We start from the raw sequence: 262840 nt of genomic DNA, 5'->3' as shown, positions 1-262840 counted from the left end.
TTTACCTAACTTCACTCCCTCACTCATATGTTACTCAAAATAACCTCTCAATTTTAACATAATGAAATGAGACATGCGGGGAGATATTATCTCTCTACTCACATTCTCTCACAACCAGCAGAGAGGGGGGGGGGGGAGAGAGAGGGGGAGAGGGAGAGAGAGAGAGAGGAGTTGTTTACGGGCAGACGAATCTGAATTATTTCAGACTGCGGCAGAAAAACAATTTCAGTCAATGAAAACGTCAAGATCTATAAATACATTTATTCAACATCAACAACAGCGGTTGTCGGAGAGTGGCATATATTGATGGCAGGGTATTTCCTTTTAAAAAATACCGCTTTGACAATGCAGTTGCGTATTCATGTGAAACTCACTCCTGATTGGTGTGTATATTTCATATCCGCCTATTAATACCAATCGTCAATGGTCGCACCGTCGAAAATAAAAGGTTTTGATTGGACTGACGAACCCTGTGGCTATAATTAGGGGATTCCCCTTTTGCCTTGCAGTGACGTCACAGCCAATGGGATTCATCTTCCGGGTTGACAGATCAGTTCCATTTGTGATTCCACAACTTGCGCGGAGAAGAGTGAGGATCGTTCTACAAGTTGTCATTTCAGTGTATAACGCGTGTGACGATGAAATTCACATCGGGCGAGTTGCCTGATGATGTTGAAGAGGACGGGACGTGTGATTTTATTGACGCTGACAAGAAACTGGATAATATGACATCAACAGGTTAGTGTTGGTTTCGATCGCATCCGTCTTGAAATGTTTTCTGGGTCGGGGCAGTGAAAATGTTCACTTCCCCTTCGTCCGCAATACTTTAATCAGATTATTCGTCCTTGTCAGTAAACAGGAATCCCCTGTTACCATGGACGGATACTAGAATACTCGATTAAATATATAAAGTCGCATTTGCGTATTCACTGCTTGAAAAACGGTTTCGCAAATTTTCGTATTCGCAATCTTCACTAAATTACGAAACTTGTTAGATGTATAGTTGGTACTATGGGTACCTTATATAACGTCATAGCACTAATAAATATTTGCCATCGAGATACAAAAAAAGACATTTAACGAGTGACCTCTCGTTTCAATTTCCTGTTCAGTGTTTGTTTTGATTCAAATGATATTTGTTTATTACCATAACAGTTCGATGACAATAGGGGCAAATCAACATTGGAAACTATACATCCTGATATACTAGTATATAGACCAGAGACCATTATACCCACCGGCATAGTGTCTACAGCCTAGCTGAATAAGATCGTATATCTCCCATGGGTGACAGCTGGTCACGTGATTGCTGCGTCACAACTGTTACCGTTTGACCTACATGTCGGGGAATGAGCCTGACACAGCCCGTGTGACAGCTCATGCATAGCTAAGGATAGTTCACTGTGTATGTATTGTCGGCCATTGTTAGTTTTATCTGCCTGAGCGTAATCCGGCAAGCATCGCTGCTGAAGTAACCAGCTGGTAATAGTACCGTTATCTCTGCGTATCAGGTATGTTGGACTGTCCCGTTAACACTGGTCAGCTATCATATCCTTGGCGAGAGATTCTCACGTCCAATGCTGGAGAGAGGCAAGGCAAGATCGTCACGATGTGTTGACAATTTAGTCACGTACATACGCAATTTGCGCGTTGCATTTACCGAGGTGTTGTTTTGAAACAGAAAATTACGTCCAATCTTGTGCTTGTCAACCAGTTTAACGTGATAGGGTGTTATATGACATAATTTAATGTGTTGCATGATGTCGTTTGATCACATGTTGATAAGCTCACAGCAGTTTGTATTATACCATCACTACTCCTCTTCATCTTCAGCTTCAGCTGTACATTGTACTACATTTTTATATTTTACTGTTAAATGGCAGACCCATAGCGGTAGTGGGCGTGTTGTCACAATTCTGTCACCATATATTGCATATAAGCTATTCTATGCCTTTCATGTACAAATAAAATGTGTCCTTGTAATCTATTTATTATATGAAGCAACTAAAATATGTTGAGTGAGTATGCCGCTTTCAGCAATATTCCAGCAATATCACATTGGGGGACATCAGAAATGGGCTTCACACAATGTACCCATGTCGGGAATCGAACCTGGGTCTTGGGCGTGACGAGCAAACGCTTTAACCACCAGGCTACCCAACCGTCCCCTGTTTTTAACTGGTTGTTATGTTTTAATGTTTCATATCTTTATTGTTTAATCACAAACAGAAAAGTAAAAGAAATTCAAATTTAAACATCTTGTTGGTTTGGTTATGTTGAAAACTGTCACAATTTTAGTGAACAAGTGGTAGAGATATTAGCTGTGTGTTTCTGTGATGTAAATATTGTACAATAGGAATACAAGTTGTACTATGCTAGCCTTACACATGAGGCTAATAATCTCTTTGCCAATACAATCTCAATACAAAGGTTTAGCATGTGTTCCATCCACTGATGTGATTTCCGTTTGCAAAAGTTTTATATGAATACGATGCTAACAAATAATAAAGGTCAAGGTCAAGGTCACATTCTTATCGGGTATCATTACAGTGAATGACATCACATAGTGCAGATTGATATCAACCAATTGTTAGAATCACAGAATCCCCAAGACATCGTGTAGCCCTATCCCGACTTAAGGAATCTTAGTCAACAGTTTATTGAGCAAGTAGGTATTACGTCAATGTATGGAGCGAAATATGAGTAGTTCCATCAAGGGGACCTTATTTGCATATTCAGTAGATCACGGTACCATTTGTTCTCTTTGTTGTTTAACGCCGCACTCGGCAATATTCCAGCTATATGACAGCGGTCGTAAATAATCAAATCTGGACCAGACAATCCAGCATCGATCCACGCAATTGGGATACGGTGACATGCATCAACCAAGTCAGCGAGCCTGACCACCAGATCCCGTTAGTCACCTCTTACGACAAGCATAGTCGCCTTTTAAGACAAGCATGGGTTGCTGAAAACGTATTGTAGACCAGATCATGGTACCAAGTTTATTGGATTGTTTTTTTGCATGGATAACACTAGTTTTTGATAAACTATTATAAAAATATCATGATTATTATAAAATTCATATTGCCATGTGGAATATTTATTTTATTTTATTTACATTTTGATAATGATATGTTATTGTAAAATTGTGGAACATGTTTTCTAATTAAAACACACTGTTCAACTGATCTTATAGTATGAGCTGACATGTTGTAAGATATTTCTTTGATGTTTCAGGAAAGCCTCTTTTGACCGACCGAAATGGGGAAGTAGAGGAGGCGCTATCAAAGGGAGGTAACTCAGAGGTGAACACGAACAATAACAACATGTCCCGAACACAGAGTATTCCTCAACCAACCGAACATGGCCTCTCTGATTCCGAAGACAACACAACCGGAACAACCCCTGATTCGCTGGTCACTGCCCTTTCCAAGGTCACAATTTCAGACAAGGTCAAATCTGTTGCGGAAATCAAACCAGCGAGCGAGGTCGATGACCTGAGCAGCAAAATCTCCAATGTGACGTTGGATGAGAAGCCCGGCGTGGAGGGCGGAGAGCAGTACACCGAAATAAAGGAATCGGAAATCACTACGCTGGCGGAGATTGAAAAGAGGAAGAAAGAGGAAGCGGAGACCGAAAAACCTAAAGAAAGAGGCCCCAACCATGGAATTCCCAAAAACCACAAACCACATGTTGACCGATACGACCATGTCGCTAGCAAGAACTACCCAACTAGCGTCAGCCAACAACTCTGTAGCCAGTTTCCTGGTAATTACAGTCAATCTCAACAGATGTACAACAACAATATGGTTTGTCAGCAACGGTCCACCATGAATGGATACCAACAAGGAGTGACGAAACGCTCCCGTGATGAATATGACCAACAGCCTTATAAGTATACAAAGCCTGTTGAACCGATCAACAACCTCAGTGACCCATCCAAGACACTATCTTCAAATCTGACTTTCTCAAATGTGGTTTCAACAAAGGGTTTTTCCGGTGGCCAGGTGATGGTGAACAGCCCCGACATAGAGTCTTTGATTCCTAGTTTCCCGTGTGGGGACACGGCAAATTCGGGTGAATTTGATATTCTCAATTTGCTGAGTCAGGGCGAGGAGTCTCTCAAGGATCCAGAAAGAAGCATGTGCTCGGAGATCCTGGCAAACGTCCCCCCATACTCCCTTCAGCACGGTTACCATAACAACATCATGCGTCAGAATCCCCAACTGGTCCAAGGGTCGTATCTGGATCAGACTCAAGTCAATGTCAACCCCATGATGGAGAATATTTGGCGCCAGAAAGGAGGGGAGAACCGAACAAGCTTCTCTGCAGAGGACTCCGCCAGTGAGGGCTACATAAGCGAGGGAGCTAGCAGTCCCTACAGCCCCTACAGTGACATTCAGGACTCCCCGACCGAGCAGACCATGTACTCCCCTCCCCCTTCCGTCGACAGCGGTGCTTGCATGATGTCAGCTTCAAGTCCGGGATCCGCTATCGATATCGGAAGTCCGAGGAGCTCCACGATGGGGTTCGAGTCGAATGTTGATGTGTATGACAGCAGCTCCAGACTTCCCCCTACTCCTACAACCTCCCATCAGACTGTCCAGACCAATCATGGGTATACCCCTCCGACGCCAGGCTTTCAGAGCAATATGGCTTACCAGGGCCTGGAGTATCAAGTCACAGGAGGACCAGTTAACGCAGTACATCAAACTGGATACTTGCAAACCGCTGGGGTTGCCCCAGGTAAAGAAATGGGTCAAAATAGCAGTTATATTGATAACAATTTGGAGACATTTTTGGATGTTATTGAAACCATTGGGGAGGACCTGGTTAAGGCTGAACACAAGAAGAAACAGAAGACTCTCACGAAAGGAATACAAGAAACGGTGGTACCAGTTCAGAAGCAAGCACCTGTTCCCCTGCAACAGAAACTGCCTGCTACTAGTCAGTCTGGTCCCAGGAAGAACGTCCCGGTGGCCAGTGTCCAGCCCAATCAGATTCATCGTCAAGTTCCGACCACCAGCACGCCGGTCCTGTTGGTAAAGCAGACTCCAAGTACGATGGGGGTTCCGATATCGGTCGCCCCGAGTGTCGTCAATTCTCAGCAGATGAAGGTGTCCTCTCAATCTCCTGTCCCCAACGGTCAGATCCTTGTCATACCTGCCACGCCCCAAATCGTGTTTGTTGCATCACCCCCTCAACCCCCAGCAAAGAAGACCCCCACATATAGGTCGATACGCCCTAAGATTCAACCAAATCCTGTTCCGGGGATAGCTCCCGCCTCTGACTCTAGAAATGTGACCTTGAGTTCGTCTCCAAAGTCTGTGACAACACCCAAACCAGCCCAACCATCATGCCCAGTGTCTCCCATGACTGGTGGCCAAGTCTCACAGTGTCCCAACAAGCCTCAGCCTTCAAGTAAGTGTACAAAAGTTTTTGAAGTACCGTATTCGACATAATAAGCGCCAACGGCGATATTTGCTAATATATTGGCACGTGAACAATCCCAGTTAGCACCCCTTCCAATTGATCAATGTACACAAGACTTATTTATTCGTGTATAATACACACTCCAGTGTTATATGCACCCTTAATTATGGGCAATTAAATTCTGGAAAAATGTATCTGTCGTATATAAACAGTTCAGACTGTCTGCATAAACCACGAAATTTACCTTTCAACTCTTTTTCCACCAAAGTAATATTCTAATAAGACCCCCCTATTTCTAATTTTGAGAGCGCTCTGGGCGCTTATTACTTTGAATACGGTATGTCAAACCCATGATGGCATGACAAAATAGTCAGTACACATCAGAGATACGGAGAATTTCACCTGTGCGTCTCTTGACATCAAATACATCAACACAAATCAATAAAAGTTTAAACTCAAGTCTTGCCAAGGGTTTTAACTTTTATCGACAAGCATTGATATATTTCTAGTGGTTTAGTGGCAGAGAGCGAAGGTTCAGGGTTCGATCCCCGGCCGTGTCATACCAAAAGATGTTAAATGATGGTACTTAATTATTGCATTTGCTAGATCGCCAAATCAAGATGATTAAGACATCCTCCGTGGTCTAGTGGTAAAGCCTCTTCCCGGAGAGCGAAGGTTTAGGGTTCGATCCCTGGCCGCGTCATACCAAAAGACCTTAAAAGATGGTACTTGTTGTTACCCTGTCTGGCGCTCGGCATTAAGGGGCTAAAACAATGACTGGTCGGCTAGGAGTCAGAATACTGTGTCTGAGTTAGGTATTCATGTTAAACTGAGGCATGGTATCTCAGTGGGTTAGCGCTATAAATCGGCATCAGTCCGTACTGATATAGGATATGCGAGGATATATCTATATAGTCTAGTAACATTAATTGCAGCATAATTCAAGTCACAAATCAAATATTTTCCAATGTGTGACAATGAAATATCTCTGAAAATTAGCAAAATCTCATCACACGTCAAAAAATCTCACTGCTTTTGGACCATGTCAGATTTTCTCTCATGGGTAAAACTTTTCAGGATAATCTCTGTAGAAGATATTGTGAACCCTGCAAGTATAATGTATTGACCACAATATTTTTCTTTCCAGCTCCAAAGACAAATGTTAACCAGTTAAACATTGCTCGGAGATGTGTGGCGACAATGACTGCAGAAGAGCTCAAGTGCACGGACCAAGATGGAGACACGTAAGTTGGATTAGAAACTTGGAAACTTGCCCCTAGAATTGTCCCAGGACATGTGGGAATTAGACCATGTAGACTGACTGGGATTAACGTCGACCTCATGGGGATTCAAAGGACGTCCTAAATATTTCATGCTTGTCGATACCAAATATGTCAAACAATATGGGAAAACAGTCAGGTCTTAGGGAGTGTGTCATCCATTGTTACGTCATGGTTTTTAACCAATCAGGAAATTCGAATACATTTACTTCTTTCGCAGCAAAGGTCAACGAGGGAAATTATGCCAACTCTGTCATACAAATGATCATAGTCAAAAAAGGGATTGAATTACAGTCAATGCATAGGCAAGTAGCCTGATTCAAGTAGCCTGAGGCCCGTGTCAAGTAACATTCTGGTCAGTCTAGTAAGTCTGCGGCTTAAGCCAATGGTCCGAAGCCCGAATCAAGTAACTTTTTGGTCAGTCTAGTAAGTCTGCATCTTAACCACCGGTCCGAAACTAGAATCAAGTAACTTTCTGGTCAGTCTAGTAAGTCTGCAGCTTAAGCCACTGGTCCGAAGCCCGAATTAAGTAACTTTCTGATCGGTCTAGTAAACTCTGCCAGTAATTCTTCATTTGATAACATTAGGGCTGGCTGAAAAGATCGACAATCAAAATGTTCGTCGATGGGCTGAAATATTAACAAATATCAATATGAAACGGTTGTCTTCAATAATAACTCACATTAACTTTCATGATGAAAGAAAGTTTAGATTTACTGAAACAGTGTGGGCATTGTCAATAATGTCAATTTTCGAAGACGGAAAGCAACTGATTTTCTTATATCTCAAATGTCCACAAAGTAATCCATGCATAAACGTGTCACTGCTCACCAGTGGCTTGAAATACGTTGTTTTTTCCCAGGACTTTCTTAGTTTGAAGTTACTTTTCTGAATATTTATCAATAATTGATCGATGTTTGGTTTAGATGAGTGAGTGAGTATGGTTTTACGCTGCTTTTTGCAATATTCCAGCAATATCACGGCAGGGGGGACACCAGAAATGGGCTTCACACATTGTACCCATGTGGGGAATCGAACCCGGGTCTTCGGCGTGATGAGCGAACGCTTCAACCACTAGACAACCCTCTGTCCCATTTGGTTTAGGGATTATCGATCTCTATGATGTATATCGATAGCAAGCCCTACAGGACTTGAAAGTCCACTATGAATTATGCTGAATGCAAACTTGGCTAGGAAGACTTGAGACCCATAAAGATCTGCTTGCCATAAAAAGCGACTATGCTTGTCGTAAGAGGCGACAAACGGGATCGGGTGGTCAGGCTCACTGACTTGATTGATGCATGTCATTGTATCCCATTGCGTTGATCTATGGTCATGATGTCAATCACTGGATTGTCTGGTCCAGACTCAAATATGTACAGACCGCCTTCATATGGCTGGAATATTGCTGAGTTTGGCGTTAAACAACAAACACACAAACAGGAAGACGTGACTTTATGATATTTGGAACAGCAGGTTTGGGAACAATGTCTCTGTTTCAGGTATCTTCATGTGGCGGTGTGCAAGGCAGACAAGTACATGGTGCAGGCGCTGTTGGAGAGGATCCTACGGGAGAACCTGCAGACCATGATAGACACACAGAACAGCGAGAGACAGGTAGGAGAGATGTTGCCGTGGCATTGTCAGTCATCACATAGTGTCAGTCATCACGTTGCATTGTCAGTCATTATGTGGCATTGTCAGTCATCACATAGTGTCAGTCATCACATGGTATTGTCAGTCATCACGGACTGTCTCCATGGTCTAGTGGTACCAAAAGACGTTAAAAGATGGAACTTGTTGTTACCCTGTCTTGCGCTCGGCATTAAGGGGCTAAAACAAGGACTGTTGGCTTGGAGTCAGTATACTGTGTCTGAGTGGGGTATTCATGTTAAACTGCGGCATGGTATCTCAGTGGGCTAGCACTATAAATCGATCATCAGTCCTGACAATTACAAGCAGCCACACACACACACACACACACGCACGCACCCAATTTCACATCATGCTTCACATCAGTCATCACATTGAACTGTCAGTCATCGCATGGTATTGTCAGCCAAAGCTGTTATGGTTAATTGGGTGTGATGTTTTAGGGGTGGAGCATGGTATCAATTTGGTAAAAGAATTACAATAATTCAGTACTGTCATTGTATAAGAATATTTCCAGAACATAGAAGATATTCCTAATACAATGCTTGTTCTCCACTTCCTGTCTGGTTGCCATGGTTTCTTTTGTTATATACTACATGTTAGATGTATATGACACTTTACATTTGGAACTTATTTATGTTTAAAGGAATTAGTAATTAGGTGAATAAGTATGCCCTGTTACACATAATGCATATTTCTGTTATAAACAATGCATGTTCCTGTGTCAGACAATGCAGGGGGAACAGGTGGCCCAGTCGTCTAAGGCGCCGCAATTCGCTGTGCAGAGTAGCGTTCCTTGGGCACGCCAGAAACCCATGATTGTGTGTTCGAATCCCAGTTCGCCCCGATTATGTAACTAGGTTTGTCAGCACCATACCCGTGCTCGTGAGTTTCACCGAAGTGGTAAACGTCTGAGACCTGCATCACTATGGGCCATGATATGACTGGAATACTGTTAAAAGTGGCGTTAAACCCAACTCATTCACTCACTGACTCAAACAATGCATGTTCCTGTTCCAGACTCCCGTGTACCTGGCCGTCAGCGCTAACCAGCCTGAAATGGTGGAGATGCTTATCAAATATGGCGCTGATGTCAATCTGCTTGCAGAGGTATTTATACCCCTCTCCTCATGGTGTGGGCAACTTGAAAAAATGTTTAGATGTAATTCTGTTACTCTGCTTCCAGGGGATTTCTTTAAATTATGTCCACTTATACGTTGCCTTGTTCCACAACAGTGACTCAATAATCAGGAAATGGTTAATCTTTACAATTGTTTAATCTTTACAATTGTTTAATCTTTACAATTGGTTAATCTTTACAATTGGCTAATCTTTACAATTGGTTAATCTTTACAAATGGTTGATCTTTACAATTGGTTAATCTTTACAATTGGCTAATCTTTACAATTGGTTAATCTTTACAATTGGTTGATCTTTACAATTGGCTAATCTTTACAAATGGTTGATCTTTACAATTGGTTAATCTTTACAATTGGCTAATCTTTACAAATTGTTGATCTTTACAAATGGCTAATCTTTACAATTGGTTAATCTTTACAATTGGTTGATCTTTACAATTGGCTAATCTTTACAAATGGTTGATCTTTACAAATGGCTAATCTTTACAATTGGTTGATCTTTACAATTGGTTGATCTTTACAGTTGGTTAATCTTTACAATTGGTTAATCTTTACAATTGGTTAATCTTTACAATTGGTTAGTCTTTACAAATGGTTAATCTGTACAATTGGTTAATCTTTACAATTGGTTAGTCTTTACAAATGGTTAGTCTTTACAATTGGTTAATCATTACAAATGGTTAATCTTTACAATTGGTTAATCTTTACAAATGGTTAATCTTTACAATTGGTCAATCTTTACAAATGGTCAGTCTTTACAGTTTCACTGGAAAATGTATTAGAATTTAGCACTGACAATTTCTGTCTTGCAAAACTCATATAAGTCAATATGTTTACCATGACCTCATGATGTTTGATATGATGTCACGTTCATGTCACAATGGACCATATAAGCACTTACAGTTACCCCACAGAGAGTCCAATTGCAGTCTGAAGATAGACATTGTCACACACAAATATATGCCGAAAAATGTTTTGTCAAGTGGGAACTTGTGATGATAATTTTGGGATGTGCATTCAGCTTGTACCACTGCGTAACCATGGTAACCCTGCTATTGATGCACATCACTCACACTGTCCAGAAATAAGGTGTTGGCTGTGTTTTAGAGGTCTGTGTAAAAAATACGAAATCATGAAACGTTGCTATAGCAGTCTTGTGTCGCTTACCTCTCCAAGGCATACATATTCAATGTGACAATTTGATTCCAGCGGACATCTACAAATGGACAGAAGGAAGTGAAGGCAGCCATTCACAGCGCATCCTCCAACGGAAAGGACCATCTCGCAACACTGCAGTCGTTACTTAAAGCACAGGATCTGAATCTCAACATGTTCAACTCAGATGGTAAATCTAATGACACGATTAAACCTATCACCATAGTCATGAATAATGTCAATAATTGGTTGTCTGGTTTCGTCACAATCACATTAAAATCAGATCTCAGTTCTCGCTACCGCTAAACAAAGATCTGAGGACATCCCATTACGGGTCACGTCAGAACGACTTTTCATCCGACCAATCAGATAATCGCTTACCATATTACGAAAGTGACAGTCGGAATGTGATTTCTGATCATGCAACCTCGAAAATTTTCACTCTGAACGATAGTGACGTGTTTAATGACTGAATCCATACAAACTAGACCATCTATTAGCCATCCAAGAATGTTTTTTTGTTCAGGTTTCAAATTTGTAATTGAGAATTTGTCAAAATATGTTTCGAAGCGTAGTCGCCAATTTGAAATTAGTGCCGTAAAGCACAAGAAAGCTGCCTTCTGATTGGTCTTTACATTGGTCGGTCAAAGTTCGCCCAGGTCGGTCTGACGTGACCCGTAATGGGATGTCCTCAGATCTTTGTTTAGCAGTAGCGAGAACTAAGATCTGATTAAACATAGTTTTTGAGGTTGCATGATTAGAAATCACATTCCATCACTTTCATAATCTGGTAAGTGATGCTCTGATTGGTTGGATGAAAGGTCATTCTGACATGACCCCTAATGGGATATCTTCAGATCTTTGTAGCAGTAGCAAGAACTAAGGTCTGACTTTAATGTGATTGTGTGTTGAGAATCTTAAACTTGTTAAATATGTTGTTAGTGTTTACCCATCTTTCACGTTTACATGAAAGACAGAGAAAGGATGTTCACTTCTCATTTTTGATCATTAATTGATAAATTCATTACTTTTAAACATGACCCGTGAAGATCCGGGTAAGAATAGGTCTTCAGCAACCATTGCTCGCCGTAAAAGGCAACTATGCTTGTCGTAAAAGGCGACTAACGGGATCGGGTGGTCAGGCTTGCTGACTTGGTTGATGCATGTCATCGTATCCCAATTGCGTGGATCGATGCTCATGATGTCAATCACTGGATTGTCCGGTCCAGACTCGATTATTTACAGACCGCCGTCATATAGCTGGAATATTGCTGAGTGCGGTGTTAAACAACAAACAAACAAGTTTTAAACAGAAATTCCACCACTTCCAAACACTGTAGGGGGCACGGGTGGCCCAGTTGTCTGGGGCGCCGTGATTCGCTGTGCAGAGTTGCATCCCTTGGGCACGCTAGAAACCTATGATTGTGGGTTCGAATCCCGGTTCGCCAAGATTATGTTTCTAGGTTTGTCAGCACCATACGCGTGCTCGTTGGTTTCACCGAAGTGGTAAACGTCTGAGACCTGCATCACTTCGGGCTTTCCTCCCACATTAAGCCGACACGCCACGATATAACTGGAATACTGTTGAAAGCGGCGTTAAACACAACTCACCCATCCAACCCCAACACTGTATATACTACTCAAAAGAAGTTAAGGACCACCCGATTCTTACTCTTGTTAATCTGTCATGTCATGATTAACTGTAGTACTATTAAAAGATTGGGTGTTCTCAAGGTTCTTTCCAGTAGAACCTATAATAACAGGGCCTAGTTAGTCTTGAACGCTCTCTATGTGATATTTTGTTTGCAGGGTGTACAGCTCTCCACTGCGCCATCCTTGAACACAGCCAGCCCCGCCCGGACTCCGGGACCCCCACAGACAGCAAGCCAATCATTGAAGCCCTCATCAGGGCAGGGGCCGACCCCAACTCACAGGTGAGAGCAGCTTTGTTTTGTTTGTTGTTTAACGCCGCACTCAGCAATATTCCAGCTATATGACGGCGGTCTGTAAAATAATAGAGTCTGGACCAGACAATCCAGTGATTGACATCATGAGCATCGACCCACGCAATTGGGATTGATGGCATGTATTAACCAAGTCAGCGAGTCTGACCACCCGATCCCGTTAGTTGCCTTTTACAACAAGCATGGTCGGCTTTTACGGCAAGTATGGGTTGCTGAAGACCTATTCTACCCCGGATGCTTCACTGGTCGAGAGCAGCTTTCATCAGGTACTTGACCAGTCAGGACAGGAGGGAGGGAGGTTGAATGTCGATGTGAACAGTATTTCAGTTAGATAACTGCATGTCAGCTCGTATATTGTCTGGAAGGTAATTGAAGGTACCAACGTTTGTTACAATATCTGAAAAACTATTGGACCTACTCCAGTCAAAGTTGGTATGAGATCTTTAAAAAGTCAACTCAACTCGAAAGGGTGCACAGGAATACGGTGTTAGCGTTGGGCGTCTCCACGTGCATGATTCCCGTGCACCCTTTCGAGTTGAGTTGATTGGTTCAACTGTGTCATATGGCCCTGTGACGCAGGGGTAGCATTATGCAGATGGCTGTTACAATGAATGCTCGTTCCACCCGTGACGAACAGGTCTGGTTATTGATGAAATATAGTGATAGCTAAATAGACAGATTTTTTATTCATGCACCGATTGTCTTCAAATGTAAGATCCAGTTATATGTGACTGTTAAATAATCTCATACCAACTTTGACTGGAGTAGGTCCAATAGTTTTTCAGATATTGTAGTAAATGTCGGTACCTTAAATTAACTTCCCGACTTATAGCGCCTTGTGGCGAGGGTTCAGTTTGTCCAAAGGCTCTTGTTTGATTTTCCACATGGGTACAATGTGTGAAGCCTATTTCTGGTGTCCCGACTGTGAACGCACACTCTTCATTGACCACTTCCATAGTCTAGTGGATAGAACATAGAGAGAGCGAAAGGTTGTTTTTTCTATCCCTGGCGTCATACAGAAGACGTTTATAAATTAGACTTGTTGTTGCCCTGCCTGGCGCTCATCAGGTATGGGATAAAACAAGGACTGGTCAGCTCAGAGTCAGTATACGACCCGTGAAGACCCGTTAGAATAGGTCTTCAGCAATCCAGGCTTACCATAAAAGGCGACACTGCTTGTCGTAAGAGTTGACTAACGGGACTGGGTGGTCAAGTTGGCTGACTTGGTTGATGCTTGTCATTGCATCCCAACTGCATATATCGATCTCATGATGTCAAACACTGGGTTGTCTGGTCCAGGCTCGATTTTTTACAGACCGCCGCCACATAGCTTGAATAGTGCTGAGTGTGACATTAAACAGCCCACAAACCGACCGAAGTCCAGACAAGTACAAGCAACCACACACCTCCATCTTTTTTTTCAATGCTCCTCTACCTGTGAAGATCTGTTAAGATCTGTGAAGATCTGTGAAGATCCCATTCTTGTCATGAGAGGCGACTAGTGGGCTTGGGTGGTCGGGCTCGTTGACTTGGAATATAGCTGAAATATACAGCGTTAACAAGCGAAGATCACAATTCTGATGAGTGTTTTATTTTTATTTTTATTTTTCAGGACAAAAAGAGCGGAAAGACAGCCTTCATGTACGCACTGGAGACTCGGGACTACACTTTGATTGACACTCTGTTGACCCTTGTTGATATCACCAAGGTCAGGTGTTACTTCCGCACACAAGCGTTTGACGGAAGCACGTGTGTGAAGATCATGGAGAGTAGGAAGGCCGAGTTCCCCCCCAAATTGTACGACAAGCTGACAGCCATTATGTCAAACAATCGCAGTATTCTCTCCCACAGATGAGCGGGCGACACATCGTTATTAATTTCTTGTCATGATACTACTGACGATGTTAGGAGCATTGTTTTTATCTCGTCTGTACAAAACATTTAGCATCCCACTGCTGTTCACTTCATTTCTGTACAGATCATTTTCGGTCATCAACATTTTATTACTTAATTTTTTGTACAGAACACTTTAATATTGTCCCCGAACTGGTTTAGAACTATTGTCTATATCATAATCATTTGCATCTATTTCAAAAATATTTTTTTTCATCAGAAACCACAACTTTTTCACTGTGCAGAGTTGTATCCCTTGGGCACACCAGGAACCTATGATCATGGGTTCAAATCTTGATTTGATTATGTTTCTTGATTTGTCAGCACCATACTGTACTCGTGGGTTTCAGCAAAGTGGTAAACATCTAAGACCTGCATCACTTGGGGATTTCCTCCATCTTTGTGTTGATATATCACTGCTGTTCAATCTGTGTCAAACACAACCCGCCCGCCTACTTGTAACATAGATTTCAAAGAGGTGTTTGAACAGACGTTTAGTCTGTTCACCTGTTACTCTTTTTCAAATAATGTTTCATGAGTAAAATATTTTTAAGGCATACATCTAGCTTTTGGACATCCCTTTTGAAGCCATTGTATTCATGGATCTGAAATTTTGTATATAGGCTTCCTAGCAATGATGTCTTAAGAATTGCTTTTCATGTCAACATTCAGTTTGTTATTTAATTTCAAATATTTTGCCATAATTTTTTAGCATGAATTGAGCCTTGAGACCTCATCAGCAAACTAACAAAGTGTCCTTGAACGTTGTCGTGTTGATATTCATATATTCCAGGACTCGCGACTGGTTTTCCCCGTTATTGCGCATCTGTAAATTATCATTATTATTAGTATATTCATCCATGGTTGTAACAAGCCTGCGTTGCCAATGCCGACGTTATCAGAGTTCATGAGGCATTTGGCAAGGGGCGACTGACAGGATCAGGTGGTCACGCTCGCTGACGTTGTTGATGCCATCGTATACCAAATGCATAGGTAGATGCCAATCACTGGATTGTCCTGTCCAGACTTATTTAGTTACAGGCCACCGTCATATATTCACCAAAATATATTGCTGAGTGTGACGTTAAACAACAAACAAAAAACAAATATGAGACATTTAATGTTTTGACACAAGAGTCAGCAGATTATAGTTCTCTGAAATCTGTGACTTTTACAGACGTGTACAGACTTTGTATGTGATCAGTAGTTTCATAGAGTTACCTCCCTTGTTCACATCAACTCCGTGTTTGTCCCTTCCCTGAGTCTCTTCATTTAAGTGTTCAGGGCTGAAACGGTTTATTGCAAATAGATATGTCTCTTCAAAGCAATGTAACTTGAAGGTTCTTTTGTATTTATTGGATGCACGAAAAATTGGAAACAATTAAAACCAAAAATTGTGTGTGCAGAGAACTCTGCAACTCTTTTGACATAATTTACTTTTTGTGTTCCAATCCAATAATAAAAATAATTAATTGTAAGTTTACAAAATACAGATTATGAATTCCAGTGCGTTGATTTAAAACTGATTTTTAAACGTTTATTGATTTTCAACATGCATTTTTGGAATAACTCCATCTGATTGCCACCATATTTGTTCCATCTTTGCCTTACTGCACAACAGCAAACATTAAACTGATCTGATTGAATAATACTATCAGGACGAGCACAGTTTTACCAATCATAGAACATCCTATACCAGTGCCCTTTTGTGTGTCAAGAATATGACGCCTATCCAGGTCCTGCTCAGGGACCGATATTCGGCCCCAAGTCTGTACAAAATGTCAGTCATAAATTCCCAAATTGGAATTAAAAATGTTGGCCTTATTAGCAAAAGACAAAAGAAGCCAACACCCTACAGTAATTGTCTTTAGCTAATCACCCATCAGATTTAATTATCTGGTTCCCTTCCTTGTATATTTCCACCTTTTGTTATCTTACCGTATTCGACGTAATAAGCGCCCCGCTCTAATAAGCGCCCACGGCGATATTTGCTAATATATTGGCTAGTAAAAAATCCCAGTTAGCACCCTTTCGATTGATCAATGTACACAAGACTTATTTATTCGTGTATAATACGCACTCGTTTGTTATATGCACCCTTAATTATGGGCAATTAAATTCTCGAAAACATATCTATCGTGTATAACACACACACATTCTTCTTTTATATCATTTCAGGCTGTCAGCATAAATCACAAAATTTTCAATCTTTCAACCTCGTTTTTAATCTCACCAAAATTATATTCTAATAAGAGCCCCTAGTTCTAATTTTGAGAGCGCCCTGAGCGCTTATTACGTCGAATACGGTATTACTTTTGTTGCCCTACATGTACATATATATGCTCTCTGCCTCATAGCATTCATTCACCTGATGAAGGAGTAAGCATATACTCCGAAACGTTGTGTTCCTCATAATAAAGAAGTTGACATCCATATATTCTCTTCCTTATGTGTATCACTTCTAAATGCCATTCAAAGACTTGTGTACTCTATGTTTTTCAAATTTTGTTTTTTTGATAGATGTGTTGATTGTGATATTGTGTTAAGGGAGGCCTTTTACAGTGAATACTTGTTAGTTCGAACATCTGCGGATATGCAGTGGAACCTGTCTTGACTAATCCTGATCTCTGTCACTATCACTCCAGATTTACAGTTCCAAAAATACTAGGTTAATTTATCATCATGTAAAATTGGGGGCACGGGTGGCCCAGTCGTCTAAGGCGCCGCAATTCGCTGTGCAGGGTTGCGTCCCTTTGGCACGCCAGAAACCTATGATCGTGGGTTCGAATCCCGGTTCGCCCCGATTATGTTTCTAGGTTTGTCAGCACCATACCCGTGCTCGTGGGTTTCACCGAAGTGGTAAACGTCTAAGACCTGCATCACATCGGGCTTTCCTCCCACATTAAGCTGACATGCCGAGATATAACTGGAATACTGTTTAAAAGCGGCGTTAAACCCAACTCACTCTCTCACTCGTGTAAAATTGGTCGTATCTAAACTTCAGTCAATCAGATTCTTGATGAAATGGGAGACAAAAGACCTATTTATCATGAAATGGACGCTCCCAAGTCTCTCCTTCAAACCTAAATTAATGCTTCATGTCAGAAAATATATAATTTTGATAGAAACAAGTAACTACATTTAAATTGAAAAGGAGCCCCAGTGAAATGGGAGATTCAGACCTGAGGAAAATCTAGACTTGCTTTATTTAGGGCTATAGCATTACAGTAAGGGCTGGGCAGAATAGAAAATAATATGGTTCAGGGACTTTGAGACAGACTACTACAGACCCTGAAACATATTTATACAAAACCTCCGTTGTAAGTCTACAAGACTTTGGACAGTCTAGTGTCTGAAAATGTAGATATTCCCTTGGCTTGTTTCAATTATAAAAAAAAACACACCAACAAATGCTTTGAAAGGAGGAGCCTAGCAATTGAATTTATTTTTAATATATTTTCCCCCACATTTTTTCCATGTCTGACATGTCTAGGAAACATGTATTTTTGTGTGTTAAGATTGAGGCCAAATATGTTTTTGCAATTTTGAAAAAAATCCCAGGTCCCCAAGACTATCATATGTTTGGTCCCTTGTGGTCTATTATACACACAGACTCGATTATTTACATGTGAAGGTCATAATGCTTGAGTGAGTGAGTATTGTTTTACGCCGCTTTTAGCAATATTCCAGCAATATCAAGGTGGGGGACACCAGAAATTCATAATGCTTTAGGGGTGGTCGGGTAGCCTAGTGGTTAAAGCGTTCGCTCGTCATGTCGAAGACCCGGGTTCGATTCCCGACATGGGTACAATGTGTGAAGCCCATTTCTGGTGTCCCCTGCCGAGATATTGCTGGAATATTGCTACAAGCGGCGTAGAACAATTCTCACTCACTCACTCATAATGCTTGAAAAGTGCTGAGTGCGGCGTTACACAACAAACAGATGATATTGATACCGGCATGTCTAAAACTTCTGATAAGGTGCCACGACTACCTAGAACCTGGGATGCTTCACTATACTACTTAAAACAAGTCAGAGATCACCAACAGCTGGAAGGCTGTGTGTAGTCATATAAAATAATTGGGTTTTCTTTAACTTCTTTTGAGTAGTATATGTTATTTTGGCCAACTTTTAAACTTAGGTCGCTTAATTTGAAATTTGAAATGAAAACCATGATTAAATTTCACTTTTTTTTTTAAAAGCTGAACCAATATTCTCTTTTTTAAAAAAAACGTAATCATTTGTAAGCACTGATAAATTTTCTAAGTAATCATCATGAAAAGTTGTCACATTGTTAATTCCTTTTATGAATCTGCACTTCAAATTTACTTAAATTTGTCAACATCTCACAAAAACATATTTATTGTTAATGATGCTCATTTTTTCTTGTGCCATGTGGAATTGGACGTACAGGTACACAGTTTTGAGGGAAGCCATCACACCAAACATTCTGGGTTCGATTCCCGACATTGATAGCCTACAATGTGTGAAGGCCATTTCTGGTGTCCCCACTGTGATATTGCTGGAATATTGCTAGAAGCGGCGTAAAACAATACTCGCTCACTAATAGTGTTTAAGTTGTTTGATGATTTGTTTTTAACAGTCAATGGCTTGGTTCGTTGCATTAACTTCATGACACATTTTAAACTAAGGGTTGGCACCCACTTGAATTTGGTGATGCATCCATTTCGCGATTTACAGTATATTTTCCCTCTTGACATATACTGCTCAAAAGAAGTTAAAGAACACCCGATTCTTTCACATTACTATCGTTGATCCGTCATGGCCTGACTGATTAGTTATAGTACCATATTCGACGTAATAAGCGCCCCGCTCTAATAAGAGCCCATGACGATATTTGCTAATATATTGGCTAGTGAACAATCCCAATTATCACCCCTTCTGATTGATCAATGTACACAAGACCTATTTATTCGTGTATAATACGCACTCGTGTGTAATATGCACCCTCAATTATGGGCAATTAAATTCTGGAAAAATATATCTGTCGTATATAAACATTTCAGGCTGTCAGCATAAACCACAAAATTTATCTTTCAACTCTGTTTTTTTCACCAAAATAATATTCTAATAAGAGTCCCCCATTTCTAATTTTGAGAGGGCCCTGGGCGCTTATTACGCCGAATACGGTAATGTGAAGAATCTGAGGATGTTTTATCACAGCCGTTCAGTCTTGTTGATTGTGATTTCTAATTTGTTTCATGTCTTGCATGTCGCTGAAGTTTGTATATAATGTATTTGCAAAGGTCTACAACTGTGTCTATTGTGTGATGTATATTTCTGTTTCTCAGCCACTTTATTTGTAAAATTGGAATTGCTGTGCCGAACTAGTCTGAAATAAAGTGTCGATGTAACTCTCTGCTTTTGTTTTACAACTTAAATCACAATTAGTATTCAGAAGAATATTTCAGTCGGGAACAAGGATAGAAAGTTCCCTAGTCACTTGAGTTCAACAGGAACTTAAGTAACTTTGTTCAACTTGCACCAAGCGCACATTGACATGAAGAGGTAGTTGCACCAGACAACCAGGTAGAATCCTGGTCCCATTAATTTATCAAAGTTGAAACATAGATGCATAAACTAGTCTAGATACATAAAATCTCAGATCTCTTGACGACTGGGTCCTGATTTTGCTCAAATTACATATGTATAGCTGTAATACCAGAGATCATATAATATAATATAATCTATTATACGGTCTCTGGTAAAACGTAATTGGAACATGTACACATCATCTAGAGTGAGTGAGTATGGTTTAACGCTGCTTTTAGCAATATTCCAGCAATATCACGGCGGGGGGACACCAGAAATGGGCTTCACACATTGTACCCATGTCGGGAATTGAACCCGGGTCTTCAGCGTGACGAGCTAACACTTTAACAATTAGGCTACCCGACCGCCCCCACATCATCTAGAAGTACCCACAGTTTATTGACATTAATCCCAAGAAATTAAAGCATGACAAATTACACATACCACAAGGTTTGGTGATGTAGTATGGTACATTAAGCTTAGAGGTAGTGAGTGTGTTCAGAGATCAATGTTGTGTGGAAAAGTCAGGGTTAGATTAGGAGCGACTATCTGGGCTACTTTCACCATTGCGATTGTAATGCAATAGTACTCGACACTATCGTGACAGTTGTCAACTATTGCAATAGTATCGTGATAGTATTGAACCAACTTTAAGGCTTCATAATTACATTAATCAATGTAATAGAAATGAGATATTACCAACAATGTCAAAGTCGGCCATTTTTCTCCCTGTTGCAATTCAAACCAAAGGGAAGTAACTCTAATCCTTGGTAATCAACGTCTACATAGGACAAATGTAGGGCAAACAATGGCAAACACTGATATTTTGATACATCGTTTGCAATGTCTCTTGTCTCTTCCCATGTCTGCCGTACAATGGAGGCCATTTTTGTAAGAATAGTGTGTTGGAATGAGTGAATATGGTTTTACGCCGCTTTTAGCAATATTCATGCATTATCACAGCGGGGGACACCAGAAATGGGCTTCACACATTGTACCAATGTCAGGAATCGAACCCGGGTCTTCGGCGTGACAGGCAAAGGCTTAACCACGAGGCTACCCCAATGCCCTACTTGGAAAATAGTTTTGAATGAACAGGTTATCATTGCTTGCAGTCCCTGGCCAGATATGTTTATTGACAGGCCACAATTACAACGCCTGAATATTGCTGATTGCAGCATAAACAACACTAACAACACTGATTTAATTAATGATTCAATAAATGATTCAATAAATGATTCAATAACTGATTCAATAAATGTTTCAATAAATGATTCAATAAATGATTCAATAACTGATTCAATAACTGATTCAATAAATGTTTCAATAAATGATTCAATAACTGATTCAATAAATGATTCAATAACTGATTCAATAACTGATTCAGTACCGTGATCTGTACATTTATTCTGCAAAAGTAACTGAGTACATTCATTGTGTACAAAGTTAATACACTGATTGCGAAGTTTCATAAATGCATTATAGAAATGCAGGACATTGATTCAATAAAGATATTTAGTATTGATTCAATAGACATACAGTACATTGAGTCAATACAGATACCTGTGAAGATCCGAGGTAAAATAGGTCTTCAGCAACCCATGCTTGCCGTAAAAGGCGACTATGCTTGTCGTAAAAGGCGACTAACAGGATCGGGTGGTCAGGCTCACTGACTTGGTTGATGCATGCCATCGATCCCAATTGCGTGGATCGATGCTCATGATGTCAGTCACTGGATTGTGTGGTCCAGACTCGATTATTTACAGACCGCCGTCATATAGCTGGAATATTGGAGTGCGGCGTTAAACAACAAACCAACCAACCAACCAATTTAGTTTTGATTCAATACAGATTCAGTACATTGATACAATACAGATATTAAGTATTGATTCAATAGAGAATCAGTACATTGATTCAATACAGATATTAAGCATTGATTCAATAGAGATTCAGTACATTGATTCAATACTGATATAAAGTATTGATTCAATAGAGAATCAGTACATTGATTCAATACAAATATTAAGTATTGATTCAATAGAGAATCAGTACATTGATTCAATACAGATATTAAGTATTGATTCAATAGAGATTCAGTACATTGGTTCAATACTGATATAAAGTATTGATTCAATAGAGATTCAGTAAATTGATTCAATACAAATATTAAGTATTGATTCAATAGAGAATCAGTAAATTGATTCAATACAGATATTAAGTATTGATTCAATAGAGATTCAGTACATTGATTCAATACAGATATTAAGTATTGATTCAATAGAGATTCAGTAAATTGATTCAATACAGATATTTAGTTTTGATTCAATAGAGAATCGGTACATTGATTCAATACAGATATTAAGTATTGATTCAATAGAGATTCAGTTCATTGATTCAATACAGATATTAAGCATTGATTCAAAAGAGATTCAGTACATTAATTCAATACAGATATAAAGTATTGATTCAATAGAGATTCAGTAAATTGATTCAATACAGATATTAAGTATTGATTCATTACAGAATCAGTACATTTATTCAATACAGATATTAAGTATTGATTCAATAGAGATTCAGTACATTGATTCAATACAGATATAAAGTATTGATTCAATAGAGATTCAGTACATTGATTCAATACAGATATTTAGTTTTGATTCAATAGAGAATCGGTACATTGATTCAATACAGATATTAAGTATTGATTCAAAAGAGATTCAGTACAGATATTCAATATTGATTCAATAGGGATTTAGGACATTGATCCAGTAGTGATTCAATACATATATTCAGTATTGATTCATTACAGAGAATCTATACATTGATTCAGCAGTGATTCAATACTATAAAAATAAGTGATTCAATAGAGATTCAGTATATTCATTCAATACAAAGATTTAGTACATTGCTACAATAGTGATTGTGTAGGTGTATCTCCCTAGCAGGGCTGTGTAGTGACGTCACACTGTCAGTCATGCCCTGGTTGTGTTAGTGTGTCTCCGTACCCGGGCCGTGTAGTGACGTCACACTGTCAGTCCTGGTTGTGTTAGTCAGTCATGGTTGTGTTAGTGTGTTTCCATACCCGGGCTGTGTAGTGACGTCACACTGTCAGTCATGGTTGTGTTAGTGTGTTTCCGTACCCGGGCCGTGTAGTGACGTCACACTGTCAGTCATGGTTGTGTTAGTGTGTCTCCGTACCCGGGCTGTGTAGTGACGTCACACTGTCAGTCATGGTTGTGTTAGTGTGTCTCCGTACCCAAGCCGTGTAGTGATGTCGCACTGTCAGTCATGCCCTGATTGTGTTAGTTTGTCTCCGTACCCAAGCCGTGTAGTGACGTCACACTGTCAGTCATGGTTGTGTTAGTGTGTCTCCGTACCCGGGCTGTGTAGTGACGTCACACTGTCAGTCATGGTTGTGTTAGTGTGTCTCCGTACCCGGGCTGTGTAGTGACGTCACACTGTCAGTCATGGTTGTGTTAGTGTGTCTCCGTACCCGGGCTGTGTAGTGACGTCACACTGTCAGTCATGGTTGTGTTAGTGTGTTTCCGTACCCGGGCTGTGTAGTGACGTCACACTGTCAGTCTTGCCCTGGTTGTGTTAGTGTGTCTCCGGACCCAAGCCGTGTAGTGACGTCACACTGTCAGTCATGGTTGTGTTAGTGTGTTTCCGTACCCGGGCTGTGTAGTGACGTCACACTGTCAGTCATGGTTGTGTTAGTGTGTCTCCGTACCCAAGCCGTGTAGTGATGTCACACTGTCAGTCATGGTTGTGTTAGTGTGTCTCCGTACCCGGGCTGTGTAGTGACGTCACACTGTCAGTCATGGTTGTGTTAGTGTGTCTCCGTACCCGGGCTGTGTAGTGACCTCACACTGTCAGTCATGATTGTGTTAGTGTGTCTCCGTACCCGGGCTGTGTAGTGATGTCACACTGTCAGTCATGCCCTGATTGTGTTAGTGTGTCTCCGTACCCGGGCCGTGTAGTGATGTCACACTGTCAGTCATGGTTGTGTTAGTGTGTCTCCGTACCCGGGCTGTGTAGTGACGTCACACTGTCAGTCATGGTTGTGTTAGTGTGTCTCCGGACCCGGGCCGTGTAGTGATGTCACACTGTCAGTCATGCTCTGGTTGTGTTAGTGTGTCTTCGTACCCGGGCTGTGTAGTGACGTCACACTGTCAGTCATGCCCTGATTGTGTTAGTGTGTCTCCGTACCCGGGCCGTGTTGTGATGTCACACTGTCAGTCTTGCCCTGGTTGTGTTAGTGTGTCTCCGTACCCGGGCTGTGTAGTGAAGTCAAACTGTCAGTCATGCCCTGGTTGTGTAAGTGTGTCTCCGTACACTGTCAGTCTCACCCTAGTTGTGTTAGTGTGTCTCCGTACACTGTCAGTCTTGCCCTGGTTGTGTTAGTGTGTCTCCGTACCCGGGCTGTGTAGTGATGTCGCACTGTCAGTCATGCCCTGATTGTGTTACTGTGTCTCCGTACCCGGGCGGTGTAGTGATGTCGCACTGTCAGTCATGCCCTGATTGTGTTAGTGTGTTTCCGTACCCGGGCCGTGTAGTGACGTCGCACTGTCAGTCATGCCCTGGTTGTGTTAGTGTGTCTCCGTACCCGGGCCGTGTAGTGACGTCACACTGTCAGTCATGCCCTGATTGTGTTAGTGTGTCTCCGTACCCGGGCCGTGTAGTGACGTCATACTCTCAGTCATGCCCTGGTTGTGTTAGTGTGTCTCCGTACACGGGCTGTGTAGTGATGTCGCACTGTCAGTCATGCCCTGGTTGTGTTAGTGTGTCTCCATACCCGGGCCGTGTAGTGATGTCACACTGTCAGTCATGCCCTGGTTGTGTTAGTGTGTCTCCGTACCCGGGCTGTGTAGTGATGTCGCACTGTCAGTCATGCCCTGGTTGTGTTAGTGTGTCTCCATACCCGGGCCGTGTAGTGACGTCATACTCTCAGTCATGCCCTGGTTGTGTTAGTGTGTCTCCGTACACGGGCTGTGTAGTGATGTCGCACTGTCAGTCATGCCCTGGTTGTGTAAGTGTGTCTCGGCACCCGGGCTGTGTAGTGATGTCGCACTGTCAGTCATGCCCTGATTGTGTTAGTGTGTCTCCGTACCCGGGCTGTATAGTGAAGTCAAACTGTCAGTCATGCCCTGGTTGTGTTAGTATGTCTCTGTACCCGGGCTGTATAGTGAAGTCAAACTGTCAGTCATGCCCTGGTTGTGTTAATGTTTTTCTGTGCACGGGTTGTGTAGTGACGTGCCCTAGTTGCCTTGGATTGTTGGCTTCGCACACAAAGCTAGTCGGAAATTGATATCCCATCTAGTATGTCAGGGTAGAAGACTGCAGCTTGAGGGCTGTTGAATCACCGTTAAAGGAGGTACGTTCAGTCAGTTACGTTCGATTTAATTCGTAATAGCAACTGAATTAGACGGTTTTATATGTTGAAGTGGTTCTAAATCTCGATATTGGTTCGTATAAGGTGAGTAGGCGCTTGGTACGCGGCCAGGGAGTGAGCCACCGATTAGACTCTAAACAGCAAAAACATTTTGCCCATTCTACTGGCGTGGCATCTCCCAAACCCATTCTCGTTTTTTTATATAATCAGTTGTAGTAGATCGTAGTAAGTCGTTGCAGCGGCGTTGGGGTGGGAGGGGCTGTCATCACGCGAACCGTACAACGAATGTGAACAATGGATCATTGCGCGCATACAAAATAGTGCGATGCATTTTGCAACATTTGTTTCCTTTTTTTTATAATTATATTGGCGCTTTTTAGTATAAGTGAGTATAATTTTACCACGGGGAAAGACGTATAAGTTTATTTATTTACTCGTGTAGTAATCTCTATGTATTGACATGATAAAGGGGTCATCATGCTTCTGTGTTTGGGGACGGTACTGTTAAGGTGCAAACCATTTCAATACTTTTATTTAAAATAGTGCAAACCATTTCAAAACTTTTATTTTACATTTCATTTATCTAAATACCTAACTGGTTCAATATGTTTCCAAGTGCACCGAAATTCTATGCCCTTTGTCTGTTTAATATATTCAGCAAACATTCGGCGTATCCCCTCTTATCATAAGCCCCTCCGGTCAGGACCCTTAATCTCCAGCGCTATCTATAAATTTCAATTAACACCTCTAGTCCATGAGCCAGAGAAAATTTGACTACCAAAAAGAGGGACAAATTACCAATGTGATTTTCAGCTAGCTTGATGTCTCAGCTGTATAATTTCATGTGATGGACATTTCATATGCCCAGCTAAATACGATTTTGGCGGCCATTTTCCAAGATGGCGGCCATTTTTTCCTTTTTTCTACAGATTTCAGAAATAAGCTTATAACACAGAATTTATTAATTTCAGACAACTTTTATTTACTGATAATGTTTCAGCACTACATTGCACACATTCTGTTATGCTTTTTGTATATCATTGAGTTATAATTGATGAGTTAATGTTGAAATTATATAAAGAAATTACCCTTTTTTTACATTTTACTGACATCTTTTCTTTCCAATGCAACATTGTTGAGTAATAATTCACACCTTATGATAGATAAAAATTGTCTAATGTATTTTCATATATAAAATACCATTTGGAAGTTAAAACACGATACAATCTCATTAAAATTAAGCAAGTCATACATATTGCATCCAAAACTTGTTTTTATATTTCCTAGCTAAATTTCCAAGAATCTAAAGTGTTTAAAGTTAAAATGCACACATTGTGATATTATATTTATATGTGTTTAATAATAACATCAAAAGTATACATATAAACAAAATTCCACTTTCATTCCCACCTGACCCTTCTGCAATTAAATGGATCTCTAAGAAACATAGATCAATGTCCGGTACCAACTTAACGTTATATTTTCAAATAAAAAATAGCATTTGCAGACAAATATAACTTGTTCATAATTCTAAAGCCACCACAGTCCTTCTTCTTCACAAATCTTCTACTTCTTAAAAATCAGCATCTAGTAATATCAACTCACCATATTAAACAGGAGACTGTTTGCTAGAGTTTCATGCCGTTGACATTAACATTGTAACACAATTTAGCATGAATATGGCCAGTACTTGTAACAGTTTCAAGAAAATGTCTATAAATAATTTCAACAATGAGGATGTCTTTTTCCGTCCCAAAACCTGCTATGTGATACACATCCAACTGTCAAATTCAGTCATCTTCATCGCTTGAGTTTCTGCATCTTGATGTATCTCTTCATCATTGTCATCCATGTTGGAGCAGGGTGACAACTTGCAGGCAGAGGGACATTTAAGACCATTTAATATACATGTGCACTCACGTGGTCGACAAGTACGAGAACATCTGCATGACGTCAAGCCGAGGACCACTTCTGGAGCTGGCAAGCCCGTCATCCATTTGATTGCCAGATTTCCCGTCTCGTTTATTTCGCAACCATGGCCTGCAGAGGGATCTGCTACGTCTGGAGAATTTTCAAGGCGCCTCCTCCAAACCGCTGACTGGTAATTGGCACGGAGGGTATGCTGGAAAAGCGCATCTTTACATGGTGGGAGCTGTCCAGATTCAACATCCCCACCTCTACCTCGAAATGTCTGGTAACGCAGCTCATTGACCTTGTTTACCGTTGTGTTGCTGCACTATAGCTGACAGGTAAAGGATTGGATGATCTTAAACACTTCAGGAGAAAGATGCCACTCAGTACCAAGACCTCCAAAAGCCTTTCTGAAAGTTTCATCTCTTAGAAGCAGTTTTAGAGCCCTCAGCTTGCCGTGACCAGCCAATGCACTCAGAGAGTCACATCCAGTCCATGCATGTAGCCCCAATGATGCTGTGCAAGCTTCACTTCCTAAAGCTTCAGCAAGTTTTGTTATGTCCACAAGCGTCAAACGAGCTTTTGTACCTCGTCTGATAATGATTCTGCTGTTGATCTTTGTGCTGAGAGCAAGACAGATAACTAGCACATCTGTGTCATCTGTGACAAGGACCAGGTCTTGATATTCTTCTGAGGCATGCTTAGCATGCAACAGTAAACGAGTATCAGCTTCTTCGTGGCATGACTCCAGGCGTGTTACATTTTGCCATCCCTCACTCGTCAACTGAATGCACATACTTCCGTGTGTAACAAACATAGTTTTGTTACCGAGCTGTTCACGTCGCCTTAGCTCTTTCCAACTCTGTGCCAGAAATCTAGTGAGGTTGTTCTTACTCTCGGTACATGCAAGAAGTCGTCTCCAGTTTTTCAGTTTGTGTCCTTCTCTTATCTGCGTGAAGATAATGCCTTCAGTTGAACCCCGATTCAGACGCTCAGCTGACTTTATTGACTGTTCCCTGAACACGTCAAACACCACATCAATTCTGTTACATCCCTGACCAGCATGCAACATCTGGGCAAACACTTGATCAGACAGCTCATCAAATGTGTGATTTTCGCCGTGGATTTTCTGAATGATGGCCATAGCATCAAGAAGAGCAGCACTTTGGGTGGGGGTACCATCTGCAAACGACACTTTTGTCTCCAAGTGTTTTGCCAGAGCAGATTTATTTGTCCTTTTCATTGTGCCATCACCATTTGCAAGAGACCAGGGTAGTGGACCCAGAGGGTGGCTTAGCACATCACGCATGTCCAACCTTCTGTTCTGGGCAATGAGAACCATGTTTGCAAACACTCTTCTGTCAGCTTTTAGGATTATTTCTGTGTTTGTGCACTTGCTTGTTTTCTTGTTAATGTCCGTAAATGATTTCAAATTCATCTGCTTCACGGTGGTGTAGAAACCTTCACCCTTCTGTAGCCGTTCTGCTTGGAACGCATGATAAGCTTCCTCTCCCTTTGGCCTTGATGGAAAAAGATCGGCGGAAACTTCAGGGGGAGCCACTGCTCCAGTGGATATGCAAACAAGATCTGAGTCTTCAGAAAGCGGGTTTGTAAGATTCATCCCTACGAACACTGCAAACACGAAAACGTCGTTTTTTTCCGTATATGGTCATTGGACGGAAAAACGACGTTATTTGGACGTTTTCAAACCATCGTTTTTCCGTCCAAATAACGTCGTTATTTGACATCGGAATTTACTGGGAGAGAACGATAGCGTTAAGCTCCTCCCTTTCTTTACTGACATTGTCAATCAAGCAACAGCGTCTACCGGTGTTTCTACTTCTCAGATTTCATTGGTCAGTCCCCGCGTGTTAGATTACAGGCCCGCGTTTGACGCTGCACTCGAAGCGCTTAGCGAAAGTACTGAAATCAATCGTTCTGCGCATGCGGATTACTTAATGCCTTGACCAAATTTTCCGTTCTGTGCATGCGCGATTTCGCGTATTGTTTCCTAGATTTAATGTCACCACTATTTGACAATGTTTCATAAACACAGTCACGTGAAGGTTCGGAATCGTAACGAGTAACTCCATTTAAATTGAAGAGGATCCCCAGTGATATGGGAGATTCCAAGATGAAACTATTTTATATGGCTATCTAAGCTGCCACCCAAACCGATCTAAACGGGACCCGATAGCTTATTGTATGCTATATAGTCATATTGAAGTGGACAAGAACTATACATTGTATTCCGGCCGATTGTTCTTGCATTTACTTATAAGGATATTAAAACATTACATTTAGGTTCAGTTGTATTTTTATATTTGTATCATTTTGCAAATGTTACAGAGACCTGATAAGGGATATATAATAATGTATAGTCGCTATTCTTAAAGTAAGAATATGTTAGATTTATCAACCAGAAATATTGCACACAAGAGGATAATCAGATTTCATGACACTATTCAACGTCGAAGTCAACGATATTTGTGTATGTTATTGCTACATGACACGGATACGTCATGATAAAGCAGTTAGAAATTGGCATTTGATGATATAAGATAGCTACGCGATAAATCACAAAGAACAAAGAAGGAAGCGATATTTATTTCACGATAAAACATTGTTCTATCATGACGTCATTTATTGAGATTCGAACATGCACTCGCAACTTGAAAAGTAAAATTTGTAAATTTGACCTTATTTTTGAGAGGTATGTGTCTAGTGAGTTGTTCCCAATAAATGTTGCTGGAGAATCCGAAAATGAGAGTGATATGACAATCGGTATTGGGAGAAAAGGTACAGATGATTGACGAGAAAATTGTGAGAATATGCGGGACCAAACTCAAATCCTAAAATGGATTTATCTAGCATGGCCGCTGTCGGATTCTATTCAAGGAATCATCATTATTTAAGTACGGGTAAATATTGTAAAGCGTGTATTTTTTCCTAATTTAACACCCTAAAAGAGGCTGTACGTAATGTTGATATCTCATATAGAAATAAACGAGTCTCGGTCGTTGTTTATCGTACAATAAACAACTCCCACTCGTCGTTTGTTTTTTAATTACATGACCATATACACTAACATTATATCTTTTCATGTTTATCGGTCAACAAAAGCGACATAAGCATTTCCATTATCATGAGAAACCCTTGCCAAAAGTAGCGCCAACTGCACCATTGCGACAACATCAGGAGCATGTTTCATGATTCATCATAATAAATGATGACATTGGATGCTCGCAAAAACGCGAGCTCATTCCGATCCACTACTGGCACCCGCCACAAACACATCCAAAGGCAAGCCAATTGTTCACCCGAAAAGGCAGAAAATTGCATCTGACATCATTTTTGTCATTGATATGTCAAACCTGGAAATGCCGTCTACACGTCCAACACAAAGCCCAAGCCAGGACCCAAATCCTTCAAACCCGGCTAAAGTTCTGTTAATTACATACATTTCCCCCTAACCTTAAATAATCTATACTAGTTCTGAAGTAAATCGTATTTACCCGTATGAATCGTCTTATGTTATTTATTACCGATAAACAGAATATGCACACTTTCTGAAAGTACTGTGTGATAAGTCACGCACCAAACCTATACTCTCGATATACATGCTGCTCTTACTTAAAAAAGAATATTGGGTTAACAAGATACGTATATTAAAGTACCATGCTTTCCTGATGTGCTCTCATTCTAATTTGAAATAATGGCATAAATAGTTACCACTCATCTTTCAATATTTTTCAAGGTTGGGTTAATCACGAACATATTTGAATATGTACAACATCTATACTTACTTATCTTTATACTTAAAGGCATCAGGTTTGTCTGTCATAAGACCCCGAAACAAATATGTCCAACACAGCCCAATATTTGGCTCTTGGCTCCTTGTTCTTATATTTTATAAGTATTGTTTAGACAACTGTTTTTTTCTGTAAAATATGTTCATTTCAGAAATTAGATGTTATTCTAGCATTAGGTCTGTGGTACGTTTACTGCATCAGCATTACACTAAAACGATATTACATTATATAAATTCATACAGAGGAATGCTTAACATTTATCTTTTAAGGAAGAGTGCAGGACGACTTGCTTTATACATATAAATGTGGACATATATGTATGGACATTTGGATGATACAGATATACCTCCTTAAAGATAGTGTTCGTAGATGACTGTAGAAAATGGAATAATTATGTGAGTAATCGGGTTAATACCACGTTCAGCAATATTTAGCCATATTGCGAAATTGGTTTCCAACATACAAGACGGACCATGAAATTATGACTTGAATTTGGACCTGGCTTTCTGGTGTGATGTATAACACCCCAGAATCTCCGGTAGAAAAAGGGCTCAAAGCACGAATTAAGATCACGAGATGATACTGATGTATGCATCTTGACATATATTTGCGTAGTATTACTACCTTAATTCATCAGTATATATGTATTTTGCATAAAAGGATAATATAGGATCGACGCTGACATGCGCATATAACCTATTCACCGGTACTGTAATATTTCATTTCTTCTGACACATATCGACACGAGAAATTATATTTAAATTTAAAAGGAGCCCAAGTGGGATAGAAATTTGAGTCTGAACCTGTTGAACAAGGCTTGTTTCATTTTGGGCTATAGCATTGCCGCAAGGCCTGGGCGGAAGGGAACACCTGTTTGCACCCATCAGATACCAATCACAACTTCTCCCTCCAAACGAAAACAAAATACGAAAAATGTCGGAAGTGTATCCTTCTAATTTGCTATTTAGATACATGTTTTAACTTTAAAGTAATTATATGTATCTCATGTATTATTGGTATCTGTGATGCTGGTACCGTTTTGTTGCCATTGTGTAGCTTTTGTGGAGTTATTATGAATATCAAATACATGCCTTGAAATATGGACTTGTGAAAGAACTCATCATTGAATCATTTGCATTTAAATTAATGCATATACCATTTACTTATACACACTTATTATGGACATACACAGAATTCCATTGTACCTTATTATTTAAAAAAATACCCGTGAAGATCCGGGTTAGAATAGGCATTCAACAACCCATGCTTGTACGAAGGCGACTTGGCTCGCTGACTTGGTTGATGCATGTCATCGTATCCCAAATGCGTAGATCGGTGCTCTTGATGATAATGACTAAATTGTTTGGTCCAGACTGGATTATTTACGAACCACCGTCATATAGCTGGTATATTGCTGAGTGCGGCGTTAAACAACAAACAATCAAACAAAATCTATATAATTATTAAACACCTTCCAACAATGAGAAATTAAACTTATATTTTCTAAATATTCTGTTATATTTATAACAAAATTTGATTCATAATTTAATTATTGCGTTGCTTTCTTCCCTGTCATTCAATGTGCATGTTCAAACCCCTAAACCTTTAATATTTCATTTTTCATAAATGGCTACGTTAGTGCGTTGCCTAGATCTCTCGTTACCTACTTACAAGAATAGATTAAAATAATTTGTTTTACTATCATATTTCTGTTTATCTAATTCATAATACGAAATTGATAATTCATTTATAATAGTATAGATCATATTCGTGTATATCACTATCTGATGCTAAGGTTTTATTTCAGAAAATATAATTAATTCAAAATGTAGAAAGATACACAATTTGCCATTATTTGACTTTTAAACTGTACAAAGTATGATATAATGATCAGAATGCCTGTAACGGGTAGTATTTAAGAAAGAAATATTTGTCGAGAATTTTTTCAGATATGCCCTTCAGTAGTATTATTGCATATCTCCAGAGAGAGGTTTACATTGTAGTTCTCATTATTTGTGGATAATTCAAAAAGCAACATAGAAAATATATATGCTACCATGACGAAAGAATACAGAGTATACATAACTCGCAATTCTATATATTCAGCAAACAGCCCAAAATCGAAACTCAACAACATATCCGATTACACTGATTAAGGCTGTCCAAGTTCTCCATGCGATACTGACGCCCGTTCGTCTCCCAGACCATACAGAATAAATTTAAAAGGAATCCAGCTCAAGTCCTAGAACGATTTGGCAAGCCTAGATTGCCTTAATTCTATCCATGAAAGTAAGCATTAAAAAAAAAATATTGTTCTTGTCTGCTTCAGATTATATTTTGTAGATACTTATTTTAACTAGGAAAATTGTACTGACACCGGCGCTGTCCCTATTGAAGCTATCCATAAGAATTTCGAATTGCCGTCCATTGTTCGATGTCAATACATCGATGACAAGTGAGGATATCATAAAGTAATCGTTGATGCCGCGCTACACTTCGATAAAAATTATAATCAAGTTGACTGGTGTGTACATTACTACAGTGAACATGTACATGATCATGCCCTAATAATCAAATGCCGTAATGTCAAATACTAATTTATTATTGTGTGATGAATTTAACTGGATCAGTGGTAACATGTGATATTAATATTCCATCAATTTCTTTCCTGGTTGGTCCATCCATGTCTACAAAATGAAAATAATACAATTAAAATGGAGCATAGAACAATTCTTAATTTCAGGCTAGAGCTGTGGAAATCTAGACTTTCCCAATCATTATAGACTTGAGTTGGTCTCATGTTTTACATTATTCTCTTGGGTCAACGTCACAGCTCATACCATACACTAACAAGACCAGCTTGCCCCCCGCCGGAGCTCCCGGATTTTGGTTATATCATCTAACATGGCCAACTCTGCTCTTAAGTAAACAAGAACCTAATCAGCGAGGGGTCCTTTATCATCCCTATGTGGCTGCTTATAAAAATCTGATATCTTTTCCCAAAGACCTGGTTAATAATATATTTTCTGCTGAATATTCGAAACAAATAGAGTGAGTTGGTACTACATGTACATATGTATACGGTTCTATTTTAAATGACTGCAGCGCTCCATTATGAAAACAATTTGTTTTAACGCCGCTCTCAGCAGTATTCCAGTGATATATGACGGCGGTCTGTTGTATATGAAATATATGCAAATTGAATCTTGAATCTTGAAAGTTGTAACATTTCCGCAAATATATATAACATGCAGTATACAGTATATCAACTGCAATATACTGTATATCAACTGCAATATACTGTATACATCAGTATGCAGTGTGTCGCGAGCTCTGCGCTGGGCTGGAGCACACATTTCCTACACCTCTCCCTTCGGCAAACACATCACGAGGGTTGCAACGAGGTCACAGGTCAGGCGTGCACTCGTCAGTGGACGAGGGCATTGCCTAAAATTCGGGCCGGGCCGGGCCAAGACGGGCCAAAGTGTTATTGGCTAATTACTTCATTATCGGCGATCATACCTACATATTATTGATGCAACATACACACATGACATTAATGCACAATCACCAACCAAAAACGTGAAACATAATTAGGTATTTCGGAGTAAATAGCTTGAAATCCAGAAAGTGGAGCTGTGTGTAAGCGTCGCTGATCTAGGTAACATGTAAAAGAGCAATCGTTAAACGAAATAAGATTTGAAACGTATCAAATACTTCTAGCTCTCGCGATACAAATTTCCATCTGTCGGCATAGTGTTTATATTTATAGGATAGTACTATATCTATGTAAATACCACTTAATAATGTCACTGTTCATCGTGTATAAAGCAGACACGTTGGTTAAAGTAGACCTCTTCTCCCCATACTCTCAACAGTCACACAGTTCGCTCCGACTTGGCCCGGGCTGTCAAAATCAACTTAAACCTCACAGATGTAACATGAAATGGATTCACGACTATAGATTAGTATTATATCTACCTAAATATCTCTTTATAGTGTCTCAGATCGCGGTTTTTAAAGAAAACAAGGTGCTCAAAGTGAAGCCCTTTTCCCTCTACATTCTCAACATAGTCTCTATCAGAAGTGGTGCTCGGTCCGACTTGTCCCGGGCTGTCAAAATCAATTATACACACAGATATATCATCAAATGTGTTAATATCTGTAGCTTAGTATTGTATCTACCTATAAAACACTTTATAATGTCACAGTACATCGTATTTAAAGAGAACAAGGTGCTCAAAGTGAAGCCCTTTCCCCTCTAGATTCTCAACATAGTCTCTATCAAAAGTGTTTGGCTTGTGGAAGGTCCGACTGGGCCCGGGCTGTCAAAATCACTTTTAAACACACAGATGTATCATCAATGTAGAGGGAAAAGGGCTTCACTTTGAGCACCAAGTTTTCTTTACATACCGCGATCTGAGACACTATAAAGTGGTATACAGGTAGATATTATATCATTTTGTCTTGGAACATCTATAAGATGTACAGCTACATGTATTTACCAAAAGAATGAATCTACGTTTTTACTTCATTAAATAAACATTCACTCATTGAACATCTCCAACAGTTTTGTCCATGTTGAGATCCACTGAAATGGTTAGTTCACTTGTTACATTTATATAGAACAGAACGATATTTGTGATTAAATATGATTGTGGATACATTTACCTTGGCTTTATTTTAAAATTCAACAATAGCTTGCGTGTGGTTTGTTTGGAAGCATAAAATCAACTATTGTTTGTAAAAACCATTTGTGTGTGTTAATATATATGTTTTTTAAAGGAAGAGGTGTTTGAATAAATAATTATTTGTGTGTTCACAAACCCCTATCATGTAATTATATTTTCCTGAATAACATGTTGTTTACATGTAAAATAAATGTCCCTGTTCACCTATGTAGAAAGTCGATAAGCGAAATAAAACTGAGTAACAGACTGTGTATTATAGATGCATAGACGATCAATTCAGAATACAACAGGTGTAAGGTGTGGCTAATTGACATGTATCTCGATGACTAATTGAAATGTATTTCGCAGGTAATAATCAATAAACATTGTGACAGAAAAACAAGTGAAGGATTGAGTTGAATTTTAGTTTTGCGAAAAAGGTCCGTGGTTTCTGTGGATGAAACTAAGTTTGACAATGTTGCAAATGATCACTTTCTTTGACTTCATTACGGATTCCTCAACCTGTATCGAGGAGAATTGTTTACAGTTAAGTAAAATTCTAATTAAGATTTCTTAAAGCCGTCACGGTGGCAAATTCAAACTTCGATATCATGGTACACAGTTCTATTGTAAAGTCAGATTGGGAGTTCGAATTGGCGCTATGTATTTTTATCTCGAATTTGAAATAAGCGGTTAAATTTATATGTTTTGTTTGTTTGTTTGTTTGTTTTTATTAACGCCACACTCAGCAATATGCCAGCTATATGACGGAGGTCATGCAAATAATCAAGTCTGGACCTGACAATCCAGTGATTGTCATCACGAGCATCAATCCAAACAATTGGGATAAGATGATATGCATCCAATCAACCAAGTCAGCGAGCCTGACAACCAACCCGATCCCGTTAGTCGCATCTAACGACAACCATAGTGACCTTTTAATACAAGCATTGGTTGCTGAAGATCTGTTCTAACCCTGATCTTCACAGGTCCAAATCTACATGTATTTTTATGTTGAGGTGGTCGTGATCGGAGAATAGGTTCGAGAGTTCGGTACACACATTCGTGGTCAATATCTCTCATGTTGTGGATGATAGGGATTTTGTCATGTTTTGAAGAAATGTCATCACTGGCATGCTTTTGATGGTACACAAAACGTAAGCTTTACCTCGAACATGCTAGTTCCGGTCACAAAATATATGCTTTATCTTTTACTGATTTTTGTATTAATAACATTACAACGTTTCTCAAGGTTACAGACTCCAAGGATTCATTAAAGTGCATTTTAAGCACCTAAAATTGACAACTAACACCCTGATCGCAAAACTCCTAACGATTTTTACTAAAAATAGATACGAAAACTTTTGCTGAACCCGAGATTTGAATGACTGACAAATCCGTACTTTCTTGTGTTCTCATACATAAAACAGCAGTGTAAACATGATCTAACATGGCTTAATGTGGAATGTGTCTAGGATTGTAAACTGTCCATATTATTCCAAATTGTATGCATACACATGTGTCATGTCTTTATTTGGTTTTGTGTCTCTACCCGCTAACATATGTGGCAAGATACACCTTCCAGGATAGTGGACGATGTGGACACTGACGAAAATTTCTACAACATGTCCAAACATTCCCAAACAGACAGAATCATATGCTTTCTGAAAGTCAATCCAGCACATCGTTGTTGTCGTCATCATTATCCTTCAAGGATAGTGGACGGTATGGACACTGGAATATTTCGAATATTTGGAAATGTGTGCATTTTAATTAATATAAACACTATTTTAAGCGTCAGGAAACGGGATTTTTCTTGTCATGAATGGCGAGTATAACAACTTGGGAAGCTAGCTTGACATTTCGTTAGTACGGTCCTCATACTGTCTTTGCCTTATTTCTCCTGAATCTCATTTGTTTCAAAAGAAACAGATAAATCGGTCATACAATGCTTTCATTGGGTTTATCAAAAAGGACCATATCAGGTTTGTTCGCTTGGATACGTCTTACTCTGTATGTGGGCGTATTCCAAAGAATTTTATATGTAATTATCATTTCCCACGACGCCCTCTGCATATTCTGGGTTGTACCATTGATGGTCTCGGAGTCAAAACCACACATTACGGTAACAAGAGGATCGAACCATGCCAAAGATACTGTGTTTGTGTCAAGCTGGACATCAACTTTGACACAAAATCACACATTGACGTTTTCGAGTAGCAAGTGACTGGTTCTAGGTCGATTTGATATGGCACTTCGCTTGATTGACACTCATTTCTGTACCGTCCAGCACCATCAACAAAATAAACATTAACATTGATATTCAGTACTGCACCAATGGGTCGTTTAGGAAAATCCATTAAATGACTTGTTGTCAGTCTTGACATGCTTCACAAGAGGATCTTCAGATAAATAAATATGTGCAATAGTGCACGATTAAATTCAATCATGAAAGGCCTCCTTGTTAATCAAAACACAGACGTTAAAATATGGTGATCATCCTCATCATAAACAACTATCATCATCATTATCATTATGATGTTTATGTTCCCATCAGAGTACATCGTAGTTAAAGAAAACAAGGTATAGATATAAACACATTTGATGATACATCCGTGAGTTTAAACTTGATTTTGACAGCCCGGGCCAAGTCGGACCCAACACAAGCCAAACACTTTTGATAGAGACTATGTCTAGGATGTAGAGGGAAAAGGGCTTCACTTTGAGCACCTTGTTTTCTTTAAAGACGATGTACTGATACATTATAAAGTGGTATATAGGTAGATATAAAACTGTTCTATAGATGTAAACACATTTGATTATACTTCTATGTGTTTAAAGTAGATTTTGACAGCCCGGGCCAAGTCGGACCCAACACAAGCCAAACACTTTTGATAGAGACTATGTCTAGGATGTAGAGGGAAAAGGGCTTCACTTTGAGCACCTTGTTTTCTTTAAAGACGATGTACTGATACATTATAAAGTGGTATATAGGTAGATATAAAACTGTTCTATAGATGTAAACACATTTGATTATACTTCTATGTGTTTAAAGTAGATTTTGACAGCCCGGGCCAAGTCGGACCCAACACAAGCCAAACACTTCTGATAGAGACTATGTCTAGGATGTAGAGGGAAAAGGGCTTCACTTTGAGCACCTTGTTTTCTTTAAAGACGATGTACTGATACATTATAAAGTGGTATATAGGTAGATATAAAACTGTTCTATAGATGTAAACACATTTGATTATACTTCTATGTGTTTAAAGTAGATTTAGACAGCCCGGGCCAAGTCGGACCCAACACAAGCCAAACACTTTTGATAGAGACTATGTTGAGAATGTAGAGGGAAAAGGGCTTCACTTTGAGCACCTTGTTTTCTTCAAATACAGCGAACCGAGACACTTAAAAGTGGTATATAGGTTAATATTATACTCGTTTATAGATGTGAATACATTTGAATATACATCTGTGAGGTTTAAGTTGATTTTGACAGCCCGGGCCAAGTCGGACCCAACACTTCTGACAGAGATTTTCTTAAGAAAATACAGAAAAGTGTTTGACTTTAACGGACCAGTTTTCTTTACATACGATGTACTGAAACATTATTAAGTGGTATATAGGTAGATAAATTACTAATCTATAGATGTAAACACATTTTATGATACATCTATGTGTTTAAAGTAGATTTTGACAGCCCGGACCAAGTAGGACCCAACACAAGCCAAACACTTCTGATAGAGACTATGTTGAGAATGTAGAGGGAAAAGGGCTTCACTTTGAGCACCTTGTTTTCTTTAAGTACAGCCATCTGAGACTCTATAAAGTTGTATTTAGGTGGATATAATACTAATCTATAGATGTGAATCCATTTGATGATATATCTGTAAGGTTTAAGTTGATTTTGACAGCCTGGGCCAAGTCGGACCGAACACTTTTAACAGGGATTTTCTTAATAAAATACAGTAAAAGTGCTTGACTTTAACAGTCCAGTTGTCTTTGAATGCGATATACTGTGACATTATAAAGTGGTGTATAGGTAGATATAACACTAATCTATTGATGTAAAAACATTTGAAGATACATATGTGTGTTTAAAGTAGATTTTGACCGTCCGGGCCAAGTCGGACCCAACACAAGCCAAACACTTCTGATAGAGACTATGTTGAGAATGTAGAGGGAAAAGGGCTTCACTTTGAGCACCTTGTTTTCTTCAAATACAGCGAACCGAGACACTTAAAAGTGGTATATAGGTTAATATTATACTCGTTTATAGATGTGAATACATTTGAATATACATCTGTGAGGTTTAAGTTGATTTTGACAGCCCGGGCCAAGTCGGACCCAACACTTCTGACAGAGATTTTCTTAAGAAAATACAGAAAAGTGTTTGACTTTAACGGACCAGTTTTCTTTACATACGATGTACTGAAACATTATTAAGTGGTATATAGGTAGATAAATTACTAATCTATAGATGTAAACACATTTTATGATACATCTATGTGTTTAAAGTAGATTTTGACAGCCCGGACCAAGTAGGACCCAACACAAGCCAAACACTTCTGATAGAGACTATGTTGAGAATGTAGAGGGAAAAGGGCTTCACTTTGAGCACCTTGTTTTCTTTAAGTACAGCCATCTGAGACTCTATAAAGTTGTATTTAGGTGGATATAATACTAATCTATAGATGTGAATCCATTTGATGATATATCTGTAAGGTTTAAGTTGATTTTGACAGCCTGGGCCAAGTCGGACCGAACACTTTTAACAGGGATTTTCTTAATAAAATACAGTAAAAGTGCTTGACTTTAACAGTCCAGTTGTCTTTGAATGCGATATACTGTGACATTATAAAGTGGTGTATAGGTAGATATAACACTAGTCTATTGATGTAAAAACATTTGAAGATACATATGTGTGTTTAAAGTAGATTTTGACCGTCCGGGCCAAGTCGGACCCAACACAAGCCAAACACTTCTGATAGAGACTATGTTGAGAATGTAGAGGGAAAAGGGCTTCACTTTGAGCACCTTGTTTTCTTTAAGGACAGCGATCTGAGACACTATAAAGTGGTATTTAGGTAGATATAATAGTAATCTATAGATGTGAATCCATTTGATGATACATCTGTGAGGTTTAAGTTGATTTTGACAGCCCGGGCCAAGTCGGACCGAACACTTCTAACAGGGATTCCTAAGAAAATACAGTAAAAATGCTTCACTTTGAGACCCTTGTTTTCTTTAAATACGATGTACCGTGTCATTATAAAGTGGTATATAGATAGATTTAATACTAGTCTATAGATGTAAAAACATTTGAAGATACATCTGTGCGTTTAAAGTAGATTTTGACAGCCCGGGCCAAGTCGGACCCAACACAAGCCAAACACTTCTGATAGAGACTATGTTGAGAATGTAGAGGGAAAAGGGCTTCACTTTGAGCCCCTTGTTTTCTTTAAAGACGATGTACCGTGACATTATAAAGTGGTTTATAGGTAGATTTAATATTAATCTATAGATGTAAACACATTTGAAGATAGATTGTTGTGTTTATAGAAGATTTTGACAGCCCGGACCAACTCGGACCTAACACAAGCCAAACACTTCTGATACAGACTATGTCTAGGATGTAGAGGGAAAGGGGCTTCACTTTGAGCACCTTGTTTTCTTTAAAGACGATGTACTGATACATTATAAAGTGGTATATAGGTAGATATAAAACTGATCTATAGATGTAAACACATTTGATTATACTTCTATGTGTTTAAAGTTTATTTTGACAGCCCGGGCCAAGTCGGACCCAACACAAGCCAAACACTTTTTGTAGAGACTATGTTGAGAATGTAGAGGGAAAAGGGCTTCACTTTGAGCACCTTGTTTTCTTTAAATACAGCGAACTGAGACAATATAAAGTTGTATATAGGTGGATATAGTGCTTGTCTATAGTGAGTGAGTGAGTGAGTATGGTTTTACGCCGCTTTTAGCAATATTCCAGCAATATCACGGCGGGGGACACCAGAAATGGGCTTCACACATTGTACCCATGTCGGGAATCGAACCCGGGTCTTCGGCGTGACGAGCTAACGCTTTAACCACTAGGCTACCCGACCGCCCTGCTAGTCTATAGATTTAAACACATTTGATGATACATTTGTGTGTTTAAAGTGCATTTTGACAGCCCGGGCCAAGTCGGACCCAACACAAGCCAAACACTTCTGATAGAGACTATGTTGAGAATGTAGAGTGAAAAAGGCTTCACTTTGAGCTCTGTTTTCTTTAACTACTGAAATATGAGACAATAAAGTGGTATATAATTAGATATAATACTAATCTTGAGATATAAAGAATCTTAGGAACTTGAGAAGTGCTTGGACAGTTATTAACACGTGTCGTGTCAGTCCTTTGACATTCGCGAATATCCACTTCCAGAAAACATCCTGTGTTGGTTTAACACGAATTAGTAAAGGTTAATTAGGGATGCCCAACACGTTAATTAATGAAAGAAGAGTAGTCAAAACACTGTCGTTTCCTGCCCAGGACATCACACCCCTACACGCCAAGGTCGGTGAGAAGCATTCTAATCAAAGAATACACACAGTCAATACACAGTCATCTTGGCTTGGACACTCGCCCCGTGCAGACGTGTCCTTCCAAGCTCGCTACCCATGCTCAACTATGAGAGACATCGCTCTGTCGCTACCGAGGGAGCTAGTTGCCATCCTGGAGCCCTTGCTGGCTTTCAGGGTTGGGGACTACTCCCTCAGGACTTCCTACAAGTCCAACTCCTCCACCCTCTCCATCTCCTTTGACTTAGGTCAAAGGAAAAGGCCTCTGGTCAAAGCTCCGGCCAAGACCAAGCCTAAGGAGAAAACCACCCCGCCCCCTATCCCTGCTGCACCACGCCCGGTACAGAAGGCCAGGCCGCCCAAAGTGAAGAAGGCTCCACCAGTCGCCGCCATGGAGATCCAGGAGAGCCTACCCACCACCCCTCCGCCCCCAATCCGCCCCCAACAGCAGCATTGGAACTCGCTCCCCTCGAATCCAGAGGGGAGGAGCCCTTTCGCACGCCTGTAGGGACAGGACACGGAAGAAAGAAGAGAAAGAGGAAAAGTATCTTCTCCCCCTGACTCCCCCTCCCATCACCACCTACAAGCAAGACCACGGAATCACAGACCGCCGTAACACCAGGCCCCTCCCTCAACACCAGCCAAGTCCAAACCGACCCGGTTCCGGAACCAGTTGTTGAGGAAGACGTCCGTGTCGACCTTGCCCAGAAGGCCAGCCTCATCCTGGAGCAGCACAAGGTCCACCCTAACCCCTGCTACCAGCATGAGAGCGGCAAGGTATACCCCAGCAACCGCCCACGCCCACCCATGGTGCTGGTGCAGTACTGGGGAGAAGAGAGATTTGAACATGAAATCCACAGCTACCAGGATCTCTCGGATTTCCTGGTCGACTGCGATCTTCAAGTCAGCCCCCTCTTCATCACCAACGCCGCCGCCCGCCTCACCACCGCACTGTTCCAAGCTCTCCCTCCAGGGGAGCTTGACCTAGACAGGAGGCTCCTGGCTGGGGAGAAACAGTAAGCTCCAGCTTCCACCACCAACCTTGCTCGCCAGCCGACGCCGTGCCTTCCCACGCCTGACCCCCCCACCCCCAAGCCCAACTTTTCCATATTATTATTCTTCTCTTATCACCCCCTCCTTCCCAGCCAAAACACACACCCCTAGAATATCATTTTAGGTTTACCTAATTTACATTTTTGGGGGTCGCACTTCTTTATATATTCATTATGCTTTTTTTCCCCCAATAGTATAAGTGTTTCCCTGTGTGCGAGATACGCTAAAGTGTAATTTATTACACGCGGAAAGCGCACGTTAAATCTCCGAATGAACGAACGAGCACAGTCAAGACACTGACTTTTCTACGAGACTCACGGTATGTAGTCATAATCATCAGTTTATTACATTGTTGAAGGTGCATTTTTATTCAAACTCAATTAAATGAGCAAACTATACGTTTGTGGACATTAGAGACATCTGCCTAGATATGCGCGTTTCGTTTTATTATTCTGCAATCCATTTTTAGGATTACCCGCTGGCTCGGCCCGGCCCGACTTTTCTTGGCCCGACTTTTAGGCAATCCCCAGTTGTCTAATACGGTCAAGAGTAAGATCTTCCGGAAGACCACTGCACTGGAGGTATTCCATAAAAATTTAAAAAAATAAAAATTAGAAAAATCCCAAAATATCAAAAGGCACCACTTCAGTATGTGCCTGATAGATTTGCCAAGTTTCGATCAAATACACTGAATGGTTTGGGAATCCTGCCCCGGAAAAGGAAATGATTACGGACGGACGGACAGACGGATGGACAGGGACAGACAGATTTGCTGATCAAAATATCCCCCCCGCATTATATGCCGGGGGGGATAAAAAGTAAGTGTATGACCTTTTGCCAACTTCTATCCCTGCCCTAAAGAAGAGTTTGGCCATTAACAATTTTTTTGTCTGGCTATGACATTGACCTTTGACATAGCAGATCAATGTGTTATTTCAAAGATGTCCAAGCAATGCATGGTTTCATACGATAACTGTGGCTATCAAACTGAGGCAAAATATTGGAAAATCCCCATTTACACAGCTGGCTAATGAAACATAAACAACAACAAAATTATCAATTTCTTTTATTTATATGCCTATATCACACATTGAACAGTGTTCACATGATGGTTCCTGATGCAGTATGCAATTTCCTCCTATTCTTCAATACTCATAACAGAGCGGGATAACTGTTCGCTTGTTACAGTTCAGAGTTACTTGCCCTCAAACATCCTTTTCCTTCTATATTGCCATGGAAAAACAGGAACCAGGATGAGGGGAGGCCAGATGGGCTCTATCCCTGTTGCATTGTGTTAGTAGACTTGTGAACATTCTATTTGGTGTTTGGGTCCACATTTATAGACAAGTAGTCGCAAACATCATTCCTTTCAAGAGATTACCACATGGCCAAAGACAATAATTTCTTCAACGTCCTTGAAGGGTCCCACTCCGACCTGGCATAGGTTGGTCTTCCCACATTAGCCAGACCAGCCTTTGTGAGTGTGTCCCAGTGTCAGTTGGCATATAACTTCTCGGTAGGCCCCCATTGAAATAACAGGACTCTCCTCATCGCTGTCTGCCAATCACTTCAGAAATCTGGAAGGGTCCTTCCAGACTGTCAACCTGTCATCCGGGTATCTCAAGCTGGACTTCAGTTTCTGCAGAATTATGTATAAAGATTGTAGCAATAGAAAAGAATTGTTGCAACATGTACTTACAGATAAAAGGCAGCAAATTCACTTAATTTATCATCTTTGAGTTTTGTTATATACCAAACATTTGAGATATATATTGGTCCATGCTGATGAGTTGAAACAATCATTAACTGACATCTCTTAAAAATGTTCCTAGCAATCTATGCTTGCCATACAAGCCAAAGTAATAGATGAGGTAGCAAGTGGGCTCATTGATCGCTCGTAATCGTACCCAATAACGTGGGATGTTGTCCGTAACATTCATCATCTGTGCATCTGGATCGAGCTTATAACATTAATCACTGGTTTGCCTAGTTGAGATTTGAAATTTGATTATTTATAATCCTTGTCATTTAGCCGAACTATTGCTGGATGTGATGTAAAATGAGTGAATTGGGTTTAACGCCTCTTTGAACAGTATTCCAGTTATATCACGGCATGTAAGCTTGATGTTGGAAGAAAGCCCGAAGTGATGCAGGTCTTACATGTTTACCACTTTGATGAAACCCACAAGCAAGTGTATGATGCTACCCTCGATTCAAACCCACGACCATCGGTTTCTGTGATAAAGAACAAGCAAACTGAAGAAATATTTGCAGAATAGCTACATGAACATGATGAACCAAACAGAATAATTTCAAATATTTACCACTCACTGCTACTCTTCTCTTGTTCCTCATTGCTTCTCTTTTTCCATTGATGCTGTGCAGATGACTGACTCATTCATTCATCCAGACATTCTGCAAACATAAGTAGCATTCACATTAAAGAAATGTCCAAACTGTACATGCTGTACATTGAATTCATATGAAAAGACCCCAGTTGAGATTCCAACTTAGAACTGTCCTTATTAAAAATTTTCATCCCAAACATTCAGAGATAAAACATAACCATGATAACCCCATATTTAACAACTGTCAAACAATTATTTGACAACAAAGCCAGGGTCATCATGGTCATTCAACATACACTTTACATAGGGAATCACTTGTTGCAAAAAAAGATCCTCGCCAAGGTCACAGTCATTCCATGAAATATTGAATTATTAAGTTATGAAGCTTATACAAAACAAGGACATAACAGTGTAATTATTAAAATATCTTAAGCGTAAAAAAAATAAAAAGTCTTTGGTGGCCATTAATGTAAATTATAGTCTGTATTAGCATCCCACGAAAGTTTAGAGTTAATAATCGTTCCTAGATCTTTGTACTTTTCTTCATTATCTATAAAAAGCGGATCTAATTTGGATCATCTTGTTTTGACCACAAATCCATTACGCCCCTTATGCAAAGGGGAAAACCCTTGTCGTCATAACAAACAGTTGACGATAATACTAAAAAAAGGACCCTTGGCGTTTACGGTAAAGTATGTAGAGCAGGAAAATATCTAAATCAATCCGTTCCATAAGATCTCTGCACAGAAATCATAAGGTCACGAAGCCCTGCTACGTACCTGGCATCCGCATTTGCTGTCAATCGCCTTTCCAAATACTGTTGACTTCCGCGTTGAGAATGGCTCAGGGGAATTTCGGCCGGCATTTCCGTGGCGGAGGTGAATGAGAACAATGTATCGATACACGAGGTAAGCTTATCGTAATCAAGCATCACAGTGTATATCGATACACGAGGTTTGTTTACATCCATGTTCTAAAATGGCGCCCTGGACCGTGGGGGAATATGGGTAAAATGGCTTGTTCCGGGTTAACACTAAGCTGGGCCCCCGTCTCTAATATCACAATATTGTTTGGCGCAAGTTGACGACGCGCATAGGGAGCCGGGAACCAGCTTAACACGACATAAGCTGGTTCCCGGCTCTCTATGCGCGTCGTCAACTTGCGCCAAGTTATATTAGTGACGAGTCACAGCTTATACACTGAACACGATCGGTCATTTCGTCAAAATTGGCCAAATATTGAGACTGCAGCTGAGGTCTTGCTGGCAGCTGAAGTGACACATTTAGGTAAGGAATATGTGAATATTACAATGATCACGTATTAAAGTAATAAACCACATGTAAGCCTGTCACATGTGACACATTAACTTTTATAGCCAACATGTAAGTAAATGTATAATTATATTTTTATAGGACAAGTAGCCTGTCTATCATATGTTAGTATTTGCTTATGTATATAATGTAGAAATATGTTTACTTTAACTGGATAATTTGTATGCTTATGTGAATCACTGTCTTATTTCATATACTCCCTTTACTCTGTGAGAATGATTAATAGCCTCAACATATGTGAAGAATCAAGAACAGCTTTAATGACAGCTAAGTTTTGCATCAGAGATCATCGTGAAGTGGAAGATAAGACATTTTAAGGGTATGAACATTTTCACTTGAACTAGTTGAACAATAACCATGATGACAACTTTATCATGGGGGAATTTTTGGTGGTGGGGTAGCCTAGTGGTTGAAGCGTTCACTCTTCGTGCTGAAGACCCAGGTTTGATTCCTGCCACATAGCTGCGATATTGCTGAGTGTGGCGTTAAACATCAAACAAAGCTAACAGCCGCATACTTAGTCACGTGGGGATTCCAGGTTGAAGTTGGTCCCCATCAACATGATCAACCTATGCAGAGACCATATGGTCTCTGACCTATGCTAGTTGTGAGAGATTACTTAATGGATCGGGTGATCAGGCTCGCTGACTTGTTTGATCCAAGTCATTGTATCCCAATTGTGTGGATCGATGCTCATGATGTCAATCACTGGATAGTCTGGTCCAGACTTGATTACTTACAGCCCGCTGTCATATAGCTGGAATATGGCTGAGTGCAGAGTTAAACAACAAACACCAACATGATTCTACAACCTGCTCTTGTGGATACCATTTTGAGGATCCTACACATAACTTCTTTTCAGGTCTTAACTATTGCAATATGTTCTACTACATGTGTTTTAAACATATTTTTTTTCACAGTGAACTAGATTTGCAAACAAGCCGATGGCTTATCTAAATGATGCTTAAATACAAATAAGTATTAATAAAATACTAATTCTATACTATTGCAAACTATCAGTTGAGCAATAATGTAATCATCTGATTATAAGTAGATAATGAAGGAGAAGTCCATATTTATTAAATCTACCAGATTCTGAGATAAATGCACGTATTGATTGATTTATTTCAATGTTTTCCTGTACATAATTTTCAACAATTCCATATAAAGCTTTCTTATATCATATCCATGCTGTATAATAATACCTATTATTTCTAATAATAGCATAATTTGGACACACAAATAAGTAATGAATGGTATTTTTATAACAGGTGCCACACATGCGGGATAGGTCATTTGACATGAATCAGTTTTATGTGAATTTTAATCACTACAAGCTGAACTGAGTCATGAAAGGATATGACTTTCATTCTGTAAAAATGGAAATGCTAAAACATCTCCTAATATTAACCATGCTATTACAGAATCTGTTCACTTGTTATTGTATGTAAAATATTTTTGAACGATTACATCCATCTAATGATTGTTTGTATGTGTGATATGCCAGTAGAGGTATATGTGGCCAAGCATGTGCATCCGCGTAAAAAAATTATGTATGTTTGGCTAGGTACCAGTATATGAATGAGTGTTGTTTTGTGCGACTTGTATATTAGCATCATCATAGTTTCAACAGACAGTTTATGTATATCAAATGTTAAATGTCTTTGTAGGGAGAAATGCATATCCAAACTGTCATTAGTTTATAACTGATGAGTAGAACTTTTTAAGTATCTGGCATGATACGTTTCCTTGGTCCACAGAAACATGTTACCAGTAAACTGACTTGATAAGTAGCATAGCAGTCGGTGTGGTTGGAAACTAACTAAGCCGTCACTACTCAATTAAGTAATTAACAGACAATTGCAAGTGATAATACCCACCTGACACTAACTGCCCTGTCAATCCCTAATCCACCATGAGTTGACATTGAGATCATCTTGCTAATGAGCTGTTGTGAGCGTAACGAGATGATAAACATCAAAGGTGGGGCAGGCTTTGATCATGTGTTCTGTAGAAGAGATTATGTCACTTGTTTAATGTTTATTTAGGATTAGCTACATCCCATGATGCTACCAAGACCATACTTGAGATTATCAGACAGTTTGTCTGGATACAACCTGATGTCTCAACTGTACTTATTGGATTCTGCCTTGTAGCAAACTATGTGTGTGACAAGGACTTTGACCACTCTGTGCAGATGCATAACAATGCATAATGAACTTGGGGTATGATTCAATTATGTCACACAAGTCAAAGATGGGTTCCACTGTATTTAGAATCAGACGATAGATGCAATACTGTGTTACTTTATAACAATCAAATGAGTATTCAAATAGGAATACACATATATTTACAATTACCCTTGAAAAGTTCCAAAACCAAATAGAACTACTTAAATTGGGTGGATACAGATTTTTGCACAATTAAGATCTATTTATTGTCTTTGGTGGTAATTTATACAGAAATAAAGATTTTTTTCGAAATAAAAAGGGGGGTGCGCACCCCTGCACCCCCCTCTGTATCCACCCATACTATTGCCAGCAGCCGAATTAAGGTCCCTTAAAGGGCAAGTTCACACGGAAATGAACCTAATTTTCTTGTACTTTTTCCACAATAAAAATGTTAACCTAGAAGTGTCATAGACAAAAATATAAAAATATCACAATTAATTAACATATGTTTTGCATTAAAACGATTTATATTTTTCACATTTACCAAGTGTTCTATTTCCATAACAAAAACACCATGGCTTATGCCCCTTGCAATATGACGTCATTGGTGCCAATTGATAAACATTATGACGTCATCATGCTTTGTTAGAGCCGCTTCACGTGGTGTAGGTACAGGTGTGTGATTCTAGCGTCTCAGATACCAGCCAGCATAGTGTTATGCTGAGTCACCACTGCGTCGGAGTGTGTCGTAGGCCATGTTGTTTTTACCGAAAACTTGTACTTGATATCTTTTGCGTTCAGAATAGACAGGGACCCAGTTGAATTGGCACCAATTACGTCATAATCTAAGGGGGGTAACTCAGGCCTGTTTAGCTCGAAAAACGAAGGCCTCATAACGGCATATCATTTTCACACTATTGTGAGCTTCCTACTTTCACTGTGAAAAAAATGAGTGTATATTTTCAAACACAGATACCAACTAATTCTAAAATTGCGTTTTGTTTAGAAAAAGAAAGACAGTAATTTTTGCGTGTACACTTCCCCTTTAAATGTAATATACATAGTTTTTAGTCGATTGTTCAGGTGGTTCTCTTCACTTGATTTTTTGTATCAGTGTCTTTTTTGGCCTTTCAATTAATGGTAGATATTGAATATCAATAATAAGTGAGATAATTATTTTCAATGTGGCTCCCATTGCACCTAAAGCAAGGAACGATCAAATTAAGCCTGATTCAGCTGCTACATTGAAATGTATTTGCTCCTCTAATCAGTAATTCAATCAGTTGTATAGTGACTTGATATTTGGCGAAAATATCTGTTGTATGAAATCCTAATGTTACTTACTTTTGTATTTGAGATGATATTTGTATTTGGTAGCCTAGTGGGTAATGCATTCTCCGAAGCACTGGGTTCTGTTCCCCACATGGGTACTGTGTGAAAAGCCCATTTCTGGTGTCCCCGCAGATATATTGCTGGAATATTGCTAAAAGCTGTGTGAAACTATACTAACTTGCTCACTCATTATATAGTATTTTGAGATCACTTACATGACTTGTGTGATTGAAAGTTTTGATAATTATGAATACCGTATTCGACGTAATAAGCGCCCAGGGCGCTCTCAAAATTTCGTGGTTTATGCTGGCAGCCTGAAATGTTTATGTACGACAAATATAATTTTCCAGAATTGTCTTGTATACATTGATCAATTGGAAAGGGTGCTTATTGGTATTGTTCACTAGCCATTTATATCAGCAAATATTCCCGTGGGCACTTATTAGAGCGAGGCGCTTATTACGGTAGTAATACGGTAGTACTGTTTTTATGTATAAGAACCTATTTTATGCAATTTTTCATTGCCTTGTTTACCCTTCCTTATGTTTTGATGTAATGCAAACATTTGAGAAAAATTCAGGTGAGCCTTACGGCACTACAGGAATTGTTTTCAGAAGATCAATTCCAATTTTGTATTTTCTGTAAAATTCACTGTTTGCTATGGCTTTTTTACATTGGTTAACATGGTTTGGTTAACAGTTGCTTGATAAATTGTCATTACTTTACTCATTGAGAAACCAACTTTTTACCCTTTGTCAATATATGTGTGTTTCTTATATTTTTAATAACAAGCTTTTAAAGATGTTATAAATTGTTTCAGGTACCTGGATTTCACAATGACATCAGATCAGACAAGTCATACAAAGGACTCTCCAGATGATGAATAATCCTCCCCAGAACAACTAACAGCATCACCTCAGAAAGTGATGATTCTGAATGAATAATGCCACATCAGTGTGATTCTGAAGGTTGTTACGACATTAATCAAGTCAAAAGGAATTAATACCACAGCAGTGAGACTATGTTTATGTGGTGTACATTGACGCTGACTAAACAAATCTGAATGACTTTTGTGGTTTACTGCACAAACATAATTGACTTTAGATATTCTTCTACCTTGAAATTCTTCTGAGATTTGACTAATCTGTTTATTTAGAAAATGGCCTCGAAGCATCTGTTTCTGTTTTGGAATGTTCTTGCAAACACCTCTGGTTACTGAACCAATGAAATGTCATAAAATCAATAAATATGATTTTTTATCTTAACAATTTTTTTTTTTGCTTATTTAAGAAATATGATATTGATCATTAATAACATAGGTGTTAACATATATCAAACATACTAATCCCCTGAATGTTTTCCTACAATTAATACAGCTGACTGAACGAAGTTTTTAGTTCCATGTCAGTAGAAAAATTACATTGATATTTTTATGTACCGGTACTTCATTAGGTGTTTTGCTGTGGATGCCATTAGTCTTATGCACCCATTTGGGTTAATGATATTCTGTTTCAAACTTCAATGAAACTCGTCTGTCAAGATGTAACAAGTACTGATACAGTTCCAAAATAATCTTTTAATCTCACCAGGATAAAGGCCCAAGTGAGCACATAGCCAATGACTTTCATTTTTGTGTTAGAGTGAGTATGGTGTTATGCAACTTTATGAGCAAAATTCCAACAATATCATGATGGGTGACACCAAGCAATGTAGCGATGTGGTGAATCGAACGCTTCAACCACTAGGCTAGAACAAACTGGGAATATGAAGATGAAATGTAAGGATACCATCATACCAGGCCTGAATGTTTTTCATTTAATACGCTGAACATCTGAAATGAAATATATATGAACTTGAAAAATGTTTTCACCAAAAGTACATGCCCATAGATCTCAACTTTAAGGGGATATTTACAACCAAAATAACACAGAATATTACTACAGCTATCTGCTATGCCCAGGCTAACATTATTTACTAGGAGAAAGACATCTCGAAAAAATGCATCCGGATACCTGCCGGATACCTGCCGGATACCTTCAGCAATGTTCAATTTTCTTGGTTAGTTTCCAATATATTTTTAGGTGTTTCACACTTAATTGAACCAAATGCACCCCCCAAATTGTGACAAGTTTTTTGAAACTCAGATTGAGGTATCCGGTGCCGGATCCCTGGACACCCAGATTGAGGTATCCGGTGAGGTATCCGGTGGCGGATACCCGGATTCCAGGTGACACACTTTCCGGTGAGGTGTCCATGCCGGATACCACGGATCTGGTATCCGGCAAGGTATCTGCCACCGGATACCCGGACGCGTTTTGGGTAAGTGTCCGGTGGTATCCGGCAGGTATCCGGATACCGGAAACTGCATTTTTTTTTGCTGTGTGTGTTTTCATTTCAAGACGTACATTTATCAGGTTGAACTTCCTAACTGTAACAATAACTGAACTTTACGCCTTTTATACACATTTGTGATGGGGCGACAATGCGACAGCGAGACATATTTTGACCTTGAAAATGTCGCGTTACGGCATCGTCGCCCTTTTGTAAAATAAAGAAAAGGATTATCAAAGAGCGACAATGCGAACACGCCACAATGCGACAAATGGCCAATTGTCGCGCTTTTGTTAATTTTGACACGTTTTGCTTGTTTTTGTAAAGGCGTCAATGCGACAATGCGACAACGAGACAATGTCCCTTCCATAGTAATCCGTGCAAATAAAACTGAGTAATGAAATAGAAGTCTGACATGCCAGTTAAAAGATAGAGTGTTGCAGCTTCTGATTTCATAGATCTTCAAGAAGGGTTATCAATAATGGGATGGGTGATGAGTTCAACTGCATACGCTGTGATTAACAATAATGCTCCGAGTCAATACATTTTGTCAAATGTATGACATGTATTACGTGAATGAACATATTGTTTATACTCGTCCATGTTTTTGACGGACAAAATAATTTACATGCTCGGTAAAACTGAGGACGGGCATCATTGTGTGTTTCCGTGCTTTGTTCAGGTGAACAATTGACTTGTTCTTGCATGTGTTTGTGACGGGTGCCACTTGTGTGGCAGGATACGCTCACCTTTTCCCGAACACCCATGGGATGACCTGAACCACTTCGGATTTTTATCCCACATCAGTCTGATACACCATGATATAACTGAAATACTGATATACTGTACAGTTGAAAATGATGTTTAATGCGATTACCGTATAGTGTTACTGCAACTGTTCATATTTTGTGCAGTGATGTTATGTAATATGTAAAAGAAAGCATGTTCAATTAGGCAATTGATTTGAATAGAATATACTTGCGTCAGTGTATTTTATTAACGCCCCAAATCGTAATTTAAACACATAAAATAACAGATCACGCATGGTGCCTTGAGATATTTTCGAAGTTGTTAATTAACCTGTGGCTATTTCAAGCCTTTGGCATCACTGATCAATTGGCCGATCATTGAAAGGTGATTGTGAAGATGTGTCAAATAGATACTAAGGTAAATTCATAGATTTCTGTAAATTGTCACTGCGACAGTTTGGATTTTTTTTCGTGTTTTTTTCTCTCTGGGATGGGTTGTAGCGAGGGTATCCTTAAATGGGCTTGCAACCACGCTTCTGTATGAATTCGTACCAGGGAATTCCAAGGGTTTTCCCCAGGAATGTGGAAGTAGTCAGTGTTTACGCCTTTTCAAGAATACAGTCACGTGAAGAACGTCATGAGACCGACCTCGCGTCCAAGTCGTATATCTTGTAAACTTCACATTAAAAACATAGTTATTGTTATAACCAAATGAAACACAACCCATTATCCGATAGGGGTAACTGTACATAGCCGTTACCACAATAAACTTAGTAACATTGTTTGGTTTGACTTCTTGGTGCGTGTCTGAATTCCATTAACATGTAACATATCCTAAAACTAGCTTAGCAAATCTCGCTGCACTGCGCGCGAGAGATACTAGAGCAAGGCATGCCAGAAATACGAAACCTAAAGCTTCCGAAAGGAAGCCTTGGATATCACGTGCGTCGGGGGACCAGGGCCATCTGATTGGCCGTTAACAGTTGTACAAGGCGGAGCAAAAAGCATCGTTTTTCCGTCCATTTTACGCTTGAAAAACTCGACCCTTTTCTGGACACTTTCTAGACGCTGACCAATTAATCAATTTTAATGAATTTTTAGTCGTTTTTCCGTCCAATGACCATATACGGAAAAAAACGACGTTTTCGTGTTTGCAGTGGAATGCGTGGCCTGTCCGGGTCTGAATGGCTAAGGGAAGGTGACTGCACTGAAATTTATTCACCTAGTTGTCTCAATGCAGCCGCTCTGTGTTCAGCAGTGAGATAGTAGCGTGACATGGTCCCTGGCTTGAGCCTGAACCCTCGTGTCCACCAGCAGTTTGGGTGTCTTTGTTTACCGTTTCTTCTGTGGTCTGATCAACTGCAATCCTGCCAAAGGGATTCATTTTCTTCAGTTGACAGAGAAACCCTTGTTGCGAAAGTGCTCATACATCCATGGACTTGTCTCCTTTAACCGAGTCATCTGAGCAAAGTACACAGGAAGAAACCGTGCATAGTTGGTTTTGTTCATTGCAAAGCACCAAGGTATGACATTTCTGAAGCAAGGAAGATGAAGATGCCAGTCTCCTTCTCCATCAGCACGAAGTAGGCCAAGCAGAATATCCACCATGTCAATGTAAGTCATCCAAAAGGCTGAGAGTTGACCTCTTTCATGGCGCAAGATATTTTGGTGACTGTTGAACATTTCAGAAATTTCCTTGTATGATTCATCCCTCGATACATCATCATGTGATTTATGACAAATGGTTTGATGGAGCTTGCCTATTTGGATTTTCGCATCACTCAGCTTTGCTAGGCTTTCAGGATGATGGATCTCAAGCCATTCCACAAATCCATTCCATGCTAGCCTCATCAGGGCTTCATATACCAGCTTGTGCAAACAGACTGCTCGATTATACAGTTTTCCCTCCTGTACCTTACTGATAGATCCTTCTCCAATGACTCCGGATTCTACTGCAAGGTCACGAAGTCCTGCATCACCAAACGTTTTTCCAATTGCTGACATGAAATTGCAAATTGTGTAAACGTTTCCAATCATCAATACAATGCCTTTAAACTTGTCAGGGTTTTTCCATACGTTTTCTGTAGCTTTTGAATACATTGCCTGGTCGAAAACAACAGCAGGGGGTGGGGGTGGGGGGGGGTGGACCTTCCCTTTTCCCCACAGTGTAGATAGGTAGTAGTTAATCAGAAGGCTCAATTTTTCGCCGCTACTCTTTCTTGTCCAGATAGCAGACAGCTCATGTTAGACAGGTTTTGTATTGACATGTTCAATCTTGACAGTAGCATAGTTGTCTGTGTGTTGTTGTTTTAACTTTATCTTGCTTTAAAATCAAATATACTCACGAAAATCATCCACCAAGTGAACTGTCAACTACATGCTTGTTGGTGTCAGTGGAAAGGACCAGTCATTGCATCAATTTTATATAACCACAGATGCATGGTATTTATCCATTAACTGACAACAGACAGTAGTTTCAGATGAAATTGGGGAATTATATTTTTTGTTGCACAATTTTAGGTGTCATTGTGAGTAATTAAACTTCATATGAAAGAAAATATTGTTTTTTTTTTCTTGCAGGGTTTTAAATAGATTATGTTTATTTTAACTATGGTAATATCTGCAAAATGTAATTGTTTTTGTATTAAACTGAAATGCAGAGATTTCTCAAACATGGGGTTAGCACTCGGAAATTTGTGTGTAAGTTTTGAGAACATTTTGAGTGAGGAAAACCGGCTTTGCAGTGCAAGACACATTGTAATTTCTGTGATCACTTATTATTACAAATACAACACACAGCTGTTATCAATCGCAAAATGTTAATGCTATGTAAAGTCATAACACTGAAGTTAACAATTCTTAATGTCTTTGCATAATGAAAAATAAATATATATATAGATTTAACAATATAATTTGATAACAGAGAAATATTTATTACACAAAACCATACAAGTTGTATATCAAAATGTGTGGAATTTAGTGCCTGACACATTTCATTACACAAAAGCTGTCTAGGAATTGTAAATTCTGTTTTTCATGCTTATTTCTGAAATTTGGAGCAAATTGGAAAAAAAAATGGCGGCCATCTTGAAAATGGCGGCCCAAATGACATTTAGCTGGACATGTGGGATGTCCATCATGTGATTTCATGTAGTATGGACATCAGGCTATCTGAAAACCACAATGGAAATTTGTCCCTCCATTTAGTAGTCAAACATAAACATCAGGGGTCTGGCGCATGGACTACTCATAACGTCGCCGGATCTTACGTATATATATGTTACAGGAAACAAGTATAATCAGTGATTAAGTCTAATGACTGAAAATTTCAGTGATTATGTCTAATAGTGAGTGAGTGAGTATGGTTTAACGCCGCTTTTAGCAATATTCCAGCAATATCACGGCGGGGGACACCAGAAATGGGCTTCACACATTGTACCCATGTCGGGAATCGAACCCGGGTCTTCGGCGTGACGAGTGAACGCTTTAACCACTAGGCTACCCGACCGCCCCTGATTATGTCTAATAACTGATTCACTCGGTGGTTATGTCTAATTACTGAAATCTTCAGTAATTAGACATAATCACTGAAATGAACCAAGGGATTTTATACTTGTTTACTGAAAGCATATTCCTGCCTTGTTTTTATAATGTGTGCTAGTTTTGAAATTAGATTAGCTATCAAAGTAAATACAACCTCCTGTAACCAGATACCTTACACAAAAATCACAGAAATAAGCTTAAACAGTTCAATCTTTTATTTCATAAAATGGTATGACGTGAATGGTATGACAAATAGCAGTCAGATGGACACTCAGGAATGTTTGTTTGCACATGAAAGACTTGAATGACATCTAGAATTACATTGCATCTTGGCCTTAAAACATTTGCAGCGATTGGTCTGACACCGTTTAGTTCCAACACAATTACACCTTACAAAGCCTTGACCACCACAGACTGAGTCAAGTTGAACCGCTTGACGCAAAGAGAGTGTTCAATCGGTATTGAAATCGTCAGCATTATACAGTTTGGTTTGGTTCAGTAATTAGACATAACCACCGAGTGAATCAGTTATTAAAATAATCACTGAAATTTCCAGTTATTAGACTTAATCAATGATTATACTTGTTTCCTGTAACGTATACACGCCAAATTATTAAAGAGGAGCAAGTTGACAACCCTATCGCATAAGGTTAAATATATTCTACGTCTGTCATTGGAAAATGTGTGACATGCTTTTATAAAACATATACTTTTCCTGTAACATATGTTTTGATTTCTATGGACAACTAGCAACTACACCAATTATGGTACGTGGATCACCTCTTCCTCTGTTGACATGGGGGATAGGAACAGTTACATTGTCTCCAACACTTACAGGCCCAAAAACACGTTTGCTGCGTTTCACCATGCGCTGGGCTTGTTCTTCTTGTTCTTCTCTGGCTCTTTTTCTGTTCTGCATGATGCTGTTAAGTTGTGCTGCTACAGTGGATCTTCCTCTGATGACTGGCGTCGTTTCATCAACTTGTCAACGTCACCACACTTCAGTACTGAGGTTATGCCATTTTTTGGCTAGCTAGTGTTGTGTATATTTTGGGTATTTTAAGTTTAGGGGTGAAGATATATGATTGTTTGCAGTTTTGTTTAAGATTTTTAATTTGGTGTTCATTTAGGTAGTTTGTTATTCTTTGGGATATTGGAGTAAGTAAGGGGTGTTTACGAGCTAGAGCCTGGTTTTGGGGGGTGATATTTTGGTTTATTAAGTTTTGGATGAGAGGGATTTCTATGGACAACTAGCGAAGCCTTCTCAAATGTTGTTACAACACATGATTCTGTTGTTTACAGGAGATTGGCTTAGGACAGGATTATGAAGCCTTCTCACAAGTTATTATAAAAGCCAGGGATATGCTTTCAGTAAACAAGTATAAAATCCCTTGGTTCATTTCAGTGATTATGTCTAATTACTGAAGATTTCTGTAATTAGACATAACCACCGAGTGAATCAGTTATTAGACATAATCACTGAAATTTCCAGTTATTAGACTTAATCACTGATTATACTTGTTTCCTGTAACATATATATACACGTGGGGCAATGACCTTGCCACACGTTACGTAATTCCTCCCTCTACAAAACCCGACTGACATGGTCAGTCAGGGAGACAGCCAGAAGGTAAGTGACAGAACGGTTCTCCCACCCGGGAACATTGGCCACTCGGTCACGGTGTGCGTTCTGTCACGTTCTTATTAACATGTACCCTTTCAACTCATTTCAACCTGCATCAATAAACATGGCTGCTGTCGTCTAAACTTCACCCCTGAGTTTTGTCTTCCGTCATCACCCTGAGCTACCATCCGAGGGCCGAAACGTACGCCCTTGGACAGTACATATCCTGTATTAGGCATAACCACAATGTATTTAATGAGCCATGGAGAGCTAAATACATAGTGGTTATTCGTAATAAAGGATGTTTACGTTAAAGTCAGCATACGCGTAGACGAGACATTGGTCTAGTTACAGCAGGCGGAGCCTCGAGGTGGTCGACCCTTTTGCATGTCAATCAAAGGCCGAGACAAACCGTGCTCATTCGTGCCCAACTCGTTTTATTCCGGGACAAGCCGAATAGCGACTCGTGCCCCTCCATTCCATTCGTCACCACTCGCCCCTTTCCGTATTCTGCAAGAAGACTCGTCCCCCTATCGATGAATGTTATGTGCGAAAATGCGACAAACCAATCAGAATGCGCGTATAATTTCAAGTTTCATCGTCAAAGAATCCCTCAGAAATAATTTTTGATTTTACATGTATCTTGCATCTAAAAATATACCCAGGACACAGTTAAGGTGCTCAATCATATTGTATAATTCCGCATGTCCCGATGTGCTTTAAATTGCATCTGAAATATATAATATATAGGGGAAATATATGTGAACCATTACACAACGAGTTGACAATTGTTTTAGGTATGCCCGTTTGCGCTAAGACGGAACCCGGTCGCAAAAATTGCCATGATAGGGCACGAGTCGCTATTCCGCTTGTCCCGGAATAACACGAGTTGGTTTTTTTTGTAGTCACGAATGCCTCCATTCGTGACCAACTCCTATTATTCCGGGACAAGCCGAATCAGGTTAAGGAAAGGGGCGAGTTGTGACGAATGAAACCGTGCTGTGACAAGACCAATGGCGAGCCGAGGGTGTGGCGACTGACTTGTAGCACTGACAGCGAGCGGTGATGAAAATAGCGGGATAGGTACATCATATTCACTTTGGTGACGTAGCGTATGCATGACGTCACAAATAAGTTGACATTGTGAAATTTTTTGTTACCTGCAGAAAAGGGCTTGAACGTTAACGTTATATTGAAAACTGAAACATAGTTCCTTGACAATATGATTTTACAGGTTTATAATGGATGTGTAAAGCATAGAGCCTTGACAACTGTTTCAGTTTTTACTGCTGACTTCAAGACAATTGGAAATTAGCGATTTCCGAACGTTTACTTTTATTAGTTGAAAGCTGGACTACATTGTTCATTATTTGTTATATCGTTTATAAAAAAACTTGTTCATTTACTTGTCTTCAGCAACCCAGGCTTGTCGTAAAAGGCGACTAACGGGATCGGGTGGCGAGGCTCGCTGACTTGGTTTGATGCATGTTGCGTGCATCGATGCTCATGATATCAATCACTGGATTGTCTCGTCCAGACTCGATTATTTACAGACCGCCGCCATATAGCTGGAATGTTGATGAGCGCGGCGTAAACAACAAACAAACAAAACAAACCATCTCTTCGAGCTTTCTCATCACATCAAGATGACACGCCGTGATATCACTGAAATACTGTCCCAAACGTCATTAAACCCAACTCACTCATCATAGGAGCATTCTCGGCGTTTCGATGTAATGGTGGAACATTGAAATATACTCCACTTGCCTTACCATATTGTCGTTGTCAAACCCTTCCCATCTTTCCCCAGAATGGCTGCTAAAGTACATCATCAACCGGAGGGAAGAATGTGTTAATTGTGTACGCCCATCCCAAACCTGAATCGTTCAATGGCGCCCTCCTGGCGACGGCCGTTGACGTGTTGAAGTCGCATGGCCACAGCGTTGAAGTGTCTGATCTGTACAAGATGGGGTTTGATCCACTGGTTCGACTTGAAGATTTCTCAGGTATTTTTATATACACTACCGGGCAAAAGAAAGTTTATACTTGAAAAGTGGATGAGACCAAAAAATTACAAACGTTATCAAATTTTACTAGACTGAGAACAGTCGCCGACATACTTCAAACTTCAGGGCCAAAACGTAACAATAATACCCGTACAATGCATCACAATCGAATAACCATTTCTTGCTTATTTCATTTTGGGCCACTGTCAAACAAAGGTGTATACTTTCTTTTGCCCAGCAGTTAACGTTTATTATGCTAAAATGGATAGAATTATCATTAAATCGCCCGCATGTTATCAGAAATGAGCGGGCCATTGTAACTTGATAATGCCCTCATATTGCTTGACGACGGGCCATTATCAAACCCGTTGTTAGGTGACGTCATAAGGTATAGAAAATGACGTCACGTATTATAGTGACGTCATCTGGTTTGTTCTATGGCGTTTCCATATTTGTAAAATGTGGTCAGTGACATTCGTGCTGATTGCAGTAAATGTTTCAAAACCGATGTTGTTTCTTTTTATTTGATAACAAATTCCATCCATTTTAGCTATAATAACGGTAACGCTCTTTTTCAGGGCATTATCATTTGCAGAAGCCCTCCTTCGTCGGTTGTATCAAAGCCTCATTAACTAATGGCTACATTAAACCCTAATGATACATTAAATGCTTAATGCACCATTAGTTAATGGCATCATTAAAATCGGTTGTATCAAACGTTTATTAGCATATCATTATCTAATGATGCCTTAATGTAAGTGTCTTCATTAACCTGTCATTAAATTCGGTGTTTCCCCTAAATATTTCCCACAATTCCTTGACGTAAACACGTACGCGTTACTTCCGGTCGTCTGTCAAAATGGCATCGTATCCACCTAAACCTAGGAATAGAAACAAGAATTTCGACAGCTCCGAAATTCAGCTTATTGCCGAGTTGGTGGAGAAACACATCTCCATACTTAACAGTAAGTTGTGTAGCACCGTCACCCACGAAAGAAAGAAGGCTATTTGGGCAGAGATAACTTCCAAAGTTAACGCTCTCGGTGTTTGTCAGCGTACAACAAAAGAAATAAAAACAAAATGGACGAACGTGCACCAGACGGCCAAAAGGGAATTCAGTAACAGACAGCTGGACATGAGGAAGACCGGGGGAGGGCCCTGTATTGCCCCACTTTCCACGACGAGTGAAAAGATAGTCGACATTTACAAGGAGTGTCCCAGTTTCACTGGACTCACGGGCATCGAATCGGACGATCTAGTGATGCAAATGGGTATGTCGCCTGCATTCAATAAAATATTGATACACAAACTGTTGTAAGTGTTAAAAAAGTACTTTACATGATACAACGAACTAGTAGCCTAATCAGCTGTTCATACACGTTGAACAAGGCTATGGGGAATCGGGTATTGCACATGATTTGATGATCATTAATCAAAAGGAAATGAAAAAAGAACATTTAACCAACCTGTTTGACAACACTTTCAATTAAATTGCCGCATGTGATAAAATACACAGTGCATATTTACATTTGTAATGGTATTTCTCATCCGTTCTCCGACAGGCAGCCATTGTGGAAAGAGAAGGGGGGGGGGGGGGGGGGGGGGCAACTCTCATTACCCCTATTCCAAACCAAGAAGTTCATGTTGTGTCTTTCGATGTTAAGTTCAAATCTTGACATTCTTCGTCTCTAAATGCAAATTTTATCTGAAGCATTTATACTTTTCATGAGAGAATTTTCTTATGACAACGAAAATTGGTTGAAAAAGTATTTCACATTATAGCAGTCATTTTTCTGAAGGTGGCTGCAGACATAAAATAGGCCGTGTCATCACACAAAAATATCATACAATTCTAATATATCATTTCCTTTGGTAATAAAACAAATGATAATAACCCTGGTGCCGTACCTCTCCCGTTTTAACAGTGTAAAAATATTAATTATATTATTAACTGATGTTCAATAAGTGTGCAAAAAACTTTATGTGTGTGCAGGTACGGAAGTCGCCGATGTAATTGGCTCTCCTTCGACTTTACACCTGTTAGCACGGGCTTTAGAAGAAAATGTTTGCGATGTCCCTACTCAGGAAGCGTCTGTGCCCAGTTGTTCCAGCACACAGATCTACCCAGAAGGAGAACTGTCTGTCGACGCATCTGCATTACATGACGACATTAGTACCATCGAAGAGTATGTCCTGTTAATTAATACTGGAATCTTACTTCTTGCAGCAATGCTAACAAACATGTAGTGCCAAGTCCTTTTCTCTACTCGCCCATCCCTTAGATTGAAACACTCATACTAATTTTGGCCTTTAACACACGCGTATATAGCGTAACATTCACTGTATATACACACGGAGACTCGCATGATCCAAAAACAATGTATTTTTTCAGGCCTTTGGTCCAGACTGGGGGAAAATCAAATCGTGTCACCAAGAGAAAGATCAAACAGGATGACATCACCAGACTGCAGTATGAGGTTTTGCTTGAGCAGAAAAAGAAAGTCATTCAGCAAACCATTTACTTTGAGCTCATGAACAAGAAGCTCCGATTGGAGTTGGATAGCTTGATGCACCATGAATGAAAACGACATCCTCATGTTTGAAATGTTACTAAGAGTTCATTAAAAAAATACAATTAGTTTGATAGTGTGCTACACAGTGTTGTGTTGTATATTGTATAGCTTCAGTTGAACGAACGGGAGATAACTAACAATGTCAATTCTAATAAATTGTTATCCATCTTCTACTTTATACTACATACAAGTAACCAAACACGTATCACTTCGGTAGATTGCTGGGTGCTCTTTACGTATGTAGCTGTCAATAACGATGAGTTTATGAGATAAGCCGATCAGTTAATACATGATTTCGACGAAATTTATGTAAACCATATTCAATAAAATTAATGTGATAGACTCATTGCTAAAGATACTTGATATCTTGAAGATTTGGGCTGTAATTCATCTCTCACAAGATCGCAGATATATCTGATGCTTGCCTTCCCAAAACGGTAGCGTGCGTTTACTTCTTCATCGCTCATGGATTCGAGGTGTTGAGTTCGTTTTCTGAAAACACGGTCTTTCCTTGTGCGTCCTAAGCGTTCAAACAATATGTTCGCGGCCATATTTGTTTTTAATGACACGCTAATGATGCCCAAGAACCTTTATTAATTTAATGACGCGCTAATGACACCACGACGTCATTAAAACATTAGTACAACTGGATTTAATGATGCATTAGTTAATGAAGGTTTAATGACACGTTAATGCATCATTAAAGTTTGATACGGAAAATAGCGTTACCGTTATAGTACAACAGATTATGAATATGGACCTGCTACCCGATACTTGTTTAAAGACATTTTGTTGTGTTTGTTGTTTACGCTGTACTCATCACCATTCCACCAGCCTCTAAATAATCGAGTGTAGACAAACCAGTGATTGATATTATAAGCAACGAACCACGCCATCTGGACAATGAAACAAGTTTTCGCGCCTGACGCCAGATTCATTTAGTCGCATCGTTTGGACAAACATAAGTTACCGTATTCGACTTAATTAGCGCCCCGCTCTTATAAGCGCCCACGGCGATATTTGCTAAACAATTGGCTAGTTAACAATCCCAATTAGCACCCCTTTCGATTGATCAGTGTATCACCTTAATTAATGTAATACGTGTGTTATATGCACCCTTAATTATGGGACATTAAATTCGTGAAAAAAATGTATCTGTCGTATGTAAACATTTCAGGCTGTCAACATAAACCACGAAATTTACGATCTTTCAACATTGTTGTTTTTCACCAAAATATTCTAATAAGAGCCCCCTATTTCTAATTTTGAGAGCGCCCTGGGCGCTTATTATGTCGAATACGGTACTTGGAACCAATTCTAACCAATTCTAACCGGCAATCCCAACTTGTTTTGTTTGTTTGTTGCCTGGTGTGGGAACATCAACCCCACTACCCCACAACTATTATAATACAAATATGTTTTTATATTTACGCCACTGACGTCACACTGCACATTATCATATAGAGGAAACATCCTTGTGTATTTTCAATATCATATGTTTGTTTAATTGTTTGTGATTTAACGCCGCACTGAGCAACATTCCAGCTATATGACGGCGGTCTGTAAATAATCGAGTCTGGACCAGACAATCCAGTAATTGACATCATGATCCACGCAACTGGGATACTATGACATGCATCAACCAAGTCAGCGAGCCTGACCACCCGATCCCGTCAGTCCCCTCTTACGACAAGCATGGGTCCCTGAAGACCTATTCTACCCCGGATCTTCACGGGTCTTGTGGGAAGAACAGACTGTAATGATGACCGGTTGCTTTCACTGTATAAACCGGGTCCCGTCTCACAAAGCGTCCTGAGAATGAGTTCCGACCGTTGTAGCGCCAAGACGGCTGTGTGGAACGGGGCATTTTTGGACTGCGTGTCATCGCACCAAGACTACCACTGGTGTGCCATGCATTATTATTTACAGTGTTACAATGTGAATTCAAAATTGAAACGCAGAGTTTAACCCACACGGTACACACAGAACTAGTTTTGAAATCAGTGCATGACCACACACGATCAAGGAATAATGAGTTATTGAGTATGGTTTTATGCTGATTTTAGCAATATTCCAGCAACATCACAGTGGGAGGACACCAGAAATGGGCTTCACACATTGTACCCATGTCGGGCATCGAACCCAGGTCTTCGGTGTGACGAGCGAGAGAGCGTTTTAACCACTAGGCTACCCGACCGCCCCAAGGAATAAGGATTATATTCTATTCAAACATACAGTGTTAAAAGCACGTAATTTTAAATTTCATAGTTAAAGTTACACATTACAATTTATATCAGCATGTAGGTAATAAACCACAGATTTTAGGGATAAGATTTTATTCCTAACTTATAAATAGTTTTTCATTAATATGCATTTTCCGACATGATATGCAAACGATAACGTTACAATTTCACTAATTTACGGACAAAATTGCGTCACACATATTTGAACAAATTCGTAATCGACGATTTCGCGGACGATTTTCCACGGAGATGTTTCATTTTCAACACGGTTATCGGGAAACAAACGGGCTTTCGCATGATGTTTTTGGTTTTTACACTGGTGGAGATTTACAACCTGACAAGACGCACAAAGTATCCAGTGCGCAATGTCAACAAAACAGCCGCCATGGACATTTTTAAAAAAATCGCATATTCAATACGTTTGCCGAGCTATAAACTACTGGTAATCACGTTAATGCTTTACAATATTTACATAGACAGTTAGGGAAATGGTTGTACTTTTATAGTGTGAAATTTGAAAATTGTGGGTTTTATCGTTGTTACGTTACGTCGTTTTTAGACGAAGGTGTTCAGTTTCCAGAACGTCACTCGCAAATAAACTCGGCACAGCGATAGTAAACAGGCTATTTTTAGGTGGCAGCCAGATGGTTAAAGGCACAAAAAGGCAATACAATAGAGCAAATAAGTGGCATCAGTAATAAGTAACAGGCCCTAGAATTAATGTCAGTGCACTCACGAATTCGATGTTTCCAAATAGGTATCCAAACAGCACTTGCCAAATAGATTAGAAAAAAGAAAAAAGTCAGGTCCCAAAAAGACTCGAATCGTTCGCTTGTTGCTCTTTATATAGGTACAGTCGGCTATTAAAAACTGTTCCATCCAGAAATTTCCAGAACGAACCCGCCTGCCATGTCCATGTACTCAACAAGGGCAGATAACTCAAGTTCCGGTACGAAACCATTCTGGAAATCTCCACTCGCTGCTGTTGACTGCTCTTCAAATCTGGTCACGATAACAACTTGACCTTTTTCTACTAGTAGGTCAAACATTTGCGGCTAATGACAGTTACAACAAATATGTTTGAAGTCTCTCTCTTTATCTCTCACAACCCATGTTTGCCTTAAAGGCGACTATGCTTGTCCTAAGAAGCGACTGACGGGTTTGGGTGGTCAGGCTCGCTGACGTGGTTGAAGCAAGTCATCGTATCCCAACTGCGTGGACTGATGCTCATGATATCAATCACTGGATTGTCTGGTTCAGGCTCGATTTTTGACAGAATATTGATATGCGACTGCTGATGCTCCCACCAGGTTCAGGGTGCGGTCGGGTAGCCTAGTGGTTAAAGCGTTCGCTCGTCACGCCGAAAACCCGGGTTCGATTCCCGACATGGGTACATTGTGTGAAGCCCATTTCTGGTGTCCCCCGCCGTGATATTGCTGGGATATTGATAAAAGCGGCGTTAAACCATACTCACTCACCAGTTTCAGATTCCGGCCCAGTTGATGTATGCAGGGTTGTTCAGGGCGAGGTGGACAAGGTGGAGCGGGCTGACTTGGTCGTGTTCCAGTTCCCTCTGTATTGGTGTTCCTTTCCCGCCATATTGAAGGGCTGGATGGACAGAGTCATACAGGTCATGTCCGGATTCGTCCGCAAAACAGGACTCTACGAAGAAGGTGCTTTGACGGTAAGGACTGAGTCAGTGGGTTGTGTAGTACGTCCGAAGGATAAGGACTGAGTCAGTGGGTTGTGTAGTTCGTCCGAAGGATAAGGACTGAGTCAGTGGGTTGTGTAGTTCGTCCGAAGGATAAGGACTGAGTCAGTGGGTTGTGTAGTTCGTCCGAAGGATAAGGACTGAGTCAGTGGGTTGTGTAGTTCGTCCGAAGGATAAGGACTGAGTCAGTGGGTTGTGTAGTTCGTCCGAAGGATAAGGACTGAGTCAGTGGGTTGTGTAGTTCGTCCGAAGGATAAGGACTGAGTCAGTGGGTTGTGTAGCACGTCCGAAGGATAAGGACTGAGTCAGCGGGTTGTGTAGCACGTCCGAAAGGTTAGGACTGAGTCAGCGGGTTGTGTAGCACGTCCGAAAGGTTAGGACTGAGTCAGTGGGTTGTCTAGTACGTCTGAAGGATAAGGACTGAGTCAGTGGGTTGTGTAGCACGTCCGAAGGATAAGGACTGAGTCAGTGGGTTGTATAGTACAAAGTACTTATAACTATAATCAACTGCATCCAAGCTTCAAATACCTGTCTGATTTGGAGCAAGAGACCTTACATCGAAATATTATCAGTCTATCTGCATGTTACCTTGTCTGATTCTAGGGTAAAAGGGTGCTACTATCCTTCACTACCGGTGCTCCAAGCATACCCTTTGAGTCCCTAGAAGCAATGCTCCTACCCATGCAGGTACGTATACGTGGCCAAGTATAACCTAGTTCCACTACTTTTATACAACAGGCAAGGGGCCCTCCGGTAGCCTTGTGGTTAAAGTGTTCGCTCGTCACGCCGAAGACCCGGGTTCGATTGTCAACATGGGTACAATGTGTGAAGCCCACTGCTGGTGTCCCCCGCCGTGATATTGCTGGAATATTGCTAAAAGCGGCGTAAAACCATACTCAATCACTCCAACAGGCGACGGCCTATTTGAACCATATACGGTAGACTAACGTCTAGTCTCTGAAATGAAAATATCGTACAGAAAAAAACAGTTGTTCAATTATCTTAATAAAAATATCATATAAAGGAGCCCTGAGAGACCGTTCATTTTCAGATACTGCAGTAATCTAGACTTGCCAAACATTATAGACTTGCATGGGCTGTATTTGATATATTTGTATCCGGGTCTTTAATAAAGACTACATATCCGGTTATATGTGCGCATGTGCAACGTCCTTGATAACGAATGTATACACGTTGTGTGGTTCCTGGCTTTCTATGCGCGTCGTCAACATGCGCCAATACATTGTGATACAAGATAACTTGGATCCAGAGGATCAACACGGCGCAAAGAAATAGCATACACACCTATAAGCTGGTTCCCGGCTCCCTATGCGCGTCGTCAACTTGTGATATTAGAGACAGGGCCCAGTTTAACATACCTATTGATGCTGGTACCTTTACTGTCATGAATCGCACATGTGTAACCAGAAGGTAAAAAAAATTGTAATTTGCATCTGGTACTTTCAGAATCAGGAATGAGAATATGGCACATTTCAGCTTAAATACTTATGCAACATAAAGTAGAAAACAAAGATATTATAAAAACAAGGTCAAAAGTGAGCGTGGCTCACTAATACCCCCGACCTGCCTAGTGTGTCAGTAGTTTCAAATTAAATAGCTAGGATAGGGTTAGGGTTTGAAAAATTCATTAAAAAATGGAAAATTAATAAAAACATTTTTTTCTTTCGACTGCACCCCTCCATATGACACAGATTATATGTACTAAGTTTGAGATGAATCCCCTGAATAGTTTAAGAGAAATCGCCAGGACAAAGTTTTCGGACGGACGGACGGACGGACAGACGGACGGGCGGAACCTTGGTATAACTATATACCCCCGACCTTGGGTATAATAAATCTTGCAATATGTTTTCACAACAATGAAACATTTCTTATTTCAGTGAGTGAGTGAGTTTGATTTTACGCCGCTTTTAGCAACTGATCAGCGGGGGACACCAGAAATGGGCTTCACCCTTTGTACCCATGTCGGGAATCAAACCCGGGTCTTCGGCGTGACGAGCGAACGCTTTAACCACTAAGCTACCCGACCGCCCCCATTTCTTATTGATTTCAAGTAACAAAGTGTAATAAGTGGACACAATCATAGTGATATACATGATACTTTTGACATTCATATATCTATATAGTACTAAAGTTATTAATATTTATTTCATAATCAATCTTTTCAAAGTAATTGTTGCATTGTTGTGATGTTATTTTATAATGAACGAGATCAGTGGAGACATAATGAGTTAAAACTAAAACCCACAACGTTGTGAGTGCGTTTGTTTTTAACCATGAACCATACTTCTCTATGAGAGTTATCTCCCTTATGCAAATATGTTTACTCCTGTAGCCTGACACCTCAATTATTCACCCAGTCCAAAAGTGCTAATACCTCGCTACATAGCGACATGCTGTTGGCCTGTCCCCAACCCTCTCGACAGACATACCCGCTACAAGGAAATGGGCCAACGTTTCACCGCCGCTATTTGCTGTGGGAATAGGTCGTGTGGAACTAGACTGGTACCCTGACCTTTGCCTCCTAGCGGCTGCAGGCGAGGAGCGCAAGCGCTATAGGGCAGGCAAACCAGTCTAGTGCATAGCGCAACTCCCTCATGATCGTGCCCGAATAAAACAAACGTGTTTAATGTAATAATTTACAGTTAGGAATGTTTTAGAAAATATTTTATAACTATTTATGTATTTCATTATTATATATGTGAGACAAAGATAAAGTTTCTTTAAAAAAACATTATCTTTACATCTTTCCACCTTATACTCATCCCAATGTAACGTGTGCAAACATAAAACAAATAAACCGCGCAATAACGGACGGGGCACAGCTTTAAAAACATGTCTATATATTGAAAATTTGTTTTCAGCGATAAAAAAATAATAACAGTTCGATTCACGTTATTTTGGTGGGAGCAATTTTACCATACAGCAAATTTCAGATTGTCAGCTATTTGTTTTCATTCGATATGTACAGAGGATCAATGTATTAGTTCAATGATTTAGTTCAGCCTACGGGAAATCGGCCGCCGCCTGCCGTCAAGTCGTTTGCATTCCATGGATGACTTCTGAACACAGTTAGGATACTGGGTCGATTGTGACGTAACAATCAATTGACGTCACTTGGAACGTTACGATATTTTTACGAAAATAATAATTTTGCTTGCAGGTTGGGACTTTGAACGTGGTCGGCTTCGACGTCCTGCCCCCTCAGGTTTCTCTCGGTGTCGAGAACGCGACGGGGGAGAAGCTAGAGAAATATCTTGCTGCTTGGGCTGAACGTTTGTCCGGTGTGTTTGAAGAACCAACGGCGGAGCTGCTCACTATTGATAAGTGGGCCAAAAAGCACTCAGTCGTGAGTGAGTGAGTGAGTGAATTTTGGATGAACGTTGATTTAAACAGTACTTCAATCATATCACGGCGGGACTTTCGGGAAAGTCCGAGTGATTCAGTTATATCACGGGGGGGACTTAGGGGAAAGTCCGTGTGATTCAGTTATATCCCGGTGGGACTTAGGGGAAAGTCCGAGTGATTCAGTTATATCACGGGGGGGACTTAGGGGAAAGTCCGAATGATTCAGTTATATCACGGCGGGACTTAGGGGAAGGTCCGAGTGATTCAGTTATATCCCAGTGGGACTTAGGAGAAAGTCCGAGTGATTCAGTTATATCCCGGTGGAACTTAGGGGAAAGTCCGAGTGATTCAGTTATATCCCGGTGGGACTTAGGGGAAAGTCCGTGTGATTCAGTTATATCCCAGCGGGACTTAGGGGAAAGTCCGAGTGATTCAGTTATATCCTGGTCGGACTTCGGGGAAAGTCCGAGTAATTCAGTTATATCCCAGTGGGACTTAGGTGAAGTTTGAGTGATTCAGTTATATCACGGCGGGACTTAGGGGAAAGTCCGAGTGATTCAGTTATATCACGGCGGGACTTAGGGGAAAGTCCGTGTGATTCAGTTATATCACGGGGGAACTTAGGGGAAAGTCCGAGTGATTCAGTTATATCCCGGTGGGACTTAGGGGAAAGTCCGTGTGATTCTGTTATATCCCAGCGGGACTTAGGGGAAAGTCCGAGTGATTCAGTTATATCCCGGTCGGACTTCGGGGAAAGTCCGAGTAATTCAGTTATATCCCAGCGGGACTTAGGTGAAGTTTGAGTGATTCAGTTATATCACGGCGGGACTTAGGGGAAAGTCCGTGTGATTCAGTTATATCACGGCGGGACTTAGGGGAAAGTCCGTGTGATTCAGTTATATCCCAGCGGGACTTAGGGGAAAGTCCGAGTGATTCAGTTATATCACGGCGGGACTTAGGGGAAGGTCCGAGTGATTCAGTTATATCCCGGTGGGACTTAGGGGAAAGTCCGTGTGATTCAGTTATATCCCAGCGGGACTTAGGGGAAAGTCCGAGTGATTCAGTTATATCCTGGTCGGACTTCGGGGAAAGTCCGAGTAATTCAGTTATATCCCAGTGGGACTTAGGTGAAGTTTGAGTGATTCAGTTATATCACGGCGGGACTTAGGGGAAAGTCCGAGTGATTCAGTTATATCACGGCGGGACTTAGGGGAAAGTCCGTGTGATTCAGTTATATCACGGGGGAACTTAGGGGAAAGTCCGAGTGATTCAGTTATATCCCGGTGGGACTTAGGGGAAAGTCCGTGTGATTCTGTTATATCCCAGCGGGACTTAGGGGAAAGTCCGAGTGATTCAGTTATATCCCGGTCGGACTTCGGGGAAAGTCCGAGTAATTCAGTTATATCCCAGCGGGACTTAGGTGAAGTTTGAGTGATTCAGTTATATCACGGCGGGACTTAGGGGAAAGTCCGTGTGATTCAGTTATATCACGGCGGGACTTAGGGGAAAGTCCGTGTGATTCAGTTATATCCCAGCGGGACTTAGGGGAAAGTCCGAGTGATTCAGTTATATCACGGCGGGACTTAGGGGAAAGTCCGTGTGATTCAGTTATATCCCAGCGGGACTTAGGGGAAAGTCCGAGTGATTCAGTTATATCCCGGTGGGACTTAGGGGAAAGTCCGTGTGATTCAGTTATATCACGGCGGGACTTAGGGGAAAGTCCGAGTGATTCAGTTATATCACGGCGGGACTTAGGGGAAAGTCCGAGTGATTCAGGTCTTGGAGTATACCACTTTGTTGAAACTCATGAGTTGGATGCTGAGAAACCAAACATCATTATCAGGAGGAATCTCGAGCCCCCGATTATAGGACTAAGGTACGTCTGGCACCATATTTGGAAAGAACAGTATTTGAACGTCATAATGACGTCAGGTCCAAATCGAACTTCCCGGCCTAGAGTGATGGATATTAGTCCATGAGCCAGACCAGATATTGGTACCACCATGGGTGGCAAAATCTCAGTATGATTTTTTGAAAGTCATATATCAATAGATGAAAAACCACTTTGAAAGCAATCCGGGACTCACAGCTTAGTGGTAGTAATCACCACATAAAGGGGAACCCCAGAGTCGAATCCACAGGACTAGATTTCAGGGTAGGGGAGACCAGAAAGTGGAATAACTTTACAAGCAATAGTCATATGATGAAGTATGACCACTCAAAATGTTGGTAACCTGATGCTCTACATGTTGGTATGTAATATAGGACTAATACAGTAAAAATGAAGGTCACCAGAGGTCAAAAGGTCACAACATTTGACCTCTGCTTAAAATATTATCACCTACCAGAAAATATACTGCAGATGCCACACCAATGGGACTTTCTTAATCCAAATGGGCTATGATTGAAGCCAAGCCGTAGCTAAATCTGTTTAAAGTCTGATAAAAGTAACTTTATTGTCTTTTATGGTTTGGTACAGAACGGTTTTTGGTACATTTTAAAACGAATGTCATCATGCGCTAAAAAGATGTAAAATTGTATGAGGTTGGGCTGCTTGAAAAAAGTTCACATGAATTTATAACTCTCAATTCCAAATTATAAAGGCCATGTGCTAGATGTAGTCACAATTTGTTTTGAAGATACATTGTTCTGTTTTTGGGGCTCACAAGATTAAACTGAAGGTCAAATAGGGGTCAAATTGGATATGCTAACCGCAATAACATAAAATGCAGTTATCTGTTGCATAATGCATATTAATATTTGATAAGATCACACAATTAAACACAAAAACTATTTTCATCACATTAGTGTTAGAAACTTAAGTCTTGTTGTAGACCGAAACAAGGGTGGTCACATATGAGTCTTCATTGTACACTGTTGATTACTCATCATCTGGACCATCATCAACATCACTCGCTTCAAATTCAACCTCATCCTTAACTTGCTGATTGCTACATGTCTGTAATTTGCAAAGGTATGTTAATTTCATGTTATACCGAAGGCAGGTACAGCTCTCCTCTAAGCCCTTCTTTAAACAGTTACATGCAACCAATTCCATCACTGTCGCAGGAGCAGGTAACGCATCGACCCCAACCACCACCCCACCCCACCCCCTAGTCAATAACCAAGGCCCCACCCTCCTCCTTCCAACAATGACCAACAGGAAAAGCCTCCATGCTCCTTTTCCATACTGACCGCCTCCGTGGTCTTGTGGTAGAGCTTCCGCCCGGAGAGCGGAAGGTCCAGGGTTCGATCCCGGGCCGCGTCATACAAAAAGACGTTAAAAGATTGTACTTGTTGTTACCCTGTCTGGCGCTCGGCATTAAGGGGCTAAAACAAGGACTGGTCGGCTCGGAGTCAGTATACTGTGTCTGAGTGGGGTATTCATGTTAAACTGCGGCATGGTATCTCAGTGAGCTAGCACTATAAATCGGCATCAGTCCGGACTAGTACAAGCAGCCACACACACACATACACGTGCATGCACGTCGCTATATAAGTGCAGTAATCTTGGACGCGACGTTAAACCCAATTTTACCTCACCTCACCTCACCTCACCTCACCTCACCTCACCTCACCCTTTTCAAAACTTGATAATTGTCCCTCTTGCACTGGTTCTGCGGTGAAGAGGCGCAAGTGACTCTAGCGCCTTGAACAGCTGTGGTGAAACTTTCCAGCTTGTGCCTACAAGTCAATGTGTTGCTGGGGCGGTCGGGTAGCCTAGTGGTTAAAGCGTTCGCTCGTCACGCCGAAGATCCGGGTTCGATTCCCGACATGGGTACAATGTGTGAAGCCCATTTCTGGTGTCCCCCGCCGTGATATTGCTGGAATATTGCTAAATGCGGCGTAAAACTCAATGTGTTGCTGTGTATGTCACTGGTAAGTAGCCTGAGGGCTGATACCTTTCCTCTTCCAGTGAAGCAGCTGACGGTATCACTGCTTGTAAACGATTGCCTTATAGTCGGGCAATTACTCAAGACATATCTCATCTTCAACATCTTTGTTGTATGATAGTTTGTTACAGTTGTGTACGGGGGCACGGTTGGCCAAAGTCGCCTTATGCGCTGCAATTCGCTATGCAGAGTGGTGTCCCTTGGGCACGCCAGAAACCTATGACAGTGTGTTCGAATCCCGGTTCGCCCCGATTATGTTGTCAGCACTATCCCCGTGCTCATGGGTTTCCTCAAAGTGGTGAACGTCCAATATCTGCATCACTTCGGGCTTTCCTTCCACATCAAGCTGACACGCCGTGATATAACTGGAATTATACTATTCAAAGCGGCGTTAAACCCAACTCACTCACTCACTACTCTTGTGTACGGTTCCGTTTGCTTAACTGGGTTTGTGTTGTGATTACTTCCGGCTTAAATTTGAAGTATGTTTAGAAGAATGTTACTATGTTCAAGCCAAACATCGTAAATATATCATGCAACCGAATTATTTTTCAGGAGAATAAATGCAAACTAAGGGCCAACATTTTGATTTCCAATGTATCCAGAAGCAAATATCTTATACGGGTGTATAATATCTGCAGGAAGTTAAAACAACTGTCAATACAATAAACCATGCAGAACCATAAACCGCCGTATGAAACGGTATGAATCATACTTTAAATACACTGAACTACTTGAAACTGTGCTCAAATCTGCAGAGCAAGCACCATACATGTGATTGTGAAGACAACTTTTACAAATATCTGATATCAAACCCGTTGTTTTACATGTGTTGTTTATTGAACAAAGTCATGCTTCATAGAAGCCTGACCGCCTCCGTGGTCTAGTGGTAGAGCGTCCGCCCGGAGAGCGGAAGGTCCGGGGTTCGATCCCCGGCCGCGTCATACCAAAAGACGTTAAAAGATGGTACTTGTTGTTACCCTGTCTGGCGCTCGGCATTAAGGGGCTAAAACAAGGACTGGTCGGCTCGGAGTCAGTATACTGTGTCTGAGTGGGGTATTCATGTTATACTGCGGCATGGTATCTCAGTGAGCTAGCACTATAAATCGGCATCAGTCCGGACTAGTACAAGCAGCCACACACACACACACACATACACGTGCATGCACGTCGCTATATAAGTGCAATAATCTTGGACGCGACGTTAAATCGAATTTCACCTCACCTCATAGAAGCCTGGTATTTAATCGTATTGAACAATAATTTGCAATAGCAGTGTGAAGGGAGAAAGACAGAGGGCTTGACCTAAATTCCTCCCTGGAACCATTCTCGCTGGCTGCCCGAATAACATACGACACATTGCAAAGGTAGTGCGCAAAAGAGCTATTCGGGTAAGGGAGATAATCACTCACTCTTAGTGATACAGCTTGAATAAGATACGATGTACAGCATTGCAAGGTCACGCGTGATAAAGCTCTATACTACGCATACAGCTAAAGGAGATAGTCGCTCAATGCGCAAAAGGTAGATTTGTTAGTAAATTTATTGAACCTAATAAAGTCGATATATTTAATTCAATATCGTAGATAAAAATATGAAATTTTAGAGTCCGATAGTCACATGTTGTCGTTGTACAAAGGCATTGAAAACTGTTCATTGTCATGTCACATAAGGCCACCAGGGTGCGCTGAACTCGTGTGACCGCCCTTGGCAGCAATCACGGCTCAATCACCAGCTGTCAATATATATACAAAACAGAATAATACATCAAGATGACAGTTTTCATGTAAAGATTAAGTATTTCTAAGCAAATTAAAGATACATATATCTAGATATTGTACATATCTTTAAGTTGCTTAGAAATACTTAATCGTTACATGGAAACTGCCATCTTGATGTATTGTAATGTATTGTATATTGACAGCTTGTGATTAATTGTTACCAGATGGCTCCAGCAGGGGTAGCAGACGACACTTTCCAACAATGGGGAACAGGGTAAAAATATGAGTAGGCTGGTTATCATCGAGCAGACGACTCAACAGTCTAAGATGTATTGAAAAAACACACACTTAATTCTCAACCTTATCTAATGTTAATTCAACAATTTATCATATACTTAGCAGTGGGATATTCTGTTAATAATCTCTCATAATTCTATTGAATGGTTCTGTGCATTCTATCAATGTTTATTTGTACAAAGCTGTTTTATGTATGTACAGAAGTGAGACATTAATAAATTACTGTCTGTCTGTCTACAATGTATAACGTACAATTAAACCGATTACGCACAGGTGCTTCGCTTGTTTTCTTTAAATACCGCGATCTGAGACACTGGTATTTAGGTAGACATAATACTTGTCTTTAGATGTAAACACATTTGATGTTACATCTGTGATGTTTAAGTTGATTTTGACAGCCCGGGCCAAGTCGGACCCAACACAAGCCAAACACTTCTGATAGAGACTATGTTGAGAATGTAGAGGGAAAAGGGCTTCACTTTGAGCACCTTGTTTTCTGTAAATATCTGAGACACTATGAAGTGGTATATAGTTAGATATAATACTAATCTATGGATCTGAATCCATGGCATGATACATAAATGAGGTTTAAGTTGATTTCGACAGCCCGGGCCGCGTCGGGGAAAACACATGTGACAGATTTTCTTAAGAAAATACAGTAAAAGTGCTTGAATTTAACGGATCCGTTTTCTTTAAATGCGGTGTTCTGTGACATTTTAAAGTGGTATATAGGTAGATACAATATTAAGCTACAGATGTAAACACATTTGATGATACATTTGTGTGTTTAAAGTTGATTTTGACAGCCCGGGCCAAGTCGGACCCAACACAAGCCAAACACTTCTGATAGAGACTATGTTGAGAATGTAGAGGGAAAAGGGCTTCACTTTGAGCACCTTGTTTTCTTTTAATATGATGTACTGTGACATTATAAAGTGGTATATAGGTAGATAAATTACTAAGCTACAGATGTAAACACATTTGATGATACATCTGTGTGTTTAAAGTTGATTTTGACAGCCCGGGCCAAGTCGGACCCAACACAAGCCAAACACTTCTGATAGAGACTATGTTGAGAATGTAGAGGTAAAAGGGCTTCACTTTGAGCACTGTTTTCTTTAACTACCGCAATATGAGACAATAAAGTGGTATATAAATAGATATAATACTAATCTTTAGATATAAAGAATGTTAGGAAATTTAGAAGTGCGAGGACAGTTCTTAACACGTGTCGTGTCAGCCCTGTGACATTCGCGAATATCCACTTCCAGAAAACATCCTGTGTTGGTTTAACATGAATAAGTAAAGGTTAATTAGGGCAGACAGACAGACAGATTGTTTATTTGAGTCTCGCCTCACAGAAATAATTACATAAATACATATAAAAGGACATAAAAGTGAGCCACCCGTTAAGGGTTACGAGAGACTTAAAATATATCAGGGGCGGTCGGGTAGCCTAGTGGTTAAAGCGTTCGCTCGTCACGCCGAAGACCCGGGTTCGATTCCCGACATGGGTACAGTGTGTGAAGCCCATTTCTGGTGTCCCCCGCCGTGATATTGCTGGAATATTGCTAAAAGCGGCGTAAAACCATACTCACTCACTCACTCACTAAAACATATCACAGTATGTACTGCATAAATATATTGGTGTAAAAGGGGTATGCAAATATACTACCCGTAACTAGCCATATAAAATATTTTTTCTTCGTTAGAGAATTAAAAAGCAGGTTTTGGCTGTTAAATATACATAATATTTAAAAAGTACAATAAGTTTATCAGTATTGCATAACTCTAGAAAGTTGGGATAGCTAAAACTCACCTTTTCGTATAAACTTTCACGCAAATCATCGTACACAGGGCAATCAAGTAATACATGACATTCATCTTCAATACTTTCCTTACACTGAATACACACTCTTTCATTCACATTCATATTCGTATATCTGCCTGTTTCCAACTTCAGAGGAGCAGTATCTGATCTAAATTTGGAGAAGGCAGAGCGGTAAGAACGAGGCACATACATACTTACATAACTTTCACATCTATACCCATCTTTAAACATTCTATACGTACGTAATTTGTTACCACCCGTTCTTCCGCCAGGCTTGCATAACCGTTCATTCCAATCAGACACATACTTTCCCATGCATATATCTTGCACACGTACAACAACACTTTTCACGCTAACATTCTCAGAAATATTCAGACCAAATTCGTTCAGCTTTGCCCTCCAGTTTTTCACACGTCCACCAACATAACGTTCAGACCACATAAAAACATACTTATTTAATCTAAGGGACATTTTAGTAAAACGACAATACTGTCTAACAATACACATCCACTGTCTAACTATCGGAGGAATCCATCCCATATCTCCATTAACAGCAACATTTGGAGCGTATTTACCCAACCCTAAGAAAAATCTTAAAGCACGATGGTGAACGGCATTTACAGAAGAAATTTCACGATGACCCCAGATAGATGCCCCATAACTCAAGACTGGCCAAACCATCGTATCATACAATTTGGAATAAGTAGTGGATTGCATACCTCCAATTGCCTTATATTTACATATAAGAAGACCTAATGCTCTGTTAGCCGATTTAGCTGCTGCTTTTGCCATAGCATTGAAGTCAAGATGTTCCGTGAGCAGTAGGCCTAGATAATTACAACAATCAACAATGTCTAAAACAGAGTTACCAATATTTAAAAAAGCTGTTGTTCTTGGAACACTTACATTTCTAAAGTGTACAATCTTGGACTTGTCATTATTAATAAGGATACTATTATCAACACACCATGTATTCATAACATGTAATAGGCGATTCAAATCATGCATCTGCCGATTCTGCAAGTAAAATAAGATCATCAGCATATGCTAAGGCTGCAATAGTAATATCATCAACACAAATACCAATACCAGTTTCATTTAGCTTGTCAAGCAAATCATTAATAAAAAAAGTTAAACAGAATTGGCGAAAGTAAACATCCTTGTTTTAAACCACGATTAACATTAAACCAGGGTGTAAGCATACCATTTATACGTACACTGCATTTCACATTATCATATAAAGATTGAAGTGCTAGAAACATTTTCCCTTTCACGCCAATGTTACATAATTTCTCCCACAGCACACCTCTGTTAATGCTATCATACGCTTTATGAAAGTCAATAAAAGCAGAAAAAGTGTCTTTTTTAATACATTTTCTAGTTTCAATAAAAGAACAAACAGAGTGAATATGATCCGTAGTTGATCTACGCTTCCCGAACCCATTTTTGCATCATTTAGAGCTCCTGTGCTTTCAGCCCAAGATTGCAGACATTATATAATTATTATTATACAAGATATTATTTAAAATATTACAATATAATTTGTACATAGAATTAGGGATGCCTCACACGTTAATTAATGAAAGAAGAGTAGTCAAAACACTGTCGTTTCCTGCCCTGGACATCACACCCCTACACGCTAAGGTCGGTGAGAAACTTTCTCATCAAAGAAAACACATAGTCAAGACACTGACATTTCTACGAGGACTCACGGTATGTAGTCATAATTATCAGTTTATTACATTGTTGAAGATGTATTTTGATTCAAACTCTATTAAATGAGCAAAACTATACGTTTGTGGACATTTGCGATCTGCCTAGATATGCACGTTTCGTTTTATTATTCTGCAATCCATTTTTAGTATTACCCGCTGGCCCGGCCCGGCCCGACTTTTCTTGGCCCGACTTTTAGACAATCCCCTTGTAAACATATGCAGTCCCAGAAGGCCTGCAGATTTGTCAAGGCCTTGCGTGTCAGCAACTTTTTTGACGTCAACATATTCATTTCATGTCCTGGTTCCACCCTTCATGTAAATTGAGGATGGTAGCTGTGATGGTAATGACAAGCCAATAATAAAGACATACGTATCGTATCAGACACAATCACAACTGTTGTAAAGCCAGAATCAGTACAGCGCTTCGCATGAAGGAGGAGTCTGATGTCTGCCTCTTCTTGGCTACATCTGAGGGCTTTAACATTGTTGACTGGCTCCACCGTTAGTCTTATGCAAGTCTGCTTCTCCGTTCATCTTCACTCAAGCCAGAAACAAGTACTTAAATCAGGTGTGCCTTGTTCTCTAGGTTCAGGAGGACATTCACTGTATGACCCAATGTTCGGGTGCAAGGGTCCTGAATGGTATGCCATGCTGGGATCCTCTGTTGGCTCTCTCTGCATTTTTGATTGATACTTCTTGATAAACATCAAACAGCATGTCAGTATACCCACAGGATATTCCTTCTCGCAAGGCTTTGGGAACTTCAATATACGACATATTTAGATCCGCCAATTACTCTGTACTTTGCAGTAAGGTAGTGTCTGCTGATGGCTCCAGGCGTTGTGCCTTCTAGGTACAAGATATCGACAATATCAAAGTGTGACATCCAAAATTTGTGATGAAGATCATTCTGATCCTGGTAGAAATACTCTGCCAAAGATATAAACTCTGGAGTGCCAAGTGCTTCGCTTCATAGAAGGTCTCCTGGCATATGTCTTGTGAATACGCATTGATCATCTCTTTTATCTGTTTGGAGGCTTTCCATCAGTTAAACCCATTCCAAACAAGCAGTTGCAGTGCCTCATATGGCAATTTGTGGAATCTAACAGCACGGTTGTATCTTCAACCATCAAGTACACCTTCAACAGAACCTTCAGCGATCACTCCAGTTTCTATGCAGATGTCTCTTAACCCAGTTTTTCTACCACACTTAACAGTGTGTACACTGTGTGAAATACGCCTAACCTAGGAACGATTCAGAGAATTGCTTCTTCTGTTTCAAAATGTTTTCAGTGGCCTTTGCATACAATGCTTGGTCGCAAACCAAAACAATGCTCCCAAGGGCTAGTGACGTTCTGATCTTCTGGGACTGACAAAAAACCTCATGGACAGTGAGAGGAAAGCCAATCACAACTTTAACATGGACATGGATATTGAACCCTTTCAAGCTGCTCGCAGTCTGGTTTGCTGATCAATGCAACCGAGTTATCATCCATAGTAGGGTTTTCTTGTTCACCTCCTGTTTCAATTCCATGTCGTCTACTTCAATGTTATCACGATGTGGCGGACCAGCTCATACACAAGCACTGTAGATAGAAAGCTGCGACTTGACAACCTTGATAGTTCCATGCTTCTGTGTTGGTTCATTCAGGACATCCCTCAAATGCTGTGGACCACTCACCTTTTGCTGCACGTTGATTCCATTCACTTAGTGTGATGTCCCTCCTCAACTTAGTGTCTCTTCAAGTCAGTCGATGTTATCAAACGCCAATGTTACTTGGACGTTTGGTTGTATGCATCCTGGTAATGTAACACTTTCTTCGCTCAGTGATAATTTATGAAGACAGAGTGCTGTGTCAATCTCTTCAATTTGGGAGTATGAAACGCCATGTCCAATTCGGTTCAGAATGCGAATTAGTTCCACACACCCAGTGACTAATTTCGCAACATATGGCAGCAGGATTTGTTTTTGGAGTTTGACCTTGACACACATTTTGCCATCACAATGCCCTACCCTATAGAGTCTGTGAATATGGTCTGATACAAGAATTGATGTGTCAGTGTCTCAAGTTAAAAGCATTTTCAAGAAGAGGTTTAATGATGCAGGAATGTAGGCAGATGCATTTTTCATTTCTATTGATACTGTTGGCCAAGACATTGTAACATCTTATCCCTTGACTTCATTATTAAGCATTAAAAATACATTCATCATCATTTTATCAAAATGAGAAGTGTCTTGCTTGGCAGCTAGGAGCTGTTCCTTCAACTGCTGGTTTTCTTTGACTAGCTCAGTCAATGTTTGTCAGGATAATCCGAAGGTTTGCTTTTCTCATCAGGTATCATATGGATACTCTTCAATTTGAGTATTTGTTTGGTCAAGGTCGCACGAAACAGAGTCTGTGGAAGCTGCAGCAGCACAATCTTTGGCTTGTGGCGTCATTCCAAACTTAGTGTATAGCCAGAGCGATGGAAATCTCCTTCAGCAGCGACTTCAAAAACTGCACCCTTTTGAAAAACGAAAGATGAGAGTTATCTCTCTTGAAAAGCAGACAACACTGTTTGGATTCCTTTTTAAGAATGTTTAGTACCGGTAATGTGACTTGGAAAATGTGTACTTGATCATTTAAACTTTCCTATATGTTAAGTAGAGTTAAATATTAGCAACTGTTTTCCAATAGAAAAAAAGATTCTATGCTCACATGATGCTTCTGGCTCACATCCCGATTCTTGTTCTTATGAGGAGGCCATTGAAAGCGAGCAGTCATTGTCTCAAAATTCAACTTTAGTACAAAACATTAAGTTTGTCTTTTCTTTTGCAGAATAAAGGTCCCTTCTTATTCTAACTCAAAGGGTTATATTTTGTAATATATTCAGGTTGAAACCGAGTTCATATATGGTACTAGATGGCATTCTTCTTGGATTAATGGTAACCAAATTACATCAAAATGTAACTTAACCATCATCTGAATACATAAAGGGCATGACTATGAGCAATCGGAGTAGTTTTTTTATCAAAACATAATGACAGTCCAACTTCATACAAATCTTGTATGCTTTTAGCGCAAAACGACATTTGTCTTAAAATGCATCAAAAACCGTTCTTTACCACACCACAAAAGATAATAAATTTCACTTTTTTCAGACTTTTAACGGACTTGGGTACTTCTTAGCTTCAATCATAGCCCATTTGGGTTAAGAAAGTCTCATTGTAGTGGTATGTGCAGTTTATTTTCTGACAGGTGGTAATATTTTAAGCAGAGGTCAAATTTTGTGACCTTTTGACCTCTGGTGACCTACATTTTTACTGTATTAGTCCTATATTACATACCAACATGTAGAGCATCAGGTTACCAACATTGTGAGTGGTCATACTGCACCATATGACTATTGCTTGTAAAGTTATTCCACTTTCTGGTTTCCCCTACCCTTAAATCTTGTCCCGTGGATTCGACTCTGGGGTCCCTCTTTATGTGGTGATTACTACCACTAAGCTGTGAGTCCCGGATTGCTTTCAAAGATTTTTTTCATCTATGGATTTATGACTTTCAAAAAATCATACTGAGATTTTGCTACCCCAGGTGGTACCAATATCTGGTCTGTCTCATGGACGAACTGGAATGTCAAGCAATGTCAATTGCAGTTAGATCCGCTATCTGTTGTAGATCTCCTGTAGTCAGTGAATTATGAGAATTATCATAAGAATGTTCACATTTTTCATACCAAAAGTGGCAATGCATTAAAATTGCTTTCGTGTCACAATATTCACTCAAGTTTTCCTCAATCGCCTTTAAACATAATTCCCATTGGTCAGTTCGACACCGCATATAATTAAACAATTATTTCGAGATTTCGTTAGAATGTGAGATATTCAGCCAGACGTTATGCAATGAAAGACGATTCGTTTTTTCCCATTAAAATACGCGCACGTGTACGTGTATACTGCATACATGGTGTCACTTAATTGCCCAATGTGATGTAACAACGAGACATAAAATGGGAAATGAAAAAGAAACCAACTAAACTTTAATGTTGAGTAGAGGCGCATGATACGTATGATAAACTATCCAAACGTTTTGAGAGTTTAGGCCGGGTTCATTAAAGATCGTTACAATATGTACAAAAGGTGAAATTTGTAAAACTTCTATAAAGGAAACATCCAACCAAAGGCCCTTTTTAAATAGTAATGTAATGATATAATATAAAGTATATTTCACATGATACAATATACTTTGCACAAAATTAGTTAATGCTTTAAAGGGACTGACGAAATATTTTAATAACGCCACAAATTAGTTGAATTAAGTTAAAATGAGTTGAATCATGTGTCATGCTTGTAGACACACCTTTATGTATTTTCGAATATAAACCTGTGGAGCAAAGGAAAATATTCTCGCCCCATGGGCCGGACTATCTCGTCCAGGGCTAAATATTTCAATAACGCCGTACAATAGTTGAATTAAGTTGAAATGAGTTAAATTATATGTCATGAAACTTCTAAGAACACCTTTATGTATTTGCGTAACAAAACCACGAGTTTTGAGCAAAGGAACATATTCTCGCCCATGGGCCGAACCTTTTTCTCGTCCATGGGCGAAATATTTCAATATTGCTATAAAATTGTTGAATTAGGATAAAATGAGTAAAATTATGTGTCATGAAACCTCTAAGAACACCTGTACGCATTTGCGAAACAAAAACATGAGTTTTGAGCAAAGAAAATATTCTCGCCCATGGGCCAAACCTTTTACTCGTCCATGGGCGAAATATTTCAATATCACTATAAAATCGTCGAACTGAGTTAACTTTTGTGTCATGATACTTGAAAGAAATACATTTATGTGTTTGCGAAACAAAAACAAGAGTTTTGAGTAAATGAAAATATTCTCGACCATGGCCCTACCCATGGGCAGGTACATGGGCTACACTTCCATGGGCGACATAGTGTAAATATTGATTTTTTTAACAATATTTTTTTCATTCTTTCTTCCTTGGTATGTTACCATGAAAACAGCATGTTTAATTTTGTAAATACCCTTGACCGAGACTTGGCAAAGACCGTAGAGTATCAGGACTATTGGGTTTCCAGAATTAAAATGGGACGTGTTATATACAAGCATATTATATTACATAATACATATAATACATTAAAACAGAACAAAAACAAGTGGTCAACAGCGAGGTGCGGTTGATGGAAAGGTGTTCAATTATTAAGAAAAGCTTTTTAACTATTTAATGCTCAATACGTATCTTAAAATATGAATTAATTCTTAAGTTATTACATTAGTGCAAATCCACCACGTAGGATGTACATTTTAGTAATTTTAAATTACAGTTTATTATTATTCATTGTGTATTTGACATGAGAGGGATAGCGACACACATATATAAACATGCTGTATTTTATTATAATGATTGTACAATTTTGAATGCTTTAAACCTGTTGCATTAAACAAATATAGGATTTGATGTTGTCATATTGTGAATCAATTTATTTAAAATTCACTTAATGGCTTTGTTGTGTACTAGTCTTTCAAATGTTCTGTTTCGAACACATATAGAGTCAGCGCTCATAATCGCTGTAAGCATTCTGCACGACTTCGTTCACATTCACCTTCAAATGTACGATAGAAACATTCATTTCTGTGTGTTCAATGTTCGACTGCATTTTCGTGACAGGAGTTCGTTTAGTTATTAAAATTCCACAAACTCATAATTCATGTTGAGTTACTCGCCTCTTCTCCAGCTGCTCAAACTCTCCACTGATGCTAGCTGACTTGGTTAACTGGATTCGGGATATAACTAATTACAAACTCTCTTCTAATTATGCTAATCGAGGCAGTGCATTATACTAGATGACAAACTTAGTAATCCTGTCACGCTAATCCTTGTTTACAATGAACGCATGTCAATTGACTAAACGATCATCCTTTTTATAAACTTAAGTAGAAGTATCACAATGGACAGTGCATACAACTGTTTGAAAAAAATATCAAGCAATAATTTAAATTTAGAACATGAAATAACAGAAACATATATATTAAATTGTATATATTCATATTTGCCGGTATTCATGGTATATTTATTTTACCGTCATTGTTTATAACTACTCTGAACTACTTGTATGTGTACAGATCTGTCATCTTATTTGTAAAGAGGTGGCGTACGTATTATATATATTATTCATCTAACTGTTAGAAAAGTTTGCTCAAATGTTCTATTTCTTTATTATGTAAAATACTGTCAACATAAATAAATACAAACTATTTCATAACACTCCAAATATAGTTGTCATGATGAAAATAGTATTAAAATATTACTGTCCGGTATCATTAGTAATATTTTCAATATCAGGCACATATTGTAAGAATCCCTGTAAAAGTAAGAAGAAACTGAATGAAGCAGTGGTAAAATCTATCCATATATACAAATTGTATATTTTTGGATATACCAAATATACAAAATTGTATATTTTGGATATGTTGGAATTTTCCCTTGTGAAGGGTCCTTTGATATGTCCATCAGAATGTTATTTCAATTCTTTAAAAAAACCTCAGGTATTATATTGATTAATGAACAAACAGGTGCAAAAACATCAATACCGTTCTAATAAGAATATCAATATACGAAACCCTCGCACAGCTGTGAGCGTGTAAGCTGTGCCTTGCGTGGCCTACCTCAGCTTCACTTTACTTTAGCGTAGCCAAATAGGATTTGTCATCAACACCTGTTTAACATGCTCCGTAAGACAGGAAACCGTCGTTTTACCCTTCTGGTTTCCACTGTACTGGTGTCTGTTGGTTTTATCATATTTTCCGGTAAGTGTCAAACTTTTTAATAATACATGGCAGATTTACAACATGCGCTTGGTTGTATTTCAAAACGATTTCATACTAAGTATCCTAATAATGTTATAGCGTCTTATTTGAAGCTTCGAGCAAGAGTATAGAAACTGAAGGTAGTATTACGAAAGTTTCACATCCAATGTGTGTTATGGTGTCATCGGTGATTTTCAGCGATCCATTCATACAATTTTCACCTCTATTTATATCTAAATATACACCTAATGGAATCTGTTTCAAGACTGATTGTCCTCTGGCGTTGACGGTTTACATTTATATATGCATGGCATCATTGTCTTCATTATTGTCAACCATACAAGTTAAACTATATCTGTTCGTCAGAATTAAAGCTTGACTATTCCTTCACTCCTTGCAAGCGTGTGCAAACCAAAATCGTTATTCATTTTGGCATTGCGTTGCACATAGTATTATATATTAATTCAACTGATTTACCTTTCACAGACGAAGTAATAACATATTCCCAGTGATGTAGAGCACCGTCTCTGGATTTTATTGTTAATCACATTTCATGTCATCCTTCTCCTTTATAGAGATGTGGTTTTCAAAAGTAAATTCAAGAACTCGATTACAGACAGTGGAAGTATTGTTGAAACAGAAGCAAGAAACTCTCCTGGCCTCTTACAGAAGTTACAGAGAACAATTGGGAGATAAGGACAATGAAATAGAAGAAATTTCGAACAGATATAAACTTGCAGAGGCGAGAATACTAAACCTTTCTCTGAATCTTGAAACTCAGAGAAATAGTGCGAAGGATCTTCCAGTGATATATGCCATTACACCAACATACGCACGCAGTCAACAGAAGGCCGAACTTACAAGGCTATCTCAGACGTTTCTTCACATGTCCAGTTTTCACTGGATTGTGGTGGAAGATTCTAGTGAAAAATCTCGGTTAGTCGCCATCTTGTTAAGAAACTGTGGTGTGTCATACACACATTTGTGTGTGTTGACACCTTCAAACTCCCAGTTAAATATTAGTGGTCTCGTGAGAAAATCAAAAGGAGTGGAACAAAGAAACCTCGGGATATCTTGGCTGCGGAAAAACGTGGACCCGGAAACTCAGCCTGGTGTTGTATATTTTGCTGATGATGATAACACGTACGACTTGGGAATTTTTGCCGAGGTAAAATCTTACATGACAAATACCAGGAAAGTGGGGACACCTATCTTTATAATTTGCGAATTCCTGTTTCAGTGTGCTCTGTAGTTGTTTTATTTAAGAATAAGAACGATTTTAGTTTTTACATAAAGTATATGACTATTGTTGAAGCTCTGTTGATTGCCTCTTTATCTGCCATACACGTGCTCGCGGGTTTCACCAAAATGGTCAACGTTTAAGGCTTCCATCACTAAGGACGTTCCTCCCACATCAAGCTTATACACCGTGATATTAGTGAAAAACTGTCACACACCCTCGCTATCTCCTTCATCTCAAGAATGAAACTTTAATTTACATTACTAACCATGTTTTTGTTTCACAAATTATAAACACTAGTGTGTTTCCTGTAGATGCGACGGACTCGGAAGGTTTCTGTATGGCCCGTTGCATTTGTTGGAGGTAAAAGATATGAAGCGCCTATTGTGAAGAATGGAAAGGTAGAATAACATTAATTGTATATTCAGGCATGAATAAGTGAAATATCATTTCATGTTCTTGGGGTTTGGAATTTGCCCTAGATGTTTTAAACAAGGTGAATTATTAGTTGCTCCTGTTACTGTACAGTACAAATAACATTGCCATTCCTGGTATTAGGAGTATCCTGGTATGAAAGACCATTATATATTCTTTGGGTTTGGGATAGAAACACAAGGAAAAAATATTTTTTACAATAAAAATAGTAACAACGTTTTATTGCTCCTGTTACAGTAAAAATACCATTGCCATTCCTGGTATTTGAGCTACCTTTAATTAGCGAATCATCTTTACGGAGTAAAGTACTTTGCAAGAACGTTCTTTTGAAAAGTGTCTGAAAATCTGATGTCTTCACTGTTCCGGACTAATGATGTTCCACTGTCTAGGACCATGTCGTTGGTGCCACTCTGAAGCATTTTCTCTCACTACAGGTGACTGGTTGGCGGGTGAGCTTTGATCCAAGTCGAAAGTTCGCTATAGACATGGCAGGTTTTGCTATGAACCTTCGTCTTTTCTTTGAACAGCCTGATCTTCAATTCTCCCATTACGCACGACCAGGATCTCAGGAATCCTATATCATCTCGAAGACCAATATAACTCTGAATGATCTTGAGCCTCTGGCGGATAACTGTACAAAGGTATGCATTGCCATGTTCTCACTCACTTGTTGAGACCGCCTCCGTGGTCTAGTGGAAGAGCGTCCGCCCGGAGAGCGGAAGGCCCAAAGGACGTGAATTGATGGTATTTGTTGTAACCCTGCACGATGCTCTGCATTAAGGGCTAATGGTATGATACCTCACTGGTCTAGCACTATAAAATCGGCATTAGTCCGGACTAGTTCAAGCAGCCACACACACATGCATACACGTTGCTATTTAAGTTCTATAATCTTGGACGCGGCGTTGAACCCCATTTCACCTCACCTTTGCATTTTCAGGTTATCAATCCCAGGTTATGTTCCTTGGTCTGTCAGCACTATACCATGTTTAAGGGTGTCACCGAAGTGTCGCCTATCTCCTTGTACCTGCTTCAATTCGTGCTTTCCACCAATATTAACTGACATGCTGTGGTATAACTGAATTACTGTGCCAAGTCGCGTTAGCGTGAAATGACTCAACTTTACCAATTGCCACTTTCAGAGTATATTTTACGAGCTGATTGTTTTACATGATGTTTCACTTCCAATGATTTGTTCTGATACAATACTGCTCAAAGCGTCAATCACATTCACTCATTCACTCTTTCTTTGACAGGTGCTTGTGTGGCACACTAGGACGCTACCCCCTGAATTAAGAAAGGAAGAAAAAATGAAGGTGAAATTCGACCATGGATCTAACTTCATTGTTGAAGTATAGTGAAGTCATATTATCCACGATATATTTCCTGTGGATAAAACATATTTAATTTTGCTTTGATTTCGACATTAGAACACAGGACATATGCTTTTGTTAAGGGAGACAACGCTTCACTGATTGGACTGCCGAGGAGTGCCCTCATGAGTGAATTATCATAAGTAAAATGTGCGAAAGTAAATGAAGGAAGGACATGACACAACTCATACAGGTTGCATTTAGATATTCTTTTCATCAAACACTGCAAAGGCTTTTAAATAGTCCCTTACATATTTAAATTAAAACTCATTTGACCAAGCATGGCTGGAGGACTGCCTTGTGGCGTAATGCAACACACACTGACCGGCAGGTGCTACCGGTAGTGCAGGAGAACACCTGCTGTCATCACTCATTTGACCAAGCATGGCTGGAGGACTGCCTTGTGGCGTAATGCAACACACACTGACCGGCAGGTGCTACCGGTAGTGCAGGAGAACACCTGCTGTCATCACTCATTTGACCAAGCATGGCTGGAGGACTGCCTTGTGTCGTTATGCAACACACTGACCGGCAGGTGCTACCAGTAGTGCAGGAGAACACCTGCTGTCATCACTCATTTGACCAAGCATGGCTGGAGGACTGCCTTGTGGCGTAAGGCAACACACACTGACAGGCGGGTGCTACCGGTAGTGCAGGAGAACACCTGCTGTCATCACTCATTTGACCAAGCATGGCTGGAGGACTGCCTTGTGGCGTAAGGCAACACACACTGACCGGTGGGTGCTACCGGTAGTGCAGGAGAACACCTGCTGTCATCACTCATTTGACCAAGCATGGCTGGAGGACTGCCTTGTGGCGTAAGGCAACACACACTGACAGGCGGGTGCTACCGGTAGTGCAGGAGAACACCTGCTGTCATCACTCATTTGACCAAGCATGGCTGGAGGACTGCCTTGTGGCGTAAGGCAACACACACTGACCGGTGGGTGCTACCGGTAGTGCAGGAGAACACCTGCTGTCATCACTCATTTGACCAAGCATGGCTGGAGGACTGCCTTGTGGCGTAAGGCAACACACACTGACCGGTGGGTGCTACCGGTAGTGCAGGAGAACACCTGCAGTCATCACTCATTTGACCAAGCATGGCTGGAGGACTGCCTTGTGGCGTAAGGCAACACACACTGACCGGTGGGTGCTACCGGTAGTGCAGGAGAACACCTGCTGTCATCACTCATTTGACCAAGCATGGCTGGAGGACTGCCTTGTGGCGTAAGGCAACACACACTGACAGGCGGGTGCTACCGGTAGTGCAGGAGAACACCTGCTGTCATCACTCATTTGACCAAGCATGGCTGGAGGACTGCCTTGTGGCGTAAGGCAACACACACTGACTGGCGGGTGCTACCGGTAGTGCAGGAGAACACGTGCTGTCATCACTCATTTGACCAAGCATGGCTGGAGGACTGCCTTGTGGCGTAAGGCAACACACACTGACCGGTGGGTGCTACCGGTAGTGCAGGAGAACACGTGCTGTCATCACTCATTTGACCAAGCATGGCTGGAGGACTGCCTTGTGGCGTAAGGCAACACACACTGACTGGCGGGTGCTACCGGTAGTGCAGGAGAACACCTGCTGTCATCACTCATTTGACCAAGCATGGCTGGAGGAGTGCCTTGTGGCGTAAGGCAACACACACTGACCGGTGGGTGCTACCGGTAGTGCAGGAGAACACCTGCAGTCATCACTAATTTTCAGTGATCCATTAATATAATGTTCTCGTTTGCCATTTACACCCAATGGAATCCGTTTCGGTGGATAATTGAGCCCGTTATTCTCTGACGTTGACGTTTTACGCTATGTTTGCACTGTAAATATGTCTGTATGATTAAGACGTGTTGCATTTCATGTAATTTTTCAAGGCTAGTATAAAACTGTACTATAACACGTGTGTATGCGTGTGTGTTGTGCACAAACCCGTGCGTTAATTTGTAATTCCTATATATTTATTCTATAATAACCCATTAACGTGTGTTGAAACAACTTTCCAACAGTCAATTTTCCATTTATGTCAAACAATAGTGACTTGTACCATGTGTTCCCGTGTATTATCGGGTGAACAAATGACTTGTCTTTGCATGTGTGTTTGACAGGTGCACCAGTTTTGCAGGATATGCTCATCTTTTTACACACAGCCACCATTACTAGTTGATATTGATTCATTAACACTTGCTCATGATGTAGTCTGAATCGTACAATCCACTCTGCTTTTATCACATATTTCTTGTGACTATGGAAAGGGTTTTATCACTTTTGTTTTTTTATGCATGGTAATATAAAGGAGGTGAGACCTCAATACACTCTCTCTCTCTCTTCTATTTGTTTTTTATCCGAAGGACTTGACACAGGGGAACATATTCCCCAAGCTCCTCACAGCGATAGTCCGTTCGCGGAACCCTCTATACTATCGCTGCCACCAGTCAAAACTCCCCACTGTGAATAGGTGGCCACAACCATGCTTGGAGTTGAACTCGCAACCGACTGACCGTTATGTTTTCAAACAAGTGACGACTGTCGTGACGTCGAATACACTTATCGCTGCTAAATTACTTTCTTCGTTTGTCAATTTGAATTTCTGTTTCATAAAAACTATCATGTTATTGATATAGTAAGAATGTAAGGGAGAAGTTGGATTTTCCGTTAGTCTGTTAGTCTCGAACCAATCTGATTATCAAAACAACAAAGTAAATTCATCTTGAAAACATAGTCAGTCGTAAACCTTTTCAAAATGAAATATAATGGCATTCCCAAAGACATAAACAAAAGTATAAACGTTACTACATATGGGGTTAGAGGGCAAATTTCAAGATTCTTGTAATGGCCGCGCCCACACTGGTGGCAGCGATGTTACCGAGAGTGTAACGAAGGTGTCACGCGCTGGGAAGGAGCTTGCATATTCCCAAGGCAAGGGAGTTAACTGACTTTAAAAGTCCAGTTTCCACACTTGCCGAACTAGGCTGGAATTATGGAGTCATGTATAGTCTGTTAATAAACAACATGGCAACCGCCGTGCCGAATTTGTTCGATTGCAGGATTTGCATAGCATGTGTACCGTCAAGTGGGTGTCGACAGATATTTTCCAAGTATTTTCATGTTTTTAATCAAGCTACACAAATGAGCGAGGTAAAAACCGTTTTATTACAATAAAGGTCTTTAATATCGATGAAATCTCCTTGATCGCCATTTTGTTTGAAGCAAGTGCAAGAGATAGGAGAGGTGGAATCTGATTGGTCAGTAGGGGGGACATGGAAGGGACATAACTCGTAATAGTCAATGGTGGCGCTAAAATCGAGCATAGAAATTCCAGCATAGTTCGGCAAGGGTGGAAACTGGACTTTTAAAGTTAGTTAAATCCCTTGCCTCGGGAAGATATAGAGGGAGGAAAGAGTTTAGCTGCTTACATAATGATTACTTGTCACCTCCGTATGTTTTGGGGGGCACGGGTGGCCCAGTCGTCTAAGGCGCCGCGATTCGCTGTGCAGAGTTGCGTCCCTTGGGCACGCCAGAAACCTATGATTGTGGGTTCGAATCCCGGTTCGCCCCGATTATGTTTCTAGGTTTGTCAGCACCATACCCGTGCTCGTGGGTTTCACCGAAGTGGTAAACGTCTGAGACCTACATCACTTCGGGCTTTCCTCCCACATTAAGCTGACACGCCGTGATATAACTTGAATACTGTTAAACGCGGCGTTAAACCAAACTCACTCACTCACTCACTCGTATGTTTTGAGTACGCTAATCTGGCCAGGGTATGTATTTCCCAACACATATGTATGAGTTTCAAATGCATACAATCCGGTTTTTGATCCAGATGTTAGGGGTCATGGATATGTTATGGGATATTTTTATGAAATGGTGTGCTCAGTCTTCACTACATAAAATATCCCCAAACATGATATGCAAACGATAACGTTACAATTTCACTAATTTACGAACAAAATGGCGTCGCACATATTTGAACAAATTCGTAATCGACGATTTCGCGGACGATTTTCCACGGAGATGTTTCGTTTTCAACACGGTAATCGGGAAACAAACGGGCTTTCGCATAATGTTTTTGGTTTTTACATTGGTGGAGATTTACAACCTGACAAGACGCTCAAAGTATCCAGTGCGCAATGTCAACAAAACAGCCGCCATGGACATTTTGTAAAAAATCGCATATTCAATACGTTTGCCGAGCTATAAACTACTGTTAATCACGTTAATACTTTACAATATTTACATAGACAGTTAGGGAAATGGTTGTACTTTTATAGTGTGAAATTTGAAAATTGTGGGTTTTATCGTTGTTACGTTACGTCGTTTTTAGACGAAGGTGTTCAGTTTCCAGAACGTCACTCGCAAATAAACTCGGCACAGCGATAGTACACAGGCTATTTTTAGGTGGCATCCTAAATATGTGTTCAGTATATGTTGGCCCGATCAACACAATGCGTCAAGCGTGTGCTCTTTGTACAGTGTATACTTCAATTTACATGCACACTTACATTTCACTATATCAATGTAACCTTGAGCATTGACTAATGATTGTTTGATATAAACAGTCTACAGTATTGACGGATGCCGAACATATTAATGAAAACTCTTGAGTACACCCCAAGCTATAGTGCAACCTGCTAATATGTTCAGATGATATATTGAGATTACTACACGAGTGTTTCAAAGCCATTCGTCACCACTCGCCCCTTTCTGTAACCTGCAAGAAGACTCGTCCCCCGATCGATGAATGTTATGCGCGAAAATACGACAAACCAATCAGAATGCGCGTATGATTTCAAGTTCTTCGTCAAAGAATCCCTCAGAAATATTTTTTGATTTTACATATGTCTTGCATCTAAAGATATATATAAAAGACACAGTTGAATGTGTTCAATCATACTGTATAATTTTGCACATCCCGATGTGGATTAAATTGCATCTGAAATATATATAATATATGGAGAAATGTAAGTGAACCATTACGCAACGAGTTGACAAATGTTTTAGGTATGCCCGTTCGCGCTAAGACGGAACCCGGTCGCAAAAATGGCCATGCGCGGGGCACGAGTCGCTATTCGGCTTGTCCCGGACTAACACGAGTTGGCCACGAATGTTTCAAATCGTATCTAACTCGCTTAAACCACGGATCACAATTTATCATATAATGGGTAGATTTCTCGGCAGGATAAAGCCAATGGATAAAAACGATAACCGTTGGGGTCATATGCGGATAGAGATGCAAATTTCAAAGGTAAAGAAGGGACTACTTTCAGTGTTTATAAACAAACATGGCCTCGCCCTTTTCATTCAGTGATCGAGTCAGAATCTGTATAAACTAAAGGGATAATTGCTATAATTATCAAAAGAACAGTCTAATATACTGAAAATCAATGTCCAACTGTGACGTAGCTAAGGCATTTTATATGTTTTGGCAACTTTGGAGATATAAATTTCGAAACAATTTTGCGAGGGCACTAGGCCTAGCCAAGCGGGATCAGTAGCCATATCTGTGCTTGTAGACCTAGACCTCTGTGGCTTGAAACCTTTTCCACAAATTAAAATGGTTGGATTTGGCCGAAATATGTAGTTCTTTCAACTATCATGGCACAATATTTAACTCTTTTTAACCTAATTCAACGATTTTATAGAGATATTGAAATATTTCGCCCATGGACGAGAAAAAGGTTTGGCCTATGGGCGAGAATATTTCCCTTTGCCAAAAACGCATGTTTTTGTTTCCCAAATACATACAGGTGTTCTTAAAAGTTTCATGACATATAATTTAACTCATTTCAACTTAATCAAATTATTTTACGGCGTTATTGAAATATTTCGCCCTGGACGAGATAGTCCGGCCCATGGGGCGAGAATATTTTCCTTTGCTCCACAGGTTTATTTTCGAAAATACATAAAGGTGTTTCTACAAGCATGACACATGATTCAACTCATTTTTACTTAATTCAACTAATTTGTGGCGTTATTAAAATATTTCGCCAGTCCCTTTAAAGCATTAACTAATTTTGTGCAAAGTATATTGTATCATGTGAAATATTCTTTATATTATATCATTACATTACTATTTAAAAATGGCCTTTGGTTGGATGTTTACTTCATAGAAGTTTTACAAATTTTACCTTTTTTCATATTGTAACGTTCTTTAATGAACCAGGGCCTAACTCTCAAAGCGTTTGGATAGTTTATCATACGAATTCATGCGCGTGTACTCCAATTCATCTGCGTTATTTTCCACAACATTAAAGTTTTGTTAGTTTCTTTATCATTTCACATTTTATGTCTCGTTGTTACATGACACTGGGCAATTAAGGGACACTGGGTATGCGGAGTATACCCTGATCGTCTTATTTCCTAAACAAATTAATACCCACATTGTCTAATTACTCGTGAGCCCAGATTGCCTAATCTGTGTGATCACTAATCCATGCGTTCTCCCGGAGTAGGCCATGTTGAGCAACGGGGAAGTCATAGCTGTTTAAGCTTTAAACCAACACTGCTCTTACGTGGGAATATTAGCGTTGTATAGCGTTCATCGTATTCCGACGACGTAAATCCTAATCACTGATGTGTCTTTGCCAATACTCGAATATAGCTGTAACATTCACGAGTGCAGCGTTAAACAACAAACAAACTACATTCAGTTATAAAATTGTTCACTGCATGGTTTCAAGTAATGTTAGTGTGTAACTGAACACCTAGGGAGGTCACCTGCTGGTGTATCTCAGCTCATGGTCAATACGAACGTGTGGCCACACAATACCATTTTGGATTTATACATTTGTTACATTAGACCACTTTCAAAATAGCATTGTGTATTCATAGCTTTCGGCCATGGGAGCCGTGCCAATTTACACTTGTCAGAGGGGTACACAAAGAACGTGATCTAGACTACTAGGACTACTAGTTGTCAGACTTTCATGTTGTGGAAGCCTCGGTGGTTGAGTGGGTTAGATCGCTGACTTTGTGTGCTGGCGATTAGGTGCCTCACTCTGGCAGTGTGGGTTCGAACCCCGGATGGGACTCAACCCACAACAGTACGAGAATCTGTACTTCACGAAGAAAGTGTTATCCCAAATATTACATTTGTTAAGTACAAACGTAGCTATTGAGAATACCACCATGGCACACTAACCTATATATAAATTCATTCACACATTCCACATTATATTGGGGGCACGGGTGGCCCAGTCGTCTAAGGCGCCGCGATTCGCTGTGCAGAGTTGCGTCCCTTGGGCACGCCAGAAACCTATGATTGTGGGTTCGAATCCCGATTCGCCCCGATTATGTTTCCAGGTTTGTCAGCACCATACCCGTGCTCGTGGGTTTCACCGAAGTGGTAAACGTCTGAGACTTGCATCACTTCGGGCTTTCCTCCCACATTAAGCTGACACGCCGTGATATGACTAGAATACTGTTAAAAGCGGCGTTAAACCCAACTCACTCACTCACTCCACATTATATTAGCAGATTATACATTATAAAAACATAGTCATGAGGTTATCTTCTGTAGTTCATGTTTAAATGTTATCTTAAATAAACATTAAATAAATTTTATCATCTCTTTCCCAGAACACAACAACAACAATAATAATATTATAGTTATATATAGTTATAGTTATAGTGTCTAAAAAGTACATGATATATGCTGAGAGTCGGTTTGAAGTCCTGCACCCGTCCTCACAGGGCCAATGAGAGACATTTAACTTGTACCTTCAATATCAAAGTAAAAAAATATATATTTAAAAATTAAATAAGAAAAACAAAACAATTTTATTTTTTTTAAATCTCTTCCGCAGAGCACATGTTTGGTGTAATTACCTCGTTACGCTAACAGGTTATTAGTGAGATGATCTCAGTGTCATCTCATTGTGGACTAGGGATTACCACGGAAATCAGTGCAGACAATTTTCGGGCAACTATTCATTCGAGTAGTCACTGCTTAGTCAGTAATGCATTTGGAACCATAATTTCTTCTATTCTCCTTATTAAGTCAAATGTACTATTTAACATGTGTCTGGGGAGCAAGGACATGTATCTAGGTAACAGATTTTTCTCCTAAAAGGGTTCTACTTATCAGATATAAAATAATGATAATCATATAGTGAGAAAGCCTGGACCAAAGAAAAGTATTTACATAAGAGGTTTTTTAGACTAACATTCAGTAAATGAAAACATGTCTTTAAATATTATTTTTCGAAAGAACCTTTCCCCTTCTGCAGTTTTCATATGTGGAATCAAGCAAACTATTCTGGTTAGTTTGATCTAGACTTGCCTAGGCTTTTAGTTAAAAAAAAACTAAAAATATAAATTCCAGTCATGGCGCAGGACTGAAGGTTTTTTCTACTTATGAGTTTTCTACTGAATGAGGTTTCACTGTACATGAATTGATTAAGTGTTACAAAACATAATGACAGAATTACACGTGGCATTCCACATGGTATTCGTGATTCATAAACACATGCTCATTATATTGTCGGAATTGCACAATCGACTCTGCTTTATGCAGAAATTTCTATTGAATATGGAAAGCGTTTTGTCGCTTTAATTGCCTGTACTATTGTGAACTTATTAAACACACTTTCATATTTTATTTAAAAAAACATCGATGGATTTCTGTGTCTGTATAAACGCTACTGGTGTCGACTACTTAGATTACATGAAACAAGATATCCGTCTGCCTGTTACCATATGTTAAAAGCATTTGACGAAAATGGTGAAACTAACTGGGTTTCTAATATAAGACAATTATTGTTTCAAACTGGTTTTTCATGTGTGGTTGTCTCAGGATTGCGGTGATATGAAATGCTTCATGGTTATATTCAAACAACGATGTAAAGTTATAGAATTCCAAAACTGGCATTACAAAATCACAAATTCTTCTTTCCTTGATGTTTATTCATCTTATAAATCACAACTCGAACCAAAATAATATCTGTCTACTTATGTGAAAGAGATCTTCTTAGAGCTTTAAGTAAGTTCCGTTGTTTAAGCCATAATCTAAATGTACAGAAAACTCGATTTAATACAACTACAGAGTCATCGTCTAGTTTATGTATGAAACGTAATCGCTATGAAATAGAAAATGAATACCATTTTTTGTTAATTTGTCCTTTTTATAAAAGTAGTAGAGAAAAATAATTCCAAAATGTTACCATGTACAACCATCTGTCCCAAAATTCTATCTACCAGAAATGAGTGTGTTATTAAAAACCTGTCCATATATTTAAAAAGACATTTACCTATTCTTTATAAACAGTGTCCGTATTGGAAGAATATGTCATCCTTTTTTGGCAATATACACCACGCAGGCACAGACTTCGTGAACTCATTTAGCCCCAGTGGGTACCGGTTTGCGGAGCCAATCAATAAATCATATTGCTCAGTATTAAGCTCTCAGGCCTACGTTTGTTTGTTTGTTGTTTAATGCCGCACGTAGCAATATTCCGGCTATATTACGGCGGTCTGTAAATAATCGAGTCTGGACCAGACAATCCAGTGATTCACATCATGAGCATCGACCCACGCAATAGGGATACGATGGCAGAGAGACAGGTCAGCCGAAACTGCTTAGGCAGAAGGCGACCTCTCAAACGCTTAATGCAACAACAACGACAACGTTCTTACATAAATCACAACTCGTCATTGGCGGGTATGTAGAAATTGGTTCCGTCCGTCTGTGCGTGTGTGTGTGCGTGCGTCCCGACATCGTTTCTGGAGCATAACCCAGAAACCGTTAAATGTGCCTCTACGAAACTTTGCATGTCTATCAGACTCATGCTGAACTGGTGCCTTTTGCTATTGCTATTTAGGAATTTTAGGAAATTATATTTTTTATGTTTCCATGGCAACACGTTGGACGTAGGTTCTATAGGGTAGAGTTCGTTTCCGGAGCATAACTCAAACTCCTTTCAATACTTTCTAACAAAACTTTGCATGTTTACCAGACACATACTGAACTGGTGCCTTTTGCTATTTAGGAATTTTAGCAAAGTTTGTTTTTTTACGTTTCCATGGCAACAAACTGGACTTACGAGTAGGTACTATAAGGGTGGTGTTCGTTTCCGGAGCACAACTAAAAAAACGTTAAATACTTTCTTACAAAACTTTGGCACTTTTAGAATTTTTTTACGTTTCCATGGCAACAAGTTGGACCTAGAAAACAATATAGGTAGGGTTCGATTCCGGATGAAATTTTCCACATCGATCAGACACATGCTGAATTGTTGCCGGTTTCTATTTATGAATTAGAAATTTGTATTACTGGGCATTATTTCCAGAAATACTTCCTTGCCAAACATTGCATGTCTATATATAAAGCACATACTGAACAGTACTGGTGCCATTAGATATTAAGGAGTTTTAAGAAATGTTTATTTTAGAATTTCCATTGCAGCTATTTTGACATAGGCTAAGAGAAATGTTGGGTCAGTTACCTTGTTTGGGACGGGGCGTTAAAATGGGCGATGACTTCGTCGACTATACGCTTGTTTTTCACTGTATCAGTGTGAAGATTATTTAATCTGTTAATAATGTAATTCACGTCCCTGTCATTTTTAGTGTAAAACGTAAAATACGTCAGGTTTGCTCGGATTTTACCATCTCCAGAATTTTCCACTGTTATCTTCCCCAAAGATTACAGATTAAAAACAGTTAGCAAGATTTATTGTACATAACTTTAAGTACCATAGAAATACTTAATCTTTACATGGAAACTGCCATCTTGGTGTATTATTCTGTATTGTATGACATTGGATATATGCTCCTGTACCGCCGCTGGTAGTTTAATTTGTGAAAAATAGGAGGACATTCAGCTGTCGGGGTTACGGGCCAGTGGGTGACTGTCGGTTTGTGATTGATTGTTACCAGATGGCTCCAGCTGGGGTAGTAGACGACACACTTTCCAACTATGCTAAATATGAGCAGGCTGGTTATCCTCGAACTCTAGCTGGGCTAGCAGATGACTCACCAGTCTAAAATGTATTGAAAAAAACACAATTAATTCTCAACCTTATGTATGTAATGCTAATTCAAAAATGTATCATATTCATATGACCAGTAGGAGACATAAATAGTAAACATAATAGATATATTACAACAGTAATGGGGGTAGCGATTTACCCACACGCTATATACAAGCATTAGGAAAAGTCTGTAGCTGTCCCTCTCCGCGACCACTGTTCGTCTCCCATTAAATGGATAATGGAAAACACACAGGGATGTTTCTTTTATATAATAATGTGTATAGTGACAAGTAGGAGTCATACATAGTAAAAATAATAGATATATTATAACATTTGTTGAGGTAGCGAAAATTATTTACCAACACTCTATACACAAGCAATAAGAAAAGTCTGTAATTGTCCCTTTCCCAGACCACTTTTCGTCTCCCGTTTAATTGATAATGGAAAACACACAGGGATGTTTCTTTTATATAATAATGTATAGATAGTCCAGTAGGAGTCATACATAGTAAAAATAATAAATATATTACAACAGCTGTGGGGGTAGTGACGATTCATTACCCACACGCTATATACAAGAAATAGGAAAAGTCTGTACTTGTCCCTTTCCCAGACCACTTTTCGTCTCCCGTTTAATTGATTATGGAAAACACAAAGGGATGTTTCTTTCATATGATAATGTGTACAGCACTCAGTAGGAGTCACACATATTAAAAATAATCATTATATTTCATGAGTTGTGAAGGTAGCGACGTTTCTTTACACACACGCTAGATACAAGCAATAGGAAAAGTCTGTACTTGTCCCTTTCCTAGACCAGTGTTCGTCTCAAGTTTAATTGATAATGGAAAACACACAGGGATGTTCTTTAATGTAATAATGTGGACAATGCTCAGTAGGAGTCATATATAGTAAAGATAAGCGATATATTTTAACAGTTGTGGAAGTAGCGACGTTTCTTTACACACACGCTAGATACAAGCAATAGGAAAGGTCTGTACTTGTCCCTTTCCCAGACAGTGTTCGTCTCCCGTTTAATTGATAATGGAAAACACACAGGGATGTTTCTTTTATATTATAATGTGAAGTGTGGCCAGGAGGAGTCATACATATTAAAAATAACATATAGACTACAACAGTTGTTTAGGTAGCGACGATTATTAAAAATAATAATTATATTTTACTAATTGAAGGGATATTGGCAATGATTGTCACACACGCTATATTCAAGGCAATATGAACAGTTTGTAGTTTTCTCTTTCCCAGACCAGTGTTCGTCCGCCGTTTAATGGAGGCGTCTAACGGGATCGGGTGGTCAGGCTCGTTGCATTGGTTGATGCATGTCATCGATCCCAATTGAGGCGACATACGGGATCGGCTGGTCAGGCTCGGTGACTTGGTTAAAGCATGTCATTAATCCCAATAGCGTGGATCGATGCTCATGATATCAATCACTAAATTGTCTGGTCCAGACTCGATTATTTACAAACCGCCGTAATATAGCTGGAATATTGCTGAGTGCGGCGATAAATCACAAACAATTAAACAAACATATGATATTGAAAATACACAAGGATGTTTCCTCTATATGATAATGTGCAGTGTGACATGTCAGTGGCGTAAATATAAAAACATATTTGTATTATAATAGTTGTGTGGTAGTGGAGTTGATGTTCCCACACCAGGCAACATGAACAGTCTGTAGTTGTCCCTTTCCCAGACCAATATAATTATTTGATCACTGTGTTCGGTTCTTCGCTCAGGGACCGCCTCCGTGGTCTTGTGGTAGAGCGTCCGCCCGGAGAGCGGAAGGTCCGGGGTTCGATCCCCGGCCCCGTCATACCAAAAGACGTTAAAAGATGGTACTTGTTGTTACCCTGTCTGGCGCTCGGCATTAAGGGGCTAAAACAAGGACTGGTCGGCTCGGAGTCAGTATACTGTGTCTGAGCGGGGTATTCATGTTAAACTGCGGCATGGATCTCAGTGAGCTAGCACTATAAATCGGCATCAGTCCGGACTAGTACAAGCAGCCACACAAACACACACACGTACATGCACGTCGCTATATAAGTGCAATAATCTTGGACGCGACGTTAAACCCCATTTCACCTCACCTCTTCGCTCAGGATGCTGTATGGGGTACCTTGACTTTACGGAGGGTTTATTGAGAATCAAATGTGAAGTAAGGATAAGAATTTATGGATGAACAACTTCTTTATTACAATTAAGAGCGACGTTTCGGTGTAGGTTCTAACACCGTTATCAAGCAAGTGATATACAGAGTTTGATTGATTGATATAGAAGATTTAACGTGCGCTTTCCGACTGTAGCGTATTTCGCACACGGGCCTGGCCGGGCCATTTAGTGTATTCCTAAAAGGGTGAAAGTGGTGTGTGCAACCCCAGAGGGGGCTTTTAGGGGTTGCTTATATTGAATATTTGGTATTTTTAAATTTGGAATAAATGCCGCGGTGGGTGGAGGAGGGAACTAAGGGAGCCGGGTGAGGTGGGTGTTTGTATGTTTATTGGATTTGGGATTGGTAGATTAATGAGTGTTTAAAGGCGCTTAATTAGATCTGTTTTGATTAGGAATACGCCTAGGGCCTTGATGTTTTCTAGTTTATTTTGAGGGTTTAATATTTCATCTAGAGTAGGAACCTTATTTAGATTGAGGGTGGTTTGTAGTGTGGTTCTGTGTGTGTGGTAGTGGGTGCAGTGGATGAGTGCGTGTTCTGTTGTTTCGGGTTGTTTGCAGTGGGGGCAGTTGCCTGTGGTGTGTCTTTTAAGTTTTTTTAGGTGGTTATTTAGGTTCGTGTGTCCTGTTTGGAGTTTTGTAATTAATCTGTCATTTTTTTTTAGAGGGGTGTAGGATTTTAGGTTTGGCTAGTGGTTTTCTGAGTACTTTTTTGATTTGGCTATTTGAGTTTTGATATTGATTATGCCATTTTTTGGTAATTTTTTGTTTGTTAAAACTTTTAATTTCTGATTTTGAGATGGGTAGGTTTAGGCTTATTTCTGGTATTTTGAGAGATAATTTAGCTGCTTTATCGGCGCTTTCGTTGCCGTAAATTCCTACGTGGGCGGGGATCCACAAGAAGGTTATTTGTTTGCCTGCTTTTGTTAGGTCGTTGGAGCTTTTAAGTATTTGGTTTATTAATTTAGGTGGGTTTTTGGTATTTTTGTTTTGGAGGGCTTGTAGTCCACTAAGGGAGTGGGTGAGAATTAGGATTTTATTGTTGTTTTTAGATTGTTGGTTATGCAGGGCTGAGGCCATGCCCATAAGTTCGGCCGTGAATATAGATTGGTTGTTAGGGAGTCGGTAAGATAGTGTGGATTTAACTGGTTGTGTGGTTTGGACTCCGAAGCCTGTGTGGTTGGAGATCGGGTCTGAAGATCCGTCCGTGTAAATGTGACACCAATTTGGCCAATTTTCGTGTATGTATGCAAGTGTGGTGGTTTTAGCTAAGTTTGGGTCGGTTTGTTTATTTATTTGGTTAGCTAGCGTTGTGTCTGTATTTGGTATTTTAAGTTTAAGGGTGAAGATATTTGATTTTTTGCAGTTTTGTTTAAGATTTTGAGTTTGGTGTTCATTGAGGTAGTTAGTTATTTTGGGGGATATTGGGGTGAGTAAGGGGTGTTTGCGAGCTAGAGCTTGGTTTCTTGGGCTAATGTTTTGGTTAATTAAGTTTTGGATGAGAGGTTTTGTTTGGGACGCGGCCCAGAAATTAAGGTTTAGATGTTCCCTGCGTAGATTTAGTGGCATTTCCCCTGTAAGGGCCTGAAGTGAAGTGTAGGAGGTGCCATGTTGGGTGCGTGTAATTAGTTTAAGGGCTTGGTATTGTATTGAGTCAAGTTTTTTAGATAGAGAGTTGTTTAGGGTATTGTATATGGCGCAGCCGTAGTCTAGTTTTGATCTAATATACAGAGTGTGGTTGACAAGTATGTATACAAGTAGGAAGCAATGTTTATACAGTAGAGTAGATATTGTTATACTGGAGTATTGAAGCCTGTTGTGTACACACAAGGGTAGTGATGACAATCATCGATGAAGTCAGTGACAGAGAGAGATAGAGAGAGAGAGAGAAAATATTTTATTAAGATGTCACTCGCAAATAACATATACAATATAAACAATTATCATCGGTATTGCACCCAGCCTTTACAGGCTTATGAGACATCGTATGTACAATAAAACATTATAAAAGTATCCAAGTAAAACATTGTAAGCTTTTTTCTTACATTGTACCTTCATCGTTTCTTATTCCAGCAGCCAAGGAACTGTCAATTTTGTTGGACGCCATATTCTAACATTATATGTGCATATTAAGATCGCAAGTTACCAAATGGCTGAATGAAAATGATAAGAAAAATAACCATCAAAACACCTATTTATGTGTATGTTACCACCAGTATGATTAAACCACTTGATTAGTACATACGTGCAAATTTTAAATGTTAGGGAATATCCCAGCTAGCACACCTACATCGGGCCGACATTGGCTTTACATCGGCAACCGCCGGCAATATCAGCATCGGCAAACTGCAGCGGTCCGCTGTCGGGCCAATATGCTGCAGCGGTCCGCTGTCGGGCCAATATGCTGGTGATTGGCACTGACATTGAACCTGATATATGATTTGATAACATAAAAGAAAAAACACATTTGTCGATTACAACGTGACAAATATTAGAGAGAGAGAGAATAATGTTTATTATAGTGTCACATGTTATATACACTTCATACTAAAACATGTACATGAACAGTAAAATATAACATCCGACCAGGTATGGCCTACGAGACACTAGACGTAAAAGCAAATTATAACGTCATGATCTGGGTAAGGTAAAATAAGACATATACTAACACAATGTTTAAAATTAAGGTTGGGTTATGAACACGCACGCACGCACGCACGCACGCACGCACGCACGCACGCACACTCACACTCACACGCCAAATTACTTATAAAGTCACGCACACAATCATACACAAACACGTAGGTACACACACACACACCCCACCATACCATGCACACACACACGCACACACAAACACACGCACTCACACATACATACCCTACGTACATTATAACCCCCCCCCCCCCCCCCCCCACACACACACACACACACACACACGCACTACGCACACACGTACACATATACCATACGTAGATTATACGCCCCACCCCCCACCCCACACACACACACACCCAACACAGGGGTGCATTTATCCTCACCGACACTCAACATAAGCATTACAAGTATAACATTGATCACAGGAAGAAATACTACAATTCGCAAGCATAATGACATACATACGGAAAAGCGCACACAGACTCAAATGAGTGACAAGCGTCTTTGGAACATTTGATCAATTAGCTTACAAAGAGTATAACACCCGAGTTCACATCTGAGTAATGATATAAATTTCTCGGTTGAAGATAAGTTTTTAAAATCTGGCATTCATTCACACATATCGTTCATTACATCATAACGTAAATCATCATACATGTTACAATCAATTAAGAAGTGGACCTCAGTCTCTACTGAGTTAAAACAAAAAGGGCAAGTTCTATCCTGAAGGGGGATAGGGGGACGACTGTACCTCATTTTTTCAATGTTAATGGGGAGGCTGCCACTGCGTAAAAGTGCCAAATATTTTCTGGTGTTTCTATGGATATAGTTTGATAAGACATAGGGCTCAGGCACTAGATCCTTCTTAAGCAATCTATAGGTCCTCAGCTTATTACCATTAGGGTTATTAGCATCATTCCACAGCTCTGAAAACCAGGCAGTTTCATCCACTTGAAATAATTTTTGCTTAATGAGAGTGAACTGGCCACGTGTCATCGAATGGACATCGATCAAGTCGACGACGTTTAAGTTTCTAGCTAGCTTGTAAACCTCCTTTTCCCATGAGCGCCCTCTTTTATTAGATCAAGTATATTTACGAATAATACAATAATTCTTCTAGTAACAATACAAAATGGTAATTTCAAAAGACATAGTTTTAGACTGTTGTCGATGTGTAACCTCATTAGTCTTTAATTTCTCATCTGAGAAAATACTGTAAGCAATAACAAGTGATAACTCCGCTTAATACCTCTTCAAACTATTTCCTGTGGGATCACAGTTTACTAGATTTTGTGATACAATATAACAAGTAGTGTAACCAAGAAACACTTCTTCACCTGCAAGTTAACAATGACAGTATTTAACCCTTTGGTTAGCATATACTTGCACGCTGTTAATACTTAAGGATTGACTGTGTATTTTTTTTGGTTCATTGAGGTATGAATGGAAAAAACGATGTGCAAACTGTATGAATAAGCGTTGAGGTTTGAATGGAAAAACCGATGTGCAAACTGTATGAATCCGCGTTGAGGTATGAATGGAAAAACCGATGTGCAAACTGTATGAATCAGCGTTGAGGTTTGAATCGAAAAACCGATGTGCAAACTGTATGAATCCGCGTTGAGGTATGAATGGAAAAACCGATGTGCAAACTGTATGAATCAGCGTTGAGGTTTGAATCGAAAAACCGATGTGCAAACTGTATGAATCCGCGGATTCATACAGTTTGCACATCGGTTTTTCGATTCAAACCTCAATGAACCGAAAAAAATATACAGTCAATGCTTATAATTAAATTCGACATGTTTTATCTACAATAGTTTAACCCAAAACAGTTGCATATATGAAAACAGACAAAAATGACGACATTGATAAACATTCCAGGTGTAGGAATACATACAGTGGCGTGACATGAATCAGGTGATCGTTTAATTTATGCACATAACTTGACACGCCTACACAGTCAGTAGCCAATCAACGGAGAGTGGGATTAAAACAATGTTCACTGGACCTGTCAATTAAGGCAAGAGGCGAAAAGAACTGCAACAGTCAGACTGTAACGAACCGGAAGAAATATGTCCGAGAGAAGGCGGCTGTTTCAAATAACATGGTCATTTGCTGCGTGATTCAACCATTACTTCCCTGATTACGGTAAAACACAGTTGGAGGAATGCTAGTTAGAAATGAAACCCGAAGACATGAAAGTTCAACCGAGGCGAGCTGGAAAAAAACAGGCGAGCGAGCCTGCACGTTTGCTGTTTCATTCATTCTCAGCCTTCGGTTTCAAAGGGTAGTTTGGACAATGAATATGCATGAACGTCGTTAAATGTCCTGTGCATGACGATACGCGTGAGCAGAAAGGGAATTCCCTCGACTGTAATATTGAGATTCCCTGACATTCCGCAGTAATAAAACTAGTGCGCCGTGGTGGGCGTGGCTTAATTTTTTACATTCATTGGGAAATAAATGCAATAACAAGTGACCAATTCAGCTAATCAGAATGCAGGAATTTCCATGAACACAACAAATTTACAAATTTAATCATTAGAGAGTATCTTCTATTAAGCATAACAAATTATACTTTCAGCAGACATAGTTTAGACTGTTGCCATTGTGTAACCTTATTAGTCTTTAAATTCTCAAATTAGAAAATAATGTGAGCAAATATAACAAGTGATAACTCCAACCTTTACATTTTTAAACTCTTTTCCAATGAAATTATTGATCTAATAATATGAAGACCGTTACTTTTCTGCGTCCTCCTGCGAAACATTTTTAGAATTGTTGTAGCTAAACACTTTGTATATGTGGGTTATTCATCAAGAGCTTAAGCTTATCTACATCATAACAAAGGATGTTTTTTTACACTTGTATACTTCGTCTTAGTGCCCGCCCGGCGCACCGCTAGCATTCCATGCACGTAGGTCTGTAGATGTTATGTTTCCAGCATTCATGATGTAACCACTTCCGGGACCACGTGGACCTTCTTCTGCAGCTAGACCTCTCACAGCTTCATCTTTCTGTCAAAAAACAGAAGTAAATGCATAAAGGAATAATGCAGGATAAGGATTCAAATGTAGAAATATTTACACATCATTAAATTTGGTGATAAAACATAACCCACATCAAAACATCAAACCCACACAACTCCTGCAAACTATGACCCTTAAAGGGCAAGTTCACACGGAAATGAACCTAATTTTCTTGTACTTTTTCCACAATAAAAGTGTTAACCTAGAAGTGTCATAGACAAAAATATAAAAATATCACAATTAATTAACATATGTTTTGCATTAAAACGATTTATATTTTTCACATTTACCAAGTGTTCTATTTCCATAACAAAGCTTATGCCCCTTGCAATATGACGTCATTGGTGCCAATTGATAAACATTATGACGTCATCATGCTTTGTTAGAGCCGCTTCACGTGGTGTAGGTATAGGTGTGTGATTCTAGCGTCTCAGATGCCAGCCAGCATAGTGTAATGCTGAGTCACCACTGCGCCGGAGTGTGTCGTAGGCCATGTTGTTTTACCGAAAACTGGTACTTGATATCTTTTGCGTTCAGAATAGACAGGGACCCAGTTGAATTGGCACCAATTACGTCATAATCTAAGGGGGATAACTCAGGCCTGTTTAGCTCGAAAAACGAAGGCCTCATAACGGCATATCATTTTCACACAATTGTGAGCTTCCTACTTTCACTGTGAAAAAAGTGAGTGTATATTTTTAAACACAGATACTAACTTATTCTAAAATTGCGTTTTGTTTAGAAAAAGAAAGAAAGTGATTTTTGCGTGTACACTTCCCCCTTAAGCCTGTTAACTTTTTAGCCCACCCAAGTCTTTATTCACACTTATTATCCTTGTAATTCTTTATTATGTATATAATTCATTTTGGTATACAAGGGCCTATTTGGTCCCGATAACCTTAGGTTGCTTCCGGGAGCTGACAAAAATGAGAATTGGATGTTCAGTCTCAGTGACTTGGCTTATCTATCAAGACTTTACATGAGGGCGTCATTCCCTTCCGTGCCATATACACTCTGGCACCACTAAGAATGGGCTGTGACCTTGTTACTCAGAGAAGACCGTGTCTGCACACTATGCAATTCATCTGCTGTTGGAGACGAATTTCACTATCTTTTTAGGTGTGAAGCACTTCTCCAACAACGCCTTCTTTACATCCCACAGAATTGTTATATCTGGCCAAATATGTGTAAATTGCGTAAAACATTATCATCTAAAAATATATCCACTTTGAAACATCTGTCCAAATTCATCGTACATTTGAACACATTATTGCGTTAAGGTGTCTAATTTTATTTCTTCTTCTTCTTCTTATTTATTTATTTATTTATTTATTTATTTATTTATTTATTTATTTTATTTTTTATTTAGGCTTGTTACCATCTTGATCTGCATTGTATATTATATGTTGTATATATATATATACTCTTGTACCACCGTTGGTGGTTTATCAGAGAAATAAAACTGAACTGAACTATTTATGATGGCCTCATGTCATGATAGAGGCGTGAAACATGCTTAAAATGTTTAATATTGCTGACCATGGCGTTAAACAACATTCACTCAAAGGTGTGTTTGTGAAGCAAAGATGGTATTTGTACACATGCATTTTAAGGAAATAAAGAATGTTTTAATGTTTATGGTCTATGGGCTCTTTGTTATTTTCAGTAAATATGATGACAGTTCATTTGGTTTACACACACAAAGGGAGCTACCTCTGCTTTGTATATATACTACAATTGTTATATTTATATTAACGCCACTGACAAAAGAAATGGCCTCGTGTATTTTGTCATGTAAATTAGACAGGAGGCGAACATTGGTCTGGGCAAATGACAGCTACAAACTGTTTATATTGCCTTATATATTGGGTTTGGGAAAATCATCGCGGGTACCCCACAGCTGGTATTATACAATTGTTTTTGTTGTTTTTTATATTTACGCCAACTAACAGATCGCTGTACACATTATTAGAAAATGTTGGGGTAGCGGCAATGATTGCCCCACACTCTATATATATACAAGGCCATTTGTGCAACAAGTTGTCCCTTTCCCAGACCAATGCCCGTCCCCCGTACAAATAATAATTGTATAATACTAGTTATGGGGGTATAGTGGCGATGATTTTCCCGCAGCCAACGCAAGGCAATATGAACAGTGTGCAGTTGTTCCTTTCCCAGACAGGGGCACGGGTGGCCCAGTCGTCTAAGGTGCCGTGATTCGCTGTGCAGAGTTGCGTCCCTTGAACACGCCAGAAATCTATGATTGTGGGTTCGAATCCCGGTTCCCCCCGATTATGTTTCTAGGTTTGTCAGCACCATACCCGTGCTCGTGGGTTTCACCGAAGTGGAAAACGTCTGAGACCTGCATCACTTCGGGCTTTCCTCCCACATTAAGCTGACACACCGAGATACAACTGGAATACTGCTAAAAGCGGCGTAAACCCAACACACTCACTCTTTTCCCAGACCAATGTTCGCACCCCGCATAAAATAATATGAAACATACGCAATGCTCTTTCTTCATAATAATGTCTAAGAGTGACCTTTCAGTGGACCGAATAAAAAAGCATTGAATTATACCCATTGTAGGGGTAGCCACGAGGATTTTTACACATCTAAAAAAAGGCAATATGAAGACTCTGTAGTTGACACTTTCCAACGTACGCCTCTCGTTTAATTGATGTGGAAAATACACAAGGATGTTTCTTTTATATAATAGTAATGTGTAGAGTGACCAGTCAGTGGCTTGAGTATACAAATATTAATTGTATTAAACTAGTTGTAGGGGTAGCGGCGATGATTTACACACACTCTATATACAAGGCCTTATGAAGTGTCTGTAATTGTCTGTAGTTGTTTATAAAATATGGAAAATACGCAAAGCTGTTTTTCATAACAATGTGTAGGGTCGCTACAAAGAATACATTCTGAAGAACGTTGAATAGATTAGTGAAGTGAGTCGGGTTATAGCAAAAACGGCACCTCAGCAAAACGTCACCGGGCGAAAACGGCACCGATTGGCGAAAACGGCACCTCGACTCAAGTGAAAACGGCTACTATTGCCTGGCGAAAACGGCACCTTATTTTTTGTTTACCTTGGTAAAAAAAGTGCTATTAAACTTATATGGTAACTTGCAAACACCAATAATTGTGAGATGCTAAAACAAGTTTACATTAGAAATTAGCCTCTACTCCAACTATAATCCAACTTAGCTTATACGCAACACAACTTATTGTGAAAACATGACATGCTTTGAAGAAAAATAATAGAAATTAAACTCACGTCGTCTTTACAAACACAAATAATTGTGAAATTGTGAAATAAAACAAGTAAGAAATGAGACCCCTACTCCAATTTACTCGCCGACTGCTTGGGAGGCGCAGTTAACTTAATGTGAAAACACTATACACTTTTAAGTACCTTTACTCAATTTAAACTGAAACTGTATTTAAGAGGCCGAACATGGTGCTGTCAGATCACAATTATTCACAATGGCCTTTCGATGTGTTGCATGAGAGAAGAATGTCAGAAAACAACAACATGCTGTGATAACTGTGACCATGTAAATAAAACATATATATTACTACAAAAATCGTTCTTATCATTATTGAAAATAGAGTTGCCGTTTTCGCCCGACACATAGTAGCCGTTTTCGCCAAATGCGGTGCCGTTTTCGCCAGAGAAATCGATGACGTTTTGCTGAGGTGCCGTTTTAGCCTGCACCCAAGTGAGTCAGCATAAATGGCACTGGCTTGCAAGTTTTCCTGGAATGCGTGCATTAATATTTATTACGTCACAGGGTAAGTGATGTGTCAGTCAGACAGTCAGTGACACTAGCCAATATAGTTCCAACTGAAATCTGTTTCTTATACAGTGGCAAAGCAACATATACACAAAACAACAATTGTTATAACTTGCCTTTCGCGGCAATCCATCGGTCTGTCCGCTAGAGTAACTGCCCTTTGTCAAAGGGAAGCTACTCTAACCCTAGTCTATTAGGCGTCAGGGCCACGGTCAGACGTTGTTGGCAGTCGGTGTGTCCTGTTATAACGTTAAGAAGTGTAGTCAGATGTACACACAGCGACAAAACGAAACAAGGTAACAATTCAAACATATTTAGGCAAAATCCAACTATTTCAATTTGTGGAGAAGGTTTCAAGCTGCAGAGCTCTACAAGCACAGATATGGCTACTGATCCCGCTTGGCTAGGCCTCGTGCCTTCGCAAAATTGTTTCGAAATTTATATCTCCAAAGCTACGTCACAGTTAGACACTGATTATCAGTATATTAGACTGTTCTTCTGATAATGACGGCAATTATCCCTGTCGTTTATCCAGATTCCCGATGGAATTTGCATCTCTATCCGCATATGACCCCAACGGATATCGTTTGAATCCGTTGGCCGAGAAACCTACCCATTATATGATAAATGATCATACATTACCACGATGTCTAAAGAGACTGAATCAAACCACAGATGATCTCAATAGTCACCCCACTAAACAGTACAGATAAAACAAAATGGCTTTAAATGTGTTAAAATTGAATGAGCTTGGTCGAGTAAGTATATTTACATATTATATATATAAGAATACTGCGTTCGTAATATTTATTCAGACAAAAATGTATGGAATTGTTATAATTTGACTGGGATTTGTCTATTATTAGCCGCGCATTTCGTTTTGTCGTGCGGAAGCTTAAATACAGTATAGTTGAACTACACGCGCGAGTATAACAGGCATACCTCTCGATAAACATAGCTCTGAGGCCTGGTCTGGGAAAGGGACGTAAACTGACTCAGTCGTCGCTATTTTACACACTTTTCGAGACAGTGTGTTTGTGTTAGTTTTATCGACTATTGCGCTTTTCAAGGGAGACAACTCAGCACAACTGTCCAATTCGCGTCTTATATTGCAAGCTAATTAAAGTCAGCCAGTTCGCGTGTTTTAAGACTGCTTATGACACTATGATAAAAGGACATGCCATCGATTTTCCGATATTAATCAGCGCATATATCGTCAGTTGAGTGGTCATGTCGTTTACGTTAGGCGTGGCGGACGTCATATATTGTATTGAGACGGTAGTCATGCGATAAGTTTGTCTGACATTTATAGACAGAACCCAGCCACCGTAATGTTTTCGATATTACCGCCCATGTTCTGTGAACACTTGTCCCATATCTGCATATTTTGTTTTCCCACTTTGGGGGACATATGTAATTTTGTTTCAGTAAAATAGGCTTCATTATCTTTTTAGGAATCAAATGGTTGCTTGTTTTGCAAAGAATAGTTGATTTTACCTCGATCTGCTTCACAGTTCTGATTTTTTCCCATTTGTGTAAAGTTTTCAAAGTTGTGATTTAGAAAGTTTTAATCAGACATCACATAGCATCTTGTACTGACAGTTAATAATATGAGCAATTTAATGTATCTTTATACCCAGTAAACATCTCATTATGGCTTAATGTAATGTTAAAACCTCAGAATGTTAGAAAATAAGTAGGTTTATAAGTACAAAATATTGCTTCTAATTGATTGATATTTTGAATATTACTTCAGATTAATATTATAATGTTCCACATGATAATTATATTGAGACTTTTATCCTAGGTTATGTATTATTAAACACTGGTTATAGGCAGGGTATGAAACTCCAAAATATTTCAGCCAGACCACAGGACTGGCTAGCTGAAATACTTGCCAGCCCTGACCAAAACCTGCCTGCCCACTATAATCATATGTTTCTCAGGATAATTTAATTAAAAATATGAAAACTGATTGCTTGTAGCATAAGCGCATCGCTAAATGTTAGGTTGTCTAAAAGCTAACGGGGTTTCTTTTTGGTTACATTTTATCATTCATCTTTACATGTGAATTAATGCTTACCATCGGGATATATTTAGAATATTTTCACCTATGAAATATAACCCGACCGTCGGGCAGGTGGATTTGAAAATCTGACAGCCCGAGTCGAAATCAACCCGTCTCGGACGGTCGGGCAGGCAGGTATTTCGAACGCTGTTATAGGCCTATCTATTTTGTTTCAATTGAATAGAGTTTCTTCAAGTGACTTATTATGGGACACTTCAAAGAAAGACTGCATTAAAACATCAAATGTGTGTAAACAGAAAATAGGTTATCAGTATTGAAATAGGTTACTAGTTTACAATATCCAGCTTAGGCAAACTCTTTTTTCTGCCCCCTCATTATATACTGAGTTGAGCTTATAAGACAGACCGCATGAACTTTGCTTAATTTCTTTATATATACATGTAGTATCAAGCACCACCTTTGCAGGCCTTGGATGTTTTGTGTATAGTATAGTACTGCCATGACATTTGTTTCTGGAATATAAATGGTACAATACATACACACTTAGCTTTAAACTTATTTAATCTAATTACAAATTGTGTGTTTTATGAATGGATTACAGCCGTGAAGCTTTGTTATTGGGTGTACCATTCCCATGGAAATTATCCAGGTAGCCAATTATTATTATTATGGTCTTTTCCATGTGTGTAGGTTGGTAGTTCAATGGGTGGTTGGTATTTGGCATAACAGGGATAAAACGAGCACTTGTTGTCTTAGAATCCCTAGATGTGTCTGAATGGGGTATCCATCATGTTACACTGCAGCATGGTAACTCATTGGGCACGCACTATACACTTAAAGTCTTTACACAATGGGTGAGTGAGTGAGTTGGGTTTAACGCCGCTTTTAACAGTATTCCAGTTATATCACGGCGTGTCAGCTTAATGTGGGAGGAAAGCCCGAAGTGATGCAGGTCTCAGACATTTACCACTTCGGTGAAACCCACGAGCACGGGTATGGTGCTGACAAACCTAGAAACATAATCGGGGCCAACCGGGATTCGAACCCACAATCATAGGTTTCTGGCGTGCCCAAGGGACGCAACTCTGCACAGCGCCTTAGACGACTGGGACACCGGTGCCCCCCTTTACGCTATGTAATGTCTGAACTGGTACAAGCAGCCACATACATGTTGCTATATAAGTACAATAATCTTGAATGCGACCTTAAGCCCCGTTTCACCTCACCTCCGCTGCCTCGGGTCACAAATATTATATGTCTTTTTTGCTGTTGTAAATGAAGCAGGCTCTATAGTTGGTCAAATCTGATGGGAATTGAAAGATTTGTAATATCTTTCAGAGAAGTGCTAACTGTAAATTCACCAACTACAAGACTGCCACCTGACTCATAATTGTTAAACAAGAGTGTTTCAAACTTCTTTGAAATTGAAGTACTGCCGAAGTGGTGTTTCACCACCATCACACTCCCACAAGTAATATGAATCCTAAATGCAGCAGTTAATCCATAATAAAACAACAGGCTTGTATATGACAGTTATAAATTAACAGTCAAATATGACCCATTCTATTAATATTTCTGAGCAGATGTTATTGCATTCTTCATATATGACACTTTAGATGTACATAACATTTGTATGGCAGCACATTATGTCTTCAATGTAATTTCATTACGACATAAATACATCATTGTCATTCTGTTAACTGTTTGAATGCCTATCAACTATGCCCCTAAAGGCCATTACTACAACCATGGCATAACTCTGGCATCATACCCAAACTCCTTTCAATATTTTATTAAGGTCTCATCATTGTTATAAAAAAAGTCTATGTACCCCCATGCTTTCTGAACATCTTCCATCTGCTTCACTTTGTGCTTCATCATGAAATAGGGTAATGCTCATGTTATAACCTGAAGTTACTGTTCAAATCTGGCAGAAAAAAGCCTTTATGTGAATCACTGTCAAATAGTCAAATAGGCAAATAGCTCTAAAAGAGCAAATGTCATCACAAACTAACTTCATTTTCAACAGATGTCTTTTAGCATGTTTAGCACATTGTAGATCTTGAAATTAATACATCTTCAAATTAATACGACTGCTGACCCCTAGCCTTACATACATACTTACTAAAATTGGGAATTTAATGTGCGCTTTCCGACATATGCGTATTTCGTGCACGGGCCCGCCAGGCCATTTAGTGATTGGTCGAAAAGGGTACCGTATTCGACGTAATAAGCGCCCAGGACGCTCTCAAAATTAGAAATAGGGGGCTCTTATTAGAATATTATTTTGGTGGAAAAAACAGGGTTAAAAGATATATTTTGTGGTTTATGCTGACGGCCTGAACTGTTTATATACGACAGATATATTTTTCCAGAATTTAATTGCCCATAATTAAGGGTGTATATAACACACGAGTGCGTATTATACATGAATAAATAAGTCTTGTGTACATTGATCAATCGGAAGGGGTGCTAATTGGGATTGTTCACTTGCCAATATATTAGCAAATATCGCCGTGGGCGTTTATTAGAGTGGGGAGCTTATTACGTTGAATAAAGGGTGGGGACTAAATGGAGCTCTGTGAGTTTGTGTGTTTTTATAGGTTTAGAATTTTAGGATTTATGGACAGCTTGTTTGTAGTACTTTTTTTAGATGCGGCCGAGTTGGCCTGTTTTGATAAGATAGATGCCAAGTGCTTTAAAAGTTTGTAAGTCATTTAGGGGGTTAAGTAGCATTGCTAGTGTCATTTGATCGTTGCAGTTTAGTGTGGATCGGATTGGAGTGTTGTTCTGTGTTGCTGGTACTGTGTGCAATATAATATTAAGTTTCAGGAGTTTCTTTTTAGTTGCATTTACCAGTTTGGTGTTTTTTAATTTGATGTAGGTGGGAGTTTAACTTAGTGTGGCCTGTTTGTAGTTTAGTTATTACTCTGTGCATGTTTTTGGTTTTATGATGGATTTTTGTTTGAGTGGCTTTTGTAGCAGGTGTTTTAGTTTGCAATCAGATTTCTTGTGGTTATTTTGCCACTTTGGGAAGATTTTCTCCTTTGTGATACTTTTAATTTTTGGATATTGGTAGGTTGATGCTTACTTCTAATTTTAGTGCTGATTTGGCTGCTTTGTCTGTGTGTTCATTGCCAAACACTCCAATGTTGGCAGGGATCCAAACTATTTCTGTGTCTTTACCTAGTTTAAGTAGATTGTTGGCACTTTTAATCATCTGTTTTATTAGTTATAGGCGTTTTTTTGTGTTTTTATTTTTATGACCTGGAGCCCACTTAATGAGTCTGAAAGGATTAGGGTTTTTCGGTGTCTATTTATTTGATCGCTGTGCAGAGCTGTTACTATCCCCATTAATTCGGCTGTGAAAATTGATTGATTATTTGGGAGCCTATAGGATTTTGTTTATTTTTTGGGTTTGTCGATATGGATGCCGAATCCTGTGCTTTTTGAGCCTGGGTCAGAGGACCCATCTGTGTAAATGTGGCACCAATTTGGCCATTTTCATGAATGTATGCTCGTGTGGTGGATTTAGCGATATTTGGATCAGTTTCTTTATTTAGTTTGGTGGAGAGAGATATGTTGATTTGGGGGGGGTTTGGAGTTTGGGTTTGAAGGTGTTATTTGGTGCTGTGTCTAGTTTTAAATTATTTAGGTTGTGTGTATTTAGGTAATTTATTATGCGATGGGAGATTGGTGTTAATTGAGGTTTTTTTTTAAAGTTGGCGCTGCCGAGTGGCTCCTCATGCACTTCCCACAAAGTGCTTTGGGCGAGATCAGGGGTACAGATTGTTAGGTCTGTAGCCAACATATTTGGGAACTTAACCAAGTCTGTCTGTACTGCCAGTTGATACAGAGACGGGTTGTACTTATTAGTTTTTGTATGTTGCATCCAGTAAAACAGCACTGCCATACTTTTCAAGCACTGTCCTTTGCCACTGTGTTGACAAGTAAGAAGGAGTTACCCGAGGTGTCGCTAAAATGGCAAGATACCTTTATACACAAATATCTTTACAAATGTCAATTTAACAAAGGCTGCATGTCATTGTATCCCAATTGCCTGGATCGATGCTCATGATGTCAGTCACTGGATTGTCTGGTCTAGACTCGATTTTTTAAGGGATGGAACAACAAATGTTTAGATAAACAAACTTCAATATACCAAACACAGTGAAGAAAGAAATATGTTCAAGAGTTCATTTGACATACCATCTTAGCGCTAAGACAAACATTAGGCTGAGATGAGTAATGGGAGTTATAACAGTTGTAGCACGAACAACACAAACATCCAAGAAGACCTGTTCTGAAGATGCTTGCCTGGCCTCCATTCCACATCTTAGCGCTAAGACAAACATTAGGCTGAGATGAGTAATGGGAGTTATAACAGTTGTAGCACGAACAACACAAACATCCAAGAAGACCTGTTCTGAAGATGCTTGCCTGGCCTCCATTCCACATCTGAGCGCTAAGATAAACATTAGGCTGAGATGAGTAATGGGAGTTATAACAGTTGTAGCACGAACAACACAAACATCCAAGAAGACCTGTTCTGAAGATGCTTGCCTGGCCTCCATTCCACATCTTAGCGCTAAGACAAACATTAGGCTGAGATGAGTAATGGGAGTTATAACAGTTGTAGCACGAACAACACAAACATCCAAGAAGACCTGTTCTGAAGATGCTTGTCTGGCCTCCATTCCACATCTTAGCGCTAAGATAATCACAAGTCTATGATAGAGTATGGGAGTTATAACAGTTGTAGCACGAACAACACAAACATCCAAGAAGACCTGTTCTGAAGATGCTTGCCTGGCCTCCATTCCACATCTTAGCGCTAAGATAATCACAAGTCTATGACAGAGTATGGGAGTTATGACAGTCTTTGCAGGAAGTTCATTTTGAGGAGAATGGGCCCATGGAGAATGATGTCATGAGACCAGGGACACAAAGTGATCTTAGCGCTAAGACGATCGTACGTCTCCTCCTTTTTGGAACTGGTCTCATTCTGTCAAGTATGTTTGTTGTTCAATGCCTCACTCAGCAATATTCCAGTCATATGACAGTGTTCTATATATATAAAATCAAGTGTGGACTAGACAAGCCAGTGATCGACATCATGAGCACGATCCACATATTTGGACCACCTGATCCACGCAGGCTCCTATAATGACAAGCATAGGTTACTGGGGGCCAGTTCTAGCATGGATCCCCCACAGGGAGTACTCTAACATGCACATGGCATCATCTGCTCTTCAGCTTCGTTAAAGTTATCTTGTATTATCTTAAGTTGACTTTAACATTGCACTTATGATCTTCACAGCGCTAAAATCACTTTGTGGTATGGGTCTATGGTGGTCTTATTGGAGACATGTCCATTCCTGCTGTATTCTGCGGAATAATTTGCAGAAATACGGTCCAGTGCAGAAATGTAACTATTTTGCAGAAAAAATCATATTCTGTGCTGAACTCATGCAGAATTTTTCTTTGATCTAGTATTCTACAGCAGAATTTGTCAAATACACTGCAGAATTTTAACAAGTTGAAAGCTGATTTTAAATCATCATCATTATTTCGGTTTGAAGTGGAGTTGACTTTTGCATTATTGCTTACCAAAAGTGCATGTCTGTATGTTTACACCAGTCATCCAAATTCATGAGTTTATCCAAGGCGTGCCACAAGTCAGGGAGGTGTAAAACTACGGAATTCAGGACAATTAAGCTTCAAAGTTTGTTGAAAGTCTGAGGTTATACATACTCTTCAGTTGTTGCATCAGGATTCCTGGACTTCAGTTTGGCCCCCACGAAGTGAATGGCGCCCTTATTCCTTGGCTTGCAGTAAAAGCAATCAACCGCTAGGCCGACAAGGCCCAGTCCAACTACAAGGCCAATGACAAGGCCAATGTAAGCCAATGTAGAAAATCCAGGAGCACCTAAAAAGATGAAAGTGAGTGAGTGAGTGAGAACATAGGTGAGTGAGTGATAACATAGGTGAGTGAGTACATAGGTGAGTGAGTGAGTGAGTGAGTATGGCTTGGAGGAAGTATAGCACTGAGGGGCAAAGAGGTGCTAATGTTTGGCAACTTACAGATTTTGTTCTTGTATGGCTTGGAGGGTGTATAGCACTGAGGGGTAACTTACAGATTTTGTTCTTGTATGGCTTGGAGGGTGTATAGCACTGAGGGGTAACTTACAGATTTTGTTCTTGTATGGCTTGGAGGGTGTATAGCACTGAGGGGTAAAGAGGTGCCAAAGTTTGGCAACTTACAGATTTTGTTCTTGTATGGCTTGGAGGGTGTATAGCACTGAGGGGTAAAGAGGTGCCAAAGTTTGGCAACTTACAGATTTTGTTCTTGTATGGCTTGGAGGGTGTATAGCACCGAGGGGTAAAGAGGTGCCAATGTTTGGCAACTTACAGATTTTGTTCTTGTATGGCTTGGAGGGTGTATAGCACTGAGGGGTAAAGAGGTGCCAAAGTTTGGCATCTTACAGATTTTGTTCTTGTATGGCTTGGAGGGTGTATAGCACTGAGGGGAAAAGAGGTGCCAATGTTTGGCAACTTACAGATTTTGTTCTTGTATGGCTTGGAGGGTGTATAGCACCGAGGGGTAAAGAGGTGCCAATGTTTGGCAACTTACAGATTTTGTTCTTGTATGGCTTGGAGGGTGTATAGCACTGAGGGGTAAAAAGGTGCCAATGTTTGGCAACTTACAGATTTTGTTCTTGTATGGCTTGGACGGTGTATAGCACTGAGGGGTAAAAGGTGCCAATGTTTGGCAACTTACAGATTTTGTTCTTGTATGGCTTGGACGGTGTATAGCACTGAGGGGTAACTTACAGATTTTGTTCTTGTTTGATTTCGAACTTTCATATGCAATAACATATTTTATGATTTTATGATACGTTGTTATTCCAAATTGCATTCACTGTTTATATTCAAACTCATTGCGATTGGCTGAAGCGGGGGACTTCAAATATACATTCACATAGGATGTTGTGGCAACATGGTTGTATGGTTAACAAGGAGGACAAGCCTTATTGTCTGTCTGATAAACATAGAAACCATGTGCTAATGTTGTAAACAGTGAGTATAAAAAGGTAGATTGTCTGCAATTTTCGATGGTGTAAGCATGGCCATTGAAACACATATGTCCCAATAATAAATAGGTACGTCATCAGACATTTAACCCACAAAAGAGTTTGGGAGTCCCTATCTAATTTGATGTCCGGAACATCGGATTTTTTAACCCCTTAATATTTTGTAATACAATTTTTCCGCCAATATGCAGCCCTCGTGCCCGCACTTGGAAACTTACAGATTTTGTTCTTGTATGGCTTGGAGACAGTGTAGCACTGAGAGGCTGGCCCAGTGACTCTGCATTCTACATCCCCACCTTTCGGGATGTAGGGGAGAGACACATCATCATTCTCTTTGTACTGGTCATACGTGAAGGTGTAGGGCAGGTTGGCCACCTGAAAAAAATAATTATACTGACTGAAATATCTTACTAATCTGGACATTTGGGACTGTAATACTGGACAAAGGACCAGCTTATCTTGTAACCGATCGTCCCTTATTCAGATGAACCTATTCACACATCTACACTGTGGGGAGTCTGTGTTAGAATTGGTACCCAGCAACCTATGCGTGTCAGGCAACTTGATGGATCACGTGGTCAGGGCCAGTGACCTGGTTCATTGTGTGTAATACTCTGGAGACATCCGACATTACTTAAATCATGAAACAATTTATTTGGTCATATAGCTTGAATCCTTAGTGTGGCGTTAACAGCAAACAAACAATCACATATCACAGGATAATCTCTGTAATCATGGTACTGACTTATAGTGAGTGAGCGAGTGATGTTAATGCCGCTTTGAACAGTATTCCAGTAATATCACGGCTTGTCAGATCAATGAGGGAGAAGCCCAAAGTGATCACATGTCAAGAAGTAGTTATGTTTGCAAGAAATTAAAAATATTATTCAAACTAAAAACTGGTTTTCTATTCTGTCATTTTTACCAAATGCATCAATCTGACATGAAAGATCATTCGGAAAAAAATGTAATGGTTTTTTTCAGCATATTCAGGAAATATAAGGTGTCCAGAACAATTAGAATTACTCATTACTGATCAGTCACTCAGGTAATAACAGATGATAGTATTCATCCACTTCCATGAGTAGAGTTCAGTTCCATCTAGAATGAGGAGTGGCCGAACACAGGCACAGCATCCCAAAGATCAGACTCACGCATAGAGGAGTGGCCTAACACAGGCACAGCATCCCAAAGATCAGACTCACACATGGGGGAGTGGCCGAACACAGGCACAGCATCCCAACAATCAGACTCACACATGGGGGAGTGGCCGAACACAGGCACAGCATCCCAACAATCAGACTCACACATGGAGGAGTGGCCGAACACAGGCACAGCATCCCAACAATCAGACTCACACATGGGGGAGTGGCCTAACACAGGCACAGCATCCCAACAATCAGACTCACACATGGAGGAGTGGCCGAACACAGGCACAGCATCCCAAAGATCAGACTCACACATGGAGGAGTGGCCTAACACAGACACAGCATCCCAACAATCAGACTCACACATGGAGGAGTGGCCGAACACAGGCACAGAATCCCAAAGATCAGACTCACACATGGGGGAGTGGCCGAACACAGGCACAGAATCCCAACAATCAGACTCACGCATAGAGGAGTGGCCTAACACAGGCACAGCATCCCAAAGATCAGACTCACACATGGGGGAGTGGCCGAACACAGGCACAGCATCCCAACAATCAGACTCACACATGGAGGAGTGGCCTAACACAGGCACAGCATCCCAAAGATCAGACTCACACATGGGGGAGTGGCCGAACACAGGCACAGCATCCCAAAGATCAGACTCACACATGGGGGAGTTGCCTAACACAGGCACAGCATCCCAAAGATCAGACTCACACATGGGGGAGTGGCCGAACACAGGCACAGAATCCCAACAATCAGACTCACGCATGGAGGAGTGGCCTAACACAGGCACAGCATCCCAACCATCAGACTCACACATGGAGGAGTGGCCTAACACAGGCACAGCATCCCAAAGATCAGACTCACACATGGGGGAGTGGCCGAACACAGGCACAGCATCCCAAAGATCAGACTCACACATGGGGGAGTGGCCTAACACAGCATCCCAACAATCAGACTCACACATGGAGGAGTGGCCTAACACAGCATCCCAAAGATCAGACTCACTCATGGAGGCGTTGCCAAACACAGGCACAGCATCCCAACCATCAGACTCACACATGGAGACATGGCAGTGAATCTTCACCAAAAGTGGTGATTTGAAATCCTTAATCCGTCTCACCGTTATTGTAATGTTGACATTTGGATCCTTTTCAAAACCTTTACACAATGTACTCGGACCAAATGTAGTTTTGTCGACTTCAACGCAACCTGGAGTAGGGGGTGTTGGGGACTGTTTTACATCTGAAATAAGAAAAGAAATCAAATGAAAATAATACTGGGCTGTAGCCAGAAATATGTATACTCACAGCCATAACGGACAGTGGGGTGGGAAGAGGTGCAGGGATTTTCTTGTATAAGAATTTTTGTTCCTGAAAAATTTTGAAAAAAATAATTATGCTTCAGCATGATAAAGATTGTTTGTTTGTTTGCTATTTAACACCACACTCAGCAATATTCCATCTGCATGACGGGGGTCTGTAAATAATCGAGTCTGGACCAGACAATCCAGTGATTGACATCAAGAGTATCAATCTATGCAATTGGCGTATGAAGACATTGATCAACGAAGTCAGCGAGTCTGACCACCCAATCCCGTTAGCTGCCTTTTACGACAAGCATTGTCACCTTTGACAGCAAGTATGGGTTGCTGAAGACCTATTCTTAACCTATGTTAACAGTGGAAACAAAGAGTCCAATACAATCTTAGAAAGAGAGAGGCACTGGGGTGGCTTTGTCAGGGGAAAATCTGATTTTACTTTCACTATGCACCGAATAAAACAAATAAAACATGGATCAAGACCGTAACTGGGCATGTATGCACAAATTCTAAAAACATGTAGCAAGGGATGTAACTCTGGAAAAACATTATTTACGGCACAAATTTTCTAACTCAGTCTTGACAAGTATCTCTTAGTCTAGCGTGCTAACTTCCTTCATGTAACTTTATTAGTTTCTAAGAAAACATGTCCCCATTTCATTCAGTATGAACTAAGTCGAAAAGCACGGAGCAAGGGACATAACTCTGTTGAAACATAATTTAATACACTTGCTGCAACCTACCGAGCACTCGTAATGAGGATCTGAAGGAGAGAAGATACGCCTACACGTCATGCCGTAGAAATAGGTAAATTGGCAAGGAAAAAACAAAAATGGATTCCCAGATCCAAAAACACATCACCACTGTGGCGATTTGAAAGAGGATGAGTTTGCTGGGATAGACACGTGATGGGCGCATGTAGGTCAACCAGCATGCAATTCGTGCATGACCTAGATCTGGCGATGTGAGGTACGTATGGTGGATGAATATTCTTTAGAAGCAGGAAACCTTTGTTTCAGACATGTAGGAGATCACGTCATTTAGCTTAATAACATAGCATAAGGGACACTGGGTGGCTATTTTTAGAATCGATAAGAAACATCTTATACATTTGATATAAGTACGTCTGGAAGTCATATGTATCCTGTAGTCAGTTATCTCTCTTATTACTCATGTTTTTGGCCGTAAATCGTTTTCTTTTGGACCTTTGGGGTGTGTGCTCGAGCCACGTGTATGTTCTGCCACGAGCTTTGATCCACACATGGAGGAGTGGCCTAACACAGGCACAGCATCCCAACCATCAGACTCACACATGGAGGAGTGGCCTAACACAGCATCCCAACAATCAGACTCACACATGGAGGAGTGGCCTAACACAGGCACAGCATCCACACAATCAGACTCACTCATGGAGGCGTTGCCAAACACAGGCACAGCATCCCAACAATCAGACTGACACATGGAGGCGTTGCCAAACACAGGCACAGCATCCCAACCATCAGACTCACACATGGAGGAGTGGCCTAACACAGTATCCCAACAATCAGACTCACACATGGAGGAGTGGCCTAACACAGCATCCCAACAATCAGACTCACACACGGAGGAGTGGCCTAACACAGCATCTCAACAATCAGACTCACACATGGAGGAGTGGCCTAACACAGCATCCAAACAATCAGACTCACACATGGAGGAGTGGCCTAACACAGCATCCCAAAGATCAGACTCACTCATGGAGGCGTTGCCAAACACAGGCACAGCATCCCAACCATCAGACTCACACATGGAGACATGGCAGTGAATCTTCACCAAAAGTGGTGATTTGAAATCCTTAATCCGTCTCACCGTTATTGTAATGTTGACATTTGGATCCTTTTCAAAACCTTTACACAATGTACTCGGACCAAATGTAGTTCTGTCGACTTCAACGCAACCTGGAGTAGGGGGTGTTGGGGACTGTTTTACATCTGAAATAAGAAAAGAAATCAAATGAAAATAATACTGGGCTGTAGCCAGAAATATGTATACTCACAGCCATAACGGACAGTGGGGTGGGAAGAGGTGCAGGGATTTTCTTGTATAAGAATTTTTGTTCCTGAAAAATTTTGAAAAAAATAATTATGCTTCAGCATGATAAAGATTGTTTGTTTGTTTGCTATTTAACACCACACTCAGCAATATTCCATCTGCATGACGGGGGTCTGTAAATAATCGAGTCTGGACCAGACAATCCAGTGATTGACATCAAGAGTATCAATCTATGCAATTGGCGTATGAAGACATTGATCAACGAAGTCAGCGAGTCTGACCACCCAATCCCGTTAGCTGCCTTTTACGACAAGCATTGTCACCTTTGACAGCAAGTATGGGTTGCTGAAGACCTATTCTTAACCTATGTTAACAGTGGAAACAAAGAGTCCAATACAATCTTAGAAAGAGAGAGGCACTGGGGTGGCTTTGTCAGGGGAAAATCTGATTTTACTTTCACTATGCACCGAATAAAACAAATAAAACATGGATCAAGACCGTAACTGGGCATGTATGCACAAATTCTAAAAACATGTAGCAAGGGATGTAACTCTGGAAAAACATTATTTACGGCACAAATTTTCTAACTCAGTCTTGACAAGTATCTCTTAGTCTAGCGTGCTAACTTCCTTCATGTAACTTTATTAGTTTCTAAGAAAACATGTCCCCATTTCATTCAGTATGAACTAAGTCGAAAAGCACGGAGCAAGGGACATAACTCTGTTGAAACATAATTTAATACACTTGCTGCAACAAACCGAGCACTCGTAATGAGGATCTGAAGGAGAGAAGATACGCCTACACGTCATGCCGTAGAAATAGGTAAATTGGCAAGGAAAAAACAAAAATGGATTCCCAGATCCAAAAACACATCACCACTGTGGCGATTTGAAAGAGGATGAGTTTGCTGGGATAGACACGTGATGGGCGCATGTAGGTCAACCAGCATGCAATTCGTGCATGACCTAGATCTGGCGATGTGAGGTACGTATGGTGGATGAATATTCTTTAGAAGCAGGAAACCTTTGTTTCAGACATGTAGGAGATCACGTCATTTAGCTTAATAACATAGCATAAGGGACACTGGGTGGCTATTTTTAGAATCGATAAGAAACATCTTATACATTTGATATAAGTACGTCTGGAAGTCATATGTATCCTGTAGTCAGTTATCTCTCTTATTACTCATGTTTTTGGCCGTAAATCGTTTTCTTTTGGACCTTTGGGGTGTGTGCTCGAGCCACGTGTATGTTCTGCCACGAGCTTTGATCCGCCGAGCACAATATGGTAGGAACACCCTGATTGGTTGCAAACAGCGTTGCTGGCCAATGGCTGTATGACAGGGTCAAGGGTCAGCCTAGTGGTATATAAGGACCTGGTACTGCAGCATTCAGTGTCTTATGAGCTCGGGATTCCCCGACAAATAAGTCCTCTCAAGTTCGGGGATATTTTGACACAGACTCTTGTTTAACAAGACACCTCTTTAGTTAGTTGTAGAATAGGTTTTGATGTAGCTGGGTGGGGGAGAAATTAGGATGTTAGTAGAATCGTAAGTATGTAGGTAGATTTATTCATATAGTTTGTGTAGGGGTTTCCTTGGGGGAGAAATGGGGTTTGGAATAAGTAGGCTCAGGGTAGGTAGAAATATATAGGTAGTAAATTATAGACAGCTTTCTTCTGTGTGATTGTTGAATTTTTTAATTTTATATTCTGTTAAACATTTCACTTTTGTTATATTAAAAATTCATTATATTTTCAACAAGCATTTTTGTCCTTATTCCCCCGCCGGATGCATGAACCCTACTACAACGTCTCACAGGAGTGTCCCCAGTTAGCTGACTCACGGTTAAACCAGACAGTTACCATCAAATAAAACACAACGCAAAGGGCCATGAGTCAGCAGTGGGATTCGATCTAGACACTCTGCAGAGTCAGTGAACTCTGCTGTCACTGGGCCACCTCAGGCAGTTACAGACATATAGGATCGAAAGAAGAAAAAGAAATGCGTATTGTGAGATGGGATAAGTCTAAAAATATAGCTTTTCTGAAAATCTGCCCCAACTGAGAAGCGGAAGGACTGAAAACACGGTTCCTATATCCCCCGCCCAACTTCAAAATGGTAAGAATCTTACCATATCCATCCACATGACAAGTCTTCAAGAGAGGGTCGGTTCCATCTCGACAATTCCACGTTCCAATATCCTTCTTTGCAAATTTCTTGATACGAAGAATATGCTTTTCAGGAGAGCGAAACACAATCTCATAATTATCAACATTAACATAGCATTTTTCCTCCTTGGCCAGGCACGTCATTACTTCAAGACCCCCTGGCCGTGAAAACCCAATTGTATCGTACACCCCTGTGATGTCACAGGTGATGTTGACCGGCTGGCCAAGACATGCTACTTCAGGGCAGGACGTACTTGTATCGGCCGCATCTGTGGAGAAAAACAAACACTGTTTGAATTCAAACATGAAGGCCAAGGGGTCCTCATCATAACTTGAACATTGTAACGACAAGATGTAAGGCAAGTTCATTAAAATCACATCCTTTATTTTCATCATGCTGATACAATAACCCCCGGCAGGAAGACCCGAAGACACCCCCATCAACTGCACAGAAGGTCGCATCAGTTGAACTTCCTAATCAATCAGCGTGAAGGCTTTGAAACTCTCCGTACAGTGGAGCCAAGCATTCCAACCATCATGTCTGACTTTGGTATTTCAAAAACAAAGTTAATCGGCCTGTTAAAGGTTGGAGAGTTGGAACACCACTAGGGTGAAAAGTTGGACAGTTGGAACACCACTAGGGTGAAAAGTTGGACAGTTGGAACACCACTAGGGTGAAAAGTTGGACAGTTGGAACACCACTAGGGTGAAAAGATGGACAGTTAGAACACCACTAGGGTGAAATGTTGGACAGTTGGAACACCACTAGGGTGTAAAGATGGACAGTTGGAACACCACTAGGGTGAAATGTTGGACAGTTGGAACACCACTAGGGTTAAAAGATGGACAGTTGGAACACCACTAAGGTGGAAAGATGGACAGTTGGAACAACACTAGGGTGAAAAGATGGACAGTTGGAACACCACTAGGGTGAAAAGTTGGACAGTTGGAACACCACTAGGGTTAAAAGATGGACAGTTGGAACACCACTAGGGTGGAAAGATGGACAGTTGGAACAACACTAGGGTGGAAAGTTGGACAGTTGGAACAACACTAGGGTGGAAAGTTGGACAGTTGGAACACCACTAGGGTTAAAAGTTGGACAGCTGGAACACCAATAGGGTTAAAAGATGGACAGTTGGAACACCACTAGGGTTAAAAGATGGACAGTTGAAACACCACAAGGGTTAAAAGATGGACAGTTGGAACACCACTAGGGTTAAAAGATGGACAGTTGGAACACCACTAGGGTGAAAAGATGGACAGCTGGAACACCACTAGGGTGAAAAGATGGACAGTTGGAACACCACTAGGGTGAAAAGATGGACAGTTGGAACACCACTAGGGTGAAAAGATGGACAGTTGGAACACCACTAGGGTTAAAAGATGGACAGTTAGAACACCACTAGGGTGAAAAGTAGGACAGTTGGAACACCACTAGGGTTAAAAGATGGACATTTTGAACACCACTAGGGTGAAAAGTTGGACAGTTGGAACACCACTAGGGTGAAAAGTTGGACAGTTGGAACACCACTAGGGTTAAAAGATGGACAGTTGGAACACCACTAGGGTTAAAAGATGGACAGTTGGAACACCACTAGGGTGAAAAGATGGACAGCTAGAACACCACTAGGGTGAAAAGTTGGACAGTTGGAAGTTATGGAACACCACTAGGGTTAAAAGATGGACAGTTGGAACACCATTAGGGTGAAAAGTTGGACAGTTGGAACACCACTAGGGTGGAAAGATGGACAGTTGGAACACCACTAGGGTGGAAAGATGGACAGTTGGAACACCACTAGGGTGAAAAGATGGACAGTTGGAACACCACTAGGGTGAAAAGATGGACAGTTGGAACACCACAAGGGTTAAAAGTTGGACAGTTGGAACACCACTAGGGTTAAAAGATGGACAGTTGGAACACCACCAGGGTGAAAAGACGGACAGCTGGAACACCACTAGGGTGAAAAGATGGACAGTTGGAACACCACTAGGGTGAAAAGATGGACAGTTGGAACACCACTAGGGTGAAAAGATGGACAGTTGGAACACCACTAGGGTGGAAAGTTGGACAGTTGGAACACCACTAGGGTGAAAAGATGGACAGTTGGAACACCACTAGGGTGAAAAGATGGACAGTTGGAACACCACTAGGGTTAAAAGATGGACAGTTGGAACACCACTAGGGTGAAAAGATGGACAGTTGGAACACCACTAGGGTGGAAAGATGGACAGTTGGAACAACACGAGGGTGGAAAGTTGGACAGTTGGAACACCACTAGGGTTAAAAGATGGACAGTTGGAACACCACTAGGGTGAAAAGATGGACAGTTGGAACACCACTAGGGTTAAAAGATGGACAGTTGGAACAACACTAGGGTGGAAAGTTGGACAGTTGGAACACCACTAGGGTTAAAAGTTGGACAGTTGGAACACCAATAGGGTTAAAAGATGGACAGTTGGAACACCACTAGGGTTAAAAGATGGACAGCTAGAACACCACTAGGGTGAAAAGTTGGACAGTTGGAACACCACTAGGGTTAAAAGATGGACAGTTGGAACACCACTAGGGTTAAAAATTGACAGTTGGAACACCACTAGGGTGAAAAGTTGGAGAGTTGGAACACCACTAGGGTTAAAAGATGGACATTTTGAACACCACTAGGGTGAAAAGTTGGACAGTTGGAACACCACTAGGGTTAAAAGATGGACAGTTGGAACACCACAAGGGTTAAAAGTTGGACAGTTGGAACACCACTAGGGTTAAAAGATGGACAGTTGGAACACCACTAGGGTTAAAAGATGGACAGTTGGAACACCACTAGGGTGAAAAGATGGACAGCTAGAACACCACTAGGGTGAAAAGTTGGACAGTTGGAACACCACTAGGGTTAAAAGATGGACAGTTGGAACACCATTAGGGTGTAAAGTTGGACAGTTGGAACACCACTAGGGTGAAAAGATGGACAGTTGAAACACCACAAGGGTTAAAAGATGGACAGTTGGAACACCACTAGGGTTAAAAGATGGACAGTTGGAACACCACTAGGGTGAAAAGATGGACAGCTAGAACACCACTAGGGTGAAAAGTTGGACAGTTGGAACACCACTAGGGTTAAAAGATGGACAGTTGGAACACCACTAGGGTGAAAAGATGGACAGTTGAAACACCACAAGGGTTAAAAGATGGACAGTTGGAACACCACTAGGGTGAAAAGATGGACAGTTGGAACACCACTAGGGTTAAAAGTTGGACAGTTGGAACACCACTAGGGTGAAAAGATGGACAGTTGGAACACCACAAGGGTTAAAAGATGGACAGTTGGAACACCACTAGGGTTAAAAGATGGACAGTTGGAACACCACTAGGGTGAAAAGATGGACAGCTGGAACACCACTAGGGTGAAAAGATGGACAGTTGGAACACCACTAGGGTGAAAAGATGGACAGTTGGAACACCACTAGGGTGAAAAGATGGACAGTTGGAACACCACTAGGGTGGAAAGTTGGACAGTTGGAACACCACTAGGGTGAAAAGATGGACAGTTGGAACACCACTAGGGTGAAAAGATGGACAGTTGGAACACCAATAGGGTGAAAAGTTGGACAGTTGGAACACCACTAGGGTGAAAAGTTGGACAGTTGGAACACTACTAGGGTGAAAAGTTGGACAGTTGGAACACCACTAGGGTGAAAAGATGGACAGTTAGAACACTACTAAGGTTAATAGTTGGACAGCTGTAACCCTACTAGAGTCAAAAGTTGGACATGTACCCCTCGTGATAGTGCTAAAACTTGTAATGTTTCCTGCCTGGGAAGGAAATACATTTCTGAACAGTAGAATAAATCCCTTATACCCCGCCACGAACAAGACAGGCTGCATGTGGATTCCTGAGCGGTAGAAGAAAACCCTTGTACCCTGCTGCAATGCAAAAAGCTGCACATTGTTTACGAGTCAATAAAAGTCACATGACAAAGCACAAGTTAACCTCAGGTCAATCGAACAGCTGTTTCAACTTGTTTTATTTCTGTTACAATGGCAGATTGAAACATGTTGGCAAGATAAAATCCTTGTAGCAGTATCACTTGGGGTATGTGTGGTTTAATGCGTCCCATGTTAGGTGTTGTACCACGAGTGATTCGGCTACAACTTATAATATTGGTTCTGACAAGTGGGAATCTTGTACAGTTCAGTTAAGAAAGGGCAAGCATCATACACTGTTCATGTACCCAAAGGTGTGTGCTGAGATGCCAACCCTAATTGAAGCTTTGAAATAATCAGTGGGGAATTTTGTATCTTCATGTGAAAAAGAGTAATGTTAAGAATAAGAGAACTATTCAAAGATGCTGGTTTTCGATTCAACATATTGCTAGCGCTATAATACATGAAGCGTGGACGCATGCCATGATGCTAGTAACACAAGCCACACTATTAGACAAACAAGGCGATAAAGCTGATATAAGCAGAACAAGCTACTCTGTTTGCGTTTGTATAGTTAACACATGGTTAAGTACGACTAAACTTCGAAATTGAATATGAAACCAAACATCGAAAACAATGGACTTCAACATTGAAAAGTATTCGAAAATAGAAGTTGCATAACGGCATGTTACAACCTCATCAGTGTCATACATGGGTCATTCTCTAAAAAAGTAACATTTCCTGTCCAAATGAATTTTCTTGAAAACAACTCATAATTCTGTTTTCAGATTACTTGACAATGAAGATATTTATGCAATATTCTGATCAAATTACTGCTATAACCTTATGTTAGCCAGAAAAATACCTTAAATCTGCAGAAATATGCAGAAATTTGTTGTCCATAAATAAAAAATCAAACTTTCACTAATTATCTTACCGTAAGTCTCTGGGAACAAATACTTTCCAAAGCCCTGGTGATTTGTGTAGCATGACATCATGAAAGGCTGATAACAGCAGAAAAGCTGTTGGTTTTCCACTTGGATTCATTATTTTTGGCAACAGTAATCTTGTCCAGAGTAATAGTGTCTGTCCTGTCACCAGATAGTACAAATACAAATAATAATTGCACCTTTGGTAAGCCAGAAGGCTAAGGTCTTTGCAGGTCTCCTCCTTTCCAGTACTATCATGGCACCATATGCTCAACCAATTTATATTGGTGCAGTGTCTTCAAAATAACTGGTAAATGTTGTCTTTTGATGTGTACTTTTTGTAGGTGTCTGTGCTGTCACCATGCATTTGGGATTCCGAAATTTTTATTAAAAAAATCAAATATAATGAGTATATTTGACTGTCAGAATGGAACTCAACCAGTGTGCTTTTTTTAGTGCAAGAGAGAAGTCATTGTCCTAAGCTGGCATTAGGTCATAGTTTGTCTCTCCTGTCACTGTCTCTGCTGTCACCTTAAAGAAAGTGACAGGACAGACATATTTAGGCGACAGCACAGACATATAGTGTTTGTAACGGGTTGGGGGTGGGGGAAACGTGGTTGTCAGGATGTTTTCAGTCCCATCCCAACCGTCAGTTTCCAAGAGATATTGTTAAAACGGATGTAAAAGAAAACTATGACAAATAATAAAAGTCAATTGAAATCTTTACTTCTTGTTGTTGTTATTAGTAATGACAGTTATAATTTCAATATGTACATGAACTAACTGCAAGTCGTACTCTATTTTTAACGCTTGTCAGTTTTGACAGTTAGATTCTAGACAATTAATTTCTACAAATTCTATTTAATCCACTTGGAAAAGAATAATCACTATGCGCAAAGGCAGAGCCAGTAATGCTGCATGGTAATTGTTATAGAAAAAACTGTAAACTAGTCTAACTAATCATTATAAAATTTCTAAAAACTCGCTGGACCAAAAACTACAATTTACGTTGAGTCTGTTATTTCTGCAACTTATTTGGAACGAGATTATATTCGTGGAGACGTCACTTCCGGAAATACATGTAGCAGAAGACGCCAAAAGTTAGAGCGAGAAGAATGCGATTAAACACCAAATATACGACGTGACATTAATTGGGATGGATGTAATCTACTCAATAACATGTCCAGGGAGGTGTTTACGTAAGTATTTTGGAATAAATATATTTACTTTAGTGGATTTAGAGCATGAAACAATTTTGGAATAAACTACCCAACTTTTGATGACGTAAGCACCAGTAGATCGCGGGACTATTTGAGCCGATCACTGGAGCTAACTATAACTGTTAAATATTACTTTGAAACATTTAATTGATCTTATACGTACAATATACATAGTTTTTACACACAAGACGTGTATTTAATAATAAATAATCATATATTTAATAACTATTAAAACTTCAAACGATCACAGTAACGTGGACGAAAACCGAAGTTCTTGATCATTTTCGACCGAGCCTGACTATTACAGTGTTCAATAAATGTTTCAACCGCTTCGTAAAGTGATGGCTCGCAAAGCTGAGCCTGTTAAGCTGAGCCTGGCAAGCTGAGCCTGGTAAGCTGAGCCTGTCAAGCTGAGCCTGTCAAGCTGAGCCTGGTAAGCTGAGCCTGTCAAGCTGAGCCTGGTAAGCTGAGCCTGGTAAGCTGAGCCTGTCAAGCTGAGCCTGTCAAGCTGAGCCTGGTAAGCTGAGCCTGTCAAGCTGAGCCTGTCGAGCTGAGCCTGGTAAGCTGAGCCTGTCAAGCTGACCCTCTCAAGCTGAGTCTGTCGAGCTGAGCCTGGTACGCTGAGCCTGGTAAGCTGAGCCTGTCAAGCTGAGCCTGGTAACCGGAGACTGGTAAGCTGAGCCTGTGAAGCTGAGCCTGTCGAGCTGAGCCTGGTAAGCTGAGCCTGTCAAGCTGACCCTCTCAAGCTGAGACTGTCAAGCTGAGCCTGGTACGCTGAGCCTGGTAAGCTGAGCCTGTCAAGCTGAGCCTGGTAAGCTGAGCCTGGTAAGCTGAGCCTGGTAAGCTGAGCTTGTCAAGCTGAGCCTGGTAAGCTGAGCCTGTCAAGCTGAGCCTGGTAAGCTGAGCCTCTCAAGCTGAGCCTGTCAAGCTGAGCCTGGTAAACTGAGACTCTCAAGCTGAGCCTGTCAAGCTGAGCCTGGTAAGCTGAGCCTGTCAAGCCGAGCCTGGTAACCGGAGACTGGTAACCGGAGCCTCTCAAGCTGAGCCTGTCAAGCTGAGCCTGTCAAGCTGACACTCTCAAGCTGAGCCTGTCAAGCTGAGCCTGGTACGCTGAGCCTGTCAAGCTGAGCCTGTCAAGCTGAGTCTGGTAAGCTGAGCCTGTGAAGCTGAGCCTGGTAAGCTGAGACTGTCAAGCTGAACCTGTCAAGCTGAGCCTGGTAAGCTGAGCCTGTCAAGCCGAGCCTGTCAAGCTGAGCCTGTCAAGCTGAGACTTGAACGCTGAGCCTGGTAAGCTGAGCCTTGTAAGCTGAGCCTGTCAAGCTGAGCCTGGTAAACTGAGCCTGTCAAGCTCAGCCTGTCAAGCTCAGCCTGGTAAGCTGATCCTGTCAAGCTCAGCCTGGTAAGCTCAGCCTGTCAAGCTGAGCCTGTCAAGCTGAGCCTGGTAAGCTGAGACCGTCAAGCTGAGCCTGTCATGCTGAGCCTGTCAAGCTCAGCCTGGTAAGCTGAGCCTGTCAAGCTCAGCCTGGTAAGCTCAGCCTGTCAAGCTGAGTCTGTCAAGCTGAGCCTGTCAAGCTGAGCCTGTCAAGCTGAGACTGGTAACCGGAGCCTTGTAAGCTGAGCCTGGTAAGCTGAGCCTGGGAAGTTGAGCCTGGTAAGCTGAGCCTGGTAAGCTGAGCCTGTCAAGCTGAGCCTGTCAAGCTGAGCCTGGTTAGCTGAGACTGTCAAGCTGAGCCTGGTAAGCTGAGCCTGTCAAGCTGAACCTGGTAAGCTGAGCCTGTCAAGCTGAGCCTGTCAAGCTGAGCCTGGTGAGCTGAGCCTGTCAAGCTGAGCCTGTCAAGCTGAGCCTGGGAAGCTGAGCCTGTCAAGCTGAGCCTGTCAAGCTGAGCCTGGTAAGCTGAGCCTGTCAAGCTGAGCCTGGTAAGCTGAGCCTGACAAGCTGAGCCTGTCAAGCTGAGCCTGTCAAACTGAGCCTGGTAAGCTGAGCCTGGCAAGCTGAGCCTGTCAAGCTGAGCCTGGGAAGCTGAGCCTGTCAAGCTGAGCCTGTCAAGCTGAGCCTGGTAAGCTGAGCCTGTCAAGCTGAGCCTGGTAAGCTGAGCCTGACAAGCTGAGCCTGTCAAGCTGAGCCTGTCAAGCTGAGCCTGGTAAGCTGAGCCTGGCAAGCTGAGCTTGGCAAGCTGCTTAAAGCTCTGCACGCTAACGTCGAACCCATTGGACAGAGGTGTCCATCCCTGTGCATCTGATGTCGAACCCATTGGACAGGCAAATAGCATAACAACACCCCAAAATAAAACTCGCCATATCTATTTACCAAGAAGGCTTTGCGTAACATTTAAATTACGTATGACATGCATAAATGCTCAGCTTGCTCAATATCAAAACGTTCAGTCATTCATTTACCTCAAAAAGAAAATATCGCGAGTTAAAAATGTTTCGGCCAAACTTCTCAGCACACAACTACCAGAAACGGCCATTGTTGACTTTTGGCACTTCACGTTGAGCGGCATGCAGTCCGATATTTTCTTTTTAATTTCATCATTTTTCCTATTCGATCATAATTTTTTGTTTGCTGACGAAAGGAAAACACTCATGTTCCTTTATTTCTAAAAATTAGCAACTTTCGGTGTAACTAATTGTAAACAAAAACAATCTGAATCGTAACATCATCGATTGGATGGAACTTGTACGATCATGGCAACGGCGGTAAACAAACAACTCCACATGCATAGTTATCCCGTTAGACTATTACATACATTTTGTTACATCTTACTTAATTTTCTAGAATTATTGACACGTATGTATAAATCTTTGTAAAAAGAATTTCATTTTTAAAGAGTTTGCAAATGATTTCGTTTGATAAACTTTCCGACACATTGACAAGCCGACAAACGTCAGTGATACGTTTGGGCGTGGCCTAACTCGCGATTTGTTGAGTTGAACAAAGTCAACAAACACTGCGAAAAAAGACAAATATTGGATGATACGCAAAATCTGAACTGATATACATTCTAGGTAAACCATTTAATAGCAAAATAATGCATTTTACGAGAAATAATCAAAATACTTGCAATTTTAGCTATCATTTCTGAAACCGGAAGCACGTACCGCATGTGACACATGGAAGCAAAATATGCAAAAGTTGGTAAGCTATCATAAAGAAATTCCGAAATAGATTCAAATTCAAAAGAAAATACATAATTTACTATTTTTCGTCAACTATTTACTATTTATTGATCTGGAGAGCAGTCTTCACTCCTATTTGTTTCATATTTCTTCGTGATTGTCGCAATGAAAATGTGTAAGTCTAAATCCGAAACCGTAATGGATTTCACGCTCGATGATTTTAATTTTTAAAATATTTTCTAAAAACGAACGCAACGGAGAGCGATACAACGTATTGTCTAACATTACAAAAAGAACAATTTAAATATTAAAGATGTTGTTGAAAACTTTCTGAGAACCTCCCGTCCTCTGAACCGATAAAATTTTGGTACACAACGAGGCTAGCGTAAATATATATAGATTCTAGGCTCCTATATATGTGATTTTGTACCCAAAACAAATTAAATTGTACCCAAAATACTTTGTGCATTTGTACCTAAGAAAATAAGACAATAGATCTATAATTATATTTATGTTTTCATGTAGATGAACAGAACACATGATAAAATATTTCATCAAGTTCCAAATATGATTATGACTGTGATCCTTGAAATTGATTGTGTTGAGAGAAAATTGACGTCTTGTCACTGAAGGAGAGGCCAGTTAAGTTGGTTAAACCTAAGTTAGAATGAATTGTTTTGATAGGAAAGTGATATTATCTTAAGTTTAAGACACCAAATTAATGTATATCTTTGAAATAATTCTAGGTAGATCTACAAAATCACATACCCATTTGGTTAACAAATTACTAGAAATTTTGGGTACAAAAGTCACCACTGTACATTTCAACTGATGTTCGTGAATCAATGGGATAAAAAATTTCGTCTGAATGATTCCTTTTCTCATTTTTTAAGACAAGAATTTGTTTTACATAACAAAACAGGCAGATCTACACGGATCACGTTTAGTCCTAAAAATGTGAAAAATATGGACACCTCAGAAATGAGTGCTTATAAGTATAATTCTACCTAACTAGTCACATGGTTTGACTTAGATCTAGGTCTATCTAAAAAAAGTCCTTATGAAAATCTTTTTTTAATTTTTTTTATGACACTGACATTTCTGGCACTTAGACAAAGAGTATTCAAGGAAAGACAGATATGTTTTTGAATGAAAATATGACTTTCCTTTATAATTCTTTTTTCATGATGACAGGGGAACTTTTATACACACCAGCTGAGGAAGTTGTGATACTGTGATTGCATACAAAGAAAAAACAGGTTGGAAGAAGTACCTGTATGTATAATATAGACCACATAAGGCGAACAAAAGTAATGGATTGGCTGACTGGAAAAAATACATCTGGCAAGGGTAAACATGTACACAGGCATGTTTCTTTTCATTCCAACCAGAAGACTGAGATAGCATTTTCTAAGAAACCTATGGCAAACTTACCAGCTCATGTGCCACCATGGTTCTTGTGATTAAACAAACAAAAATGTCATGTACTGTTACAAGTACTGTTACTGTAATTAAAATAAAATTAATTCCTATTAAATTATATTTCAGAATTGTTTTATTTGGAAACAAACCACATAATGCACAAGATTAATGCCCATATGAGTTTAGCATGTTTAGTATGTATATGTTAAGGATCTGATTTATTCATTATTCATGGAATACTAAAATTAAAATGATGACATCAGAGAGTTACTTATTCACATAGTTGATTTTCAGAGTGAAAGATAATAATTGTTGAATAAATATGTTTAAACTAAAGATAATAATTGAAGTTTGATCAGTTACACTGTGCTGATGCAAAGACTAATATTTACTGTCCCCACACACCATCATTGTGGGAAAAATAACTATTAAATATAACTTAAAATTTTAAAACCTGTAAACAGCTGTAAATAATTTAACAATTACAAATCTATCATCAATACGCAACCATGGTGGTCTTCATATTTTTTTAATAAATTTAGAAATCCTTCGTGTAACTGTTCTAGAATCATGCTAGAATCTATGAATGTTTTCCCGAAAGGAAAACTATCCTAAATGTAATGTGGAACTTACACCGAAAATATGTATGTAGCATTTTATTGCTTATATATACCCTATCATATTCAGCAACGCGGGGATGTTATTTTGAAACACGTTTTGTTGAGCCCATTTTCGTGCACCTGTTGTTGAGGGTGATCTTGCTGATCGACGATATCCATAGACGCATTACGTGGGATACACTTGTTGTAGTGAAACTTATCAGCGTGTACATCGCAGAAATATGAATCATGTCCCATTTATATTCACAACATTGAATGGTGATTCTTAAATATCAACAGAAGTTCAAATAAAAGATACCGAGAAACTTGCATGTGGCATGTTGATTTATCGTCTACCGTCTCCGGGTCATTGGAGCATGCAAGGTCAAACGGATTAACTAATACGCGAATTATATCGTCAAAGTCACATTTTTATTTCATGTTAGTGGTGATTACTGATACTGTGTATCGACTTATATTTTTGCTCTATGTGATAGGCGAACTATTTCAAAATTTACTGTAATTGTTTGGTTTCGAAAGCTTATCAGCAGACTACCCCTGTCTGTGACATCACATCCGGTGACCTTTGCACTTATTGAAAAAGTGCTGTCAGAATTCACGATCTTTATTTTTATTTTTCTCTCGTCATATTTATTGGAATATGACGAATAAAACATTCTTCGATTGAGAAGATCATCAACTTTCGCCAAGTTACATTTATAAAGGCAATGGAAACTTTGTTGATATTAAAATAGCAATAAGTTATGCGGAGGTCGGGCGAAGCGCGCCATGTTTGATTTTAGGACGTCTGCTAGCTTCATGACACGGGTTGTTTATTTTTGTATATTGTAAATATTCAACCAAAACGCTTGAAATTAGGATTAGTGAATATTTATAAGTCATTAATTGTTTCCTGCAAATTTTATAACATGACACGTCAGATTAACCCGAATGTTCGTATTTCTGCAACCGACATGATGACCTCGAAAATTAAGTTATTTTTCTGTTTAACGTTTAGATAATAAATTCACTGAAATGGTTCCTAATTTACCATCGCGCTGATATATGCCGATTATAAAACCCGAATTTTTACTCAATTAAAATTAAGATATCGGAGATATGATTATTGAAATCAATTTGCACAAATGTTACGATATTAAAAGGTTCCTAGCATGAAATGCAAACCACCTTCAATAACGCAGTTCAGGTAAGTTCAAGAAAATTTACAAATTTTGTGTTCGCTTTGGTCTTAACCTTGGTATGATTGAAAACATCAGGATATTTTTTATATAGAATTGTGTAGTTTTCTATCAGGAATAAATGTGCAAAATATTTCTTCAATTGGCCCTTGTTTAATGAGGCACCGACTGTTTGAAATCACCCACCCTCTTTAGAGCGCCTTATGCTAAAATTAATCCAGCAGGCAGGGGTAAGAAGTGTGAAAATAATTCAGCAGGCTAAAGGTTAAAGCCTGAAGTGATGCAGGTTGTAATTCCATGAACATGGGTATGGTGCTAACATCCAAGGATCCTAATCAAGGTGAATCTTAGATCAGCAGATCCTGGCATGTCTAAGGGGAGTGAATTGAACAGAGAATGGGCGATCTTTTTGTTCCAAAGGGCAATAACTCTCCTTTTGAAATGATATAAGCGACGGTCCAAACTGTCGCTTCCGGTCTGGTTCCCGGATCAATGCGCGCTGCGACAACTACTGACATGTAGAGACGGAGCCAAGCTAAAGAGTTATCCTGTTGCCCCTGCGTTCAAAAACGGTCGTTTACAACTGAATATTTTTAACTAGCACATATTTTGTAGTGATTATTAGTTTGTAATATGAACATTTGTTGAGTCTTCAACTACAAGACGAATTGTCACTTTGGAATATAGCGGGCAAAACGTCATGAAAAATGGTATATCGCCACAGTATTTTCTACGTCAGAAAACAGCGAGGCATTAGTCGGTCTGGGCTAACATATTGCATCGATGACATAATGCAAACTCATTTTATTTATCAGCCTTTGTGTTATTTCCCACAACAATTCAAGCATTCAAATCTCAACAAATACTGCCATGGACTCCAATGTAATAAAACTAGTGATACGCCAACATTTGCAGCACACAGACATCTTTGACAGGCCTTTACCAATGATCTATAAAGTAGGTATACATCCGTGCCTTTACAAATATTTTAAGAAGAAATAACATTCAACATAATAAAACAACTGATTTTAAATGTATCTTTTTATATCAAAATTAAAGTTGCATCTGAATATTTAAATTTACATTATTTTTTTTAGAAATAGGCCAAATGAACATCTACCATGCATCAATTGAGCACTCAGTTACTCGATTTGCAATATACATACCAGTCATCATTCTTTGAAATAAGAGATTTACCCATATTATTCTGCCCCTTATAACATGTGTCCCACCATTAAGTGCTCTGAGTCATCACAGGTGTTAATTCATTGATCCATCATTTCTTACAGAATTCTGATACTCATGCTCTTAAAATAGTAGTTAATTACAGAGATTTGTCCCAACAAACAACAAATCATACTGACTACCCCACAAAATGTGTATGATGCATAAATAGATCTTAATCATAGTTTTATCTTCTTGTTTTAGTAACATCATATTTATTTTAATGTTGACAAATTATTTCCCATACAAACCCACACACTATCCTAAGTATCCTGATTTTCATTCAACAGTACTTCAAGACACCTGTAGTATAAAGTATATTTATATGAAAATATGAATATGAAAGTTTATCATCAAATCTTCTGATGGTTAAATAAATGCAAATTGAACCCCACAGTCATTCCATGTAGATAAATGGATTTATTTATGTTATTTGTTTTTGCATATAACAGATTATACTTACATATGTTACAGTCAGTGTCTATAATCAGACCCAATATGTATTTTGACTGAAAATTTCAGTCAATATGCATATTGACTGATTCACTCAGGTAAGGCATATTTTTTCTTAAATTTTCATTCATTTATTATTGCCTGAAAAATAGGACTTGATTTTAGACAGACTGGCTGAAATGAATAAGACTGCATAATTTAATCCTCCTCAATTTAATTTGGATCTATTTTGATCTTATCAAGATCAAAGTAACTTATGTAAGAAATTAAAAATGTTTTCACAATGAATTGATTGATTCTCCAAACCTGAAAGAATACCAGAGTCCCTTTTTAATGTTACTTACCTTTATTAGCATAATATTCAGTTCAGAAACAGATGACAGCTAAAAAGTCATGCATGTGTTATCAAATACTAGTACACATGCACAAGTGTGCCATGATATTCAATAAAATAATAAGAGTCCTAGTGCAATGCAGATATATTTTGGTGTGAAGAGAAAAAAACAAAAAGATTAATAATTTGTTTATGTTGGAATTTGAAACATCAGTTTAGAACAAGGAAACATAAAAAGCTTTAGAACAAGGAAACATAAAAAGCAAGGCCTAATGAAGTTAAGAATCAGCTTTACTGTGTCACAATCATATGATTATTGTCAATGCAAACTGGATGTAGACACTGCATTGTTAATACAATCAACATTATAGAGATTAGCAATGAGTATGAATATATTGTTTTATTTTATAAAAATTGTAGTTGGTACAAATACTCTTGAATATGTATTTTAACTAATATATAGGGTCCTCTGTGTCTGAATTTTTTTTTCTACTTTGTAAAATTAAAAAAAGGCCAATATAATATATATATTTCATTGATCATATTGAAATATAATCATGGTAGTATTTGGCAACAAACAGCTACCATTCATATACATAAAATCCTTGTATACAACATGCACCAATTAACCCTTAAATATCAAAACAGATTTCAGTGATTTCCATTTCTTTTATTTTGAACATTGTATCATGAAATCTAGTTGATGACGTAATTTTACAGTTCCTGTTACTCTTACAATATCTTGAGAAAATTTCTCATTGCTCTCTGTTATATATCCGACAAATACTTACGCTCGTACATGTGTTGCTGTCAATATTCACAACATTGCTCATGCTACGGGCAACGTCGCATGAGACCTTCACATTTCGCGTACCGTATCGCCTCACCGTTGTACATACTGAAATGCATGCATATGATGTAGCCTGCCCGGCGATGCTACAACATAGATATAGGAACGTATACAAAATCTACTTAATTTTCATATTCATACATCAAGGCCAACACTTTCAGTACCGATCAACAAAGCGACCTGGGATGAACGATCAGCTGATCTCACTGCATCGCTTTGAACGCCTATCTAGTGGATAACTATACATTACAATCAGTCATGGTCATCCCTGATGTATCATTAAATCAAGGAACATTTATTTCCGGACATGGCAATAGATAAATCATTGTTTAGGCGAAAAGATATGCTGTCCACACACAAGCGTGACTGTTGCCGACAGAGGTGAGGGTTATACTAGTTAACTGTCTATAGACGTCATAGTAACATGTAGTGCTCGTTTTGCGCATACCACATGCGCCGTCAGTTTAAGGTTGGACCGTCCGGGTCAGCGCACCTAGCGGGTTAGTGAAGGGAAGATAAATTGAAAAAGATCGCCCATTGTGAAACCTTCGTTGACTGGGCCACCCATATCTCCCTCATGTTGCGAGATCCTTACCATTGACTAAGATGACGCTGAAGCAGACCAGCAGAAAGAATGTAACTAGTCTCAGTGACAACATCTCCATCACGTCACATTAATCTGAAACACAGACAGATGATCTAAACGAACATTAATGCATACCCAAATTGTATCAGTGGTTAGAAAGGCTATGGGTGAAAATCCAGGAAAGTAATCAGCTTTTAATGTCTACTTTTGTTGTTTCAGAAAACACTAAGAATAAATTAGATCCCTCCAAGCAGGGATCCAACTTTTAAAATTTGACAGTTAGATACCTAAGGGCGCAGGAGGGATCTAATTTATTTAAACCATGTCCAACATTTATAGTACCTAAAACGCTTAAAAAACATTGTTTTGTTAAAGGCATTTTGAAAGATATTCAGGAACTCTATGCTCAACTGTGAGAACACTGTGTGAGTCGGCCCTCGTGAAGCACGTGAAATGTGTTCCCCAAGCCTTTCGCACGTGCACCTCGCACTTTGCCGATGTGGGTTATGAAATGAATGTCCTGGGGCAAGTACACCATTCATTTTGGACCAACTCGAGCACATTTATCAATCAACTGAACATTACTTGCCCATGTTGATTGGCCTATTATGAGCAAATATAGCCCTGATCAATAGTAATTTCTTTTCTGTCTGTTTGTTTCGGTGAACGAAAAGCTTCAAAATCACAAGTACTGTACAAATACAAGAATGCATCGAGTAACATACTGTATAAAAATTGCATAATACTCATTTCGCAGTTCATAAAGGGATAAGCAGTTGGTACTGATGTAAGTTAAAGGGGCACTGATCTAACGGACTGGTTGTTGCCTTTGTTATTGTTTTTCCCCCGTGAGTACCCGGATGATACGCAACGCAACTGAGCGTGACCAGAGACTGGGGTACCGTCTGGAAGGACAGCTAAATAATCTTGGAGGCTGGAGGCAATATTTGTTTTACGCATTTTTGAACACTGATTGGTTAACTGTGATCTATAAAGATTTCGACAAAGGGCGCATGTTAATTCATTTCTTCAGCCTAAACAAACAGACAAAAAGAACAAGGGAGCTCATCGGACGTCGTCATTTGGAAATACCCCAGATGGTTATAGTTTAATACTAAAAACAGTATCCATGCAGTGAAAGCATTTTCGGATTTCGGCTTGCGTCGATAATACGATTACTACTCCCTTGTTGTCATCCACGTTTTCTTGTATAACCCTACACTTGTGTATTTGTCGTCATTCACTTGATGCTCAGTTAATGAATTTATTACAGGTACAATTAGTGGTAGCACCACTTATATTACCTGACAAAGGTTCCCATTTGGCATTTATTGTGTCTGGGGTAATTATTCAATCTAAATCCAGGTTTGAAGTAAGGTGAAATGTGTGTTATGTAATATGCACGTGGCAGCCCAGCAAGAGATGAATGATCACTTGATTTACTTTTTTTTGTAAATCAACGGATCGTTCCTAGTCATCAAAGGATTAACAGAAAATATGTTGATTGATTAATCACTGTTATCTTGCACAGTGGATATGTCAAGAGTGAGTGTTTACATGTCTAGGTTTACTAAAACAAAGGGAATACACTCATATCATGGCGCGAAGTGCCGATGTAAAAACAACATACTTTGTTCAAAGGGTTAACTGATAATACGTTGATTGATTGATCATTGTTATCTATCACTCAATGGAATTTTTAGGAACCGTGATCGCTATGAAAATAGTTGTCACGTGGGCTTTCTCAGCCGACCATTGAGACTTGACACCTATGTAAAACACCTGAAACAATCCAAGCGATCAGTTGAGAAACGAACACGGGTTATAATATCCCGAAACGATATATATCTTTTAAAATATTTGATTGTTACTGAGACACGTGACATCGAATAAGTTTCTTTGTACAGCTGCAGACGAGTGGGATATTGTTCCTTTGTGTGGATATTCACGGATACATTCCTCGAACAAGGAAGCTGCCTAAAACTTATACACATAAATTTGGTAGGTTGTAATTATGATATCTGCATTTTGTTTTCCTTCATTGGCTGTAGCATTGAACCGATTCGTTCTTGTTCCGCTACGTCTTGGTTGGGAAATTCTTCAGATTGACTAAAATTGATTAAGACGACCAAAAGGGCCTAACAACATCACAACAGATTATTATGTTGGATTAGAAGCCAAACAACATAGAAATGTACTTTTCAACGTAACATTTTCAGTCTCTTGGTGATGACATTAAACATCAAAATGTTTGGAATTCGTTATCATAATAATACAGATGGAAATGTTTTTCAGTCACTTTGTAAAATAACTGAATATTTAGACGTTTAATAAATTTGTTACACATTTGACAGTAACAAAATATACACACTTTAAAAAAGCATATGCTCAGGTGAAATATATACTTTGTGTTGCAAGTCAAAATAGTGTAAACGAAAATCGCAAAATTACCAAGCTAGTGACTTATCAAAACTTCGTCACCATTACCGATGCTACTCACAAAGATGCCTACATTTCCTTATTATCTCGAAAACTGTATTTCATTTTGTTGATCAATGTGACCATACGCCCTTATTACTACCCATAAAAGTGACTAATGCGCTTACGAATGGCGCATCAGAGGTCGCGAACTAGTCTAGATTTCTGCTATACATCCGGGTACTCACTGGGAAAAAACAATAACAAAGGCAACAACCAGTCCCGGGGAATTGCGTTAGATCAGTGCCCCTTTAATATTTAGTTGTTAATTTCACACCCTTTCTCCCATGTCCCCGTGGCAGAAGACTGACTTCGTTAGCCATCCGTGCGGACTTCGCAGGTTCAAATCCTGGTGGCGACAAACGTTTTTTATGAAATTGTTCTATCATTAAGACAAATGGCTGAACCATACAATGATACTATTTTCCCATCAGCCGATCCCCAATATGCTTACTATAATGCTTTAGCACTAAATGAAGTAAGTCTACATATTCAACACATCGGAATCTCACACCACACTGGGACTCTTGTTGTTTAATTACATGGAGTTGTTTGTTTCTATCAAAATTCTGAACATTTTCAGAAACAAAGCGCCGTTAGTCTAGAACAGGATATTAATTGCTTGTTCAACAAGTGACAGTGTATCCCATCATACTCAGCCTGATACTTGCATCGAGTACCAGACCGGGACAATCGTCAAAAGACAATTATCATCCGAATATATGCCTAATGATTCACTTGTCCTGTTTTGGACAAAATAAAATTGATGACAAGAGAAATAACATGTAATTTTCTGTAAGCAAATGCCTACCTCTAACACTCAGTATATTCCAAATATGTCGTACTTTTGATTTCGACTTAAAGCTTACGGGTTCCGACAAGCTCCTCACAGCGATATCCCGCTTTCGGAGCTCTCTAATACCGGGCTCGATGGACTCGACCCGTGACGAGTGTGTTTCAAGAAGAGTTATCGTTCTTTGTCGGAAATCAATTGCATGACGGGATAGTTCCAAATCAACACACGCACGTGGTCGAAACATTTCATTTCAACAAGCAACTTAAGCAATTATGGGGAGACCAGGTATGTATTTCTCTTTGCTTATGTACCTTTTATTCAAGTAACATAACATAATGCCTATTTAGTCTCAATAGTTGCGTGTTATGTTACCCTTGCTGTCCTAAATACAAAACTAAATTTCAAGATTCTGCCGCCGCGGTAGCGAAGATCAAGTAAAGTATGGAGTGTTCAAGTCGGTTGTGATCGGTATCCGACTTGGAACATAATTCATAATGTAATGGAACTTCGTCAGTTGACTGTTTTAGTTCAATCCGTAACCTAAACCTTAGGGTCTAGTTTTGGAGTCATCACAGTTTGATAAATTTGCAGGGAGCTTCCTAACACGTGTACCAAAATTAAATTAAGCCACGAGGCAGTTCTAGCTTTCTCTTATTTTCTGTAGTACACAGTTATATGCTGTTGACATCCCACTCATCTCCGTCAAAGCTGATGTGTTTTTTTTTCGTTAGGAGCAAATTGGCTCGTGTTGCTTCAGTGAAAAAATAACAAGGCTTATTCAAGTTATTGTTTGGGTGTTGGGAACCATTTCAGAGCTAGTGGTGAAAATTTTAACGATTGATAAGTCTTTGCTTTGAACAGAAACATTGGCTCATAAACCTGCAACAACAATATTATTCGTTATGCTGACTGCATGTAATTATTGCAGTGCATGTAATTATTGCAGTTAGTGACTTAAGGAACTTCAGAATCTTAAGAACTGTAGGATTCTGTTCTGTCCAGTAAGCTCAGCAGACCCGTGAAGATCTGGGGTAGAATAGGTCTTCAGCAACCCATGCTTGTCGTAAAGGGCGACTAACAGGATCTGGTGGTCAGGTTCACTGACTTGGTTGATGCATGTCATCGATCCCAATTGCATGGATCGATGTTCATGATATAAATCACTGGATTGTCTGTTCCAGACTTGATTATTTACAGACCGCTGTCAAATAGCTGGAATACTGCTGAGTGTGGGGTACAAACAAAAAACAGTAAACTCAGCTAATAATAGTCCATAACACTTAACTGTACAAACAAATTATGCAAAGACTCAAGAGCCAATAATAGAAGCAAAAGGTTTTTGGCACAGAGACTGTGTCCACTGAAGTCAACACAGTTCTTTAAAGCACAAAGCATAACAGGCCAGGACATTATCGGGTCAGGGTGTTTATAAATCATACATGAAACAATTCCTTTAGAACTTCATGCACAATTTGATTCTCATACTAAAACAATAGATCTACTCACAGCAAAGACAACCCAAGCATTTGCAGAATAACTGACTTCGGTCATGTTTTTATTGGAGGCAAATTGAAAAAAAAGCAATGTGTGTTTTTACTTACGGAGCAACTATAAAATATTAATTGCAGATTAATTTGGAAGCCAGTGTTTGTCAAAGTCTAGATTACAATATTTATGCCTTGGTGGTATGAAGCCGATCACGTTGCAGAAACAAAACATGGGTATCACTGGAAAGAAGAACTTCCCGACCTAATGACCCTACTCCCACAGTGTGGTCACTGAGGCAAAAACTTCTCTCGTGGAATAAGACAAGCAGAGTCGTGGTTATCGCCTGTTGTTTGCAAACAATACTTCAGAACTGTCAATGTCAGGGAGCTTTGATGCACTTCAACATCTAAAGTTGACAAGTGCTTTGAAATTGTTCAATATGTTGACTTCGGTTACCTGATAATCATATGTTGATTAAGTAAATATTTTCTTTTGCAGGATTTTCTCCTCGGGGAGACAGGGGTGGTTTCCGTGGACGGGGAGGCTTCAGAGGGGGCAGGGGTGGTGACAGAGGAGGACGCGGTGGCTTTGGAGACAGAGGAGGACGCGGTGGCTTTGGAGACAGAGGAGGACGAGGGGGTTTCCGCGGGGGACGCGGAGATTCACGTGGCTTCCGTGGGGGAGGTGGTAGAGGAGGCGGTGGTAAGTCATGACAGTTTGTTCATTTCTGTTTACATGCAAGTATAATTTCATGGTTAGGGCTGAACAAATGCTCGTCCCACTCGGCGAGTACATATTTCAATCATATTAATTCATGTCGCTTATATTATGGACAGAATACTTGGCAACTGCACTGTTGAAGAAATGAACAGAAAGTCCTTGCCGTTAGAGGCGACCATGTTTGTCTTAAGAGGCGACTATCGGGAGCAGGTGGTCAGCCTCGCCAACTTGATTAATACATGTCATTGTCTGGTCCGGACCTGATTATTTACAGACCGTCATACAGGTGGAATATTGCTGAGTAAGACGTTAAACAAGAAACAAACAAGCAAAACATGTTTGAATACTTGAAGCTTAGCCTTCCATTGATCTTGATCAGACCTCAGAATGATCATTTTTAAAATATTGTATCAAAACTGAGCTGGAGATGCAGTGGTGTTTGTAATCAGAATGTTCTTTCTCTTTCCAGGTCGAGGAGGCAGAGGTATGGTATCATCACCATATTGTATTAACAGTTAAAAACGTTTGACGATCATTATCATAAGTCCAGCAATAAAGTAAAGACCTTGGTTTTCTTACCTTTTGATATTTACATAATTAGGTTCAGCTGTTAAGCAGAGCTACAGATAAGCAGCGTATTTGCATAAAATACGCCCCCAAAATATTCACATTTCACTGCCGTATATAAACATTTCAGGCTGTCAGCATAAACCACAAAATGTACGATCTTTCAACTCTGTTGTTTTTCACTAAAATAATATTCTAATAAGAGCCCCCTATTTCTAATTTTGAGAGCGCCCTGGGCGTTTATTATGTTGAATACGGTATATCTTCTGAAATTATTCAGGGTTCCATTTAAGGAACTTGATTTAAGTGAACCAGGTGCGTGTTGACATGAAGACCAAGTTGCACAAGACTAAAACCAGGTTGCACCCTGGTCCATCAATTTATCCAAGATGAAACATAGATATGTACAATCCCAGATCTGTGGTGACTATCATGCATCAGGAATTACACAGGACAAAGCAGTTAGTGATGTGGTAGGGCGAAAAAACAGATATTGATTGTTTTTAAAGATTGTGTTGTGTGGACACGAGGGTTAATCAGACACTAATTTAAAAATATATTTTGTACATGCACTTGGAGCATGCAGACATAAATATTATGTTGCATTTTTCAATGTGTGATAGTCCAATCATATTTAGCACAGGAAAGTGGGCTTGATGTGGCAAGGGTGGAACTTTGATAAAAAGGCTAGTGTACCTCTTGCCTCGGGAAGATGTCTGGTGCTGTGATAGTAACGTACTAACTATGCATTAATTCAACAACAAAGAACTATTTCCTGAAGTAAACGTGGGTAGGCTTGAGCTGGCTTGGGTAGACATTTTTCCTGTGACCTAAATGGTGTGTCCATATTGATGGTAAATGTTGTCTTCTACAGGAGGCCGCGGTGGCATGCGAGGCGGCAGGAAGGTGGTAGTAGAGCCCCACAGACACGAAGGTCAGTCATTTATTTGTTCTGTATGTTTAAGAAATAAACGTCTCATTGTTGATCACACTCTGGGCACACAGTGCAAGGGGAATACACCGTGAGAGGCACAGCCCCGAGTGTTTCATTTCTCCCCACAGTGTTTTATTGTAAGAAAAACAATGACCACAGGTCGTATATTTCTTATAAGAGATATCAAAATTATGTACAACCTCTTTAGGGATGTTAGTAAAATGTCAAAGCTTTAAAATTGTTCACCTGTATTTAAATAATGACGACTCCCTGAATACAATCTGACCTCCTGATGGCAATGTCCATGGTTTGTGAACAGGGGGATTAAGTTTGGTATGTCCCAGATAATCTCTCAATTTTCACGTCAAGTTTCTGACCCTTTCTCCTGATTGTCATCTCTCTTCCACTTTGGGTGCGATTGTTCGACCATTGTGTGTATCTAAGTTGGCGAGATGGATCTACTAGGGACAACTTACTAGACACGTCCCTCTCAAAAATAATGGCATCCAATTTACAACGTCATCAAGTTTGCGAGGGCATGTTCGAATCACCAGAAATGACGTTATAAAAGAAACAGTGGCTTATTGCGCAATCGAGCACCCTTCATTGTTCTTTTTTTTGCGATTAAATGGGGTGTAGCTATTTTATTTGAATCTTTATTTTAATGCTTGTCATTCGAGGCGACTTCGTGGGGACCCATGAAGGTCCGGGGTAGAATAGGTCTTCAGCAACCCATGTCTACCATAACAGGTGACTCTGCTTGTCAAAAGGGGGCTAACGGGATCGGGGAGTCAGGCTCGCTGACTTGGTTGATGTATGTCATCGTATCCCAACTGCATTGATCGATGCTCATGATATCAATCACTGGATTGTCTGGTCCAGTCTCGATTACATATAGACATGTCATGTAGCTGGAATTTATCTGAATGCAGTGTTAAACAACAAACAAGCAAACTGACTTCATGGATCAGAAGACCTGCACCACTTCAGGCTTTCCTCCCACGTTAAGCTGATGTATCTCGTCGGGATGGAACTGAAGTACCATGTGTATTTTCAATCACTGGTTCGTCTGGCCAGACTGATTGACAGCCTGTGTGTCTTGCAGGGATGGCAATGTGCATAATTTGAGTTTTGTTTCAATGTTTTAGGTGTGTTTATTGCAAGAGGGAAGGAGGACGCTCTGGTGACCCTCAACCTCACCCCTGGGGAGACTGTCTATGGGGAGAAGAAGATCAGCGTTGAGGTCAGTTGTACATCATCATAGTTAATTCATCTCGCAAGGGGGGGGGGGGGGGGGGGGGGGCACGGGTGGCCCCTAAGGCGCCGTGATTCGCTGTGCAGAGTTGTGTCCCTTGGGAACGCCAGAAACCTATGATTGTTGGTTCGAATCACGGTTCACCCGATTATGTTTTAAGTTTGTCAGCACCATACCCATGCTTGTGGGTTTCACCGAAGTGGTAAACGTCTGAGACCTGCATCACTTCAGGCTTTCCTCCAACATTAAGCTGACACGCCGTGATATCACTGGAATACTGTTAAAACTGGCTCCAACCAAACTAACTCACTAATCTCGCATGAAATGATTGAATAAATATATCCAGACAACTATGATTGTTGGTAGGAATCCCTGTTTACCCAGTTGTTTCTTGGTTTGTCAGCACCATACCCCTGCTCGTGGGTTTCACTCAAGTGGTAAACGTTCTTGTTCTTCATCACCGGTTTTCCTCCCACATTAGGTCTTCAGCAACCCATACTTGCCGTAGAAGGCCACTATGCTAACAGGATCGGGTGTCAGGCTCGCTGACTTGGTTGATACATGCCATCAATCCCAATTGCGTGGATAGATGCTCATGATGTCAATCACTGGATTGTCTGGTCCAGACTCGATTGTTTTACAGACCACTGTCATATAGCTGGAATATTGCTGAGTGCGGCGTTACAACAAACAAAAACAAACCTCCCACATTAAGCTGACATGCCATGATGTAACTTGAAAATTTGACCCAACAAGATGTGACTGCGTCATTTGACAATATTCACTTCTTCTTTTTTCCCTTCATGACAGGAGGGGGAAACGAAGATTGAGTACAGAGCCTGGAATCCGTTCAGGTCGAAGTTGGCCGCTGCCATCTTGGGTGGTGTGGAGAAGATTCATATGAAACCAGGGGCCAAAGTTTTGTATCTGGGTGCAGCTTCAGGAACAACTGTCAGCCACGTGTCCGACATCGTGGGACCGGTAAGTTCTGGCAGTTTATATTTAGTGGATTTATTGTCGGACAAGGGAGGTTACTCTGTAAGACATTGTGTGACCATTAAGTTCTGGCAGTTTATTTTTATTGGATTTATTATGGGACAAGGGAGGTTACTCTTTCTGCCATTGTGGAACCATTAAGTTCTGGCAGTTAATATTTAGTGGATTTATTGTGGGACAAGGGAGGTTACTCTGTAAGACATTGTGTGACCATTAAGTTCTGGCAGTTTATTTTTATTGGATTTATTATGGGACAAGGGAGGTTACTCTTTCTGCCATTGTGGAACCATTAAGTTCTGGCAGTTAATATTTAGTGGATTTATTTTTGGACAAGGGAGGGCACTCTGTAAGACATTGTGTGACCATTAAGTTCTGGCAGTTTATTTTAAGTGGATTTATTGTGGGACAAGGGATGTTACTCTTTCTGCCATTGTGTGACCATTAAGTTCTGGCAGTTTATATTTGGTGGATTTATTGTGGGACAAGGGAGGTTACTCTGTAAGACATTGTGGGACCGGTAAGTACTAGCAGTTCATATTTGGTGGATTAATTGTGGGACAAGGGAGGTTACTCTGTAAGACATTGTGTGACCATTAAGTTCTGGCAGTTTATTTTAAGTGGATTTATTGTGGGACAAGGGAGGTTACTCTGTAAGACATTGTGTGACCATTAAGTTCTGGCAGTTTATATTTGGTGGATTTATTTTGGACAAGGGAGGTTACTCTGTAAGACATTGTGTGACCATTAAGTTCTGGCAATTTATATTTGGTGGATTTATTGTGGGACAAGGGAGGTTACTCTGTCCGATATCTTGTGACCAGTAAGTACTGGCATTTTATATTTAGTGTATAATTAGTAGTCTGAGAATGGGAGATTTTCCGTTTGTCTGCAATCTCAAACTGAACTGATTAAACAGACGTAAATTCATCTCGTCAATAGTAACATAGAGCTTGATATATCGTTGTACAAGGGAGGTTACTCTGACATGACAGAATCAATCGTAAGTGACACTAAATTTAGTGGATTCAGTGTACGACAAAGGATGCTGTTCCATCCAGACGTGTTGAAATGTGAGAATTTGGGAAGGTTATGTACTGTGTGCTATTCTGGACTGTGTCAATTCTGTTTCAGGAGGGTTTAGTGTATGCTGTAGAATTCTCACATCGGAGTGGCCGAGATCTCATCAATGTTGCCAAGAAGAGACCCAATATCATCCCAATCATAGAGGATGCCCGACATCCTCATAAGTACCGAATGCTGGTTGGTAAGTGGCAAGACTTATAACAGGTGCCCCCTCAGCGGGCACTTGTTACTGTCATCCCACACACTAGAATTTGAATTGTGCAACATTAGTCAAATCCAGTATGAGCAGCCACAAATACACATGTGTGCACGTGTCTATATAAATGCAGTAATCTTGAACATGTTGAACCCCATTTCACCTCACCTTGTAAACATCTAAGACCTGAATCACATGAGGCTTTCTTCCCATATTTATAGTGTTCAACCTGATGTGTATATGTAACTGAAATACTGTTCAAAGCTGCATTTAAACCCCACTTATTTGCAATTCTCATAACTTGTGTTGTAAGGGCTTTTGGTAGACTGACACTCAGAAAAGACATACCTTATTCGACGTAATAAGTGCCCACGGCAACATTGCTAATATATTGGCTAGTGAACAATCCCAATTAGCACCCTTACTGATTGATCAATGTACACAAGACCTATTTGTTCGTGTATAACACGCACTCGTGTGTAATATGCACCCTCAATTATGGGCAATTAAATTCTGAAGAAATATATCTGTCGTATATAAACATTTCAGGCTGTCAGCATAAACCAGGAAATTTATCTTTCAACTCTGTTTTTTTCACCAAAATAATATACTAATAAGAGCCCCCTATTTCTAATTTTGAGAGCACCCTGGGCGCTTATTACGTCGAATAAGGTAATTTGAAACTAACAACTACATTTAAACTGAAAAGGTGCTCCCAGTGAGATGGGAGGATCAGTCCTTAGGAAAATCTAGACCCGCTTCATTAAGGGCTATGGCGAGTTGGTTAGCCGAAGACCCGGGTTCGATTCCCAACATGGGTACAATGTGTGAAGCCCATTTCTGGTATCCCCAGCAGTAATATTGCTGGAATATTTGTATCACTATTGTATATTGTATATTTGTGTCACTTTGTATGAACTGGTCCTTTCTTGTAGGTATGGTGGATACAATCTTCGCAGATGTTGCTCAGCCAGATCAGGCGAGAATCGTCGCCATCAACGCACACATGTTCCTGAAGAATGGTGGCCACGTAGTCATCAGTGTGAAGGTGAGACCCTTCTTTTAAACAACTCACTCAACACTACCTGTTAATGTATATGATGTGTGTTATGGTTCATTATACATTATACACCCTTGGGGATTCCGGTTTAGAGTAGATCCCTATTAACCAATGCTGGTTTTAAGAGGCGACCGATTTGATCAGGTTGTTTGTTGTTAAACGCTGCACTCGGCAATATTCCAGCTATATGAAGGCGTTCTGTAAATAATCGAGTCTTGACTAGAGAATCCAGTGTTTGACATGAGCATCAATCCACACAATTGGGATACAATGACCTGCTTTAACCAAGTCAGTGAGTCTGACCATCGATCTTGTTAGTCGCCTGTTACGGCAAGCATGGGTTGCTGAAGACCTTTACTAACCCGGATCTTCACATGTGAACTGTATCAGTTGGTCAGACAATATCATTCACTGGATTGTGGATTGTCTGGCCCAGACTCAGTTATTTACAGATTGTTGTCATGTACCTGGAATAAAGCTGATTGTGATGTTGAACAAACAAAGGGAGGTGGGGTAGTCTTGTGGTTAAGGCATTTGCTCGTCACACAAAAGACCTGGGTACAATGTGTGAAGCCCATTTCTGGTGTCCCCCGCTGTAATGTTGTTGTGGTATTGCTGTTATATTGCTAAAAGTGGCATAAATCATGAGCATCAATCCACACAATAAAATCTCTCTCTATAGGCTCTGACTTTTATAGTGCCCCAACACAATTGCAATGCATCAATAATATGATCAGTTGTGTACTCACCCTAATTATAAGCCACTGAATGTGACTGTTACCATGAAATTGAGTCTCCATCTTCGGCATGCGCACCACAAAGAAGGGGAACCTGTTGAAACCATGGACATAGTGGTGTACCCCCAGAACAGTTGGTATAACACACTCAGCAATATTCCAGCTATATGACGATGGTCTGTAACTAATCGAGTCTGGACCAGACTATCCAGTGATTGACATCATGAGCATCGATCCACGCAATTGGGATATGATGACATGCATTACCAAGCCAGCGAGTCTGATCACCCGATCCTGTTAGTCATCTTTTACGGCAAGCATGAGTTGCTGAAGACCTTTTCTAACCTGGATCTTCACAGATCCAGTTGGATAAATATTAGGTTAAATAAGAATACCGTATTCGACGTAATAAGCGCCCAGGGCACTCTCAAAATTAGAAATAGGGGGCTCTTATTAGAATATAATTTTAGTGAAAGGGTTGAAAGATCGTAAATTTCGTGGAAATGATACAAAAGAAAAGTCTGTGCATATTATACACAATAGATACATTTTTCAAGAATTTAATTGCCCATAATTAAGGGTGCATATAACTCTGTAATGTTGCTGGAATATTGCTAAAATCAGCATAAAACCACTCTCACTCACTCACTCACTCACTCACTAGACCCGCGAAGATCCAGGGTAGAATAGGTCTTCAGCAAGTCATGCTTGCCGTAAAAGGCGACTATGCTTGTCGTAAAAGGCGACTAACGGGGTCAGGCTCTCTGAATTGTGTGGATTGATGTTCATGATGTCAATCACTGGATTGTCTGGTCCAGACTCGATTATTTACAGACCGCCGTCATATAGCTGGAATATTGCTGAGTGCGGCATAAAACAACAAACCAACACTCACTCACTCTCTCACTCTTGGTCTAATGTACTTGAATGCATGTTTCAGGCGAACTGTATTGACTCGACAGCGGAGCCCGAGGCTGTGTTCGCAGGGGAGGTAAACAAGCTGAAGACTGAGAAGATCAAGCCCCAGGAACAGCTCACATTAGAACCATACGAGCGAGACCACGCTGTGGTCGTCGGCTGCTATAGGTCAGTAATGCAGATGCAGCATTAGGCAATACTTAACATCTCTGGATATGTAGACTGCTTACATGGTCTAGTGGATAGAGCATCTGCCTAGAGGGTGGAAGGTCCGGGGTTTGATCATATCAAAAGACATTAAAAAAGATGGTACTTGTTGATACCCTGCCTGCTGCTCAGCATAAATTGACTTAAACAAGAACTGGTCGGCTCAGTCAGAGTGGGGTATTCATGTTAAAACTGTGGCATGTTATCTCTGGGCTAGCACTACAAACATGATAAAAATCTACTTTAAGCCTACTAGTCCAAGCAGAAACGCACCCACACAGGTGCGTCAGTGTATAAGTGCAATAACCTTGGGCGAGACGTGAAACCCCATTTCACCTCAACTATTGATATTTTGTCACAGTGCCACACGTTTGGTGAACTGTTACCATGGTTACATGACTCGTTATGATACCCGGGTGCAAGGGTCCCAGTTGTCTTTGGCACAACAATTCTCTGTGCACAACTGTGCATCACATGAGCACACCTAATCCCGTGATCGTGGGTTCGAATCCCAGATCGCCCTGGTTTGTCAGCACCATACCTCCATGCCCATGGGTTTCAAAGTGTTAATTGCCTGAGACATGCATCACAGGCTTAACTCTCACATTATGCTGAGTTGCTGTGATATATCTAGAATACTGTTCAAAGCGGTGCTAAACCCAACTAGCTAACTCACAATACAATTTTAGCCATCTCTAGTTTTCAATGCTGATGGAAATATTTTACATTAAAAAGAAATTGTCAACGGTTATTGTTTGCACGGTAAAATGTTTTTGAAAGTAATGTCAAACAAATTCTTTTCGATATTTTTTAAATGATTTTGTGAAATTTGTTTCCAGAGCACCAAAGAAGTAAATGCCACACCCCTCAAAATCTGGATGAAATGTGATCGGGAGGTTTTGACTTCTCCGAAGTAAGGATGAAGAAAAACTGTTCTGACCTTCATCATTACCAGGAAACGTCTACAGACTCTGATGTGGATTTTCGGCATTATATGCCATGTGTAGGGGCATGTCAAGCCATGTGTAAGGGCGTGTCAAGCCATGTGTAGGGGTGTGTCGTTCTTCAAGCCATCAGCTGCCTGTCAACTCCTTTGCCCCATTGGAAGATTTTGACGCACTATTGTGGACTTTGCCATGAGTCATACAGAGATGTTTTAATTAATCTGTTTTTTAAAGAGTACAATTGTTAGGCGTCCAGGGATTTATCTAGAGCCAGTCAGAGGCCGATATTCGGCCCATAAGCCTATTTCTAGTGTCCCCATTGTGATATTGCTGTAATATTGCTAAAAGCGGCATAAAAAAAGATCATTTTATTAAAGTTCTTACTGTTGAGTTTATGTAAGTATTGCACTGATAACAGTTCCAATGAAGAGGAAGAAGTCTTTGTGCTTGGATACAGCGATAAAATAAGATATCGCTGAATATGAGAAAATAAACAAAATGAATTTTCCCAGTTTGTCTGCCAATGCGCTAAGTTTGAACACTAGATAAGTCCCTGGCTTCCCATTAGAACTTATAGTAGATGAGCAGTGTATGTTTCTGCTTGACAGTGTAATTCTGGTAAGTAGGGCTTGTTTTGTATCGGGATAGAACTCGCACAAACTACTTTGACTGACAATGAGATCATCAATTCTGTTGTTCTGTCATCTGATCTGAATATATGTACTGGGTATGTGGCATTTAATGTTGAGTTATGAGATATGTAGTCATGTTACATAGAGGAAGGATATCAGAGATGGTCATGAAATCAAGTTTAGTTGTCACACATTTTCCATTAAAGTTTTAAACAACTGCCTCTTAATGTTTGAGACATTAGTTAGAATTATGACAAATTGTTTTGTTGCAAAGGTGAAAAAAACCTTTAAAAAGCTACACACTTTCCTGTTGGTCTCGCTGTATTCAGGACACTCAGTTGCTGCATTTTGCTGGGCAGAGTTGCTCCCCTTAGATGTGCCTGGATCTTGTCACTTGATTGTGAATCTTGGTATGTCCGCTCCATCCAGGAAACATGGAGTTAACAGCAAGTGGTAAATGTGGAGGACCTGCACCGCTTGACACTTTCCTCTCACATCAAGCTGCCACGCCGCCATGACGGAACTGAAATACTGTTTAATAGAGGCGAACTCACTTTTTAAGACGAAGCAAGTAGGCTGTTTGAGTGTGTCAGATGGGTTCTCCCAGTAAGGCAAAGATGGGTTTGACTTGGTTAATTCTATTCTCAGTTTCCATGTCTTTTATGGTACTATTATACCTGTCCAGATGACAGCAACCCATGCTTGCCATGAAAGGCGACTAACGGGATCGGATGGTCAGGATCGCTGACTTCCTGGATGCATGCCATCGTATCCCAATTGCGTGGATCGATGATCATGATGTCAATTACTGGATTGTCCGGTCCAGGCTCGATCATTTACAGACCGCAGTCATAAAGTTTGAATATTGCTCAGTGCAGCTTTAAACAACAAACAAACAAGCCCAGATGTCATGTTGCAGACCTGACATTGAATGGCCCTTACACAGACGAGCTGTTAAGAGGAGTGATGTTTTCAGGATTTGTGAACATATGCCCACATACTGTGCTGTTATTAATTTGATTTTCCTCATGAAAGTCTTTTGGGTTCAATACTTTAAAATCTGGAATACCTTGTTTTGTATTGTGGAGGATTGTGTCTGAAAGATTGCATAACGTGACTTCGGTATTTTGTATATCATGTTTTTGATCATGAGGTTCAAGAAACATTGATTGCTTATGCATAAATCATTTTCATCAATACCACATTTATTTCTAAAATGTAATAAATATTTTGAAAAATATTAATTTGTTTTGTTTCAAATATTTTATTATGAATTAGCCTTAATACCCCTCATATCAACCACTGCTTACTTAATTTGCAGGGTTCCGTTGTACAAAGCAGTCTTATCGCTAAGGTGATCGTAACTCCCATAACTTAACATAGACTTACGACAGTCTTAGCGCTAAGGTGATCGAAACTCCCATACCTTAACATAGACTTAAAACAGACTTACATATTTATTTGCTTGTGTATTGCTTTCAAATATTTTCTAAGTATGGGGAGCAGTAGCCTAGTGGTTATAGTATTCTCTCATCATGCCAAAGACCCAGGTTCGATCCCACACATGGGTACAATGTATGAAGCCCATTTTTGGTGTCCCCCAGCCATGGTATTGCTGGAATATTGCTAAAAGTGGCGAAAAGCGATACTCACCTACTCACTAACTCTAAGGATGACCCATTTACTGGTCATCAATATTGTATGTTATAATATGAAAATTATCCTACAGATGTTGTGTGTCTTCTGAAATGACAAGTCAAAATCGGTAGCAAATGTCAATAACAGATGGCAGTGACTTGGGCACATGTGGCCTGGGGGAACACAGACAGCAGCAGTCTCCATTTTATTACAATACAATGTAGACAGCGTCGGATAATATTCAACAAGTAAACCAACAAAACTCACAAAATGTTTCAAGAAGTTTTCATGCGTTCGGAACATACCAGTTCAGAGGAAAATATATATACATCGGATTTTGGAAAATTATTTTTTAAATTAATAGGTGACAGGGACTGCTTTCAATCAAGGTGGGCAGTCAGGTAGCCCAGTGGTTAAAGCCTTAGCTCGTGACACAGTAGACCCATTTTGTACTCATGGGGGTAATCGACCTTGGGTCGACACTAGGAGCGAACACCTGAATCACAAGGCCACCCCAACTTTTCAATCATTAAATAGTCAGCTGAAATACCCACCTGTTTCCCATGAGACGGGGCGGTCGGGTAGCCTAGTGGTTAAAGCGTTCGCTCGTCACGCCGAAGACCCGGGTTCGATTCCCAACATGGGTACAATGTGTTAAGCTGATTTCTGGTGTCCCCCGCCGTGATATTGCTGGAATATTGCTAAAAGCGGCGTAAAACCATACTCACTCACTCACTCACTCACTCAGACTATAACTCATGCAACACCCATATAGATGACAATGCTGTCGAATCGATAAATAAAAGAGAGGGAGCACACCCTTTCATACAACAGTATTTAAATACGGGTAAACATGTTTAAAGCTTGTACATTTTATTTTGTTATCTTATTGAGAAATATACGACTCGTGGTCGTTGTTTATCGTACAATAAAACCCTCATGGTTTATCTTTGTAATGTTTTATTGTTCAATATAAAAACTCCCACTCGTCGTTTATTTCTTAATTAAAACAGAGAACAAAATACAACCCCGTGGGGAATAACAGTAAAAATCCAATAGTGTATACCTTCTGGGATTAAATCCAGACCATAGCAAACTTGTAAGAATCTGACACACACAAGGGTATTAAAACAACAGGAAGAAATACCTCTTAACCATTATCAGTAGGCATTTTTGAAATAACGATATGCACAATACTAACAACAAAATATGGGGTTCCGGTTACCCATATATGTGGCAATGCGTTGCAGAAAACACTATAGAAATCGCCAAAGAGTTAGCTTTTCAACGTCTTCACACAGCCATGTTCTGTTAACAGCCTATGTCTCTCACAGTTTATTAGACAGCAGGTCAATATTTGACCAGATCAATTTTCAAAGGTATGCAAAATGTTAGTGGGGCAAACCTAGATCCTCTTATACCGGCTAGGCCACAGAGTTGTTTGTTTATAGCTGTGAAATACTGCCTTGTGTCAAGCTTGGAAACGTCTAACGTTACTGACCTGGGCCCACTTGCAAAAAGCGATGTTAGTGCTAAGACGATCGTCACTCCCATACTTTAACATAGGCTTACGATCCTTCTGGATGGGAGTTGCGCTGTGAATTGCACTGGACTATACACTCACCAGTAAGGTCGGGATACACAATACCATTTAAACTCGAAGTTGTTCTCCTTCAGCAGGGGGATTTCAGATGAATAATAGCTTTAATACTCTTGTACATATAATACATATTGATCATCTAAAACTGGTTCCCACAGGAGATATTGCTTGGGTGAGATCAAACGATATCTACACTGTAGATATTGCTGCAATGAAATTGCATCACAATGCTTTGAAGACCATTGTGACCATGGCTACCATGACGTCACAATCAAATGACATCACTAATGGCTCTGCTACTGAAGCTGTTTTAGTACACGTAAGACACTGCTTATTACTGTCTACAAGCTGGGGCGCGTTGCAAGCCACGAATCGCTAAGATAAAGCAAATTAATCGCTCATCCCGGGGTCTGCAACAGTTGGAAGCGCTTGCGCACTCTTCCAAAATGGCGGCGCAACTACCGCTTGGTTGCCTTGACGTTATGAAGATCATAATAGAAGAGGCTCGATGACGAGCGTATGAAATTTATGACTACTTTGAAAATGTGGAGCAGACTGAGGATGATGGGGTGTCAGCTGCCTTTGCTCATTTCCTCGTTGATCCAGTCAAGAATGTCTTCTTCCGCTGTCAAAGTCAGCCGCCATTTTGGTTTGAGAACGAAGCGACCTCAGCCAGCGATTGTTTCGCTTGCAAGCGGCTGAAAGTTAGCGCACTGTTGTGAGGCGAATCGCTGTACATCGCTTACAAGCGATTGGCGCTTTGCAACGCACCCCTAAAATAGCTGGAAGAATGATGGTGGTTGATAAATAAAATCTCACCCTCACCAGTTGTTTTTTGTTTGTTTTATTTTTATTATATTTTGGTTTGGTTTGTTTTGTTATGATAAAGAAGATAAATTACCTCCACATTTAACGTTTGTATCCATTTGAAACGGGGTACTAAGTCTCTAAGTTCATGTTAATCTCGATTCTAAATGAACTGTACTAAGCTTTTTGGAATTAACTTAACACTTTCGAATTGGAATTTAGAATTGACGCGCATCAAAAACTCGTGCAACGGAAGTGAGCCTTAATTGGTTGAACTCGTTATCATGCCATCACGTGACAACGCTGGCGAACACCTGCGTGAAAAACACAACGTTCCCAAGCTGACTTGGCATTTGTTTATATAAGATAGCTACGCGATAAATCACCGCCATCCTTAAAGAGGCTGCACCAAATGTTAATATCTCATATAAGAGATCAACGTCGCAGCTGATTTTGAAGGACTTGGACGATAAAGGGACAGGGGGCTTATGAGCGCCTTTTTTATTTTTCTCAAACTATGAGCAAATGCTCTTTTTTGAAAAGAAAACGTTTGAGTCGACTTCTGTTATACCACGAAGACTGAGGATCATAGCAGTGGAAACTTTCCGTCCAGTTATTGGGCCCCGTTGCTCGATCTTAATTCTTAACTAATTATGTTTTGTTTAACTTATTTTTTGTACATATGTGCAGAACATGACATCTCGAAAAACATGAGACTATCACCCATGTCAGGTCACTCCATGAGATAAACATGTTAATGGCGAAAAAATACAAATATCCTCTATTTATCAGTACTAAAAGATATTTTGTAGACATGTTATTCCTTCAGTTGAAGTATACATATGCCAAGCGATCGGTGGTTTTTTAATTAACTTTAATAGAGATTGCGAGGGCAGGTCAAACGGTTCGAAGCCTTTCAAACAAAATCAACAATTGTGAAAGTGTTTTTAATTTTATATATCATCAGAATCTCCCCGATCTTCAATACACTTTTCATATCGATAGTGAAGCTGTTCAATTCCAGTCAGGAAGACGTTTTCTGAAGCCACCCTGAAAAACCCAATCACGGCAGCATTGAGGTCATCGTTGTCGTCATAGCGCTTTCCACGAAGATGTTCTTTCAGTTAAGGAAACAGGTGGAAATTACTTGGTGCCAGGTCTGGCGAGTATGGAGGGTGAGGAAGCTCTTCGAACCCACATTGTTACACACCAGCCTTTGCAAGTCGAGAGGTATGAGGCATTGTCATGAAGTAGTAGAACTCCAGCAGTCAGCATTCCTCGCCGCTTTTCTTTGATAGAATCTCTCAGGCGATGAAGTAAATCAGCATAGTAGGCACCGGTAATCGTGTTTTGACATTTAGTAATCAACAAGGATCACACCCTTTTCAGAATACAGTGGCCGTAACTTTCTTCGCTGATCTTGAAGACTTGAATTTCTATGGTCCCGGAGAAGTGGAGTTGTGCTATTCCATGGATTGATGTTTTGACTCGGAATCATAGTGTGAGATCTATGTTACATCACCCGTTACTAATCTCTTTTTGAAATTGACGAAATCCTCCTCAATTAGCTCAATTTTCCTTGAGATCAGAATTAAGAAACTTGTCACCAAACGAGCAGATATCTTAGTCAACTGGGGCGGTCGGGTAGCCTAGTGGTTAAAGCGTTCGCTCGTCACGCCGAAGACCCGGGTTCGATTCCCGACATGGGTACAATGTGTGAAGCCCATTTCTGGTGTCCCCCGCCGTGATATTGCTGGAATATTGCTAAAAGCGGCGTAAAACCATATTCACTCACTCACTCTTAGTCAACTGTAAATGTACATGAATAATATTTTCAACGGACCCATGGCTTAGACCTCTGTCTTCCTCAAGTTCAGCAATGGTAATACGTCTATCTGACAGTATAGGTTTTTCCATCTCTTTGTTTGAATCATCATTGATGGAAGTTGAGAGACGTCCAGACCTAGGGTCGTCATCAAGGCTTGTTCTCCCACCCTTATACATAGCTGCCTAACGTTTAACAGTGGAATAACTAGGGCACTTATCCCCATACACTCGTGACATGCGGTCATGAATTCGTTGGGGAGTACTTTTCTCTAGGGTCAAAAACTGGATGACTGCTCGGTACTCGTTCTTTTCCCTTTCTCTGACCATTTGGACCCCTATCACATTCAACTGGCTGTCACTCATATACAAACGGCCTCAACAGACCATATACACTTGCAATGAACTACTAAAACAATGTACTTACATTGACTAGTTCACTTTGTTATGGCCCATTCTTGAAAGTTAGCCAAGCTTAGAACTTTTTAACCAGCCCTCGTAAATCGATTGCATTGTTTAAGCAACCCATGCTTGCTGTAAAAGGCGACCATGCTTGTCGCAAGAGGCGACTAACGGGATCGGGTGGTCAGGCTCGCTGACTTGGTTGATGCATGTCATCGTATCAAAATTGCGTGGATCGATGCTCATGATGTCAATCACTGGATTGTCTGGTCCAGACTCGATTATTTGCAGACCGCCGTCATATAGCTGGAATATTGCTGAGTGGCGCGTTAAACAACAAACAAACAAACAAATCTTGAAAGGTGAAGTCATCCTAACCGAGGGTTAGGTAACGATGTTACGGCCTACGATAACCTCAGGGCAAAGGTTGTTATACGGAACGGGGCCCAGTTATTATGTAGAGGGGAATGTCCGAGTAACTCTCCATTCCTTAAATATAATGGAGCAGAGGCCCCGCAGTGGCCGAGGCCCATTATTTTTAAGGAATGGAGAGTTACGAGGATATTCCCCTACTTAAAACTCATCCCTACTTTTACACTTTGACAAAATATTCTGTAGTTGAAAATATTTGAAAAATTCAAATGCTGCTTCAAGATAATGTACAGTTGACAAGCAACTCTCCATTCCTGAAAAAATAATGGAGCGTTCAAACAATAGAATGACGTCACAGATGTGTTTTAACATCGTTTAACGGCACGTGCCACGTGACCACGCGCACCTCTGCGGTTAAATAAATTACATGTGACATAATCTCTGGTTACACATTCATATAGTTTATTTATTATAATGAATAAGAAACGCTTTCATCAATGTAGTCTTCCAACGGACAAAGATTCCTAAAATTAATTCTACTAATGACACTATTTAATGGATTTCGCGATATATTCAGTTTGTGCATGCTTGAAACAAATGCTAAATTAGGTTGTACAATCATATTTTCGGGGAGAAATGATAGACAGACACACTGTAAGCAATGACTGAACAAAATTTGCATCCCCTTCTTGGATTTTGTTTACTTGAACTAGTCACGTGACACTTCGTATCTTTTCTGACGTTATATTTGAGCAAGGTGCTCATCTGGTGTTTTTCATATGTCCAAACTAAAGGCAAATGTAATTAATTAATATTTTATTTAATTAATATTTCTCCTTTCTACTGAATAGGAACAATAGTAAAAGATGTCGCGATCACTTGCGTGCTATTCCAGGGTGTTGGTGGTAACTGGTTGCTGGCCTGTAGACGTTATAATTAGCTACTTTTCAAAGTAACATTGTAACTGGGCAATGGAAAACTTCGTTAACTGTTAAACCATGTCCAACATTTATAGCACCTATAGCTCGCTGACTTGGCTGATGCATATTAGCTCATGTAAAACATGTTAAATGGGTTATAACATTTGTCTTACACCAAATAACCTTAAAGGCAACATCAATCAAATCGTAAAACAAATGGATGTACATGATGCATTCCTATCCGGGGTAGAATAGGTCTTCAGCAACCCATGCTTGCCGTAAAATGTGACTATGCTTGTCGTAAAAGGCGACTAACGGGATCGGGTGGTCAGGCTCGCTGACTTGGTTGATGCATGTCATCGATCCCAATTGCTTGGATCTATGTTTATGATGTCAATCACTGGATTGTCTGGTCCAGACTCGATTATTTACAAACCGCCGTCATATAGCTGGAATATTACAGAGTACAAACCACACACACCAAGCTGACGCGCTGTGATACAACTGAAATACTGTTCAAAGTGGCCTTAATAGGTGTTAAAGGGGTTCTCGGTTACAGCCGAATTATAGTCCCAGAAAAGTTTGAAGCGATTTACTAGTAGTTAAATGTACTTTTGTGAGGGATGTCCATGTATATCAATTCATAATAGACCGCGTCCGTGGTCTAGTGGTAAAGCGTCCGCCAGGAGAGCGGAAGGTCCGGAGTTCGATCCCCGGGCGCACCATACCAAAAGACGTTAAAAGATGGTACTTTTTGTTACCATGTCACCGGCTCGGAGTCAGTATACTGTGTCTGAGTGTGGTATTCATGTTAAACTGCGGCATGGTATCTCAGTGAGCTAGCACTATAAATCGGCATCAGTCCGGACTAGTACAAGCAGCCACACACACACATACACGTGCATGCACGTCGCTCTATAAGTGCAATAATCTTGGACGCGACGTTAAACCCAATTTCACCTCACCTCAATTCATCATTTAAAGGTGTGTGTAATGATGCAATAAACCAATCCCTTACACTGGGTATCATGGTAAATATGCAAATGAGATGGCCTAGCAGGAACTACTTTCAAGCTCCACATATATAGAGGATATTATATGGGTGTTCATGTCATATTATGTTTACCGGAATTTAGGCACGATTGTCGTAAACATGGTATGACATGAACCCGAATATGTTCTATTTATTCCCCAGGAAGATGTCTACATAGTATCATTGGGTACGTTTTTTACTGAATCACCGGTAGATTGGGAGGAAACGTGTGCACAGCTGATTGCTATTTCCGGCTTAGTTTACGAGAAAATACACACGGTAATCTTAATCTCTGCATATAAAACAATGCCTTTGAGAGCAGGAAATACATTTTAAATGGTAAAATCATCATGTCTAGTGATGTTTTATATCAAATTTCATACTTTTATTGACCAAGTTTGTTATGCCTGTTTATTCACCTGAAGTCGTTGAAGGGATACGATAACGCTCATCAATTATTTGGACCCCCAAGGTAGCGTTGTTTGTTTTTTAAAATGTCCGGACAGAAAAATTTAAATGTCCGTTAAGCAATATTTTAAATCGGACATTTGAGATTCCCAATCGGATATGTCCGGCGCATATGACCGTTTCCGGACCCCTGCTACATACAGAGACGCCGCCGTCTGTGGAATATTGCTGAGTGCGGCGTTAAAAAAACACAACAACAAACATACAGAGACGAATTTTATTGTTTACCTAATAAGGACAGCAAGTCGCAACAGCAGCGGAACTAGGGGCGCGTTGCAAAGCGCCAATCGCTTGTAAGCGATGTACAGCGATTCGCCTTACAACAGTGCGCTAACTTTCAGCCGCTTGCAAGCGAAACAATCGCTGACTGAGGTCGCTTCGTTCTCAAACCAAAATGGCGGCTTACTTTGACAGCGGAACAAGGAATTCTTGACTGGATCAACTAGAAAATGAGCAAAGGTAGCTAACACCCCATCATCCTCAGTCTGCTCCACATCTTCAAAGTAGTCATAAATTTCATCAGCTCGTCATCGAGCCTCTTCTATTACGTTCTTCTTTACGCAGATGGTCAGGCTCGCTGACATGGTTGATGCATGTCATCGTATCCCAATTACGTGGATAGATGCTCATGATGTCAACCACTGGATTGTCTGGTCCATACTCGATTATTTACAAACCGCCGTCATATAGCTGGAAGATTGCTGAGTGCGGCGTTAAACAACAAACACACAAACGTCAAGGCAACCAAGCGGTATAGTTGTACCGCCATTTTGGAAGAGTGCGCAAGCGCTTCGAACTGTTGCAGACCCCGGGTTGAGCGATGAATTTGCTTTCTCTAAGCGATTCGTGGCTTGCAACGCGCCCCACAATTTGTCGAATGACGTCAACAATCTTCAGCTATGACGTCGTTTCTAGTGTGACGTCTTTCCGAACTTACGTCACAATAGGATTCGAATGACGTCAACAATGCCGTCCGAATGACGGAAACAATAAAATGTTGTCTCGTGACGTGATATTACCCAAGGGCACATACGATTTTTATGAACCCCGATATGTTTGCCCTCCTAGGAAATAAATTAACGTGATGCCTTCTGTCTTAAACTATTGACTAAGGATCCCGATATGTTTAGATCTAGAGAATCTCACCCAAGTGTCTTTTGATATCAAATATATCAACACGAGTTGAATTTTTCCACTTTTATGAACGAGTGTTGATATATTTGATATCAAAAGACACGAGGGTGAGATTTTATTTATCATCCAACATCATTATTTCAACTTTTTCAATTTGTAGACAGTAATTAGCAGTGTCTTCAGTGTAAAAAGTACTGCAAAGAGCTTCAGTAGCAGCCATTAGTGATGTCATTTGATTGTGACGTCATGGTAACCAGTGACGTCACAATGTTCTGCAAAGCATTGTGATGTAATTTCATTGCCGCGATTTCTACAGTGTAGATATCGCTTGATCTCATCCAATCGATATCTCCTGTGGGAGCCAGTTTTGGATGATAAAAGGTTTTCCTCTATTGTCGAAACATGGCGACAAACATGGCCGCGGATCATTTTGCATTTCATGTATATTGTCAAATGGGCGGCTCACTCAAGAATAACATTAGACACGTTTTTCAAAGCTACTCCACTGAAATTACGTGTTAAACATCCATTATTTAAAAATTATATTATATGGCGAAGAGATTATTACTCGTGTGTTTTCGTATGGTAAAAAAAGAATCTATATATATTATCTATAAACTGTATGCATCATGCTCGCCAAAGGTGAGGTGAGGTGAATTGGGGTTTTAACGTCGCGTCCAAGATTATTGCACTTATATAGCGACGCGCATGTACGTGTGTGTGTTTGTGTGGCTGCTTGTACTAGTCCGGACTGATGCCGATTTATAGTGCTAGCTCACTGAGATACCATGCCGCAGTTTAACATGAATACCCCACTCAGACACAGTATACTGATTCCGAGCCGACCAGTCCTTGTTTTAGCCCCTAATGCCGAGCGCCAGACAGGGTAACAACAAGTACCATCTTTTTAACGTCCTTTGGTATGACGTGGCTGGGGATCGAACCCCGGTCCTTCCGCTCTCCGGGCGGACGCTCTACCACAAGACCACGGAGGCGTTCTGCTCGCCAAAGGCTATGTGATGGTCTATTTGATACGGAAACACACCCGGTTGATAATCTATATATCGGTTCGTAAAACAAAGACAGACAGACAATGGTTATAAATTTCACACGTTACACTATTTAATGTCTGGCGGGAAAAGGGCTATTCGTGGTTGGTTGGTTTGTTGTTTAACGCCGCACTCAATTTTCCAGCTATATGACGGCGGTGATCATCCTTCACTCACTCACGTGGGACGTTCCTCATACTATCAATCATTGGTTTGTCTTATACCCACCCATTTTTTTACCGGCAGTCCTCTTATAGCTGGAATATAACTGAGCACTACTGTATGAACAACAAACAAACAACACGTTCGTCTTGTAAATCTGTCTATCCTTGAAAATATCATTTTACGAGCGTTTAAAGCACTATTTGCTCGCTGCCTCAGTTGACAGTCGATGTTTACATGTTAGAGTGATCTGCCCTTGACGGGGAATGTGGTGATTTGTATATTGGAGATAGCAGAGACTTACTGTACGCTCTAAGTCTCGTGTCACCTTATTTAACGCATGCAAATCGACAGTGACCTAAATGAAAACGGAAATGTACACACCAGCGATATCTTTTCGCGGGGTGCATGCGAAGCGTCTCCTAGCGCTTGTTATATGCGGAATAGTCCTTATCTGGATCGTCGGCAGGTCACGCAACGCATCCGAAGTGGAGAAGTATTCACAGGCCAATTTACTAGCAAACCGCGAAGACAAATACGTGTTCAACATGGACAGCAATCAGCGAGGCTTGACTGATGGCACTAGTGTGAGTTTTAGGAAAGGACATTTTGTTCTTGGTGGAAAGACTTTAAAGATATTAAGCGGAGCGATGCACTACTTCCGAGTTGTCCCCGACTACTGGAGAGATCGAATGCTGAAGATGAAATCTTGTGGCCTAAATACTCTAGAAACGTAGGTATTTTTGTAACAGTGTTTTCAAAGTATTTCAAGTACATGACAATTTTAAAGAATGTTTATTGTTTAATTTTCATTTCCAGGTGAAATAAATAGCCTTTATATACCATCTGTACAAGCTTATGACATGCACTTTAGACTAGGGCTGGGACGACTCCAAATTAACTACCCCGGTACCCACCCCACTATTACCCGACCCCACATGGGTAACCGCTGTAGGTTTCAAGAGATAGGTGCAAAATGTCTGATTGGGAATGGTTTGACCGTAGCCCTGGATAAAACGTATTTAGCTACTAGTATAAAAAGATCTGGTCAAGCAGACACTGAAGTTGACTGAAGTTTTATCTTTATTCAAACATATACAAGTTTTAAAAAATGGGTGCATAGTCAGAAAGAAATGCGAACATTAGTGACAGTTTTGTATTTAACCAATATAGCATATGACTAACCATCGGTCTGGGTAGTCCTGTGGGCACGGGTCCTTCTCAGTACCCACCCAACCCAAGTACCCGAGTTACCCGTCCCAGCCCTGCTTTAGACGTTTAGTCCTAGTACAGGTAAACCAATTAAAGGAGGACTCTGCTCTTAATTCATTTACTTTATTTAGCTAGTTTAGTGCCCAAATTCAGTGAGTGAGTTGAACAGTGTAACGTGTAGCTCAAATTGTATGATGTGTAAGCGTCACTAATTACCACAAATTATTGCCAGCTGAAAATCTGGCATATGTTGTTTTGTTTCATAATTAATTTACATGATAAATGCACTATGACCATTTATCCTCGTCATGGGATTTTGTATGTTTAAGAAACTTTTGTAATTTTCTCGCTGATCACATGAACAACTGTAAACATCTCACTCACTTATGAAAGACATCTTTATCCAACATCATCCGAGTATTTACAATATCTGTGTGATGCCACACCCCTCCAAATAGGGTGAATATTTGCAATATACGTAAGTCTATGGATTAACCGCGAGCTCTTGGTAACAGATGTACCGTGTGCTACAACCAATACTGAATGATGACTGGACTCCGGCCATGACATGGTTGATATTAGGTGTCATATTCCAAATTGTAGTAGCATGGTTATAGTTAAGGGGCACTGGTGGCCCAGTCGTCTAAGGCGCCACAATTCTCTGTGCAGAGTTGCGTCCCTTGGGGATGCCAGAAACCCATGATCGTGGGTTGGCATCGCGGTTCCCATCAATTATCATTGATTATGTTTCGAGATTTGTCCGCACTAGGGGTGGGACGGGTAACTCAGGTGGTCGGGTGGGTACTGAGTAGGACCCGGATATACACAGGACTATCCAAACGTGTGATTAGTCACGTGATATATTGTTGAATGACAAAAATTATCTTGAACTCTATGGTTACACTACAAGTCACTAATGTTTGCATTTCTTTCTGACTATGCACCCATTCCTTCTGATTTTTCATATGGTTGAATAAAATTTTTAAGATATCACTTAATTCAACTTCAGTGTATGAATGACCAGATTGTTTAATACATGTATCTAAATACGTTTTGCCAGGGCTATGCTAAAAATGTTCCCAATCGGACATTTTGAGACATCCCCTGAGACCTACAGTGGGTATCCGGGTAGGGTCAGGTAATCCTGGTAATAGGGCACCATGGTAGTGTTTGTGAATAAATGACGTGTCAGGCTACAGGAGTAAACATTCTACCATCAGGGAGTAACTCTCAAAGAGATGTATGGTTCATGGTTGCAAATAACAAACGCACTCACAACGTTGTGGGTTTCAATTTTCACAATATCTGCATGTCTCCACTGATTTACTGCATTATGAAATAATATTTCAACAATGTAGCAATTTTAATTCAAAAGATTAATTATGAAGAAATCTTCATAACTTTACCATGTTTACCACTGTAGATATATGAATATCAAATTGTGTCAACTTAACACCCCTTGTACCTTGAAAACAATAACAAATGTTTCAGGAAGTCAATTTTGTGAAAATGTATTACTAGTTTTGTTTTCATAATATGTTTGTTTTCTACTTTATATTACATAAATATTTAAGCTGAAATGGGGCATATTCTCATTCCTGATTCTGAAGGTACCACATGCAAATTACAATTTGTTTTACTTTCTGGGTTACACGTGTGCCCTTCATGACAGTACAGGTACTTGCATCAGAACGTAGGTATGCTACAAAATTACTTCGTGCCATGATCGTCAAAGTTGTCTAGCATTTTATTTGTTGTTAGTACAGTGATCACGCTTGTAGCCTAAGACCACCACAGTATGACCCATGACCCTTCCCCCCCCGTCTATCCACTACTACCTGCCCTCAATCCACAACATCCTACCTTCAATCCACTACACCTACCTTTAATCGACTGCCCCTGTCCCATCAATCCACTACCCCAACCTCTATCCACTACCCCTACCTTCAATCCACTACATCCATACTCTATCCACTATCCCTACCCTCAATCCACTATCCCTACCTTCAATCCACTACCCCTACCCTCTATCCACTACCCCTACACTCAATCCACTGCCCCTACCCATTATCTACTACCCCTACACTCAATCCACTACCCTACCCTCTATCCACTACCTCTACACTCAATCCACTACCCCTACCCTCTATCTACTACCCCTACACTCAATCCACTACCCCTACCCTCTATCCACACTACCCCTACACTCTATCCACTACCCCTACACTCAATCCACTACCCCTACACTCTATCCACTACCCCTAAACTCAATCCACTACCCCTACACTCTATCCACACTACCCCTACACTCTATCCACTACCCCGACACTCAATCCACTACCCCTACACTCTATCCACTACCCCTACACTCTATCCACTACCCCTACACTCTATCCATTACCCCTACACTCTATCTACTACCCCTACACTCAATCCACTACCCCTACCCTCTATCCACTACCCCTATCCTCTATCCACTACCCCTACACTCAATCCACTACCCCTACCCTCTATCCACTACCCCTACACTCAATCCACTGCCCCTACCCATTATCTACTACCCCTACACTCAATCCACTACCCTACCCTCTATCCACTACCTCTACACTCAATCCACTACCCCTACCCTCTATCTACTACCCCTACACTCAATCCACTACCCCTACCCTCTATCCACACTACCCCTACACTCTATCCACTACCCCTACACTCAATCCACTACCCCTACACTCTATCCACTACCCCTACACTCAATCCACTACCCCTACACTCAATCCACTACCCCTACACTCTATCCACTACCCCTACACTCAATCCACTACCCCTACCCTCTATCCACTACCCTTACACTCTATCCATTACCCCTACACTCTATCTACTACCCCTACACTCAATCCACTACCCCTTCCCTCTATCCACTACCCCTACACTCAATCCACTACCCCTACCCTCTATCAACACTACCCCTACACTCTATCCACTACCCCTACACTCTATCCACTACCCCTACACTCTATCCATTACCCCTACACTCAATCCACTACCCCTACACTCTATCCACTACCCCTACACTCAATCCACTACCCCTACACTCTATCCACTACCCCTACACTCAATCCACTACCCCTACACTCTATCCACACTACCCCTACACTCTATCCACTACCCCTACACTCAATCCACTACCCCTACACTCTATCCACTACCCCTACACTCTATCCATTACCCCTACACTCTATCTACTACCCCTACACTCAATCCACTACCCCTACCCTCTATCCACTACCCCTACACTCAATCCACTACCCCTACCCTCTATCCACACTACCCCTACACTCTATCCACTACCCCTACACTCTATCCACTACCCCTACATTCTATCCATTACCCCTACACTCAATCCACTACCCCTACACTCTATCCACTACCCCTACACTCAATCCACTACCCCTACCCTCTATCCACTACCCCTACACTCAATCCACTACCCCTACCCTCTATCCACTACACTTCACTCAATCCACTACCCCTACACTCAATCCACTACCCCTACCCTCTATCCACTACACTTCACTCTATCCACTACCCCTACCCTCTATCCACTACACTTCACTCTATCCACTACCCCTACCCTCTATCCACTACACTTCACTCTATCCACTACCCCTACACTCAATCCACTACCCCTGCCCACTACCCCCTACACTCTTTCAGATGTCACAACTGATACACTGCACGTATGTCTGAATATGTTTTATGGAAATGAATTCTGCACAGGCTAGAGTTAGCACATGTAAAACATGTTAAATGGGTTATAACATTTGTGTTACACCAAATAACCTTAAGGGCAACATCAATCAAATCGTAAAACAAATGGATGTACATGATGCATTCCGACCCATGAAGATCCGGGGTAGAATAGGTCTTCAGCAACCCATGCTTGCCGTAAAAGGTGACTATGTTGTCGTAAGAGGCGACTAATAGGATCAGGTGGTCAGCCTCGCTGACTTGGTTGATACAAGTCATCGTATCCCAATTGTGTGGATTGATGGTCATGATGTCAATCACTGAATTGTCTGGTCCAGGCTCAATTATTTACAGACAGCCTTCATGTAGCTGGAATATTGCTGAGTGAGGCATTAAACAACAAACAAACAAACAAACAAAACAAAACATGATACATTCCAATTTGTTGCAATAAGTGTCAAGTTAGATTTGACACCTGGAAATCTTCTGGACTTTTCACACCTGTGAATACTTTTTAGCATAAGCATTATTTCTTTCTGTCCCAAGTTATAAAATGAGGCAATCGGCATGTTATATGCTTTGATGAGTAAGTGAGTGAGTGAGTATGGTTTTACGCCCCTTTTAGCAATATTCCAGTGGGGGACACCAGATATAGGCTACACACATTCAACCCATGTGGGTATCGAACCCAGGTCTTCGGCAATACGAGCGAACGTTTTCACCACTAGGCTACCCAACCACCCCTGATAATGTCTGAATGCAGGCAGTATGGTTTTATGCCGCTCTTAGCAATATTCCAGCAATATCACGGCGGAGGACACCAGAAATGGGCTTCACATATTGTACCCATGTCGGGAATCGAACCCGGGACGAGCGAACGCTTTAACCACTAGGCTACCCAACCACCCCGCTTTGATTAGCATCTGACAGAACAACAACAACCTAGATCTACAGCATGTCTTCATTTTTCTATTGATGAACTCAGCAGGCTGATAGCCAGAATGTTTGATTGTCACGTCTGTCTCACAGCTGTATCAGTACAACTGGAAAGAGGTGAGGTGAAACGGGGTTTAACATCGCGTCCAAGATTATTGCACTTATATAGCGATGTGCATGCACGTGTGTTTGTGTGGCTGCTTGTACTAGTCCGGACTGATGCCGATATATAGTGCTAGCACACTGAGATACCATGCCGCAGTTTAACATGAATTCCCCACTCAGACATAGTATACTGACTCCGCCCCTTAATGCTGAGCATAAGGCAGGATAACAACAAGTATCATCATTTAATGTCTTTTGGTATGACGCGGCCAGGGATCGAACCCCGGACCTTCAGCTCTCTGGGCGGATGCTCTACCACTAGACCAGGAGGCGGTACAACTCGAAAGAGGGTGCTGGGCAAAAAAACTGATAACATATATATACTGCTCAACTATTGTAGGGGTGCTGGAATGTTCATCCTGTTACCATGGTTTCAAAATTAGTGGACAACATATTTTTTAATTATGTTATTTTATATAATTAACTTGAAAAGAAGCCAAACGTGATTTAGTTCCATGGCAACATCAGAGACTGTATGTGTGATAACACTCAACCCCCTTCATTTGTTTGTTTGTTTGTTTGTTTGTTTGTTTGTTTGTTTAACGCCGCACACAGAAGTATTCCAGCTACATGATAGCGGTCTGTAAATAATCGTGTTTGAACCAGACAATCCAGTGACTGAGCATCGATCCACGCAATTGGGATACGATGACATGCATCAACCAAGTCAGCGTGCCTGACCACCCGATCCCAGGCTGCTATATGGCTGAAATAATGCCGATGCAAGGTTAACTTTTAACTCACTCACTCAGTCGGCTAGCACTATGACACCATCATTAGTCAGGACTAGTACAAGCAGATATGACCCGTGAAGATTCCGGGGTAGAATAGGTCTTCAGCAACCCATGCTTGCCATAAAAAGGTGACTATGCTTGTCGTAAAAGGCGACTAACGGGATCGGGTGGTCAGGCTCGCTGACTTTGTTAATGCAGTTGCCTGATATTTTCCTTGGATTATGGAAACAGAAACGCAAAAGATTTTGCTTGGTTAGCCAATTAAATGCCTCAGAATCACTTGCGAAGTATTTATAAAGTGTTTGCAATCAAATACTCCTCACCACCTGGACGGGGCGGTCGGGTAGCCTAGTGGTTAAAGCGTTCGCTCGTCACGCCAAAGACCCGGGTTCGATTCCCGACATGTGTGAAGCCCATTTCTGGTGTCCCCCGCCGTGATATTGCTGGAATATTGCTAAAAGCGGCGTAAAAACCATACTCATTCACTCACTCACCACCTGGACACTCTTTTTTTCCCTTTCAAAAGTTGAGTGGTATATTTAAAATGTCAGTGAAATATCTGTTTTCAAATGCTGATGTTTTTGAGTTTTCATTGCACCAAGCTTTCTAGATTACTTGTTATTACCTGGTAGGAAGATAACAGACTTTGAACATGGATCAAACGTGCTTCTTAACCATGTTAACATAATTATAAAGCCCCGTGAAGATCTTCAGCAACCCATGCTTCTTAACCATGTTAACATAATTATAAAGCCCCGTGAAGATCTTCAGCAACCCATGCTTCTTAACCATGTTAACATAATTATAAAGCCCCGTGAAGATCTTCAGCAACCCATGCTTCTTAACCATGTTAACATAATTATAAAGCCCCGTGAAGATCTTCAGCAACCCATGCTTCTTAACCATGTTAACATAATTATAAAGCCCCGTGAAAATCTTCAGCAACCCATGCTTCTTAACCATGTTAACATAATTATAAAGCCCCTTGAAGATCTTCAGCAACCCATGCTTACTGTAAGAGGTGATTATGCTTGCCGTAAGAGGCGACTAACGGGATTGGGTGGTCGGGCTCGCTGACTTGGTCATCATATCCCAATTGTGTGGATCGATGCTCATGATGTTAATCACTGGACTGTCTGGTTCATTAATTAATTCTGGACTCGATTGATTACAGACCACCGTCATATAGTGGACTATTGCTGAGTGAAACAAACAAACAACAAACAAACATAATTAGTGAGTGAGTGAGTATGGTTTAACGCCGCTTTCAGCAATATTCCAGCGATATCACGGCAGGGGACACCTTAAATGGGCTTCACACATTGTACCCATGTCGGGAATCGAAACCCGGGTCTTCGGCGTGACGAGCGAACGCTTTAACCACTAGGCTACCCGACCGCCCCACAAACATAATTATGCTTCTTGACATATGCTTCTTGACAGCACACTGTATTTTTCATAAGAGCTATATGATTGCCTTGTGGTGCACTTTAATAATAAACCTTTTGTGAACACTTCCGCGTGAGTAGGTTCTCTAACTTGTTGATAAACCCCGAATGTATTCATTGACCAGGAAACCCCTGGGATTCCGCCAGAATGTCCCCCGCATACTGAAAGGAAATGCCCCCGCTTTAATTGAATTGTAAGACCAAGGTTGAGTTACAGTAGAATTTTATCAAGTGGCCTTTTGATGTGAATCTAGTGTTGATTTTGGAATGGTTAAAAGTCACAATCTTTTTCACATTAAAATTCCATGATGTGAATGGAGCCTACACCTCACACATCGTGTTTAGTTTTGTAATCCACTGATTTCCCACTGAGCCACTGCGGCAGGTGATGAAAGGGTGTTCAATCTAACATGTCATGACTTCAGTTGCGTGCATGCTGCACGTGGTCTTACTCTTTATTCCATGATGTGAATGGAGCCTACACCTCACACATCGTGTTTAGTTTTGTAACCCACTGATTTCCCACTGAGCCACTGCGGCAGGAGATGAAAGGGTGTTCAATCTAACATGTCATGACTTCAGTTGCGTGCATGCTGCACGTGGTCTTACTCTTTCATGCTTTCATTGAATTCCTTGTATCCCGTGAAGCACTGTATTGTTTCACTATAAGGTATCCTGATGTCTTCTTTTTATTTCTTTTTTTTCTTGCATTTAGACAGTATATCTATAAGTTGGATAAACTTCTCAGTCAAGATCTCAGTTGTAATCCTTTACTGAAATCCATTTTATCCTTGGTTTTGTGTTTGTTGTTTCAGATACGTGCCATGGAATCTGCATGAACCGACTCCTGGATTATTTGACTTTGAAGGCATTCTCGATGTCAGGTATGTCAAGCCACCTATGCGATATTTAAAACTAGATTGGTTTACAGGTTCTGCCGATCCCTAAATAACAAAAAAATGAATAAAACAAATCTGAAAAGCACCATTTCTTTCGTCTGCTCAATGCAAACTTATGTGCTCACGCTCATGGGCATCAAATAAGGACATGAGTTTTGTCATAATGTTTAATGTTTAAGACTAAAATAACTGTTAGAAACTGGTAGTTATTCATTAAATACACATTAAAACATAAAGTATTAAAATAAAATAGCATTGCAATGTTCGAAATATTAAACCATAATTACATAGTCACGTGAGTGAGTGAGTTGGGTTTAACGCCGCGTTTAACAGAATTCCAGTTATATCACGGCGTGTCAGCTTAATGTAGGTGGAAAGCCCGAAGTGATGCAGGTCTCAGACGTTTACCACTTCGGTGAAACCCATGAGCACGGGTATGGTGCTGACAAACCTAGAAACATAATCGGGGCGAACCGGGATTCGAACCAACAATCATAGGTTTTTGGCGTGCCCAAGGGACGCAACTCGGCACAGCGAATCGCGGCGCCTTAGACGACTGGGCCACCCGTGCCCCCACATTGTCTCGTGAACCAAAACATTCAGTAGTTATCGCCATGGAAACAATGTAAGCTGTGGCTTAATGTAATACCCTTGATATCACCACAAAACAAAGGAGTGAGTGAGCTAGGTGTGGGAAGGCAGGGACGGGTAACTCGGGTGGGTACTGAGTAGGACCCTGGTACCCACAGGACTACCCGGACCCGTGATTAGTCACGTGATATATTGTTTAATGACAAAAAATATCTAGAACTCTATGGTTACACTACAAGTCACTAATACCGCCTCTGTGGTCTAGTGGTAGAGCGTCGGCCAGAGAGCGGAAGGTCCAGGGTTCGATCCCCGGCCGCGTCATACCAAAGGACGTTAAGAGATGGTACTTGTTGTTACCCTGTCTGGCGCTTGGCATTAAGGGGCTAAAACAAGGACTGGTCGGCTCGGAGTCGGCATACGGTGTCTGAGTGGGGTATTCATGTTAAACTGCGGCATGGTATCTCTCTGGGCTAGCACTATAAATCGGCATTAGTCCGGACTAGTACAAGCAGCCACACAAACACATACACGTACATGCACGTCGCTATATAAGTGCAATAATCTTGGACGCAACGTTAAAGCCAATTCCACCACCACCACAAGTCACTAATGTTCGCATTTCTTTCTGACTATGCACCCATTCCTTCTGACTTTTCATATGGTTGAATAAAGATATATCTTAATTCAACTTTAGTGTATGAATGAGCAGATCGTTTAATACATGTATCTAAATATGTTTTGCTACTGCTGTGGTAAAGAAATTCCCAATCGGACATTTTGTATCTCTTGAGACCTACAGTGGGTACCCGGGTAGGGTCGGGTACTAGAGGGGTGGGCACCCAGGTAGTAAATTTGGACTCGTCCCAGCCCTTGTGGGAAGCCCCACTATTGTTATCAGTTAAAACAACAGGTGAAGAGGCAAGTAGCATCTCGCCTGACTGCACAGTGTCATGCATAAGCTAGTTACCATGGTTACCTGTTGAACAATATATTTTTGTTCACTGGTTGCCAGTGGCCTAGATGTAGAAAAGGGAGCATGTCAAACCCCCTCATTTCAGTAAAGTCAAAAGAGCCACAGAAAAAAGACAAAATGGCCACAACCCGTAGTCCAAAGGCCGCACAAAAAAGTAATTACGGCCACATAGAAAATAAAGAAGACAAACTCAAGTATTGTCACATTAATTGTATTGTATAACAGTTCATAACACCATATGCACACATGACGTATCCGACGTAATAAGCGCCCAGGGGGCTCTCAAAATTAGAGATATGGGGGCTCTTAGAATATTATTTTGGTGTTGAAAGATAAATTTCGTTGTTTATGCTGAAGTGTTTATATACGACAGATATATTTTTCCAGAATTTAATTGCAAATATTTAAGGTGCATATAACACATGTGTGCGTATTATACGCGGATAAATAAGTCTTGTGTACATTGATCTATCGGAAGGGGTGCTAATTGGGATTGTTCACTAGCCAATATATTAGCAAATATCGCCGTGGGCACTTATTAGAGCGGGGCGCTTATTACGTTGAATACGGTATTTTTGTTCAACCCCATCTCAGCACCTCACATCACACATCCCTATCCAGGGTTCAGTCTAGGACATGGGCCCTTTATGTGAAAATCTCCTGTGTTCCAGAGGTGCACCCATACTTGCCCATACAGCACAATGTTAAGATGCCCCATTGTATTTGTTGGATTTTTCAACATTTAGGGGCTAAAAGCACAAGGCCCCATCCAAGAATTATCCCTGCCAATCACAGATTAAATACTTGGTCCTTGGTTTGGAGCACATGTCAAGGAGCTTAGATGGTGTTATGTTGTCTCCTAGGGCTGGGACGTGTCCAAAATTACTACCTGGGTACCTACCCCCCCTTTTCCCAGACCCTACCCAGGTACCCACCCCCCTATACCCGACCCTACCTGGGTACCCTACCCCCTATGCCCGACCCTACCCGGGTACCCCCCCCCCTATACCCGACCCTACCCGGGTACACACACCCCTATACCCGACCCTACCTGGGTACACACACCCCTATACCCGACCCTACCCGGGTACCAACCCCTCTATACCTGACCCTATCCGGGTACCTACCCCCCTATTCCCCGACCCTACCCGGGTACCCACCCCCCTATACCCGACCCTATCCGGGTACCCATCCCTCTATACCCGACCCTACCTGGGTACCTACCCCCCTATTCCTCGACCCTACCTGGGTACCCATCCCCCTATACCCGACCCTACCTGGGTACCCTACCCCCTATACCCGACCCTATCCGGGTACCCACCCCCCTATACCCGAACCTATCCGGATACCCACCCCTCTATACCCGACCCTACCTGGGTACCCTACCCCCTATGCCCGACCCTACCCGGGTACCCCCCCCCCCTATACCCGACCCTACCCGGGTACACACACCCCTATACCCGACCCTACCTGGGTACACACACCCCTATACCCGACCCTACCCGGGTACCAACCCCTCTATACCTGACCCTATCCGGGTACCTACCCCCCTATTCCTCGACCCTACCTGGGTACCCATCCCCCTATACCCGACCCTACCTGGGTACCCTACCCCCTATACCCGACCCTATCCGGGTACCCACCCCCCTATACCCGAACCTATCCGGATACCCACCCCTCTATACCCGACCCTACCTGGGTACCCTACCCCCTATGCCCGACCCTACCCGGGTACCCCCCCCCCCTATACCCGACCCTACCCGGGTACACACACCCCTATACCCGACCCTATCCAGGTACCCACCCCCCTATTCCCCGACCCTACCCGGGTACCCACCCCCCTATACCCGACCCTATCTGGGTACCCACCCCTCTATACCCGACCCTACCTGGGTACCCTACCCCCTATACCCGACCCTTTCCGGGTACCTACCCCCCTATTCCCCGACCCTACCCGGGTACCCACCCAACTATACCTGACCCTACCTGGGTAGCCTACCCCCTATACCCGACCCTATCCGGGTACCCACCCCCCTATACCCGAACCTATCCGGGTACCCACCCAACTATACCTGACCCTACCTGGGTACCCTACCCCCTATACCCGACCCTATCCGGGTACCCACCCCCCTATACCCGAACCTATCCGGATACCCACCCCTCTATACCCGACCCTACCTGGGTACCCTACCCCCTATACCCGACCCTATCCAGGTACCCACCCCCCTATTCCCCGACCCTACCCGGGTACCCACCCCCCTATACCCGACCCTATCTGGGTACCCACCCCTCTATACCCGACCCTACCTGGGTACCCTACCCCCTATACCCGACCCTTTCCGGGTACCTACCCCCCTATTCCCCGACCCTACCCGGGTACCCACCCAACTATACCTGACCCTATCCAGGTACCCACCACCCTATTACCCGACCCTACCCGGGTACCCACTGTAGGTCTCAGGAGATGTCTCAAAATGTCCGATTGGGAACAATTTTAGAATAGCCCTAGCAAAACGTATTTAGATTGTATTAAACATTTGGTTATTCATACACTGAAGTTGACTTAAGTTATATCTTTATTCAACCATATGAAAAATCAGAAGGAATGGGTGCATAGTCAGAAAGAAATGCGAACATTAGTGACTTGTAGTGTAACCATAGAGTTCTAGATAATTTTTGTCATTCAACAATATATGACATGACTAACCACGGGTCCGGGTAGTCCTGTGGGTACCCGGGTCCTACTCAGTATCCACCCGACCGGGGTACCCGAGTTACCCGTCCCAACCCTATTGCCTCCCTTGTACAATCTCCAGGCCGTGAAGATTTCTTGTTGTTGGTAGTAGCATTCTATTTTATGTAGTGGCAGAGCTTGCCAGTTTATTCATGTTTCCACAACAGATTGGTACTCTGGTCAGTCGAAAAGATCAAAGTATATTGATGAGATTGGTTAAAACAGCACATGCGCTCTACTGGAATATTACATTGTAGTAACATCTGACAGGTATACTCCTCCAATTGAATATTCATTTATTATTATCATGGACATTTTAACTTTTTTTGTTATGCTTTGTTTTGTTTGTTTTTGTAAGTCGTTATGACTTTTGTGTGGCCGTTTTGACTATGGGTTTGTGGCCATTTTGACTTTTTTGTGTGGCCGTTTGGACTATGGGTTTGTGGCCATTTTGACTTTTTTGTGGCCATTTTGACTGTGGATTTCTGGCCATTTTGACTTTTTTGATGGCCGTTTTGGCTATGGGTTTGTGGCCGTTTTGACTATGGGTTTGTGGCCATTTGACTTTTTTTGTAGTGGCTGTTTTTACTGTGGATTTGTGGCCATTTTGACATTTTGTGGCCGTTTTGAGTTTGGAGTTTTGAGGCCGTTTTGACAACAACCTGTAGTCATTGCAAGGAGCTGCAGCTTGCTGTGCAGAGTTACATCCCTTAGTCATTCTGAATCCAGTGATCATGGGTTGGAATCCCTCGTTTGCCCAGTTTATGATTCTTGGTTTTGTCAGCACCATTCTCATCCGACTTAGAAACTTGTATCTTTAAACAGAGCTACAGATAAGCTGCGCATTTGCGCAAAAATATCCCCCCAAAATATTCAAAACCCAATTACTTTCTAATTAGCCAACTTGAAGCATCGAGAACTGGTTCATGAAAAAATGTTACATAATATTGGGAAGGGGTTCACAGAGATACAGATAAGCTGCGTATTTGCATAAAATACCCACCAAATCTATTGAAAACCCAATTACTTTCAATGAACAGAAACACATTCATTAAATGGAAAACTCATTTGTTTGAAAACAGCCAGCTCAAATACCTAATGAAGCTTTTTCAGCATTCGTACAACAGAGCTAATTTCCGTAACAATTACAAGCTAATTTACTTTCCAAGTCAAGCCAATACTCTTTAAAATTATTTCATTTTTCATCTCAAAATACTTACTTATTTTTGGAAAAACCCAATAGAGTGATGAATAGATGAGTGAAAAAATTTTGGTTACCCAATGAAAAATGTAATAACCCAATTAAAATAGAAACCTTCGAGTAAAAACTCAATTGCTCAAGATGTTATCTGGAGCTATGGGTTCAGCAAAACATGATAACAGTCCTCAGACCAAGCTCTAGCTGTCACAAAGCATTTTCTTGAACTGATTCAACTGACTGAACCTAAATGATTCTATATATCTGAGGGCAGTCGGGTAGCCTAGTGGTTAAAGTGTTCACTCGTCCAACGAAGACCCGGGTTCGATTCCCCACATGGGTCCAATGTGGGAAGCCTATTTCTGGTGTTCCTCGCCGTGATATTGCTAAAAATGGCGTAAAACCTCACTCACTCACTCACTCACTCACTCACTCACTCACTCACTCACTCGGGTGGTCAGGCTCGCTGACTTGGTTGATGCATGTCATCTATCCCAAATGTGTGGATCAATGCTCATGATGTCAATCACTGGATTGTCTGGTCCAGACTCGATTATTTACAGACCGCCGTCATATAGCTGGAATATTGCTGAGTGCAGCGTCAAACAACAAACCAACCAACTATATCATACTAGTTGGTTATTGTAACTATATTTGTAACATGCTAGTTTGAAGAAGCAAAACAAAAAATACCACCCCTGCCCACACAATATACAATATTTTCAAAAGTCATTGCCTGAGAACCAATTCTTTTATTTTTTTAAGCCTTAGATATGTATTTTAGAAAAGAAGGCTTTCTACTAACCTGACAGTCTGAACAATCTGCAGAAGATGTATACAAGATTGAAATTCAGTGACTTTGAAAAACATGGGCGAACTGAAAACGAATAGATATGTCAACAAAATCCTGCATTGTCATTCAGACCTATTACCTGTATTCGAAAATGTTTGTAAGTGAATACAATAATTACTGATATTTTTCAAGACTTGTGACAAGCTGTGTGACCCAGTGTGCTGCCATTAACCCCGTAATGTCAATATCAAAAATACCACTGACTCACTACAGAAAGACTTATTCGTGACAATCAGACACTGAATTGTCAACTTGTCTAGGCAATACAATGACTACAAAACAAGTATATTGCAGATATCTTCCAGTCCGAGAACCTAACAATGCTGGGTTGGGCTTGTCGTGATTACAAACACCTGCAGTGTGCATTAATGCATATAATATACCGTATTCGACGTAATAAGCGCCAACGGCGATATTTGCTAATATATAGGCTCGTGAACAATCCCAATTACCACCCCTTCCGATTGATCAAGGTACACAAGACTTATTTATTCGCATATAATACGCACTCGTGTGTCATATGCACCCTTAATTATGGGCAATTAAATTCTGGAAAAATATATCTGTCGTATATAAACTTATTAGGCTGTCAGCATAAACCACGGAAACTATGTTCTTTTTCGACAAAATAATATTCTAATAAGAGCCCCCTATTTCTAATTTTGAGAGCGCCCTGGGCGCTTATTTTGTTGAATACGGTAGCTACAAAAACTTGTCTTCCGGGAAAAAATGGCTTCAGTGTACAAATGTCATGTACAGAAACTATGTCACTGTCATGAATGATTGACTTTACCATATTTGATCAATTAGCCACAAAGAAAATATATTTCATGTTTCAGTAACCAGGTAACAGGGTAGTTAGGTCATTTTTTATTAGTTTCTACCCGGGTCCTACCCAGTACCCACCCGACCGGGGTACCCGAGTTACCCATCCCAGCCCTATTTCTGAGCATCTTTTATTTGAACTTTTGTTGATTTATATAGGGATCCCCATTTGATGGTACCCACTCACTACCCACCCGACCCGGGTACCCGAGTTACCCATCCCAGCCCTATTTCTGGGCATCTTTTATTTGAACTTTTGTTGATTTATATAGGGATCCCCATTTGATGGTAATGATTCATGTAACTGTGATGTACATGTTGATGATTTTGTTTTCACTATAATACTTATGTGCCACGCAATACATCTATAGATATCATCAATCGGCAATTATCACCCTTCGCAACAGGTGTGCGAAAATGGGCGTGACAGAATGTGTTTCAAAATAACATTCAAAAGTATATACAACTGCATGATGTATATATCAATAAAATACTACATACATATTTTCAGTGTTAGTTTCACATTAAATTTGGGACAGTTAAGGATTTTTCCTTTAATAATACATTTATAGATTCTAGCATGATTTTAGAACAATTTCAAGGAGCATTTTAAAATTTATTCCAAATAATATGAAGACCGCCATGATTGCGTATTGATGATAGATTTGTTAATGTTTAATTATTTACAGCTGTTCACAGCTTTTTATATCTTAGCAGTTATTTTTTCCACAATGATTATGTGTATATACACTAAATATTGATCAATGCATCAGTACAGTGTAACTGATCAAACTACAATTACTATCTTTCACCTGAACATCAGTTGTGTGAATATAGGTAACTATTTGATATCATTACTTAATTTTAGTATTCCCAGTACATAAGATCCTTAACATATACATACAAAACTCATGTGGACATTAATCTTGTGTATTAAGTGGTTCGTTTCAAAACAAAACAATTCTAAAATATAATTGTAATATGAATATGATACATTAATTTCTTGTAACCATGGTAACAGTACATGACATTTTGGTGAGTTAGCCATATGTTTATTAGAGAACGTTATCGTTTGAAAAAAAAATAAGGCACATACAGGTACATTGCCAATTCTTTAAGTTCTGTTCTGTTGGAGGAAAGTACATGAAAGATACCCATGCTTGTCGTAAGAGGCGACAACGGGAATCGGGTGGTCAGGCTCCCTGACTTGGTTGAGGCATGTCATCGATCCCAATTGCGTGGATCGATGCTCATGATATTAATCACTGGATTGTTTGGTCCAGACTCGATTATTTACAGACCGCCGTCATATAGCTGGAATATTGCTGAGTGTGGCGTTAAACGACAAACCAACCAACCAACCAGCCTTGGATCTGGCATCCTTGATTATTTGATGGGTTTCATATGTCTCAGTCAGTATAGGTCCATATCGTGTTTCATATGTCTCAGTCTTCTGGGTGGAGTGAAAAGAAATGTCCCTGTATAAAGTATTACCTTTGTCAGATGTATTTGACACTGTCAGCCACACCCCCTGACTTTATGTCACCTTATGTGGTTTATTTTCGCATTCATGTACTCCTGCAAACCTGTTTTTCCCTTGTATGCAATCACAGTATCACCCTTTCATCAGCTGGTGTGTCACACGTTCCTCAGTCAGTGTGTATGAAAGTGCCCCAGCCATCATGAAACAAGAATTACATAAAAGTCTTATTTGCAATAAAATGCACATTTGTCATACCGACAATGACTGTTTGGTTATGTGCATGTAATTTTCAGTGTCATAAATTATTTTTTTAAATTTCATAAGGATTTTTCTTTGATAGACCAGCATCAAACTGCCTGACAATTTAGATAGAATTATAACTTTAAAAACCCTCATTTCTGAGGTGTCAATATTTTTCAGAATTTTGTTTCTAGGACAAAACATGAGCCGCGTACCTACGTTTGTTAACATAAACAAATAATCGTTTTAAAATGTAAAATGTTTTTTATCCCTTTGTTCCACTAAATCCAGTTAAAATGTGACTTTTGTACCTAAAATGTCTTGTGAGTTTGTACCCAAACCAGTATGTGCTTTAGTTGGTTGGTTGGTTTGTTGTTTAACGCCGCACTCAGCAATATTCCAGCTATATGACAGCAGTCTGTAAATAATCGAGTCTGGACCAGACAATCCAGTGATTGGTGTCATGAGCATCGATCCACGCAATTGGGATCGATGACATGCATCAACCAAGTCACCGAGCCCGTTAGTCGCCTCTTACAACAAGCATAGTCGCCTTTTACAGCGACCTATTCTACCCCGGATCTTCATGGGTCTTTCGTACCCAGGTAATTTTGTATATGTTTAAAGAATGCACATTACTTTTTGTATCAAAAAGTAAATTTATTGTCACTTTCCTATCAAAACACTACAATTAACTTAAGGTTTACCATTTTAACTGCCCCCCTCTTCAGCAACATGATGTCATATTCCTGTCAAAATGAAACAATCAATATGAGTTGTGCCAATCTGGACTGTCTTCACGCTACAGGTTACGCACAACCAAATGTTTTCCCATAGACATCTATAGTAACGTTATATTTTTTTTTTAAATAACCAAGCATTCAACAGCTATTACCTGTACGTGTGTGCAGAGTTTGGCCTTAGAGCAGCAATAAAAACAAAACAAATGACTAGCTTAGCCAGCTCCTTTTCCGAGTACAGGAAGCTAAACACACTGTCCCCAGTTTCGCACCAAATGTCACCTACTTGAAAATAGCTGTGGTCACATCAAACATAAGTCATCATGTTGAAAAAGATAGTACTAAATATAGAAAAACATGGTCTGTTTTAATAACTGGATGGATGTACATTTAAAAGACATACAAATCTTAACAATATCCTCCAATCACAGCCTGCAGATATCTCTCGATCTGCACTGAAGGCTCCTACGAAAACCGCACTGTCCCAACTGGTTCTGATTTGGTGAAGTAGAACCCAGGACCATCTATAGTTAGTCATATTGGCGGGGGATATGAGTATTTCATGCTTGTTGTAATCTGAATTATTTTGCTGTTAAACGTATATCAGTTCAGATTTTGCGTATCATCCAATATTTTTAATTATTCGCAGTATTTGTTGACTTTGTTCAACTGAACAAATCACAAGTGTCACTTATGCTTGTCAACAGCATGTCAATGTACAAAAGTTTCTCAGACGAAATCATTTGCAAACTCGATAAAAATGATTTAGTTTTTACAAAGATTTATACACCCGTGAAAGAATTTCCAGAAAATTCATTCAGATGTATAAATGAATTGTAATTGTATTACATGATCACGATGCACGTGGAGTTGTTTGTTTACCGTCGTTGCCATGATCATACAACTTTCATCCAAACCATGATGTTAGGATTCAGATTGTTTTTGTTTATCATTAATCATACCGAAAGTTGCTAATTTTTAGAAATGAAGGAATTTGAGTACTTTTTTTATCAGGTAACCAAAAAATATGCTCAAATGTGAAAACGGATAAAATTATAAAAAAAATATTGGACTTCATGCCGCTCAACGTGAAGTGCCAAAAGTCAACAAAGCCGTTTCTGGTAGTGGTGTGCTGAGAAATTTGGTTGATACTTTCTTAACTCCCAATGTTTTCTTTTTAGGGTAAATAAACTTCTGAAAGTTTGAACATATTGCAAGCTAAGCATTTCTGACCAGAAGTGATATCAGTATTCAGAGTGAGTGAGTGAGTGAGTGAGTGAGTGAATAGTGTTTTAAGCCATTTTTAGCCATATTCCAGATTTCAGAACGACTTCATTTTAAAGGGAAACTGGAAGGTTGCGTCATAAGCTGAAGTATGATAGACTGGAAGTGACGTCACAGAACCGGAAAGATGAGAGCTTTCAGACCTCCCACTGACTCACAGGCTCCTTACTGACTCTCTGACTTCCTCACTCACTGACTCACGTGATCCTCACAAACAGACTCACCGACTCACTCTCTCACTGACTCACTGACTCACGGGATCCTCACAAACAGACTCACCGACTCACTCTCTCACTCACTGACTCACGGGATCCTCACAAACAGACTCACCGACTCACTCTCTCACTCACTGACTCACGGGATCCTCACAAGCAGACTCACCGACTCACTCCCTCACTCACTGACTCACGGGATCCTCACAAGCAGACTCACCGACTCACTCTCTCACTCACTCACTGACTCACGGGATCCTCACAAACAGACTCACCGACTCACTCCCTCACTGACTCATGGGATCCTCACAAACAGACTCACCGACTCTCTCCCTCACTGACTCACGGGATCCTCACAAACAGACTCACCGACTCTCTCACTCACTCACTGACTCACGGGATCCTCACAAACAGACTCACCGACTCTCTCACTCACTGACTCATGGGATCCTCACAAACAGACTCACCGACTCTCTCACTCACTCACTGACTCACGGGATCCTCACAAACAGACTCACTCACTCTCTCACTCATTGACTCACGGGATCCTCACAAACAGACTCACCGACTCACTCTCTCACTCATTGACTCACGGGATCCTCACAAACAGACTCACTCACTCTCTCACTCACTGACTCACGGGATCCTCACAAACAGACTCACCGACTCACTCTCTCACTCACTGACTCACGGGATCCTCACAAACAGACTCACCGACTCACTCACTCACTCATTGACTCACGGGATCCTCACAAACAGACTCACTCACTCTCTCACTCACTGACTCACGGGATCCTCACAAACAGACTCACCGACTCACTCACTCTCTCACTCACTGACTCACGGGATCCTCACAAACAGACTCACTCACTCTCTCACTCACTGACTCACGGGATCCTCACAAACAGACTCACCGACTCACTCTCTCACTCACTGACTCACGGGATCCTCACAAACAGACTCACCGACTCACTCACTCACTCACTCACTCACTCACTCCACACTAACAGACTCACTGACTCAAATTTAAGACAGTTTGCTTGTCTGACTTTTTGCCTTTGTTTATTCCAGGAAGTACATCCAGCTGGCCCATGAGGTGGGGCTCCATGTCATCTTCCGGCCGGGACCCTTTATATGTTCCGAGTGGGACTTCGGGGGACTGCCCAGGTAACTGTCATTGTTGGGACTTCGGGGGACTGCCCAGGTAACTGTCATTGTTGGTACTTCGGGGGACTGCCCAGGTAACTGTCATTGTTGGGACTTCGGGGGACTGCCCAGGTAACTTTCATTGTTGGAACTTCGGGGGACTGCCCAGGTAAATGTCATTGTTGGAACTTCGGGGGACTGCCCAGGTAACTGTCATTGTTAGTACTTCAGGGACTGACAGGTAACTGTCATTGTTGGAACTTCGGGGGACTGCCCAGGTAACTGTCATTGTTGGAACTTCGGGGGACTGCCCAGGTAACTGTCATTGTTAGTACTTCAGGGACTGACAGGTAGCTGCCCTTGTTGGGACTTCGGGGCACTGCCCAGGTAACTGTCATTGTTGGAACTTCGGGGGACTGCCAAGGGAAATGTCATTGTTGGTACTTCAGGGACTGACAGGTAACTGTCATTGTTGGAACTTCGGGGGACTGCCCAGGTAACTGTCATTGTTAGTACTTCAGGGACTGACAGGTAGCTGCCCTTGTTGGGACTTCGGGGGACTGCCCAGGTTACTGTCATTGTTTGGACTTCGGGGGACTGCCAAGGGAATTGTCATTGTTGGTACTTCAGGGACTGACAGGTAACTGTCATTGTTAGGACGTCAGGAACTGACAGGTAGCTGCCCTTGTTGGGACTTCGGGGGACTGCCCAGGTAACTGTCATTGTTGGAACTTCAGGGACTGACAGGTAACTGTCATTGTTGGGACTTCGGGGGACTGCCAAGGGAATTGTCATTGTTGGTACTTCAGGGACTGACAGGTAACTGTCATTGTTAGGACGTCAGGAACTGACAGGTAGCTGCCCTTGTTGGGACTTCGGGGGACTGCCCAGGTAACTGTCATTGTTGGAACTTCGGGGGACTGCCCAGGTAACTGTCATTGTTGGGACTTCGGGGGACTGCCAAGGGAAATGTCATTGTTGGTACTTCAGGGACTGACAGGTAACTGTCATTGTTGGAACTTCGGGGGACTGCCCAGGTAACTGTCATTGTTAGTACTTCAGGGACTGACAGGTAGCTGCCCTTGTTGGGACTTCGGGGGACTGCCCAGGTTACTGTCATTGTTTGGACTTCGGGGGACTGCCAAGGGAATTGTCATTGTTGGTACTTCAGGGACTGACAGGTAACTGTCATTGTTAGGACGTCAGGAACTGACAGGTAGCTGCCCTTGTTGGGACTTCGGGGGACTGCCCAGGTAACTGTCATTGTTGGAACTTCAGGGACTGACAGGTAACTGTCATTGTTGGGACTTCGGGGGACTGCCAAGGGAATTGTCATTGTTGGTACTTCAGGGACTGACAGGTAACTGTCATTGTTAGGACGTCAGGAACTGACAGGTAGCTGCCCTTGTTGGGACTTCGGGGGACTGCCCAGGTAACTGTCATTGTTGGAACTTCGGGGGACTGCCCAGGTAACTGTCATTGTTGGGACTTCGGGGGACTGCCAAGGGAAATGTCATTGTTGGTACTTCAGGGACTGACAGGTAACTGTCATTGTTGGGACTTCGGGGGACTGCCCAGGTTACTGTCATTGTTTGGACTTCGGGGGACTGCCAAGGGAATTGTCATTGTTGGTACTTCAGGGACTGACAGGTAACTGTCATTGTTAGGACGTCAGGAACTGACAGGTAGCTGCCCTTGTTGGGACTTCGGGGGACTGCCCAGGTAACTGTCATTGTTGGGACTTCGGGGGACTGCCCAGGTAACTGTCATTGTTGGGACTTCGGGGGACTGCCAAGGGAATTGTCATTGTTGGTACTTCAGGGACTGACAGGTAACTGTCATTGTTAGGACGTCAGGAACTGACAGGTAGCTGCCCTTGTTGGGACTTCGGGGGACTGCCCAGGTAACTGTCATTGTTGGAACTTCGGGGGACTGCCAAGGGAAATGTCATTGTTGGTACTTCAGGGACTGACAGGTAACTGTCATTGTTGGGACTTCGGGGGACTGCCCAGGTAACTGTCATTGTTGGAACTTCGGGGGACTGCCAAGGGAAATGTCATTGTTGGTACTTCAGGGACTGACAGGTAACTGTCATTGTTGGAACTTCGGGGGACTGACAGGTAACTGCCCTTGTTGGGACTTCGGGGGACTGCCCAGGTAACTGTCATTGTTGGAACTTCGGGGGACTGACAGGTAACTGTCATTGTTGGTACTTCAGGGACTGACAGGTAATTGTCAAGACAGTTAAAGTGTCATTACCTGACAGAGATTAGATATATAATTATCTCTAACTTATTGCTTGTTCCTTGTGAAGCTGGCTCCTGGCAGATCCCAACATGAGGGTGCGCTCCAACTATCCCCCCTACCAGAAGGCATCTGAGAGGTTCTTCAGTAAACTGCTGCCTCTCGTCACCGACCTGCAGGTAGGTGGTAGATTACAGACAGGTTAATTAACAGGTAGAGAGTTGGATACAGATTACTTGAAAACTGTGCGACACATTTCAATGAAACCTGGCATATGCATTGGTCAACAGCTTAACCGGTGCCTTTTGCTATGTTGAATTTTTTCTAAATTCTATTTTCGCATGTTTCTGTGGAAACAATAATTTTTTCGAGTTAGTCTTAAACAAGGGCAGGGTTTGAACCATAACTTGAAGATTTTTCAACATTTTTTAATTAAACTTTGCACATGCACTGCTCATCAGCTTAACTGCTGCCTTTTGAAATATTTCTAAATTTAATTGTCTTATGTTTCCATGGAAACAGTTTGGACTTAGTCTCAAACTCCTCAAGGCTTCATTTGCGAGCCACAATGACCACATTCTCAACTATTGCCTTTTCATATTTTGTGATTATTTGGGTTTTTCTATTTCTTGTATTTCCATGGAAACAATTTGGTAAATCTTATGTGTGGTCCTCAAGTGGACCAATCCTGACAACATGGCTTCAGTATTCCTTGTTTTAATATTCCCTCTGTTTCAGTTTTTCCCATGTTTCCATATTCCCCAAGTTTCAATGTATTCCCTGTTTCAATATTCCCTCTTTTTCATTATTCCCTCTGTTTCTGTATTCCCTGTTTCATTATTCCCTCTGTTTCTGTATTCCCTGTTTCATTATTCCCTCTGTTTCTGTATTCCCTGTTTCATTATTCCCTCTGTTTCTGTATTCCCTGTTTCATTATTCCCTCTGTTTCATTATTTCCTCTGTTTCTGTATTCCCTGTTTCATTATTCCCTCTGTTTCTGTATTCCCTGTTTCATTATTCCCTCTGTTTCTGTATTCCCTATTTCATTATTCACTGTTTCATTATTCCCTCTGTTTCTGTATTCCCTGTTTCATTATTCCCTCTGTTTCTGTATTCCCTATTTCATTATTCACTGTTTCATTATTTCCTCTGTTTCTGTATTCCCTGTTTCATTATTCCCTCTGTTTCTGTATTCCCTATTTCATTATTCACTGTTTCATTATTTCCTCTGTTTCTGTATTCCCTGTTTCATTATTCCCTCTGTTTCAGTATTCCCAGGGCGGCCCCATCATCGCCGTGCAGGTGGAGAATGAGTTCGGCTCCTACAGTGACGAGGTGCAGCATCTCGACTTCCTCAGAGCAGTGAGTTGCATATTTGCCGTTGTTAGAGCTGTGTCGCCAACACACGGTGCTCCAGATGCTGGTCCAGCCATAGGACTACTGTACTGGTCATGATCAGAAGTGACGAGTACCGGACATACTTTTTCAAACCAATACGTACTGTACTACTCATGTGTAGAATTGCCCAGTCCTGGTATGATATAGGCCGCCACCGTGGTCTTGTGGTAGAGTGTCGCCCGGAAAGCAGAAGGTCGGGGGTTCGATCCCCGGCCGCGTCATACCAAAAGACGTTAAAAGATTGTACTTGTTGTTACCCTGCCTGGCGCTCGGCATTTAGTGGCTAAAACAAGGACTGGTCGGCTCGGAGTCAGCATACTGTGTCTGAGTGGGGTATTCATGTTAAACTGCGGCATGGTATCTCAGTGAGCTAGCTCTATAAATCGGCATTAGTCCGGACTAGTACATGCAGCCACACAAACACTAACACGTACATGCACGTTGCTATATAAATGCAATAATCTTGGACGCGACGTTAAACCCCATTTCATCTCACCTCACCTGCTGTGATATAGTAAGTGCCGCCATAATTCAAAGACCTCATGATGTACATTCTCATTTAGGTGCAAAACTAACGTAACCATAACCAAGACAAGATAATTTATGAGCCAATGGCAATGTAGGATTGGGAGGAAATTTATTTGCCTCCAAGACAAAATGATGCATTGTCCATTTAAGCGGCAGGAATGTCCGATACAGAAGTTTTTGTTTTTGAGAATAAATTGTCATTGTATGGTAACAATTAATCGTGAGAGCATATGGCATTGTATGTCCGGATATTTGATATGGTTGTAATTTGCAATCCGTCCATATTTGACAAGTTTTCATCCGTACAATACGCTGCTGTGGCTTCCATTTGGAGCACTGCAATACACTAACGTCACAACAACATACCATCCAGATGATGTGGATCGCTACTCATCCTTTGGTCACTAGTTTGTTGGTTGGTTGGTTTGTTTGTTGTTTAACGCCGCACTCAGCAATATTCCAGCTATATGACGGCGGTATGTAAAATAATCCAGTGATTAATATCATGACCATCGATCCACGCAATTGGGATTGATGGCATGCATCAACCAAGTCAGCGAGCCTGACCACCCGATCCCGTCTGTCGCCTTTTACGACAAGCATAGTAGCCTTTTACGGCAAGCATGGGTTGCTGAAGACCTATTCTACCCCGGAATCTTCATGGGTCCACTAGTTTGTCTGGTCATCAGAATGTCCACTGGTGTTGTGTTCACAACAGAACTCGTGCTGTGGATCAGCAAGCAAATAGCTGGAATATACCAACTTTCACTCACTCATGAGGGGCGGCCGGGTAGCCTAGTGGTTAAAGCGTTTGCTGGTGATGCCGAAGATCTGGGTTTGATTTCTGACATGGGTACAATGTGTGAAGCCCATTTCTGGTGTCCCCTGCCGTGATATTGCTGGAATATTGCTAAAAGCGGCGTAAAACCATACTTACTCACTACTCACTCACTCAGGAAAACTTGCCACTTTTCATGTTAAATAACTACAGAAACAACCAACAATGTTTACTAGTTTTTTCTTATCACATAAGTATTATAATTTTTAAACTTATCCAATCTCACACTATGCATTTCTTCTTATTCTTCGATCTTGATGTGGAAACACCCTAGAACAAAGTTAATACCACACTCTCTTCGTGGTAATGGTAAACTTTAGAAGTGAAGTCGTGTATATATTTTTTATATATAAAAAAAAAATAAAATAAAAATGATCTGTTCGAGTATAACGTCCAAACACCATAGCGATAGAATTGAGAATGAGGGTGTTGGATATGTCAGGTCGCTGGGGTCGTGTCACGCAGTGGTGATTTGGTGATGTATGGGATGTGTTTGGGTGAGTGGTGTTTTTTGAAGCTGGAAACTTTGTTCTAGGACCTTTCCACATCAAGATTGACGAATAAGAAGGAATGCATAGTGTGATAGGATAAGTATATAAATATACAATTTATCAGAAAATTTACAATATTGCTGTTATCAGATGGTCAGAGTGATCAACAGAAATGGGAGAACTTTTTATTTGAATCAACTAAGATTTTGAATAAGAGGTGTGCATAAAAAAATTCCAGGCTTACGTCTTTCAAAGTTTTAGCCCCACTAAAATATTGCTAGCCACGGGCTATCAGGCAAGCAGCTATTTCGCACAATGGTTCTGTCTATTGACTTTACTACTTCAAGTCACTGGATGGTATAGAAAGCATGTAAGTAATATCAGGAATCATTCGGTGAAGTCTTATCGAAGACATTGGACTCTGCCAGGGCTGCTCATTATGTAAGTTGACCCGTGAAGATCCGGGGTAGAATAGGTCTTCAGCAACCCATGCTTGCCGTAAAAGGCGACTTTGCATATCGGAAGAGGCGACCAAAGGGATCGGGCGGTCAGGCTCGCTGACTTGGTTGATGCATGTCATCGATCCCAATTGCGTGGATCGATGCTCATGATATTAATCACTGGATTATCTGGTCCAGACTCGATTATTTACAGACCAGCGTCATATAGCTGGAATATTGCTGAGTGCGGCGTTAAACAACAAACCAACAACAAACATTATGTAAGTTGTACTCACCTTTTGCCTTGATTAAACATAATCAGCAATGATCAGATCTATGACATATATTAAGAAATAAACAATGAGTGGGAGTTGTTTATCGTACAATAACCCTGATGGTTTGTTCTCCCGCAGTGTTTTATTGTACGATGAACAACGACCACGAGTCGTTTATTCTTATATGAGATGTCAACATTAATTACAGTCTCTTTAAGGAGGATTATAAAATGTAGAAGCTTAAAAAATATTTACCCGTATTTAAATAATGATGACACCCTCAATAGAATCCGACCTCGGCAGTGTGGGATAAGTCCATGTTATGCACGGGTGGCTATTTTCTCACAACCAATTATCTGCACCTTTTCTCCTAATACTGATTGTCAGATCTCTCCCGCTTTTGGATGCGATCGTTCGGCCATCACATTTATCTGCGAAACCCAGCTACATCCATGGGGAACTCACGAGACACTCCCTCTCCAAAATAACATCATCCACTATACGACCTTTACAAGTGGCGAGCACATGTTCGAATCTCCAAAAAAGATGTATACATTATTTTGTGATTCTATAAACATATTTGAATGGATATTGATGAGTTCGTCTTCTTTGGCCCAGTAATTGTTGTGATGACGTGTTTCCCTGTTTCTTCGTCTCATGTAGCTGTTGATAAAGAATGGCATCACCGAGCTCCTCGTCACCTCCGACAATCTTTCCGGGATGCGCAGGGCGCCATTCCACAAACGTGAGTAGCAGCAGAATATGTTCCCATATCGTAGTGTTCAGCAGAGTGAGTGAGTTGGGTTTAACGCCGCTTTTAACAGTATTCCAGTTATATCGCGGCGTGTCAGCTTAATGTGGGAGGAAAGCCCAAAGTGATGCAGGCCTCAGACGTTTACCACTTCGGTGAAACCCACAAGCACGGGTATGGTGCTGACAAACCTAGAAACATAATTGGGGCGAACCGGGATTCGAACCCACAATCATAGGTTTCTGGCGTGCCCAAGGGATGCAACTCTGCATAGCGAATCGTGGCGCCTTAGACGTGCCCCCAGTGTTCAGCAGAAGTTTGTGTTATGTTGTATAACCTGTTGTGTTGTGATGCCTATGTTTGTTTGTTTATTTGTTTGTTTGTTGTTTAATGCCAAACTCAGCAGTATTCCAGCTATTTGACGGTAATGTGTAAATAATCGAGTCTGGACCAGACAATCCAGTGATTGATGCCATGAGCATCGATCCACGCATTTGGGATCGATGACATGCATCAAACAAGTCAGCGAGCCTGACCACCCGATCCCGTTAGTCGCCTCTTACGACAAGCATAGTCGCCTTTTACGGCAAGTATAGGTTGCTGGAGACCTATTCTACCCCGGATCTTCACGGGTCAACTTACATAATGAGCAGCCCTGGTAGTGATGTCGATGTAAATACAGATATGCTGTATTAGGAATAACAATTGTGGAAGGTCGGTTCGATCTTGGCTGCATCATAAAAAAAAGGTTAAAAGATGGTACTTTTTGTTACCCTGTCTCTTGCTTGGTATTAAGGTGATGAAAAAATGACTATTCTGTTCAGAGTCAGTATACTGTATCTGAGTGGGTATCCATGTCAAACTGCGTCAAAATATCCCAGTGGGCCTGGTCTATAAAAGCGCCTTTAGTCCGGACTCGTATAAGCAGAAAAACAGACAGACTGACAGCTCAATCTCAAATTATGTTGACTCCTGAAATAGTACTTTTTTTTACCATGAAAAATATCTTAAGGAGCCAAGCAGTTCTTAGGATAACCTATGATGGCTGGCTTTTGGTGAAAGTCGACTAAACTTGAAGGGAGGGTCTGTGATGTGGCAGGTTGTGTGTCATCATTCCCTGGAAGTATAATCCCTGATTTGTCTGGTTCAGAGGTGAGGTGAGGTGAGGTGAGGTGAGGTGAAATGGAGTTTAACGTAGCGTCCAAGATTATTGCACTTATGTAGCGACGTGCATGCAAGTGTGTGTGTGTGGCTGCTTGTACTAGTCCGGCCTGATACTGATTTATAGTGCTGGCACACTGAGATACCATGCCACAGTTTAACATGAATACCCCACTCAGACACAGTATACTGACTCAGAGCCGACCAGTCCTTGTTTTAGCCCCTTAATGCCGAGCGCCAGGCAGGGTAACAACAAGTACCATCTTTTAACGTCTTTTGGTATGACGCGGCCGGGGATCGAACCCCCGACCTTCCGCTCTCCGGGCGGATGCTCTACCACTAGGCCAGCGGAGGCGGTCGTCTCGTTCAGACATGATTTTATACAGGCTGCCCTTGTGACACAGTAGAAATATTGTGACTGCAGCATTCAGCTACATCCTCTCATTCACTCTAGATGCTCTACCCACGGCAAACTTCCAGGACTATGAGAAGAGCAGTAAGGAGTTCAACGCCATCCGGGAGCTGAACCCAGACTTTCCCCTGATGGTGATGGAGTACTGGAGTGGATGGTTCGACCACTGGGGCTCGCCACACTCCACTTTCCCCCTGGAAGGTGAGTCTGTTGCGTGACACTTTCTCCCTGGAAGGTTGGTCTGTTGTGTGACACTTTCTCCCTGGAAGGTTGGTCTGTTGTGTGACACTTTCTCCCTGGAAGGTTGGTCTGTTGTGTGACACTTTCTCCCTGGAAGGTGAAGGTGGGTCTGTTGTGTGACACTTTCTCCCTGGAAGGTGAAGGTGAGTCTGTTGTGTGACACTTTCTCCCTGGAAGGTGAAGGTGAGTCTGTTGTGTGACACTTTCTCCCTGGAAGGTGAAGGTGGGTCTTGTGTGACACTTTCTCCCTGGAAGGTGGGTCTGTTGTGTGAAACTTTCTCCCTGGAAGGTGAGTCTGTTGTGTGACACTTTCTCCCTGGAAGGTGAGTCTGTTGTGTGACACTTTCTCCCTGGAAGGTGAAGGTGAGTCTGTTGTGTGACACTTTCTCCCTGGAAGGTGAAGGTGGGTCTTGTGTGACACTTTCTCCCTGGAAGGTGGGTCTGTTGTGTGAAACTTTCTCCCTGGAAGGTGAGTCTGTTGTGTGACACTTTCTCCCTGGAAGGTGAAGGTGAGTCTGTTGTGTGAAACTTTCTCCCTGGAAGGTGAGTCTGTTGTGTGACACTTTCCCCCTGGAAGGTGAGTCTGTTGTGTGACACTTTCCCCCTGGAAGGTGAGTCTGTTGTGTGACACTTTCTCCCTGGAAGGTGAAGGTGAGTCTGTTGTGTGACACTTTCCCCCTGGAAGGTGAGTCTGTTGTGTGACACTTTCTCCCTGGAAGGTGAAGGTGAGTCTGTTGTGTGACACTTTCCCCCTGGAAGGTGAAGGTGGGTCTTGTGTGACACTTTCTCCCTGGAAGGTGAGTCTGTTGTGTGACACTTTCCCCCTGGAAGGTGAGTCTGTTGTGTGACACTTTCCCCCTGGAAGGTGAAGGTGAGTCTGTTGTGTGACACTTTCCCCCTGGAAGGTGAAGGTGGGTCTTGTGTGACACTTTCTCCCTGGAAGGTGAAGGTGGGTCTGTTGTGTGACACTTTCTCCCTGGAAGGTGGGTCTTGCGTGACACTTTCTCCCTGGAAGGTGAAGGTGGGTCTGTTGTCTGACACTTTCTCCCTGGAAGGTGGGTCTTGCGTGACACTTTCTCCCTGGAAGGTTGGTCTGTTGTGTGGCACTTTCTCCCTGGAAGGTTCAGGTGGGTCTGTTGTGTGACACTTTCTCCATGGAAGGTGGGTCTTGCGTGACACTTTCTCCATGGAAGGATGGTCTGTTGTGTGACACTTTCTCCATGGAAGGATGGTCTGTTATGTGACACTTTCTCCCTGGAAGGTGAAGGTGGGTCTGTTGTGTGACACTTTCTCCCTGGAAGGTGGGTCTTGTGTGACACTTTCTCCATGGAAGGATGGTCTGTTGTGTGACACTTTCTCCCTGGAAGGTGAAGGTGGGTCTGTTGTGTGAAATGGAGGTCTGTATGCATTCTCCATGATGACCACAAGGGCACGATAGATCAAAGGTCAAGGTCAACATTAGCAAGTGTAGATTTCTTCAGTTCTGATGAATGAAGAAATTCTCTGGGTTTTATATGATATAACAAAATAAAATTACCCCCCCCCTACTAAATCTTTTAGATATTTTCGCTTGGGAGATTTACTCATAGTCATGTGATAAACTTTCTGTTTCAGCTTTTGCCAAGAGTCTGTCTGGAATTCTTCACAATGATTCTTCCGTCAACTTCTACATGTTTCATGGTGGCACCAACTTCGGTTTTATGGCAGGCGCCAACTATTTTGATGACTACAAGCCGGATGTTACCAGCTACGGTATGAGACAATATTCCCACTGGCGCCAGACAACTCCTGTTTCCTGTCTGAGTGTGTTGTTAACTGTTATACAATATTTCATTCATCAGAAATATTGTTGAAATTGGTTTCTCATTTATATTTGTAAACACACCTTAATTCTTTGATTTTAGATATCAGAAGGCGACTATCCAGGGTAGAATAGGTCTTCAGCAACCCATGCTTGCCATAAAAGGCGACTGTGCTTGTCGTAAGAGGTGACTAAAGGGATCGGGTGGTCAGACTCGCTGACTTGGTTGATACATGTCATCGATCCCAATTACGGGGATCAATGCTCATGATGTCAATCACTGGATTGTCTGGTCCAGATTCGATTATTTACAGACCGCTGTCATATAATGGAATATTGCTGAGTGCGGCATAAACAACAAACAAGAACAACAACAATATTAGAGGAGGATATTTGAATATCAATGCTAATATTGTTGAGTGGCTGTCTACTTGTACAGGTGAACTACAGTACCCTGCCACTAGTCACATTCACATGATTCAGCCTGCATGAATTATCATATCACATTATTCAGGAATTAAACTTGTTTCCACTCATTCCAGACCGCCTCCGTGGAGTAGTGGTAGAGCATCCGCCCGGAGAGCGGAAGGTCCAGGGTTCGATTCCCAGCCCCGTCATACCAAAAGACGTAAAAGATGGTACTTGTTGTTACCTTGTCTGGCGCTTGGCATTAAGGGGCTAAAACAAGGACTGGTCGGCTCGGAGTCAGTACACTGTGTCTGAGTGGGGTATTCATGTTAAACTGCGGCATGGTATCTCAGTGAGTATCAGTCCGGACTAGTACAAAGCAGCCACACACGCACACATACACACATGCAGGCAAGTCGCTATATAAGTGCAATAATCTCGAACGTGGCGTTAACCTTCATTTCACCTCACCAGAGGCTAATATTCGGCCCCAAGTCTGCAGCAATTGTCAGTAAGAAACCCAAAATTAGGAATTAAGAAGTTTCTTATTTGATGTTTATACATGTACTTAGTCTGTCTCCCAGACCCTAGAAAATAAATTAAAAAAGGAACTGAGGCTCTTGTAGGCTGACACAGATGGCACAGCTTCTGCAGTGATGATGACTGGTGTCATGTCAGACTTCCTACAACAGACATCTATGATAAATTTTTTTGTCTTTTTCACCTTTGGCTGCAAATCATGTGGATGGGTCAGAAATGGGTCAGTTTACTTAGGTATTGTATTCCTACGTGGTTTCTACAGATGCTTTAGTGAATGGAAACATGACTTCAGCATCACTTATTATCCCTCGGCATATAATGCAGGGGGATATAGTGATCGATCAGCCTGTCTGTCTCTGTCTGTCGGTAATCATTTCCTTTTCCGGGGCAGAACTCGAAAACCATTCAGTGTATTTGATCGAAACTTGGCAAATATACATATACTCACATACTGAAGTGGTGCTTTTGATATTTTGTGATTTTGGGATTTCTTATTTTTTAAATGTTTATGGAAAGAGTGAGTGAGTGACTGAGTGAGTATGGTTTTACGCCACTTTTAGCAATAATCTAGCAATATCACGGCGGGGGACACCAGAAATGGGCTTCACACATTGTACCCATGTCGGGAATTGAACCCGGGTCTTCGGCGTGACGAACGAACGCTTTAACCACTAGGCTCCCCGACCTCCCTTATGGAAAGAAGTTGGACATAGACTCCATTGGGGATGGGGTTCTCAGTATATTTGATCGAAACTTGAAAGATGTATCAGTCACATGCTAAAGTGGTGCCTTTTGCTATTTTGTAATTTTTAAAAAAAAATTATTTTTAAAATCTTTATGGAAAGAAGTTGGACAAGGACATGATTGCTAGTTTCACGGATAATTTTGTGTTTCTGGAGCGTAACTCGAAAACCGTTCCATATTTTTCATTGTTCCAGATATATCAAAACAGATCCTGATTTTTGGCGTTTTATTTTTCTTGATTTCCATTGAAACAATTTGGACTTAGAGGTAGAGGTAGGTGTCGTTTCCGGAGCACAACTTGAAAACTGTGAAAGACTTTTCACCTTAACCTAGTACATGTATTCACCAAGGGCTGAAGTGGTGTTTTTTGTTATTTAGGAATTTAAGAAAAAAATATAATTCCTGTTTCCATGGCAACAAGTTTGACTTGGACACTGTTCATAGTGGTGTGTTTGTCCAGACCATATCTCTAAAACTGATAGGTATTCTTTCATGACACTTTGCACACACAAAGACCAGTTTGCCTTTTGCTACTTGGGGGTGTTTAGAAAAAAATATCTGTTTCCATGGCAACAATTTTAATTTTGACTGTTCATATTGGCATGTACCTGACGTAGAAATACAAAGTTCCGAATCCCAATTCCATGGTATTGTTCTGATAGCTCAATAACTACTCTTGTATACGGACAGACAGATTACAGAGAAATACTCTCATCAAGTTGGACTTAATGTGACAGTCAGATGATTGGGGCAAGGGGGATTGGCATCTTCTGATGACTCTTGTTTTAAGAATGGCATCATATGAGTGAGTGAGTGAGTTGGGTTTAACGCCGCTTTTAACAGTATTCCAGTTATATCGCAGCGTGTCAGCTTTATGTGGGAGGAAAGCCCGAAGTGATGCAGGTCTCAGACGTTGACCACTTCGGTCAAACCCACGAGCACGGGTATGGTGCTGACAAACCTAGAAACATAATCGGGATGAACCGGGATATGAACCCACAATCATAGGTTTCTGTCGTGCCCAAGGGACCCAACTCTGCACAGCGAATCGAGGCGCCTTAGACGACTTGGCCTCCCGTGCCCCCCATCATATGATAAAGAGAATCTTCCCTGTTTCAAAGTGAACAGTGGAGATCAGATCAGCAATCTCCACATATATTTTTAGTTGTGTTAGAATGTCCGGTTTCGCACTTCATCTTTCCGTGTCTTTCAGACTATGATGCTCCTCTAGACGAAGCTGGGAATATAACTCCCAAGTATGAAAAAGCAAGGGAGATAATCATGGAATATGTCTTGAAAAAACAAGGTGAGTGTGAGTTCCAAGGGAGCGAAACCCGCACGGATTCCCTGGTTAGAAACAGTCCCTAGCAACCCATGCATGTCGTAAGAGGTGACTATGCTTGTCGTAAGAGGCGACTATGCTTGTCGTAAGAGGTGACTATGCTTGTCGTAAGAGGCGACTATGCTTGTCGTAAGAGGCGACTATGCTTGTCGTAAGAGGCGACTATGCTTGTCGTAAGAGGCGACTATGCTTGTAAGAGGCGACTATGCTTGTCGTAAGAGGCGACTATGCTTGTCGTAAGAGGTGACTATGCTTGTCGTAAGAGGCGACTATGCTTGTCGTAAGAGGTGACTATGCTTGTCGTAAGAGGCGACTATGCTTGTCGTAAGAGGCGACTAACGGGATCGGGTGTTCAGGCCAGCTGACTTGGTTGATACATATCATCATATCCCAATTACGTAGATCGATGCTCATGATGTCAATCACTGGATTGTCTGATCCAGACTTGATTATTTACAGACCACCATCATATAGCTGGAATACTGCTGAATGGGGTGTTAAACAACAAACAAACAAACAAACAAACAAACACACAAGTGAGTGAGGGAGGGAGTGAATGCGTATTTTTATCAAGACTGCGGGGACTTCGGACTCTTTTACTGTGTCAATTTTGAAGCAGACCAAACATGTTTTTTTCTTCTAACAAAGTTTTTGGAATCCGGTGTGGAGTTATGTTCTTTGGCATATATGCTAATATTAACATGAAAATATTGATCTCTTGTATTGCAATGCCCAGAGTGCTTCAAACAATTTCTCAAAATGTACTTTTATCAGTGAAGGAAATCAGAAATTACTGAAGTTGTTGAAATGTTCTGGGATACCTAGGTATATATAACATGTTTACAACACCTAGGTATAACATATATATCACCCCCAGGTATTTATTACATGTTTTTAAACGTTGGGTATAACATTTTTATCACCCATGCTATGTACGACATGTTTACAACCCGCAAGTATTTTCATCTCTCCAAGGTATATATAACATGTTTACAACACCTAGGTATAACATATTTGTCACCTCCAGGTATTTATTACATGTTTTTAGACCCTGGATATAGCATTTTTAGCACCCATGCTTACATGTTTACAACCCGCAAGTATTTTCATCTCTCCCAGGTATATATAACATGTTTACAACACCTAGGTATAACATATATATCACCTCCAGGTATTTATTACATGTTTTTAAACGTTGGGTATAACATTTTTATCACCCATGCTATGTACAACATGTTTACAACCCGCAAGTATTTTCATCTCTCCCAGGTATATATAACATGTTTACAACACCTAGGTATAACATATATATCACCTCCAGGTATTTATTACATGTTTTTAAACGTTGGGTATAACATTTTTATCACCCATGCTATGTACGACATGTTTACAACCCGCAAGTATTTTCATCTCTCCAAGGTATATATAACATGTTTACAACACCTAGGTATAACATATTTGTCACCTCCAGGTATTTATTACATGTTTTTAGACCCTGGATATAGCATTTTTAGCACCCATGCTTACATGTTTACAACCCGCAAGTATTTTCATCTCTCCCAGGTATATATAACATGTTTACAACACCTAGGTATAACATATATATCACCTCCAGGTATTTATTACATGTTTTTAAACGTTGGGTATAACATTTTTATCACCCATGCTATGTACAACATGTTTACAACCCGCAAGTATTTTCATCTCTCCCAGGTATATATAACATGTTTACAACACCTAGGTATAACATATATATCACCTCCAGGTATTTATTACATGTTTTTAAACGTTGGGTATAACATTTTTATCACCCATGCTATGTACGACATGTTTACAACCCGCAAGTATTTTCATCTCTCCAAGGTATATATAACATGTTTACAACACCTAGGTATAACATATATATCACCTCCAGGTATTTATTACATGTTTTTAGACCCTGGATATAGCATTTTTAGCACCCATGCTTACATGTTTACAACCCGCAAGTATTTTCATCTCTCCCAGGTATATATAACATGTTTACAACACCTAGGTATAACATATATATCACCTCCAGGTATTTATTACATGTTTTTAAACGTTGGGTATAACATTTTTATCACCCATGCTATGTACGACATGTTTACAACCCGCAAGTATTTTCATCTCTCCAAGGTATATATAACATGTTTACAACACCTAGGTATAACATATTTGTCACCTCCAGGTATTTATTACATGTTTTTAGACCCTGGATATAGCATTTTTAGCACCCATGCTTACATGTTTACAACCCGCAAGTATTTTCATCTCTCCCAGGTATATATAACATGTTTACAACACCTAGGTATAACATATATATCACCTCCAGGTATTTATTACATGTTTTTAGACCCTGGATATAGCATTTTTAGCACCCATGCTTACATGTTTACAACCCGCAAGTATTTTCATCTCTCCCAGGTATATATAACATGTTTACAACACCTAGGTATAACATATATATCACCTCCAGGTATTTATTACATGTTTTTAAACGTTGGGTATAACATTTTTATCACCCATGCTATGTACGACATGTTTACAACCCGCAAGTATTTTCATCTCTCCAAGGTATATATTACATGTTTACAACACCTAGGTATAACATATATATCACCTCCAGGTATTTATTACATGTTTTTAAACGTTGGGTATAACATTTTTATCACCCATGCTATGTACGACATGTTTACAACCCGCAAGTATTTTCATCTCTCCCAGGTATATATAACATGTTTACAACACCTAGGTATAACATATATATCACCTCCAGGTATTTATTACATGTTTTTAGACCCTGGATATAGCATTTTTAGCACCCATGCTTACATGTTTACAACCCGCAAGTATTTTCATCTCTCCCAGGTATATATAACATGTTTACAACACCTAGGTATAACATATATATCACCTCCAGGTATTTATTACATGTTTTTAAACGTTGGGTATAACATTTTTATCACCCATGCTATGTACGACATGTTTACAACCCGCAAGTATTTTCATCTCTCCAAGGTATATATTACATGTTTACAACACCTAGGTATAACATATATATCACCTCCAGGTATTTATTACATGTTTTTAAACGTTGGGTATAACATTTTTATCACCCATGCTATGTACGACATGTTTACAACCCGCAAGTATTTTCATCTCTCCCAGGTATATATAACATGTTTACAACACCTAGGTATAACATATATATCACCTCCAGGTATTTATTACATGTTTTTAGACCCTGGATATAGCATTTTTAGCACCCATGCTTACATGTTTACAACCCGCAAGTATTTTCATCTCTCCCAGGTATATATAACATGTTTACAACACCTAGGTATAACATATATATCACCTCCAGGTATTTATTACATGTTTTTAAACGTTGGGTATAACATTTTTATCACCCATGCTATGTACAACATGTTTACAACCCGCAAGTATTTTCATCTCTCCCAGGTATATATAACATGTTTACAACACCTAGGTATAACATATATATCACCTCCAGGTATTTATTACATGTTTTTAAACGTTGGGTATAACATTTTTATCACCCATGCTATGTACGACATGTTTACAACCCGCAAGTATTTTCATCTCTCCCAGGTATATATAACATGTTTACAACACCTAGGTATAACATATATATCACCTCCAGGTATTTATTACATGTTTTTAGACCCTGGATATAGCATTTTTAGCACCCATGCTTACATGTTTACAACCCGCAAGTATTTTCATCTCTCCCAGGTATATATAACATGTTTACAACACCTAGGTATAACATATATATCACCTCCAGGTATTTATTACATGTTTTTAAACGTTGGGTATAACATTTTTATCACCCATGCTATATACGACATGTTTACAACCCGCAAGTATTTTCATCTCTCCAAGGTATATATTACATGTTTACAACACCTAGGTATAACATATATATCACCTCCAGGTATTTATTACATGTTTTTAAACGTTGGGTATAACATTTTTATCACCCATGCTATGTACGACATGTTTACAACCCGCAAGTATTTTCATCTCTCCAAGGTATATATAACATGTTTACAACACCTAGGTATAACATATATATCACCTCCAGGTATTTATTACATGTTTTTAGACCCTGGATATAGCATTTTTAGCACCCATGCTTACATGTTTACAACCCGCAAGTATTTTCATCTCTCCCAGGTATATATAACATGTTTACAACACCTAGGTATAACATATATATCACCTCCAGGTATTTATTACATGTTTTTAGACCCTGGATATAGCATTTTTAGCACACATGCTTACATGTTTACAACCCGCAAGTATTTTCATCTCTCCCAGGTATATATAACATGTTTACAACACCTAGGTATAACATATATATCACCTCCAGGTATTTATTACATGTTTTTAAACGTTGGGTATAACATTTTTATCACCCATGCTATGTACGACATGTTTACAACCCGCAAGTATTTTCATCTCTCCAAGGTATATATTACATGTTTACAACACCTAGGTATAACATATATATCACCTCCAGGTATTTATTACATGTTTTTAAACGTTGGGTATAACATTTTTATCACCCATGCTATGTACGACATGTTTACAACCCGCAAGTATTTTCATCTCTCCAAGGTATATATAACATGTTTACAACACCTAGGTATAACATATATATCACCTCCAGGTATTTATTACATGTTTTTAGACCCTGGATATAGCATTTTTAGCACCCATGCTTACATGTTTACAACCCGCAAGTATTTTCATCTCTCCCAGGTATATATAACATGTTTACAACACCTAGGTAGAACATATATATCACCTCCAGGTATTTATTACATGTTTTTAAACGTTGGGTATAACATTTTTATCACCCATGCTATGTACGACATGTTTACAACCCGCAAGTATTTTCATCTCTCCCAGGTATATATAACATGTTTACAACACCTAGGTATAACATATATATCACCTCCAGGTATTTATTACATGTTTTTAGACCCTGGATATAGCATTTTTAGCACCCATGCTTACATGTTTACAACCCGCAAGTATTTTCATCTCTCCCAGGTATATATAACATGTTTACAACACCTAGGTAGAACATATATATCACCTCCAGGTATTTATTACATGTTTTTAAACGTTGGGTATAACATTTTTATCACCCATGCTATGTACGACATGTTTACAACCCGCAAGTATTTTCATCTCTCCCAGGTATATATAACATGTTTACAACCCCCAAGTATTTTCATCTCTCCCAGGTATATATAACATGTTTACAACACCTAGGTATAACATATATATCACCTCCAGGTATTTATTACATGTTTTTAAACGTTGGGTATAACATTTTTATCACCCATGCTATGTACGACATGTTTACAACCCGCAAGTATTTTCATCTCTCCCAGGTATATATAACATGTTTACAACACCTAGGTATAACATATATATCACCTCCAGGTATTTATTACATGTTTTTAAACGTTGGGTATAACATTTTTATCACCCATGCTATGTACGACATGTTTACAACCCGCAAGTATTTTCATCTCTCCCAGGTATATATTACATGTTTACAACACCTAGGTATAACATATTTGTCACCTCCAGGTATTTATTACATGTTTTTAGACCCTGGATATAGCATTTTTAGCACCCATGCTTACATGTTTACAACCCGCAAGTATTTTCATCTCTCCCAGGTATATATAACATGTTTACAACACCTAGGTATAACATATATATCACCTCCAGGTATTTATTACATGTTTTTAAACGTTGGGTATAACATTTTTATCACCCATGCTATGTACGACATGTTTACAACCCGCAAGTATTTTCATCTCTCCCAGGTATATATAACATGTTTACAACACCTAGGTATAACATATATATCACCTCCAGGTATTTATTACATGTTTTTAAACGTTGGGTATAACATTTTTATCACCCATGCTATGTACGACATGTTTACAACCCGCAAGTATTTTCATCTCTCCCAGGTATATATTACATGTTTACAACACCTAGGTATAACATATATATCACCTCCAGGTATTTATTACATGTTTTTAAACGTTGGGTATAACATTTTTATCACCCATGCTATGTACGACATGTTTACAACCCGCAAGTATTTTCATCTCTCCCAGGTATATATAACATGTTTACAACACCTAGGTATAACATATATATCACCTCCAGGTATTTATTACATGTTTTTAAACGTTGGGTATAACATTTTTATCACCCATGCTATGTACGACATGTTTACAACCCCCAAGTATTTTCATCTCTCCAAGGTATATATAACATGTTTACAACACCTAGGTATAACATATATATCACCTCCAGGTATTTATTACATGTTTTTAAACGTTGGGTATAACATTTTTATCACCCATGCTATGTACGACATGTTTACAACCCGCAAGTATTTTCATCTCTCCCAGGTATATATTACATGTTTACAACCCCCAAGTATTTTCATCTCTCCCAGGTATATATAACATGTTTACAACACCTAGGTATAACATATATATCACCTCCAGGTATTTATTACATGTTTTTAAACGTTGGGTATAACATTTTTATCACCCATGCTATGTACGACATGTTTACAACCCGCAAGTATTTTCATCTCTCCAAGGTATATATAACATGTTTACAACACCTAGGTATAACATATATATCACCTCCAGGTATTTATTACATGTTTTTAAACGTTGGGTATAACATTTTTATCACCCATGCTATGTACGACATGTTTACAACCCGCAAGTATTTTCATCTCTCCCAGGTATATATTACATGTTTACAACACCTAGGTATAACATATTTGTCACCTCCAGGTATTTATTACATGTTTTTAGACCCTGGATATAGCATTTTTAGCACCCATGCTTACATGTTTACAACCCGCAAGTATTTTCATCTCTCCTAGGTATATATAACATGTTTACAACACCTAGGTATAACATATATATCACCTCCAGGTATTTATTACATGTTTTTAAACGTTGGGTATAACATTTTTATCACCCATGCTATGTACGACATGTTTACAACCCGCAAGTATTTTCATCTCTCCCAGGTATATATAACATGTTTACAACACCTAGGTATAACATATATATCACCTCCAGGTATTTATTACATGTTTTTAAACGTTGGGTATAACATTTTTATCACCCATGCTATGTACGACATGTTTACAACCCGCAAGTATTTTCATCTCTCCCAGGTATATATAACATGTTTACAACACCTAGGTATAACATATATATCACCTCCAGGTATTTATTACATGTTTTTAAACGTTGGGTATAACATTTTTATCACCCATGCTATGTACGACATGTTTACAACCCGCAAGTATTTTCATCTCTCCCAGGTATATATAACATGTTTACAACACCTAGGTATAACATATATATCACCTCCAGGTATTTATTACATGTTTTTAGACCCTGGATATAGCATTTTTAGCACCCATGCTTACATGTTTACAACCCGCAAGTATTTTCATCTCTCCCAGGTATATATAACATGTTTACAACACCTAGGTATAACATATATATCACCTCCAGGTATTTATTACATGTTTTTAAACGTTGGGTATAACATTTTTATCACCCATGCTATGTACAACATGTTTACAACCCGCAAGTATTTTCATCTCTCCCAGGTATATATAACATGTTTACAACACCTAGGTATAACATATATATCACCTCCAGGTATTTATTACATGTTTTTAAACGTTGGGTATAACATTTTTATCACCCATGCTATGTACGACATGTTTACAACCCGCAAGTATTTTCATCTCTCCCAGGTATATATAACATGTTTACAACACCTAGGTATAACATATATATCACCTCCAGGTATTTATTACATGTTTTTAAACGTTGGGTATAACATTTTTATCACCCATGCTATGTACGACATGTTTACAACCCGCAAGTATTTTCATCTCTCCCAGGTATATATAACATGTTTACAACACCTAGGTATAACATATATATCACCTCCAGGTATTTATTACATGTTTTTAAACGTTGGGTATAACATTTTTATCACCCATGCTATGTACGACATGTTTACAACCCGCAAGTATTTTCATCTCTCCCAGGTATATATAACATGTTTACAACACCTAGGTATAACATATATATCACCTCCAGGTATTTATTACATGTTTTTAAACGTTGGGTATAACATTTTTATCACCCATGCTATGTACGACATGTTTACAACCCGCAAGTATTTTCATCTCTCCCAGGTATATATAACATGTTTACAACACCTAGGTATAACATATATATCACCTCCAGGTATTTATTACATGTTTTTAGACCCTGGATATAGCATTTTTAGCACCCATGCTTACATGTTTACAACCCGCAAGTATTTTCATCTCTCCCAGGTATATATAACATGTTTACAACACCTAGGTATAACATATATATCACCTCCAGGTATTTATTACATGTTTTTAAACGTTGGGTATAACATTTTTATCACCCATGCTATGTACGACATGTTTACAACCCCCAAGTATTTTCATCTCTCCCAGGTATATATAACATGTTTACAACACCTAGGTATAACATATATATCACCTGCAGGTATTTATTACATGTTTTTAAACGTTGGGTATAACATTTTTATCACCCATGCTATGTACGACATGTTTACAACCCGCAAGTATTTTCATCTCTCCCAGGTATATATAACATGTTTACAACACCTAGGTATAACATATATATCACCCCCAGGTATTTATTACATGTTTTTAAACCCTAGGTATAACATTTTTATTACCCCCAGGTATTGATTACATACTTTGAAATCTTGGGTATAACAAGTATTTTCATCTCTCCAAGGTATATATAACATGTTTACAACACCTAGGTATAACATATTTGTCACCTCCAGGTATTTATTACATGTTTTTAAACGTTGGGTATAACATTTTTATCCCCCATGCTATGTAAGACATGTTTACAACCCGCAAGTATTTACATCTCTCCCAAATAACCCCAGATAACCCCAGGTATATATAACATGTTATAGTTTCCAGGTATAACATGTTTGTCTCACACACACACAAAAATAGGTGACATCACTTGAGTGCAGAGGAAATTTACATACAGACAAGGATATTTGACTTTCAATATAGCTGAATTCTATTGTTGAAGACATTCTATTTTTGAAAAAGCAGAATTTGAGTTTTGCATTCTCATTCCTCAAAAATATCAACAATGCCAACTTAACTGTTTGAAAAAAGAGTATGTCAGGATAGTTTTATAACCCTAGGCGTAACATGTTTATCACCCTCTTGCATATATAACATGTTTATAACCCCCAGGTATCACCAGTCTCCCGGAGCCTCCGCCAAACAGCGCCAAGGCAGATTATGGTGAGTGAAGGATCGGCACATCAACCACTTCATTGTCTGTTCATACACAGCTTCAGCAGCTGTAGGTCCATCCTTGAAGTACAAGGCAGTCTAGTGCATCAAGTGGTCAGGCTAGGTGACTTACCGTATTCGACGTAATAAAAGCCCAGTGCTTTCTCGAAATTAGAAATAGGTGGCTCTTATTAGAATATTATTTTGGTGAAAAAAAACAGAGTTGAAAGATAAATTTCGTGGTTTATGCTGACAGCCTGAAATATTTATGTATGACATATATTTTTCCAGAATTTAATTCCCCGTAATTAAGGGTGCATATAACACACGAGTGCGTATTATACTCAAATAAATATGTCTTGTTTACATTGATCAATCAGGAGGGTGCTAATTGGGATTGTTCACAAGCCAATATATCAGCAAATGTCGCCGTGTACAGGCGCTTATTACGTCGAATACGGTAGTCATACATGGCAGCCTGATGGTGTGGGATGGTGCTCACAATATCAATCACTTGATCGTCTGGGACAAACTCGAATGTTTTCAGACCGCTGTCATATACAGTAGAACTACAAGGGACCAGAGAAATCAGTTTGTTATAACCGTTGTTCGTTATATACGTTTTTGCTCGGAAACGTCCGCCATCTTGTGTAAAACAAAACACAATACACGTAACTGCAGCATTGACTTGTATCAGTAGTGATCACTTCATAGCATTCGATTGATAACATTCCATAACATTCATTAAAGTTTAACAAGGTTGATCCGTCAACGCTGATTGTGTTGATCCGTCACCGTTGATTGTGTTGATTCGCCGCTGATTGCGTACAGCCAATCGTCAGTGACACTTGACACTGAGTGAAATTTCTTAGTTTGCTATACATGTCAATACTTAGTAGTAGATGGGTTTTTCGGTGATCAGCTATCAGTTCACTGTATTCGTTAGTTCGCCGTAGAGAGTTTGTTATATACGTAAATTTTATATGATATTATATAGGAGATAAATCAGGGATTTTTTAACAGTTCATTATATCCGTTTGTTCGCTCTATCCGTTTGTTCGCTCTATCCGTGTTCTACTGTAGCTGGAGCAACAAACAAACAGTAGACAGACCGTATAAACAGGCATTCATTTTGTGTTCCCTCCAACTCAACTCGAAAGGGTGCTCCCGTGCACCCTTTCGAGTTGAGTTGATTGGTTCAACTGTGTCATATGGCCCTGTGACGCAGGGATAGCATTATGCAGATGGCTGTTACAATGAATGCTCGTTCCACCCGTGATGAAATATAGTGATAGCTAAATAGACAGATTTTTTATTCATGCACCGATTGTCTTCAAATGTAATATCCAGTTATGTATGACTGTTTAATAATCTCATACCAACTTTGACTGGAGTAGGTCCGATAGTTTTTCAGATATTGTAGTAAACATCGGTACCTTAAATTACCTTCCAGACTCTAGGTGCCCTAAGCAGGCTAATTGGGAAAATAACAATTTAGTTTAAAATTGGAACTTTTTAAAATTTGTTTCTTATTTTCAGAGGTATTTTAACATTGACTTGTAACATTGCACTCAGTTTAATAATATAAAATTGAGACTTGTTTGGTCCTGTTATCATCAGTGGAATAGGAGATTTTGTGTGTGCTTTGTGCATGTTCATGGGGCGTGGAGTTACAAGACTTTACAAGGGGCCTTCTTATTATTAGTTATACATGTCACCTCGACTAAGTCATCACATTAACTACCTTTACATGACTTAGCAACGTTTTAATTCCCATTTGGGAATTTTTACTGACAATTGGGGCAGATTTGGGTGCGAATATTGCCCTGTGAATGGACAGGCCTAAATCTCTGACAAACAGGGTTTTATGAATATCTGATAAATCGAAAGGTTGTTGTGGACTGACTTGTAACTTAATATACCAAATGTTGTAAACAATATTTTGAATAGATGGTAAAATGATCATCTTGGCTCGAGCAAGCATGAAACCGGTTTGTCATGGACGCCATTATAGAGCAATCAGCATGCTACGTTATGTAGTATGCAAAGGGAAAACATGTTTTTGTGACAGTGTTTGTATAGGATTCAATTTCCGAGATGTTGCTGTAGATACAGTGATCTTTAGGGGCTGCTACATGCTTGCATGCAGACATAGAAGCCAGAGTAGTGACCAAGTCCGAGATGTCGCTGTCGATACAGTGATCTTTAGGGGCTGCTACATGCTTGCAGCAGACATAGAAGCCAGAGTAGTGACCAAGTCCGAGATGTCGCTGTCGATACAGTGATCTTTAGGGGCTGCTACATGCTTGCATGCAGACATAGAAGCCAGAGTAGTGACCAAGTCCGAGATGTCGCTGTCGATACAGTGATCTTTAGGGGCTGCTACATGCTTGCAGCAGACATAGAAGCCAGAGTAGTGACCAAGTCCGAGATGTCGCTGTCGATACAGTGATCTTTAGGGGCTGCTACATGCTTGCATGCAGACATAGAAGCCAGAGTAGTGACCAAGTCCGAGATGTTGCTGTAGATACAGTGATCTTTAGGGGCTGCTACATGCTTGCATGCAGACATAGAAGCCAGAGTAGTGACCAAGTCCGAGATGTTGCTGTAGATACAGTGATCTTTAGGGGCTGCTACATGCTTGCATGCAGACATAGAAGCCAGAGTAGTGACCAAGTCCGAGATGTCGCTGTCGATACAGTGATCTTTAGGGGCTGCTACATGCTTGCATGCAGACATAGAAGCCAGAGTAGTGACCAAGTCTGAGATGTTGCTGTCGATACAGTGATCTTTAGGGGCTGCTACATGCTTGCAGCAGACATAGAAGCCAGAGTAGTGACCAAGTCCGAGATGTCGCTGTCGATACAGTGATCTTTAGGGGCTGCTACATGCTTGCATGCAGACATAGAAGCCAGAGTAGTGACCAAGTCTGAGATGTTGCTGTCGATACAGTGATCTTTAGGGGCTGCTACATGCTTGCAGCAGACATAGAAGCCAGAGTAGTGACCAAGTCCGAGATGTCGCTGTCGATACAGTGATCTTTAGGGGCTGCTACATGCTTGCATGCAGACATAGAAGCCAGAGTAGTGACCAAGTCTGAGATGTTGCTGTCGATACAGTGATCTTTAGGGGCTGCTACATGCTTGCAGCAGACATAGAAGCCAGAGTAGTGACCAAGTCCGAGATGTCGCTGTCGATACAGTGATCTTTAGGGGCTGCTACATGCTTGCATGCAGACATAGAAGCCAGAGTAGTGACCAAGTCTGAGATGTTGCTGTCGATACAGTGATCTTTAGGGGCTGCTACATGCTTGCATGCAGACATAGAAGCCAGAGTAGTGACCAAGTCTGAGATGTTGCTGTCGATACAGTGATCTTTAGGGGCTGCTACATGCTTGCATGCAGACATAGAAGCCAGAGTAGTGACCAAGTCTGAGATGTTGCTGTCGATACAGTGATCTTTAGGGGCTGCGACATGCTTGCATGCAGACATAGAAGCCAGAGTAGTGACCAAGTCTGAGATGTTGCTGTCGATACAGTGATCTTTAGGGGCTGCGACATGCTTGCATGCAGACATAGAAGCCAGAGTAGTGACCAAGTCCGAGATGTTGCTGTAGATACAGTGATCTTTAGGGGCTGCTACATGCTTGCATGCAGACATAGAAGCCAGAGTAGTGACCAAGTCCGAGATGTCGCTGTCGATACAGTGATCTTTAGGGGCTGCTACATGCTTGCATGCAGACATAGAAGCCAGAGTAGTGACCAAGTCCGAGATGTTGCTGTAGATACAGTGATCTTTAGGGGCTGCTACATGCTTGCATGCAGACATAGAAGCCAGAGTAGTGACCAAGTCCGAGATGTTGCTGTAGATACAGTGATCTTTAGGGGCTGCTACATGCTTGCATGCAGACATAGAAGCCAGAGTAGTGACCAAGTCTGAGATGTTGTCTTAGTGCCCATGGCAGGCAATATGATAAAAAAAATAATTCCAAATTAATTTTTTTTAAAGTTGTTATTTTCTTAATGTTGTATTTTGAGATTGCTTTCAATGACATAATATAGAAGTAAGCATTAAGACATCTTCCTAAATCCCAGAGGACTTAGAGGGCATTCTATGCATGGCAGTGTGCATAATGTACCCCATATCAACCCAATACCCCATACCAACCCGAGGGCTGATATCGGGGTCGTGGGGGTCTTATATGAAAATTGACATATGCTAACCTTTTTATCATATACCATAACATCACATTGTAAAATGTATGTATTTGAAAGTGAATGCAATACATTTTCACCTTGTTTGGAAGACTTAGTCAGGGGAAAGCTTGGCGAGCAGACGGTGCACTAAGGGACATACCGTATTCGACGTAATAAGCGCCCCGCTCTAATAAGCGCCCACAGCAACATTGCTAAGATATTGGCTAGTGAACAATCCCAATTAGCACCCCTTCCGATTGATCAATGTACACAAGACTTATTTATTCGCATAAATTACGCACTCGTGTGCTATATGCACCCTTAATTATGGGCATTTAGTTCTGGAAAAATATATCTGTCGTACATAAACATTTCAGGCTGTCAGCATAAACCACGAAATTTATCTTTCAACTCTTTTTTTTCCACCAAAATAACATTCTAATAAGAGCCCCCTATTTCTAATTTTGAGAGCGCCCTGGGCACTTATTACGTTGAATACGGTAACTCTAATTTCATACGACCTGGGCTGATATTAAAATGGATTGACAAGCCATATCAGCCCTGCAGGGGTAGAAGTATGGGTCTGGTTATAACACCCCTGTGATATGACCGTCTCCACGTTGGCTCGATCGCACATGCAAAATCCCTCATATCATTGAGAGGTATATGATCAATGTTTTTCTCGCATGCCTGTGAAGGATCCTCACTGCTGTTGTTGGGTTACTAGGCTGTGCAGCAGTTGTCCGACATTAAGTTATAAGCCAGGCATTAGGATCATGGCAGCTGCATCACCAAACATCTGTGTAGGATGACACATACAATACAATCTGTGGCTGCAAAATTGATTTCCACTGGTGTTAATTTAAAAAAGAAATAATGATAAGAATAAGAAGAAGAAGAAAGATCATGGTAATGATTGAAGAGAAACAAAAAGACCAACAACAATGGATCATGATGATGGTGTGACAATAGAAAAATTAATACTATAATAATAATAATAATAATAATAATAATAATAAGTTTTGTTTTGTTTGTTTGTCTGTTGTTTAACGCCGCACTCAGCAATGTTCCAGCTCTATGACGGCAGTCTGTAAAATAATCGAGTCTGGACCAGACAATCCAGTGATTGACATCATGAGCATCGATCTACGAAATTGTGATCGATGACATGTATCAACCAAGTCAGCGAGCCTGACCACCCGATCCGGTTAGTCGCCTTTTACAACAAGCATAATCTAGAAGAAGAAGAAGAAGAATATACCATAACATCATAAACTCCTTTACATGGATGACCTTGAACTATTGGTATTCGAAACAGGTATTGGAAACTGTTCCCATGTGTCAAAACGTCATTACATCACTGTTTAAATTCTCTTGTGGATACCGTGGATGTTCCACCTTGGTTGTGCAAAGGTCGAACAATACTTCTCCCAAAGAAAGGTGATTTGACTGATCCCCAAAACTCCTGCGCTATTACTTGTCTGAATACACAGTACAAACTATTTACAGGGTGTCTTACAGATCTTGTGTCATCGTACTGCGCTTCCAATGACATTATGTACATGGTCCAGAAAGGAGCCAGAAAGGGATGCTGGGGTTGTAAGGATCCAGATGCTAGTTCAGAAAATGATCCTTGAAGAGGCTAAAACGTACCACTGCAACCCCTCAATGTGTTGGATAGACTACAGAAAAGCTTGTGATTCTGTATATTGACCTCCCCGAGCGACTACTTGTTTTCCTCATGTGGTTAATGACTTGCTGGTCAACTCAACTTGAGATGTATTCGCAGGGGCAGGTGGTGACTTCGGAACCCATTTCTACTAGAAGAGGAATATTTCAGGGCGATTCTTTTAGCCCTTTGCTTTTCTGTCTGGCACTAATTCCTTTAAGCTTTTTGCTTATCAAAGAGGAAGGTTATCATCCTGGACCTCTTCAGCACAGATCCCCATCACCCCTTACTCACCTTCTTTACATGGATGACCTTGAACTTATTACCAATGGAGGATACACACTAAAAAACAGATTCTCATTGCCGAGTCCTTTTCTAATGGTATTGGCATGTTCTTGGTCTTGACAAATGCAACATTCTTTTCACCTGAAACGTGGCAAGGTAGAAGAGAGAGGATCGGTCAGTTTATTTGTGGAATGAGTTATTGACCAGGTCGTGGAAGGTCAAGCCTATACCGGAATGTATGGAGGGATGCAGGTTAGAGACAAACTCCAGAACCAAAGACAAACTTCGGGCAGAAAACAAAGGTAGTCTTAAGAAAATCTAGTGTTCAGAGCTTGATAATCGTTTTACCATCTTCGCCATGCTTGTGGTTTTGACACAGAGGTCCATCCATGCTACGATCCAGGATATGTAGTGGGCATTATGGAAAATGATACATATAAAATTCTTTGGACTAGGCCTGTATACAGCCTCAGATGTATCCAGGCCAACAAACCTGATCTTTGTCTTTTTGATAAATCAACTGAAATCATTTATTTCATTGAATTCTCTGTCCCTTTTGACACTAATGTGATTGACAACACACCTTTCATGACATTTGTCCTCAGATCTTTGTTTATTGGTAGCAAGAACTAAGATCTGATTTATATCAGATTGAGCCTGTTCCATCAGCTGGCAAGGTGATGGCTTCAGTTGGCAAGGTGATGGCTTCAGTGTTCTGGGATTCCAAGGAAATCAACTGGTGGAAATGTCAGACCATTAATGGCCAATATCATGCTCAATTCTCACACGAGATTATGAAACCGGAGTCTTACTGATCGGGAGGCAGAAGCCTTGGAAACAGAGTTCTGAAACCATTTTCAGGCCTCGTTCCTTCTTTAGAATGTTCTCAACTCTCTCATGAGATGCCTGCTGTATTGGCTGTGTGACGTGTGGTGGGATCATCAATCATCCATAATGATCCACATGTTCCTTAGTGGTGGCAGTTAAAGGTCCTCGTGGTCTCTCTCTTGAAGTCCACTGCCCAGCTCTGAACAGTGGCGAAGTAGGGAGCATCGTCCCCTAAATTTAACACCATGTCCACATGGATGACTGTTGCCTATGTGATGTGTTGTGAGTCGTCCATCATCCACACTCATATCATGTAGTGGCACGTGAAGGTGTTTCTGATCTTGAAAGTGTTTCTGATCTTGAAGGTGTTTCTGATCTTGAACGTGTTTCTGATCTTGAAGGTGCTTCTCTTCTTGAAGGTGTTTCTGATCTTGAAGGTGTTTCTGATCTTGAAGGTGTTTCTGATCTTGAAGGTGCTTCTCATCTTGAAGGTGTTTCTCATCTTGAAGGTGTTTCTCATCTTGAAGGTGTTTCTCATCTTGAAGGTGTTTCTCATCGTGGATCATCTTCGAGCTCCCTCTTCCCCCCATGAACTCTGCCGCCCACCTCTGAACACTGGCAATGGAGGGAGCATCATGCCCTAAAGTTGACACCATGTCTGCATGCATGACTGTTGGAGTCAGCCCTTGAAGTTGAAGATTCTACTTGAAACATGGCAGTCAAGTTTTTCATCAACAGAGAACACCTAGTCACTTTGATGTGTGCAGAAATATGCAGCCTGGTTGTGTATTTGGTTCAACTGCAGCCTGTCATGGAAAGTATTGTACTTAATACAGTAGAACACGGATATAACGAACACGGATAGAGTGAACAATCTGATACAATGAACTGTTACAAAATCCCGTTTCATCTCCTCTATATTATCATATAAAATATATGTACATAACAAACTCTCTACAGCGAACTAACGTATATAGCGAACAGATATTTGATCCTCGACAAGTCCAAATACCACTGATTATAGTCACGTGTATAGCGAACTGAGAAATCTATCTCAGTGTCGAGTGTCACTGACGATTGGCTGTACGTAAACAGCGGTGAATCAACCTTGTTAAACTTGCTTTATGTTAATCTTACTTGTCACTGGACTAATTGAGTCTGTAAGACGAACATAAATTTCACGGGATTGTGTCGGAGTATCACTTCATTTGCACATGCTCTCATGGTAGACAATGCTGCAATTGCGTGTATTGTGTTTTGTTTTATCCAAGATGGCGGACATTTCCGAGCAAAAACGTATATAACAAACAACGTATGTAACGAACTGATTTCTCTGGTCCCTTCCAGTTCGTTATATCCATGTTCTACTGTACATGCAATCTGTTATGGGTGTACATTGTTCGTAGATTGGCTCAGAGCTTTTCCGCCACCCCTCGTCCTAGACATGTTGAACTAATTTTGTCAGTAGCATATTCATCTGATTGATGGACCAATTAATTACCAGACCAGTTTTTTATTTTTGACATAGTAATAAAGAAAGAAATATTTTTCTTAACCTTCACTTTATTTAGGTTCAGTTTAGTTTTTTAAATTACGTTGAAATAATTTTGTATGTTTCCTTGTAAATATGCTAGATTTAATGAGCCCTGTGTTCAATGTTATTGTAATCTTTGTTAATGTTGTATTTGCAGGCCACCTGGCAATAGACAGTTATCTCCCCTGGCATACGATGATGAGTCTAATGGAGGTACGTGTAACTATGGCAACTGGGGCAGGTTGTCGATTATGATTACTGGATGTAGGTGGTCATTGATTTGCCGTTCATATTTTGTGGAGATAACTGTGAGAGCTCAGATTATCTCCCCTTTTGGGGCATTTGTACCCCGACAGTGTGGGGTAGGGCTGGGACGGGTCAAAATTTACTACCCGGGTACCCACCACCCTATTACCCGACCCCACCCGGGTACCCGCTGTAGGTATTCAAACTGTCCGATTTGGAAAAGTTTTACCGTAGCCCTGGCAAAATGTACTTAGATAAAACGTGTAAAACAACCCGCTCATGCATACACTGGAGTTTAATGCATGAAGGTTTATCTTTATTCAAACATATAAAAGTCTGAAGGGATGGGTGCATTGTCAGAAAGAAATGGGAACATTAGTGACTTATAGCGACCATAGAGTTTTATATAGTATTTGTCATTAAACAATATATATCACGTGACTAATCACGGGTCCGGGTAGTCCTGTGGGTACCCAGGTCCTACTCAGGACCCACCCGACCCGGGTACTCGAGTGACCTGTCCCAGCCCTAGTGTGGGGTGTTGTTCATGGTGTCAATCACTGGATTGTCTGGACCTGACTCAATTATTTACACACCACGGTCATCTTGCAGGAATATCTGAGTGCAGCATTAAACAACAAACAATTCAGTGTGGGAGGCCCTACAGTATCATCCTGCATTATACAGTGTTCAATAACTCCATTCTATCATTATTAACACTACCATAGCTTCATTTGGAACCTCATTCGTATGGCACAATGTTAGAAGAGCCATTCAATGAATCACTGTGAATAGCTGCATGAATTACTATGCAGCATCAATGAAATCAATCTCTCTCTGTCTCCTCTCCGGGGCCCACTGGTCTAAGGCGCTGCAATTCGATGTGCAGAGTTGTGTCCCTTGGGCACGCCAGAAACCTATGATTGTGGGTTCGAATCCCAGATCGCCCCAATTATGGTTCTAGTTTTTTCAGCACCATACCCGTGCTCGTGGGTTTCACAGAAGTGGTAAACGTCTGAGACCTGCATCACTTCGGGCTTTCCTCCCACACTAAGCTGACACGCAGTGATATAACTGGAATAATGTTAAAAGCGGCGTTAAACCCAACTCACTCACTTACTGACCGATGTCATATAGCTGTGCAGTGTTAAAAAAACAAAAAAACATCCAACAAATTTAAGACAGAGATATTTATTTCAGTCAGCGCCTTTTATTTCTTAGAAACCTTCTTTTTTTTAAAAATCCCTCAAGACCCAACCCCTCACTACAAAGAATGTTCAGTGGTTGGCCCCTCATTGTGTAGGTTACTAACGCTTGTGTTTCCCCGACAGTCATCGCTGGAAGTGAAGCGACCAGATCACATGGAGAGCATCAAGCTGATCAGTGGGGTGGGACAGAGCTATGGCTACATTGTCTACAGGAAAACCCTCCACCAGCCAGGCACACTGCTCAAACTGCCTGGCCACGTCACGGACAGGGCACAGGTGGGTGTTGTGTACATTGCTAGCACTGTAACACCGGCAGAAGTCCTGGCCTAGTACATCACACACACGCACAATTGCCTGCACACACACATGCATGCACACGTTTTTACACACACACTCACACACGTATGCATGCACACACGCACTCACACTCACACACACATGCATGCACACACACTCAAACACATGCCTGCATGCACACACGTTTTCACACACACACACTCACACACACATGCATGCACACACGTTTTCACACACACTCACACATACATGCAGGCACACACATTTTCACACACTCTCTCACACACATGCATGCACACACATTTTCACACACACACACATACATGCACACACGTTTTCACTCTCACACACGCATGCTCACACACATGCATGCACACACATTTTCACACACACTCACACACATGCATGCACACATGTTTTTTACACACACACATACATGCACACACATTTTCACTCACACACACATGCATGCACACACGTTTTCACACACACACATGCATGCACACACATTTCCACACACACACATGCATACACACACATTTTTGCACACACACATACATGCATGCACACACATTTTCACACACACACATGCATGCACACTCATTTTCACACACACACTCACATACACATGCATGCACACACATTTTCACACACACATGTATGTACACACGTTTTAACACACCCAAACACATGTGCATGCACACACACCCACACACACTTGGGAATGTCTGCTGATGGCTTTGATAATGTCTGCTGATGGCTTTGAGAATGTCTGCTGGTGGCTTTGATAATGTCTGCTAATGGCCTTGAGAATGTCTGCTGATGGCTTTGAGAATGTCTGCTGATGGCTTTGAGAATGTCTGCTGATGACTTGAGGAATGTCTGCTGATGGCTTTGAGAATGTCTGCTGATGGCTTTGATAATGTCTGCTGATGACTTGAGGAATGTCTGCTGATGGCTTTGAGAATGTCTGCTGATGACTTGAGGAATGTCTGCTGATGGCTTTGAGAATGTCTGCTGATGGCTTTGATAATGTCAGCTGATGGCCTTGAAAATATCTGCTGATGGCCTTGAGAATGTCTGCTGATGGCTTTGAGAATTGCTGCTGATGGCCTTGAGAATGTCTGCTGATGGCTTTGAGAATGTCTGCTGATGGCTTTGAGAATGTCTGCTGATGGCTTTGAGAATGTCTGCTGATGGCTTTGATAATGTCTGCTGATGGCCTTGAGAATGTCTGCTGATGGCTTTGATAATGTCTGCTGATGGCTTTGAGAATGTCTGCTGGTGGCTTTGATAATGTCTGCTAATGGCCTTGAGAATGTCTGCTGATGGCTTTGAGAATGTCTGCTGATGGCTTTGAGAATGTCTGCTGATGACTTGAGGAATGTCTGCTGATGGCTTTGAGAATGTCTGCTGATGGCTTTGATAATGTCTGCTGATGACTTGAGGAATGTCTGCTGATGGCTTTGAGAATGTCTGCTGATGACTTGAGGAATGTCTGCTGATGGCTTTGAGAATGTCTGCTGATGGCTTTGATAATGTCAGCTGATGGCCTTGAAAATATCTGCTGATGGCCTTGAGAATGTCTGCTGATGGCTTTGAGAATTGCTGCTGATGGCCTTGAGAATGTCTGCTGATGGCTTTGAGAATGTCTGCTGATGGCTTTGAGAATGTCTGCTGATGGCTTTGAGAATGTCTGCTGATGGCTTTGATAATGTCTGCTGATGGCTTTGAGAATGTCTGCTGATGGCTTTGAGAATGTCTGCTGATGGCTTTGATAATGTCTGCTGATGGCTTTGAGAATGTCTGCTGATGGCTTTGAGAATGTCTGCTGATGGCTTTGAGAATGTCTGCTGATGGCTTTGAGAATGTCTGCTGATGGCTTTGATAATGTCTGCTGATGGCTTTGAGAATGTCTGCTGATGGCTTTGAGAATGTCTGCTGATGGCCTTGCCAATGTTTCTGAAAACCTTAAAAATATCCCAAGAAAGCCTTAAAAACGTAAAACTTTGGTCAGCTAAGCCAGGATGAATCCTGTTTCAGATTCTGCTGAACTCCAAGGAGACGGCCATATTGGACTGGCACACAAAAGACCCTGAGGTCCACCTGGAGGATGTCAAGGTAGGTAACTCTTGTCATGGATTGAGAATGTACCAGACGTAAATTCCTGCAGTACCAATATTGAGTATTCTCAGTTTTGGACTAAATCTAAGATCTCCAAGGTACAAAAGATGGGGTTTGTCTTTTCTTTTACTATAATGGATCTCTGTCATCCATTGTTGTACCAGTCTTAAGGTGCTGACTCAAGGACAGTGATGTGCAGAGTAATGCCCCTTAGCTGTGCCAGTATCCGCTGGTCCTGGCTTTACATTGACATATGCATATCAGCACCATCAGTGTACTGGTGTGTGGATTTCATAACATGCTTTGATAGTTGATCCATACTTGGGAAATCTCATGCATTTTGTCTTATATTTTGTATGCCTAAATTTATGTTATATTTTTTCAATATTTTTTGTTCAGGTATGTTATTATACATAGTGCACATATATGTTGTATTTTGTAATGAAAAAATGACACATTGAAGGATGGGGAGGGGAGGGGGCGGGTTGAGGTGGAATGAAAAAATGACACATTTCTCTAATAAAACAGTTAGAAATTTGAACATTACTGATCAGGTACTGATCATGTTTCATAGGGAGGGGGGGCATAAAAATGTTACATGTATTTTGGGGGGGGGATGAAGAATCCTACATAAAATGGGGGGGAGGGGTTGAGCGAAATATGCCCTGTCATATACACCAATCACAAACCCCCTCTAATAGATGACTTGTCCCACAATTGTTGTGATTAGGTAATCAGTTCCCACACACTTTTGCCGAAAATGAAATATATATTTTATTAGATGTTGAATAATAAGACTGGAAATGAAATGGACTATAAATTCAAATAATATACTGTTTATATAGATAAGCTGGTCACTGTTTAGTAATAAAATTAACTGTTAATATGGGACTAAATGGTGTGTCTCAGAACAGATTTGTTGTCATTCAATTTCTGTTGATGAATTGTTTGTGGAAATGTTTTCGCTTTGGAAAGAAAGTGTCTGCATGTATATATGCACCACTTCTACAAAGCTGATTATTTTCAGCGATTATGTACAGAGATTATGTACAGAGATTATGTACAGAGATTGTTTACAGCGATGTTATGCATTGATTATGTACAGAGATTATATACAGCAATTATATACAGAGATTATGTACTGTGATTATATACAGAGATTATATACAGAGATTATATACAGTGATTTTATACAGCGATGTTATACATTGATTATGCACAGAGATTATATACAGCAATTATATACAGAGATAATGTACAGAGATTATATACAGAGATTATATACAGAGATTATGTACAGAGATTATATACAGCAATTATATTCAGAGCTTATGTACTGTGATTATATACAGGGGTTATATAGAGAGATTATATACAGTGATTATATACAGCAATTATATACAGAGATTATGTACTGTGATTATATACAGCAATTATATACAGAGATTATGTACAGAGATTATATACGGGGGTTATATACAGTGATTATATACAGCGATTATATACAGCAATTATATACAGAGATTTTGTCCTGTGATTATATACAGAGATTATATACAGTGATTATATACAGCGATTATATACACAAATTGTATACAGCGATGTTATACATTGATAATGTACTGTGATTATATACAGAGATTATATACAGTGATTATATACAGCGATTATATACACAAATTGTATACAGCGATGTTATACATTGATTATGTACTGTGATTATATACAGAGATTATATACAGAGATTATATACAGTAGTTATATAAAGTAGTTATATTTACAGCGATAATGTACAGAGATTATATACGGGGGTTTATATACAGTGATTATATACAGAGATTATGTACTGTGATTATATACAGGGGTTATTTACATAGATTATATACAGAGATTATATACAGCAATTATATACAGAGATTATGTACTGTGATTATATACAGAGATTATATACAGTAGCTATATATACAGCGATTATGTTCAGAGATTATATACAGCAATCATATACAGCAATTATATTCAGAGATTATATACAGAGATTATATGCAGCGATTATATGGAGCGATTATATACAACGCTATATATATTATATACAGCGATTAGACCTATTCTAACCTGGATCTTCATGGCTGGAGGTAATGTGAATCTCCTAAGATGTAGTACTGTTGGAGCCATTGATCTCTTAGCGAAGCATCTTTAAAACATTTTAAAGGTCGTTAAAAATATACGCTCATTCACGTGATGACATAATATGATTTTCAGCCAAATGAATAAATATCCTAATTTTGAGGGAAAAAATTGTCCTCCAAAAATGCAGGATTTGAACCTAGAACTTCATGGTAGAACAGTGGTAGTGACAGAAAGACTAAAAATTGAAGACAGTTGACAGAAACAGTCATTTTTAGCCTTGGTGTCAACATTCAAGATGCCTAAAGACAGGACAGCGTCAGTGGGTCTCGTGTTTCCATGAGGAAACACATGTCAGCATCAGTGGGTCTCGTGTTTCCATGAGGAAACATGTCAGCGTCAGTGGGTCTCGTGTTTCCATGAGGAAACACATGTCCATGAGAAAACACATGTCAGTGTCTGTGAAGGGTTCCCGGTGAAGTGAACGAAGTACCCACACCTACCTACCTCGCTGGCCTACCTCGCTGCAGAGTTTCCGTACTGACTTATATTGGAGATTTAACGTGCGCTTTCCGACTGCAAGCGTATGTCGCACACGGGCCCAGCCAGGCCATTTAATGTGTTTCCGAAAAAGGGGAAAAGTGCGTTTGTGGAACCCAGGAGGGGGGGTTTAGGGGTTGCTTATATAGTAATTTTGAAATTTTGAGATTTGGAATGAATGCCAAGAGTGGGTAGATTTTTTGGGATGGGTGTAGTATTTTTGGTGCTCAATACTGCAGAGTGCTCAATACAAGGCTGTTATATAGTGAGCTGTGCTATATATAGGTGGTAGTCATAGTGCTGTTTCAGGGTTTAGTGTCACCCTGGTGGCTGTTGCCGTGAATAGTTGCTGAATTGCCTATGATAGTTAAAGTATATCAATATTCATGATTTTGTGCTTCACTGATGTACTGTTTAGATGTTGTGACGAATATCTGCGGAATTGCTGATGGCAGGAAATACCATACTAATATATTGTGACATTGTGGTGAGGGACTTTTTGAGAGGGAAATTGTTGTGAAAATTATTGTGGGTTATTAGACTAACAAGGTGTCCAGTCTGACAAGGTGTCCAGATTGACAGGGTTTCAAGATTGACAGGGTGTCCAGACAAACAAGGTTTCCAGTCTAACAGGTTGTCCAGATTAACAGGGTGTCCAGACAAACATGTTGCCCAGATTAACAGGGTGTCCGACAAACATGTTGTCCAGATTAACAGGTTGTCCAGATTAACAGAGTGTCCAGTCTTACAGGTTGTCCTGAGAAACCGGGCATCCAGACAAACAGATTGTCCAGATTAACAGGGTGTCCAGATTAACAGAGTGTCCAGTTTTACAGGTTGTCCTGAGAAACCGGGCACCCAGACAAACAGATTGTCCCCATTAACAGGGTGTCCAGACAAACTCGCTGTGCAGAGTTGCATCCCATGGCACGCCAGAAACCTATGACCGTGAGTTCGAATCCCAGTTCTCCCCAATTATGTTTTAGATTTGTCAGCACCATACACATGCTCGTGGGTTTCATCTGAGGCCTGCATTACTTTGGGCTTGTAGATGTATTACAGCAGTACAAAGTCCAGCCGACTGCACACAACATACACCTGTAATCATGTCCTGTTCTTATCCTGGGTAGGCGACAGTCTAATGGTTACTTCGTTTCCTTTACCAAAGAAAGACCTTCGGTCGAGTCGGTTGACTCAGAGGCCATGGATGCCATCCTGCCCACTTTTTCCCCAGGGTTGGAAAATGCCATGGTTGTTGTGTGTCCAGCTGACGGGGCTTGTGGGGTGTCTGGACACATGAACATGTGATAAGATCACTTCATGACCTGGTGATTGCGAGTTCAAATCCCATTTGGGTGAAGATTATTTAATTTTATATTTCGTTTCATTTATTTTAAAGATTGATAAATTCAAAATTTCATGAATTACATCTTGAATTGAAATTTTCATGCAAAAGTATTAGATTTACAATTTCATAAAAAAAATTTTGATTTTCAATTTCATTAAAATAATTATTAATTTACAATTATATTTTATGTTTTACAATCAGATTTTTTAATTTTTTTTATAGTGATAATATTTCTTTCGCAGTAGCGGTTTTATGTAAAAATAAGCTTATGAAGATGTCATGAATGTGACAAAGCCAAGCTTGTCCTGCTTTGCACTCTAGCTCGAATGAATTTTGCTTAGAATAATTAAACAAAAATACATTTTCCCTCAAAATAAATTGAAAAAAAATAATTGTCAAATTTGAGGTTTGAACTTGTTTCTTCTGAGGCCGCAAGTCTTTTGTAGTTCAAATCAAGTATTCTTTGTGATAACCACATAACAATAACCATGACGACACCCTAAAACAGGTGACAGGACAGCGCCTGTGGTCTCACTACCATGTCTCCAGGGAAACAGCAGCAGTGGGGTAGAAACAGATTCTAGCCAAAGGGCCGGGATGTATTCATCGAAGTAACCACACAGCCAAGCCTGTACCATGGTAGGGAGGGAAATATAAACTCTATATACCCGGGAATATAAGCTGTGTATACCCACAGGTCAAGCTATTTATATCCCAGAGATCAATACACACAGCACTGGTGTCATTATCAGAGTGTGACGCAGTGATATGAATACTGTAAACAAATATTCAAATATTCATACTTACTATTAAACACGAGGTCTATAACTGTTTTTATAACATTTGCAAAATTAAGGGCAGGTGTGCCTAAAAAACAAGAAGAAATGGTAAAAAAAACCTTTAAATGAAGAAAAATGCTTTTTTATAGTTCAATAGTCAGTGAGTTTTTTTCACTATCCTGAGGTGTCCCTTTCAATGTTGGTTTGACCTAGACTAATCCTTAAAGTCTGAAAATATGTTATTTTGATAAAAACAAGCAAAGACGTACATATATGTATGTACATCCGTGAAACGTCGTCACACAGCTGGAATATTGCTGAGTGAGGCGTTAAACAAAAGACAAACAAACAAAACATCCGTGAAACAAACAACTGCATTTAAATTGAAAAGGAGCCTGTTGAATGGGAGATTAAACTTGAGGAAAATCTAGACTTGCCTCATTTAGGGCTACAGCATTACAGTTAAGCCTGGGCGGAAGGGAAAATAATATGGGTCAGAGACTGTGCGACAGTCTAGGGATAAACGCCCCCAAGTTTCAGGTTGCTGTCACCTATTCAGAGGGAGGCACACACCAGTCTAAGGCTGACACAGTATCAATAGGAGTCTATGGCTTCAATCAACCATGTGTTCTGAAGTCATCCATTTGACCCGTGTGCAGCTAGCTGTGACTATCTCCTTGTCCAAGGCAGGTCAAGTCTAACAGGGTCTAAAAATAAACTCTAACAATCAGGTCAAGTGGAGCAGGGACTCTAAACAACTCCAACAATCGTAGTCGGTAGAGGGTCACACACTGTCATGAAACTGAGTGTTTTCCTTCCTACGTAGTACAAGTCAGAAGAAAATCTGACCTAAATTTGTCCATAAAACTGTGACGTCAGAATATGACCTAGATCTTTGAGCCGCCATTGTGGAAATCAGTCAGATAATATTTTGTCCCAAATGTAAAGTTTACCATTCTAATATCCATTTCCAAACATATCCGTCCTACATTCAGTATATATAGTCCTACTGTGGCTGCATATGTCGCAAGGGAACCGACAATGTTAGTCAGTATATATAAGCCTTAATTTGTGGGGTACTGGTGGGGACAGGCTCTGGCAGATGGTTACTTCGTAATGTTCGGTTTGCTCACCCAAGTTGATAGCGTCGACATCTACTGGCCTGTGTCTCATCTCAGGTTGGTTTTATGTGTCGGCAAGGACCACAGCCGCAATCCTGTCTAACCCCTTTGGAGAAATACATAGGTACAGTTTCATGAGGTTCACATTTTCAGCTACATGTGTTGGAAATCCTCCTTTTGGAAATGAAGAGGTTCAAATCCTCAAAATCATAAATAAAACTAAAATGATTGTAGAAGTGTTTGAGGTGTTTTTGTATCATTGATTGAGTTATTTACGGTATTGCATCATGTTTAATATAAGAATCATGAGTAAGAAGGGAAAATGAAAATCCATGGTAATTAAATTCTCCCCTTGGGTATCGTGGCAAGTGTAGGGGAACATGTGTTGACTGTACAGCTGTCAGCCCCAGATGTGTTCAGGGAGTGAGATGTAAATCACATACTTGGAGTGAGACTCCCGTACTTGGCATGAGACTCACGTACTTGGAGTGAGACTCCCGTACTTGGGAGTGAGACTCCCTTACTTGGAGTGAGACTCCCGTACTTGGAGTGAGACTCCTGTACTTGGAGTGAGACTCCTGTACTTGGAGTGAGACTCCTGTACTTTGAGTGAGACTCCCGTACTTGGAGTGAGACTCACATACTTGAAGTGAGACTCCTGTACTTGGAGTGAGACTCCTGTACTTGGAGTGAGACTCACACACTTGGAGTGAGACTCACGTACTTGAAGTGAGACTCCCGTACTTGGAGTGAGACTCCTGTACTTGGAGTGAGACTCCTGTACTTGGAGTGAGACTCCTGTACTTGGAGTGAGACTCCCGTACTTGGAGTGAGACTCACATACTTGGAGTGAGACTCACACACTTGGAGTGAGACTCTCATACTTGGAGTGAGACTCCTGTACTTGGAGTGAGACTCACATACTTGGAGTGAGACTCACATACTTGGAGTGACTCACATACTTGGAGTGAGACTTCCGTACTTGGAGTGAGACTCACATACTTGGACTAAGACTCACATACTTGGAGTGAGACTCACATACTTGGACTAAGACTCACATACTTGGAGTGAGACTCACATTCTTGAAGTGAGACTCCCGTACTTGGAGGGAGACTTCCGTACTTGGAGTGAGACTCACATACTTGGACTAAGACTCACATACTTGGAGTGAGACTCACATTCTTGAAGTGAGACTCCCGTACTTGGAGGGAGACTTCCGTACTTGGAGTGAGACTCACATACTTGGACTAAGACTCACATACTTGGAGTGAGACTCACATACTTGGACTAAGACTCACATACTTGGAGTTAGACTCACATTCTTGAAGTGAGACTCCCGTACTTGTAGGGAGACTTCCGTACTTGGAGTGAGACTCACATACTTGGAGTGAGACTCACGTACTTGGAGTGAGACTCCCGTACTTGGAGTGAGACTCCTGTACTTGGAGTGAGACTCCTGTACTTGGAGTGAGACTCCTGTACTTGGAGTGAGACTCCCGTACTTGGAGTGAGACTCACATACTTGGAGTGAGACTCACACACTTGGAGTGAGACTCTCATACTTGGAGTGAGACTCCTGTACTTGGAGTGAGACTCACATACTTGGAGTGAGACTCACATACTTGGAGTGACTCACATACTTGGAGTGAGACTTCCGTACTTGGAGTGAGACTCACATACTTGGACTAAGACTCACATACTTGGAGTGAGACTCACATACTTGGACTAAGACTCACATACTTGGAGTGAGACTCACATTCTTGAAGTGAGACTCCCGTACTTGGAGGGAGACTTCCGTACTTGGAGTGAGACTCACATACTTGGACTAAGACTCACATACTTGGAGTGAGACTCACATTCTTGAAGTGAGACTCCCGTACTTGGAGGGAGACTTCCGTACTTGGAGTGAGACTCACATACTTGGACTAAGACTCACATACTTGGAGTGAGACTCACATACTTGGACTAAGACTCACATACTTGGAGTTAGACTCACATTCTTGAAGTGAGACTCCCGTACTTGGAGGGAGACTTCCGTACTTGGAGTGAGACTCACATACTTAGAGTGGGACTCACGTACTTGGATTGAGACTCACATACTTGGAGTGAGACTCACATACTTGGAGTGATATAAGATAAAGTTGGCGAGTGGTATAAAACCTAACGAGGGATGCATAAAACCCCATGTACCTCTCATATACCTGTTGCAGCTTATACTATGTACTGTAAACGTGAAATTAATGCGTCTCCAAAAGAATGCGACCGCTGGCCCCTAGTCAATAATGCGACTCAATATGAATGCGACTACCCCTCCTCTCAAGCATCAGTGGATTTATATCTAACGAAAATGTCCTCTGTCAGGTTTACAGGTGAATCCTCACCTTAATCCAACCTTACATTAATCCAATCACACACCAAATAGCACCGCTGATTAGCACTGATTAGAGCACTTCCGCTAAAACAATACATGCGCGCTGGCTCGTGTCAGCCTTTGACGCAGTCGCAAAGAACAAAGACACCATGTTGCGTGGGTGGCGTCTGTCTGGACTTGCAGGTTTGATCAGTGATGACATGAGTGAGTAGAACGCTTGTCTTGACCCCAGCAGTGATCATCAGTGTAATTAGTGTTTGAATGGCATTGTTTATGTACTTGTTACAAGTGCTGCTCAATAAACAGTGATGTGGAATACATAGTTGTTTGTTTTCAGCGTATGTCTGAGTTGGTATTTCTGCTGTCCAAAATGTCTTATTGTTGATATAAATGCATTGTTTAATAATGCGAGCAAAGACCACTTGCAATTTATTTAATTCATGCTCACGTTAATTTCAAGATTTACAGTATTTCTAATACAGGATATTTACCATCCCCAAACACACTCGCATGATGACCTCTATCTATACACGAACAATTTTAAATTTGTTTGACAGTTTTGGGCTGTAGTCAGTAGAATTGGTAAACCAAAAAGTAAGTAAAATGTTGCTTAATGAATTTACTATTTAGGTTTCAGTGTTCAGAATCTTAACTGCTTTTGGGATTGTCTAATATAAAGCTGTGGATTACATATGTATAAGTGGGCAGTGGGATAGTCTAGTGGTTAAGGCATTTGGTCATCATGCCGAAGGCCCGGGTTCAATTCCCCACATGGGTACAATGTGTGAGGCCCATTTCTGGTGTCCCCTGCCGTGACATTGCTGGAATATTGCTAAAAGAGGCGTAAACCCATGTTCTATATCTCCAGGTCTAGCATTTCAGTAAACCTCCGCTAACCCCTAGTTCCATTCCCGTGGGTTTTGCAATCAGAAATTACCTGCCCTTGATTTTCATTTACATTTTACCGACCAATCAAACGTCAGCATAAGTGAAGGGTAAGGGAGATAACTCATATTACCTAGAAATCAAAACCACCGCCAGTTTTGAAGGACATTAAGACACCCTTTCCATCAAAAATATTTTGGAGGGCCTCTCTTTTGCATGTCAATCAGTTTCTTAATGTTGGATTTCTTGGAAACTCAATCATAATCAATGGGACTGGCCAGCCCAACATTTAGTGGTATGTTAAACCAACAAGTGCAGCAAATCAAGTCAGATAATTTGTGATCACCAAAACCAGAGATGAAAATCTAATAATTAATGCAGATATTTTATTTGAATTCCATGCTCTTCTCATCTTGGGAATAAAATATTTGTTTATGTTGAGTAATAAACATGATACCACATGGAAAGTCCATTATGTTTCTGACCCGTGAAGATCCGGGGTAGAATAGGTCTTCAGCAACCCATGCTTGCCGTAAAAGGCGACTATGCTTGTCGTAAGAGACGACTAACGGGATGGGGTGGTCAGGCTCGCTGACTTAGTTGATGCATGTCATTGATCCCAATTGCGCAGATCGATGCTCATGACATTAATCACTGGATTGTCTGGTCCAGACTCAATTATTTACAGACAGCCCATGTGACGTTAAATAATAACTCACTCACTATTTACAGACTGCCGTCATATAGCTGGAATATTGCCGAGTGCTGCATTAAACAACAAACCAGCCAACCAACCATAATGTTTCTGAACATATCTATCTAGACATGTTTTTCAACCAATCAGACTATGGCAAACTCATATGTGTTTCCAAGTTTTGGGGACCATCTTCTCTGAAATAGCCGACGATCCGTCAAGATACATTATGAACACATATAAAGTTTACCCGTGAAGATCCAAGTTAGAATAGGTCTTCAGCAACCCTGGCTTGCTGCAAAAATACAACTGATATTTCGAGTGAAATGACACCTTACTTTTGTTCTGCCTGATTTGCACAATGGTGTTGTTGTTGCCTCAGTGGTCTAGTGGTAGAGCGTCCGCCCGGAGAGCGGAAGGTCCAGGGTTCGATCCCCGACTGCCTCATACCAAAAGACGTTAAAAGATGGTACTTGTTGTTACCCTGTCTGGCGCTCGGCATTAAGGGCCTAAAACAAGGACTGGTCGGCTCGGAGTCCGTATACTGTGTCTGAGTGGGGTATTCATGTTAAACTGCGGCATGGTATCTCAGTGACCTAGCACTATAAATCAGCATCAGTCCGGACTAGTACAAAGCAGCCACACAAACACGTGCATGCACGTCGCTATATAAGTGCAATAATCTTGGACGCGACATTAAACCCCATTTCTCATGAAAATGTCCATTTTGTCATGTCGCTCGATGACCTAAATATGTTATTTGACAAAATCCACTTTTTGTTTGTGGTATGAACAAAAAAAAGGTGTAATGTAAAATATTTACAAGCAAAAATGGCTTTTTGCAATACGGAGACTTGAACCCAGAATTTCTTCGCAACAGTTTTGCATACCATCACTCACAATTTGACACATTTTATAAGATTTTGACCCAAAAGTGGGTGTCAGGGTAGCGTCAGTGGTAGAACCACGGGGCTTGGAACCCGCCTCCTCTTCTTCTGTACGCTGGTTGCACCTCGGTATGGACCCATGACAGGTAAGCATATTTCTGAGCAATCGAAGTAACCACACGACTAAGCCTGACCCAGTGATCAGTGGGGAAATATAGGCTATATATCCTGACTCGCTTGGTGGTGCAATACATTGAGGCTCTCAAAGGGGGAGGAGATATGCCTGTGTATAGAATCAATAGGCATCTGGTTCAGTACAATAACATGACTGGGAGGGTCCAAATGAAGGGTATTAAGGCATTTTTGTGTGTAGGGGGTCTCTACTAAGGGATGCATAGTTGACATTACAGTTGTGTGAGGGTCTCTATGAGGGGTAACTGGTATGATAATACATGGGTAATGATACATTTGTGTGTGGGTCTGTATGAGGGGTAAGATGGGTGATGATACAGTTGTGTGAGGGTCTGTATGAGGGGTAAGATGGGTGATGATACAGTTGTTTGAGGGTCTGTATGAAGGGTGAGATGGGTGATGATACAGTTGTGTGAGGGTCTGTATGAAGGGTAAGATGGGTGATGATACATGTGTGTGAGGGTCTGTATGAGGGGTAAGATTGGTGATGATATAGTTGTGTGAGGGTCTGTATGAGGGGTGAGATGGGTGATGATACAGTTGTGTGAGGGTCTGTATGAAGGGTAAGATGGGTGATGATACATTTGTGTGAGGGTCTGTATGAGGGGTAAGATGGGTGATGACACATTTGTGTGAGGGTCTGTATGAGGGGTAAGATGGGTGATGATACAGTTGTGTAAGGGTCTGTATGAGGGGTAAGATGGGTGATGATACAGTTGTGTAAGGGTCTGTATGAGGGGTAAGATGGGTGATGATACAGTTGTGTGAGGGTCTGTATGAGGGGTAAGATGGGTGATGATACAGTTGTTTGAGGGTCTGTATGAAGGGTAAGATGGGTGATGATACAGTTGTGTAAGGGTCTGTATGAAGGGTAAGATGGGTGATGATACGGTTGTGTGAGGGTCTGTATGAAGGGTAAGATGGGTGATGATACAGTTGTGTAAGGGTCTGTATGAGGGGTAAGATGGGTGATGACACATTTGTGTGAGGGTCTGTATGAGGGGTAAGATGGGTGATGATACAGTTGTGTAAGGGTCTGTATGAGGGGTAAGATGGGTGATGATACAGTTGTGTAAGGGTCTGTATGAGGGGTAAGATGGGTGATGATACAGTTGTGTAAGGGTCTGTATGAAGGGTAAGATGGGTGATGACACATTTGTGTGAGGGTCTGTATGAAGGGTAAGATGGGTGATGATACAGTTGTGTAAGGGTCTGTATGAGGGGTAAGATGGGTGATGACACATTTGTGTGAGGGTCTGTATGAGGGGTAAGATGGGTGATGATACAGTTGTGTAAGGGTCTGTATGAGGGGTAAGATGGGATATGATACAGTTGTGTAAGGGTCTGTATGAGGGGTAAGATGGGTGATGATACAGTTGTGTGAGGGTCTGTATGAGGGGTAAGATGGGTGATGATACAGTTGTTTGAGGGTCTGTATGAAGGGTAAGATGGGTGATGATACAGTTGTGTGAGGGTCTGTATGAAGGGTAAGATGGGTGATGATACAGTTGTGTGAGGGTCTGTATGAAGGGTGAGATGGGTGATGATACAGTTGTGTAAGGGTCTGTATGAAGGGTAAGATGGGTGATGATACATTTGTGTAAGGGTCTGTATGAAGGGTAAGATGGGTGATGATACAGTTGTGTGAGGGTCTGTATGAGGGGTAAGATGGAGGATGATACATTTGTGTGAGGGTCTGTGTGAGGGTCTGTATGAGGGGTAAGATGGGTGATGATACATTTGTGTGAGGGTCTGTACAAGGGGTAAGACTGACAGAAAAAAGGAAGAAAATCCACTGAAGTGTGTTTTTCAAGTTTTAGGGACAACAGACTTGAAAATTACCCTTTTCTAAATCCAACTTTATTGCCATAGTGTGCGGTTTAGAACTAGACCCCACAATGCTTGGTCTAAGTTTTACTTTATGGATATCCAAGTCATCTATGTGGCTTACACTGTGCTGTGCACATCGATGTGCCTGTCATATATGCAAGTAAAATATAACGATGTACAATACGAAACATTTTTTGAGCATATATACAGCTTCATACATTACTTAAGGACTCTTTTCTGTGTCTCCTACATCCAGATCTATAACCCACTCAAAGCAGAGAACTCAACCCATGCCAGTTCACTCAATATCTTAACCAACACCAAAGAGTTAACCTCTTTGTAGTATGGTTGGTTGGTTGGTTTGTTGTTTAACGCCGCACTCAGCAGTACTCCAGCTATATGACGGCGGTCTGTAAATAATCAAGTCAATCCAGACAATCCAGTGATTAATATCATGAGCATCGATCCAAGCAATTGGGATCAATGACATGCATCAACCAAGTCAGGGAGCCTGACCACCCGATAATAGTCACCTCTTACGACAAGCATAGTAAACTCTTACGACAAGCAAAGTCACCTCTTACGACAAGCATAGTCACCTCTTACGACAAGCATAGTCGCCTCTTACGACAAGCATAGTCGCCTCTTACGACAACCATAGTCGCCTCTTACGACAAGCAAATACGCCTCTTATGACAACCATAGTCGCCTCTTACGACAAGCATAGTCACCTCTTACGACAAGCATAGTCACCTCTTACCACAAGCATAGTCACCTCTTACATAGCATAGTCACCTCTTACGACAAGCATAGTCACCTCTTACCACAAGCATAGTCACCTCTTACCACAAGCATAGTCACCTCTTACCACAAGCATAGTCACCTCTTACGACAACCATAGACAAGCATAGTCACCTCTTACGACAAGCATAGTAACCTCTTACGACAAGCATAGTCGCCTCTTACGACAAGCATAGTCGCCTCTTACGACAAGCATAGTCGCCTCTTACGACAAGCATAGACGCCTCTTATGACAAGCATAGTCGCCTCTTACGACAAGCATAGTCGCCTCTTACGACAACCATAGTCACCTCTTACGACAACCATAGTCCTATGGAGTGTTACATGGTGACTTTTGGTGACTTTGAATCTACTTGCCAAGTGCAGTATGGATACCTATTTGGAAACACCGAATTCCTGCCAGCTTCCACCACTATTCCGGATTCAAGAACTCATCGGAGTGAGTGAGTATGGTTTTACGCCGCTTTTAGCAATATTCCAGCAATATCACGGCGGGGGACACCAGAAATGGGCTTCACACATTGTACCCATGTCGGGAATCGAACCCGGGTCTTCAGCGTGACGAGCGAACGCTTTAACCACGGGGCTACCCGACCGCCCCAGAACTCATCAGAGACTCATCACCTCTTTCAAGACAATCAAGAGTGGCGAGTGCACTTGGCAAGTAGATTCGAAAAAGAGTCCGGTCAAAAAAAGCCTCGAATTGCTGTTATGTTGGTACAGCCAGCCTTCCGGAAACTGTCCATCCCAAAACTTACAGAGCGATCAAGCCTGCCACGTCAATGTCCCCATGTAGCCCTAAAACAGTTTTGTGGAGTGGGGTCATGTTTCTAGGAAACTTATTTCATGCATTAAGATGTCACTAAACCTCCATTGAATTGTTACATTGGTAGTACGGAAGTTTAATGACACATTATGGGCGGTCGGGTAGCCTAGTGGTTAAAGCATTTCCTCGTCACGCTGAAGACCCGGGTTCGATTCCCCACATGGGTACAATGTGTGAAGCCCATTTCTGGTGTCCCCCACCGTGATATTGCTGGAATATTGCTAAAAGCGGCGTAAGACCATACTCACTCACTCACTCACTCACTAATGACACATTTGTACATTAGCAAGGTATTAAGATGGTGGTTTGGGGGTCAGTGTTTGAAATAAGCACCTGCCCGTGGGCCCGTGACAAGTAGCTCTCGTGTCGGGCTGATAGTTTCAAATGTGTGTTGTCCTTATGACCTGCAGTGAATGTACCTGTAGATTTATTTGTCACAATAAGCTGCAGTTTTTTTTATCCCCCCAGCATATAATGCGGGATCAGCCAGTCTGTCTGTCCCTCCGTCTGTCTCTCCGTAATCAGCCAGTCTGTCTGTCCCTCCGTCTGTCCGTCCCTAATCATTTCCTTTTCCGGGGCAAAAAATCAAAACCATTCAGTGTATTTGATCGAAACTTGGCAAATCTATCAGGCACATACTGAAGTGGTGCCTTTTGATATTTTGGGATTTTTCTAAAAAAAATGTTTTAAATTTTTATGGAATGAAGTTGGACATAGACTCAATTGGGGATGGGGTTCGTTTCCCGGGCAGAATTCGAAAACCATTCAGTGTATTTGATCGAAACTTGGCAAATCTATCAGGCACATACTGAAGTGGTGCCTTTTGATAAAAAAAAATTACGAAATTTTTATTTTTTACAATTTTTATGGCCAGAATTCGAAAACCATTCAGTGGGTTAACAATGTATGCTTCTTAAAGAACATTCAACTGTTGACTCATTACATACAGAATTGCACATTTACTAGTGGTTACTTTACAGACAGCTGCTGGGGGGATATGTCATCTTTCTGATGACTCTTGTTAATTGAGGGTCTGACTATGTTAGTCAGGGCCTGCAGCTTCTTACATTTGTGAGTCCTGATAGCAGTCTGGCAATTTTTAAAATTTCACACGCTGTTTGGGGTACCATTTACCTGTCATTAAACCAATCATGCCAGATAATATACTGAATGATAATAGTTGGGGATTATGAATATTTGGAGGGGGGGGTGTTTTATTGTTGTGAAGACTGAGCGCACAATTTCATGAAAATATTCCCCCGATATTCATGATCCCTAATTTTTGGGGTATCCTAGTAGTTAAAGCGTCACGGGTTTAATTGTCCACATGGGTACAATGTGTGAATCATTGGTGCCCCATGCCATGATATTTTTGGAACATGGCTAAAAGCATCGTTAAACCCAACTCACTCACTCACTCACTCACTCACTCACTCACTCACACGATCGCACTTATGCACACAATCACACTCACTCACTCACTGTTAAAAGTGGCCTTAAACCAAATTCCCTCACTCACACGAATGCACAATCGCACTCACTCACTGTTAAAAGTGGCCTTAAGCCCCACTCACTCACTCACTCACTCACTCACACGAATGCACAATCGCACTCACTCACTGTTACAAGTGGCCTTAAGCCCGACTCACTCACTCACTCACTCACTGCATCTGCAGGGAACTGTATACATGGATGGGGACACAGCGTGTACTGTGACAACCTTCCACTGTAACAGTGTGACCACCTCAGATAGTGGGTGGTGGTGTTATCTCCAGGTTCCTGACAGGCGGACACAGTGTGTACTGTGACAACCTTCCACTGTAACAGTGTGACCACCTCAGATAGTGGGTGGTGGTGTTATCTCCAGGTTCCTGACAGAAAGGGTTTGTGTTTCAGGCAGACACAGCGTGTACTGTGACAACCTTCCACTGTAACAGTGTGACCACCTCAGATAGTGGGTGGTGGTGTTATCTCCAGGTTCCTGACAGGCGGACACAGTGTGTACTGTGACAACCTTCCACTGTAACAGTGTGACCACCTCAGATAGTGGGTGGTGGTGTTATCTCCAGGTTCCTGACAGGCAGACACAGCGTGTACTGTGACAACCTTCCACTGTAACAGTGTGACCACCTCAGATAGTGGGTGGTGGTGTTATCTCCAGGTTCCTGACAGGCGGACACAGCGTGTACTTTGACAACCTTCTACTGTAACAGTGTGACCACCTCAGATAGTGGGTGGTGGTGTTATCTCCAGGTTCCTGACAGAAAGGGTTTGTGTTTCAGGCAGACACAGCGTGTACTGTGACAACCTTCCACTGTAACAGTATGACCACCTCAGATAGTGGGTGGTGGTGTTATCTCCAGGTTCCTGACAGGCAGACACAGCGTGTACTGTGACAACCTTCTACTGTAACAGTGTGACCACCTCAGATAGTGGTTGGTGGTGTTATCTCCAGGTTCCTGACAGGCAGACACAGCTTGTACTGTGACAACCTTCTACTGTAACAGTGTGACCACCTCAGATAGTGGGTGGTGGTGTTATCTCCAGGTTCCTGACAGGCAGACACAGCGTGTACTGTGACAACCTTCTACTGTAACAGTGTGACCACCTCAGATAGTGGGTGGTGGTGTTATCTCCAGGTTCCTGACAGGCGGACACAGCGTGTACTGTGACAACCTTCTACTGTAACAGTATGACCACCTCAGATAGTGGGTGGTGGTGTTATCTCCAGGTTCCTGACAGGCGGACACAGCGTGTACTGTGACAACCTTCTACTGTAACAGTATGACCACCTCAGATAGTGGTTGGTGGTGTTATCTCCAGGTTCCTGACAGGCGGACACAGCGTGTACTGTGACAACCTTCTACTGTAACAGTATGACCACCTCAGATAGTGGGTGGTGGTGTTATCTCCAGGTTCCTGACAGAAAGGGTTTGTGTTTCAGGCGGACACAGTGTGTACTGTGACAACCTTCTACTGTAACAGTATGACCACCTCAGATAGTGGTTGGTGGTGTTATCTCCAGGTTCCTGACAGGCGGACACAGCGTGTACTGTGACAACCTTCTACTGTAACAGTATGACCACCTCAGATAGTGGGTGGTGGTGTTATCTCCAGGTTCCTGACAGAAAGGGTTTGTGTTTCAGGCGGACACAGCGTGTACTGTGACAACCTTCTACTGTAACAGTATGACCACCTCAGATAGTGGTTGGTGGTGTTATCTCCAGGTTCCTGACAGGCGGACACAGCGTGTACTGTGACAACCTTCTACTGTAACAGTATGACCACCTCAGATAGTGGTTGGTGGTGTTATCTCCAGGTTCCTGACAGGCGGACACAGCGTGTACTGTGACAACCTTCTACTGTAACAGTATGACCACCTCAGATAGTGGGTGGTGGTGTTATCTCCAGGTTCCTGACAGAAAGGGTTTGTGTTTCAGGCGGACACAGTGTGTACTGTGACAACCTTCTACTGTAACAGTATGACCACCTCAGATAGTGGTTGGTGGTGTTATCTCCAGGTTCCTGACAGGCGGACACAGCGTGTACTGTGACAACCTTCTACTGTAACAGTATGACCACCTCAGATAGTGGGTGGTGGTGTTATCTCCAGGTTCCTGACAGAAAGGGTTTGTGTTTCAGGCGGACACAGCGTGTACTGTGACAACCTTCTACTGTAACAGTATGACCACCTCAGATAGTGGGTGGTGGTGTTATCTCCAGGTTCCTGACAGAAAGGGTTTGTGTTTCAGGCGGACACAGTGTGTACTGTGACAACCTTCTACTGTAACAGTATGACCACCTCAGATAGTGGGTGGTGGTGTTATCTCCAGGTTCCTGACAGAAAGGGTTTGTGTTTCAGGCGGACACAGCGTGTACTGTGACAACATTCCACTGTAACAGTATGACCACCTCAGATAGTGGGTGGTGGTGTTATCTCCAGGTTCCTGACAGAAAGGGTTTGTGTTTCAGGCGGACACAGCGTGTACTGTGACAACATTCCACTGTAACAGTAGGACCACCTCAGATAGTGGGTGGTGGTGTTATCTCCAGGTTCCTGACAGGCGGACACAGCGTGTACTGTGACAACCTTCTACTGTAACAGTAGGACCACCTCAGATAGTGGGTGGTGGTGTTATCTCCAGGTTCCTGACAGAAAGGGTTTATGTTTCAGGCGGACACAGCGTGTACTGTGACAACATTCTACTGTAACAGTATGACAACCTCAGATAGTGGGTGGTGGTGTTATCTCCAGGTTCCTGACAGAAAGGGTTTGTGTTTCAGGCGGACACAGCGTGTACTGTGACAACCTTCTACTGTAACAGTATGACCACATCAGATAGTGGGTGGTGGTGTTATCTCCAGGTTCCTGACAGAAAGGGTTTGTGTTTCAGGCGGACACAGTGTGTACTGTGACAACCTTCTACTGTAACAGTATGACCACCTCAGATAGTGGGTGGTGGTGTTATCTCCAGGTTCCTGACAGAAAGGGTTTGTGTTTCAGGCGGACACAGTGCTGGACGTTGTTGTGGAGAACCTGGGTCGTGTTAACTACATCCTAGCTGGGTCGGAGATACTCAACTCACAGCGCAAAGGTGAGTGTTGGGTTAGCTGCGACAGTGTGGGTGAGTTGTTACAGTGTTGGTGAGTAGTGAGTAGTGAGTTGCTACAGTGTGGGTGAGTTGTTACAGTGTGGGTGAGTAGTGAGTTGCTACAGTGTGGGTGAGTTGTTACAGTGTTGGGGAGTTGCTACAGTGTGGGTGAGTTGCTACAGTGTGAGGTGAGCTGCTACAGTGTGGGGGAGTTGTGAGTAGTGAGTTGCTACAGTGTGGGTGAGTTGTTACAGTGTTGGTGAGTAGTGAGTTGCTACAGTGTGGGTGAGTTGTTACAGTGTTGGGGAGTTGCTACAGTGTGGGTGAGTTGCTACAGTGTGAGGTGAGCTGCTACAGTGTGGGGGAGTTGTGAGTAGTGAGTTGCTACAGTGTGGGTGAGTTGTTACAGTGTTGGGGAGTAGTGAGTTGCTACAGTGTTGGGGAGTTGCTACAGTGTGGGTGAGTTGTTACAGTGTTGGGGAGTTGTGAGTAGTGAGTTGCTACAGTGTGGATGAGTTGTTACAGTGTTGGGGAGTTGTGAATAGTGAGTTGCTACAGTGTGGGTGAGTTGTTACCGTGTTGGGGAGTAGTGAGTTGCTACAGTGTTGGGGAGTTGCTACAGTGTTGGGGAGTTGCTACAGTGTGGGTGAGTTGTTACAGTGTTGGGGAGTTGTGAGTAGTGAGTTGCTACAGTGTGGGTGAGTTGTTACAGTGTTGGGGAGTTGTGAGTTGCTACAGTGTGGGTGAGTTACTACAGTGTGGGCGAGTTGTTACAGTGTGGGTGAGTTGCTACAGTTTGGTTGAGTTGCTACAGTGTGGGTGAGACACTACGTAGTGAACAGTATGATAAGTTGTTTTGTGTGTTTCTAGGACTGAGTGGTGATGTCTACCTGGATGAGAAGAAGTTGGAGGACTGGAAGATCTTCCCCCTCGACTTTGACAAGTCTTACGTCAACAGGTGAGTACAGTCAGACCTCAGTAACCTTGAGATATGAGTAGTCAGACCTCGTTCACCTTAACAGGTGAGTACAGTCAGACCTCGTTAACCTTGACGGGTGAGTACAGTCAGACCTCGTTAACATTGACAGGTGAGTACAGTCAGACCTCGTTAACCTTTACAGGTGAGTACAGTCAGACCTCATTAACCTGGACAGATGATTATAGTGAACTGGTGCAGGTGAGTACAAAGAGACTTTATTAGCCTGGACTGGTATGTAAATAGAATGGTTATCCTTATCTGGTTTCCATTGATCAAGCGTATAAAAGTGTGATCATCTATATATAGGCTCTCCAGGACGAGTGAGTGGAAGCCGTTCGAGGTCCAGGTCAACACTCCCTGCATGTACCGGACCGAGCTGAAAATAGCCGAGGAACCTAGGGACACCTACCTCTTGGTGAAGGTATGACACCTACAGACACCTACAGACACCTGCTTGGTGAATGTATGACACCTACATACACCTGCTTTATGAATGTATGACACCTACAGACACCTGCTTGATGAATGTATGACACCTACAGACACCTGCTTGATGAATGTATGACACCTACATACATCTGCTTTATGAATGTATGACACCTACAGACAACTACATGATGAATGCATGACACCTACAGACATCTGCTTGATGAATATATGACACCAACAGACACCTACTTGATGAATGTATGACACCTACAGACATCTGCTTGATGAATGTATGACACCTACAGACATCTGCTTGATGAATGTATGACACCTACAGACACCTACTTGATGAATGTTTGACACCTCCAGCCACCTACTTGATGAATGTATGACACTTACATACACCTACTTGATGAATATATGACACCAACAGACACCTACTTGATGAATGTATGACACCAACAGACACCTACTTGATGAATGTATGACACCTACAGACACCTACTTGATGAATGTTTGACACCTACAGACACCTACTTGATGAATGTATGACACCTACAGACACCTGCTTGATGAATGTATGACACCAACAGACACCTGCTTGATGAATGTATGATACATACAGACACCTGCTTTATGAATATATGACACCTACAGACACCTATTTGATGAATGTATGACACCAACAGACACCTACTTGATGAATGTATGACACCTACAGACACCTACTTGATCAATGTATGACACCAACAGACACCTACTTGATGAATGTATGACACCTACAGACATCTGCTTGATGAATGTATGACACCTACAGACACCTACTTGATGAATGTTTGACACCTCCAGCCACCTACTTGATGAATGTATGACACTTACATACACCTACTTGATGAATATATGACACCAACAGACACCTACTTGATGAATGTATGACACCAACAGACACCTACTTGATGAATGTATGACACCTACAGACACCTACTTGATGAATGTTTGACACCTACAGACACCTACTTGATGAATGTATGACACCTACAGACACCTGCTTGATGAATGTATGACACCAACAGACACCTGCTTGATGAATGTATGATACATACAGACACCTGCTTTATGAATATATGACACCTACAGACACCTATTTGATGAATGTATGACACCAACAGACACCTACTTGATGAATGTATGACACCTACAGACACCTACTTGATCAATATATGACACCAACAGACACCTACTTGATGAATGTATGACACCTACAGACATCTGCTTGATGAATGTATGACACCTCCAGACACCTACTTGATGAATGTATGACACCTCCAGACACCTACTTGATGAATGTATGACACCTACAGACACCTACTTGATGAATGTATGACACCAACAGACACCTACTTGATGAATGTATGACACCTACAGACACCTACTTGATGAATGTTTGACACCTACAGACACCTACTTGATGAATGTATGACACCTACAGTCACCTGCTTGATGAATGTATGACACCAACAGACACCTGCTTGATGAATGTATGATACATACAGACACCTGCTTTATGAATATATGACACCTACAGACACCTATTTGATGAATGTATGACACCAACAGACACCTACTTGATGAATGTATGACACCTACAGACACCTACTTGATCAATATATGACACCAACAGACACCTACTTGATGAATGTATGACACCTGCAGACACCTACTTGATGAATGTTTGACACCTCCAGACACCTACTTGATGAATGTATGACACCTACAGACACCTATTTGATGAATGTTTGACACCTACAGACACCTACTTGATGAATATATGACACCAACAGACACCTACTTGATGAATGTATGACACCTACAGACACCTACTTGATGAATGCAAGAGACCTACAGACATCTGCTTGGTGAATGTATGACACCTACAGACACCTATTTGATGAATGTTTGACACCTACAGACACCTACTTGATGAATATATGACACCAACAGACACCTACTTGATGAATGTATGACACCTACAGACACCTACTTGATGAATGCAAGAGACCTACAGACATCTGCTTGGTGAATGTATGACACCTACAGACACCTACTTGATGAATGTATGACACTTACGGACACCTACTTGATGAATATATGACACCTACAGACACCTATTCGATGAATGTATGACACCTACAGACACCTACTTGATGAATGTATGACACATACAGACACCTACTTGATGAATGTATGACACCTACAGACACCTACTTGATGAATGTTTGACACCTACAGACACCTACTTGATGAATGTATGACACCAACAGACACCTACTTGATGAATGTATGACACCTACAGACACCTACTTGATGAATGTATGACTGGTGTTGAGGGGGGGGGGGGGAGGAGCACCTTGTCTGTATGACACCTACCTGATGAAGGTATGACAGGTGTTGAGGGGGGATGGGGAGCACCTTGTCTGTATGACACCTACCTGATGAATGTATGACAGGTGTTGAGGGGGAGGGAGGAGCACCTTGTCTGTATGACACCTACCTGATGTAGGTATGACAGGTGTTGAGGGGGAGGGGGGGAGCACCTTGTCTGTATGACACCTACCTGATGAAGGTATGACAGGTGTTGAGGGGGGGGTGGGGAGCATCCTGTCTGTATGACACCTACCTGATGAAGGTATGACAGGTGTTGAGTTGAGGGGGGGGGGGGGGGATGGGGAGCACCTTGTCTGTATGACACCTACCTGATGAAGGTATGACAGGTGTTGAGGGGGGATGGTTAGCAACCTGTCTGTATGACACCTACCTGATGAAGGTATGACAGGTGTTGAGGGGGGATGGGGAGCACCCTGTCTGTATGACACCTACCTGATGAAGGTATGACAGGTGTTGAGGGGGGATGGGCAGCACCTTGTCTGAATGACACCTACCTGATGAAGGTATGACAGGTGTTGAGGGGGGGATGGGGAGCACCTTGTCTGTATGACATCCACCTTAATGATGAAGGATCACAAAATATTTAGACATGTGTGTGTGGGGGGGGAAAAAAGTAGCGTTTGATTATTTGTTTACCACTTTTGATAAAAAAAGGATTGGTATATCCACGATCCCAAACTGTTGTTTGTTTTGTCAGGGTTGGAAGAAGGGAGTGGTGTATCCACGATCCCAAACTGTTGTTTGTTTTGTCAGGGTTGGAAGAAGGGAGTGGTATATCCACGATCCCAAACTGTTGTTTGTTTTGTAGGGTTGGAAGAAGGGTGTGGTGTTCATCAATGGCTTCAACCTCGGGCGGTACTGGAACATCGGACCCCAGAAGACTCTGTATGTGCCGGCGCCAATCCTTAAGACTGGTACAAACGAGGTAGGGACAGTCTGGTTGAAAGTGCTCAAACAAACATTCACACAAACTTGACAAGTGCTCAAACAAACATTCACACAAACTTGACAAGTGCTCAAACAAACATTCACACAAACTTGACAAGTGCTCAAACAAACATTCACACAAACTTGACAAGTGCTCAAACAAACATTCACACAAACTTGACAAGTGCTCAAACAAACATTCACACAAACTTGACAAGTGCTCCAACAAACATTCACACAAACTTGACAAGTGCTCAAACAAACATTCACACAAACTTGACAAGTGCTCAAACAAACATTCACACAAACTTGACAAGTGCTCAAACAAACATTCACACAAACTTGACAAGTGCTCAAACAAACATTCATACAAACTTGACAAGTGCTCCAACAAACATTCACAAAAACTTGACAAGTGCTCAAACAAACATTCACACAAACTTGACAAGTGCTCAAACAAACATTCACACAAACTTGACAAGTGCTCAAACAAACATTCACACAAACTTGACAAGTGCTCAAACAAACATTCACACAAACTTGACAAGTGCTCCAACAAACATTCACACAAACTTGACAAGTGCTCAAACAAACATTCACACAAACTTGACAAGTGCTCAAACAAACATTCACACAAACTTGACAAGTGCTCAAACAAACATTCACACAAACTTGACAAGTGCTCAAACAAACATTCACACAAACTTGACAAGTGCTCAAACAAACATTCATACAAACTTGACAAGTGCTCCAACAAACATTCACACAAACTTGACAAGTGCTCAAACAAACATTCACACAAACTTGACAAGTGCTCAAACAAACATTCACACAAACTTGACAAGTGCTCAAACAAGCATTCACACAAACTTGACAAGTGCTCAAACAAACATTCACACAAACTTGACAAGTGCTCAAACAAACATTCACACAAACTTGACAAGTGCTCAAACAAACATTCACACAAACTTGACAAGTGCTCCAACAAACATTCACACAAACTTGACAAGTGCTCAAATAGCATTCAAATAGACTGAAAACGTACTTGAACAGGATTCACACAAATTTTAAAAGTCATTGACCAACATTCACACAAAATTGAAATGAGATATTTCTACCTTGAGATATTTGACATTAATATTTATCATCATCAAGTTTATTGTCTTCAAATACCAATTATAGATACATGGTGTAATTAATATGGAATATTGTTGACTGCATTATTAGATATCTGTCACTGGTAAAACTTCAGTGTTTCTTGAAAGTGTGTGCACAAGCACTGCATCAAGTCTCCATGTTGTTTCCTGCATCCCAGGTCCTGATCTTCGAGCTTCACAAGCCAGCGCCAGAGATCACCTTCCAGAGTTCACCGGACCTCGGCTGAGGAGACCGCAACATCGTCAACAGTTGTCCTATAGTCACAATGAAGCTGTATATGCAAGGTTCCACCATCTACCCGGGTCACTGCTTGACCCACCCACAACTGGACTGACCATTAGTGGTTATATTTTCTTATCTGAAAGGGTTGTGATTGACCCCCATGATTGGGTTTTCAGTATTAGTCAAACAAAGGTTTGATGTTCCCATGTCTGTATTATTGTCTACATAGGCCGAGGAGTGGGGCTAGCTTGTTTTGACAGTGTGTCTGTCTGTGAGTGTGTGTGTGTGTGTGTGTGTCTGTCTGTCTGTGAGTGTGTGTGTGTCTGTCTGTCTGTCTGGGTATCTGTCTGTTTGTGTGTGTCTGTCTGTGAGTGTGTGTGTGTGTGTGTGTGTGTCTGTCTGTGAGTATGTGTCTGTCTGTCTGCCTGTGTATGTTTGTGTGTGTCTGTCTGTGTGTGTATGTGTGTCTGTCTGTGAGTGTGTGTGTGTGTGTATGTGTGTCTGTCTGTGAGTGTGTGTGTGTGTGTGTTTCTGTCTGTCTTTTTGTCTGTCTGTCTGTGTCTGAGTGTCTGTCTGTGTCTGAGTGTCTGTCTGTCTATTATGTGACCATGTGATATCATTGGTGGAGGTGAGCCTGGACAAAAATCATGTATCAGTATGCTGGATGTAAACCAAATATCTGTTTGTGAAACTATTGTGAAACTATTGTGAAACTATTGTGAAACTATTGTGAGACGATGTGGAGCTATTGGCTCCCCACTGCACAGAAATGATTTCAGACAGTGACCAAAACATATCTTGTCTAACAAAAGTTATAGCAAACTACCTCCATCCCCCTTAGTCAGGGCCAGTGTTGGGATGCTGACCTACGTAGTTACTCACTGTTTCTTAAGCTGATGGCTGTTGTCGTTAAGGTACTATATTAGCTTAGTCAGGGCCAGTGTTGGGATGCCGACCTACGTAGTTACTCACTGTTTCTTAAGCTGATGGCCGTTGTCGTTAAGGGTACTATATTAGCTTAGTCAGGGCCAGTGTTGGGATGCTGACCCGCGTAGTTACTCACTGTTTCTTAAGCTAATGGCCGTTGTCGTTAAGGGTACTATATTAGCTTAGTCAGGGCCAGTGTTGGGATGCTGACCCACGTAGTTACTCACTGTTTCTTAAGCTGATGGCTGTTGTCGTTAAGGGTACTATATTAGCTTAGTCAGGGCCAGTGTTGGGATGCTGACCCACGTAGTTACTCACTGTTTCTTAAGCTGATGGCCGTTGTCGTTAAGGGTACTATATTAGCTTAGTCAGGGCCAGTGTTGGGATGCTGACCCACGTAGTTACTCACTGTTTCTTAAGCTGATGGCTGTTGTCGTTAAGGGTACTATATTAGCTTAGTCAGGGCTAGTGTTGGGATGCTGACCCACGTAGTTACTCACTGTTTCTTAAGCTGATGGCTGTTGTCGTTAAGGGTACTATATTAGCTTAGTCAGGGCCAGTGTTGGGATGCTGACCTACGTAGTTACTCACTGTTTCTTAAGCTGATGGCCGTTGTCGTTAAGGGTACTATATTAGCTTAGTCAGGGCCAGTGTTGGGATGCTGACCCACGTAGTTACTCACTGTTTCTTAAGCTGATGGCTGTTGTCGTTAAGGGTACTATATTAGCTTAGTCAGGGCTAGTGTTGGGATGCTGACCCACGTAGTTACTCACTGTTTCTTAAGCTGATGGCTGTTGTCGTTAAGGGTACTATATTAGCTTAGTCAGGGCTAGTGTTGGGATGCTGACCCACGTAGTTACTCACTGTTTCTTAAGCTGATGGCTGTTGTCGTTAAGGGTACTATATTAGCTTAGTCAGGGCCAGTGTTGGGATGCTGACCTACTTAGTTACTTATGTTACTTAAGTTTTGTGGCTTAGGGTACTACATATATGTACCCAGTAGGGCTGGGATGGGTAACTCGGGTACCCCGATCGGGTGGGTACTGAGTAGGACCCGGGTACCAACAGGACTACCCAGACCCGTGCTTAGTCACGTGATATATTGTTTAATGACCAAAATTATCTAGAACTCTATGGTTACACTACAAGTCACTAATGTTCACATTTCTTTCTGACTATGCACCCATTTCTTCTGATTTTTTATATGGTTGAATAAAGATGTAACTTAAGTCAACTTCAGTGTATGAATGATGAGATTGTTCAATACATGTATCTAAATACGTTTTGCCAGGGCTATGCTATGTAGACAATTGCTTATATCAAAGACAATTGGTAGATGTAGACAATTGCTTATATCAAAGACAATTGGCAGATGTAGACAATTGGTAGATGTAGACAATTGCTTATATCAAAGACAATTGGTAAATGTAGACAATATCTTATATCAAAGACAATTGGCAGATGAAGACAATTGGTAGATGTAGACAATTGCTTATATCAAAGACAATTGGTAAATGTAGACAATATCTTATATCAAAGACAATTGGCAGATGTAGACAATTGGTAGATGTAGACAATTGCTTATATCAAAGACAATTGGTAAATGTAGACAATATCTTATATCAAAGACAATTGGCAGATGTAGACAATTGGTAGATGTAGACAATTGCTTATATCAAAGACAATTGGTAGACTGTCGTAATAAAATAAGTTGTAGCTGTATCAACTAAGTGCTATAAAACATAACAAGGCATGCATGTACCCACATATACCCCAAGTGATACTACAACGAATTTATCTTACTGACATGTTTCAATTTCATTGCAAAAGAATTTAAGCAAATTGAAAATTGATAGAATATAGCTGTTGGATTGACAACAATGTGCAGCTTTTTGCCTTGTAGCAGGGTGCAAGTGATTATTATCCCAGCTCAGAAGTCAATGTCCATCTTGGTTTCTTCATGGCGGGGTATAAGACATTTATTCTCACACTCAGAAATTTATCTCCCTCCGTAAGTACTTAATCAAGATCACGTGAACCAATCAGATCTCAACATTCTGACATGGAGGTGAGATAAGTACTTATACTGAAAGCAAGTGGTAGATACATGTATGGACCCGTGAAGATCCGGGGTAGAATAGGTCTTCAGCAACCCATGCTTGCCGTAAAAGGCGACTATGCTTGTCGTGAGAGGCGACTAACGGGATCGGGTGGTCAGGCTCGCTGACTTGGTTTGATGCATGTCATCGATCCCAATTGCGTGGATCGATGCCCATGACATCAATCACTGGACTGTCTGGTCCAGAATCGATTATTTACAGACCGCCGTCATATTGTTGAGTGCGGCGTCAAACAACAAACAAACATGTATGAACTTTATGGGTGTATGAGCCTTTAGGTTCATGGATTTGACATGGAATCAAAGAATATGGTGAAATCTGAATAGAGCATACTCTCCTTTGGTGTGTAAGATATGGTTTGTTGATGTGGATTGTGTGGTGAAGTTAGACAGGAATGATTTGATTTTCTTCATGAAAATGATGAAATGTGAAAGGGAAAATATAAAATATGAATGAGCATTAATATTGATTTGAGGTTAGTTCTAGTAGTAGTATAGGTTCTATGTGGTGTCACAGTTAAGAGTGGACTCGGCAAGGGTTGTAACGGGACTTTTATGGTCAGTTAACTCCCAAGCCCTGGGAAAATGTGCTAATTAATGAGAATTATTTGAGAGGGTATAAAATTGTTCTGGTGATTGGTGGTACAACTTCTTGTTCTAATCATGAAAATGGTGTTATTTGATTGGATGTCTATTTATAGAATTGTGTCATTCCCACTGGATCCCGCTCCACAAAGGGTTCGTAATGCTAGCTCCCATTCTATAACATAGACTTACAACAGTCGTAGTACTACGATGATCGTAGCTCCCATTCTATAACATAGACTTACAACAGTCGTAGTACTACGATGATCGTAGCTCTCACACTTTAACATAGATTTACGACAACCTTTCTTCCTATCTCAACTGGGGGCACGGGTGGCCCAGTCGTCTAAGGCGCCGCGATTTGCTGTGCAGAGTTGCATCCCTTGGGCACGCCAGAAACCTATGATTGTGGGTTCGAATCCTGGTTCGCCCCGATTATGTTTCTAGGTTTGTCAGCACCATACCCGTGCTCGTGGGTTTCGCGGAAAGTGGTAAACGTCTAAGACCTGCGTCACTTCAGGCTTTCCTCCCACATTAAGCTGACACGCAGCGATATAACTGGAATACTGTTAAAAGCGGCGTTAAACCCAACTCACTCACTCACTCCCATCTCAACTTGTCCAGTTTTGGGCCAATTCTAATAAATAGTAGGGCTCTGTATTGACCTGGATTTTGTATTGCAATATATTGCCATACATTAACCTGTATTGCGATAAGTATTGCAATATATTGAAAATTTACATTTTCATCAGAGTTATACCCTGTATTAATGTCAGATACCATCAAGCTCCTTCCCAGCGCGTGACGCCTTCGTTATATTCTTGGTATAGAGGGCTCCGCCAATGGGCTATCGCTGCGAGGAGCTTGATAGTCGTGATGTGTACACGCTAACTGATAAAAAGATTGTCAGAGGCAAGTTGTATCAGAGAGATACTGTTTTCCATCTCAATATCAATTAGGAACACAGAAATATACTTATTTATATTTGGCCCAATATATTGCTATGTTTACAAATGAATCACAATACGTATTGCTGAAGATTTGCACCACAATATACCGGTGTACCGGTAAAACCTCACACCCTTATTAAATAGTGTATGTTCATCCAAGAAAATGTATATATTATTGGAGTGTGGAGATCTTAATAACAGTGTATGAAATGTTGTGAAATAAGGTTTTCCTGATTGAAGAAGAAAATTTTATGATTGTCATGTATACACGGATATATGTATGTATCATGTATGTATGTATGAGTATCATGTATATACATTTGTATCATGTTTGTACCATATATATTACATGCATGTACGAGGGGTGGCCGAAAAGTTCTGTGCCTAATTTGATGGAGTTGATTGTTAATTGTTTTTCCATATAATCCCCTACGAGGTCAATGTACTCCTATAGTGCCTGGATTACACTGAAGGCTTCCTAATGGGATCGGGTAGTCAGGCTCGCTGACTTGGTTGATTCATGTCATTGTATCCCAATTGCATGGATCGATGCTCATGATATCAATCACTGGATTGTCTGGTCCAGACTCGATTATTTACAGACCGCCGTCATAAAGCTGGAATATAGCCAAGTGCAGCGCTAAACAACAAACAAACAAACAAATCGTAGTTCGGTTCAGAATTTTTCGGCCACCTGTTGTAGCATATTTATGATGTATGTATCATGTATATATATTTATCATGTATTTCACATACAGGTGTCATTAATGTATTATATACACATGTATAGGGCTGGACATTTACACTGGACAACTGGATAAATGCTAGTGAAGGTTTCTCCCGACAACTACTTGTATATTTCTACTGACTGAGATGGCTGTAGGTATGAACAGGAGTAAAGGACTTGAAAACTCCCTTTACCATGTTTTGGTTACATCTCTAGTTTGACATACCGTATTCGACGTAATGAGCGCCCAGTGCGCTCAAAATTAGAAATAGGGGGCTCTTATTAGAATATTTTGGTGAAAAAAACAGAGTTGAAAGATAAATTTTGTGGTTTATGCTGACAGACTGAAATGTTTGTATACGAGAGATATATTATTCCAGAATTTAATTGCCCATTATTAAGGGTGCATATAACACACGAGTGCGTATTATACACGAATAAATAAGTCTTGTGTACATTGATCAATCGGAAGGGGTTGAGATTGTTCACTAGTCAATATATTAGCAATTATCGCCATGGGCGCTTATTAGACGGTGGCGCTTTTTACGTCGAATACGGTATTTCTCAAATGATGTAAACCTACTATTATAAGCTGTGATATGGTTCTCATGGTAGTTTCTTGGTAGAGCGGGGCGGTCGCCATGACTTGATTATTTCCAAGGCTCCATGTTATGGCTGGAATCGTACTGCATAAACAAAGATCAAGCAAATTGGACTGTAGCGGTCTTGGTCGTAGCGTAGTTGTATTAGCCATTGTCATAGTAGAAACGGGGCAGTCGGGTAGCCTAATGGTTAAAGCGTTCGCTCGTCACGCCAAAGACCCGGGTTCGATTCCCGACATGGGTATGTGTGAAGCCCATTTCTGATGTCCCCCGCCGTGATATTGCTGGAATATTGCTAAAAGCGGCGTAAAACCATACTCACTCACTCACTCAAGTGATGTAGACCTACTATTAAATGCAAGTCTCATGGTCATGGACAAACATCACAGTAAGGGAGGTAAGTGAAGTGGGAAGGAATGGATGTGTCACCAGTTATTCCTCGTGTACTTGTGACATTTATTATTTTTTTGCTATCACATTGGATTGTTGATTGTAACCTATTCATCAAATTGTTACATATTTTGTTAATCATTTTTGGAATTTGATTATTTGCTGTTTATCTATTTACACATGCTGATATTTCTTTATGCTTACCTATAAAGTCTCTCAATAAAAATTGGTGTTGTTTTATAAATCAGTAGTTTAGCAAGAAGCAACGTGTTGTTTTGGTGAGTGTTCAAGTTTTGGTGAGTGTTCAAGTTTTGGCATTGATGCATCAAGTTTAAATAGACTATTGTATCATTGATGGATGTGTTGATACATGTTTTGTTTGTTTTGTTTAACGCCGCACCCAGTAAGATTTCAGCTATATGACGGGGGTATGACATCAATCTACCCATTTGGAATAGATGGAATAGTGCTGAGTACAGTGTTAAACAAACAAAACATTGCCTCAATAGGGGGAAGGGTGGCCCAGTCGTCTAAGGTGCCGTGATTCGCTGTGCAGAGTTGCGTCCCTTGGGCATGCCAGAAACCTACGATTGTGAGTTCAAATCCCGGTTCGCCCCGATTATGTTTCTAGATTTGTCAGCACCATAGCGTGGGTTTCACCAAATTGGTAAACATCTGAGACCTGTATCACTTCGGGCTTCCCTCCCACATTAAGCTGACACGCCGCGATATAACTGGAATACTGTTAAAAGCGGCGTTACAGCCAATTCACTCATTGCCTCAATATATACTGAACCACAAAAGAAATGTCACTTCATGCAAAAAATTCATGAAAGTTTCCCATTGAAATATCGATGCATTTTGTGGATGTATCTTGAGTTTGGCATTAGTCTGTATACAAATTTAATGTTAACAGACAAAAAGTGACTCAAATATGGATATAATAGGTCGCTGAAACACAGCTTAACAAACGACCATGGTACAAAGTTCCGAATGCTTCCCATGAAAATCAAAATTCACTGGCTTTTCTTTTGGGCCTTTTTTGAAAATGGTCACCCCAATACGTCGATCCAACACTCTTATATCAAACCATCGCCGGACCAAGACTTCTGAAGAATCAGAGAAAACAGGCTTAAGGATGACTGCATGCTTTTGGTGACCTGGTATTGTTGCTGTAATCTGTAGAGGGTTCTCACGTGGACAAATTAAAAGCATTGGCAACCATTCGGGCAGTCTGGCCAGCATGGAGCCGTCCTAAGGCCTGGTCACTCCCAGCTGCAATACCCACGAGCCGTGACAGTTGACCTCAGTCAGTCAGTCATGTATCAGTGCTAGACCCTGGTTCAAGGTGCTACAACTCTCAATTATCTCCCTTAGAGCTGCCAGGATCCACTGGTGAGGGATCCAAACCAGAGAATCTTGGTATATAACAACATATACAACCTGCATCATTTTAATTTTTAACCATTCCATATTAAACTGTTTGCATATGGCAGATACAGTGATTGAGTGAGTGAGTGATTAATGCCGCTTTGAACGGTATTCCAGTTATATCACAGCGTGTCAGCTTAATGTGGGGGGAAAGCCCCAAAGGATGGTTGTTTGGTTGTTGTTTAACGCCGCACTCAGCAATATTCCAGCTTTATGACGGTCTGGACCAGACAATCCAGTGATCGACATCATTAGCATCAACCCATGCAATTAGGATATGATGAAATGCATCAACCAAGTCAGCGAGTCTGACCACCCGATCCCGTTAGTCCCCTCTTACGACAAGCAAAGTCACCTTTTCTGGCAAGCATGGGTTGCTGAAGACCTATTCTACCCCGGATCTTCACGGGTCTCCCAAGGGATGCAGGTCTTAGACATTTACCACTTAGGTGAGAAAACCTGGGTGCACTGATGTAACAAGTAGGATATACGGACTCTCTCAATCAAGTCTGGTGTTGGAGTGAGTATGGTTTTACGCCGCTTTTAGCAATATTCCAGCAATATAACGGCGGGGGACACCAGAAATGGGCTTTACACATTGTACCCATTTTGGGAATCGAACCCGGGTCTTCGGCGTGACGAGTGAACGCTTTAACCACTAGGCCACCCGACCGCCCCTCTGATGTTGGAACTAAGGCTAAAAAAAAGAGAAAAAGAACTGGTTCTGAGGCAATGACTTTTTAAAAAATAGTTTGGGAGGGTGGTGGTTTTTTTTTTTTGGCTTGTTCAAACAAGTATGTATCCAAATCAGTATTATTCTTTTTGTATTTTTTTTAAAATGGAAATAAAAACTAAACGTGCGGCAGACTTTATGATGATGTGGGTGGTGCCTGAGAACCAAGACTATTATTTTGTATAGCCAAATACACACATTTGGGATGACCTTTATAATAATTTCAAATAATTTGATGCATCGAAGTTCAATATTTCAACATCCAAAGCCATCATATTGCCAATTCCAGCATCATACAAACCACAAAATATAAACATGATAAAATAGTTTATTGATATATTTGCAGAAAAATACAAATTACATTGTATCAAACAACAGTATGAAAAATAGAAATAAATAAATCATCACAGATCGTACTTCATCACACTCAGGCTTTGGAATAAAGACAACATTCTTAGATATATAAATACGCAATAAAAGTGGACTGATTTTAGTGTGAGAACCGTGACAACCGTTCAGTATCACGCTGTGAACAATAAGAACGATTAAGTGTGCAAAACAATACATCAAATACCTAGCTCAAGGATAATATAACAAGATATCATCACCTATAACAAATCATTAATAACTTACTAATAAATATATATATGCCAATAAAAGTGTACTGATTTTAGTGTAAGAACCGTGACGACCATTCAGTATCACGCTGTGAACACAATGAGAACGATTCAGTGTGAAAACAATACATCAAATACCTAGCTCAAGGATAATATAACAAGATATCATCACCTATGACAAATAATTAATAACTTACTAATAAATATATATATGCCAATAAAAGTGTACTGATTTTAGTGTGAGAACCGTGACGACCATGCAGTATCACGCTGTGAACACAATAAGAACGATTCTTGGTGCAAAATAGTTAAACATATACCTTGATCAAGGATAATAAAACAGGATGTTGCTTATAACTAATAAATAATAACTTCCTAATGAATAATGTATTTCTAATAATTATAATACTGTCACATGACAACACAACCTGGCGACCTAATGCCGAAGGTTGCCAACCCCCTTTTGGTAGGCGGACCAGGGTATTTGGGACATAGGATATTTGGGACAGAGCAGTGTGGTATGTGGGACCGGGGTCTATTGAAAGGGATTTGGGACAGAGGGTATTTGGGACAGAGCAGTGTGGTATGTGGGACCGGGGGCTATTGAGAGGGTATTTGGGACAGAGCAGTGTGGTATGTGGGACCGGGGGCTATTGAGAGGGTATTTGGGACAGAGCAGTGTGGTATGTGGGACCGGGGGCTATTGAGAGGGTATTTGGGACAGAGCAGTGTGGGACCAGGGGCTATTGAGAGGGTATTTGGGACAGAGCAGTGTGGAATGTGGGACCGGGGGCTATTGAGAGGGTATTTGGGACAGAGCAGTGTGGTATGTGGGACGGGGCTATTGAGAGGGTATTT

At 40.8% G+C, this 262840-nt stretch overlaps 6 protein-coding genes across 12 annotated transcripts; 5 read left to right on the top strand and 1 right to left on the bottom strand.

Annotated features, from left to right (window-relative positions):
- Positions 1–534: 534 nt before the first annotated feature.
- LOC124122606 lies at positions 535–14724 on the top strand. Of its 2 annotated transcripts, none has more exons than XM_046485683.2 (8): positions 535–738; positions 3241–5424; positions 6584–6680; positions 8219–8333; positions 9390–9479; positions 10718–10853; positions 12473–12597; positions 14240–14724. In XM_046485683.2, the coding sequence occupies exons 1-8, from the start codon at positions 639–641 to the stop codon at positions 14480–14482; spliced, it is 3090 nt and encodes a 1029-aa protein (XP_046341639.2). In that variant the 5' UTR covers positions 535–638; the 3' UTR covers positions 14483–14724. The 2 variants fall into 2 exon arrangements, with proteins under 2 accessions (XP_046341639.2, XP_046341640.2); XM_046485684.2 differs by lacking the exon at positions 535–738 and adding an exon at positions 1366–1511.
- A 10649-nt stretch (positions 14725–25373) lies between these two features.
- LOC124129585 (ribosyldihydronicotinamide dehydrogenase [quinone]-like) lies at positions 25374–71043 on the top strand. Of its 5 annotated transcripts, none has more exons than XM_048398185.1 (5): positions 25374–25448; positions 60721–60916; positions 67214–67416; positions 68047–68130; positions 70628–71043. In XM_048398185.1, exons 2-5 carry the CDS (start codon positions 60877–60879, stop codon positions 70823–70825), a joined length of 525 nt encoding a protein of 174 aa, XP_048254142.1. In that variant the 5' UTR covers positions 25374–25448; positions 60721–60876; the 3' UTR covers positions 70826–71043. The 5 variants fall into 5 exon arrangements, with proteins under 5 accessions (XP_048254142.1, XP_048254143.1, XP_048254141.1 ...); XM_048398186.1 differs by lacking the exon at positions 25374–25448 and adding an exon at positions 36195–36405; XM_048398184.1 differs by lacking the exon at positions 25374–25448 and adding an exon at positions 46966–47115.
- A 15871-nt stretch (positions 71044–86914) lies between these two features.
- Positions 86915–92456, top strand: LOC124126606 (galactosylgalactosylxylosylprotein 3-beta-glucuronosyltransferase 1-like). Its single transcript, XM_048398183.1, has 5 exons — positions 86915–87084; positions 87660–88252; positions 88639–88725; positions 89194–89400; positions 90016–92456. Exons 1-5 carry the CDS (start codon positions 87003–87005, stop codon positions 90115–90117), a joined length of 1071 nt encoding a protein of 356 aa, XP_048254140.1. The 5' UTR covers positions 86915–87002; the 3' UTR covers positions 90118–92456.
- A 15946-nt stretch (positions 92457–108402) lies between these two features.
- On the bottom strand, positions 108403–147846 carry LOC124126608. Its single transcript, XM_048398182.1, has 7 exons — positions 147741–147846; positions 144461–144544; positions 128557–128862; positions 126242–126363; positions 122137–122293; positions 120579–120753; positions 108403–108980 (listed from the first exon to the last, which is right to left on the bottom strand). The coding sequence occupies exons 2-7, from the start codon at positions 144528–144530 to the stop codon at positions 108965–108967; spliced, it is 846 nt and encodes a 281-aa protein (XP_048254139.1). The 5' UTR covers positions 144531–144544; positions 147741–147846; the 3' UTR covers positions 108403–108964.
- A 14-nt stretch (positions 147847–147860) lies between these two features.
- On the top strand, positions 147861–160702 carry LOC124126607 (rRNA 2'-O-methyltransferase fibrillarin-like). 2 transcript variants are annotated; one of them, XM_046490095.2, is made up of 10 exons: positions 147862–148010; positions 149712–149915; positions 150403–150417; positions 151375–151434; positions 152583–152677; positions 153500–153670; positions 154817–154949; positions 155900–156012; positions 157702–157847; positions 158726–160702. In XM_046490095.2, exons 1-10 carry the CDS (start codon positions 147998–148000, stop codon positions 158739–158741), a joined length of 966 nt encoding a protein of 321 aa, XP_046346051.1. In that variant the 5' UTR covers positions 147862–147997; the 3' UTR covers positions 158742–160702. The 2 variants fall into 2 exon arrangements, with proteins under 2 accessions (XP_046346050.1, XP_046346051.1); XM_046490094.2 differs by lacking the exon at positions 158726–160702 and having other exon boundaries at positions 147861–148010; positions 157702–157887.
- Positions 160703–171116: 10414 nt separating this feature from the next.
- On the top strand, positions 171117–253236 carry LOC124126605 (beta-galactosidase-1-like protein 2). The gene is made up of 18 exons (XM_048398181.1): positions 171117–171604; positions 179929–179997; positions 192217–192312; positions 194606–194714; positions 195805–195897; positions 199169–199250; positions 200872–201030; positions 202684–202821; positions 205776–205868; positions 215323–215373; positions 224034–224089; positions 225454–225606; positions 227671–227748; positions 246654–246744; positions 247612–247699; positions 248027–248141; positions 251403–251519; positions 252837–253236. Exons 1-18 carry the CDS (start codon positions 171234–171236, stop codon positions 252903–252905), a joined length of 2028 nt encoding a protein of 675 aa, XP_048254138.1. The 5' UTR covers positions 171117–171233; the 3' UTR covers positions 252906–253236.
- Positions 253237–262840: the final 9604 nt, after the last annotated feature.

This window comes from Haliotis rufescens, unplaced genomic scaffold, assembly GCF_023055435.1.
Source record: "Haliotis rufescens isolate VD_foot unplaced genomic scaffold, xgHalRufe1.0.p SCAF_18, whole genome shotgun sequence".
Classification (NCBI taxonomy): domain Eukaryota; kingdom Metazoa; phylum Mollusca; class Gastropoda; order Lepetellida; family Haliotidae; genus Haliotis; species Haliotis rufescens.
The sequence above is the reverse complement of the archived record's forward strand: the minus strand, read 5'-3'. Positions and strand labels throughout refer to the sequence as shown.

Bases quoted from the DNA above. Each gene is read 5' to 3' on its own strand.
- LOC124122606 (XM_046485683.2), top strand. From the start codon at position 639: ATGAAATTCACATCGGGCGAGTTGCCTGATGATGTTGAAGAGGACGGG. The intron at 739-3,240 runs GTTAGTGTTGGT...TTGATGTTTCAG, and splicing joins GGATAATATGACATCAACAG to GAAAGCCTCTTTTGACCGAC. The intron at 6,681-8,218 runs GTAAGTTGGATT...TCTCTGTTTCAG, and splicing joins ACGGACCAAGATGGAGACAC to GTATCTTCATGTGGCGGTGT.
- LOC124126607 (XM_046490094.2), top strand. The intron at 151,435-152,582 runs GTCAGTCATTTA...TCAATGTTTTAG, and splicing joins AGAGCCCCACAGACACGAAG to GTGTGTTTATTGCAAGAGGG. The intron at 152,678-153,499 runs GTCAGTTGTACA...CCTTCATGACAG, and splicing joins AGAAGAAGATCAGCGTTGAG to GAGGGGGAAACGAAGATTGA.
- LOC124126608 (XM_048398182.1), bottom strand. From the start codon at position 144,530: ATGGAGATGTTGTCACTGAGACTAGTTACATTCTTTCTGCTGGTCTGC. The intron at 122,294-126,241 runs GTGAGACGGATT...TATTTTTTTCAG, and splicing joins ATGTCAACATTACAATAACG to GTGGCCAACCTGCCCTACAC. The intron at 120,754-122,136 runs GTAAGTTTCCAA...TCATCTTTTTAG, and splicing joins GCCATACAAGAACAAAATCT to GTGCTCCTGGATTTTCTACA.
- LOC124126605 (XM_048398181.1), top strand. From the start codon at position 171,234: ATGAAAACGGAAATGTACACACCAGCGATATCTTTTCGCGGGGTGCAT. The intron at 171,605-179,928 runs GTAGGTATTTTT...TTGTTGTTTCAG, and splicing joins GGCCTAAATACTCTAGAAAC to ATACGTGCCATGGAATCTGC. The intron at 246,745-247,611 runs GTGAGTGTTGGG...GTGTGTTTCTAG, and splicing joins ACTCAACTCACAGCGCAAAG to GACTGAGTGGTGATGTCTAC.
- LOC124129585 (XM_046493029.2), top strand. From the start codon at position 61,776: ATGGCATCGTATCCACCTAAACCTAGGAATAGAAACAAGAATTTCGAC. The intron at 62,188-62,909 runs GTATGTCGCCTG...ATGTGTGTGCAG, and splicing joins CGATCTAGTGATGCAAATGG to GTACGGAAGTCGCCGATGTA. The intron at 63,103-63,308 runs GTATGTCCTGTT...GTATTTTTTCAG, and splicing joins GACATTAGTACCATCGAAGA to GCCTTTGGTCCAGACTGGGG.
- LOC124126606 (XM_048398183.1), top strand. From the start codon at position 87,003: ATGCTCCGTAAGACAGGAAACCGTCGTTTTACCCTTCTGGTTTCCACT. The intron at 88,726-89,193 runs GTAGAATAACAT...CTCTCACTACAG, and splicing joins CTATTGTGAAGAATGGAAAG to GTGACTGGTTGGCGGGTGAG. The intron at 89,401-90,015 runs GTATGCATTGCC...TTTCTTTGACAG, and splicing joins TGGCGGATAACTGTACAAAG to GTGCTTGTGTGGCACACTAG.